The following is a 277,749-nucleotide window of genomic DNA, read 5'->3' as shown; positions in this document are numbered from 1 at the left end:
GACAACTGATCCAAGCTTGTGGAAGAATTCCTGGTTTATAAAGCAACCTTGGATACGGACATTGTCACGTGCTTGACGTCTCCAAGCACCGGATGTGAAGCAGTTTAACACAATGGTTCAGAGCATGAGGGCCTGGGGGCCCTGAGAGGAGCCTCACCCTGGGGGGGACTTGGGCTCAGCAGCCCTGGGGGCCCCCCTCTGACGAAGGTCACTATGTCGCAGGTCACTGGGCCAGCCAGGGTGACCCTTTGGTCAGGAGGAGCAGAATCTGCACCCCCCCCCCCAGCCCCACTGTGCTAGCACAGCCGGGGTCCAACCAGGGACCTGAAAGGGGGCACTCCAGGCCCCGGAGCCAGGCGTGGCTGGCAGGGGCATCTCAAAAGCCACAAGAGCACTGAGGGGCGTGGAGAGGGGCCAGGGGCCAGGCCCTGTGCCCAAGGCCTCCTGGCCCCAAGCACAGCCTCATCCCCGTGCAGTCCCAAGCTCAGCAGCCCGCTGGGGCCCCACCCTTGGGCACAGGACCCCTGAGTCGCAGATCACTGGGGGCGGGGCAGACTGGGCCGAGCTCTGCCACCTGATGACCCAGTCTGGAAAGCCCGCCCTCCTCCCCTGCTGCCTGCCCTGCTCCGCCTCAGGTCGCTGCAAAGCTGAAGATGCTGAGCCCAGGGGTGGGCGGCCGTGGGGGGCAGCAGGAGGCCGCAGACTTTCTCACTGAGGCCAGGGGTTCACCTGCCCCTCCTCTTTGTGTTTTTTTTTTTTTCATTCTTTCCTTTTTTCACATTGTCATGATGTGTGTGTGTGACTGTCCTGCAGAGGGCACGTGGGCCCCACCCTCCCGGGCATCACCATCCACTCTCCAGGCGGATTCAACCTTCAGCCTCCCCTACCCCAACCTGCAGCAGGTTCCCCCGACCTTGGCCGGGGCTGGTCCCATACAAAGTGACCACATGGAGCATATGAAAATGTCAAAACACAAAGATCACCTTTAGCGTGAAAATGACTGGTGGTGACAGCAGCCTCTGTAGCCATACTCCAGGAAACAGTGTCCCCAAAGGTCAATGCAGGGGCGGCTGCTGCTGAGGTGCTGTCCTGGGCAGCCTCGAGTTTGCAGAGCTGCTCACAGCTTGCAAGGCGCAGTCACTTCCGATGCGTACAGAAGCACCCGCTCACGGCCGTGCCCATTGCACAGACAGAAACTGAGGCTCGGGGGTGAGCAGCCAGCACACGCTCTGCAGCTGCTGACTGGTGGAAGCCGGACTTGAACCCAGGCCCCTCGTGCTTTGTAGTTCTCACACTTCACCCTGCCGCCCGAGGCAGCCCCTGCTCCACGGCCCTTGGATGCCACCTGCCCTTTGCCTGCAGTGTCTTTTCCAATTCTCTCTTTACAGTCAGTTGCTACCTCCCCTGAGAAGCCCTCCCTGTCATCACCCAGCAGAGCCACGCCCTCTGGCTGTGCCCCCCCCTCTCTGCCCTGGACCTCTGTGGACCATGGCATGGACCTGCTGGCTAGGCATCGTGTGCCTAGCCCTTTTCTCTCCAATGGCTGTTTGTTGAATGAATGGATGAAGTCCAGAGTCTGGTCTTGGGTCATTGAGGAGGCGCTGGCTCTGCCATCTTGAGACACTGGAGGCACTCGGTCCAGGAGAGTGACTTCACTGGCCTCCCAGCCACCGAGGGTCACACATCCTCCTCCTTTCTGGCCATCCCCCGTGAGACCATTACTCAACTGGCCCACAGCTCCACCCACTCCTTGTTGCTTTACTCAGAGACAGCCCAAGGAGTCGTCATTCTTGCCTGCCCATGTCCTTTTTTCCACTGTCCATGGACTCTCCTGGGAGGCACCTGCCCCCTCACCCCCGTCCCTGTGCTCCCGCCCCCAGAGAGGCTGCCCTGGGTCCCCTCCCCTACTGCCCCAACCCCACCCTGACTCCCCTACCGCCTCCAGATAGAGCCCAGGGAGCAGCCAAGCCTGAACCAGTGACTCACACTCTGACCTCTGGGGCCCCGAGTTTGGTGAGGACAATGGCGCCAGCCGTCCTCCTGCCCTCCCTGTCTCAGGCCAAGGGCCAACACCCCCAGCTCTCCCTCTGTAGAGCCAATCTGCATCCACAGGGCCCTCGGAGTCGGGCTCCAGGAACTCCAGGCAAAGTTGCCCCCAGCATGTCATCTGGCCCTGCAGGTGCGGAGCTGTGCTCCGGGACACCACAGACAACCAGGCCTGTCCAGCCATGGCCGTCCATGCCGTAGGGGTGCTGGATGTCCTACTGTCCTCCACACCTCTGGAGAAGCCCAGGGCTCCAGGGGAGGGCCAGCTGACCTTGGCTGGCATTTACTGTTCTCTGGGGGGCTGTGGGCAGAGACAGAGTCCACCGAGGGAAGCAGCTCATGGGCAAGTCCTTCGGACGAGAGAGCTTGGGCATCCTCAGGCTGGGACAGCTGCCAGCTACCAGAGGGAAGAAGTGCAAGCCCGTTTGCCTCCCAGCCCTGCTCTGGATCACCCCTGGGTGCTCAGGCCTGCAGGACAAGAACTGGGCAGAGGGCAAGGCTGGATAGCGTTAGCACCGCATGGGGTTGCCCAGCCTCAGTGCAGAGAAGAGGTTCCCAAACCCATGTCTCCTGGGTGCAAGGAGAGGCAGGGCAGCAGGCAGCCTCCCTGGGGGCACCCCCCACCTCCTCCCTCACACAGCCCCTGTTCCAATCCCAGGAAGTCGCAAGGCATGGGCAACTGACTCACCAGCACGAAGGGAGGCCCAGCAGCCTCCTCAACCGCAGTCACACCAGCCACATGTCTCTCTTCGCGCCTGCTCCATTTTGCAGCCAAATGGGCCCTCCTCCAGCCAAGCGGGGGATGAGTGGCCTGGCCCAGGCCACGGCTCTTGCACCACAGGTACCAGCTGCTCTGAGTGCTCATCACAGACTTCCGGCACCAAGCATGCGGATGCTGGGCTCCCACTGGCACCTCCTATTGCCCCTGCAGCCAGGCTTGGCTTTTGCAAAAAGCAGTGCAGCTGTGTCGCTCTCTTGCTCAAAGCTCTTCGGTGGCTCCCCATTGCCTTGGCCTAAGACAGGCTGGGCGCCGAGCACAGGGTTTAGCAATCAGCAATTTTCTGCATGAGACTGGACTCCCCCATGTATAGCTGGGTGACACCTGGGTGCCCCTCCAGGACAGGTGCAGCTGTGCATTGCCAATGGGAAGCATCCCTGTCCCCAGCTGGGTGGCTGATGGCAAACCCGAGTCCCTGTGCTCAGACCCAGCTGCAGCTGAGCTGTGGAGCCCACTGCAAAGGACAGAACAGAGCCAGGCAGCAGGGCACGGCACCTAGGCAGAGTCACAGGCAGGGACAACACGGTGAGCCCTTGTGTTGAAAGGTAAACCCATGAAGACACAATCCTTTCATTACACGGTCAGGTTCCTGGGCGCTGTCACCTGCACGGGCCCCACAGGGACACTGCTGCCCCCTGCTCTGATCCCCTTTGAGGAAAGAAGGGTCCAGGATCTCAGAACAGAAGAGCAGAGGCAGCAGACCCAGTTGGCGCTGAACTTGAAGCTCTGGTCTCCGGGGGAGGAGGTGGGGAATGAGGGGCAAGCAATGAGACCCAGACCTTGGCAGAAGCTCCTACCCTCTACAGCACAGCCACCCAGGCTCTTCCTGGAGCCAAGGGGTATTAGCAGTGTCAGTCCTGCCCCATGGGGACACCCAAGCCCCGCAGTGCAGGCTCTCTGAAGGCAGAACTCAGCTCATATGCCTGGCAGGAGACACAGGCAAGAGGTGGGCTCGGGGTGGAGAGAGGGTGGAGCTTGTACTCTCCCACCCAAGACCCTCCGAGCTTTATTATTATTTTTTAAATATCGATTTATTTATTTTGTAAGGCAGAGTTACAGAGAGAGAGAGAGAGAGAGAAATCTTCTATCCACTGGTTCATTCCCTAGATGACCACAACAGCCAGGGCTGGGCCAGGACAAAGCCAGGAGTTTGGAACTCCACCAGGGTTTCCCACGCAGGTGCAAGGGCCCAAGGACTTGGGGCATCCTCCACTGTAGACAGTTGTCCCTCTGTATCAGCAGGTTCCACTGCACTCCAGGCTGTGGGTGGAGTCTGAGGACACCGAGCCCATGGATACGGAGGCCACTGTGGAACTGTAGCTGTTGGCCAGCCATGCCCCAGTGCCTTCACACGTGCCAGTTCCTCTGCTGGGAGGCCCCTCCTGCTTCTCCCAGTGAGTGAAGTGTGCCCCATATTCCAGGCCCTCCCCGCAGGATCACCTCCTTGGTCAAGACCCCCGTGGCCCTCAGGGAGCAGCAGCGCCGGCTGTGTTCTCGGGCCTTCCAGCCCCGGGCAGCTGCTGTGTATCAGCTCAGCTGGAAACGTGAGCCCGGTGGGGCCAGGTCTGCGCAAGCTCAGGCCTGAGGCACTCCCATCCGAGGGCCACGTGCTTGAGCTGAAGGGTCGGACCGCTGCCCAGCTCACGCTCGCAGTCTGCAGAGTGCCTGGCAGGAATCAATGAGGGAGGCCGCTAGGGTGGCACCTGTGCTGCTGGCAGACCTGCCCAGGCCACCAGAGCCCTGTCCTCAGGAGAGCTGGGGGACCGCCCAGCCTGGGAAACGGTCGAAGTGCTGGGGCAATGCAGCCAGCTTGTCACTGTTGCTGCTGTCACCCTGGGGAGGGGTGGCGTAGGAGGACAAGCGGAGCCTGCTGTCCCAGGGCCCGTCACTGCCACCGTTCGTGGGCAGATGGCTCACCGAGGGGTTACATCAGGCGAGTTGCCATGAATAGCAGTTCCCTCTTGTGCCAGTCACAACCTAACAGAGCATGTGGGAGCGAGAAATTTTACTATTGTGGGAGTGAGAAGTGATACTACTGGCCAGGATTCCATTTTTAGAACCCCAGGAAAGTTGTTTTGAGCCAGGCTTGGTGTTGTTCTATTAATTTTTTAATAGCTTCTGAGCTCTAACAATAGAAGCGTGGGCTACCTCTGAGAGCAAAATCAGGACACAGCGGGGAGCCTGATCAGGCCTCTTGGTTGCTAGGCAACCCCACCCCCCCAGCAGGGCTGAGGCAGAGCCCGGGGCAGGCTCCCCCCCATTAGCTAGCTCAGCACCCCCACCCCGGCAGGTGTCTAGGGAAAGCAACCTCATGGGTTTCTTGCAGCCTGCACAGTACCTCACCAGGAAGGCAAATCAACACTGGAGAGCATTCGCGAGCCCCGCTTTCTCGGGCTGTCTTAGCTCCCTGTGGCTATTGTGCTGCAACGGCGTGATTCTGGTAGCTGACTGAAAACTGCACAGGTTTCTTCTCCCATGATTCTGGAGGGCGGACGTCCGAGGTCAGTGTCGCCAGGTGGAAATCAAGGCAGCAGGTGGGCCGTGCTCCCCTGGGGAGAACCTGCCCCATGTACAGCCAGCTTCTGCTGTCGGCTGGCATTCCTTGGCTTGTGGCTCCATCCCTCCAGCCTCTGCCTCTATAATCGCATGGCCTTTCCTCCAGCTGTGCCACCTCCTCCTCGGCCTTTCATAGGTGAGCACAGTTGCTATCTACCAGAGTAATGCAAAGGTATCTACCCATCCCAGGATCCTTAATCACATCTGCTATTACCCGTTTTCCATGGAACACACCATTTACAGGTGTCAGGGGATTAGGGTTTGATATCTTTGGATCATTGAGCCTATGCCTCCAGCTGGTGTCTTCCTCTAATCAAGCTGAGCAGCAGGTCCCCGCTGGGCACAGTATGCTCTGTCACCAGGACCACACCCCAGGCTCAGGACAGCTGAACGCACAGCCCTGCCCTGAGCCCCACCCGCCCTCGAGCAGTGCTGCCTGGAGCTTTGTGGAGCAGCGGGCGTTGGATGCACACCCACACAATGACAGCTCCTGTGAGCCGTCCAGTCATGACCACAAAAGGAACTGGGGCGCTATGGACCAGAGACCGAGACAGTAAGAACGTTTACTATTACACTAGAAAAGTCACTAAGGAAAAGGAAAAATAGCGGACGTAAATCCTTGAGAATTCTAGTCTCCAGAGATTTTTTTAAATTGCTGTAAAACGAAACCTTCCTACAGACCTGTAGTTTTTATTTTTATTTATTTATTTATTTATTTATTTATTGACAGGCAGAGTGGATAGTGAGAGAGAGAGAGACAGAGAGAGAGAGAGAAAGGTCTTCCTTTTTGCCGTTGGTTCACCCTCCAATGGCCGCTGCGGCCGGCACATCGCGCTGATCCGAAGCCAGGAGCCAGGTGCTTCTCCCGGTCTCCCATGCGGGTGCTTGGCCCAAGCACTTGGGCCATCCTCCACTGCCTTCCTGGGCCACAGCAGAGAGCTGGCCTGGAAGAGGGGCAACCGGGACAGAATCCGGCACCCCAACCGGGACTAGAACCCGGTGTGCCGGTGCCGCAAGGCGGAGGATTAGCCTGTTAAGCCACGGCGCCGGCCCAGACCTGTAGCTTTTAAAACACAAAAGGGAAGGGACATCAATGTGGCTCAGTGGGTTAAGCCACAGCCTACAGTACCATCATCCCATATGGGCGCCAGTTCGGGTCCTGGCCGTTGCAGTCCAGCTCCTTGACAAAGTGCCTCAGAAAGCAGCAGAAGATGGCCCAAGTGCTTGGGCTCCTGCTTCATCCATGGGAGACTTGGAGCAGCTGGGACTTGAATTAGCATCTTTATGGGATGCCAATGTTGCAGGTGCCAGCTTAACCCACAATCTGATTTTTGGCTTGTTTGTTTGTTATTCAGTCAGCGGTTTCCTGGGGAACCTCCCATAGCAGATCTAGAACACTTCTTCCGTCACGTTTAGGCCTGCAGAGGCTGCCCCGGTGCAGCTGGAGTGCCAGCAGCCCCGCCCTTGGAGGACACTTGGGCATTTGTCGTTTTCTGTCTGAAACACGGCTGGGAGATATTGAGTGAGGTTCTAACACCTGGCTCGCTCACGTGGCTGCAGGAGGCTGACGGGGAGCTGCTCCCCCCAATCCTCTCATCGCTCCAGCCTCACCCCAAACCTTGGGCGGAGGCAGTCAGAGCTTCCCAGCTGTTGAGAAGAATGGACAGGACTCTGTTCTCTGAGGCAAAACCTCACAGAGGCCGGACACCTCCTTGCGTGCAAGGGTGAGGGGCTGTGCCCGCTCAGAGATTTCTGGAAAAGCACGCGGTGATCAAGTATCTCCTCCAAAAGGGGCTGAGGACATGGGAATGGACTCCCCCTTGTATCAGAAGTCCCAGGGGTGAGGGGGATTCAGGCGCGGCCTGATCCAGGGACTCACAACATCATCGGGCTTTAGCTTCAATTTCTGGCGGTTCTGTCTTGTTCGGCCCTCAGTCTTGCTTTGTCCTCACACTCATTTTTGTCCCTGTAGGAAAACCAGCTGGAGTGACTCGGGTCACACCTCTGTAGGCGACAAGGAGAGGGAAGTGTCTGTCCTGGTCTTCCAGAGCAGCTGCTGAAACACATCCTGTGGGACCAGCTTCGGTCGCGGGTCCACAGCCGAGAGGACGCGCCACCCTGAGCGAGCCAGCCGCATCACGGGCTGCCCCCCGGGCTGCGGCGCTGATGGCTTCCCCAAAGCCAGAGGGAATCTCCGACATTAGCAGAGGGACCAGCACTGTGGGGTAGCAGGTAAAGCTGCCACCTGGGACGATATTACCCCACAGGAGCGCCATGTCCTGGCTGCTCCACTGCCAATCCAGCTGGGAAAACAGCGGAAGATGGCCCAAGGTCTTAGGAGACCTAGGTGAAGCTCCTGGCTCCTGGCTTTGATCTGGCCCAGCCCTGCCCATTGCAGCCATTTCAGGAGTGAACCAGAAGTTCTCTCTTTCTCCCTCTAACTCGGACTTTCAGATAAATAAATCTTTTTAAAAAGTGTATGGAAAGTGTATATTATGAGAAAATTGCGAATAGAGTTCAAAATATTTTTGTCTTCCCCAGAACAAACTCAGCCTAGCTTGCTATAACATGTACGAACAGGATCCTGGATGGGGCACTAAGAAGGATACAGTATCAGTTTGAAAAGAACCTCGGAGCTGGGGTTGTGGCACAATGGGTTGAACAGCCATCAGCAATGCTGCCGGCATCCCAGTTCAATCCGGGCGGCTCCACTTCTGATTCAATTCCCTGCAAGTGTGTTTGGTAGAGCAGTGGGAGATGAAGTCACACCTCATTGTAGGGCCCCTGTCACCCATGTGGGAGACTAGAATGGAGTTTCAGGCTCCTGACTGGTCTGATCCAGCCCTGGCCGTTGTGGCCATTTGGGGGCGTGAACTGGTGGATGGAAGACCTCTCTCTTTCTCTCCCTCTCTCTCTCTCTCCTTCATCTCTCTTTCTCTCTGCAACTCTGCCTTTCAAATAAATACATGAATTTCAGAGAAACAAAGAAAGAAAACAACCCTTACAGGAAAAACATGAATTCCCCTAAAATTAAGGCAAGAACAAACATCAAATTTATGGTGAAGCTGGATGGGAGAATGGTGAAATCTGACGCTTTCCAAAAAGGTTTATAGGGACAATGCCCCAAAGTTCGCAATGAGAGGACTTGTTTTGAAAGGATGAGACAATGGTAAAGACAAAGCCTGCGGCAGCAAACCATCCCCATCAATTTGCAAATAAAAAATTAATCTTGCCCATGTCCTAATTGAAGAGGACAAATAATTAACAGCTAAAACAATGGCCAACGCCACAGACATCGCCACTGACTCAGCTTACACAATTCTGACTGAGAATTAAACTTGAGCAAACTTTGTGTCTAACGGGTGCCAAAACAGTTGCACCCAGATCAGCTGTGGATGAGGGTGGAACTTGAAACGGAGCGTTGGAACCAGTAGCATCAAGACCCTGAGGCATTTGGGGCAAGAACTGCAGCGGGAGAGGAAACTCGGCTTTTCCTGTGTTAGCTTGCAGACAAAGCACAACCCCAGCAGGGCCTGCCGATGGCTGGAAGAGCGCGCCGGGGCCAAGGAGGCCCAGCCAAGAGGGAAGGCCGTGGCGGCAGGGTTTGGGGGTGCTCAAGGCATTTTGCTGCTGACTTTCTGAAGATCCTGAGAACGAGAGCATCTGCTTGGAGAAGGTTAGCCAGGGCTTTAGCAGGGGGCCTAGGAAGGTTTTGTCCAAGAGCCTGCACCACCACTAACTCATTCCTCTCACCAGTCTGGGGAGAGTTTTCCTGGAAGATCATTAGGCACCCATTTTACAGTCCTGGTTTGGCTCCTTCTCATTATTTTTGGCTTCTTTTTAAAAAAATTTTTTTAATTTATTTATTTGACAGATAGAGTTACAGAGAAAGAGAGAGAGAGAGAGAGAGAGAGAGAGAGAGAGAGAGGTCTTCCTTCCGTTGGTTCACCCCCAAAATGGCCACCACGGCCAGTACTGTGCCAATCTGAAGCCAGGAGCCAGGCACTTCCTCCCGGTCTCCCATGCGGGTGCAGGACCCAAGCACCTGGGCCATCCTCCACTGCACTCCCGGGCCACAGCAGAGAGCTAGACTAGAAGAGGAGCAACCAGGACTAGCACCGGCACCCATATGGGATGCTGGCCCCGCAGGCGGAGGATTTGGCTTCTTAACCTTACAATAAAATCTTTAAAGGGCACCCACTTTTCTTCTGTCACTAATGTAAAAATGGCTGCTCTGACCCAGTTCAATTCCCAGAACCCTCAGTGTTTCGGGATGGACTAAGTGGCTGGCATCATTGCTTACCAAAGCATCTTGGACCTGATGAAGCTTATGTTGAGAAGTCAAGTTTGCATTTTTTTAAAGACTTTATTATTTATTTGGAAGGTAGAGTTGCTGCAGAGAGAAGAAGAGGCAGAGAGAAAAGTCTTCCTTCCGCTGGTTCATTCCCCAAATGGCCACAATGGCCAGAGCTGAGCTGATTTTAAGCGAGGAGCAAGGAGCTTCCTCAGAGTCTCCCACATGGGTGCAGGAGCCCAAGTACTTGGGCTTCTACTGGTTTCTCAGGCCACAAGCAGGGAGCTGGATCAGAAGAGGAGCAGCCAGGACATGAACTGGCACCCATATGGGATGCCAGCACCATGGGCGGAGGCTTAACCTACTATGCCACAGCGCTAGCCCCTACATTTTTTTGTTATTAATTTTCAATGTCATTTTCCGACATCTATGGGTCCCCTTATAGATGTTGCTGAATTGCCCTCCCAAAAAAGATTTGTACCAGTTCTCCTTCCAAAGTAATAGTCTATGAAAATACTCATTAACCCATATCTTGTCAATTCTACATAGCATTCTTTTTTATTTATAGTTGAAATATAGGGGAGAAAAAATGTGACAAAACAAGTGAGCAAGAGAGCTACATCTTCCACCTGCTGGCTCACTCCTCACATGCCCGCAATGGCCAGGACTAGGGCAGGATAAAACCAGAAGCCTGGACCTCAGTGGTGGTCTCCCACAGGGGTACTACCTGGGCCATCACCTTCCGCCTGCCTGAATGCACATTAGCAAGAAGCTGGACTCTCGGAAGCAGAGCCTGGATTGGAACCAAGGCTCTCCGATGTGAGATATGGGCATCCCAAGTGATGTCTTTTTTTTAAAGATTTATTTATTTATTTGAAAGGCAGAATTACAGAGGGAGTGGGAGAGACAAAGAGAGAGAGAGAGAGAGAGAGAGAGAGAGAGAGAGAGAGAGACATGTTTTCCATCCACTGGTTCACTCCCCAAATGGCTGCAATAGCTGGGGCTGCATGAAGCCAGGAGCCTGGAACTCTATCTGAGCCTCCCATGTGGATGCAGGGGCTCAAGGACGTGGGCCACCTTCTGCTGCTTTCCCGAGCGCATCAGCAGGAAGTTGGATGGAAAGTGGAGCAGCCAGGACTCGAACCGGTGCCCGTACAGGATGCCGGCATTGCAGACGTCTTAACCCACTGTACTACACCATTTGCCCTCCAAGTGGTGTCTTAACGGCTGCACCAAATGCTTGCCCGTCCATCTTTCTAATGGTTACCATGCTGATAGATCTGATGTGATAGTTTAAAACTACAGAGAGGGTGAACATATTTGCACACACTTCCTAGCTTATTATATTTCTTCTTTGGATCACTTGCTCATGACTTTTGTCCATTTTCTGCTGGATTGTTCTGTTCTTTGGGACTTGTAAAACCTCTTGTAGCTTAGGGAGACAATCCCCTTGTTTCATCTGTTGCAAATATTTCCCCTGTCTTGTCCTTTGTGTTTTGACTTTGCAGATAGAGCTTTTGTTGTCCAGAATGTCACACATTTTTTTTTATACATCTCAACACACCAGGCTTCTTTGGGTTTCGGCGTAGAAAGATCTTCCCCATTCCAAAATAAAATACTTCTTCTGCAGCTTCATTTTTTGCTTTAATATTACCTATTGGGAGTTTATTTTATCATATTACAGATCTGAAATGGGGATGGCTTGTGCTTTTAAAAAATAGATCAGCTGCGAGATAAGATGCCAGAACCTCTATAACTTTCCTGTGGCTCTGAACTTTGTTAACATCCTGCATTCCTGGAGTGATCCGAAGGGATAAGAAGGGATACTGGTTCTTGTCTTCAAGACTAGGGACAGCCAGGAACAGGGACCCATCAGCAATGGGACACACTCCTCGGCAAGGCGAGGAGGAGGGATGGGGTGCCCGGAGGAGGGGAGGCAGGCTGAGCCCCTGCAGCTGGGAAGAAGGGAGCATGAAAGCTGGCCCTCCTCTTGGGAGGAGTCCAAGGGGCAGAAGGGAAAGACCCCGGGGGCAGAGGCTGTGGTGCAGTGGGTAGAGCTGCTGGCTGCAGCGGCATCCCATATGAGTGCCAGTTTAAATCCCGGCTGCTCCACTTCTGATCCAGCTCCCTGCTAATGCACCTGGGAAAGCAGCAGAAGATGGCCCCAGTACTTGGGCTCCTGTACCCACTTGGGAAATCCAGAAGAAGATCCTGGCTCCTGGCTTAGGATCAGCCCAGCTCTAGCTATTTCAGCCATTCAGGGAGTGGCCCAGAGGGTAGAAGTTTCTCTCTCTCTCTCTCTCTCTCTCTCTCTCTCTGTGTGTGTGTGTGTGTATCTCTGCAACTCTGACTTTCAAAAATAAATAAATCTTTAAAAGGGAGAGATAGAGAAAGAGACGCCCGTGTCGACCACCACCCTCTGTCTTTATTTTCACCTCCGCTTTCTAACGTGGCAGCCTAGCAGGCTCCTGCATGTGTGGTCTTTCCACGACCACACTGGACTCTGGACTCTGAGCCCAAGAAGGGGTCGCTGTAGCCTGGTCCAGAGAGCAGCTGTTGGTGACAAGGACCCTGAGAACGACGCTGGGGGGAGTCCGTTGTCCTGCTGCAGGCAGGAAGTCACTGTTGTAGAAAAGTTCCTGCGGACTTGACATTCAAAATCTTGCTCTTCGGACGTGAAGCAGTGACTCCCTGAGTGTCACATGGCTGAATATGGCGCCATTGTCTGCAGGTGGCACCCTCTGCTGCCTCCTCTGGGAGGGGCCCGGCCCTCCTAGCTGGGCTGCCTGGATCCTCAGGAGAAAGCAGGGGCGTCCTCCGGGAAGGCCCCAGGGGCTGGAGGGAGAGGGCTCACGAAGTGTTTGCGCATCTCCATCTCTCCACATCCACCAGGCTCTCGAATCACCTTGCAGGTGCCCTTCCCCACTCGCAGGTGCAGTCCTGCCTCCTGGTGCGGCGGCATCAGTGGCGGGGTTGGGGGGAGGCGTGGGGGCCATGCTGGACAGGCCTAGCTGGTGACCACATGGAGGCAGAGGCCCAGGACAGGTGAGAGAGGCCGCAGAAGCTAGGCCCTGGCTCAGCTAGGGGAGGAACACGGCCCTTGACATCTGCTTCCTGGGAGCAGAGGCCTTGCTCTGCAGTAGGCACACCCTAGTCCCCGGCCAGTGCCACAGCCCCCAGCCCCTCTCGTGCAGAGCAGCCCCTCCGCCCTTGGGGGCTCCAGCAACCACAGGCTCCCTAGTCACCGCCTGCCTGGCATTCCCTGAGCCGCTTCTTGCTGACTCACTGCTGTCCCCATCCTGGCTGTTCCAAGCTTCCTGCCAGCAGCCCAGCCGGGGCCAAAGGGGAGGGAGGTTGGAGGTGGTGGAGGCTGCATCAGGACCCAGGAATGCTCGGCTGGGCGGCCGAGGGGGCGGGGGTGGGGGAGGGGAGGCTTGCTCATTTCTGCTGCTTTGAAGGGATGACCAGGAAGTGGACTGTCCGATGGCCAGAGCGACTCCTTCGTCCCTCCCAGCCCCTCCTCTGTGCTGTGCTGCAGCGCCTCTCAGGGTCTGCGCTGTGACTGCCGCCCCCTGCCCCCCAATGACGGTGCTGCCGTGTGCCAAGCATCGGCAGGGTGCGGCCGTGGCTGTGTGGAGTGGTTTGAGTCTGAGTGTGACCATGTGTGACCTGTGCCCGGCTGTGTGCGCTTCTGTGCTGATGAGTGTGAGGGCCCCGGGTTCTGTCCCAGCAGGTGCCATGTCATTTTTCTGTGTGACTGGGTTGTCACGGCCTGCGAACACGTGATTGCGCCTGTGCATGTGACGTAGAGCACGGTCGTGGGTGGGTGTGTTAGTGGGTGGCGCTTTGTCCTGTGCCCAGGACCCCAGGGGTCAGTGCCCACAGCTCGCACTTGGTGGCCGGGGAGGCACAGGGGTGTGAGTGCCCGCTGTGTGCCGTCTCCTTTTCTGGGCCTTACCCCCAAGAGTGCGGAATGGCTTGGACTTATGCAAGGGGGTGGAGCCAGGCTGCGGGATGCTCTTCCCCTGGGTCCCTGCCCGTTTCTAGAGTGTTTTCTTGGAAGTCCCACTGGGCTTCGGGGTAATGCCAGTCCACGGAAGGCCTCCCAGCAGCCGCCTCCCAGGCTCAGTCTCAGCACAGCCCTGGCTCAGGCCCAGGCGACCTCCCACCCAGGGACACGGCCGCTTCTCGGAGCCCTGGCCACCAGCCCCCACCCTCTCTGTACCACATCTGGGTGCAAAGGGAACACGAACGCAGGCTTCCCTGCTCTCCCAACCCTTAGGACAAGATGGGCTCTGGGGAACTCCTTCCGGAAAAGCAGGTGGGGCAAGAAAAGCGTCCCCTGGGAGGGGTTTACCAAAGCTTCAGATGCTCATAAGCCCTTACCGCCCTGGCCCTGGGCTACCGACTCTGCACTCCGTCGTCCCCTCTACACAACACATCTACCAACAGTACAGAAGCGCACACAGCTGGGCACACTGAGTGCAGTCCCAGGGCGGCAATCCCACCCAGGCAGGACTCCAGCTCTGCCCCCACCCCCACCTCAGCTAAGGCAAGGCCCCTTGCCTCTCGGAGGTGACCCCAGCTCTCCAGGGCCACGACTATGCACAGAAATGACAGAAAGGGTCCCTCAGCTTTGCTCTCTGCACATCAAGGTTGAGCAACAGCTGCCCAGAGGTGTGAGCCTCACGCCACTACAGTCCCTGCCAGGAAAGGCTCCCCATGCCCAGGGTCTGGACTGAGCACCCCGGCAGGCGCTGGGCCAGGGCCAGGGAGAGCAGGAGGCTGCAGCACCTGGGGCTGAGAAAGTGCCGGAAGTAAGGGTGCAGGGATGGAAGTAAGGGTGCAGGGGGCGGGAGGTAGTGAGAGCGTCTTGGGTGAGGGAGAGCCAGGGCAGGTGTGGCCTGCAGACGTGGGTGTGAGGGTGGCCGTGGAGAGGACGGCCTGGTCCAGCTGCTCAGAACAGCCAGCAGCTGTGTGCCCAGGAGAAGTCACTCTCCCTCTCTGGGCCTCAGTTTATGCACCTTCACGGAACAAACAGAGCAAGTCAACCATGGAAAGTAGTGAGGATGGGAGGAGAATTGAACAGCGAGCATGGAAGACAGCCTGGGGCGGAGGCAGGCAGACAAACATGGCAACAGGGGCCACGGGGCTTCCCAGGGTGGGGCCCACGAGCTGGTCCCTGCCAATGCTCTTCCCGCCCCTCCCACTCTGTCACCAAACTTGTGCACCCAGCCCATGCTTGCTCCCACCCACTCCACCCCAGCCACCACGTGTCTCCCAGGCTGCAGCTCTGGACTGAATTAAATCATTCTAGATGGTGCTGTGGCTCAACACGCGTGCAGCAGCCAAGCTAAACCCAGAGCTAAGCGTCAGAGACAAGAAAAACCAGTAAGATCCAAGCCTCATCTTCCAAGATAAAAAGACCTGCTGATCCTATGGGTTACCAGCACATGGCAAATCACACTGTCTTCAAGATCCAGACAGGTGGCCAACATGGCGGAAGCAGCTGGGCGCAAGGCAGTAGGGCTTAGTTGCTTTTGGTTGCCTCTTATGACGTTTCCCAAGTCAGTGTCTGTGACTTCTCTCACTCAAGACCTCGGCAGCACGGTGGGAGAGACATTGCACCCCACGGCCAGCCCGTCTGCCATTCCCCACTCCGAGTGCAGGCTGCACCTGTGACTTGTTCATGGCCGACAGACCACGGCAGAGCTGGCGGACGCCGTGGATGCCAGGGCTGCCGCTGTGCTGTGTTAGCGAGGAGCTGGTCTTGCGGGCAGACTGCTGCCGGGCACTCTCTCCCTCGCTGATGCTGACGACTTAAGTGGCCGTGATCTGACCGGGCACTGGGAGAGGGCCTCCTGGCAGGAACCCGAGAGCAGCCCCGGCAGCACCAGCAAGTAGATGACAGCCCTACACCCCAGGGAGACAAACTCTGCCAACAAGCTGCCTCAGCCTGGAAGCCGCTCCAACCCCCACTGAGCCTTCGGAGGAGAACCCTGCCCTGGCTGGCATCTGGGCTGCAGCCTAGCTGAGCCGCGCCTGCACCCCTGACCCACAGAACCTGGGGGACAGCGGACGCTGTGTCTTGTTCCAGGCTCCTCATGTGTGTTAATGGGTTATGAAGCACAAGAAAGCGAAGGGATGCATTCGCCCTGTCTTTCCGAGGAGGAACCTGAAGGGCAGGGACTTCTGTCACGGTCACAGACTTAGTACCAGGCAGAGCAGGGACGAGAGCCGGGTCTCCAGACCCCGCAGGTGCACAGGAATTCACCTGTCTGGCCCATCGCTGTTCTCTCCGAGGCCACCTGGGTACAAGAGCAGTGAGCACGTCCCCATTGCTACTCGACAAGTGTTTGTGGAGCCCCTTTGGTGTGCTCAGCTCTGCCAGCTGTGGGGTCTGTGGTGGGAAGTGGCTCAGACACAGACCTGCAGAGGGCACAGTGCAAGTTGGGGAGCATGGGCCATGGGCAAGGGCTACCAGCGTGACACAGGCTACAAGACAGGGAGCAGTGCAGAGAGCTGGTGCTGGGGCAGCCAGCCTCTGCCAGGGCCAGGGCCAGGGCCAGGGCCAGCCTCCCTGAGGAATGGCACCCCGGACCCTCAGGGGTGGTCCTGGTGTGGAGCCAGACCCTGTGCATTGGGAGTGAGCGCATGGATAAGTGAGTGAGCTCCACCGGCCAGGGGTCCCAGCAAGGTGAAGTCACCCTGCACAGCCTTCCAAGACACCTTGTCCCAGGGCCCTGGGTGCCTAGTGACACCACTGGTGACACCTGGTGCGTCCTGGGGCTGGCGTCAGGGAGGGCTGCTTCCTGTGCCCTCATCCTCTAAACATCGCCAGACTTCTGGAGGTAGAGAAGCAGGGGGCGGGGCGGGGCGGGGTGAGGGGTCCCGGTGTGAGCAGAGCCCGAGGACAGGGCAGGAGTCAGGAGCCAGGGGCCCACTGTGGGCTCTCATAGCTCAGCACCCAAGAGCCCTCGGCCCTGGCAGCAGAGCTGGTTGGATGGTGTGCATCAGGCCAGGGCCCAGCAGGAAGCGCACAGCCCATGGGGATCTTGTGATGGGAGGAGCAGTCAATACAGGGGCCATAGTCGAGGTCTGGACAGTGTGGAGGAGGGCACTGAGGCACCTGGACCTGTGGAGCTGCCCATTCCACAGCTGGGCCTGGCAGAACTCACGAGCCGAGTGGAGAGGGCTGTGTGGCCAGATGCTGGCCTCATGAGGAACACAGCCAGGCTGTGCAACCTGCAGAGGGGGTCGGTGCCCTGCCCTCCCTCTCCTCTCTGTCCACGCAGAAGGCTGGGACCCCAAACACTGCTGTTCCCACAGGGCAGCCTCCCATGGAGCCTGGCAGGGTGGAGAAGGTCGGGGGCGGGAGGCCATGGCAGGAAGGAGAGACCAAGCCCGACACCACCCCTCCCTTCTGGGGACTCTGGATGAGCCCTGCAGCCTGCCTGGGGCTCAGTTTCCTTCTCTGAAAAAGAGGGGCGCTCAGCATGCTGGGTGATTTGCTTGCTCAGAATTTGAAAGGCGAGCATGCCCTGAAGGGTGCCAGCCTGGAGCCAGGAGGGCCTAGGCTGCTTGCCAGCCTGTGGTCTTCAAGAATCAGCATGGAGGGTATAAAATCGGGGCCTCTGAGAAAGTGGATGCCAGCCCAGAAACCCTGGACGTGGGCACGATGCATGCACGAGAGGCAGGCTCAGCGGCCCGCAGGGTCCTTCCCAGGTAGGGACAACAGACCCTGCTCCCCCCTCAGGCCTATCCAGAACCCTGAGCCTGCTCTCCAGGAACATGTGCTGTGGATGGGTGGATGGAGGGCGGGCCAGTGTGAAGGACCCCTGGCAGCACCTGCTCCCTCCCCTTGGGTGCGGGTCCTCCCCTGTACCCCAGACACAGGCGTTGAGCAGAGAGGGCGCTCACAGCCTCCCGGGGCACCTGGGGCCAGCTGAGCTGGCTGATTGTTAGAAAGCAGGGGCCCTGTCCTGGCCCTGGACACCCCCAGCCCAGGCCAGCCTCCTCCAGTGCCCATAACAAAGGCCCCTGGTGACAGCCACAGCCCTCTGCCAGTTATTTCTTATCACCCACATCACAAGTTCACAGGAAGAAGGTTTTCAAAGCCTCAGAGTCAAGACTGTGCTGTGGTCAATGTTTTTCAAAAGAGAGGAAACCAAAATGGATCAAAGAACTGCAGGTGCAGCAGATTAAGCAGGGAGTGTGTGTGTGTGTGTGTGCCCGGCGTGCGCGTTCCTGGAGCGGGGAACACCCTTCCAACGCCTGCAGCTCCACCAGCTCTCCTCTCCCACCAAGGGCTGAAAGAAGTCAAAGAGCGGCCAGGAGACCGGTTCTCCATCCCCACGGTGCTGCTGCGAGTGAAGGAAGGGGCAGCCAGCCTGGGGGAGCAGCTTGGCCCGGTGGGGGCCTCCAGAGCTCTGTCACAGCGCCCAGCCTCATCCCCCACCCCGCCGCCAGAGCTGCTGTGTGCTGGGGCCCCGCCAGCTCCCGCCTGCGCCCTGGTGACGATCTCCTAGCTGTTGGCCCATCTCGGGTTGGGCAGGGTGGCCTCTCCAAGCAACGGTCTCTCTGTTGTCTCCACATCTGAGGTGCATCCATGGAGACTTCCGTTTCTGCATCTCTTAGGAAACTATGGTTAAACTCAGCCACCACGCGCCGCATGATGGGTACAAAGTTAATTTTACTGCCCTCATAGTCCTGGTGCCTTTTTTTTTTTTTTAAATTTGTATTGCGTTATTTTCAAAGGCAAATGCTTACCATGGCCAAGGCTGGCTGAAGGCAGGAGCCAGAAACTCCATCCGGGTCTCCCACGTGAGTGGCAGGGACCCAAGGACTTGAGCCAGCAGGAAGCTGGAAGCAGGGGGCCGAGCTGACCTTTGGACCAGGTACGCGATGTAGGACACAAGCACCCTACACGGGAACTGAACCACTAGGCCAAATGCCCGCCCCGCTCTGGTTTCTTAACTTATTTCGTTATGTTGAAAAATTCTTTTTGAGAAAGCTTGTCGTGAAGTTGTAAAAATATTTCAAATATTCAGGAAAACATAGGGAATTATATAAAGGGTCTTGAAAAAGCTCATGGAAAATGGAATTTGGAAGATAACTTTGGGATAAAAACGTTTGAAATCCCGCAGTTTTCCCCAATCTGCATTCTCTGCGAGCTCTTGGGAGACTCCGCTCACAACATCTTTGTGCCCACTAACAAGCCTTTGGCTTCAATTCCTTCTTTTGCTTTTTCAAAAAATGTGACAAAATAAGCTAGCATAAAATGTACCGTTTTCACCATCTCGGTTTCTTTGTGAAGCATTGCAGCGTAAATACAGGTAAAGGAACCACTCTTCTGAGTCCCATCCTCCTCCCCAATGGTTCCTCTCGCTTTGTAAGGCAACCTGCATGGTGAGGAAGGACAAAGTAAAACTCTCTCTGCTTCTCCCAGCCTCAAACTCCCTCTCCCACACATCGCCGCTGCCCAAACTCTACAGAAATCTCTCCATGTATCTATGTGTCTATCATCTATCCATCTGTTGTAGGCAGGCATACAGGATGAAACTGATTAGGTTTGTGAGCTGGGAGACCACGCCTTCACCACGCCCCTGTGTGACCTCACGCCCCTACCTGGCCACACCTGTGTGCCCACTGGCCAATCGGGTTAATTAACCACTCCCCTTTGGAAGTGGATTAAAAACCTGGGACACGGTGGGCTTGCTTGCTTCTTTTGGCTTTGTGGCCTTTTGCCAGTGTGGGTCCTTGCAGGCCTGTGCCTCCAGGGCTCGTGGCCTTCAGGCTTCCTAGCCTAGATGCTCCTCCACGTGGCTGGCTCCTGGTGCTCGGTATGAATCCAGATTTACCTCTTTTAGACAGGGTCCTCACTCTCCTATGCATCTTTCTCACTGAATAAAAGCTTAAAATGTATAATGCTGCCTTACTCATTTATGCCGGTATTCAGAATTCTCTAAATATTAGGCAAGAACCCGCATGGGCTTATTAATATTGGGAATTTATTAATAAGCACATGGTGACATCGTATGGCACTCCAAATTCTGATATCACATCTATCATCTGTCTTTATCTAAATTAGAACAGCTTCTGTTTTGTTTTAAGCAGTATTTATTTATTTGAGAGGCAGAGTTACAGAGAGAGGGAGAGACAGAGAGAGGAGGTCTTCCATCTGCTGGTTCATTTCCCAAATGACCACAATAGCCAGAACTGGGCCCATCTGGGGCTGAGAGCCAGGAGCTTCTTCCAGGTCTCCCACGTGGGTGCAGGGGCTCTAGTACTTGGGCCATCTTCTGCTGCTTTCCCAGGCCATAGCAGGGTGCTGGATCAGAAGTGGAGCAACTGGGACTTGAACTGGCGCCCACCAGCATCACAGACAGTGGGTTAACCTACTACACCACAGCACCAGCCCCGTTTTTCTTTCTTAACACCTGTGAAAGTCCACTTTCTATGCCATTCTCCCACTCGCCTCTTGTTTCTGGTTGCCAGCGCTCCTTGGATGTTTTCCCACTGTGAATGCCAATGTATTTACTGCGTTCTTAACAGCTGCGTGGGGTTCTATTTATTTGATGTTTTTCCCGTGGATGGGCATTTAGGTGATTTCCAGTCACTCTGCTGTTCTAAACAAGCCTGCATTGAAATTCTTGCCATGGAGTTCTGCTCCCTCGTGGGAAGACTTTACATCTGGGGAGTAAATGCCTAGAAGTGAGTTTCTGGACAGAGGTTCTGAACATTTGACGTCTTGAAAGAAGGCCAAACCCTGCCTCTAAGAACAGTCAGCTTAAACACCTACCGAGAACGCCTGGCAGCGTGGAATTTACAAGGCTGGTTTCCGTCTCCCACATCCTGCAGGACACATCTTTCCATTCCCCTAGGCACTCGTGTTTATCTTCCGAGAACCGTCTCCTTCTAAACTCTGCCCCTAGCATTCTGTTTTGAATCTTCAGTCCACCTGGATCTGATTTGGGGTGCAGCGTGAGCATTTATTGATGTTATATACTCTGCAAATATGGTGAATTAAGAATCAAGACAAGGAGAAAAAGATTTCTTTGCACTCCTAACGGGCCACGAGTTGTCTGCTACTGCCACAGGCTCTGACCCAGGCCGGGTGGTGGAGTCCAGGGACTCTAATCCCAAAATACGGCGCCCTGGTAGGCTGATGATTTTATTATCAGTATTTTAAACAGAGAGAGGGAGAAAGCGTTCCCACCCGTTAGTTCACCCCCACCCCCAAATTTGACCCACAAAGGCCCGGGTTCCAAGCCAGGAGCCAGAAACTCAGCGCAGGTCCCCCATGGGGCTGGCGGGGCCATGACCACTGCCTCCCAGAGTGCACGTCAGCAGGTAGCAGAGCCAGGAGCCAGAACCAAGGATCGAACCCTAGCTCTCTAACATGGTACATGGGCGTCTTAGCTGCTAGGCCAAACACCCGGCCCTGATGCTTCTAAGCGAAAGGGTTGTTGAGAGCAGCAGATGCTGGAAGAGTTCTCCGGCGTCTCCGCGTCTGCTCTAGGTGGGGACTCGCAGGGGAGAAAGCCAAGGCCTCCGGCTCCTTCCCGAAGGGAAGACTGCAGTCTGCCAGCACGCCTGGACCGCCTCGCCACAGTCATCGTCCTCCGTCAGTCCCAGAGGGAACCACAGCCAAGCCATGTCCCCTCTGACGGCCAAGCAGGCTGTGTCCCCGGCCATCATACATTCTCCGAACCTGTTGACGTCCCCTAAAACTCATTTGCTGTCCTGCTGTCCCCTAAACAGTGTGCACTCACCCACTCCTCCCTCCCCTACGGGCAAGGATTCAAACATTAGCTTCTGAATAGCTTGGGGTGGGGGGAAGTAATCACTCCCCAGGCAGCAAAGCCTCCCTTTGGCTCACTGGCAAGTTAATAAGCTCCCATGCCCTCTGTGAGTGTGATCTTGGTGGTCACCCCAGCAAACCTTCAGAAGATGAGGGGAACTCTCCCTTTGGCCCTGCAGAAGCAATGGTGCCTGTTTTGAGACAAGAAGTGAGGGTAAAACTGAGGTCGGATGAGAGGGAGGGCAGAAGGAAGAATGTTCTGGGGCCGGCGCTGTGGTGTAGTGGGTAAAGCTGCCACCTGCAGTGCCAGAATCCCATATGGGCGCCGGTTCGAGTCCCAGCTGCTCCACTTCTGATCCAGCTCTCTGCTATGGCCTGGGAAAGCAGTAAAAGAAGGGAGAATGTTCTGGCACCAGAAAGGGGGGCTGCAAAGGCCCTGGGGCAGGAAGGGGACAGTGAGTGTGAAAAGCTGGGGCCTGGACGCATAAGTCAGTGCAGCCTTGTGGAGGGCTGAACACTTCAGCTATGGGCTGTAAGCAGTGGGGATCCGTGGGCTGACACCAGCTGCAAGCTCTGATCAGGCTAGCCTGGGGAAGCCAGGTGGGCAACAGACTGGAGGCAGAGAGTCATGGTGGGAGGGGGCTGAGAGAGACTGCATGGGATGGGCTGGGGAGAGGGAAGGGATTAAGTCTGAGAGACACTTGGGAGGTGACTGAGAGCTTGAGGGAGAGGAGTGAAGGACGAAGCATCAGTGAGACACGACTGGACCCACGAGTCAACCACGACGTCACGGCCAGAGGAAACTCGGGCACGGCCAAGCTTAGAGACAGCTCGGAGTGTGGGCAGGGGATCGGATTCGCTGGCAGGTGTCACCCTACGTGGCTTTATGAAGCAGGAAATCATCCCGGCTCCATCGACTGCGCAGGATTCTTTTAGGTAGGAGGACAATGGCTGCATTCACTTGGTGATCGGTGCCTACAGCGCACCACAGATGAGCTCAAGGCATGCACTATGTGGCACGGGGCAAGCGAGACAAGAGGAGGGTCTTCTCACAGCTGGGATGTTCAGGGCACACACTCAGGAGCAGCATGCATTGGAGCTCTGTAGAGCAGGAGTGAGGCGTGCCTTTAGGAAAAGAGCATAGATATATCTTATTTTTCAAATCTTACAGATATGTGAAAAGCCATCGAGGGTCATGGATGGGGCAGTGCGGAGGAGGGGCCAGCGTGAGTTTCTTAGATCTACCACTGCTCTTAAGTAAGAGCTGTGGGAGGGGCAGGGCCAGCGCTGCAGGTGCCATGATAGCAATCTGTTCTCCATGACTGCAGGCGAGACACCCACTCACTCCGACGCTCCAAGGTCCTAAGGAATATCTAAGGGCATAGAAGCCAAGAGCCCCAGCTGATAGTCATAAGGGACACCTATTTTTAAATTTCTATTCCTACCCTGCCCAGATGGACAAGCATGGTCTCAGCCTCTGGGAGGGCCCACAAAGGAGCTGGAATAAAAAGGGAGTTGCGAACCCTGATGGCAGGCAGGCCCCGCACTGCCTGTCATGGCCGAGCTGAGTGGCGCCGAATGTATATACTATTTGTGTGGCTTTTGACCCATGGAACCAATCTACGGCAATGACCCTCATGTGCTCCACTCTGGGGCAGAGCCTTATGGAGACCAAACATCCTGGGAAGACCCAGCTGCTGTCACAGGCGTGGGTGTTTGAACGGAAGGAGCAGAAAGAGCTGAGGCTGTGGGCTTGGGCAGGCCTGCAGTGGAGTCTGCTCCGCCTCGGCCATCACCAGTCTGGGATGGCTCAGCAGGACGGGCCTGACATGGCCGCACGCAGCGGGCAGGAGGACACAACAGGGCACCTGCAGAGTGGGAAGTAAAATCCCTCTCTTCCCGCCTCTGCCCAGCAGATGCACACGCTGGGCTCCCAGCAAGGAGCTGACGACAAGGTTACGACAGCCTGGGGTACTTGGTGACTCCCCAAACCCTCCCTGGCCCGGGTGTGTGGCTGTCATAGTGAGAGCTCACATGCATATCACAAAGTGAGCCTGAGCCGCAGTGGGTGCCCGTGACGTGCGATGACCTAAAACAACGAAACCCATAATCAGAGGGCGCGCTCCCTTGGCTGCTGCGGGTTGCTCTGCCCACAAGTCTCAGCCATTCTGCTGGGAGCCTACATAGCCGTTACCCCTCAAAGTCCTGTTGCTAAGAGATTACGAGCCAAGTGAGGTTTCCAAAAAATAACCGCTACAGGAAGTTCTAGAATAGAGCTGCAATAACAGCCCAAACAGGATGGGCTTGCTGTTATTGATAAATTTTTATAAAGAGTGAGGGAGGTGGGCTGGCCATATGCATCCTTTATAAATTATTGGTTTGCTAAGGGTATTTTAAAAATTTATTTGTTGGAAAGGCAGAGAGAGAGAGAGAGAGAGAGAGAGAAAGAAAGGATATCTTTGTTCTGCAGTTTCACTCCCCCAAAGGCTTCCAACAGCCAAGACCGGGTCAGAGTGAAGCCAGGAGCTGGGTACTCAATCCGGGTCTCCCATACGGTCCCATGTACTGGAGCCATCACCTGCTGCCCCCCAGAGCGTGCATTTACAGGAAGCTGGAATCAGAGCAGAGCCAGGACCCTGATGTCCTGAGCAGCATCTGAACCATGGCACCACACACCTGTCCCAGTGTTCAGAATGCAATAACAGAGACTCCACGGTGAAACTGTAATGGGCACACTATTATTTCTTCGTAATTCCAAAGGTACCACATTCAACCCAGATGTGCTGGTTTTGTTGGGGTCCATGATCTCGTGCGGATTCACCGCCACCTCAGCCGCATTGAGCTGCAGGCAGTGACTCAGCCTCACAGGGCTACAACCACCCTCCCTCTGCACAGGGCTGGTTGTGATAATTAAGTGGCCATTTGCAGCCACCTGCATTATTGCTCCGTTGCTGGGACGACAGGAACCAAATAACAGAGGCCCTATTGGAACGGGACAGAAGGGAGGCAGCTCATAGACACTTGCAGGAAACTAGCTGTTATCTGGCACTGAGAACAGTCGCCCACCTGTGAGACTTCCCTGGGAAGATGCAGCCCTTTGTGTCCTCACCAAAGGCTCCTTGGTGGCCCCCAGGTGATCCCTGTCAGGCAAGTGGATAAATGCAAAGTAGCCGGGAGCCTGGTTAAGATGATGCCAGCCCCAGACACTCCCTTCCTGCCCTTCCCCAGCCCCTCCCCTCCCACCCCCCACTCCCCTCTGGCTGGCCTCTGGCTGCAGTGGCCCTCAGGGTCCACGTTTCTTCTCCGCTCCCCTTTTACAGGTGAAGGGTCCAAGAACCGGGGAGCCACCGAGGAGCGTCAGGGTCACGCTGCTACTAAGTCAGGAGACTGGCTCGTGTTTTCTGGCCCCACATCTCAGGATCTGCACCGCTTCCCGGACCCAAAGACCCTGTGATACATTGCACAGGAAACCGCCAGATGTTGCAATGCTTCCTAGAAAGGGGTCAGAGTTTCCATGGACCAGTCCCGGTGACCCCCAATCACCGTACGGCACAGACCCGGGAGCTCTGCCCTTCCTCCATCCTCCAAGCAGTGGAAGAGGGCCCTGTGTCGAGCAGAGCATTCAAGACCCCAGATCTAGAAGCTTCCTCTGCCACTCACTACCTGGGTGACTGACGCTGGGTGAGCTGCTCCGTCTGCAAGTCGGTTCCTGTCTGGAGGTGAAGGCGGTACAGGGCTGTAAGGACAAATGCCCGCGACTCGGCAACCAGCGGTGGTTAGGAGGGTGTGTGAGAAACGCTTGGCGATTGCCAGCAGCAGCCACGACAACCAGAACAAGGTCATCATTTTCACACCACCATCGCCATCTGTGCCTGCTCAGACCTGGGGGCCCGAGCGCAGGGGGCTGGTGCCCACTGGGGGGCCAGGGGGGCCACTGTCGTCCGCAGGGTGTCACGAGGGCCCTCTGGCGACAGCCATGTTTCCCGGAACCCAGACATGCTTCACTTTTTGGAAGCTGGGCGGGAAGATCAGAGAGGCAGCCTGTGGGGTTCCTGCCTGTCAGAGCCCATGTGCTTCCAATTGGCTCTCTTGGGCTGGAATTCCCCTGTGCACAGCCCAGGCCAGCCCCCCACCCCCACGGAGCCAGCACACAGCCCAGGCCAGCCCCCCACCCCTGTGGAGCCAGCGCCTGCCCCTACCAGCCTGGGGGGCTGTTTGCTTCCCCCTCATCCAGCCCCCTTCCAATATGTCTGCAACTTGGTGGAGGAACCCATGTCTTGCAGCTCTGAGCCTGGTGAACACCTCTGAAACAGGGCAGGGACAAGGCGGAGGGATGGAGGGCCGAGGGCCGAGAGGAAGGCTGAGGCCCAGGGTCCGCATTCACCAGCCCCCAGCACCGTGGCTCCCGCTATCCCAGGGACCAGGGCTATTTCTGCTGAGTCATCCTTTCTTGCCCACAGGGATCTTGGCACAAGGCCACATTCCTGGTGGGGTCTGAGTGCCACAGAGCACAGCCACTTCCTTTCTCACCAGCCCCCCAGCGCTGCAGCCCGCGCGGGCAGCCCGGTCTCTGAGCAGCCTCTGCCGGCAGCAGCCGCTCGCCACAGGTTTCTCTGCACTCCCCCAGCCCCCAGCCCCCTTCCCCAACACCACCCCGATGTGGACCTGAGCTGGGGGGGGGGGGGGGCTGAAACACTCCTGGGGAGGAAAGGGGCTGCTTTCCAGGGCTGGAGGGGAGGCAGGGGGCTGGGCTGAAGGGGAGGGGGCAGAGAGAGGGACATTAAGGAACTGTTTAAAATTCCTGTCTGCCCACAGTGAGGGTGGGGGCCGCCCAGCAGCCCCACCAGGAAGGAGCCTGCTGCCCTTGGACAAGCCTGCCAGGGGCCAATCTCAGCCCAGAGGCTTCCCCGCTGGACCCCGCCCTGCAATCCCAGCCTCCCTCTATTGTGGGAAGTCACAGTGTCCCCAGCCACCGACCTGCTGCAGCGCCCAGGCTTCAGGACCATGTTTTGAGTACCTACTATGCACCAGGCACTGCACTAGGCTCTGGTCCTGCAGCAGGGGACAGAGCAAACGTGGCCCAGTCCCTGGCGTCGCTCCCATCGTGTGCAGTCCCAGCACCCCTGCCCCCACTCATTTTGTCATCCTGGCTCCCCAGTCGCCTCTGGCTGTGTGATCTCTGGGCCTTCGATGCATCGTTTATCAAACAGGCAGGCCCCGATCTAGTGCATGGGAACAGAAAAAGAAGTAAATGAATTAATACATGCAGACATTTTAGAGCTCCTGGCACAAAGGGCTCCATACATGTGTGCACCATGCGTGCACTTGTGTGTGTTGCATGTGCATGTATGCACACATGTGTGCACTTGTGTACGTGTGCATTGCAATTGTGTGTACGTGTGTTCATGTGTGTACATGTGTGTGCACGTGTGTGCATGCATGTGTATCTGTACTGTGTGCACTTGTGTATATGTGCACGTGTATCACGATTACATGCATGCTGCAACCATGCGTACATGTGTGTACATGAATGTGTGTGCATGCGTGTATGAATGTGTGTGTGTGTGTGCAACCTGATGCTGCCTTGGCTCAGGCCCTCCTCCACCTGGAGGGAATGGCTTTGCCCTCTTCTGTAGGAACCTGCAAGTTCTGCCTCTCAGCAGGGCAGTTTCCAGAGGGGACAGGCCCACGGTCAGGCCGCAGCCCTGCCGGGCCACCACCCTGGCAGAGCGCTTCCCCTTTGCCAAGGGTTCTGCAACAGCCCTGTGTAGTGCACGAGGACAGGGGCTCAGGGAGGTAAGATACCCGCTCCAGGTCGCAGCACCAGTCAGTGTTGGGTCAGAGTGGAAAGCAGGGCTCTGTCCCTGCCCCACCAGCAGTGCTGACCCCAGAAACCACCAGACCCCCTGAGGCCATCACCAGAGCCTCAAAAACTCCCCCAAACCTCGGCACCCAGAGGACGGGTTCTCCCCAGACCTTCAGAGCCCCTGGGGTCAGTTGGGCTTATCTCTCAGAGCCGGATGGGACCCACAAGGGCCCAGGACAGGGGGTGCTGGCCTGGCAGAGCCCTGAGGAGGGCCCTGTGGGAAGAGCTCAGCCCAGGAAACTCTGAGCCACACCGGCCGACCACAGGCCCCAGGCTTCCTGCGCTCTCCGCGTGGCTGCCCTGTCCACGTCACTGGGTTTGTGAAACCCTACCAGGCGGGCAGTGGGAACTCGAGGGGCCCCCGGCCTCGCTGGCTGTGGTTGCCCTGTTCCTTCACAGCCCGCATGAGGGAGGCTTTCTACAGACTGCTGTCCACATCGTAATGGGATCCAGCTGCTGCAGGAGCCTCCTTGGGCCTGCAACCTCCAGGCCTCTGTCTCCTGGGGTCCCTGTGCTTGCGGGGAGACCCCAGACACAGCACGAGGATGGGATCTGCGGCTGAAGTGCTCTGGAGCCAGAGATGTGTGGGTGACAAACCCAGGCCACAGCGTTGCTAGCTGGGTGCCCTTGGGAAAGTTAAGCTCTCTGCCTCAGTTTCCTCCTCTGTAAAACTGGGGCCAGGCCGGCGCCGCGGCTCACTAGGCTAACCCTCCGCCTGAGGCGCTGGCACACCGGGTTCTAGTCCCGGTCGGGATGCCCGATTCTGTCCTGGTTGCCTCTCTTCCAGGCCAGCTCTCTGCTGTGGCCAGGGAGTGCAGTGGAGGATGGCCCAAGTGCTTGGGCCCTGCACCCCATGGGAGACCAGGAGAAGCACCTGGCTCCTGGCTTCGGATCAGCGCGGTGTGCTGGCCACAGTGCGCCAGCCGCGGCGGCCATTGGAGGGTGAACCAACCGCAAAAAGGAAGACCTTTCTCTCTGTCTCTCTTTCTCACTGTCCACTCTGCCTGTAAAAAAAAAAAAAAAAAAAAAAAAAAAAAACAAACAAACAAAAAAAACTGGGGCCAAACAAAGCACCTGGTTCACAGTAGAGACGAAACCCAGTACCGTGTCCGAGAAGCGAGGTGCAGTTCCGGGCACGCGGTCAGCTCGTGCCCACTATGAGCAGCAGTGGCAGCGGCAGCCTGATGTGCAGATACCATTGCATTTGTTTGATTTGGTGACTTTAATGAAAACCATCCACAGGGCTAGTGCTGTGGTGCAGTGGGTTAAGCCACTACGTGCACATGCGACTCCAGCATCCCACAGAAGAGCACCAGTCTAAGCCCTGCTAATGCACCTGGGAAAGCAGCAGAAGTCGGCCCGAGTCCTTGGGACCCTGCCAATGCTTCAGCCACTGTGGCCATTTGGGGAGTGAACCAGTGGGTGGAAGATTCTCTCTCTCTCTCTCTCTCTCTCTCTCTCTCTCTCTCTCTCTTTCTCTCTCTCTTCTCTTCCTCCTCCACCTCCTCCTCTCCCACTCTGTCACTCTGCCTTTCAAATAAAATAAATCTTTAAGCAAATAATGTTAAAACCATCTGGACCCCCAGACGGCCCCTGACCATCAGCTGGTGGATCTCAAGCTCATGGTGGTGAGAGAGCGGTATGCAGGCACCAGAGGTCAGGCTTCCTACTTGGAGATGCCATCTTTTCCCGGGCTAGGGAAATGCACGATGATGCTCTGCCCTGACGCTGGGTAGGAGCTGCTGGTCAGCCCCACCGGCACAAGGGCCAGCCACTGCCACTTGATGTCAGCAGGTCAGGTGTGTTGAGTGCACGTCCACTCAGGCTACTCAACTCGCCATGGGCTTCTCGGGCTCTCTGCCCATCGTCTACAGGGCAGTGTCTCTGTGCTCGAACGACTGTACCTTCCTCTCGAAGCTTCCTTTCCCTTGGAATTGCCCAAGAACCCTCAGGTCCTGTGTGTCAGAAAGAGGGAGGCGGAGGGCCCAACTTCTGCACCTCGGCCAGGAGAACTGGAAGGCTGATCCGTCCCCACTGCGGGCATCCGTCCCCACTGAGGAGGAAGCTGGCCCCATGCCAGCCAGAGCACAGGGCAGGCCACAGTTCTCTTGGGGGGGCTGATCCAATGGTGACCAGGGGCAACTGGCGGTGACCACCTGCTCAGCTCTGCTCCCGAGGCGACGGCCCACAGCCCCGGGGCTTGTGTGTGCCGTATGCGGCCATTCTCCCAGGGCTGGGCAGCTGGGGCTCCTGGGTCCACCCCTCCCAGACAGGTCCAGAGCTTGAGTCCCTTTTGCTTGCCCAGGATCCACACTGGGGTTGAGGGTACTTCTCCTTTCCAGATCTGAAAACGTAAGCAGCCTATCATTCCTGTGCATCTGAAAGTTTCCAGGAAGCCACAGGCCTCTGCCACCCCCCGATGGCCCCTGCAGAGCCCCTTCCCCTACCCCGGAACAGGAACCATCGAGGCAGCTCTCGCAGAACCGAGGGAAAATGAGAGGCAGTGTGGTCTCAGGGGCGCCCCCTGCCATCCTTTCTTCTCAGCGCTCAGACAGCAGGGAGGAGGCAAAGCCGAGGCCAGGATCGGGAAGTGGAGCCTTTGCTTTTTCTCATCCAGGCCCAAGGCCACCAGATGGGAGCTCCCAGAAACAGACGGCCGAGTGGGCTGTGTGTCTGTGTCCCCAGGCATCTGGCTCCAGAGCCCGAGCTGTCAGCCAGCCCGCGTCTGGACGCAGGGAACGCTTGTTGAGTGGCTGACAAATGAACGAAGAGCTCTCTGAAGGGGTGAGGGTCAGCCAGAGGTGCTGCTGGGGTGGGCAGAAGAGGGAGAAACTGGCCAAGAAACCAGGCCAGGGGAGAGGCCGTTCTTCCAGGCACAGAGAATGAGACGCATCAGGAGAGGGGCACCAGGGTGGCGGAAGACACAGCAGCTGTCTCTGGGAGGCCCCTGTTGACTGCTGGATGCCTCCAGGTGCTCAGTGGGGGTTGGGGAGTGTGAATGCAAGGTCTAGTGGGAGCAGCAACCCCAAAAGGGGACAGTGTGAGGGAACCAGTTCCTGGAGACAGCACGCGACAGCCATTGAAACTGTAACTCCCCACGGTCCAAGCCAGGTGGACAGCAAGCGTGCTGTCTTCGCCAGGGTCCAGGGCTCAGGCTCCCATTGCCCCAGCGCCCTGTGGGCCCGTCCTGGTGCCCTGGGCCCAGCCACTGGCCTCGAGGAGGGCCTTTGGGACTCAGGCAGCCTGGAGCAGGCGTGGGATCCCTGAGGAGCAGCAGGCACGGGAAGCGCGTGCCAGGGGCAGGAGCAGCAGCCCCCCTGCTGCAGCGGAGCCCAAGAATCCGGGTCCAGACGTCAGTTCTGCACCTCCCAGCCTCAGTCACGCGTGCCGTGCAGGTGGACCTCACAGTGCTGTCAGTGAGGATTAAGTGGATTAGAAGGAAGCAAGGCACGGAGCGCAGAGCCCAGCATGTGGCCAGCAGGATGATGGCGGCCTCCCTGGGTCCAGGGCTGGCACAGGTGTGCCAAGGAACCAGGGACAAGTGACCGAGTCGCTCCCAGCCCGGGACCTTTCCAAGAACCTAGCTGGCATCCGTCCCTCCCCCAGCCGGGGCTCCGGGCCTGGGACTACAGGAGGTTTCTCACCGTGGCAGGCAGATTGCTGGCTGGGGGTGTGGGCAGCCACAGTGACCGACCCTCGGCAGGACGGATGCGGCTTTGCTGACAGAGAGTCTGCGGCCAGGACATGCCAGCGGTGCAGCTCTGAGGTCGGCACTGGGGAGCCAGGCCTACCACGGCCTCGCCACCCCGGCCAGGGCCCCACCAGGGGCAGGCATCTGCTTTCAATCAGCTGCCCTGGCCCCGGGCACCAGAGGGGCTGGGCCCGCCCTGCAGGGCCCCGTCTGGCCTTGGAGAGTGGTCAGAGGACAAAGGGGACAAAGAAAAGCTGTAGGGACCCAGGCCGAGGCACGAAGTCCCCAAGTGGCTCACACCAAACTCTGCGAGGCTCCCTTCGGCAAGGCTGCTGCCCTTCCCAGCCCATCTGCTCCCCACCCTCTGCTACCGCCTCCCCAGGAGAGTTTTGGGCTGGGCCCCCTGCCCAGGGCTTGGTTCACACGGGGTCCCCTTGCCTGCTCTGTGTAGGCCTAGCTTCGTCCTTAAGCCTAAGTCCTATTTCTGCAGGCCAGCTCCTGACCCCACGCCCATTCCCCAGGAACAGCCTGACCAACATGACGCCCTTGGCGCTCGGTGTCCCTCTAGCTACATGGGGCCAGCCTCGTCCCTCTAGACTGTGGGTTTGTCTTCCTCAGGACTGCACCCCTAAAAGCCAGCCCAGGGCCTGCCACAGAGCACAGGCTCCACAAACACTGGTGGACTGAACGAGCCATTCACGCCACACGCTTTTTCCAGCACTTTCCTTCTGTGATCTTCAACTGTTTCATCTCCACTAGATCCCTAAGGGGTAGTCAGCACTTAGGCCCGTTATACAAGCCCAGAGTCAAGGTCACAGGCCAGTTAACAGAGCCCACTCCTAATCCCTACTTGTTCAAAACAGTAAAAAGAGAGGGAGTGAGAAGGAGAGGGACGGAGGAGTGGGAGGGGGAGTGGGAGGGGAAGGCGGAGGCGAATGGGAGGGGAAGGCGGAGGGGCAGGGAGAGAGCATCAGAGACCAGGAGAGGCTTGGGTGCCGGCCCCGCCCCGGCAGCTACATTCTGTCTGGACACAGAATGATCAGCACGCCTTATGCTAGAGAGAGTCCAGGCAGGTACCCAGCAGCACCCCCATTCTCACGCCCTGCCCTTGAAATGGTCATACATCCAAAAAGAGGGAAAAAAGTAAGAAAAGAGCAGGAGGAAGGGACTGGGATCTTCACCACCACCACCATTTCAGGCTGGGGCCCCCAAACCCAAGGGAGCTCCCCTCCTCCACAAAGAAAGTAGGCTTTGCAAGTCAGCCGCCCTGGGGTCAAACCAACGTGGAAAGGGACAGCGGTGACATCTCTGAGCCCCGATATTCTCCTCTGTAAACCGCAACAGCAGCAGGGCTGCGCCCCACAGGCTTCCGTGAGGCTTCCGTGAGACCAAGAGGCTAAGAGTCTAGCGGAGGGAACTGGGAGCCCACGGCCCCTTGGCCCTCCCTGGCTCCTGAGGACCGTCCTTTGGGCCTTGAGTGGTTTTGCTGTCGGTGGCACACGGGGCTTGCTCCTTCTCCTGGGAGCACCTTGAGGCTGGGGCTCCTGGGCTGGCACAGGAGCTGGGTGCTCAGCCAGCTGTGTGAACACCCGAGCGTTGGCTCGGGGCCACAGCCAGGAGAGCTGAGGAGACAGCAGCTCAGCTCCTGCCTGCACGCAGGCGCTAGGGAGGAACCGGCAGGGGCAGGGCTGAGCGGAGGGGTGTGAACTCCGGAGGAGGAGAGGAGAGGATGAGGCTGCGCTGGGCAGCAGGAGGCTGGCCTGGGAGAGGGGACAGGATGCCTGGGGGGAAGGGCAGGGCTAGCCCGGCCCTTGGCCTGGGGTTGGAAACAGTGCGGCGGAGCTTGTCTCAACAGCACCTGCCTAGAATAGTACCTGACTCGCAGCTCGTACTCAGTAAATACTTACTAGGTGAACACACAGGAATGAGGTGTTTCTGCTAGCTGCTTGCCTGGGATCTCTCTGCCTCTCTCGACCCTGGCCCCCCTCACAGCCATCTGCTAATGCTGCCACGGGGAGCAAACTCCGACGCAGGCACCTCCACCAGGAGCCGGCTGGTGCCTCCCCAGAGGTCACACACCAGCAGCCTGTGCCCAGGTCACAGGCCTTCTCTCTTTGGCCTGGGCTGTTTTGTTGTGTTCCATGTTCAACTTGAATTAACTGCTAATGCTTAAAAATACAAGTGCCCACCTAAGATGCCAGGTGCCCAGGTTCTCTGAAGACTCACGCGGGTCTGCCCTGCCGCCTGCCTCCCAGGGCTTCATCTTCCCGCACCAGCGTCTTCACTCCCTCGCCTCCCACCCTGTCCCTGCGGACACTTGGGCTTGGGACCCCCGCCACAGACTACAGCCCAAACTCCTCAGCCAGCCCCGAGAACTCGGCGACATGACCCACAGGGTGAACATCTCCACCTGGTTTGTCCCCAGTTAGTACAATGGTGCCATCTGTGCCCAGGCGCCATCTTAGGCTCTGGCCCCCATCACCATCTTGCACAGTAAGCTTCCGTCCTAAGCCCATCTTGGCTTGCTAGAAGTCAGCTCCACCCCTACCTACCCTAACAGGATTCATCGCTCTCACTTCCCTACCCCTGCAAAGCTATAATGGGACCTGCTTCCCACACGTGTGCTCGCTCGCTCTCTCCCTCTGGCCTGTCGGTTTCCCCCACCCAATCATAAACTTTCCTCTAACTCTGGCGTCTGGTGTGTTTTGTGGTGGCCTTGCACCCACTGTCCTTGTCCTCAAGGACTGGCCACACCACACCGCACCATGCTCTCCAGGCGCCTCTGCCCTGCCACCCCTTGCACAGGCTGGACCTCAGCGCCTGGTACCTGTCCCCAACGTGTGGCCCACACTGATGCTCACGTGGGCTTCTGCAAAGGCTCCAGGCTCCTTTGGCGTGGAGTTTCAGCTCTGCTGCCGTGGCCAGCGGCCTCGCGGGACTTCCACAACAGGCAAGCGTGGGCTCCTGCATCTGCCCTGCCCCACGGGGCTCTGGGGCGCAAGGGGCCTGTTTTCCTTTTAACTCTGGTACTGTTTCTCTGGGCAACCTGGCTTTCCCCGACTGGATTTACGCCCAGTTTCTGGCTCGGTGTGACATAAGACATAGAGAAGGTGCGAGAATGAGAGCAGGGTTTATTTAAAGGGATTAAGGCGGTATTCCACACCCCCAAGCGACTGTGGGCAGCCTTCCTCCCAGCGGCCGCACCGGGTAACTTCTGACTGTCTCTCTATGGGGTGGCCCCATAAAGCGGGTGGAGTCTGTACCAGGCTTCAGTGCATGCGGAGATCTCTGGGAAGGTTTCACGGAGTCTTCATATTATGCAAGGTGGAGGAGGGAGGCTCAAGTGCATCATGGGAAATGGACGAGCCTAGGCTGCCGCCATGTTGGAATGACCTGGAAGCACTGGGATTTTAGGGGGAGGGACTTGTGCGGAAGGGAATGGTAGCAGTCTCTCAACTCCCTGCCTAGCCCATATCAGTGCCTGCACAGAGTCTTCTAGGCCCACTCAACATTTTCCTTGAAGGAATAACTAAGTAGAAGCCCTTGATATCATGAATGGCCAGGGCATTAAAAAAAAAATCCCCTAACAGGCCCAGAAACTTGTAGGAGTCTTGGTTTTAGGTTTTATGACCCTATTAAGGGCTGTATTTCTTCACATCTATGTCAACATGCATACACACATACACACACATGCGCAGTGTGTGCCCACACACACACACACAGGGCAGATGCTGTTCCAATTAGGCCCCTCTAGAAAAATGAGCAAATGGGACAAGTGTGGTAGTGGGACTCCATCTCACTACCACACACACACACACACACACACACACACACACAGGATTAATGTCACCCTGCACACGTGTCCTCAGGGACTACCTCCAAGTACCTCCTTCACCCACCCAGCCAGACACCTCCTTCTCATTCTAGACCTTTCCAGATCCTTCTCCCACCAAAACAACTGTGTCCTCCGTTCCTGGCCTAAGCTTACTCCTTGGACCCAGGCCACTAAATCCGTTATGGAGCCAGAGAGCCCCAGGCAGAGCAAGTGGCAGAGACTGGCTGTGAACCGTCACAGATGAGAACCAATCAGCCTCAACGCAGGTGGGCGGAGGGGCAGGAGTGGGAGCAGAGGGTCTGAGCCATTGGACTCCACACCTGCCAGGCCTCGGGCCTCGCAGCAGCCGCTGGGCTGGGTGTGGCCAGGCCCCCACTCACAGATGCGGCAGCAGCCCGCAGCTCAGCAGCCACGAGCCTGCACTCCAAAGCCACAGTCTTCCGTGCCATGACCCAGATGTCAGGACAGAGGTCCCCTGAATCTGGCTGATGGGGACCAGGATGGAGGAAATGGGAGCTTGTTGCCATGGAGTCACACCGTGCACGGCCACATCACTCAAATTCATTGTCCAAATACAGTTGGCTGTAAAGCCAGACTGTCCTCCTGCAGACCAAAGTCAACGCTTGGAAGAAGGGCCAGTTCTTACTCCCTCCCTCCTCAGAGGCTGCATCCGGGCCCCAGGCCAGGCTAACGTCAGTGAGATAACACGGGGCTGTGAAAGCAAGAGTCGGGTAGTGTCTTTATGTCTGCAGCTTCCTGGCCCTGTTTTAGAGAAATAGCTCAGGCACAGCAGGGTAAGTCACTTGCCACCCAGACACACGTTCAGGGGACAGGCCCTGGTCTGCCTGCCTTGGGGCCTTGCACTGGCTTTGTCACCTCTCAGCCTCGGTGCCATGCAACTGGGCAGAAGATCCGTTTCCCTTAGAACAAGAATGCATGAACAAGATTAAGCCCTTAGGCCCGCGAAGCCAGCCCAAGAGGCTGGAGGGCACTGATGGGAAGAGGTTAGGGCATTTTTCTCCCCGCTAGAGCCCCAGGCCAGGGAGGGGCATCCTGGGGTCAGCAGAGGTCCCAGCCCTCTGTCTCCTGCTGCCAAGGCCATTAATCATCTTCCCTGCCAGCCCTCCAGGAATGTGGCAGCCGCTTCAAAGTCAGCCTTGGGTTTAAAAAACAAACCAACCTGGAAACTTCTCGGTCAGCCGCGATGGCGCAGGCGGGTTAGGAGTCAGGGGCCAGCTCCTGGCCTCGCTGCCTCTGCCCGCGCCCCCCCCCCCCCCGGCATCCCTCCCCCAGCATAGGAGGGGACAGTGTCATGCCAGTGAATACACCCTTAGATTGGAGGGTGGGTGCCCAGAAGCCTGAAAACCTCCCCCTCCCCGCCCAAAGCAGCCCCACCTCAGCCACCCTGCTCATGCCCCACCTGCTCCTTGGCACACGCAGGCTGGGGTTCATCATCCAGAACCCACTCCCCAGTTGGGAGCCCTGCAAGCCAACTCACAACCTGCCTGGGACCTACACCCGTGCTCAGGGAGCATTTCCCCAAGGATGCAGGCAGCTGGAAGGAGGAGCAAGAGAGGCCGGGGCCAGCAGGGAGCCTCTCCCTGTCCCCCATCGGCTGCCGTCCTCAGCACCAATGGTGTCTCACTGTGCCTGGCCTGGGGACCTTCTGCTAAAGGGACGAGGGCCCCACGCCCTAAGTGCCTATAAACAAAGGGAAAATATGCAAACACTCAGCCCACTCAGCAGCACGGGGCATCTGCAGCTGCACAGAGGGGTGCGCAGGTGCAGACCACACTGCTGGCTCCAGGGGCAGGGCTGGCGGGGTAGGTCTAGGGCTGGGCCTCCCCTCGAGGGCCCATCGCCCATGAAGGCATCTCAGAGAGCCAGTGGGTGTACTATGTTTAGCCATGGTGAGGTTTCTGGGATTAGCAAGACTTCGAAGGCTTTGGTGTTGGCTGGAATTTCATCAACTTAGTGCAGAAACACTGGCTATCTTGTGCGGATAAACATTTTGCGGGTTAAGTACACATGGATCAGACGAGAAAACAGAGACAGAAGCTGCAACTCCACAACTTCTGTTGCACAAAATCTTCCCAAACATGGAATTTGTGGTGAGGGCAATGATAAAACAAACCTTAGCATCTTATCTCCTTAATATCTAAAGCCTACAAATTAAAGAGAAAAATATTAGTCATGCCTCACTCATCCATAAAAAATAATAAAAAAAAAAAACTTGAAGGCTGACAACATGGGGTTAACAAAAAGAGGAGAAAAAGAAGTTGACATAGCCAATGGATCCAGTAGTCCCTCCTTATCTGTGGTTTCGCTTTCCATAGTTTCAGTTGCCAGCGGTCAACCACAGTCCAAAAATATTAAATGGAAAATTCCAGAAATAAACAATCCATCAGGTTTGAGTTGTATGGCGTGTTGAACAGTGTGATGAAACCCCACAGTGCTCACTGTGTCCCATGTGGGTCCAGCGGGTCCACGCTGTATGTGCTACCCCACAGGCAATAACGCAACAGCTGGCTTAGTTGCCAGGTTGACGGGCAGGCACCACAGCGCTTGTGTTCAAGGAACCCTTATCTCACTTAATAATGGACCTGGAGCACAGGGGTAGTGATGCTGCCAATTGGGAAATGCAAATCATAAAATCCTTCATTTTAAGTGAAAAGTGGAAGTTCTTGACTTCAGGAAAGAAACTGGCATCCCCTGGGGGTCTTGGACTGCATCCCCTGAGGACAGGGGGCACTGCTGTGTGGTACTCATCCTCCTTTTTAAAGGTATCTAAAATGTTTAATGAGATTCAATTTTGTACTTATTAGATTAGCGGGAGGCCTCTGCCATGGCTCACTAGGTTAATCCTCCGCCTGTGGAGCCAGCATCCCATATAGGCACCGGTTCTAGTCCCGGTTGCTCCTCTTCCAGTCCAGCTCTCTGCTGTGGCCCAGGAGGGCAGTGTAGGATGGCCCAGGTGCTTGGGCCCCTGCACCCGCATGGGAGACCAGGAGGAAGCACCTGGCTCCTGGCTTCAGATCGGAGCAGCGCCGGCCGTAGCGGCCATTTGGGGCGCAAACCAACGGAAGGAAGACCTTTCTCTCTGTCTCTGTCTCTCTCACTGTCTATGACTCTACCTGTCAAATTAAAAAAAAAAAAAAAACTAAAAAAGGAAAAGATTAGCGAAGATTTAGAAGGTTGGTGATACCCATGTTGGTAAAAGTAAGAGGAGACAGGGATTATCATACACTATTTTTTTTAAAAAAGATTTATTTTATTTATTTGAAAGAGTTACAGAGAGAGGTAGAGCTAGAGAGAGAGAGAGAGAGATCTTCCATTCCATTGGTTCATTCCCCAAATGACCACAACGGCCAGAGCTGAGCTGATCTGAAGCCAGGAGCCAGGAGCTTCTTCTGGGTCTCCCATGCGGGTACAGGGGCCCAAGGACTTGGGCCATCCTCTACTGCTATCCCAGGCCACAGCAGAGAGCTGGATTGGAAGAGGAGCAGCCGGGACTCAAACTGGTGCCCATATGGGATGCCGGCGCTGCAGGCCAGGGCTTTAACCCACAGTGCCACAGTGCCGACCTCTATCATACACTATTGATGCAACTAGATTGCTAGCGTTTTTGGAAGCTAACGTAGGAAAATAAATTCAGATTTTAAGCAGAGATATTAATCAGCTACAGACACGGCTGTTGATTTCAGCACTGTCTGCCTGGGCACGCGCTGTCGGGAGGGGCCGCGGTTGTGGCGCAACACAGCACTTGGAGCCACCGTCCGCAACACCCCGGCATACCTTATGCAGTGCTCATTCGAGTCCCGGCGGTCCACTTCCCATCCAGCTCCCTGCCAACGTGCCTGGGAAAGCAGTGGAAGATAGCCCAAGTGCTTGGGCCCCTGCACCCACTTAGGAGACCTGGATGAAGCTCCTGGCTCCTGGCTTGAACTGGCTCAGCCTTGGCCTTTGCCACCATTTGGGGAGTGACCCAGTTGATGGAATCAATCTCTCTCTCTCTCCCTCCCTGCCTCCCCCCCTTCTTCCCTGCTTTCCTCTCTCTGTCACTCTGCCTTTCAAATAAATAAATCATTAGGGGAAAAATGCCTAAAGAACCTAAATGTCCATGAGCAAAGAAGCTGGTCCCGCACACACGCCAATATTGCCGCAGTCGTCACCAAGAATGGGCACACCTAGAGAAAGCACATGAGGGAGATGCCCAAGGTCTGCCACCGAGTGAAACAAAGCAAGCTGCAAAAGCAAATGGCTGGGACCGGCGCTGTGGCGCAGCAGGTTAAAGCCGTGGCCTGCAGCGCCAGCATCCCATATGGACACTGGTTCGTGCCCCGGCTGCTCCTCTTCTGATCCAGCTCTCTGCCGTGGCCTCGGAAAGCAGTATAAGATGGCCCAAGTCCTTGGGCACCTGCACCCACGTGGAAGACCCAGAGGAAGCTCCTGGCTCCTGGCTTTGAATCAGCCCAGCTTTGGCCATTGTGGCCTTTTGGGGAGTGAACCAGCAGATGGAAGATCTCTCTCTGCCTCTGCCTCTCTGTACCTCTGCCTTTCCAATAAATAACTAAGAAATATTTTTTTAGAAACTAAAATAAATAACAATTTAAAAAATATTCCTTACAGCCAATGTTTTCCATGTAACAAATGGTCACTAACTGCATGGACAGCTGTCTTTGGTATGGGCCGGCAGAAGGGGAGGGGATTGGTTCAGGCCCCCTGTGGATACCGGAATCTGTGGATGCTTAAGTTTTTTTTTACAGAAAGGCACAGTATTCGCATGGAACCCATGCATGCCCTCCCCCATGCTTGAATCACCTCTAGATTACTTGAAAGACCAATGTTGTAGCGTAGAGGGTAAAGCAGCCAGTCGCAGCGCCGGCATCCCATATGGGTGCCAGTTCAAGTCCCGGCTGCTCCATTTCTGATCCAGCTCCCTGCTAGTGCACCTGGGAAAGTAGCAGAAGCTGGCCCAAGTCCTTGGGTCCCTGCACCTATGTGAGAGACCCAGAGGAAGCTTCTGGCTCCTGTCTTGGGACTGGTGCAGCCCCAGCCATTGCAGCCATCTGAACCAGCAGATGAAAGATTTCTCTGTGTGTGTGTGTGTGTGTGTGTCCTTCTCTCCGTAACTCTTTCAAGTAAATAAATCTTAAAAAAAAAAAAAAAAAAAAAAAAAAAGACCCGACACTCCTGTGAGTGACTGCTAGGCAAACAGCGGTTACACGGAGTTGTTTAGGGAATGATGGTGAGAGAAGGCCTCACTGCCCTACTTGAGTCGGGACACACGGAGCCTGTGGATATGGAGGAACTGTAGCTGTTGGCCAGCTGTGCCTCAGTGCCTTTGCACATGCCAGTTCCTCTGCTGAGGAGACCCCTCCTGCTCCTCCTGGTAAAGTACACCCTGCGTTCCAGGCCCTCCCCCCAGGACCACCTCCTTGGTCAAGACCCCCAAGGCCCCCAGGGAGCAGCAGCGCTCACCCATTCCGGGCGCTGCCATGACACCAAGTTCTCAGCCCCTTCCAGTCCTGGCAGCTTTGTCAGGTGCTGGGGAAACCCTACAGCAGGACCCAGCCTCGTGTCCGGCCCCCTTAGCCCCAGGTGCCCTTGCCTGTCCTTATCAAAAGGAACTCAGTGACTCGCGGTGGTGATGCAGCTGGCCTGCACACTTCTAACCCCCAGAAGTCACCTGCTCCTCCAACAGATAAGAACCTTGATGGCCGGCGCTGTCCCGGTGTGCTTTGTGTAGGGGGACTCCAGGGCTGGGCAGAGGGCGGCTGCCACCTGCACGCAACCCCCAGACCAGCTGGAGCCCACCTGGCCCCATAACTTCCCTAAGGAGCGCAGCATCGCTGGCCAACCAAAGGAGGGTCACGAGCACCACTGACCAACCAGGAACCTGGTCAGAGCGGATCACGCACCTCTCAATGTCCATCTCTGAGAACCTAACCCCCTAACTCCTCAGAGAACCCGGAAATTAAGCAATGGCTGTCCGGCCCCTTGCCCTGAATAAACACCCGCTTTCTTCCCCCACCCGACGTCAGTGATCAGCTTTCTGGGCATGGGGCAAGTGGACCCACTTTGGGGGTTCCACAGCGACGACTCCATCCAGTTTGGGATGTTGTTCAGCAGCAGTTGGCTCTGTGGACTGGTGGCCCCCACAGCTGCCCTGACACCCCTCCCCACTCCCAGAAGGGCCACCCCACACCCCCAGGCCTCTTCCCAGGACTCTGACCAGGGAGCAGGATGGTCGTGGGCTGTGATTTAGTCCTGCCCCCTGCTGGTCACTGTGAAGAACGGCCCCTTAACAGGTGGCACACAAGCAGAGGCGGCCAGGGGCAGTGGGGTGGCTCTGGGAGACAGCCCCACCCCAGAACTGTGTCCCGTGGGTCTCATCAATCCATGGTACCAGTTCAAGTCCAAGTCCCTTGCCCTGGCAAAGTCCTCCAGAACCCAATTCCAATGGTTCTTTTCAAACAAATTTCCTATTGCTTCCTGGCAAAACCCCAGTCCCAGGTGGGACAGCTGCTCTTTGCCCTGGGATCACCCTCGCCTGTGTGGCCTGACCTCCGGCCCCTACACCTGCGATCCCTCCCTCCAGCAGGCCCTTGCCTCTCCCCTCTCTTTTAGCCCCAGTCCTAGAGTCGGCCCAGCCCTGGGCGTCCTCCCCCTGCCGGATTTGTTCCCCAGCACCCGTTGGCCAGAGCTCAGTCATGGCATGGCTCATGCCCACCCCAGCCTCATCTGCAACCTGAAAAAATCCAAACTCAGGGTTTCTGCAGAGGGCACTGTATACAGTCGGTGCATGATCAGTGCTGGGCGGCAATGATTTCCACTCCTCCCACCAGTCTTGGGGTAGCCCCGTTGGGGAGGTTGTTGGGGTTCCTTGAGGAAGGAGGTGGATGGTCTCGGGAGGTCTCTGGACATGCAGCCAGGTGTAGGAGACATTTGTGCTTAGGAGGCACCACCCCCTTGGAGCAGGTTTCCAAGTCACTCTTTCCTCTCCCAGCCACTTCTGCTCTCTGCAGCTTCCGGGTCATTTCTTCATTCATGCATACACTCTGTGATCACTTACCATCCAGGGGAAGAGAAATGTGAGACGCTCGCCATTATCTTAACACTGAGCTGTTGGACAGAGATGCAGAAGAGGCGTGCTCTTGGAGCACTGTGTCTGAACCAGGCAAGGGGTGAAGGGAACCCAGAAGGCCAACCTGGAGGAGGGGACGTTTGAATAAAGATGCAAAGGAGAGATAGGTGTTGGCCAGGCAAAGACAGGCAGGGAGGCAGAGGAGCCTCCGGGTGCCCAGAGGGGAGGCAGCCTCACACACCTGCTTCTGGTCGGCTCACAGGCCAGGTTTGGGGTGGGAAAGTTGTGAACTGGCAAGGGGGCAGAGGCAGGTCTCATGGGCCATGCACCAAGCAAAGGTGTTTGGTTACTTCTTGGTTTTTAAAAAATGTGTTTGAAAGTCAGAGAGACAGAGAGCTCCCAACAGCCAGGACTAGATCAGCCTGAAGCCAGGATTCCCGAACTCAGTTCAGTCTCCCACATAGGAGGCAGGGACCCAAGTACTGAGCCGCCACCAACTGCCTCCCCGGGTGTGCGTTAGCAGTTGCATGGAATCAGGAGTGGAGCTGGGACTCCAGTGCAGGTGCTCCTGTGTGGGATGTGGGGGTCCCAGGCAGCGGCTTAATGCTGCACCCAACGCCCAGCCCCTCCCTGACAATGGAGGGTTTGCACACAGGGGAGAGGCAAGCATAGGTCTGAGTTTTAGGAAGTTCCATTGGGCAGAGGAGGGGAAAGACGAGAAGGGAGAACCTCCTGAGGGGAGGGTGGGGTGGGGTGGGAGCCGGAGGTAGGGCAGAGGCGCCTGCACCCAGGCACTGACACCTGGGGAGGAACACCAGAGCAGATCCTGGAGACAGAAGGCAAGACAGGAGCCAGAGCTATGGCACAGTGGCTAAAGCCGCGCCTGCAATGCTGGCGTCTCGTAGAGCAACAGTTCCAGTCCCGGCCGCTCCACTTCCGATCCAGCTCCCTGCTGATGCGCTGGGAAAGCAGCGGAAGATGGCCCAAGTCCTTGGGCCCCTGCACTCACGTGGGAGACCCACGGATGGAGCTCTTGGCTCCATCTCCTGTCGTGACCATTTTGGGGAGTGAACCAACGGATGGAAGATCTCTGTCTGTATCTCCCTCTCTCTCTCTAACTCTGCCTTTCAAATAAATACATACATTCTTTTTTTGTAAAAAGAGAAAAACATAGGACTTGGTGCTTGCCTCTGGGGGTCAGCAGTGAACCCCAAAGAGGGAACAGGAGCCGGCGCAGGGTGGGGGTGGCTGTGGCTGTGGCAGTAGTGAAAGCAGCTTCATGGGAACACGTGAGCTTGAATTCTTGGCGCGACCTTGGTCAGAGGCGACCTAGAGGTGACCGCGCGCAACGCCGGGTGCTGGGAGGAGCCAGCTGCAGCAGAACGTCGGGCTAGGCGCGGGGGAAGGCTCCGGCTTCCAGGGGCCGTGGCCTCGGATGCGGGCTCCCCTAGACGGGAGGTCATTTCCTCCCAGCTCCTGCCCTCGGATGTCCCGGCCTCATTCAGAGGAACAGCGCTAATACCCGTCAACCACACCCTGGCGGGCAGCAGGTGATGGCTGGCACAGAAGCTCCGGGAAGCGAGAGCCGCAACCATGAGCGGGCAAACACTTTGAAGCCGCAAAGCTTCCGGAGCTTCCCGCGTCTGCCCGTGCTCCTCACGGGAAGCCCCTTTGGGGCTCTCTGCACACCGATGCTGTACCAGCCGGCTGAGCAAAGCCACAAGAGCGGCGGTGTCCCTGCAGCTTCCCTGAGTGGCACAGGCCGGGAGAGCCCAGGACTCTGCGCCTCTCTCGTTCCCGGCCACAGCCCCACGGAGCCCCCGGCCTCACTCTCAGGACCGGCCCTGGAACCGCACCTGATGAGAGGGGGAGGGAGGCACCGCAGCGGCCTTAGCCTCTGTCCTGAGCCCGTGGCTTGGCAGGCCCAAAGGAGCGAGCTGGGAGGGACCAAAGGAGGCTTGGCAGCTATTAGAAATGAACTATGCAGCTTCCTCTCCGCGGGGGCTCACCGGCCCAGAGGCCACCCAGGAAGACGTCAAGGAGGACACCAAGGAGGACATGCCTCATCTGTAGAGCACCAGCCTGGGCCGGGTCACTTCTGTGGTCCTCCCTGCCCATTCTTGCAATTCCACGTCTCTGGGCTGCTATTCACCAGATGTCCACCAGAGGGAGCGCGCACCTCTTCGCAGACGGTCTAGGGGCCGTGCTCCTGGAGGGCTGGCCAAGGTCACAGGGACTCTTGCCCCGCGGAGGGCATGTGGCTTGCTGAGTGCACTGCGCAGCCGGGGCACGCATTCAGCCGTGGCTGGCACCACGTCACGGAGGAGGAAGCCGACGTTCTGAGAGTTTAATTCAAGCCTGGAGGTTCTGGCTCAGCAGGTGTTCTGGGCGCCACTGGAGAGCTCTATGGAAATGGCTGAAGGCCTTGGCTTCGAAGAGAGCAAGTGGGTAGACGTTTCAGGGGTACAGGCCTGAGCCTGGCGGAGGCAAGAACGTCCTAGAGGTCAGAGCTATCCGGGTAGGTTGGGCACTGCCCAGGATGGCTGCGAGCAGCACCCTGGGAGTCAGGAAACACAGGGTAGGGGGTCTCCCTGGAGCCCCTCCAGCACAGGGCACACATGCAGAGAGGGGAGAAGCTCTAGGCTCAATCATGGGGCTTCCCTCTGTCAGGGACTCACAGCCGCCAGCCGGAGAGTGGCAGGGGCCTGCTACCTCCTCTACCGGTTCCAAACGCAGGCCAGGGACCGCCCCATCCCTGGTCCACAGCTGCCCACCCCCACTGAGGGCTTGTTCTGGAGTCCTAGGCTGATCTCTCAGAGTGGGCTTTGTGGTGGCCTGGGCTCTGTGCCTTGTTCACAAAGCTGGGTCGTCCCCAGTGTCATGGGGAGGGCAGCTGAACCACACTGGCCAGCGTCATTCTGGGAGCCCCCCAAGGCTGGCTGCCTTTGCCTCTAGATGGGTGACTATTTTGCACCCAGAAACCACTGAGGTCAGAGTTAGGGAGGCCAGGGCTCCCGACCCCAGGCACTGTCCAGCTGCAAACAGAGCATGGCAGAAAAAGCTCCTGGCCAGGAGCCAGGAGCTTCTTCTGAGTCTCCCATGCAGGTGCAGGACTTGGGCCATCTTACATTGCTTTCCCAGGCCATAGCAGAGAGCTGGATTGGAAGTGGAGCAACCAGGACTCGAACCTGTACCCATAAAGGATGATGGCTCTGCGGGCGCCGGCTTTACCCACTACACCATGGCACTGGCCCCCGAACTTAGCTTTCAATTCCATTTTCCATGAACCTTTGGCAGTGCCCTCATAGGCAGTGCGCTCCTCCCCTGCTCCAGACGTGGGGCCTGGGTCGTCCCCTGTGAACCTTGCACAGTGGCGGCCCTTTGACAAGGCTGAAGCTCAGGGGTCTGAGGTCCCAAGGCCACATGGCAAAGATCTAAAGCTGAGGTCCCCCTGAGGGTTCCCACCTGAGCCCCTTCCTCTGCACTGTGTGTAGCGGCCCCTGGTGGCCTGGTGAGGTAGTGAGCTCCTGGTCACTAAGGTTCCAACAGCAGGGGGCGCTGCAGAGGAGGAATCATGCTTTGTGTAGAGATGGGCATATAAGTGGGGCGAGACCAAGCAGCCAGGAGAGGCTCCTTGACCGCTTCGTGTTGGCATGCATGTGCTTGTGTGTGCACACACACACAGGTGCACCCCGGCAGGCACGCACACATGTGCAGGTACCCACACATGCAGGCAAACAGACTTGTGCGTGCACACACACACACACACGCGTGCAGGCAGGCACCCAGGCAGACATGCGCACGATGTGCAGACACAGACACACACACCTCCCTGAAGCTGGGGAAGCCTGCTTCTCGCAAGGCCACCCAGGGCGAGGGCTGGCCCAGGCCCAAGGCCCAGGTGGCTTCAGCGGGGAGTTCTGATCTCAGACACTAATCTCACCCTTTGATCACCAGCGCTGGGCAGGCCGGATTCCCAGGGCTGCAGGAGGAGTCACTTCCTGGAAGGCTTTAGCCTGGCTTTGTTGCTTTCAAGACTACCATTTCTCTTGTGTGGGGTGGGGGTGGAGGCGCATTAACAACAAACGTAAGCGGTTCTGTGCAGAACAGCTGAAAAACACAAAAAGACAGAGAGGGGAAAGCCACAGAGGAGCCCGGCTCTCCCTGCTCCCGCACCTGCAGATACGTGGTCCCTGCCAGTGCTTCTTCCTCCAGCCAGGCTGCTTAGGTTCAACCGCCTCCCTGCCTTTCTGAGCTGTGGGCCCTCAGACAAGTTGCTGAACCTCTCTGTGCTACTCTGGGGCTCAGTGCCTTGTGATGATTTCTGCCTGGGTTTTCCTGATTACAACTTCCCGATAGAACTGAGCGTTCCCTCTCTGTGGCCACCCCCGGTGTTTAGATTCACGCACGGTCAGGTTTTCTGTGTGGACTCACACCCTTGCAGGTTTGCTGGTGTTTTCCGTGTGTGTGATGTCACTTTCCATGTTGGTTTGACTGCGTATTTTACCAGAGCAGCACCTGCCATTTTGTGCCCTGCCTTTTCCATTGAAGGGGTGAACTTTCCCCGACTTTGCGACTTTGCCGGCTGTTCTTCTGTCCGTGGATTTGAATGGCTGCATTGTGTGGCCGCTAGAACAGTGGGGGGCGGGGGGAGTGCATGGCGGGGGGCTGAGCTGGTCGAGGCCCCTCCCTCCAGACCCACAGTGGTCAGCCAGGCCAGGCCCAGGGCAAAGCTGCCAGCCGGCTGCCTCAGCGCCACCAGCTCCCAGGCGGGCAGCCGGGCACTGTCTGGCTGGGGATGGCACCCCTGCTCCCTCTCTCTCCCCACCTGCCCCACACACCCACGCTGGGCCAGCCCCCTCCTGAGGTCATGGAGGCCACTCCTCTGCGAGATGGCCTGGTTCGCTCCCAGCCTGGTTTTCCCAAGAAGCTTGCTCCGAATCACGGCCAAGGTCAGGGTTCTCTCTGGTGAGGGCTTCCCTCCAGGGCGGGCCGGGCAGGGGCTGGGGGCATCCAGGTGGCACGCACGGCTGTGAGAGGAAGGAGGGAGGCCTCTGAGGACTCACTCAGGGGCTCCGAGGCTGTAGAGGTGCGGAAGCTCTTGTGCAGAACCGGGGCCCCAGGAACCTCGGGTTGATTACTGGGGTCATCGGGCAAACAGGGAAGAACCAGATCTGCGAGCGGAGCCCAGTGGCTCTGGGGCGCTCGTCTTCCCACAACAGAGAATCCAGGCAGGGCCAGTGTTGTGGCGTAGGCAGGGCTGGTATCCCATATGGACGCTGGTTCTAGTCCCGGTGCTCCACTTCCAGTCCAGCTCTCTGCTCTGGCTTGGGAAAGCAGTGAAAGGTGGCCAAGTCCTTGGGCCCCTGCACCCAAGTGGGAGACCCGAAAGAGGCTCCTGGCACCTGGCTTCAGGTTGGTGCAGCTCCGGCTGTGTGGCCATCTGGGGAGTGAACCAGAGGATGGAAGACCTCTCTCTCTCTCTCTCTCTCTCTCTCTCTCTCTCTCTCTCTCTGCCTCAGGGAACGGCTGAGCGCGCCATCTGCTCTCAGACTGGAGTTTTCACATACATGAGTGTGGGCCCCCCCCATGTCTCCTCCCCTCCTCCCTCTTCTGGGAAATTGCGGGTAGGGGATTTCTGGATGCAGAGTTCCCGAAAATCCTTCCGGGATCTTATCAGCACAGTGTTATTGGACTGGACCTAATGGGCTCCTCGGTGTGGGGGAGGGGATTCCCCTGGGCTGCCCCCCCGGGGGGGCTGAAACCCATCCAGCACAGTCAGAGGACAGGAGCCAATACTGCAGGTGCCATTGCTCTCACAGCTTGTTTCCTCATTCCATTGCACAAAAACTCCTTTTCTCTAAAACTTCTCATTTTCCTCCGCCCCCTTACACACATTGGCTAGCATCTACCTAACTGCCTTAACAGCTCAGTGCTGGCTTTGGGTTGGGGCTCTGGCTTGGGTTAGGAGACCGAAGGGTGAGGGTGAGCCAGGAAACTGAGGTGGGGTGGTTCTGAGCGCCCCGCCCAACCTCCCAGTCCTCCACAGTGTAGCGGGGGATGTGGGTTCAGGTGAGCGGGTGGCATGGGCATGCAGGCCACTGGCGAGAATCGGAACCTGTTTACTGCTTGAGCTTGCTTTCTTCAGGGGGTGTTCCAGAAAAATGGAACTTGCAGCACTGCACTCAGAGGGGGCCCAGCCCCTGGGACAGGCCATGCAGGGAGCCGGGCTGAGCCCCTGAGTGTCTGGAGCTGTGTGGGGCTGGAGCAGGAAGCAGGGATCTGGGAGGGCCCTTCCCTCCCCCACTCTCCCTCTCTCCCCATGCCCCCCACCCAGCCCCACATCCTGGACACATCCCCAAGCCTGGCTGTAGCTGACCTGCAGGGACCCGGCTTCTGTAGGGGCCTCTTCTTCCCACAGCCCCTGTGCCTGTCACAAGTACCTAAGGTTTCCCCCAGGCACTTCCGCTTGAGGCTGGTTATCTGGAACCGGGCTCAGCCTCCTGGCTGGAAACCCAAGCCTGAGACACCTGTGACACTGTCTGCCCCACAGCGCCCTCTCGGCCTGATGGGGAGGGAGAGGGGAGAGGAGGTGGGAGCAGCACGTCAGCGGCACACCCAGGGACCCCACCCCACCACAGCCTGCCTCCCCCTGCCCTCCGGAGGGGCCAGCCCCCTCTCCAGCCTGGCTGTCACGTCTCCAGCGCTAAACACATCTGCACAGAGTCCCCGCACCTTGCCCCCAGGCCTACCTCCCGTTCCCAGTTCCCAGCAAAGCCCCTGCCGCCATGACCCACCATGGTCTACACCTCCTCATGCCCCTTGCTGTGTCCGGTTGGGGGCAGCCCCAGTGCTCCTGGGGCACTTCCTTAATGCTGCCCGCGCCCTCTGTGTCAACATACACAGATGCTGTCCTCTTGGTGGCGGCGGCAGGCACAGGTGTCTCCCGCCACACACACGCCTCCTTCCGGGGTCTCGGAGCTCACTGCAGCCTCCCCCCCACCCCCACCCAGCCCTGGGCTCAGGCCTGAGGTCACTCTGTCTGCCGTTCTCCAGGTGGTCTCATCCAGCCCCAGGCCTCTGAATGCTGTTTACGTTTGTTCACTCGTGCACCTGCCAGGGAGCTACCATTCCCCCCCCCCAAAGGTGAAGGTCCCCAGGGCGCACTCCTGTACCTCGGGGTTCCGAAGGCTGCCGGTGGTCGCCCACTCCGTGGAGCTCCCGTTCTAGCCAGCTGCTGCCTTCCTCAGGCTGTCACTCAGAGGCCCAACGAACCTCTCAGACCCAAGCCCTCCAGAGTATTCCTCCCCATTGTCCAGAGCTTTCCCTCTCCCAGCCTTCCCCATCTCACAGGGGTCACCAAAACCCACCAGCTATCCAAGCTACATCCCTGAGCCCTCCTGAAGACTTCCTGCCCCTCCTGCCACCCCCATCCTACTCCACGGTGTGTTCCCTCCCTGCCACCTGCACCATAAGTCTCCTCCCACACTGCCCTCTGGTGTCCGGCCGCTGTGGTCCCCTCTGGTCGCCACCATGGCTGCTCACTGGTCTGCCTGGGTCCATCCCGAGTCCCCTACGGCCCATTCTCCCCAGGGAGCTGTGTCTGAGTGAGCCATGCCTCTGAGCAAAACCCTCAGTGCCTTCCAGCCGCCCATGGAACACAAGCCAGCGCCCTAGCCATGGTCTGCAGGGCCCTCCCCTCCCCCACTCACTGCAGCCCAGCCACCTGGCTCCCTTCCTGGCTGCAAGACCCTTGCCTGTCCCCTCTCCTGGGCCCCCTCCCAGCCCTCTGCCCCAGCCCCAAGCTCACTCCGCTCATGCAGCCCAGGCACTCTCCCATCCGCACCACCCTCTCTGTCACCCATCAGGCTTCTCCATCTCACCTGTCGTGTTTGCTCCCTTCCTTGCTGTAGAAGCCACCTGTCCCTGAGCTGGCACTGGGGTGGCCGTGGACAGGAGGCTGCAGCCCCAGGCCACGGCCACCGTGACTCCACGTCAGACGGAGGTTGTGCCTCATCCGTGCAGTCCGGCAGCCAAGAGGCACTGACTGGGTCCAGTTCCGTGACCCGAGATAGCATCGACTCCCTGGGGGCCCGCCAGCCCCAACAAGCAGGCCCCTCTTCCTGGCCCCTGGAGCCCGCTATCTCCAGAGCCCACCATCGTTTCCTGACTCTCACCAGGGCCCGTCCTGGAGCTTCAAGAAACCCAGCCCTGCTTCCCGGGCCAGACCCCTCAGCCCCAAACCTGCACCCCAGCTTCTGTCCCTATACTCCCCACCCCCAGAGCCCCAACTTCTTACTGGGAGAACCAGTCAGCGGCCCGGCCCTCCAGGGAGGGAGCAACCTCCTTGTCACAACCAAGCCGTGACTCTACTCATGGGCAGCTGTCAGGACACACATATCCTCTGTCACCTGCTCCCTCGGCACCCCAACCCCCACCACGCATGCGCGGACACAGAGGTCCCGCTCTAGCCACACCCACCTGCTCATCTTGCTCTTTTCCCCTCCATCCAGGACTGCCGCTCCCCACTGCCCGGCGGCATCCCCTCCCCTGCCCCTTGATCTCTTGGCTGGACCTTACCTGCCTTTCAAGGCCTGGCCCAGCATTCCCTCCTCTGGGAAGTCCTCCCGGATGCCTCCACGCAGAAAACGGTTGTTAGCGCCTGGAATGCTGCCGTGCGTTCATTTGTGAACAAGACCTTCTCCCTCCTAGACCCACAAACCCACGTGGCACCTCAGGGACCCCACGAGGATGGGGACATACCCCTCAGTGTGACACACGCGGTAATGCAGGGGCGTATGTGCCAGGTGTCCAGGAGCCGAGGGCCAGGCCCACCAGCCCCGGGCAGGACAAGGCTTTCGGAGGAGGCAGGGTTTCCGCGGGTCCAGTGGGCACTGCAGGAAGGGAAAGGAGCCACGAGCCAGGGACCTGGGAATTTTGAGTCATTCTCCAGGCTGAGTGTAAAGTACAGCGCCAGGGAGTGGGCAGATAAGAGATCAGGAGGCAGCCGCCGGAGCTCAGGGAGGGCCTCAGCAGTCACCGAAAGAGCAGCAGGCGGTGGCGATGGCTTTGGGGCAGAGGAGAGGATCAAACGCCCATCGGGAGGAAGTTTGGCAGAGGTTAAGATACTATTTAGGGGCCGGCGCCGCGGCTCAATAGGCTAATCCTCCGCCTTGCGGCGCTGGCACACCAGGTTCTAATCCCGGTCAGGGCACCCGATTCTGTCCCGGTTGCCCCTCTTCCAGGCCAGCTCTCTGCTATGGCCCGGGAGTGCAGTGGAGGATGGCCCAAGTGCTTGGGCCCTGTACCCCATGGGAGACCAGGAGAAGCACCTGGCTCCTGCCATCAGATCAGCGTGGTGCACCGGCCGCAGCGCGCCGGCCGCGGCGGCCATTGGAGGGTGAACCAACAGCAAAGGAAGACCTTTCTCTCTGTCTCTCTCACTGTCCACTCTGCCTGTCAAAAAAATAAAAAAGATACTATTTAGGGGGGGGGCGGCACTGTGGCGTAGCAGGTAAAAACCACCGCCTGCAGTGCCAGCATCCCATACGGGCGCTGGTTCGTGTCCTGGCTGCTCCACTTGAGATCCAGCTCTCTGCTGTGGCCTGGGAAGGCAGTAGAAGATGGTCCAAGTGCTTGGGCCCTGCACCAATGTGGGAGACCTTGAAGAAGTTCCTGGCTGCTGGCTTCGGATCAGCCCAGCCCTGGCTGTTGTGGCCATCTGGGGAGTGAACCAGCACATGGAAGACTTCTCTCTCTTGCTCGCTCTCTCTCTCTCTCTCTGCCTCTCTGTAACTCTGCCTTTCAAAATCTTTAAAAACAAATAAAATAAAAAAGAGGCTGGGGCGCATGCTGGACCCACCCTTGCTCTCCTGCGCCTCTCTGGCGCCCAGCCTTAAAAAAAAATGCTACTTAGGACACCTGCATCCCGTGTAAGTCCCGCTTCCGGTCCCCAGCTCCACTCCTCATTCCTGCTCCCTGCTACTGCACACCCTGGGAGGCAGCGCTGAGCTGAGGCCCCGTGGCCCCAGGCCTGCTGAGTTCCCTGTCAAAACCTCTTCCCTGTTGCCGCTCCACTCCACCAGATACTGTTGTGTTCCGGATTGCCCAGACAGAACCAGTGAGACTCACCGTAATGCAAAGAACAAAGGGACTTTATTTGTAGGTCCAGCATGCTGGGGCCCCAGCCTCCCGTGCAACGCAGTGCTGGGAGACCAAGACCCCCTTCTCTTTGTTTGTTTGTTTGTTTTTTGACAGGCAGAGTGGACAGTGAGAGAGAGAGACAGAGAGAAAGGTCTTCCTTTGCCATTGGTTCACCCTCTAATGGCCACCGCGACCAGCGCGCTGCGGCCAGCACATCGCACTGATCCAAAGCCAGGAGCCAGGTGCACTCCCTGGCCACAGCAGAGAGCTGGCCTGGAAGAGGGGCAACCGGGACAGAATCCAGCGCCCCAACCAGGACTAGAACCCGGTGTGCCGGCGCCGCAAGGCGGAGGATTAGCCTGTTAAGCTACGGCGCCGGCCACCCTTCTCTTTGTTCTCAGGGGTTTTTATAGTTCACGGGCAAACAAGCATTACCTCCACATTCCTTCTTTCCCCTGGCCCTGCAGGACCAAGGACGGTCCCCCTTATTGGTTGCCTCCACCTGACCCTGTGGACAGGACCAAGAACAGCCCAGTGTCAGGTTTCCTCTTCTCATACCAGGCGCATCCTGGGCCTAGCCAGTTTTTTTGTCTTGTGAGAAGCCTGTCATGGCGTGGCTCTGGCCTCTCACATTCCCCCCTCTGACAGGTAACTTAAACAGAGGAACCCTCCTCTAGCTTGGGCGATAGGGATTGATACTGTTGCTTTAAAACCATGAGGTGGATAGTGTTTACCTTTTTTTTTTTTTTTAACGAAGTTTACAAGCTTATTAAGAATACATGGGCCTATGGTCAAAGCTAACAAAAGGCTCCCAATGGGCCCAAGAAGGGTGGATATAAGGGTGATCAGCCAAGGTGATTGATTAAACCAGGCCTCAAACCGTTCCTCCGGTGACATCTGCTCCCTTTCTCGTCTGGCTAAACCCTCCCGCACGTTGCCATGGTTTTGGACTACCCCCGTATAATCAGCACAAAAGCAACATTTCTCCCCCAGTGCTGTGCAAACCCCCTTGTGGCAGGAAGACTAAGTCTAATCCCCTTCTGTTTTGTTTTGGGTTTTTTTAGTACTACTTTTTTTTTTTTAATTTTTATTTATTTATTTTTTTGACAGGCAGAGTGGACAGTGAGAGAGAGAGAGAGACAGAGAGAAAGGTCTTCCTTTGCCGTTGGTTCACCCTCTAATGGCCGCCGCGGTAGCGCGCTGCGGCCGGCGCACCGCGCTGTTCCGATGGCAGGAGCCAGGTGCTTATCCTGGTCTCCCATGGGGTGCAGGGCCCAAGCACTTGGACCATCCTCCACTGCACTCCCTGGCCACAGCAGAGAGCTGGCCTGGAAGAGGGGCAACCGGGACAGGATCGGTGCCCCGACCAGGACTAGAACCCGGTGTGCCAGAGCCGCAAGGCGGAGGATTAGCCTGTTGAGCCACGGCGCCGGCCTTTAGTACTACTTTTGACAAGGAGGTTAAGGATTTTTCTCAATGGGTGATGGAGTCTTCTATTTTCTTTATGTCTGAGTCAACAGCCGCCCTCAGAGCCGTCAGTCCCTGGCCTTGGGTAGACAGAGCAGCAATTCCTGTCCCAGCCCCCGTTAACCCCAGTCTTAATAGTGTTGCCAGTGTTTCTGCAGTTACTGGCTCGCAACGGATTCTGTACCTTGAATTCCCTTTCCAGTGGGCATACATTTCTTCTTTTGTGTGATATAACATCCTTGGCAAAATAACTATCATTACACACACAACTCCTTGGAGGCACTGAAAACCCTACTGTGAATATACGAGTGAGTCCTGTTTTTGAGCATGAGCTCCTGGTGGCAGGGGAGGAGGGGCAGGAAGAGATTGGCTCTCTCTGTCTGGGACAGAAGGTGGGACCGAGCTGGGAAGAGAGTGGGAGAGCAAGAATGCCCACAAGAGGGTTCCCAGCAGGTGGCAGGGGCAGAAGGAACAGAACCAAACAATCTGCGCTGGAAAGAAGCCCCCGGTCACATGTAGTGCCCACGGTAGTCTCGTGCCCCCAACTTCCCAAAAAGGCCCCTGACACACGCGCCAGCCTGTAGCCTCCTCCCAGCCCAGGTTCTGCCATCGGCCCACCTGCACCCCACCCACAGAGCCCAGACTTGCCAGCCCCACAGCTGTCCTCTTCTGCTCCCAGCCCCAGCACCCAGCATTGACCCCAGGCCTCGGGGGGGGGGGGGGCGCACCCAAGATCAGAGGCCAGCAGAATAGAAAAGTGAGACGAGCAGCCTACAGCTGAGCCCAGGGCGCCCATCCCCACAGGCGCTGCCATGGGCTGGTTCGGTGCTGGGTGGGTGGTGGCCTGGGAGGCCTTCCTGCCCAGCAGGGTCCAAAGAGCAGAGGTGTGGCCACCTCCACAGCCTCTTCACCGCCCGGCCTGCCTGCTCACCCAGGGCCACAGGCAGAGAAGCCACTGCCGGCCTACCAGCAGCAGCTTGACACCGGCCCCTCTCGGGGACCAGCCCCCAACCACATTGGCAACCAGGTGAGTACCTGGCCCCCAGGGGAAGACAGGGGGCCGTTCTGCTGTGGGGGAGCCCATGGGGGGGGGGTGGTGGCGCAGTGGATTTCCAGGTCAGAGTCTCTGGGCCGTGCCAGATTTAGCCCCAGGGATCAACCCAAGGAAGACTCGGCACTGGCTGTGGGCTGAGAGCAGAGCGAGGGGGCCAGAAAGCTCTCTGGGGTGCTCCCACCAGTGTCTGGGGTGGAGATGCCCACCCCTGCTCCAGGCCCCCACATTCGGGGAACGTACTGGAGGGATAGGGGGGCTGTCACCGTTTCCATGCTCCGTCCGAGCAGCAAGGCGGGCTATGGCCAGCCCCCTCCTTCTCCCTCTCCCACTCCTTCGGTCAGGATCTTCAGCAACAGTGGCTTCCCAACCTCTGCCTGTCCACAGCCCCCTGGTGTGGGGCGTGGGGCATGGGGAGAGGGGAGCAGGGAGCCGGGCTGAGCAGCCCAGAGTGGACTTTCCCTTACACCTGGAGAAGTGAGAAGTGTCACAGCCGGGGGGTGGGGGTGGGGTGGGGGGTCGGGGGGTGGTGGTGGCAGTCTCCGTGCAGGCCTTCCCCTTGGAGAGGAAGGGATTGTCCCCAACAAGCAGGACAGGCCCTGCCGCCTCCTCCATCCCCGAGGCTGGTTCCTGGTGATTCATGTTCCCGGCACTGTGTCCTCTTATCGGGGCCTCAGCTATTTTCATAACAGTCCTCAGGGCAAGGTGTGGGCCTCTCACTGACACTTTGCCCAGGGTATTCCAGAGTGGCCGCAGACACCACAAACCCCAGGGCACAGAGGTACCCTTGACCGCCATGCGGAATGAACTCACCCCAGCCTCCGCTCAGGAGCACTGAATGTGATTCTGTTCCATTTTGACCGTCTGTGTTTCTTCTGCGGGCGCTGGCCTACAGCCCCGTGGCGCTGGCACAGTCACCAATGGTGGGAGCGGGGGCTGCTGCCAGGTGGCCTGGCTTGTTCTCTGTCGTGAGTCCAGGCCTCATCGGGCCCCCCCAGGCCTCATCGGGAAGCTGGGTGTCTCACAGCGCCCGCGTCCTGGGGGCTGTTTCCAGGCCTGCTTGGGGGGGGGGGTTGTCAAGCTCTTAAGCAGCGCTTGGTGCCGGCTGAGTGGAGTGGGGGACAGTGTGATGTAGACTGGGGCGTGGCGCCAGCCATGGTGGCCACTGTGACTGCTGCTGTTAGGAGTCAACCAGTCTGCGTGGCCTTAGGAGGGCTTCACCGGGGAGGTGGTCCGTGAGCTGGAATTGAAGGGGCAGAGGCGGCCAGGGGCCCTGGGCGGAGGAGGCAGAGCACGGAAAGACAGGGTTGGCGCTGACCAGGACAGGCATTCAGAGGAGCAATGGTCGCTGATTGACAGATCTTACAGTCACTCTCACATGCACACGTGCGCACACGCGCGCACACACACACACTGAGGGGGTTCCCAGCTCACAGACATCATCATCTTCCTCTCAGTTTGTAGCACTGAGTGGGCTGCACACGAGGGCTCGCCGTGGCAGGGAAGACAGCCCAGCCCGTGGCCCTCCCCCACGAGGCTGGGTGCAGCCACCAAGCGGGCACCTTTCATGCCCACGCCCAGGCGAGGATCTGGTCTCAGACCCACATAACGAGAGGCCTGGAGCTGCCCCGACCCTCCTGTCCCCTCAGACCAAGGTGGAAGGGCGGACACTGGCTGGCTGCAGGCGGCTTGGGAAAGACCTCCGGACTCAGGGGCGTGGGGCGGCTGCGGAGGCCCCGCGCATGCGCCGTGTGGCACGCCTACCCCATCTCTGACGACTTTATCTCTGGCTACGTTTAGGCCGAGGGCGCTGTCCGCAGCAGAATCAACATGTCCCGGCCCAGCAGCAAAGCCATCTACTGTAAGCTCCCTACCCCCATGCCCTTCCGCCCCTCCGCTCAGCTGCCCACTGAGCCCGCCAAGCGCCCTGCCCTGGTCCCTGCCTCGTGACACCCACCACCCCCTGCCTTGCACCCTGCAGTGCACCGGAAGGAGTACTCCCAGAGCCTGAGCTTGGAGCCCACCCTGCTGCAGCACAGGGTGGAGGTGAGTGTCTCGGTTCCCTGTAGCCCCCTCCCCTGCCGCTGCCAAAGCACAGCCAGCTCACCCAGGTCCCTGCCAGCCAGACCCCCGCCCCCCACAACAAGCCTGCCTGAGCCGTGGCTGAGCATTAGGGAGCAGGAGCCTGGGGTTGGCGGAGCAGGCCTGGCTGGAGGCAGAGGGGGTGGGTGCCTGTCTCCAGAAAGGAAGAAGTAGCAGGGATGGCCCAGGAAGTGCCTGCACCCCCCACCCATCCCTGCCTACCTCCTGCCCCACCCCTGCACAAAAGCCCCAGGGAGCCGCTGTCTGCCCAGGACCAGCATGGCCAGAGAGGGGCAGGCGTGAGAGGTGCAGCCAGTCAGGGGTTGAGAGGGCCGTGGTGAGGGAGGGCAGTTTCTGGGCCAGAGCTTCCGGAGCGGCTGGGGTGGAAAGAGCCCCTGGGCAGCCTCAGAGGGAAGGGCTCCGCTGGAGAACCGAGAAGGCTCCGTGGGGTGAGGGTCCGGAGACCCACAGTCTGGGGGACGCAGTGCTGGGCTGCAACGTGCAGTGGGGGCTGGGAAGCAGCTGTGCTTAGGCTGAGCAGGTGAGAGTGAGAGGAGACAGAGTCAGGGTGTCTGGGTTCCCTGAGGATGCTGGCAGTGTGACACAGGAGGAGAGGCAGGGCCTAGGCAGTTGGGAAGGACGGAAGGACAAGAGGCAGTACTGGGCCTCCTGCCTCGGAAACCCTGGCTGGCGGAGGGCCATGGTGAAGGCTGGGAGAAGGGGTGGATGAGGAAAGCCCGCCCGGGGATGGCCCAGCAGCAGCCGGGGCACGCGTGCAGACAGTGCTCGTTGGCACCTGCCAGGCTGAGAATCAGGGGAGGGAGGCGCTGGGCTTTCTGCTCCAGGGACCAGGAGGTGACCGACAGGCAGGCGTGGGGATAGAAGCTGGGTGTGGGGAACAGCACGAGCGAAGGCGCGGAGACAAGAACATCGGGTCAGTGAGGAGGGGGCCAGGCTGGGGCGGGGAGGTCTCCCCTGGACCATGAGAAGCCAAGGGCAGTCGGAAGGTCCTCACGGCACGCACAGGGGTCAGACGGTATTGGTGGGCTGGCCAGGGCCCACATCCACCACCACCCAGCCTCTCACCCGGCCTGCACTGTCACAGCCGCAAGTCCCCTTCTCCCAGAGTCCACAAGCCCTGCACGTAGCCCCTCGCACCCGGGCCCACGGGCCCCTCTCCAGCCTGACCACTTCCACACTGGCGCTCAGATGGGCCTTCGGCGACTGCTTTATGGGGAGTCAGGGGCCAGGGATCTGTCTTCCTCCTCCGCTGCCTCTCTCCCGCCCACCACCATCAGTGACCCCCAGCCCCACCTCGAGCCTCTCTGGCCTCCTCCTCCTCCCCTCCCCTCAGCACCTGATGACGTGTAAGCTGGGCACGCAGAGAATCCGGGAGCCCAAGGATGCCTTGCAGAAGCTGCAGGAGATGGACGCGCAGGGCCGGGTGTGGAGCCAAGACTTGATCCTGCAAGTCAAAGACGGCTGGCTCCAGCTGCTGGACATTGAGACCAAGGTCAGCCCCCATCCCCAAACAGCAGTGGGACCCTGCTGTGGGAAGGCAGGTCTCAGCCCTCCATGCCCCAAAGAGCAGCGCTGTTTCCCGATACAATCTGCAGTGCTCACTCAGGCCTCAGAAGAGGTACAGGATGGGGGCTAGAGACAGAGGCAGGGCCACAGTAGAGGACACCCTAGCCCCAGGCCACCAGAGGGCTCGCATCAGGAACTCCCAGGAGCCAAGCCTGGCTCCCAGTGTCCTCACAGCTGGCCTCTGTACCTGGATCAGGAGGAGCTGGACTCCTACCGCCTGGACAGCATCAAGGCCATGGATGTGGCACTCAACACCTGCTCCTACAACTCCATCCTGTCCATCACTGTGCAGGAGTCAGGCCTGCCAGGCACCTGCACTCTGCTCTTCCAGTGCCAGGAAGTGGGGGTGAGTGGCCTGGGGTAGGGTCCAGTGATGTCACACGGGCACGTGTGTGAGTGCATGAGCACGCCCACACACACGGCCTGACTACTGCTTCCTCCAGGCCGAGCGGCTGAGGCTCAGCGTGCAGAATGCCCTGGACAAGGAGCTGGAGCAAAGGTAGGCAGCCTGTGCTCAGCCCACCTGTGGGGCTGCCCAGCTCGGGCCTTGGCGGGGGGAGGGTCATGGCCGGGGGCAAACACCGGTCCTATAGCTGAGGAAGGGCCAAGGCAGAAATGGGCAAGGGGACGAGGCAGGGTGCAGAGGGTACTAGAGACTCTCCCCAGAGATTCACAGGGATGCGCAAGCTCCCAGGGGTGGGCACACAAGGCAGGGGGGTCAGGGAAGGTCAGGATGGAGACCAGACAGCTCCTGGAGAGAGAGGCTGTGGGGCCCTGGGCCTTGGGGCAGAAGTGTGGGCAAGGCCTAAGACATGTCTCCAAACCACGCCCTCAGCAGACCCCGATTCGAAAGCCTCCTCCAAGGCCAGGACAGATGGAGGGGCTTCTCTCTGCAAAGGCCGCTCCCTAAGCCCCAGGCACCCCCTCTGGAGCGGGGGCCGCTTCCAGAACAGCCCCGCCAGCTGACCCCAGAGAACAGTAAGTCTGGGGTGGGGGGTGGAGGGTGGGGGTGGGGAAGAAGGTTTCAATCAAACATCAGAGATGCTGCAGGTGCACGGTTTCCTCACATTGCAGGCAGGCCACCGTCCCCGGGGCCCCTACTTCGCCACTCCTCTGCCTTCGCTCTGCCTCCTCCAAGGCACTCCCCCTCCCCCGAGGACCCAGAGAGGGATGAGGTAACCGCACGCAGCATTTTGGGGCTTGCAGAGGCTCTCAGGGCCTGGGGGCAGCCAGGGCACCAACCCTGCCTCCTCTTCCTGTGGATGGCCAGGGCAGGCTCTGGGCTGAGGGACAGAAGGTTTGGTTGGGGCTTGTGTTGAGGGGAGGCAGTTCCAGGATGGGCCATTAGGTGGCGCACTCAAGGCCATGGGTTGTTGGGGGCCCAGGAGGTGCTGAACCACGTCTTCAAGGACATAGAGCTGTTTGTGAGAAAGCTAAAGGAGGCCCAAACAAGGAGCAGTCAGAAGAAGAAAAGATTTGGGAAGAAAAAGAGCAAGGATCAGGAGGGTGAGTGCCGAGGGCTGCGGGCAGCCGTGGGGGGTGCCATGGGGTGACCTGTGACCCACCACCTCCACCCTGTCTCCCGCAGAGCTGAAAGAGGTGCAGTACATTGACTGCTTCCAGAAGATCAAGTTCAGCCTCAACCTGCTGGTACGTGGCTCCCTGAGAGGCCCCTAGCCCTCCTGCCAGGGCAGCCCTCAGGCCAACTCCAGCCTTTTCCTTCTCCAGCTTCTCCCTCTCTTGGCACTTCAGGGGAATACCAGGCTCCCCAGCAGGGTGCTGGGGTTCTGGGGACAGTGGGGTAGGGTACAGGTGGGGAACAGACGATGCCCTGTGTCCCCAGGGGAAGCTGGCCACGGAGCTGCAGGAGACCAGTGCCCCCGAGTTCGTGCACATCCTCTTCCAGACCCTGGAATTTGTGAGCCGGGGTAGACCAGCGTGGTGGAGAGGGCCAGGGAGCAGGAGGAGGGCAGCGGGCTGGTGGAGGGGAGGCGGGAGCAGAGGCAGGGGGGCTGCGGGCCTGTCCCACGCACCCTCCTTCTCCTTGACCCCAGACACCGCCCTTAGCATGCACAGTGCCCCCTGCCCTCCCCCCAGACTCCATAGGCCAGGGGCAGCCCCAAGGACACCAGGGGAAGGAGCCACAGGCCTGAGGCCAATGGGCAGACGTTCCCTTGTGAGCGTGGGAGGCCAGGGACTCTGGGCCCTTTCCCACTGCCTGTAGGCCGGTGGGATCCTCGGCTCCCTAACACTGTCCCTCCCTCCCCCAGATCCTGGCCCAGTGCCCCGAGGCCGGCCTAGCAGCACAAGTGATCTCACCACTCCTCACCTCCAAAGCCATCCGCCTGCTGCAGTCCTGTCTAAGCCCCACAGAGAGTAACCTCTGGGAGGGGCTGGGCCCAGCCTGGACCACCAGCCGGTGAGTGAAGACCAGGCCTGACCTGAATTGGGGGTGAGGGCCCCAGGGGCATTGGGCGGGTCATACAAGGAAGCCAGGCTATGTACCACCAAAAACCAGGAAGATGTCAAAGCAACGTGGGGGACTCCACAACCATGCATGGCCAACTGTTAGGTGCTGTGTGAACCCTGAAACACCAGCGCCACCCACTTACCATCACCCACTCCTCAGGACAAGCGTGCCTCAGGCAAAGGGGCACTTCTTCCCAAGAAAGGAGAGCTGGTGACCTGCCACTCAAACCTCTTCTCCTTTCTGTCAAGGGCAAAAGGAAAACTTGGTCGCAGTCCAGAGTTTTAGAATCACTGACGTAGGAGACACTGCAAGTGTAACGTCCCTAAGACGTGGCGCCCGATTGGCAGGGAGCAGAGAGGGAGAGCGGGCTCTGGGACAGCGGCGGGATGGGCAGTCGTGCGTGGAGGCCATGTCGAGCCATGTCGAGGGCACGGGGCTGGCTGCACACCCCATGCTGAGCTGGCAGCGCCACATTCCTCCAGGGCGGGGTGGCCGGGTCCTGGGCTGAGAGCTCTGCCCGGCTGTGTGGCAGAGCTGGGGGGGGGGGGGCAGCTGGAGCCACAGCTGGAGGTGAGCACCCCTGTGGGAGCCCTGGGAGGCTCCAACAAGCCCCATCTGCAGCATTCCCTGAGAGAAGAGAGCAGGGCTTGGGAAGCAGACACGTGGGGGCAGTGAGAGGAAAAAGAGTTAAGAAGGCAGAGAGAGAGAGAGAATCTTCCATCCACTGGGTCACTCTCCAGATGGCCACAATGGCCAGGGCTGGGCCAGGCCGAAGCCAGGAGCCAGTTGCTTCTTCCGGGTCTCCCACATGGATGGCAGGGGCCCAGCCACTTGGCCATCTTTCGCTACTTTTCCCAGGCCATGAGCAGGGAGCTGGATCAGAAGTGGATTAGCCAGGACTCCAAGCGGCATCCTTACGGGCAGCTTTACCCACTATGCCACCACACAGGCATAAAAACGTAAAAGTAAAAGAACGTACTTTTATGTGCTCTCTCAGACTACTAACCAAAATGGAACCACGTGTGGGTTCTGGGCCTCCCACTTCGTAGTGGCGCTCAGGGCCCAGAACCCTGGGAACTCCCGGAGCCGTGTAAGGCAGCCTCAGAGTTCACGGGCGCTCTCGGCTGTGCCGGGCTCGCACTGCCTATAGGAGTGTCTGCCTGCCTGCTCTCGCACCTGCCTTGCATTAGCAAGCAAGGAAAACGGGGGTTGGGAAATGGACTCAAATGAAAGGGCTTTCTCTAAGTCGTTTGCTTCAGCCACTTTAATATCAAATAACTAAGCTGGACAGATCATTCTGTGTTTCAAAACCCAGCCTTATTTCAAGAATTTGAAAAACAGATCAGCAGATAGAATGTTTCCAAAATACACACAAAGATGCAAGACAACTGTAGCATTCATAGAATGTGGACATTTGATACTTATTTAAAATATAACATCAGATGCACCCATAGATGTTTCTAATTTCTTGAAATAATCAGAACTGAATGAAGAAATAAAATTTTTTAAAAAACTAGACTAAAGATATGTAAAAACCCTCCGAAGAGATGGATTTCAGGCAATTATAGTTAGGTGGCTTGATTCTAGGCACACTGACCCAAAGCTATACATAATACCAAATTCTGGGCTCATCCCGAAGGGTGGCGACCATCCAAAGCCACTGGATTGGCAGTCAGGATTCCAATGAAGGAACCGCAGTGGCGGCAGGGGTCGCGAAAAGGACGGGAGGCGAGGGAACGCTGGCAGGAGACAGAAGCACACTTGAGAAACCTGGACGGGAGAAGGTAACAGGAGGAGGCTCAGAAGGAAGTGTAACCATGGCCCGGGTCCTCCCAGAGCAAGGGAAGGAACGTGTTAAGATTCAGAAGAGAAAACAGTTATTGGAGTGGATTAGCCACTGCTCCGTGTCCCAGCCACTGCCCTCAGAGGCCGCCCTCAGGGGTCCTCTTCTGCAGGGAGGAACGCAGGCTTGTGCGGACCACGTGCAGAAGACGGCCAACCCTCCATGGGTGTCCCAAGCTCAGCCGACATCCTCGCCTCCGCCCCCCTGAGGCGGGAAGCCGCACTTCCTCAAGCCCGAGTGAGCACTGCCCAAGGCAGCAGATCGAGGCTATCTAAGCCTCCAGCAGCGCTGCACCTCCCGGGCCCTGTGTGACAGCAGGAGGCTGAAGGGCAAGACCAGCCCCGCCCAGATCAACCAGAGCAGCTCTGCCCTCCGTGTAGTTAGAAATGAGCTCTAGGGCTGGGAGGGCAAACCCAGGCTAGACAGACACTGCACAAGATCCCAAGGGCCGGTGCAGCCCTGCGGCTCTGTGCTCCTGCCACTTTAATTCAGACCCCAATCAGGGCACTAAAATGTCCACCGGGTTCTGGCGGACTCAAATCTGCACTTCGTGGGCCCGGGAGAGGCTGGTCCAGGACACTAGCACGGAGGAATCTGTTCATGTGTAACCGCTGGCTGCCTTGTGGGTGTCCCGGGCCTTTCACCTGCATACTTGGGCTGTGTCCCTGTTAGCTGGCACATCCCTGAGGCTAGACTCGCCGTGCTACACACCAGACACCCACCCGGCTCTATTCCCTCCCCAGGGCCGACTGGACAGGCAAGGAGCCCGAGCCCTACCAACCCACGTTCTCCGACAGTTGGCAGCTTCCAGAACCCTCCTTCCAGGTGAGGGGAGCTCAGCACAGAGCCCAGTGCAAAGCCCTGGTCTCTGGCCTGGTTTCTGCCCTCCCAGACCAAACGTGGCCACGGGGGGTGGGTTCAAGTGGGTGCCTCCATCTGTTGGTGGGTGAGGCGGGAGGCTGCTGTGAGTGAGTGGGCTGTGGGCTGATATCCCGGCTCCCTGTCACTGTACGGGCTGCCTTCTGCTCTTGCTCACTCTCTGTTCTCTTACAGACACACTTAGGATACCAGGACTCTGTCCTCCATCGGTATGCTCTGGGCTGAGTCATGGGGGGTGGGGCAGGGCTAAGATCTGGTTGTCCGCCCTTAGAGACCCTCGGGGCTCTCCCTTAGCCAGCCCTGACATGCACAGACACACCCCTCCCTTCCCTCATGTGCAAAAGCAGCTTTGGCCCTCCCAGGCTCCAGCCCCTTCTCCTTGAGAGTGGCTGCACCTGCTTCTGATTTCCCAGAGCTCGGGAATAAAGTGCTCAGGGCAGAGCTCGGCTGTAGAAAACTCCACAGCGGGAAATACCTCCAGAAATCAACAACCAGGAAAGAAAGACACAAAGATCAGTGCTATTTCAGACCCCTCCTGTCTGCAGAAGCCCCCACCCCAAGCTGCTGGGAACCCCCAAGTCACCACCAGAGTGCGGGCAGCAGAGACCCGGGGCTCTTGGGGCTGGCACAGGGGAGTCGGTATCCACAGCCATCCTGACTGTGTCCCTTGTGGCAAAAGTCCTAGGTTAGAGAGCCCCTCGAACTCGGATCAAGAGGAGACACACAACCTCCAGCCCCCCAGCCTCCAACCTGCCAAGCCCACCCTGAAAATGCAAGTCCTGTATGAGTTTGAAGCAAGGAACACACAGGAGCTGACTGTGGTCCAGGGAGAGGAGCTGGAGGTGAGGCCTGGGCTTGAGGCTAGAGAACAGGGTGGAGGTGGGTGGGGAGTTGTGGGCAGCCTAGCGCAGGGGTCCCAGCCCCAGGCTGTCAGGGGGGTGGCCTACAGAAGACGGGCAGGGGCAAAGTGGGGAGAGGGGAGGCCGGACAGTGGCTCAGGGTGACCGGCATTGTGCCTCTTGGCAGGTTCTGGACTACAGCAAGCGGTGGTGGCTGGTGAAGAACCAGGAGGGAAAGAAAGGCTACGTCCCCAGCAACATCCTGGAGCCCCTGCAGGCGGGGGGTTCTGGGGGCCAGGGCCAGCCATCCTCTCGGGTACAGCCCACCCTAGACCATCCAGCCCTGAGAGGGAGGCGGGGGTGGGGAGCAATTGCTGACCCATGGAGGAGAGAAGTGCTGGGCGGATCTGATCCTTATCACTGATGGCTTCCTTGTGCCAAGCTAATCAGAGGGTGGATGGAGATACAAGCCAGGGTCCCCATTGGACCACAGAGCCCATGGGAGTGAGACACATGATTTGGTGGGAGCCCAGACAAAGGACCCAGATGTCAGGAACTCTGAGTGGCTGTGAGATGGGATGGCCTCTGACCCCAGGTTTCCCCCTGATTCTAGGCTACGATGCTTCGGCTCAGCTCAAAGCCTGAGGAGGTCACAGCCTGGCTGCAGGCAGAGAACTTCTCCACCATGTGAGTGCTGGCCCCGGCGGGTGTGGCAGGGGTCACCTCTATGAGGGACCAAGGCGGCCAGGAAGTCCAGCCTACCCGGTACCCGGTGGTACATGACAAACCCGTCCTGCACACCACTGCAGAGAAGAGGATGCGGAGGGGTGGGGAGCTTAGGAAGCCGCAGTTAGAGCATCAGACGTGGAGCCCCTGACCTGGGGAGGGCATTTGGGATCAGGGCCGTGACCCCAGGAAGACCCTGCACTGGCTGTTCAGCCACCCCTCCCCATCAGAAATCTCTCCCTTCCAGCCTGGGAGTGCTGACCCTGGGTTAAGCCAAAGTGCATACATCCCACCTTCACTTCCAAATACCCTGCTCCGTGACCGCTCCCAGTCCCCAAGCCCAAGCAGTCCTCTCTGCACCCACATCCTCCCACCGCACCATTGAGGGCTTCTGTGGGTTCTGTTCGCAGCACGGTGCGGAGCCTGGGCTTCCTGACCGGGAGCCAGCTGCTTCGCCTGCGGCCTGGGGAGCTCCAGCTGCTGTGTCCGCAGGATGCCCCCCGGGTCCTGGCAAGGCTGGAGGCTGTCAGAAGGATGCTGGGGGTGAGGACACCCTGGGGCCCTGACTGCCCACGGGAGGGTCTGGTCCTGCCTGGGGAGCCAGGATGCAGGGGCCGGGCCGGCAGTGGGCGGCAGGCAGTGGGCACAGCGTAATCCTTCACGCTCTCGGGCATGCCCTCGCCCAGCTTCAGCCTCCGCTGAATCCTCTTTGTTCCCCAGCTGAACCCTTAGGGGCCAGCTCACGGGCCTCCAAGATCAAGGACCTTTCGCATGCCAGAGGATTCTAAGCTTTCACAGCCCCAATAATCCCTCTTCCGGATCCCTGGATTGCAGCAAACTGCACGCCCGGTTCATGGAGCAAAGAGGAGCAGCCCCTGAGGTTGACACAAGTGCTGCCCCTCCTCGCTGTGCTGGGAGCCCTTCCTGGCTTCCCATCTATTTATTTTCCCTCTTCCCTCAGCCTGGAGTCTATCAGGACTCTCCTTCCCAATAAAAGCAACTTCAAGCCTGCCATGGCCTCCTTTGCGGCTTCTTCTGGGCCTGGTGGGAGCCAAAGGCAGGGAGGCAAGAAGGGCAGGGGCTGGGGGCCTGAGACAGCAGAATGCCCCATCCCTCAGGAAGCCAGGAAGTTCCATGTGAGTGGGCATTTACAGTGCCACCTGCCAATGGGAACCAGATTCTAGAATTAGACTCCAGAGCCTCCTTATTCTCTTTCTAAAGAGCCTCCAAAAGCAGGCGTCCCTGTCTCCACCATAGCTGTGCTGTGTAGCTCTCTCCCAGGAAGTCCCCAGGCACCCAGCGTGGCTGGGACACGGCATTTCACAGAGGCCGAGTGCTGCAGGTTTGCGTTGGTTGCACGGGCTGGGGACCGGGTGGAGCACTAGCCAGCGAGCCAGGTGCACCAGGCTCCACTTGGGAACATCCACCTTTGACGCAGCTTCCGGCCTCCTCTGTTGGGTGAGCCAACCCTGGGTTCCCTCCCCAGCTGCTGTTTCTGCCTCTTTGGTGGCGGATCCTAAGGAACACTGGACTGGAAGTCCAAAGGCACCGACCAGCCGAGCGGACTCCAGCAACTCCACTCCCTGGGCTCCCTTTTGCGCAAACTCTTAAGAGTTTGGATGCTCCGTGGTTTCTTTTCTTTTTTTTTAAATAATAAATAAATAAATAAATAAGTGGCCTTGAACTCAAAACTGCCATGGACTCTCCTCTCTACATAACAGCAGCTATGCTGTTATTGATTTAATCCACAAAGAAGGGGTGGTGTACTTTTGGACTCAAGGGCCTATTAAGGGTTCTTAAGATGTTCCCTTAATGGCCATCAAAGAAAAAGGTACCTTTCACTGAAGGGAGGACTTCCACATTGATTATGGCCTTGTCTAAATAAGGTTGGAGTTTGTGAACTCAAGAGGCTTCCATGGCCTTGGCAGCTCATGACAAGAGCCTCGGGTGATTACTGACGTCATAAATAAGAGTGTCAATTGTTGGATCAACAACGGGAGTTGCTGTGTGCTTGCTCCCCATGTAGGATCTCTGTCCTTAATGTGTTATACTATGAGAATTAACGGTAAAACTAGTCTTCAAACAATACTTTATACTCTGTGTGTCTGTGTGGGTGCAAAGTGTTGAATTCTTTACTTAATATAGAGTGGATCTTCTGTATATAAAGATAATTAAAACTGAATCTTAATGAAGAATGGGATGGGAGAGGGAGTAGGAGGTGGGATGGTTTGTGAGTGGGAGGTGGTTATTGGGGGAAGAACCTCTCTAATCCAAAAGCCGTACTTTTGAAATGTATATTTATTAAATAAAAGTTTTCTATTAAAAAAAAGATGTTCCCATAAGTCTTTCCTTTGTTGAATTTGCTCACAGCCCTAACATCATCTAGGGCCCAGCTTTCTCTGTTTGTTTGTTTGTTTGTTTGTTTTCCAACTGCCTATGCCATTCCTTCAAATCCCTGGCCTTGGAAAATCATCTGGTTACCCAGAATAGGGAAGCAAAAACTTGCCCTTGCGAAAAAGAGAAAAAGCGAGACCCTTGCAGGGCAAATCTGACCAGAAGAGTTAATTTCTTGGAGTGGGGAAAAAGAGATGTTAACCCATTGCCCTGGCTTCTTAGAGCTGCAGGAGTCCTAGAAGCAGGGACCCCTGCGCTCCCCACCCCCCCACCACCAGAAAAACAAAGTGCTTCTGCCCAGTGCTCCCCAGATTCCTCAGAGGAGACTGGGGCGGGGTGAGGGGCTGTCTGTGTAGCCGCTTACAGTGGACCCAGCACCTGCCAGACCGTCACACAGACCTAGCTGTAATCCCGGGCCACCCGCGGGGACTCGAGCAGCTCACCCAGCCTCCTCAGGACTCAGTTTCTCCCTGGATAAAACGGGCACAATGCCACTTCACAAGGTTGTTTTGGGACGCTTACCTCTGAATGAATCGGCTGACGCAGATGGCAGGCTGAGTCCACTGCCTGGCTAGTCACTGGGGCTCGGGAAATGCCAGCCACGCACCCCAGGTTAGGTCGCCGCTGACCCGGGCTGCATACATTCATCTGTCCCCATGCGATCTGCACTTTTTCCTTTTTTTTTTTTTTTTAATTAACTGAAACGTCCATTTAAAAAGTCCCAACTTTGCTCCAGATGAACTAATGAGCAAATGTGATTCCCCACACCCAGGCTAGGGGAGTGGAAATTCAGAGCAGAGCGTGCTATGGAGGCCCAGTAGGGAGGCCGGGTAGGAAGTCTGCTCTCCCCACCCCCATCCCCTCCCCCAGCCAACTGACAAGTCCTAGCTCTCTGGACTGGTTGCAACTCTGTGCTGCTTTCCCAGGCAGACACTCAGAAGCTTGGTTCCTCCCGGGGCTGCAGGGTCGGCCGCAGCCTCCTGCTCGGTCAAGGCCACCCATGCTGCTAAATTCCGCTGTTAATTTTCAGTCTCCACGTTATCTGACCTCTCTGCCATTCGGACGTGGTCGCTCACGCCCTGCTCCAAACACCTGCATGTGGTTTCCCTGGAAACCAGTTCTCCCACTTGCCAGTTCTTGCTGGTTCTCTTGGCCACCCCAGCCCCGCAGCCCTGCCTCTTCTCGGCCACTCGCTCCCATGGTGCTCTTGTCTGTGCAGTGCTGACTCCCCTCTGCCTGGAGCTTCCCTGGTCTCCTGCGGCCACGGTGGCCCCCACGACAGAGTGGCTGGATGTTTCATCTCCTTCACATCTTTGCTTGAAGGTCAAAATCCCAGGGACGCCTTCCATGAACACACTTTTTAGAACACAAATCCCCTTCCTGCTGGGGCTCCACCAACTCCCACCCCGACACCCCTCCTCTCTCATCTCTGCCTTATTTCTCTCTCCACGGGATGTGGGCCACTTGCTGACTGACAACATATTCATTTATTTCTGCCTCTTTCCATTAGAATGTCAGCTTCCTGAGGGCAGGGATTTGGGGCCGCTGATTTCAGCTTTGTAATCAGTGCCTGCCCTAACAGGCATGTTCATACACATTGTTGGGGGGCTGCTTGCAGGGGCAAATGAAACATGACAGCCTCGTCCCTCCTCCAATCCACCATGCACAAAGAAGCTAGATTAATTTCCCAGATGCAGAGTCTGACAGTATCACTCACTTCAGCAGCATATCCAAACCTGTGCTGTCCAATAGAGCAGCCACAAGCCACATGTGGCCACTGAGCAAGTGAAATGTGGCTAGAATGACTCAAGATGTGTTTTAGAAAAGCAATGGAAGGGGGCTGGTGCTGCGCCGTAGTGGGTAAAGCCGTCGCCTGCAGTGCCAGCATCCCATATGGGCACCGGTTCGAGTCCTGGCTGCTCCACTTCCAATCCAGCTCTCTGCTATGGCGCTCTCTCTCTCTCTGCCTCTCCTTCTCTCTGTGTAACTCTTTCAAGTAAATAAATAAATCTTAAAAAAAAAAAAGCAGCGGAAGAATATCTCAGTCCTATTTATATTAGTGACAGGCTGAGATTATCCTATTTGGGGAATATACTGACTTAAAAGAAAATCTGCTATTCAAATCGATTCACCTGTTTCTTTTTACTAGAAGCAGAATTTAAGTCCTATGTGTGGCCTGCACTCTATTTCTGTCATCAGGGGAAGATCCTGAAACTCCCTGTAGAGCAGAGGAAAAACATCCGAACCCCACCCCCTCCCCCACAGTCTGAGCCCTGGGCCACCCGGCCCCAGCAGGCTTTTTCAGCTGTGTGGCCCCAGCAGGCTTTTTCAGCTGTGTCTCTCGCTGTGCCCCATCGCAGCCTCGTGCATCCGCAGGGCTTGCTGTCCCCCCTCCCCCCAGTGTTCCTTCTGCCTGCCTCCTGCCTGGAACTGCACTCCCAGTGTCCAGAGCTTATCCCTTCCCGGTGGCCTTGCTCCGACGCCCACCTCCTCCTGTGGCCCTCTCAGAACCACCTGTGCTGCCCACAAGAGCTCTCTCGCTCCGCAGTGCTTGAGGTCGACGCCCGCTGCCTCGAATGCTTCCTGTCATTGACGGGTTTCTGGTCCTCATCCTCTTCTTCCCCCGCCCCCTTCGCCCCAAAGACTGGCCGGCAGTCCGACTCTGGGAGACTGCCCCCAGCCCTCCCATCCCACTCCATTCTCCTGCCTGGTAAATACGGTAAGTATGGTATGGATTTCACCTTCCATGGTCATGTCCCTAGGGTCCCTACTGCCTAGGTGTTGGTGCACTTCCCGCCCTGACCGGCGCTTTTAATGGATTAAGCGTGGAGCCTCAACGCCGCGCCCACCCGCACTCCCACGGGGTCCTCGGGGTCGCCCGGCCCCGAACTCCCGGACCCACAGAAGTCGCGCATGCGCGTGGCCCCGCGGGCGCGCGGAGAGGGCGCTCGAGGGTGGAGGGGCGAGCACAGGGAGCTCACGTTGACCCCACCCACTTACGTCGACTATAAACCCCCTCCGCCTGCCGGCCGCCGGTGGTCGAAGATTCGCTGGAGTCGAAGCGGCGGGCTCGCCATGTCTTCCAAGTCGTCAATGCTTCTCGGCTACTGGGATATCCGGGGGGTGAGTGCCGTGTCGGCGGCCGGCCGAGCGTCTCTGCGGCTCCGCGGCCTCCGCCAGAAGCCGCCCTCCGGAGCCCGTCAGCGCGGGGCGGCGCCAGGAGCCGCGGCCGAGCCGCCGGGCCCCCGGCCCGCCCCTGCCCTTGCCCCGCGGGGAGCTGCGGGCCGCCGGGGCCGCGCTCGGGGACCGCTTAACGACCGCCCGGGCGGCGTGCAGGGGCCCCGCAGCCCGGGGCCGGGGGACGTTGGCGGGCGGGGGTTGGGAGCCGGTGGCGGCCGCGCAGGCGCCGACTCCGGGCCGTCTTCCCCCAGCTGGCGCACGCCATCCGCCTGCTGCTGGAGTTCACGGATACTTGCTACGAGGAGAAACGGTACACGTGCGGGGAAGGTAATGCCTCCCGGAGCTGGCCCTCCACCTGCCCGCTGTGCCCAGAGAGTGGCATCCCGCCGAGGTCCCACGGGACGTCCCCCCACCCCCGAAACCCGGGGAGCCCTGCTGTGCCCTGTGGGAGGAGAGCTGCATCCTCTGCCATAGCCCGAACCCCGCCTTAATGCTTAACCAGATGGGCCCCAGAAACGAAATGGTTAAGCCTTGGGACTTTGAGGTAAAGAAACTAAGCCAATTCTTTGGCTCTTTCCACTCGTTAGGCAGGGTATTAAGGAGGTTGGGCCCCTAACTTCTCTCTCTAACAGCTCCTGACTATGATCGAAGCCAATGGCTGGATGTGAAATTCAAGCTCGATCTGGACTTTCCCAATGTAGGTGGCTTTAGGGGGACGGAGCAGAGGGAAGGCCTGGACAGGTGTCCATCCCCGCGGGTTCTTCCCTGCTCCGAGGGGCAGGGTCACAGGGGCACTTAACCTGGACAGGATGGATAAGACTCAAGGGTCCTTGAACTGCATAGAGAAAATAAAATGACGTTTTCCTTTCCACTAACGAGTTAGCATCTCCTGTGGTGAAGTGATGTCAGTTATTAACCATGACTGTGTTTGCCACTGGTAGGGATCAAGTCTCCATATTCCATTAAATGTGCTGTGGGCATCTTTACTGTTATTTATATTCACGACTTTGAAAGTGTGGTCGCTCTTACTTCTGCTGGGCAGCACATATTCACGTTTTACTGTGAGGATATACCAAAAAGTCCATGCAAGCAAATTAAAAGATAGGTTTGTTTTGGTGCAAAAATGTTGAAATCCATGCAAAAATTGATGGAAAATATGAAAAAGTATGCATGAATTTCAAAATTTTTTTGCACTGAAATAAACTTTTCTTGTGTTTCCATTAATCCAGAAACTTTTTGAAGTACCCTCCTATCATAATTTTGCTTTAAAATGTCTTATACCTGTGTAAATACATGAATTGGTTTTATGGTTTTGGAAAGCTTATTCTGAGAAAGGTGCTGTGGCCTGCACACACACGAACCTAAGGATCCTTGCTAGACTCCGCTCAGCACCCAGCTGCCACCGGATTTTCTTCTTTCTCGCACCATGGCACCTTTTCTCTCCCTTTCACGGCCTTGCAAGCTCCCTCTCCCCCAGGAGAGAGGTGGGGAGGCACAAGAGATGTAGGTTGCTCACTTGGCCTGTCCTTGCCCTTCCAGCTGCCCTACCTCATGGATGGGAATAACAAGATCACCCAGAGCAATGCCATCCTGCGTTACATCGCTCGCAAGCACAACATGTGTGAGTGCGGTAGGCCTGGTAAGGGAGAGCAGGCGATTTGCTCACCTGCGGGTGTCTGATCCCAAGGGTGCATTGTTGTCATTTGGCCTGCAGGTGGTGATACTGAAGAAGAAAAGATTCGAGTGGACATCATGGAGAACCAAATAATGGATTTCCGTATGCAGCTGGTGCGACTCTGCTACAACTCTGATCACGTGAGTTTCCTGAGCGGCGCTGGCTGACTGTGGAGCATCAGGAAGAGGAGTATTTAGGAACCCAAGAGTTACTTCTACTCCATTCTGCTACTGCTGCCTTCCCACCAGCCCCTGCAAGAATAAGAAGCAGATCTCCTTATTTTTTGGTTTTGCCCTATAATTCTGCTGTTAGCCCCCTCCTTGCTTTCCTAACCCCTTCTTTCTCTACCACCACCCCTAAGTAAAGGCAGTGAGAGGGGGCTCCCAGGGGTCTACCCACGGCCTGTGCCGTGCTCAGCTGTGACGCTAACAGCTGTCCTGTTTGTGAAGGGGGTAACAGCTCTCCTTGCATCTCTCTTTTCCCAGGAAAAAATGAAGCCTCAGTACTTGGAACAGCTACCTGGGCAGCTGAAACAATTCTCCCTGTTCCTGGGGAAATACTCGTGGTTTGCAGGAGAAAAGGTGCGGAGAAGGGAAAGAAGAGGGAACCTCACTGTGTCTGCAGTGTCGATGAACTCCCCAGATCTGACCGTCTTACTGCCTCCTTCTAGCTCACCTTCGTGGATTTTCTCACCTATGACGTCTTAGATCAGAACCGGATGTTTGAGCCCAAGTGCCTGGATGAGTTTCCGAACCTGAAGGCCTTTATGTGCCGTTTTGAGGTGATGCTCTCTGATAACCCCATTCTTACAAAACACGTGCCCACCCTCGGGTCCCAACGGACCCCACATGAGAGATCCTGCCCATCTCCAGCTTTTACCTGCAGGGATCAGCAGTTGGACACCTGTGGACCTTTGAGTCTTGGGAAGGTCCTGATATTGCACCCCAGAGGCATTGGCTGCAAGACACGGGAGGGTGGAGACAGGCCGCCTGTGGACGTGGCGGGCTGTTTGGCTGGGCGGGGTTCTTGACCAGGTTCATGTGCTTTCCCATCAGGCTTTGGAGAAGATTGCGGCCTACATGCAGTCTGACCGCTTCTTCAAGATGCCCATCAATAACAAGATGGCCAAGTGGGGCAACCGAAGTCTGTGCTGAGCAGGGCGCACCAGTTGCTGTGTGCTCTCTCCCACTCCCGTCCCCAGGGGGCCTGCAGTCCATTTTCTCTGCTCTTTTCAATAAATTGTGCTTAAACTGGTGTCCAGCTGGCTTTCTCTTGGGCCAAAAGAGAATAAGGAGACATGGAGAAGGATCAGCGTCGGGATGGGAACTCGGCAACACTGAGGTCCTCTTCCTTGCTAGTTTAGTGTCAGGGCCAGCAGGTTCTGCCCCAACCTTGAGAGTGGGTGCTGGAAATAAAGGTCACACGCCCAAAGATCAGAGCTTCTAAAGGGACTGGAGCCCTGTGAGGACCTGGTGGTAAGTGAAACTGCAGTACTATGGATCCATCAGAACTGAAGTTCAGAAGCCTGCATGCATGGGAATTCAGTGTGATAAAAGTGGTGTTTTTAAAGTATTTATTTATTTGAAAGGCAGAGATACAGAGAGAGGAGAGACACAGAGAGAGATCTTCTACCTGCTGGTTCACTCTCCAAATGGCCTCAAAAGCCAGGACTGGGCCAGACAGAAGCCAGGAGCTTCATTCAGGTCTCCTGCATAGGTACAAGAGCCCACATAGTTGGGCCATCCTTCACTGTTTTCCCAGGCCATTAGCAGGGAGCTGGATCGAAGATACCGACATGGCAGGAGGCAGCTTAGCCTACTACATCACAATGCCAGCCCTTAAAGGTGGTATTTCAAACTGGCAGGCTAGGAACAGTTGCTTACCAATTTAAAAATAAAACACTAGCACACTATTCTCTAAAAATAATTTATGTGTGATTTATCTGATATTTAAGGCCCAACATTAAACACAAAGCTGTTGAAGTTTTCACAGAACTTGGAGATGTTTATCATTGACTAGGAAAAATTTCTCTTATTAAGGCATAAAAAGTGAAAACCATGAAAGGGAAGGTTTACCAATTGAACAGCATCAAGTTCTAAAAATAAGCAAACTTAAATGACAAATTCAGACAAAAGTATAAAGATTAAAGACCTGTCATGGCAGTTTTTAAAAATGGACAAAATATGCATAAGCAATTTAAATATAGAAATATTGGTGGCCCCAAAAATGTTTAAAAGATATTACCCACGGAGCTGTGAATTAGAACAGCAAGTGACCGTTCTTCCATCAGGTGACCAAAGGTGTTGCTCTCTAAAGTACTGGCGAGACCTAGTACAGGGGTAGCAATTCTAGGCTAGTGGGTTTGTAAAGGGACATGTATGTCAGGATCTTGAAATTCAAATCATACTCTACAATGCATACACAAAGATGTTGGCTATGGCCTTGTCGGCAGTAAGTAAACAGCTGTCAGCGATGGAGTACCGCATGGCAGTTAACAGAATGAGACTGATTTGTATAGACCTGGGGAAATCCCCAAGATACATCATTGAATTTTTTTTTTTAAAGTAGCATTTTTTCAGATTTATTTACTGGGGCCGGCGCTATGGTGTAGTGGGTAAAGCCACCACCTGCAGTGCCAACATCCCATATGGTCACCAGTTCGAGTACTGGCTGCTCCACTTCCAACACAGTTCTCTGCTATGGCCTGGGAAAGTAGATGATGACCTAAGTCCCTGGGCCCCTGCACCCACGTGGGAGACCTGGAAGAAGCTCCTGGCTCCTGGCTTCGGATCAGCTCAGCTCCGGCTGTTGTGGCCATCTGGGGAGTGAACCAGCAGATGGAAGACTTCTCTCTCTCCACCTCTGTCTGTAACTCTTTCAAATAAATAAATAAATCTTTTTTTAAAAAAAGATTCAGAGGTAGAGTTACAGACAGAGAGACAGAAAGATCTTCATCTGGAAGAGGTGGAAAGCTGACGAGTTTCTCTGCTGACAGCTACTGCTGTGGGTCTCCACGAGGCAAAGGGGTGGAATACTGGAAGGGCAGATCTCTTGGATTTAAGGGCTGTCCGAGAAGCCGAGGATGCCTCTGAGAGCAGACAGCATGACCAGGAATCTAAAAGGGAATGTTAACTTCTTTATAAACAAATACTGGAAAGGTAGTCTCTTCTGAAAGGTGATTTATTTGAAGGGCAGAGTTGGAGAGGTCTTCCATCTGCTGGTTCACTCCCCAAATGGCCACAACAGCAGGCTGAGCTAGACCTAGAACTCCATGCAGGTCTCCCATGTGGGTGCAGGGGCTCACACACTTGGGTCATCTTCAGCTGCTTTCCCAGGCCATAGCAGAGAGCTGGATTGGAAGTGGAGCAGCCGGGACTAGAACTGACACCCAAATGGGTTGCTGGCGTGGCAGGCAGCAGCTTAACTGGCTAAGCCACAACCCCAGTGCCAGGAATATGCTGTTTATTCCTGTGTAACAGTATTGGCACAAATCGGACAACATTTATGTGGGTGAGGAGTCCAGGGCCTAGTCCTCTGCTCAGGTGCCTCTCCAAGCTGTACTCCTGTCAGCCAGGGCTACAGTCTGAGCTCGTGGCTCACCTGGAGAAGGATCTGCATCCAGGGCCACACGACTGTAGCCTGACTTCAGTCCCTCGTGCCCTGCTGGACAGAAGGGCCTGTGTTTCTTCCTGGCTGGCAGCTGGAGGCCACCCCAAAGGGGACCTGCTCAGTATGGCGAGTAGAGATGTGTCCTGTGTGAGGTGTTCAGTGACGTCCTGACACCTGTTCCTGTTCTACTGCAAGTCTCACTCAGAGGGAGGGCATTTCACAGGGAGTGAGTACCAAGAGTGGCATCACCACAGCCAGCTTCAAATCTGCTCATCACGGGGCAGAAGGCAAGGAAACAGGAAGTTGACCATGTAGTCCTCGGAGCAGAGGATCCTGGGAAAGAAGATGGCTGGTGAGAACAGCCTGGTAGGGGGTGAGCCACGGGCAGAAGTGTGTATAACACAGGGTGTGGATGAAGCGGATTTCACATGAATTCCAGATAGACCCCAGGCAAACCACGTGTTCCGCTTGTTCTAGGTACTATGTGTGTTGGTGAAAATCCACCTGGTAGTTCTCCGGAACCAGGAACCTCACTGGCCCGGAAAGCACGGAAGGCCACCGAGGGGACCGGATCCCTCCCATAGGAAAGGCGTGTTTTCAGTCCCAGGGCTTCTAACTCTCATTCTGACATAGCCCAGACGAGCCCGGGCACGGGGAGACACTGTGTCATCCCGTGGGCAGAGATACATGAATATTAAGAAATTAATATGCCAGTGATGAGTTCATGCAAGTAGCCTCAGGGAGAACTACTTAAAAAAAACACCTTGTAACAGTTGCATGAAGTTTGGGGTGCGGATCAACCCCTGAAGGTATTAAGAACTCATTTGTGTTCATGGTTGGCGGGTGAGCAGCTCCGAAGGAAAGCGTTTCCGTGAGTCAGGGACAGGTCGCTGCGGAGTTGCTTCGCTGATACCATGGCGGAGCAGGTGTCAGTGAGGACGCGGCGCCGGTCTGGCGGGCTTCCTTATCTTCCAGCTGCGGCACAGGGGGCGCAAACGAGCTGCGCTGTGCCGATATCGAGGGACTTGGGAGTTCAGCGGGGTACCGGGGGAGAGAGGCGGAGTTGGGGTCCACCAGTGGGAATTTGCTCGCGTCGTCCCCCTGCCTTAAATATTTGTAATTCTGTGGCCTCGGCGAAACTAAACAGACTCTCCCCACGATGGGCCCGCCGCTGGCTTTCCACCGCGACTGTGGCAGGCGCCCCCCCCCTCCCCCGCCGCCGCAGCCCTAGTGTGCCTCTGGGAATCCCCGGGGAGCAGGACTCAGTGTTCGCTCTGTGTACCGTCCCCTGTGAGGTTGTTAGGAGCACCCGCTCGATACTTCTAGAACACTTGGAACAGACCAACGTTACATAATTGTGTCCTTATCAATTAGCCAAAAGCACCGTGTTCCCTTTTATATTGTCACGCTCTGCTCCGGTAATTGCTGTTCCTGCAGCCCCAGCCCCCGGCCCCTTTGGTTTGCCTAGTGCCAAGCTTGGAGGTCACATCAGATAGCCCTGGCAGACCGTTGATGAGGGCCACAAGACTTTCCCATTGTTTTCCCTTTGGGCAAGTTTCACGACTCTGCTGAAATTCAGCTTAGCCCCAGAACTTGCTTTGGCCAAACACAGGTAGAAATCACACGTGCTTTCTAATAAGTCCCCAAATCCGCTTCCCACCATGGTTGTGAGTAGGAACCTTGCCGGGTTCAAGCCTTCATCAGTCTGGGCTTCTGACCACAAAGAGCAGGGCCCTCAGTGGCCCACACTGCTATGGAGCACAAGTGGGAAATAAGCCCCTGAAATTTGCTTTACCCTGGCCAATATTCCTCCTCCTCTCCCAGGAGAATTTAAATGAACTAAAAATTTTAGATCTCAGTTCCCATTGGATTCAGTGTTTTTGTTGTTGTTGTTTTGTGGGCACTTAGCACGCTAATCTCTAATTGCTTATTTTTTTTTCCTGCCACTAAACTATAAGTCACCTGGGAGTGGGGACTATGTCTTATGCAGATTCCTTTTAAAATTTTATTTATTTCTTTGAAAGGCAGAGTCACAGAGGCAGAGGTAGAGGCAGAGAGACGGAGAGGTCTTCCAGTCGCTGGTTCAACCCCCAAATGGCTGCAACCACCAGAGCTGTGCCGATCCGAAGCCAGGTGCCAAGAGCTTCTTCCAGGTCTCCCATGCAGGTGCAGGGGCCCGAGGACTTCTATTGCTTTCCCAGGCCATAGCAGAGAGCTGGATGGGAAGTGGAGCAGCCAAGACTCGAACCGGTGCCCATATGGGATGCCGGCACGGCAGACAGTGGCTTTACGTGCTACGCCACAGCGCCAGCCCCAGGCAGATTCTCAGTGTTCACCTAAAGCCTGATCCCCAGTAGGCACTCACAATCCTGCACTGTTTCCCCGGGTTCTAATGAGAATTGGAGGAGAAGAGAAGAGCTTGTTTCACTTAGTGTCTAATGCCCTCGAGGAACTGTTAAAAATTCCTCTGTGTTCCAGTTGGGAGATAAAACACAGAAAAATGGAATGCCCTGTTCTTACAACAGAGAGTTCAGGTACAAGTGTTTGAAGTTGGGGCAGAAGTCCAGGTTCTGGGAAGTCCTAGGGGGCCAGCCAAGAACTCTGAGGCTGCCCAGGGGCATAGGATGTGTCTGTGTTTGAAATAAACAAGTGTTGCCTTGTTACCAGGGGGAAAAGGAATAGGACCAACAGGGTAGCACTGCTGTTGGAAGACTGAAGGACAATTAGAGTTATTATCAGATCGATATTTCATCAACTCTGGTGCAGCATTAAATACACGTATTCTTTTCGAACTGTGAGCCCTACTGTGTCCTTTCCAAAACAGATGCTTCGGGGCTGGTGCTATGGTGTAGCAGGTAAAGCCACCGCCGCCTGCGGTGCTGGCATCCCATCTGGGCGCCGGCTGCTCCTCTTCCGATCCAGCTCTCTGCTGTGGCCTGGGAAAGCAGTAGAAGGTGGCTCAAATCCCTAGGCCCCTGCACCTGCGTGGGAGACCTGGAAGACCCTTTCAAATAAGTAAATAAATAAATCATTTTTTAAAAAGTAGATGCTTCAAGTAGGAAGAGAGCTGAAGGAACGTGGGAAATGCAAGGGGACTGCAGGGCCTTTTGGGTAGGACTGTACCTTGGTGAGGGGATTGTTGGGGCTTCCCCCTGAGGTGAAGGCAGTTGAGCAAAGCCAGAACCGGCATCTATAGGAAGCATGGTTCCAGGCTCCATCAGGGTTGGCCCGTCTCATGTGCTGCTTCCAAGTCTCTGGTTACCGTGGGGTGGCAGCAGGTGTGTGTGTTATCAGTAAAGGTTTCCCTTCCCCTGCCACACATGCCACACAAGGTAGGAAAGTGTAGGCCAACGGAGGGGATGACAGCGAACCTGAGAGAGAGGTCACCGGCGGTGGAGACAAGAACCAGCGCAGGGAGTGACTTTACGTCGCTCTTCTGAATGTTGAGTATAAAAGGCTCATAACGCAACTTTGGAACTTCTCACCACAGCAGGGCATCCTATCAACACAGCAACGAATGCCAAACAGCGGAGCTGCAAATCAGAATGCAGATCCCTAATTCCCCCTTTTCCCCACCTCCCATTCCCTTACTGTGTTTTATAAGGTGAACTGGGAGTCACGGACATTTAGCTTGTCACTTGCAAAATCTCAATCTCGCATGACCCGCAATCTCCAAAACTCGGAACTGGATGCAGTGGTTGATGGCCCTGTGAGCCGTTCCTGCTCTGGGGAGAAGAGAGCACGTGTGTTTTGTTTGCACAGGGAAGCGTGCGTTGTGTTAGGCGGCAGCATTTTATGGTGGCAGCTGGTATGCTGTGTTAGACATCCGACCTCTGCACCCTTCCTCAAGTGTTGTGTTTGTTTTCCATTTTATTTAAGAGAGAGAGAGAAAATGAATCTGCCATCTACTGGTTCACTCCCCAAATGCCTGCAAGGCAGGAGCCTAGAAACTCAATCCAGGTCTCCCACATGGGTGGCAGGGACCCAAGCACTTGAGCTGTCACCCACTGCCTCCTAGGGTGCACATTAGCAGGAAGCTGCACTGGAAACAGAGGGGCCGAGACTGGAACTAGGCACTCCAGCATGGTAAGAGTGCATCCCAGGCAGCGTTTTAATTAAGTCAGTTGCCCACCCCACCTCCCGCCCATCTTGAACAACGTTCTTTTAGGTGGGGAAACCTGATGCTGGGAGTTCCACCTCCCCGAGGTAGAAGACTGCTGGGTAACTCCCAACATCATTCTCCTCATCTCCTTTGGCCACAGGATCCCCATTTCTGCTGGGCACATCACCTCTCAGGCAAGAGATTCATTTTCATTATGATTAAGTTCTAGCTAATGGGGCCGGTGCTGTGGCGTAGGGGGTTAAGCCTCTGCCTAGGGCACCTGCATCCCATACGGGCGCTGGTTTGTGTCCCAGCTGCTTCTCTTCCAATCCAGCTCCCTGCTAATGCACCTGGGAAAGCAGAAGGTGACCCAAGCCCTTGGGCCCCTGCACCCACATAGGAGACCTGGAAGAAGCTCCTGGCTTTGGATCAGCCCTGCTCTGGCCGTTGGGGCCATTTGGAGTGAACCAGCAAATGGAAGAGCTTTCTCTCTGACTCTCCCTCTGTCTATAACTCTACCTCTCAAATAAATAAATAAATAAATAAAATCTTTTTTTAAAAAAAAATGTTCTAGCCAAGACAGTAAACAAAAGTGCTTTATGTTACCTCCAGGAAGTTTCCTTCAAAGAGAGGGAAAAGTCCTCATGCCCCTCTCTCCCCTCTGCTGTTTGGAATGCAGGTGTGATCGTTGAGGCTCTTGCAGCCATTTCGGACAGTGAGGTGACAGAAAATGGAAGCCGTGTTGAAGATGGCAGAGCATTGTTAGGGAGCTGAGCCACCAGGTGCACTGTGGATCCAGCGTTCCCCTCATAGGGAGCTGAGCCACCACCAGGTGCACTGTGGAGCCAGCGTTCCCCTCACTGAACTCTAACCTGAGAAATGAGCTTCCGTCCTGTTTCAGCCTCTACTAGGTTTTGGTGACTTGCAGCTGCACTTCGTCCTAACTAATTCCCTCTTCTTCCAGCCTTGCTGGTGGCGGAGACGTAGCTGTGCTCCGGGTTCTGCTCCTTACACACAGGGGTGCAGGGCCTCGGTTCTAAAGAAGCAGATGCTGCTTCGTCGGCTTATGACGGGGTGGTGCTGGGGATCAGGATTTGGGAGGCAGCCATGGTGAGAGTCAACACTCAGCCCGCGTCGTGAGCAGGGGCTGCAGTGTCTGCGCCTGGCAATGGCCGTGGATCTTTCCCCAGGACAGGCCCACGTGCACTGAGGTCAGCTTCCAAGGGCTTCTCCGTGGACCTCCCGGAGATACCATGAGATACTTGATCTTCCTAGTAAGTTCTTCCCCTGTTCTAGCCACGAGGGATCCTGAATGATATTCCATTCCCTTTATGTCTGGCTGAAGATAAAGAGCTTGGATTTAATACCTTAGGTTCTACCCTATCTGCTTTAAAGTACTCACTCAAACCCGAGATCTCTCCTGAATTGGATCTAAGTAAGCTTTATCCCCACTTTTAGTGGTATGGGAGAGACTGCCCTTGGCCACCAAAATGCCACACAGCCGCATCTCAGCTGACAGGTGCCCTGGGTGCCTGGCCTGCCTCCTGGCCTGGGGCTTCTTCTCTCTTTTCCTCCCACACTCAGCAAACAGCTTCAGCTGAGGCGATGGGGAAGCAGCTGGAGGATGCGGAGCCGCAGGCAGAAGGATCCCCAGCGCCGGGGTGACGCCGTGGCGCCGCGGGAGTCCAGCTGCCCGGGCTCCTCCTCAGGGCACTGGGACACAAGGAGGAACCCGCCGCCGTGTCCTACACGCTGTGGGCCTGGGGTCTCCGGCTGAGCAACCCTCCCTTCGTACAACGCCGAGGGGCCATGTTAGGCACGGTGCAGTTAAGAGCAGGCGACTGCGAGCCAACAAGGCAGCCACCTTCCCAGGGCGAGTCTGGGTTTCTAGGTTCAGAGGGGAAGAGGCCAAATGACCCCGGGCTGGGTCCCCGGCTGCGTCCCCTGCTGGGCCCAAGCCTCATCAGGCCTCCTTTTTTGATTGCCTGCATTCATTTTGCTTCTACCCGAGACTTGGAAAGTGTACGTTTTCGCCTTGTCTGATTTGGACCACACGGCTCAGAACGAGTGTTTTCATTCGCAGTTATTGTTGTTTATCACGGCTTCCCTCCTTTTAAACGTGGGTTATTTGATATGTGAGCTTCCTTGATAATCACCTTTTAAATTTCAAATATAATATTTGAGCTTTAATATAGCTGTGCCCATTTAGTTTCAATTGCTAGACCAGGAATCAGGAAACCACATTCATCTGTTGTGTGTGTTTTGTCTTTTTTTTTTAAACGATTAGACTGCATTTAATTTTTTTTTATTTATTTGAGTCAGAGAGAGAAAGATGGACAGTCAGAGCTCTTCCCTTCACTTGTCCACTCCCCAAATGCCGGCACAACCAAGGCTGGGCCAGGATGAAGCCAGTAGCCAGGAATTCAATCCAGGTCTCCCATGCGGGTGCAGGGACCCAGCGATGGAACTGTCACCTGCCACCTCCCGGGAGCACGGTACCAGGAAGCTGGAACGGGGAGCGGAGCTGCACATCTGACCCACGCACTCCCTTACGGGCTACAGGTGTCTTAGTGAGCATCTCCACAGCTAGTCCGAGAGCCCATCCCTGTTTTAGTCTTTATTGTTTTATTTTATTACAGTAAAATGACATAAACTTCACCCCCTTAACAAGTTTAACACCACAGTGGTAGTAAATACGTTTATAATGTTGAGTAAGCAGCGTCGCCATCCATCTCTCTAACTCTTCTTCTCCCATAAAACCGAAAGTTACACCCATCAAGCAATTACACTCCTCTCCCCTGCTCCCAGCAAGCTGCCCTTCTTCGTTTCCGCTCTGTGACTTTTGACCTGGTTACGTCCTGCAGGTGGAATCCTGTAGCTTTCTTTCTGCAGCTGACTTAATTGCACTTGGCACAGGCCCTCGCAGTTGCTCCGCGTCGTACCATGTGTGGGAATTTCCTTCCTTAAGGCTGCATGATAGGCTTTTGTCTGTGTGCACCACAATTTATTTATCCACTCATCTGTTGGTCGACATTTCGATGGCTTTCACATTTTAGCTGTTGTAAATAATGCTGCTATGGAGCCGGTGCTGTAGCACAGTGGGTAAAGCTGCCACCTGCAGTGCTGACATCCCATACGGACACTGGTTTGAGTCCTGGCTGCTCCACTTCCAATACAGTTCTCTGCTAGGGCCTGGGAAAGCAGTAGAAGATGGCCCAAGTCCTTGGGCTCCTGCACCTGTGTGGGAGACCCAGAAGAAGGACATGCGCAGTAGGAGAGCCAATCAGAGACAGGGTCACACAGGCGTGGGTGGAGCACGCACAGGGGCACCTTAAGCAAAGTATAGGGATCACGCACTGTCCACGTGTCCAGAACTAAAATGGACCTATCCCTGCCAGTGGTCTGATCTTACGTAGCTTAACCACAGCAGCCGCAGACACGCCCCTCGAACATCCGCCAGGCGCCATATTGTAGGCAATGCCCAACACCACCCTACTGATTTGCAGGATGGCAGTATCTTTTGACACTCACCCACAGAGCCAAAGTTTCTCCACATCCTCATCAACACTCGTTTCGCTCTGCTTTTTGGTTTTGGCCGTTATAAGAAGTGTGAGGTGGTGTCTCATTGTAGTTTTCATCTGTGCTTCTATAATGGTTAGTGATGTTGAGTGATTTTTTTCCATGTACTCATTGGCCAATTGTGTATCTTCTCAAAGAAATGTCTGTTCAAGTCCCTCACCCATCTAACCGTAGAGTTGTTTGCTTTTTTCCTGTCGCGCTCACCTGTTTCTGTAAATTAAGTTCTGTTGGAACACAGCCCACCCATTCATTCATGGGTTGTCTGCAGCTGATACTTTACAACAACGATGGAGTAGAGGACTTGGGACAGACATCAAACCAGGAACTTCCAGAAGCTGCCTGAGGACCGGGCGTTGTGGCAGAGCAGGTTACGCCACCACACGGACACCTGCGTCCCTTATTGGAGTGCTGGGATCAAACCCTGCTTCCTCTTCTGGTCCAGCTTCCTCCCAGTGCACACTCTGGGAGACAGCAGGACCCGCCACCCATCTGGGAGACCCAGACAGAGATCTGAGCTCCTGGCTCCTGGCCCAGCCCTAGCTGTTATGCACATTTGGGGAGTGGACCGGCAGATGAAAAAATCTCTCTCTTTCTTTTTCTCTGTTGCTGTGCCTTTCAAATAAAAATGTTAGTGAATATAGCACTAAAACATAAAAAACCTAAGCTTTATTTCTCAGCCGATGCTTCATCGAGTTCCAGATCCTGGTAAGTGGTGCTACCAGCCATTTCTTCCATCCCTAAAGAACCGAGGGCCCTGGTTTAACCATGTCAATGCAGGGGTTTTTACATTATTAACTGAAGAAAATCGCTGCTCTTTAAAAATTTATCTTAATAACAGGAAGCAAAAATAAGTCAGAAAGAGCCAAATCAGGCGGATGCCCGATGACTTCTCATACAAATCTTCACAAAACTGCTTGTTTGGTGAGAGAACTCAGCAGGAGCGTTGTCCCGGTGAAGAAGAAATCTCTGGGGAAGCTTTTCCTGCTGTTTTTCTGCTAAAAACCTAAAGCTTTGGCTAATTTTCTCAAAACACTCATATTAGGCAGATGTTATCACCTTTGGCCCTGCAAAAAGGCAACAGCAAAATGCCTTGAGCATCCTAAAACACTGTGGCCATGAACTTGGCTCCAGGCTGGTCTGCTTTTGCTTTGACTGGACCACTTCCAGGTAGCGTGGCTCGTGCTTTCTCTGGGGTCACACTGCTAAAGCCATTTTCATCTCTAGTACGACACGTGGAAGAAATGCTCCAGGATCTTGTTCCCACAAGTGGAAAGTTTCCTTTGAGAGTTCTGCTCTTATCTGCAGCCGATCTGGACACGCCGCGTTTGGTGCCCACTGAGCCGCAAGCTTGCTCGGCTCTGATTGCGTGAGCTGAGCCAGCTGAGCTGCCTCTGGTGCGGTCATTGTTTCTGCTGTTGGTCGTCAGTCCTTTGCAGTTAGGACACAAACAGGATGAAGCTTTTTCCCTTTGCAAATTGGTGCGGTCTGCCATAGCAGGCTTCATCTTCAGTGTTGTTCCTGCCCTTCTTAAATGAGTTTGCCGTTTGTAAACAGATTTCCTGAGGGCGTTGTACACACACACTTCTTTGTGAAGAATCCATGGTGTCACCATTCTTCCACTCAAGTTTCACTACGTTTGATGTCTGTTCTTAACTTCAATTTTAGCGAATTCACGTTCCTCTAAAATGGAATCTTTTTTTTTTTTTAAGATTTATTCATTTATTTAAAAGGCTGAGTTACAGAGAAGGGGGAGGCAGAGGTAGAGAGAATTTCAGCTTCTGGTTCACTCCGCAAGTGATAGCAATGGCCAGGGCTGGGCCAGACCAAACTTAGAAACCAGGAGCTTCATTTGGGGCTCCCACATGAATGCAGGGGCCAAGCACTTGAGCCATCTTCCACTGCTTTCCTAGGTCATTAGCAGGGAGCTGGATGGGAAGTGGAGCAGCCTGGACTCAAACCGGTGCCCACACGGGATGCCAGTGCTGCAGGCAATAGGTTAACCTGCTATACCACAATATGCAGGCCCCTAGGGGTTCTTTTTAAAGATTTCTGTGTGTATGTGTGTAGGTATGTGTGTATGTGTGTATGTATATATTTGAAAGGCAGAGCAATAGAGAAACAGATCTTCCATTTGCTGGTTCATTCTGCAAATGGCCTCTACAGCCAGATCTGGGCCAGGCTGAAGCCAGGAGCCTAGAACTCCATTCCTGTTTGCCACATGGAGACAAGGGACCCAAGCCCTGGGTCCACCTTCTTCTGCCTTCCCAGATGCATTAGTAGGAAACTGGGCCTGAAGCAAAACAGACAGGAGGACTCTGGTACGGAGTGCCCGGGGCGCCAGTGGAGGCTCAGCCTACTATGCCACCCAGCAGCTAGAATAGGGGAGTCTGCTCAACTCATGGTCACCCCTTGAGTCCTCCTGCTTTGCAGGGACCTCGTGTGCAACACCCACAACACCTCTGACCACATGGTCTGAGACACTGTAGCCCAGAAGACCAGGCCAGCCCTTCTCAGACAAATTGTTCCAAGGGCAGCCAGAGCCTCTTAAATGCTTAGGTTAGGGGCTGGCGCTGTAGCATAGTGGGTAAAACTGCCGACTGCAGTGCCAGCATCCCATATGGGCACCAGTTCGAGTCCTGGCTGTTCTACTTCCGATTGAACTCTCTGCTATGGCCTGGGAAAGATGTAGAAAATGGCCCAGGTCCTTGGGCCCCTGCACCCACGTGGGAGACCCAGAGGAAGTACCTGGCTCCTGGCTTCAAATCAGCAATCATAATACAGTGGGATCCTGTTGAAAATGCTGCCTGTGCCAGCCCCCTGAGGAGGGGACTCACGAGTCGGGACTGTAGCTGACCACGGCGAATTGCATGCGGTCATCAGTAACCCGGATCTCCAGAATGTCCAAGATGAGGTCGGACAGCTCCTGGCACCCCCACCTTACCACATGGGCCAGTGATTGGCAGCTGCAGTGGTGCTGAGGTCTGGCGGCTCCAGCTGAACCCTGCGAAGGTGTGTGTCCACAACTGCCAACCCCAGCCAAACCACGTCCACCACCCCTCGCTGACCAGGGAGGTCTCAATCGCCAGCTCTAGGTGGTGCAGGTTCTCAGAGGCCACAGCTGATCCGCCAGGGGACAGCTGCAGCCAACGCCCATGACTCAACCCCACCCAAATCCTCTCCTCTTCCGTCTCCCCACCTGCAGCCCACACCACAGAGACCTAAGCAGCCCGGCCCAGCCATGCCCAGGGGACGCCCCCCGCCCCCACCCTGCAGCCAGCTCTACTCACACAGGCCGTGCTTGCGGGCCAGGTAGCGCAGGATGGCGTTGCTCTGCGTGAGCTTGTGAGTCCCATCAATTAGGTAGGGCAGCTGCGTGGTGACCAGGGCACTCAGCTGGGCTCCCGGGCTCCCAGCATCCCCTTCCCCAAGCAGGGGCAGACGGGAGACCCGGCACCCTCTGCGCCCGGCCCATGGCAGGCTCTAAGCACACACTCTGTACAGTGAGTGAGTGAGCTACGACACAGAACATCACGGAAAAGTACTGCAGAGAACCAGGGAGGACAGTGGTGAGCACAAGGCCCTGACCTCAGACCTCCAAGCTGGGGAAGGAGACAGAGGCACAGACACCTTGCTCCTCGCCCCACCCCCACCCCCACCCCCCAGCCCAGTCCCCTGCACCTACATTGGGAAAGTCCAGGCCCAGCGTGAATTTCTCACTCAGCCACTGGCTTCTGTCATAGTCGGGAGCTGTGGAGTAGATGAGGTGAGAACAAACCTCCCCAGTGTGCAGCCCTCTCCCCCAGGACCCTCCCAAGGAGTCTAGGGCAAGACCCCCTCCCCTGAGACAGGGAATCTGGGATCTGAACCACTCAGTCTCACATGACAAGATCCGAGGGGAAAGAATGATTATAGGGGCTCTGGACTCTACATGCCACAGGCTTACAAAAATGGTAGAGAAACTCTAAGGAAGAAGCCATAGTGCCCAGCGCCCTGCCTTGAGAGGTTACACTGCACCCTCCAGGGGACCCAGGAGGGGCAGGCTCAGCTCCAGCTGGTGGGGGCTGCACAGGTGAGCAGTAGGCAGCCACACAGGGGCTGCTCTGTGTCAGTTGGCAGGGGCTGGGCAGAGGTCAGAGCAGGCAGGTGCATTACTGTCCCCCACTGAGTTCCTCTTCCTCATAGCTGGTGTCCGTGTATTCCAGGAGCAGGCGGTGGGGGAGATGGCCTGGGGGAGGCATCAGAGTTGGAGGGACCCCTATTAGTGTGACCTTGGATCCTTCAAATGTGCCCGCACTGGACCCTAAACATGTACACACACACACGCACACACACACAGCTCCTGAGAGCAGCAGGCAAGTGTTTGCACAGAGTGTGAAGAGGAATCCTCCCCAAGTGCTCCAGCTGCTCAGCACTTCCAGCCCCAGGAAGAGCCCTTCTCTCACCCCAGAGGTGTCAGCACTGACTCTGGACTCAGAACACAGGCATCAGCAGAATGGATTCTGCGAGAGTGCCCAGAGCGCAGCGAGGCAGGCCTGGTCGCAGCCTTCCACTTGGCTAGTCCTGCTCTACCACACCCCCAGGATCCACCAATCAGGGAGGCCTGGAAAATTTACTTCTGGCCTAACAGGCTGTTTGGGAATAAGAGCCAATTCAGGTCACATACACTGTGCTGCTCCAGCCCTAGCCAACGACTCCCCTCCCCCACCCAGCATCTTCTGAGTTCACAGAGACTTGGCAGTGCACAGGACCCACAAGCCAGACTGTGAAAGAGCTCTGCTCTCCTCTTCCCTCCCTCCTCTCCTGACGTCGCTGTTTTCCCTTCCCAGCTTCTGAGTCTTCAGCAGCTCTGAGAGGCTCGGGCTGCTAGAGCCAGGCCAAAACGATGAGCCCCCACCCCGAGAGTTTACTCCAGCGCCCGTGTCTGGAGGAGCAGTGCACCGCCCATCAAAAGCTCCTCCAGGCCTCGCGTGCCAAGGCAGCCAGGAGTCTCCAGGAAGAGGACCGTTCACCCGGCCAGAGGGCAGAGAGACTGCGAGGTGGTTTCCATGGTGTCCTCTGAGACTCGGGGTGATGGAGCCTTTGGGTCTTCCACCTAAGGGTCATGTGCACTGGCCAAATGCACAGTGATGCATTGATTTTTGTAAAGACAGAGAGAGAAATCTTCTGATTCACTCCAAAGCCAGGAGCTAGGAGCTCCTAGGTGCAGGGACCCAGCACTTGGGTCATCTTCCACTGCTTTCCCAGGTCATTGGCAGGGAGCTGGATGGGAAGTGGAGCAGCCAGGACTCAAACAGGCTCTCATACGGGATGCCAGCACTGCAGGGGCTTCTTCCTCTGCTGCACCACACCACCAACCCCACAATGAGGAATTTAAATCCAGAAACCAGACCAATCCCAGCAATGGGCCATTGAGGAGGTGCTCAGAAATGTCCTGCAAGTCAGCTAGGAGACTCTCACCTTGACCTTGGCAGTGACCTAGAGAGCAGAGGCCACAGAGGGACTGGGAACAGCCTGTAGAACCTGATTTAGGAGTGCCCAGAGCCCTGTCCTGCTATTGACCGAGGATACAGCTAGTGTCCAGGGGAGAGCCTGGAGGACTCCCCACAGTGCAGGGTGGCTTGGCCAGGACAGAGCCTCAGCTGTCCTGGTCCATGGATTCTAGCACTGGCTTTAGTTGCTGATGGAAGTGCTCTTGGGCAGGAGAGGGTGGCTCCACTGGCCTTTGAAGTCACTGTCACCTGTGACCTGCGCTACAACCTGCCCAAAAAAGATGTCCTGGGGCCAGCACCGTGGAGCACTAGGTTAATCCTCCGCCTGCAGCTCTGGCATCCCATATGGGCCGGATTCTGTCCTGGTTGCTCCTCTTCCAGTCCAGCTCTCTGCTGTGGCCCGGAAGGGCAGTGGAGGATGGACCAGGTCCTTGGGCCCTGCACCTGCATGGGAGACCGGGAGGAGGCACCTGGCTCCTGGCTTCGGATCGGTGTAGCTCCGGCCGTAGTGGCCATTTGGAGAGTGAACCAACGGAAGGAAGACCTTTCTCTCTGTCTCTCTCATGGTCTATAACTCTACCTGTCAAATAAATAAATAAAAATCTAAAAAAAAGAAAGAAAGACGTCCTACCTGCCAACTTTCATGGTGGACGACAGAAGCCTACTTCAAAACCAAGAGACAGCCAATGAATGGGCCTGTGGGTGACTTTGCTGTTTGAACTTCCTACGAGATACTGGATATATGAAGAGATGAGCAGCACCTTCACAAAGAAATGGGTGTATAAGTGAAAGGACAATGCGGAAACACAGGTGTGGAAATCAGCCAGCACTTCCTAGGACGGCAGGGTGGGAACCCCAGACGTCAACCCCGCTGGATGAGGTGTGAAGTAGGGAGCACGGGGAGACTCCGTGTCATCTGTAATACGTCCTGGAAGTCAGGATCTGCATGGCACAAGGCAGAGACAATACCAGTGGATCTGGCCGAGTGCATTTCCTGTTGCAAATGTTCCCCACCTATTTGGACTGGCCCACGCCTCTGGCCTAGGCACCCCCCCTCGTGTGGGTCCAGTCTCAGGTAACCATCTCCTGATCCATTCTCCTGTGCAGGGCTGCAGGCATGGAGCTGGGGGTGCTGCTAGACATCCTGGCACACACAGCACAGCCATGCAACAACAATAATGAGATCCACAGGTCAGCAGTACCAGTCCTGCATGGCCGAAAATCTGCCACTGGAAAACCATTGCCTTCAGAATTCTGGCCCGCAAAGAGGAGACCAAAAGGACCACACCCCTGGAAACCAGCCAGCCAAAGGGGTCGTTGCAGGAAGGACACAAAGAATCCAGCTGTGGGGCACTCCCTGCAGGCTTTGGGCTGCAGGTCAGGAAAGAGAGGAGAGTGGCGCAGAGACGGAAGTCGGCCCCAGGGCAAGGCTGGGCAGCCTGGTCGTGCAGGGCTAGGAGCAGGGAGTGGTGGACTCTGAGGCAGCAGCCGCCAGCACGTGGCTACAGGGCGGGGCAGCCTGGGTACAGGGCCAGCGCAGTCATTCTTCAAGAACTGCTGGGACAGGGCTGGGCAGGATGAACTGAATTCATTCTGATGTTAGGCTTCTCTTTATTTTTATTATTAGTTGAGAGACAGAAAAGCTCCCATCCACTGGTTCACTCCCAAAATGCCCACAACAGGAAGGGCTTGGGGCTGGATCAAGCTGAAGCCAGGAGCCATAAACTCAATCCAGGTGTCCCACCTTGTTGGCAGGGTCCAAATAGTTGAGCCATCACTGTTGCCTCCCAAGGTGCACACCAGCAGGAGGCTAGATCTGATGTGGAACCAGAAAATGAACCTGAGGGCTCCAGTGTGGGGAACAGAGGAGTCCCAAGTGGCATCTTTTTTTTCTTTTTTTTATTTCTTAAAGGTCTTCCTTCCTTTGGTTCACCCCCAAAATGGCCACTACGGCCGGTGTGCTGTGCCAATCCAAAGCCAGGAGCCAGGTGCCTCCTCCTGGTCTCCCATGTGGGTGCAGGGTCCAAGCACTTGGGTCATCCTTCACCGCCTTCCTGGGCCAAAGCAGAGAGCTGGACTGGAAGAGGAGCAACTGGGACAGAATCCAGCGCCCCAACTGGGACTGGAACCTGGGGTGCCAGTGCCGCAGGTGGAGGATTAGCCAAGTGAGCCACGGCGCCGGCCCCCAAGTGGCATCTTAACCACGGCCAAACGCTCACCGCTCCTGACGTTATTCTTAGTAGGGGTTCAGCATGACTCAGAAGGGTGTGTGCAGACCTGCGGAGACCCTGCAGGTCTCTGCCGAATTATCACGGCCTTAAGGGTACCCTCCCTGCATCTCCCACCCTCTCACAGGGGACCAAAAGCGCAATGCATGAGCACCTCCTGAGCACCCCAGACATGGACAGTGTGATGGGGACCACCAAAACCCCAGCCCCTTCCTCACTGTTCACCCACCGTCCACGCCTCCCTGAGGTCCTGGCCGAAGTGCAGGCAGGCAGGGGATTCCCTCTTTGGATGCCCTTAAAACAGCGACAAGGAACAGGGAGATTTAGGAGGACATCCATCCTAAGGTATGTCCGCCAATCCACTCCAAAGAGACAAGGTCCCAAGTTAGGAGACGGGCTCCAGCATCCTGTGTTCTCCTTGCCTTTACCAGCTTAGTCACTGATTACTGGGCTCGGCTTGTGTATTTGGTCTCTAGGTGCACTGGTCGTGGTATGACATGAAGAAGAACTAATGGTAGGTGCGGACACACTCCACTATACATACGTATGCAAGCATGCATGTGGCGTCCTGGGCCTTGGCTGCCATGATTGTGCAAGTGGAGAAGGTGTATGAACTGCCGTCTGCAAGCCTGAGAACCAGGAACAGAGATGGCCCAGGGCGGGAGACGGTGGATGGCGCATCAGACAGTGAGTTCTCCCTGCTTCTGTTTTATGTTCCAGGACGCCAGGTGGATTGGATGGTGCCACTCCCATCAGTGAGGGTGAGGTCTTTCACTCCATTCCTGCTGTAAATTCTGATTCCTTCTGGAAACACCCTCACAAACCCACCCAGAAAGAAGGGTGTAGCAGCTGTGTGGTGTCTCTTACCCAGTGAGATGACATATTCAAGGACGCTCACGTGGTCTCCAGGAAACCCAGCACACAGCGGCCACTAATACCATGGTACCTGCAGGGAAGGAGGACGTTGAGCCCTACGCAGCTTCTGACCTCTCTCTAGGAATTCACTCAGCCTTGGGCACACAATGAACAAGCAGAGAGTTCTAAACTGAAGGATTGACAGGCCAGGAGACCATAGAGAGAGGGTGGAAACATGACCTGGAAACGTGCAAGGCTGATAGCAATTAACACAGGGAAAGTAGAACGTCCCAGAGTGTTTGTTATAAACCTACCCAAGTGCCATTGGGTGAAATTGTGGGCCTGCAGGTGCACCCTCCACTGCAGATTGAATTCTCATGGAGAGCACTGAGACAGTTGCTGTAACAGCACACAGCTGTTCTGAGCCTTGTATCACAGGGCCTGCCTGGGGGGGTCCCCCAAGAAAGTAATTAAACTGGGGAAGAAAACAAAGTCAATTGTGATGACTTAAAACCTACCTCCATTATGTCTCATATATTATTTATGCATTTGGGTTTACTGTCTGCTTCCCCCTCAGATGTCAATGGCAAGAGGGCATGTATTATTTTATAGGAGGAAGATATACACAATTTTTGAAGACAAAACACGAGAGAGAGAGAGAGAGAGAGAGAGAGAGAGAGAGAGAGAGAATCTTCCACCCATTGATTCAATCCTCAATGCTTGCAATATCCAGGATTGGGGCAGGCCAAAGTCAGGAGCCAAGAACTCCATCCAGGGCTCTCACCTGAGCGGCAGGGAGCCAAGCACTTGAGCCATCACCTGTTGCCTCCCAAGATACACATTAGGAGGAAGTTGCATCAAAAGTGAACCTGGCCGCTCATCCAGTATCTCCTATTAAGTTAAAACAAATCAAGGGCCACCACTGTGGCATAGTGGGTAAAACTGCCACCTGCAGTGCTGGCTTTCCACATGGGCACCAGTTTGAATCCCGGCCGCTCCTCTTCCGATCCAGCTCTCTGCTATGGCCTGGAAAAGCAGTGAAGATGGCCCAAATCCTTGAGCCCTTGTACCCACGTGGGAGACCCTGAAGAAGCTCCTGGCTCCTGGCTTCGGATTGGCACAGCTCCAGCTGTTGCAGCCAGTTGGAGAGTAAACCAGCAGATGGAAGACCTCTCTCTCTCTCTCTCTCTCTGAGTCTCCTTCTCTCTGTAACTCTGATTTACAAATAAATAAATAAATCATAAAAAAGGGGACTGCAGTCAAAAGGGCATCGATCTGCTCAGACATGTGCAACCTCAGACGGCAGTGGGTGGGTGAACCCATCGGAGGGCTGAAGATCTCAGTTCTACAGTGCTGCACGCAGAGTATTCATGCAGTGGACACTGGGTTAAAGACTTCATCCACAAGGCAGCAACTTGAGAAATGCATCTCCCAGGTGCCCAGGGACGCGAGGAGGGAACCCAGGAACGAGTGTCCCGGTGACAGCTGTGCAGCCGGCCTGGGGAGGCCTCCAAGGCCGCGGAGAAAATGAGCAGACAGGGCCCTGGACACCTAGCAGGGGGGACAGAGCCAAGCAGTCCGGAGGCCAAAGGCTCCCGGCTCCCTCTGCTGGGGACCCCACCCCGCTGGTCCCGCTTGCTGAGCTGCATGGCTCTGCACAGCCACGGGGAGCACACCACGGTGCGGGGGGTGGGGGACATGAATGAGAGAGGCCCAGGCCCAGAAAGGGCCACCTCTGTCCTCTAGAGAGCCTCAGGGGGCTGCCTGCCCTCAGGGGGTCACACACGGGAGCAAGATGGCTCCCCAGACCCTACTCATTCCTATGAATCCGGACTGCCAAAGTCACTGGTCAGTCCGTCCCCTGGAGGATTGGGGGAGCAGGGCCTGTACCCCAGGCAATATAGGATCTTCAGACAAGTGCCTGGGACTAAGCACCCCAAGCCAGAGGATCAGCTGGGCTCCTTGGAAGAGACGCAGCCACTGACAGGCAGGATGGTGGTCTTGGTATTATTGGTATAAGACACAGCAATGGTGGGAACAGGAATTTACTGACATGAACACAAGGTGAGACTTTTAAGGGTATTTATGTGACAAGGATCTGGGGACAACAAAGAGGGCCACTGAGGCCTTGGGGCTGAGAAGGATAAAGGAAAAAGAAGGCTGTGCCTGGGGTGCAGGGATTCGGGTTGTACCCCAAGGCCCTGGGCAGCAGGCTGAGTGCGGGCTACTCATTTGCATCTCCTGGCCTCTCTGGGCCCTACTTGTTGTCCCACAATGGCCACCTAGGTGAACCCCGGTCTCAGCAGGAAGCGGCTGGACTTCATGTGGGCAGAGATCTCCTCCAGGCCCTGAGAGTGGGGACAGGGACAGAGTTCAGGGTCTGCGGCCCCTCCAGGCTTCAAGCAGCCCCAGTGCAGGCCCAGCACGGCAGGACCCTGGCAGCTGCCTGCCCGCGGGCTCCATGCCTGGAGAACCACACGGTCTCCTTAGGGTCCACGGCCCTGGTGAGTTCACTCTTCAGGGACCTTCGGCTGAGGTCATTCCTGAATAGGACCCAGCAGTCAGGGAGACTCTGCACTGAGCAAGGTGTCTGCCCCACTGGAGACGGCGTGGAGGCCCAGAAAGTCCGCTCCACCGCCCTGCGAGGTCAGGTCTATATTTACCCGGAGGGAACCTGAGCTGCACGGAGGAGAGCTGCCTCCCCATGCTCACATTTCTTGTCCATGGGACAGGGCTGGGCACGGCCTGGCTGAGCCTCTGGGATCCTGTGCTCTGTGTGCACGCCCCTCCTCCCCTGCTACAGGAAGCCCTGTCCCTCCCAGTCTGCTCAAGAGATCGCCTTTCCCTGGGAAAGTTCCTGGTCTGCCTGGGTTTGCTCACAAAGGAGGGACCTGTAACACAAGGAGCTGAGAGCGTGCCCGTGCCTCTCGGAGGCCAGCCCTGATGTCACCCACTGACACAGCAAATCCCCAGTGAAAGTGGATACTGGGAGTGAACCAGAAAAGGACATGCAGGCCGGGCCCTAATCACTCCCCTGAAAGCAGGAAGTCCAAGCTTCTCCCCCTGGTGCCCGACAGCCTCACCATGCCCCAACCTCTCTGCCCCCAGCCCGGCCCCAGGTACCAGGCAGAAGGACACGCAGCTGTGTGCTCTCCGCCTTCTTACCAGGACTGCGAGCACCCAGAGAACCGCTGAAGGAGCCAGAGAGATCGAGGGCTGCTTGTTCCCAACATCCCAACACGGACAGGCCGCAGCTCCCTCCCACCGTCGGGCCAGCTCCTCCTGAGTCCCCAGGGCACTCAGCCTGGCCCTGAGCTGGCGCTGCAGAGAAGCTGGCTGGGGAGCGGGACAGCAAACACAGTCCGGGGTGGACCAGTGGCTCACATGGCCAAGTCTGGGGTGAAGGAGGCTCCCAAAGAAGCGGAGTCTGGCTGATGGGTGGGGAGCCGGGAGCTGAGGTCAGCCTGTGCTCCCCGGCACCCAGGAGTGCCATGCACCCCACCCAGTCTGCCGGGCCTGCAGCTCCCTAGCTACACTCGGATCACTGTGCCTCACACAGAGGGTCAGGGCCCAGGAGTGAGAATAAGGACCTGCCCGTGTCACAGGCAGAGCACGTGGGACCCTGGAGTAGAGAGAGGGAAATGGGGAGGGGTGAGACATGCCTGCCATCAGATACTTGAAGCAAACTCTGCCAACACAAGGACCCACATGAACACTCAAATCCAGCACCAGCCACAGCCCCGGGACCTCAGTGCTCCCCAGATGTGAACTGTCTTCGAGCAAGGCACACCCCAAAAATCACACAAAAGGACTGTGTGTGTCTCTGACCCTGATCCTCCAGCCTGCCTCATCTCAGCCCTCCTGATGCCAGCTGCAATCACCCTGGTGGCAATCCTGACTCTCCCACAGGGTCCTGAACTAGAAATTTGGGCCGGACAAGGGCCTGAGGTTTTTGCTTCCGGCACAAAATTGGAAGAACCACTGAGTGCTGCACACAGATGCCAGATGCCCACAGGGAGCCCAGCACAGCCTCGACCAGCTCTGGACTCAAGAGCAAATGACTCACTCTCTGCGGCCTCACTTTCCTGACCTGTCCGATGACAGTGGTCACTGTGTCACCTGTGTAACGAACGTTATGAGGCCTGACACTGTTCAGGCCAGCGTTGGGGCCCAGCGGGGTAAGCTGCCACTTGCAGAGCCAGCGTCCCACATCAGCGTAGCAACTTGAGGCCCCGCTGTTCCACTTGCAGTTGCACTCTCTGTTGGTGGGCCTGTGCAGCCAGATGATGGCCCAAATGCTTGGGTTCCTGCCGCCTATGTGGGAGACCCAGATGGAGGTCCTGGCTCCTGGTTTCAGCCTGGCTCAGTTCTGGCTATTGTAGCCCTTTGAGGGTATGAACCAGAGGGTGGAAGATCTCTGTGTCTCTCCCTCTCTCTGTCATTCTGATTTTAAAATAAATAAATCTTAAAAGAAAAAAAAAGATTAACATCGATGGAGTGGGCATTTGCCCAGGGGTTAAGATGTCAGTTGGAGGCTGGTGTTGTGGTGTAGTGGGTTAAGCTGCAGCCTACGGTGCGAGCATCCCATTTAATGGGCACCAGTTCCAGTCCCGACTGCTCTACTTCTGATCTATCTCCCTGCTAATACGCCTGGGAAGGCATCAGAGGATAGTGCAGGCCCTTGGGCCTCTGCACCCATGTGCGAGACCTAGAGGTGGCTCCTGGATCCTAGCCTCAGCCTGGCACAGCCCCGTTGAGGCCATTTAGGGAGTGACCCAGCAGAAGGAAGATCTCTCTCTTCTCTCTCTCTCTGTAACTCTACCTTTCAAATAAATGAATAAATCCTTTTATTTTTATTTATTTATTTATTTATTTTTTACAGGCAGAGTGGATAGTGAGAGAGAGAGACAGAGAGAAAGGTCTTCCTTTTTGCCGTTGGTTCACCCTCCAATGGCCGCTGCGGCCAGATGAATAAATCCTTTTAAAAATGCCAATTGGGACACTGACATCACATATCAGAGAGCCTGGGTTCCACATCTGGCTCCACTTGCAATCCTAGCTTTGTGCTAATGTGCGCCGTGGGAGGTAATACGTGTTGGTTCAAGTGCTTGGGTCCCTGCCACGCACACAGGAAACCTGGATTGAATTCCCAGCTGCCGGGTTTAGCCTGGTTCCGACCTGGCTGTTGTGGGCCTTTGGAGAGTGAAGCATGGATGAGTGATCTCCTCTCTCTCTCTCTCTCCCTCTCTCTCACACACAAGTAAACATTTTAAATTTAATAATGTCACAATAGATTTGAGATTCCGAGAACAAGTTCTACGATAAACTCAGTCCTCAAGATATGCTAATTATCATTTTAGTTACACGACTAGGAAAGCATCAGGGCAATGTGAGAGACAAAACTTATCCAAGAGAAAAGAGAACCAGAAGCGACACCTCAGGGGGAGACACAACGCCCCTCAGATTTGAGAATGTGCCCAGATACCTGGGGCCAGGTGTACGGCGCTCGCCAAGGCTCTCCCAGCGAGGAAATCCACAAAGGCGACCTGCAGAAGGCCAAGGTTGGGTGGGCACGGATCTCCACGCATTGAGAAGAATGACAGCACCCACTTCCTTCCGTTGCACCTGGTCCCCTGCAAGCCATGGCTGCTTCCACAGACACTGTCAGAAGAGCTGCTTCTTCTCGGGGAGTCCCTCTGAGTATTGGGCCTTCAGCTTCTCTTGTGGGAGAAAACAGCCGTCGCCACCCTCAGACACAGAGCGACAGCCCCTGCAGTACTGTGCATGGCCCAGCCGGCCCCAGCTGAGCAGCCAGGAGCCAGGTGCTTCTCCCGGTCTCCCATGCTGGTGCAGGGCCCAAGCACTAGGGCCATCCTCCACTGCACTCCCGGGCCACAGCAGAGAGCTGGACTGGAAGAGGAGCACCAGGACAGAATCCGGCGCCCCAACCAGGACTACAGCCCTGGGTGCCAGCGCCGCAGGCTCAAGATTACCAAGTGAGCCGCAGCACCAGTGAAAAGACAAGTTTATATTGGTTTGAATCAAAAGGATTTAGAAACCCACGCATATGAGGGACAAAAATGCATATTATGAAAATGCTACAGGTAGAATTCAAACCTTCTTTTGCCACAGAGTAAACAGATTACTTCATTTCCAAGAACAATGTGAAGAACTCTAACACAGCAACCTGCTGGTTGTGTTGCATCTTAAAGGTATTATTTGTTATGCTGCTGATTACACGTACGATGTGCCACCCCGCCCATTTTCACAGCTCAGATACCAGGAACATCCATCATGTGTTGCAGCCATGAGGACCACCCACCTCCTTAACTGCTCTCCTCCTGCAAACCCCAGATGGGAACATGAAACCAATCCTCCCACCCCAGCCCTGACCCCTGCAACCACCTTTCATTTTCTGTCTCTGTGACTTTGGCCCCTACACTACGCCCTGGCGCTGGAATCAGAAAGCTGTTGTCTTGCCTGACTGGCGGGTGTCACTCAGCCTCATGCCCACAAGGGTCACCCATGTTGCCTCGTGTTCAGAATTCCCTTTGGTTTGGGCTCAGTAATAGAGGCTACAGGTGGGCACATCCTGTCCTCATCCACTCCTCTGCTGGGGGACACGGAGGTGGGTCCATCCCTGTCGTGTGTGGAGCTGTCGTGGTCCTGGGTGGACAAACAGACCTTCAAGAACTTGCTCTATTTCCTTTACTTACCAAGAAATGGAATTGTTTCATAATATGTAATTCTGGTTTTTTTGTGTGTGTGAGGAACCACAATGCAGATTTGCACAATGGCTGGGCGACTTTACATTCACACCACAGAGCATAAGAGTTCCAATTTCCCCAAGCCCAGCACTTGCTTTGTCCTGCTTTTGGCCATCATAATGCGTGTCAGGGGCGACCCAGGGCGGCGGTGACTGCCCCTCTCTGCTCAGTGCTGTGGGGCAACATCCAGGTCCCTCCTGCACATCTCCTCTGGGACATGGTGGCTCAGGTCCCTCACCCATTGAGAACTGAGCTGCTTGGTTTCATTGTTTCTGCATCACGTGCTGTGTAATCTAGTCTTGCTGGACCACAGCCCTGGCTCATTCCTGCAGGTATTATCCTCGGTTGATTCTCACAAACGTAAGGCTAAGGAACTGCGGTACAGACTGTACACCCTGCAAAGCCTGAATACCGGCCGCTTAGGGAAAATGCTCGCTGACTCCTGTTCCAGATGTACGGCTACCACCTGATTCTACAACAATGTCACCTGAAACTTCCAGACTTTTCTCTCTTCTGACTTACAGTGTAATAATTTTGGCTTAACTACTTTTGCACTATATGTTTCAGAAGCATTTGGTTTGTCTCAACTCTGACCTTACAAACTGTACCTTTTTTACCTTTTTTTTTTTTTTTTTTTTGGACAGGCAGAGTGGATAGTGAGAGAGAGAGACATAGAGAGAAAGGTCTTCATTTTTGCAGTTGGTTCACCCTCCAATGGCCGCTGCAGCTGGCGCATCTTGCTGATCTGAAGCAAGGAGCCAGGTGCTTCTCCTGGTCTCCCATGGGTTCAGGGCCCAAGGACTTGGGCCATCCTCCACTGCACTCCCGGGCCACAGCAGAGAGCTGGCCTGGGAGAGGGACAGCCGGGACAGAACCGGCGCCCCGACTGGGACTAGAACCCGGTGTGCCGGCGCCGCAAGGCGGAGGATTAGTCTGTTAAACCACGACGCCGGCCCAAAATGTACCTTTTTAAATGAATCACTTGTTTCCCACTGACGTTACCAACAGATCTACTGTGGATTTTTATTTGACTTGGAGTACAGCTTCAGGCAGTGATTGTACTGACAGATTCCAACAGGACAACCTTGTGGGTGCTACTCTACACCTCCTCTGGCTTGGAAAACTCCTCCCAGAGCGCCAGGCCCCAAGGAAGAGTGGCAGGCTGGCATAGCTGGCACAGGCTCCTGAGAGGGAATTTGTCCACATTTCCAAACTTGGGGAACACCTCCTCTATGCTGGGCCCCAGGACACAGGACTCAGGTAAGACACAGAGGGATGCTTCCTCCATGGGTTTGTAACTCAGCTGGGGTTGAATATACATACGGGCAACAACGATCATACAGTGGGATGTTTTATTGAGAAACATTGAAACTGTAGACGAGAGCATCTATATCAGGGAAAGCTTCCGGGAGGAGGTGACAGAGGGGTCTGCCCAAGCCTGCTCAGCCACGTCCCCATCAGCCCAGCGGCTCTCAGAACCCCGGCATGGCTGCACGTGGCCCTCGGCGCCCTCCCTCCAGGGTGAAGCAAGGAGGAACCCGGGCAGAGGAGAAACCCAGGGCCAGGAGCACAGCGACATGGATAGGGCCCGGAAATGAACAAGATCCCTCATAGCCCTGCCTGGGCACGCACTGGCCCCACACTCATCCTGCCCACCCAGCCCCTACTGTGGGCAGCAGAACAAAGAAAATCCAACAAGGTCTGCACAGTCAGCGCCCAGTCAGGGCATCACAGGGGTGAGAAGGGCCCGGCTGAGGTCAGGCCCTCCTGGGGACCAGACAGCACTGGGGAGACCCCGCTGGGGAGCAGGGCCGCAGCCCAGGCACAGCCATGTTTCTGGCAGTCTGGGAGCTCAGACAGGGCCCACGGAGAGAGACGAGGACCGTGGGGTCGGCTTAGTGCGGGAAGAGCAGCCTTAGAGGGGCCGTGGCTGAGAAGGGTGGGGGCTGAGCCTGGAGAGCCTGCGTGGGAGGGGCTGGCTCAGGACACAGGCAGCCAGCAGGCTTTGTGGGGGAGGGGGTGGAAAAAGAAAGGGGTGAAAAGCCTGAAGCTGGGCCAGGGAGACCTGAACTCCAGCGCCAAGCCCACCTCCTTCCAGGGACCTATATTCCCGTCCACGTGGCTGTCTTTAAAAACAGGGGCACTCTGATGAAGCGGCTGGATTTCATGTAGGCAGAGATCTTCGGCAGGGCCTGGAGTTGGAAACAGAAAGCACAAGGAGTCAGGGTCTGCGGAACCCCTGGGCTTCAGGCAGCCCCAGCGCATCACGGCAGGACCCCGACAGCGGCCTCTCCCCAGGGCCTCACTGGCTGCAGGGAGTCTCATAGGCCCACAGCCCTGCTGGGTCCACGCTGCCTTACTTACGACTCAGGTCCCGCCTTCATGAGAACTGTGGGTAGGGAGACGCTGACAGCGCGGTGCAGACTCAGAGCCCACCCCACTCCCCGCAGGAACCGTTCCTGGCCACCTTCCATCCGAAGGGAACCCTAGCGTCACAGCGGGTCGGCAGTGTCCTCGGGTTAAGGGACTGGGCAGGAGATGGGCAGGATGCGTCCTGGCTCTGTCCCTCTCCCACTCTGCCCTCCACCTCCCCACCCCACAGAGACCCTGTCACCCCCGTCTGCACAAACATTCTCCTTTTCACAACGAGGCTGCCGGCTTCCCTGGGATTGCACACACAGGAGGGACGGCCAACGGGACAAAGGGGCTGAGCCCACGCCAGGCCACCTTGCAAAGCAGCCTGGCTCTCACCCAGGGACTCTGCAAGCCCTGAACTTAGGGAACAGGAGGAGCTGAAGCAGCAGAGCAAGGCCAGGCCGGGCTCCACCCACTCCCCGGACGGACACAGGAAGTCCTACCTCCTGCACTCGGGGTCTGTGCCTGGTCTCACTGTCTCAGCCCCTCGTCCTGAGCCCTGCTCCACACACAAGGCCAGGACACGCATGTGCCAAGTCCTCTACACCAGGAAACTAGTGCCCAAGGACTTCCTAAAGAACTCAGGGGGATGCACAGTGTTCTGGACCTAACGGGCCTGGCCTGTTTGGGCAGCAGGGTCGCACACAGATCTAATCTCTGCCTCTCCTCCCAGGAACTCAGCGTTGAGCCGACGGTTGCAGAATCGCCAAGGCCACAGGCTTGGACCTGATCCAGAGCTGATGGAGCTGAAAACAACATCTTTTGTTGGGAGTGGAACAGAAGAAAGATTGGAGACTGGACAAACCTGTTTAAAAAATACCTCCAATTCCCAAATCTGTGATACAGTAGGATTGTTGGGAGCAAACATGCTGTCCCTGGGAGATGGACGTGCCCGTGTGTGAGGTCAGGGCTGTGCTCCTCAGCACCACCATCCACCTCCCAGCTCTGCGGAGCCTGCAGTTCTATGCTCAGCTCCAGCATGGAGTCACCATGCACGTGCATCCGTGTAAAAACAGGCCCTGCGCTAAGTCACAGGCAGAACAGTGGGCGCTGGAGTCAGAGCAAGAGAGAGGGAGGGAGTGAGAGGAAGTCTGCATCGTCCCACAATCAAGACAGGATCCTGCACCAGGGGCACCTGCATTACAATCCATCCGGGCACCAGAATAGCCTGGGACCTCAATGCTTCCCCACAGGGACCTGATTGGTGCGAGCACGCTGTCCATCAAGTATGATCGCTGTCAGTGTCTCTGACGCTAACCCTCCATCCTCCCAGGTCTCAGCCCTCCTGAGGCCAGCTGACCACACACGGCTGAATGTCCTGCCTCTCTGGTGAGTCCTGGGATGGGAGACACAGGCTGCACAAGGCCCTGAGGCTGCGCCTCTTAGCACAAAATTGGAGAATCATGATTGATGCCTACAGCCTCCAGTGCTCACAGCGCACCCAGCACAGCTGAGCCTGGTTCCGGGACCCCGAGTAACAGGCTCACAATCTACACTCTAAGTTTCTTTATGTCACATGGAGTAGGACCTTGTGCAAATACACCTGACACAACCGACATAAGACGCCAAGCCTGGGTCCTAAGTCTCCAGCTGGGCTGCAGTTTAGCTCCAGGACGCTGAGCATGGAGGGACGGGGACAGGGAAAGACAGCACAGAGTGAGGAGGTCAGGGGGTCACCTCGAAGCGGGACATGAAATCCTTCAGGTTTGGGAACGTGTCCAGGCACGCGGGCTCAAATATCCGGTTCTGGTCAAGGATGTCGTAGACCAGGAAATCGGCGAAGGTGATCTGCAGGAGCCAGGACGACAGGGCTCAGTCCCGGAGGAAGACCGACCCCTCCGTCCGCCCCACCCGCACCCCCCCCCCTTTACCTTGTCCCCTGCGAACCAGGGCCGCTTCCCCAGGAACTGCGAGTACAGCTGCAGCTTCTCAGGGAGCCCCTTCAGGTACTCGGGCTTCAGCTTCTCCTGAGGCACAATCAGCTGTCACCACCCTCAGACACAGAGCCCTGCAGACAGGCACCGCCCAGTGCTGCCCGGGCCCCGCTGGCCAGGGCTGAGCAGCACAGTGGCCCTGGGCGGTGCCCACCCTTCCCCTTCGTTCATCAGCACTGAATAGACACCTCCTGGGTGCCTACCCTATCTTCACAGGCACTGGGCAGTCACAGGGGAACCCAGCACTGTCCTGAACCTGTCACCACCGGTGTCCACAGAACCTCTAAGGGTCAGAGCCAGGAGAGCCATGAGCACCTGGCTTCCCCTGGACTCAGACGTGGGGTGAAAGCAGAGACAAAGAACTGAGAGATCTCAGGAGAGAAGCCGAACCCTACCCGGGGGGCAGGGGAGCAGAACAGGTATCTGCAGATACAGAAGCTGAGACTTCGACACTGAGGATGGAGGGAGAGGAACAAAGGTCCTTGGCTGACCTGGGCTGTCCATGGGGAATATGCTTATCCCTGTGGGGGCACGGAGACAGCCCTGGGATAGGGCACCCATCTGATGATGCTCCATCTTGGACTACTGTAACTCATGTACTGGACTCTGTTCCCAGGCGCTGGCACATGGTGGGAACAGCTGGGAAAGACGGCCCATGGCCAGGGTCAATGGTTAGATATGAACTAGATTCTGTGGCCAATTTCGTATTTAGAAACTGAAGTTTCCCTCCAGGGCATCTTGATGTGTGATAAGATTTGGGAAACTGATTCAAAGGTATTATTACACCACATTTACAAGGTATGGAATCAACAAATATGACAGACAGATAATTTCTGAAGGAGCAGGGAGTTCATTGGAAAACAGGACCAGTGCCGATGTGAACACAAGAGTACAATTCCTCACTGAACCCCGCCACATCCAACCCAGCGGGCACTCACAAAGTCAGGACTGTAGGTCACTTTGGCGAATTGGAAGCGGGTGTCCATAACCTGGTTCTCCAGAATGTCCACGCGAATCCTCTCCTCTTCCGTCTCCCCACCTGCAGCCCACACCACAGAGACCTATGTGTCCTGGCCCAGCCTTGCCCAGGGGATGCTCCCCGCCCCTGCCCTGCAGCCAGCCCCACTCACACAGGCCGTGCTTGCGGGCCAGGTAGCGCAGAATGGCATTGCTCTGCGTGAGCTTGTGAGTCCCATCAATTAGGTAGGGCAGCTGCGTGGTGACCAGGGCACTCAGCTGGGCTCTCAGGCTCCCAGTATCCCCTTCCCCGAGCAGGGGCAGACAGGAAACCCGGCACCCTCTGTGCCCGGCCCATGGCAGGCTCTAAGCACACACTCCGTACAGTGAGTGAGTGAGCTACGACACAGAACATCACGGGAAGGCAGCACAGACAAACAGCATTGATGGGGAGCTGAGCAGAGGGCTCTGCTCCTTAAACCTTCAAAGTGGGGATCAGCGATGGAGACACAGACACCTTGCACACACACTCACACCAGGTCCCGTGGACCTACATTGGGAAAGTCCAGGCCCAGCGTGAATTTCTCACTCAGCCACTGGCTTCTGTCATAGTCGGGAGCTGTGGAGTAGATGAGGTGAGAACAAACCTCCCCAGTGTGCAGCCCTCTCCCCCAGGACCCTCCCCCAAGACAGGCATCTGGGATCTGAACCTCTGGGTGCCATATCCAGGTCTGGGGGAAAGAGTGAAGGTAAGAGGTCTGGACCTGCATGCAACAGGCTTCCAAAAGGTGTGGGGACAATTTGGGAGACCCCAACCCACTCACAGCCCAGCCCCTGCCTTGGGATGCCACACCTGCACCCTCCAGGGGACCCAGGAAGGGGCAGGCTCAGCTCCAGCTGGTAGAGGCTGCACAGGAGTGCAATGAGTGGTCGCGGGGGGTTGCTACGTGTCTGTAGTCAGGGGCTGGGCAGAAGTCAGAGCAGGCAGGTGCATTACCGTCCCCCATCCTGTATCTCTTTTCCTCATAGCTGGTGTCCGTGTATTCTAGGAGCAATCGGATTGGCAGAACTGGCTGGAGGAGATGACCGGGGGCAGAGGACAGAGTTGTGGGCACTCTGCCTCCAGACCCCGATTCCTCCAGGTGAGCCCCCACCCTAGGCCTGATACCACTCCCTCCTCCCTCCCTTCCCCCCCACACACTAGGGGTGAGCATGAAGAGCTCCAGATGGTCTCAGAGGTGTCCACAAGTTCCTCCAGGAACCAGGGCCTAAAGCCTCCCCATCTGCCCAGGGCCCCGTCTCCACCCCACCAGCCGAGCAGACCCCTCGCTCACCCCACGGACATCCCAGTAACCCAGCGTCACAGGCATGGTTCAAGCCAGTGGTATAGGCGCAATGGCCTAAGCAGGAAGGACCTGGGGCTTTTGAGAGAAGGTGTAGGGCAGGAGGGGCGGGGCTTGCTGCGAAGGCGCCCCTCCCAGCCCCTCCCCTCCGTGTTTGCCCTGAGGCCCAGAGAGCAGCTCAGGCCCCACCCGCAGGAAGGAGCATGACCTAAGGCTGTCCCCAGGGTTCCCTGGAGGGCTGCAGCTGGCCCGTCCCCAGATGACTTCAGTAGATCCCAGGGGTTGGCAGTGCCCTGGCAGATGAGCCAGAGCTTAACACAGCCTCACAGTCCCCCCTCCTTCCTCTGCTGGCATCACTCCACCTTCGTCCCCGCCCTCAGGGGTTCTAGGAAGTTTGCTGCAGGCTCAGGCCAAGAAGGTGGGGGTGGGTGGGAAACCATGGTTTAATTCAGCACCTATCTCTGCAAGACCAGTAGTGCTAGAAGCTCCTCACTGCAGGGTAACTCACGTGCAGCCAAGTGCAGACTGTATGTATACATACCATGGGCACGCACAATTGTGTGCTGTAAGTAATCACCACCCAGCTGGGGACAGAGGACATTTCCCGCACTCCACAGGCCCTCAATGAATCACCTCCCACCCGTCCAAGGTCATCATTCATCTGATTCATCACCACAGAGTCAATTTTCTTGTGAATTGATTTTCAGATAGACAGAATAATACAGTAGCTTCTTACTTTATTGTAGCCAGATCCTTTACTCAATATTATGTTCTTAATGGTAACCTTATGTTGTGTGTATAACATTAGCACATTTATTTTTGTAGAAATATAATATTTCATTATGCTAATAATGGAATTAGATTAATAAGCCACAGCGTAGTTCTTTCTCTTTCTTCTATTGATGATTAGAATTGTTACCAGTGTTGACAGTAAAAGTGGCTGTTTAAAATAAAGATGCTTTCAACATTATTGTATATAACTTGTGGCGACATATGCAATCCTTGCTGGGTGCTGGGATTCCTGGGTTACAGGTAGAGTAGGTTTAGCTCTAGTTGCTGTATCAGGAGTCTAAAGTGGTCATCTCAAAGCAGTGTATCAGCTTCAGTTACTCGATGAATTTTTTAAAATTCGGAGCTTTGAATAGAAACCATTCTAGTGGGGAAATTCTAGGATCCAGCGATGTTTGTAACTTCTCTGCAGCCTGATCAGGTTGAGCATGTTTCCATACCCTATTGGCCTTCTGGACAGTCACTTGTCAGGAATGCCTACTTGGGGCAGGCACTGTAGCACGGTCAGTTGAGCCCTCTGTGACGCCAGCATCCCATATCAGAGTGCCAGCTCCAGTCTCGGCTGCTCTGTTTCCTACCCAATTCCCCGCAGTGGTGCCTGGGAAAGCAGTGGAAGATGGCCCAAGTGTTTGGGCCCCTGCCACCCATGTGGAAGACTTGAATGGAGTTCTGGCTCCTGGCTTCAGCCTGGCCCAGCCCCAGCCATTGTGACTATTTGGGAAGTGAACCAGCAGACAGAAGATCTCTCTCTCTCTCTCTCTCTCTCTCTCTCTCTCTCTCTCCATGTCTCTTGAATAAATAGATAAATATTTTTTAAATGCCTATTCAAGTCTTGACCATTATGGACTTTTACTTTGGTTGTGTATTTTGGATAAGAGACCAGCTAGGGTTTGTATGGTAGAAGGTTCCATTAGAATCTTGATCCCCAGTGGGGAGATGTTCCAGGAGGCAGAGCCTTGACCAGCTGAGGCAGAGTGGAAGGAGGGCAGGTCAGGGGCTATCACTGTCATGGAGTTTAATAGTGGGCTTGCAGTGCTCATTTCTGCAAGATCAAAGTAATATGAAAAGACAAGCTTAGCCAGCCCCTGAATCTCTGGTTTCCTAATCACAGATGTTCCATCACCGTGCAAAACTCTGAGCTAAATAAACCTCATTGCTTTACAACTACCCAGGCTCATAGAAGATGCTGACACAAGACTTGCTGGTTTGCGATAATCTCTCCCACCGGAGCTTTGCCTGAATCGTGACCCACAACACAACTGTTGTGGAGACACTTTGGGCATCGCCGAGCTATTGCAAACACCTCTTTGCAGCTCCTTCCCCTGTGAGTCAGCGTGTCTCCAAGAGGATGCGATGCTGAGGCCCTGGTGACTGATGTGTGAGGTGCAGGGAGCCTGTGCTCAGGGTGCTCCCGCAGCAAGAAAAGCCTAGGATTCCAAGAGGCCTTCGGCTTGCAGCCTCAGGATGAGAGCCCAAACCCCTTTCTTTAGTGAAGAGCAGGCCATCCACACAGGGATTCAGGGCACAGCAGCGTCAGTCTTCTCATCAGAAACGCTGATGCCAGAAACTAGTGGGGAATCCACCCGAGGTCAGAGGTCTCCACTCTGATCCATACCCAGCCAGACAACTAATGGAGGGAATGCTGGGATAAAGACAGCATCAGTAGGGCCGGGGCTGGGGTGCAGCGGGTACAGCCACCACCTACGATGCCAGCTCCCGTATTAGCACCAGTTCAAGTCCCCACAGTTCCTCTTCCAATGCAGCTCCCTGCTGATTCACCTGTGAAAGCAGGAGAAAATGGCTCAAGCACTTGGGCTCCTGCATCTGCTTAAGGAGACCTAGAAGAAGCTCCTGTCTCCTGGCTTTGGACCTGCCGGCTCAGCTCCAGCTGTTGCTGCCGTTTAGGGAGTGAACCAGAGAATGGAAGACCTCTCTCCCTCCGTCTTTGCCTCTGTCTTTGTGCCTTTCTAATAAATAAATAAATCTTAAAAAAAAAAAAAAGACCTAGCACAATGACTAGCCCTTTTAAAAAAAGAAGACAACATTGATCAGTAAAGACAAGACTCAAAAAATTTTCTATTTTTCCCATGACAGCTGTGCAGCAGGCCTGGGAGGCCTCCAAGGCCGCTGAGAAAATGAGCAGACAGGGCCCTGGACACCTAGCAGAGGGGACAGAGCCACACAGTGCGGGCACCAAAGGCTCCCGGCTCCCTTTGCTGGGGACCCCACCCCGCTGGTCCTCAAGGAACTTAAGGAAAATGGAATTAAAAGGCAAGAATATTTTGTTTTAGATCAAAAAGAAACCCATCATTTGAGGGATCCTTGTTAAAATTCATGACAAAAATTCATATTATAAAAGCTACACATAGAATTCAAAATTTTTGCCCCAAAGTAAACAGATTTCCTCATTTCAAGAACATTGTGAAGAACTCTAACACAGCAACCTGCTGTTTGTGTTGTGTTTGTTATGCTGCTGATTACACGTACGATGTGCCACCCCGCCCATTTTCACAGCTCAGATACCAGGAACATCCATCATGTGTTGCAGCCATGAGGACCACCCACCTCCTTAACTGCTCTCCTCCTGCAAACCCCAGATGGGAACATGAAACCAGTCCTCCCACCCCAGCCCTGACCCCTGCAACTGCCTTCCATTTTCTGTCTCTGTGACTTTGGCCCCTACACTACACCCTGGCGCTGGAATCAGAAAGCTGTTGTCTTGCCTGACTGGCGGGTGTCACTCAGCCTCATGCCCTCAAGGGTCACCCATGTTGCCTCGTGCTCAGAATTCCCTTTGGTTTGGGCTCAGTAATAGAGGCTGCAGGTGGGCACATCCTGTCCTCATCCACTCCTCTGCTGGGGGACACTGAGGTGGGTCCATCCCTGTCGTGTGTGGAGCTGTCGTGGTCCTGGGTGGACAAACAGACCTTCAAGAACTTGCAATTTTTTTCCTACTTACCCAGAAGTGGAATTGCTGCATAATATTGTAATTTGATTTATTTTCATTTTTCTGAGGAACCACAATGCAGATTTGCGCGATGGCTGGGCGACTTTACATTCACATCACAGAGAAAAAGGGTTCTGATTTCCCCAAGCCCAGCACTTGGTTTGTGTGGCTTTTTGCCACAGCCATCATAATGCGTGTTTGGTGGCAACCCAGTGCAGCTGACTTTCCATTCTCGTGCTATTTGGCAACATTCGGGTGCCTATTGGCCGTTTGTGGAAACGTCTGTTCAAATCCTTCATCCATTGAGTTGTGAGGGCTGGAGTAGTGGTGTGGTAGTTTAAACTACTGCTTGCAGCACTGGCATCCCCTGCGGGCACCAGTTCAAGTCCCAGCTGCTCTGCTTCTAATCCAGCTCCCTGCTAATGAGCCTGGGAAAGCAGCAGAAGATGGCCCAACTCGAGCCACTGCACCCACATGAGATACCTGGAAGAAACTCCTAGCTTCAGCCTGGCCCAGCCCCAGCCGCTGTGGCCATTGGGGGAGTGAACCAGAAGAAGGAAGACCTCTCTTTCTCTCTCTCCCTCCTCTCTCTGTAACTCTACCTTTCAAATAAATAAAATGCATCTTAAAAAGAAAAATTGAGCTGTTTGGTTTTATGCTTTGCGCTCATCTGTTTCTGTAAATATAATATTAATGGAACACAGTCCATTCATTCATTCATGTATGTTGTACGGCTGACTTTTCAAAATATTAAGGTTGGGGGACCGGCGCCGTGGCTCACTAGGTTAATCCTCCGCCTGCAGCACCGGCATCCCATACGGGCGCCAGGTTCTAGTCCCAGTTGCTCCTCTTCCAGTCCAGCTCTCTGCTGTGACCCGGGAAGGGCAGTGGAGGATGGCCCAAGTGCTTGGGTCCCTGCACCCTCATGGAGAACCAGGAGGAAGCACATGGCTCCTGGTTTCAGATTGGCGCGGAGCCGGCTGTAGCGGCCATCTGGGGGATGAACCAACGGAAGGAAGACCTTTCTCTCTGTCTCTCTCTCTCACTGTCTAACTCTGTCAAATAAATTAAAAAATGATAATTAATAATAATAATAAGGTTGAATAATTTTGACAAATTATGGCCTGCAAAGCCTAAAATCTTGACCACTAGAGAAAATGTTTGCTGACTGTGATCTAGATATGCATCTACTTTCCACTTAGCTCATTCTTAACTTCCATTACATTTTAACTTCTGTCTTAAAGTTTAATAAACTTTTGACTTAACCAATTTTTATCTGGTAGGTTTCATAAGCATTTATCTTGGCTTGACTTTGATCCTGTGAACTGTATCTTTAAATTAATCATTTATTTCTCAATGACATTACCATTACACCTATTGGGCCATTTTTATTTGACTTCAGGAGTGCACCCACAGGCAGTGACCATTTGGACAGATGCCCAACAGGACTCTCCTCCACCTCTGTTCCCTATCCTGCAGGAAGCTACCGAGGCCAAGTCCATTGTCCGCCCAGTTCCAGGAGCCTGCTCTGCTCGGTGGTCACACATGAGTTCGCCTCCTTTGCAGATGGCCTCCTATGAAACGCCCACATCCTCTGACCACATGGACTGCCACACTGTGGCCCAGCACACCAGGCCAGCCCTTCTTAGGCAAGTTATTCCAAGGGCAGCCAGAGACTCTGAAATGCTTGGGTTCAAGACAGCTGCTGGCTCAGGCTCCAGTACCTGCACATTTACAAACTCTGCACGCTACTCTCCACCTCCTCTGGCTCAGATACTTCTTCCTTCTCAGAGCACCAAGCCCCCAACATGAGTGACAGCTGGCAGAGCTGGCACAGCCTCCCGAGAGGGAATTCGTCCACATTTCCAAACTTGGGGAACACCTCCTCTATGCCAGGCCCCAGGACACAGGACTCAGGGAGGACACAGAGGGAGGCCTCCTCCATGAGTTTGTGACTCAGCTGGGGTAAAAAAACAAGTACAACAACAATGATAATACAGTGGGAGATGATTTATTGAGAAATATCCTGAAAATCGAGATGAGAGAAAGCTTCCAGGATGGGGTGACAGAGGGGGGTCTGCCCGAAGCTTGCTCAGCCCCGTCCCCATCAGCCCAGCAGCTCTAGGAACCAAGGCACAACTGCACGTAGCCCTCAAGCTCTTCCACAAGGCTGAATGAACGAGAAACCCAGGCAGGAGCAACCCAAGGTGAAGAAAATAGAGAAACAGTAGACATACAGAAAAGGACAGAAATGATCAAGATTCCTCATGACCCTGCCTGACCATGCCGCACCCACCCCAAAATCCTGCTCCACCCAGCCCCTGCTATGGGCAACAGAACAAAAGAAAATTCCCAAAACTCCAAGACGGTGCTGAGTCCAGGGCATCACAGGAAGTCGACAGACCGAGGCCTGAGGTCAGGCCCTGTGGGGACCAGACAACACTGGGAAGACCCCACTGGGGAGCAGGGCCGGCAGCCCAGGCACAGCCATCTTTCTGGCAGTCTGGAGAGCACAGAAATTCAGGTCCCTTGAAGCAGGGACAAAGACTGTGCAGTAAGAGCAGCCTTAGAGGGGTCATGGCTAAGAAGGGTGGGGGTTGAGCCTGGCCAGAGCCTGCATGGGAGGGGCTGGCTCAGGACACAAGCAGTCAGCAGATTGGCGGGGGGGTGGGGAGGTGGGGGGGATGGAGAGAGGGAGAGAAAGGGGTGAGAAGCCCAAGGCATGGCCAGGGAGACCTGAGCTCCCAGCGCCAAGCCCACCTCCTTCCAGGGACCTATAATCACCTCCACATGGCTGTCTTCAAATACGCAGGCCTTCTGATGAAGCGGCTGGACTTCATGTAGGCAGAGATCTTCGGCAGGCCCTGGAGTTGGAAACAGAAAGCACAAGGAGTCAGGGTCTGCGGCCCCACTGGGCTTCAGGCAGCCCCAGCGTGTCACGGCAGGACCCCGACAGCGGCCTCTCCCCAGGGCCTCGCTGGCTGCAGGGAGTCTCATAGGACCGCAGCCCTGCTGGGTCCACGCTGCCTTACTTACGACTCAGGTCCCAGCTTCATAGAACTGTGGGTAGGAGACGCTAACAGCCCGGGGCAGACTCAGAGCCCACCCCACTCCCCGCAGGGTCCATTCCTGGCCCAACTGCCATCCAAAGGGAACCCAAATGTCACAGCGGGTCAGCAGTGTCCTCGGGGTTAAGGGACCGGGCAGGTAGACGGGCAGGATGCGGCCTGGCTCTGTCCCTCTCCCACTCTGCCCTCCACCTCCCCACCCCACAGACACCCTGTCACCCCCGTCTGCACAAACATTCTCCTTTTCACAACGAGGCTGCCGGCTTCCCTGGGATTGCACACACAGGAGGGATGGCCAACGGGACAAAGGGGCTGAGCCCCCGCCAGGGCACCTTGCAAAGCAGCCCGGCTCTCACCCAGGGACTCTGCAAGCCCTGAACTTAGGGAACAGGAGGAGCTGAAGCAGCAGAGCAAGGCCAGGCCAGGCTCCACCCACTCCCCAGACGGACGCAGGAAGTCCTACCTCCTGCACTCGGGGTCTGCGCCCGATCTCACTGTCTCAGCCCCTCGTCCTGAGCCCTGCTCCACACACAAGGCCAGGACACGCATGAGCCAAGTCCTCTACACCAGGACACTAGTGCCCAGGGACTTCCTAAAGAACTCAGGGGGATGCACAGTGTTCTGGACCTAACGGGCCTGGCCTGTTTGGGCCGCAGGGTCGCACACAGATCTAATCTCTGCCTCTCCTCCTGGGAACACAGCGTTGAGCCGACTGTTGTAGAATCGCCAAGGCCACAGGCCTGGCCCTGATCCAGAGCTGATGAGAAGGTGCTGAGAAGGCAAACTCTGGATGGGAGTGGACCAGGAAAAAGATTGTAGACTGAAAAACCTGTTCGACAAATCCCTCATATTTGCAAATCTGTGATAAAGTAGAATTTGTTGGGGGAAAACAAGCTGTCCCTGGGTTATGGACGTGCCCGTATATGTGCGGTCCACACATTGCTCCTCAAAAGCCATATGGTGGAAACAATCAGCCACCCCTCGCATCTGGGGCACCTGCAGTTCTCTAACTTGCTTAGTTCATGCACCGAGTCACCTTTGTGCATCCCATGGTGTCTACAACATGCCTCCCACAACAGGAAGTTCAGTGCACAAACATGAAAACAAAGGGTGTGCCTCATGTCACAGGGCTTGTAGGACACTGGAGTCAAGGAAGAGACAAAAAGAGGGAGGGAAAGAAAGTCTTCAGCAGCAAGACAGGAATCTCCACCAGGCCCCAACACAGCCCTGGGACCTCAGTGCTTCCGCACAGGGACCTGATTGGTGCGAGCACACTGTCCATCAAGTATGATCGCTGTCAGTGTCTCTGGCGCTAACCCTCCATCCTCCCTGGTCTCAGCCCTCCTGAGGCCAGCTGACCACACACGGCTGAATGTCCTGCCTCTCCCGTAGAGTCCTGGGACAGGAGACACAGGCTGCACAAGGGCCTGAGGCTGCACCTCTTAAAACAAAATTGAGAGAATCCCTCACTGCTGCCCACAGCCATGAGAGGCTCACAGGGAGACCAGTATAGCTCAGACTGGCTCCAGGACCCTGAGCAACTGGCTCACCCTTACAAACTCAGTTTCTTTATGTCACATGGGAGGAGAACCTCATGCAAATACACCTGACACAACCGACATAAGACACGAAGTCTGGGCCCTAAGTTCCCAGCTGGGCTGCAGTTTAGCTCCAGGACGCTGAGCATGGAGGGACGGGGACAGGGAAAAGACAGCACAGAGTGAGGAGGCTCAGGGAGTCACCTCGAAGCGGGACATGAAATCCTTCAGGTTTGGGAATGCGTCCAGGCACGCGGGCTCAAATATCCGGTTCTGGTCAAGGATGTCATAGACAAGGAAATCGGCGAAGGTGATCTGCAGGAGCCAGGACGACAGAGCTCAGTCCCGCAGGAAGACCGACCCCTCCTCCTCCCCACCCGCACCCCCCCCCCCCTTTACCTTGTCCCCTGCGAACCAGGGCCGCTTCCCCAGGAACTGCGAGTACAGCTGCAGCTTCTCAGGGAGCCCCTTCAGGTACTCGGGCTTCAGCTTCTCCTGAGGCACAATCAGCTGTCACCACCCTCAGACACAGAGCCCTGCAGACAGGCACCGCCCAGTGCTGCCCGGGCCCCGCTGGCCAGGGCTGAGCAGCACAGTGGCCCTGGGCGGTGCCCACCCTTCCCCTTCGTTCATCAGCACTGAATAGACACCTCCTGGGTACCTACCCTATCTTCACAGGCACTGGGCAGTCACAGGGGAACCCAGCACTGTCCTGAACCTGTCACCACCGGTGTCCACAGAACCTCTAAGGGTCAGAGCCAGGAGAGCCATGAGCACCTGGCTTCCCCTGGACTCAGACGTGGGGTGAAAGCCAAGAGACAAAGAACTGAGAGATCTCAGGAGAGAAGCCGAACCCTACCCGGGGGGCAGGGGAGCAGAACAGGTATCTGCAGATACAGAAGCTGAGACTTCGACACTGAGGATGGAGGGAGAGGAACAAAGGTCCTTGGCTGACCTGGGCTGCTCCTGGGAAATACACTTATTCCTGTGGGGGCACAGAGACAGCCCTGGGATAGGGCACCCATCTGATGATGCCCCCTCTTGGACTACTGTAACTCATGTACTAGACTCTGTACCCAGGTGCTGGAACATGGTGGGAACAGCTGGGAAAGACAGCCCATGGCCAGGGTCAAATGTTAGACACAAAAGGGATTCTGAAGCAAACATCATGTGTAAGAACTGAATTTTGACCCCGAAGTATCACGATTGTATCTTGAGATAGTGGACATTGATTCAAATATTTTATTTCACCACATTTGGGGTAACAAACCAATGTGATGGTTGAATAAGACATTTCTTGGAGAAGCAGGTCCCCAGGGAGTTTAGTAGCATACAGGAGCAGTGCAGATGTGAACACAAGAGTACAATTCCTCACTGAACCCCGCCAAGTCCAACCCTGCGGGCACTCACTAAGTTGAGACTGTAGCACATCATGCCGATTTGTATGTGATTGTCCATAACCTGGTTCTCCAAAAGCCCACCCGAATCCTCTCCTCTACCGATTAAGTGCACAACAGAGAGACCTAAGTGTCCCGGCCCAGCCATGCTCAGGGGACGCCCCCGCCCCCGCCCTGCAGCCAGCTCCACTCACACAGGCCGTGCTTGCGGGCCAGGTAGCGCAGGATGGCGTTGCTCTGCGTGAGCTTGTGAGTCCCATCAATTAGGTAGGGCAGCTGCGTGGTGACCAGGGCACTCAGCTGGGCTCCCGGGCTCCCAGCATCCCCTTCCCGGAGCAGGGCCAGACGGGAGACCCGGCACCCTCTGTGCCCGGCCCATGGCAGGCTCTAAGCACACACTCTGTACAGTGAGTGAGTGAGCTATGACACAGAACATCACGGAAAAGTACTGCAGAGAACCAGGGAGGACAGTGGTGAGCACAAGGCCCTGACCTCAGACCTCCAAGCTGGGGAAGGAAACAGAGGCACAGATACCCTGCACCTCCCCACCCCACCCCCAACTCCATCCCCTGCACCTACACTGGCAAAGTCCAGGCCCAGCGTGAATTTCTCACTCAGCCACTGACTTTGGTCATAGTAGGGAGCTGTGGAGTAGATGAGGTGAGAACAAACCTCCCCAGTGGCAACCCTCTCCCCCAGGACCCTCCCAAGGGGTCAGGGGTGAGACCCCTGCTTCCCCTGACACACACATCTGAGTTGGGAATGCGGCACACACTTAAGGTCTGGGGATGGTGAGCTGGGGAAATAATGATTACAAGCAGTTTGGACTCCACATGCCACAGGCTTACAAAAGGTGTGGGGCAGTCTCTTGAAGAACCCAAATCAATCAGATACAGGGGAGCCCAGCACCCTGCCTCGTGAGACCAAACTCTATCTTCTATGGACACAGAACAGACAGGGGCACGTGGGCAGTCATCCCTCTGGTCGTCCCTTTACTGAGAACTCAGTTGTTGGGATCCCGCCACTCCCTGGCCCTATGCACAGAAGATCCTTCAAGGGGTCTGTGGCTTGGCCATCAAGACTCGCATCAGCGGGAACCCCAGGGAGGGACTGTGACCGTGCGGCTCATCGCTGTGCTTCTGTGCACTGAGATGGCACTGAGGCTGGGGCGGGAGACGGAGGCCATGCTGCCCAGGGCCAGGACTCCAAGGAGCTGGAAGCCCGGCCCTGAGCACAGCTGGCCCTGCGGGAGGAGCAGGTGCTGCAGGAGGAGGCGTCTGGACTTGTAGGCCTCAGAATACCCACGGGGCTGGGAGGTCACGGCAGTGGGTGAAGTGGGTCTGAGAGAGGCGGCAGGGAGCAGTGGGGATTAGGGACGCTGGGAAGTGGTCTGAGAAGGGGTTGTGTCCTGTTGTTACCCCACAGAAACGCATGCCAGTGCTGTGGGATCCTCTGAAGTTCATGTGCTCCCCGCTGACTGCAACATGTGGACCAGCTCTGCCTTTTTAAATGGCTGCTGTGCTGGGCACAGAGACTGGGTGCAAATGGGCTGAAGTCTGACGGAGCATCTCTGACCTGGATCCCAAACTCCTTCCAGCTCCGCTGCTGACCGCCAACACTCTCAAGGCAAATACAAAGCAATTCAACATCAGATGGCCTCAGAAGTTTAGAAATAAAATATCAGATACAATTACAACAAATTAAAATGTGCCCTTCCTCATTGGAATTTTTAAATTTTCTTTTCTTTTCTTTTTTTATCTCTTTTATTTTGTCCTAAATGCTTTGCTTTGATCCAGAGAGGGGATTTTTTTTTTTTTTTTTTTTTTACTGTTTTGTTTTTCTTAATCATTCAGGGGCAGAGATTGCCATGTCTGCACTTGGATGGGGACAATCTTCATTATAGTTTTAATTTCTTTCTACAGTGCTTTTTCTTTGTGGGCTGTTGGAATTGTAATTTTTGATTGCCTTCTAAAAAATGAAGATTTAACTTAATATCTAGTCTCAACCAAACAAGTTAGGGCTCTCGATTGCTCTTGGGTCAGCTGGCTTACACACGCATACACACATGTACATTTCTTACTATATTTTCAACTTCTTAACTTGATACAGCAGATTATGCTTCACACCCAAGATTGATACTACTGTACTACAGATGAGTTTGCACAGCAACAAATGTTAAGTTCTTTATGATTCCACCTATTGGTGCTTGTTTCTTTGATTGTCCAAGGCTCTTCACTGCAGGCAGCACTATTTCTCGTGTCTGAGGATGGCTCTGAAAGTCACATGACCATTGATATCCGCCGGGCTGAGAGTGCGCACACTGCTCAGACCCTGTTCCAGGTAGTCAGCATCAAGCACTTGTGGATGCTTCAGGGTGAAGCTCCAGGACAGCATGGGTGAACTGTGTCCCTAGGAACTCTGACACGGAGTGGGTGGGTGCAGGGTGCAATTCCTTCCTGTTCAATGAGCTGTGCGTTCATTCCATCTCCAGTAGGCCTAGTGCCTGAATAAATCAGATGTCTGATCAATGAATCATCTTCATGCTCAAACTGCAGGTTTTTGTGCTCCAGCATCGTTTGGTCTCACTGCTGACTGTAAGGAGGCTCAGCAGCGATGTGGTTTAAGGGTTTGTTTTGTCTTTTCAGTGGCGAATGTGAGTGACTTAATTCATGGGTACTTTTAGAACCTAACAGATAACCCCATTGCCTTTATTCTTCTAATGAAAGCATTCCTAAATACCTTGAAAATATAAAATATTCCTAAACAAAAAAGTAGAAAAGAATATGGTGCTGTGATAAAAGGTTTTGTGCTCACACACAGGATGCAGGAGCAGAGCCCCCCGGAGAGGCAGGCAGGCCGGGTGAGAGAGAAAGGGAGGAGACGCCAGAGAGGAAAGGGTTGACGTCTGGGGTGCACAGGGATTCTTGGGAAGTAGTCTCAAAGTTTGCTATTATATAAAAATTAAAAAATATATAGACTCTCAGCATGTGATCCAGGACATACCTCCTGATTAACTGAAATAAAAGTTTCATGAAATATATTCATCTCCTCTGTAAGAGTTGCATTTTGAATTTTATTCTTTCTTTTATTTTTTCTCTAACTGGGAGTCTCTGTCCACCACACCAGTGGTCTTCAACAGAAGGCTCTGCCCCAGGGGACATTGGGCGGTGTCCAGAGGCTTTGGGAAGTGCTCCTGGCACCAGGTGGGCAGGGCTTGGGTGTGCTGGCAGCGCCTGCAATGCCCAGCACAGCCCAGAACAGAGCCTACTCCAGACGCCCCCGTGGGTGAAAAGTTGCAACTAGGATGCAGGCATGGTGGCCCAGTGGGGTAAGCTATTGCCGGCAGTGCTGGCATCACATCTCAGAGGACCTGTTTGAGTCCTGACTGCTCTGCTTCTGATCCAGCTCCCTGCTAATGCCCCTAGGAAAGCAGCAGAAGACCGCCCGAGTACTTGGTTCCCTGTATCCATGTGGGGAACCAGGATGGAGTTCCTGGCTCCTGGCTTCATCCTGGCCCAGTCCTGACCATTGTGGCTATTTGGGAAGTGAACCAGCAGGTGCAAGATCTCTGTCTGCCTCTCCATCTCTCTGTGTCACTCTGCCTTTCAAAACATAAGTGCTTCACCTGGAAAACCACTGCCCTCCAGATTCAGGCCAGCAGGAAGGAGCCCAGAGAGCCTGCCCTGCTGTGGCAGAGGGTGGGGCTTGCAAGGAGCGTCTAGAGAGAACCTTGCGCTGGCAGCAATCCTGCAGGCATCAAGGTGCACATCAGGAAAGAGGGGAGGAGACTGAGGCAAAGCCTACTGGGGGGAAGGCTGGGCAGCCGGGTCACCCAGAGCTCAGGCTGGGGAGCACTGTGACTCTGAGGCACAGCTTCCAGCACGGCTCTCAGGCTCTCAGCACGTCTCCACAGGCCCGGGCAGTGCCGGTGTGCTCCTTCCCTGGGAGCTTAGGCAGGGGGAACTGAACTTGCTTCTAAAGCTACCCACCATGACTGACAAGGGTGTGCAGAACACTCCCACAAGTCACCGCCACGCTCAGCTGGACCCTCCCTGCATTTAACATCTCTGAAAGTTGGAACTTGAACTGATGGTGCCTGGGGTGCACAGCAGTGATGGGGTCACCAGAGCAGCAGCTCTTCCCGCTGTTCCTGCAGCTGTAACGCCTCCCGGGGCCGCACAGTGAATCAGAGAAGCTGCAGGCCGGCGGCTGATTTGCCCTGTGCGAGTCCCTAGGCACTGGCGATGAACAGGGAGGCTCAGGTCTCCTCCGTGCAAACCTCACGGTGTTGTCTATAAGGCAGCTCAGCAGTGCGTTCCAAAGAGAACCCCCCCCCCCATAAACGGATATGGTCTGGTCTTTTTTGTTACATTTGGTTTTACCTGCTGCTGCATTGATTCTTGTGTATTTGTCCATTATGTGTGCCAGTCAGAGTTCTCCACGGCGAGATTCAATAGAAGCAGCATGTACACAGCTTATGACTATGCACACACTAATTATAAACACGGACATGTGTGTGCGAGGGAAACTCAGGATTATGGGGGTGAAGTGCCATCTGCAAGCAGATGTGGTTAAGATCACGTGAGAGGCCTGAGAAGGATTTGGGGGATGATGGCCTAAGTCTCAGCTCAAGATTAAAGGTCAGGGACTGGCGCTGTGAGGTAGCGGGTAAAGCCGCCGCCTGTAGTGCTGGCATCCCATGTGGGTGCCGGTTTGAGTCCCGACTGCTCCACTTCCAATCCAGCTATCTGTTATGGCCTGGGAAAGCAATGGAAAATGGCCCAAGTCCTTGGACCCCTGCACCCACGTGGGAGACCCGGAGTAAGCTCCTGGCTCCTGGCTTCGGATCAGCCCCAACTCCAGCTATTGTTGCCATCCGGGGATTCCAGATGTGAACCAGCAGATGGAAGACTTCTCTCTGTCTCTCTCCCTCTCTCTCTCTGCCTCTGCCTCTCTGTAACTCTGCCTTTCTAGAAAAAAAAAAAAAAGAAGAAGAAAAAAAAAGACTAAATGTCGGAGAACCCAGAAACAAGACTTTATCAACTATCCCGACATCTCTCAGCCCAGCCAAGTTAGCTGATAAAATTAATCACCATGGATTGGCGCTGTGGCACAGTGGTTTATGCCTCCACCTGCAGTGCCAGCTTCCCATACGGGCACCGGTTCAGGTCCCAGCTGTTACACTTTTGATCCAGCTCCCTGCTAATGCACCTGGAAAAGCGGTGGAAGATGGCCCAAGTGCTTGGGACCTTGCACACGCAAGGGAGACCTAGAAGAAGCTCTTGGCTCCTGGCTTCAGCCTGGCCCAGCCCTGGCCATTGTGGTCATTTGGGGAGTGGACCAGCGAATGGAAGATCTCTCTCTCTCTCTCTCTCTCCCTCTCTCTCTCTCTATCCCTATCTCTCTCCCTCTCCCTCTCTCTCTGTATTTCTGCCTTTCAACTAAATAAACCTGGGGGAAAACAATAGGCAGCACATTGTAAACCTAAAACAGAATCACCACTGATTACATTGTCCCTATAAGAGATAAAGCTTTTGACTGCGCAGCTCCATTTCAACACTTCTACAGGAAGTGACTAACCCACGAGGAGATAATGGAGAAGCAGAGTTTTACACAGGTGATCCATGGGCAAGAAGATTCACAGAGAACAATTCATGAGCTGGAAGCAAGCCCCACCGGAAACAATTAAAAAGACACAGGTGGAAACTTGTCCCAGAGCTACCCAGGGCAGTGGGAGATGAACCAGGAAAGGCGTTCCCAGGGGCAGCCAGGCAGCCTGCTGGGAGGGGCACCTGGAAGGCGTCTGAGAAAACAGCGGAAGGAGGGGCGATGAACGGGGGCTTCGTGGGGCCGGCGCTGTGGCCTAGCAGGTAAAGCTGCCGCCTGCAGTGCCAGCATCCCATGTGGGCACCTGTTTGAGTCCCGGCTGCTCCTCTTCCAATCCAGCTCTCTGCTGTGGTCTGGGAAAGCAGTAGATGATGGTCCAAGTGCTTGGGCCCCTGCACCTGTGTGGGAGACCAGGAAGAAGCTCCTGGCTCCTGGCTTCGGATTGGCACAGCTCTAGTCATTGCAGCCCTCTGAGGAATGAACAAGCAGATGGAAGACCTCTCTCTGTTTCTCTACCTCTCTCTTTAACTCTGTCTTTCAAATAAATAAAATAAAATCTTTAAAAAAAAACAACTAAGAAATAGGCACTCAATGGACTGGTCTTGTAGTATAATGGCTAAAGCTGCCATTGCAATGCAGGCATCCCATGTGGGTTCTGGTTCAAGTCCCAGCTGCCCCACTTCTGATACAGTTCCCTGCTAATGCTCTTGAGAAAGCAGCAGAAGATGGTCAAACTGCCTGGGCCTCTGTATCCATATGGGAGACTTGGAAGAAGCACCTGGCTCCTTGGGTTCGACCTGACCCAGCTCCAGCCATTGTGGTCATTTGGGGAGTGAACCTGCAGATGGAAGATCTCTTTGTATCTCTCCCTCTCTTTCTCTCTCTAACTCTGCCTTTAAAATAACTAAAATAAATCTTAAAAGAAAGAAAGAAAGAGGCCCCCTGGCTATAACAGTCTCTGCATCATCAAACCCCCACTTCCAAGGAGTTGAAATTTGGTTTTTAAATTTGTTTTCCTAGATGCTCCTTAAATCAGGTCAATTTTCAAAGAAATTTTCAAGTTAAGGTTAACACTCCTGGCAACAAAATCGGGATTTTACTTAGGGTTTAAAATGGTTATGTTTTGTATACAAAACCTTTGTAAACAGACATCTAAACTAACGAGTAAGCAAATCCATTTGACCTCCTCTCCTTAAAGGGGAGAACTGAAAAAATATGTATTTTGTCACACCAAAGGCTTCTATTTCTTTTTTTTTTTAAGATTTATTTATTTATTTGAAGGGAAGAGTTTTTAGAGGGGAGAAAGGGAGAGAGAGGAAAGAGAGACAGAGACAGAGAGAGAGAGGTCTTCCATTTGCTGGTTCACTCCCCAAGTAGCCGCAACAGCTGGACTACAGCGATATGAAGCCAGGAGCCAGGAGCTTCTTCCAGGTCTCCCACATGGATGCAGGGGCCCAAGGACTTGGGCCAACTTCTGCTTTCCCAGGCCACAGCAGAGAGCTGGATTGGAAGAGGAGCAGCCAGGACACGAACCGGCATCCTTATGGGAGACTGGCATTGCAGTCGGTGGCTTTACCCAGTATGCCACAGAGCTGGCCCTCAATGGATTCCATTTCTAAACCTCTCTCCTCACCTCCCCAAAAGGAAGAGTGTGGCAGAGTATAACTCAGGGAAGGGGAAGGGTCTCTTCCTTCAAATCCTGGGCTGGGAACCCATTTCTGCTGGGGGCACCAGTAGCTGAGGCAGGCCAATTCCCTTACAGCAATATCCCATACAAGGCTTAAATGCAGACGCGCACACGGCAGGATACTGCCGGGCCTGCAGTCTTTCTCCAACCGCTGATTTGTTAGATTGGACACGTTCAAGCCCAACACACAGAGCAGAGCCTCAGAGAATGACTGGGTTCTTACTACTAGCCTTGCAAGTCATCACCCCACTTGGCAAATATTCTGCTTACTTCTGGTAAGCTAGGGATAGTTATGGACAAAGCAAAAGAAGCAGCACAGGCCCCCATGAAGGGAACCCTAATCAGACTCTCGGTCCTGTAACTGTCATCCCAGCCTCAGAGCTTGATGGGCCCTAAGGCAGAGGGAGACAATGTAAGAAAGAAACATGGGAGGTGTGCTCGGGCCAGGCCTGGGGCAACGGCAGGACGACAAGTACATCATCAGGCCAGCCTCCTAAACCCTGCCACTCTGCCGCCTATCCAGGAAAATGAGCTCCTTCACCGTGGTTGCTAGGAAACCTCAGGGACTATTTACTCCAGCAAAATGGACCTGTTGGGGCAGCCCCTGCCAGAGCCGGACTGGGAGCGCCTCCCTGATGGGAGCAGTTCTGCAGAGAGTGGACCACAAAGGGCCAGGTGTGCGGTGGGCACAGCACGGCAGGCGCTGGAAGCAATGACACTGCCGCCCAGGATTTCAGCCCAGAAAGCTCAGTCGACCTCTGTGACGGGAGCTCTCCAGCTATCAACAGGACAGAAGGTGAACATGTACACAGACCCAGCTACGTCTTCATGACTGTGCATGCTCACTGTGCTGTTCGGGAGGCCAGGGCGTTCCTGACAACAGCAAATATGTACATTAAACACGAGCTGAGAACCTGACTCTATGCAGGCAGAGCCAGGGTGAGAACAGGCAACCGCAATGCACTGCCCTAGTCGCCATAAGGTGACACATAGCACCTGGCTATGTGTGTCCACACAGCACACATAGCATCTGGCTGCCAAAGCAGCAGCTAAAGGAAAGAGCTTTCTCGGGGCCTTGACACTCCAGGTTGGTTTAGTCCAATATAAAAAACCCAGCACACTGAGAAAGGTGAGACAAGCAAACACTTGGGCTAACACCATCAGGTGGAAACAGAGCTCCCGTGGACTCATCCTGACACCCACGGCCCTGGTCCAACCCATCACAAAGCACATGCGTGGGAGCACACATTTGGGGTGATGCCCGGATGAACTTTGTGGAGCGTTCACGTAGACCTTATCTTCAACAGGTAGTGCAGGCACTAACTCAGGGTTGCCTGTATGTATTCAGAACAACCCAAGAGCAAAACACCCTGCCAACCGAATGGGGCACACAACATGTGGGCGCTCACCCCCTGGATGACTGACAGATAGACGTCGCTCAGATGCCTAGGACGACTGGGAGCTTCAGATACTTCCTGTGTTAGTAGCCCCTCCTTCTATCAGGCACGGTGATGATGGCCTGTTTCCATACAGCCCCTCATTAAACATGCATTGCATACGTCCTGAAGATTTCAGTCTGAGGAAAAGCCAACAAGATGAACTACACCTTGAAAAGACAATCGCCAAATGATCCCGGGACACTAGCCTAAGTTATAAGGTATTGCCACCTGCCCTCCTCCGGATAAGGATAGCCCTGAATTAGTATGTAGGAGACCCTTCCTGATGGCTCACAGTAAGGAGATAAATATTACTTTAAAAATAGAATGAGACGGTATCTTGAAGCGCTAGATCAGATACCAACAACCGTATATCAGTTTGCCTCCCGCAGGTCCTCTCTACATCTCGTCATCCTTTGAAGCCAGGGGTTGGGTTTCGAAGCTCATTTCCCCCACTGAAAAGTACTCTGGTGAGCCGTGCCTGCCCCTTCCCCTCTCCCAAGGTGATGTGTCTCAGATAACTCTCAAGGCTAAGCCAACGGGAACGTTTGCACTGCTTTCTATGCCCCGTGCTCACCACTTGACAGATACATTGCCAGTGCACATCCAAAAGGCCCCAGTCTATTCTCTCAGCAGAAGCGCTGGTCCGTGAGGCGGGGCTGGAAACCATGCCTGGATGAGCTAGCTCAGTTGGGTACTTCTGGCCTTGCTGGAGTCCAGACCTCTCCAGAGCTCTGTCTCTTCGGGGTCGTCATCCACCTTTACTAGATGATACCTGCGCAGGACTAACAGTTGTTTCTCAGGTCTTTCCTCTCTGATTCCTAGTGAAACGAGGGCCTCTCCAGGCATTCTCCATCCTGGCCTTGCAGTCTCTTGGGGGTACTGAGCCTCGCCCAGTCCTGATTAGTGATCAGTTGACTGATCAGTCATCCCCGTGCAGCTGCTGCTAAAGCATTACAACTCCACACGAGTCCTGACAACGCAGCTTCAGACCCAGACTCCTAAGTGGGCTGGAGGCGTCAGAATGGAGTCAGAGCCCTGTTCCACAGATGGGGAGTGAGGGAGTGGTGGTGGGGAGTTTGTAACCAAACTCCTTTTTGTTTCTTTTCACATTCTGATGAAAAGCCAACTACTGAGCCTGGGACTCCCTCAAGTATCTGGTCAAAGGGATAGAGATGCTGCTAGGGAACTCCAGAACCTGGCCTTGAGGAAGCTGGTTGAAGTTGCAAGCATCAGCCCTCCCAGGCCAAAAGACCGGAGGTTTGAATTCCTTGCAGCAGACTGTGGGGGGAGAAATAACCAAGGGCGCAGGCTGAGGGCTTCATCCTCGGATGGAACTCTGGAATCTGGAACACATACGTGCCCTCTTTAGATTCCGGCCAGAGAACGCTCTGTGTGGCTGCTTAGATTGGCGGAACATTCTGCCAGTCCCTGCTCATGATGAAGTCCAGGCACTGAGCCGGTTTCCAGGGAACTGTGCTGAGGCCGAGATGTCTGTTATCAGACCGGCACCGGCTTCAGCACCTGAAGAAGTGCCAGGCCGGCCCCTGCGGGATAGTAGTTCTATGGTTCTTGAGATTGGTTATCTGTTGTTGTCCTCAGATGTTGACACATCAGTTTCTGTTCCCTTTACTCTCAAACACTGTCCTCATCATTTTGATTTGTCACCAAGGACAGGAACTAAGCTTATGATACAGGAAGATCGGCTGCACCCCAGGGCCCTAGGCAGTGGGCAGAGCGCAGGCTCTCACTCCTATCTCCTGGCCTCTCTGGGCCCTACTTGTTGTCCCACAATGGCCACCTAGGTGAACCCCGGTCTCAACAGGAAGCGGCTGGACTTCATGTGGGCAGAGATCTCCCCCAGACCCTGAGAGTGGGGACAGGGACAGAGCTTAGGGTCTGCGGCCCCTCCGGGCTTCCAGCAGCCCCAGTGCAGGCCCAGCATGGCAGGACCCTGGCAGCTGCCTGCCCGCAGGCTCCATGCCTGGAGAACTACACGGTCTCCTTAGGGTCCACGACCCTGGTGAGTTCACTCTTCAGGGACCTTCGGCTGAGGTCATTCCTGAATAGGACCCAGCAGTCAGGGAGACTCTGCACTGAGCAAGGTGTCTACCCCACTGGAGATGGCGTGGAGGCCCAGAAAGTCCGCTCCACCGCCCTGCGAGGTCAGGTCTATATTTACCCGGAGGGAACCTGAGCTGCACGGAGGAGAGCCGCCTCCCCACGGTGCACAGCTGTGCCTGAGCCCCAGCTGCACTCTGTCCCGTGTGCTCTCTGCTCCCTCCACAGCATGACCGTCAGTCCCTGTCCACACAGATTTCTCTTTTCTCCGGAGGCTCCGGTATTGCCAGGGTTCGCACACGGAGCGGGGACTCTGACAGAGCAAGGACGCTTAGAACACGAATGTGTGCCTGGCAGAGAGCCCAGATCTTACCCAGTGACTCAGCAAATCCTGAATGAAAATCGATAGAGGGAGGTAAACCCGCAGAAAACAGCCAGGCGGAGCCCTGATCACTGCCCTGGAAGCAGGAAGTCCTAACCTCTCCAGCCGGCACGGAGTCCAGTCTCCCGGTACCCAACCCACCTCACCTGCAGCCCAGCCCAGGCACCAGGACGAAAGACACCCAGCCAAGCCTCGTGCACCTTCTTACTAGGAGAGAAAGGGCCCAGGGAGTAGACAAAGGCTTTGCAGAGATCCAGGGCCGTCTGACCCCCAAGCTCAAGCTGCAACCCACAGCTCCCTTCCTTCATGCAGATGGACCGGCTGTTATTAAATCCCCAGGGCTACAAGGTCTTCCTTCCGTTTGTTCACTCCACAAATGGCTGCCACGGCTGGAGCTGCACTGATCCGAAGCCAGAAGCCAGCTGCTTCCTCCTGGTCTCCCATGCGGGTGCTGGGGCCCAAGCACTTGGGCCATCCTCCACTGCCTTCCCAGGCCACTGCAGAGACCTGGACTGGAAGAGGAGTAGCCGGGACTAGAACTGGTGTCCACGTGGGATGCCGGCACCGCATGCAAGGATGTACCAAATGAGCCATGGCGCCAGCCCCGGGGAAGTCCACGTCTTAAGAAAGTAGAAGTAGGTCAAGAACCAAAGCTCAGGCTGAGACCGAGACTTCAGGCCCCAAAGATACCCAGGGCTGTGAGTTTATATGGGTTGCTCTTGGGGAGGGGCCTTAGCGGGTTTGAAGTCATCTGCTGTGTAGCCTGCTGGCCACCATCCTGTCTCCACACAGCTGCCGAGTGAGTTTCTCAAACTTGCAAGCTCTTGCTCTGAGCTTCCCAATAAGCCCTTCATCGTCTCCTGCCTCAAGGCAGAGAGAGAGAGAAACACACTACAAAAGAGTGTGGAATTTGTCTTTCTCAGCTTCTCCAGTAACCACTCCCTCCCACAGCCAGCTCTTCATCATTTCCAAGGCTGCAACTCTGGTCCTGAGCCAGAGCTGATGAGAAGGAGCTGGGAAGGCGCAGCTCTGGGTGGGAGGGTGGACAGGAAACAGATTCTAGGCTGAAAGGAGGTGGGAGGGCAGCCTCAATGCCCGAGTCTGTGATAAACCAGGCTGTGCTGCCATCAAACGCGTTGCCCTGGAGACATGATCAGCAGAGAGGTGGGGCTCCTGGTACGCAGGTGCTGCCAAACGGCCTGCCAGGCTGCTGTGCGTGCAGGTCCCCAGCACGGCGTCACCTAGCCGGTCCCACTATGACTGGTGCCCTGCCTCACACAGAGCAGAGGGTCAGTGCAGAGGAGTGCAAATAAGGGACCTGCCATGCCACAGAGGACACATGGGCCACTAAAAGAAAAAAGAGAGGAACGGAAGGAATGTGCCCACTGTTAACAACTTCGGGACAATGTTGTTTAACAGGGGCCACGTGCGCCCTCAAACCCAGCATGAGCGGCCATCCTGGGACCTCAGCGCTTCCCCACATGGGCACCCACGCAGTGCAAAGAGCTCTGGAGGTCACACATGACAGTTGTGTGTGACTCTGACACTGAACCTCAATCCTACCTCGTCTCAGACTGCAGAGGCCAGCTCCGTACACGCTGCTGAACGCCCTGCCTCTCCCACGGTGTCCTGGGCTGGAGACACAGCCTGGACCAGGGCCTGGGGCTTTCCCTGTCAGCACGGAGCAGAGCCCCTGCTGAACTCCGCAGAGCAGAGCTGCCAGCACCCTCCGCTCTTCCCCAGGGAACTGTGACAGCAAAGAATAGATGATGTGTTACAGCTGCTGTCTTGGCATCCCTTGGAGGTTGGTCTCTTCCTACGGATTCCACAGTGGGGATATTAGGCATAGACATTGTAGTGGGCAGCAAAAGATTACAAACAGAGGCAGGAGACACAATGCAGGCAGCCATTCCTTCAGAGCAAAATCACCCAGGAGACACCAATCCACCCCCAGCTGGGTCCTAGTCCCATCAGCTCAACTTTACACCTGATTTTAGCCAAAACACTGAGACGCGATATCAGATCAACTTTTGCGCTTGCCTAATCTGAAGTGCCCAGTAGGACTACTTCTGTCCAAGGATTTGAAGTGCATGTCTTCATCTTTTATAAGAGCGTCTAAACTCCCTGCACAATAGTGTAGCCCCGAGATACCCTGGAATTGGAGATTTGAGACCAAGGAGAACTAGAAGGGACTTCAAAAAGTCCATGGAAAATACAACCAAAAGATAAGTTTATTTTGGTTTAAAAGGATCATGAAACCTGTGCCTTGGCCTTCTCTGCTCAGTGCTGTGGGGCAACGTCCAGGTCCCTCCTGCACATCTCCTCTGGGAAATGGTGGCTCAGGTCCCTCACCCATTGAGAACTGAGCTGCTTGGTTTCATTGTTTCTGCATCACGTGCTGTGTAATCTAGTCTTGCTGGACCACAGCCCTGGCTCATTCCTGCACGTGTTATCCCCGGTTGATTCTTCACAAACGTAGGGCTGAGGAATCACCACACCACTGTACGCCCTGCAAAGCCTGAGTACCGGCCGCTTAGGGAAAATGCTCGCTGACTCCTGTTCCAGATGTACGGCTACCACCTGATTCTACAACAATGTCACCTGAAACTTCAGGACTTTTCTCTTCTGACTTAAAGTGTAATAAATTTTGGCTTAACTAGTTTTTACACTGTAGGTTTCATAAGCATTTACTTTGGCTGAACTTGACCTTACAAACTGTATCTTCTTTAAATGAATCACTTGTTTCCCACTGACGTTACCAACAGATCTACTGTGGATTTTTATTTGACTTGGAAGTGCAGCTTCAAGCAGTGATTGTACTGACAGATTCCAACAGGACAACCTTGTGGGTGCTACTCTACACCTCCTCTGGCTCAGAAAACTCCTCCAAGAGCGCCAGGCCCCAAGGAAGAGTGGCAGGCTGGCATGGCTGGCACAGGCTCCTGAGAGGGAATTTGTCCACATTTCCAAACTTGGGGGACACCTCCTCTATACCAGGCCCCAGGACACCGGACTCAGGTAAGACACAGAGGGATGCCTCCTCCATGGGTTCTGACTCAGCTGGGGTTTAATATACACACGGACAACAATGATTATACAGAAGGATGTTTTACTGAAAACATCCTGAAACTGTGAGGTGAGAATCACCTATCAGGGAAAGCTTCTGGGAGGAGGTGACAGAGGGGTCTGCCCAAGCCTGCTCAGCCCCGTCCCCATCAGCCCAGCGGCTCTCAGAACCCCGCACGGCTGCACGTGGCCATCGTCGCCCTCCCTCCAGGGTGAAGCAAGGAGGAACCCGGGCAGAGGAGAAACCCAGGGCCAGGAGCACAGCGACATGGATAGGGCCCGGAAATTAACAAGATCCCTCATAGCCCTGCCTGGGCACGCACTGGCCCCACACAAATCCTGCCCTACCCAGCCCCTGCTGTGGGCAGCAGACAAAGAAAATCCAACAAGGTCTGCACAGTCAGCGCCCAGTCAGGGCATCACAGGGGTGAGAAGGGCCCGGCTGAGGTCAGGCCCTCCTGGGGACCAGACAGCACTGGGGAGACCCCGCTGGGGAGCAGGGCCGCAGCCCAGGCACAGCCATGTTTCTGGCAGTCTGGGAGCTCAGACAGGGCCCACGGAGAGAGACGAGGACCGTGGGGTCGGCTTAGTGCGGGAAGAGCAGCCTTAGAGGGGACGTGGCTGAGAAGGGTGGGGGCTGAGCCTGGCCAAGCCTGCGTGGGAGGGGCTGGCTCAGGACACAGGCAGCCAGCAGGTTGGCAGGAGGTGGGGGGTGGTGGGGGGTGGGGGGTGGGGAGAAGCCCAAGGCCAGGCCAGGGAGACCTGAGCTCCCAGCGCCATGCCCACCTCCTTCCAGGGACCTATAATCCCCTCCATGTGGCTGTCTTCAAATACACAGGTCTTCTGATGAAGCGGCTGGACTTCATGTAGGCAGAGATCTTCGGCAGGGCCTGGAGTTGGAAACAGAAAGCACAAGGAGTCAGGCTCTGCGGCCCCCCTGGGCTTCAGGCAGCCCCAGCGCATCACGGCAGGACCCCGACAGCGGCCTCTCCCCAGGGCCTCACTGGCTGCAGGGAGTCTCATAGGACCGCAGCCCTGCTGAGTCCACGCTGCCTTACTTACGACTCAGGTCCTGCCTTCATGAGAACTGTGGGTAGGGAGACACTAACAGTGCGGTGCAGACTCAGAGCCCACCCCACTACCCGCAGGGTCCATTCCTGGCCCACCTTCCACCTGAAGGGAACCTGAGTGTCACAGGGGGTCAGCAGCGTCCTCGGGGTTAAGGGACTGGGCAGGAGATGGGCAGGACGCGGCCTAGCTCTGTCCCTCTCACACTCTGCCCTCCACCTCCCCACCCCATAGAGACCCTGTCACCTCCGTCTGCACAAACATTCTCCTTTTCACAACGAGGCTGCCGGCTTCCCTGGGATTGCACACACAGGAGGGACAGCCAACGGGACAAAGGGGCTGAGCCCACGCCAGGGCACCTTGCAAAGCAGCCCGGCTCTCACCCAGGGACTCTGCAAGCCCTGAACTTAGGGAACAGGAGGAGCTGAAGCAGCAGAGCAAGGCCAGGCCAGGCTCCACCCACTCCCCCGGACGGACACAGGAAGTCCTACCTCCTGCACTCGGGGTCTGCGCCCGATCTCACTGTCTCAGCCCCTCGTCCTGAGCCCTGCTCCACACACGAGGCCAGGACACGCATGTGCCAAGTCCTCTACACCAGGACACTAGTGCCCAGGGACTTCCTAAAGAACTCAGGGGAAGCACAGTGTTCTGGACCTAACGGGCCTGGCCTGTTTGGACCGCAGGGTCGCACACAGATCTAATCTCTGCCTCTCCTCCTGGGAACACAGTGTTGAGCCGACTGTTGCAGAATTGCCAAGGCCACAGGCCTGGCCCTGATCCCGAGCTGATGAGAAGTCGCTGAGAAGGTGAACTCTGGATGGGAGTGGACCAGGAAAAAGATTGGAGACTGAAAAACCTGTTCTACAAATCCCTTATATTTGCAAATCTGTGATACAGTAGGATTTGTTAGTATAAACAAGCTGTCCCTGGGAGATGGACGTGCCCGTGTGTGAGGTCAGGGCTGTGCTCCTTAGCACCACTATCCACCTCCCAGCTCTGCAGAGCCTGCAGTTCTATGCTCAGCTCCAGCATGGAGTCACCATGCACGTGCATCCATGTAAAAACAGGCCCGGCGCTATGTCACAGGCAGAACAGTGGGCGCTGGAGTCAGAGCAAGAGGGAGGGAGGGAGTGAGAAGAAGTCTGCATCGTCCCACAATCAAGACAGGATCCTGCACCAGGGGCGCCTGCATTACAATCCATCCGGGCACCTGCACAGCCCTGGGACCTCAGTGCTTCCCCACAGGGACCTGATTGGTGCGAGCACGCTGTCCATCAAGTATGATTGCTGTCAGCGTCTCTGATGCTAATCCTCCATCCTCCCAGGTCTCAGCCCTCCTGAGGCCAGCTAACCACACACGGCTGAATGTCCTGCCTCTCCGGTAAGTCCTGGGATGGGAGACACAGGCTGCACAAGGGCCTGAGGCTGCGTCTCTTAGCACAAAATTGGGAGAATCAACCGACTGCAGCTAAAGTCGTAAGAGGCTCACAGGGAGACCAGTATAGCTCAGACTGGCTCCAGTACCCTGAGCAACTGGTTCACCCCTACAAAATCAGTTTCTTTATGTCACATGGGAGTAACAATTCAATCCACCTATGAGGACCTTGTGAAAAGACACCTGACACGATCGATGTAAGACGCGAAGCCTGGGCCCTAAGTTCCCAGCTGGGCTGCAGTTTAGCTCCAGGACGCTGAGCATGGAGGGACGGGGACAGGGAAAAACAACACAGAGTGAGGAGGTCAGGGAGTCACCTCGAAGCGGGACATGAAATCCTTCAGGTTTGGGAACGCGTCCAGGCACGCGGGCTCAAATATCCGGTTCTGGTCAAGGACGTCGTAGACAAGGAAATCGGCGAAGGTGATCTGCAGGAGCCAGGACGACAGAGCTCAGTCCCGCAGGAAGACCGACCCCTCCTCCTCCCCACCCGCACCCCCCCTTTACCTTGTCCCCTGCGAACCAGGGCCGCTTCCCCAGGAACTGCGAGTACAGCTGCAGCTTCTCAGGGAGCCCCTTCAGGTACTCGGGCTTCAGCTTCTCCTGAGGCACAATCAGCTGTCACCACCCTCAGACACAGAGCCCTGCAGACAGGCACCGCCCAGTGCTGCCCGGGCCCCGCTGGCCAGGGCTGAGCAGCACAGTGGCCCTGGGCGGTGCCCACCCTTCCCCTTCGTTCATCAGCACTGAATAGACACCTCCTGGGTACCTACCCTATCTTCACAGGCACTGGGCAGTCACAGGGGAACCCAGCACTGTCCTGAACCTGTCACCACCGGTGTCCACAGAACCTCTAAGGGTCAGAGCCAGGAGAGCCATGAGCACCTGGCTTCCCCTGGACTCAGACGTGGGGTGAAAGCCAAGAGACAAAGAACTGAGAGATCTCAGGAGAGAAGCCGAACCCTACCCGGGGGGCAGGGGAGCGGAACAGGTATCTGCAGATACAGAAGCTGAGACTTCGACACTGAGGATGGAGGGAGAGGAACAAAGGTCCTTGGCTGACCTGGGCTGCCCATGGGGACTACGCTTATCCCTGTGGGGGCACGGAGACAGCCCTGGGATAGGGCACCCATCTGAAGACGCCCCCTCTTGGACTACTGTAACTCATGTACTGGACTCTGTACCCAGGCACTGGCACATGGTGGGAACAGCTGGGAAAGACGGCCCATGGCCAGGGTCAGTGGTTAGATATGAACTATATTCTGTGGCCAATTTCGTATTTAGAAACTGAAGTTTCCCTCTAGGGCGTCTTGATGTATCGAAAGTTTTGAGTAACTGATTCAAAGGTATTCTTACACCACATTTACAAGGTATGGAATCAACAAATATGACAGACAGATAATTTCTGAAGGAGCAGGGAGATCATTGGAAAACAAGACAGGTTCAGATATGAACACAAGAGTACAATTCCTCACTGAACCCCGCCACATCCAACCCAGCGGGCACTCACAAAGTCAGGACTGTAGCACATCATGCCTAGTTGGAAGCGGGTGTCCATAACCTGGTTCTCCAGAATGTCCACGCGAATCCTCTCCTCTTCTGTCTCCCCACCTGCAGCCCACACCACAGAGACCTAAGCAGCCCGGCCCAGCCACGCCCAGGGGACGCCCCCCGCCCTCGCCCTGCAGCCAGCCCCACTCACACAGGCCGTGCTTGCGGGCCAGGTAGCGCAGGATGGCGTTGCTCTGCGTGAGCTTGTGAGTCCCATCAATTAGGTAGGGCAGCTGCGTGGTGACCAGGGCACTCAGCTGGGCCTCCGGCTCCCAGCATCCCCTTCCCCAAGCAGGAGCAGACGGGAGACCCGGCACCCTCTGTGCCCGGCCCATGGCAGGCTCTAAGCACACACTCTGTACAGTGAGTGAGTGAGCTACGACACAGAACATCACGGGAAGGGAGCACAGACAAACAGCAAGGAAGAGGGCTCTGCTCCTTACACCTTCAAAGTGGGGATCAGTGGTGGAGACACAGACACCTTGCACACACACTCACACCAGGTCCCGTGGACCTACATTGGGAAAGTCCAGGCCCAGCGTGAATTTCTCACTCAGCCACTGGCTTCTGTCATAGTCGGGAGCTGTGGAGTAGATGAGGTGAGAACAAACCTCCCCAGTGTGCAGCCTTCTCCCCCAGGACCCTCCCGAGGAGTCAGGTCAAGACCCCTCCCCCAAAACAGGCATCTGGGATCTGAACTACTGGGTGCCATATCCAGGTCTGGGGGAAAAGAGTGAGGGTACGGGCCCTGGACCCTGCATGCAACAGGCTTCCAAAAGTGTGGGGACGTCTATGGGAGACCCCAACCCACTCACAGCCCAGCGCCCTGCCTTGGGTCCCGGGAAGGGGCAGGCTCAGCTCCAGCTGGTGGGGGCTGCACAGGAGGGCAATGGGTGGCCGCGAGGGGTTGCTACGTGTCCGTAGCCAAGGGCTGGGCAGAAGTCAGAGCAGGCAGGTGCATTACCGTCCCCCATGGTGTATCTCTTTTCCTCATAGCTGGTGTCCGTGTATTCCAGGAGCAGGCGGATGGCGTGGGCCAACTGGCAGAGATGGCCGGGGGTAGAGGACAGAGTTGGGGGTATTCTGCCTGCAGACCCCGTCTCCTCCAGGTGGGCCCCCACCCTAGGCCTCATACCACTCCCTCTTTCCTTCCCTCCCCCCCTACCCCACTAGGAGCCAGCTTGGTGAGCTCTGGTTGGCCTCAGAGGCGTCCACAAGTTCCTCCAGGAACCATGGCCTAAAGCCTCCCCAGCTGCCCAGGGTCCTGCCTTCGCCCCACCAGGACCCCTCGCTCACCCCGCGGATATCCCAGTAACCCAGCGTCACAGGCATGGTGCAGCTCCTGTGGTCTCAGAGGAATGGCCTCTGCTGGAGGGACCTGGGGCTTTAAGGAAAGCTTTGGCAGCGAGGAGGGGCGGAGCTTACTGCGAAAGTGCCGGCTCCGCCCCTAATTCTGTGCTTTCCCTGAAGCCTGGAGCAGGGCGCTCGGCCCCACCCACAGGAAGGAGCAAGACCCAAGGCCGCCCCCAGGGTTCCTGGACCTATAGGCTTCAGAGGGACAGAGGCACTGTGCAGGGCCAGAGCTAGCGGCGTCCACAGGCCACTGTGCTGTATCCCAGGTGTGAGCAGTGCCATTGGCAGAAGAGCCAGGGCTTAACACAGCGTCACAGTTCCCCCCTCCTTGCTCTGCTGTCTGGCTCTGCCTTCGTCCTGGGATTGCCCAGCTACCCCACCACCACCACCACCACCACACACACTGGGAGTTCTGGGAAGTTAGCCGCTGGCTCAGGACAAAAAGGGGCTGGGTGGCCCGAAACCATGGTTTCATTCAGCATCTACCATTGCAAGGTATGAGTCTCTCAGTAAAGAGTGAATATTCTGGCCCAGCAGGTGCACCAGGTGCCTCCCCCCAGAAACCTCCTGCCAGGCAGCTGGGTTTGGCTGTGTCTGGTTTGGGGTCGGGTTTGAGTGACAAGTTCATCCCAATGCAGTAGCACTGAGAGGCAGGATCTTTGAGGGGGGATAAGGTCCTAGGGCTCCACACTCATTAAAAGATGAACTAGTTAGTAGCAAAAAAATCTGATTAAAATGGTGAAAAGGCATGACTAGACATTTCTCAAGAAAAGACATGCACATTGCCAACAACTGTATGAAAAATTCTTTTTTAAAAAAGGTTTTATTTATTTATTGACTGGCAGAGTGAGAGACAGTGAGAGGAACAGACAGAAAGAAAGGTCTTCCATCTGCTGGTTCACTCTCCAGTGTCTACAACGGCCGGAGCTGGGCCTATCTTAGCCAGGAGCAAGGAGCTTCCTCCAGGCCTCTCACGTGGGCAAAGGGGCCCTGAGAAGACACCTGCACAACCAGCTTTTACTATGCCCTTATTATCCATTATAATAGTGCTAGAAAATATTATCATTATTTTAATGTAACCTAAAGTGTAACCACATTAGCTTATTAGGCAACTAGTAGTAATAATAAGCAATACTACGTGTCTTTGATTTTATATATGTATTATGTTAGATGTTGAGCTAAGTAATCCAGTAACTACATTAAGTTGATTATTGTACGACCCGCACCACTGCCCATTCTTGGCACTCGCTATCGTACACTCCCCCTTCCCTCCAGCTGGCCAGATGTGACCCTACCCTGACCCAAGTCCACGAATGTAAAAGGGAGGTTTAAAGCTTGAGATAACCAACCCTTACCCTGGAGTCGGCAGCGATGTTGGGACTTATCAGAAGGTCAACTTGATCTATAGCATTCCCTTAAAGCCTGCTTGTACATGATAATAAAAGCTCTGTAAGAATTGGGCTCAGGGCTTCTCGGGGGCTTCCTCTCCTGGAGGCACTCAGAGGCCCGGGTTCGAACTCGTAATAAAAATGACCCTGCTATTTGGCTTCAACTTTGGTCTCTGGTGGTGTGATTTTTGGGGGACCACGGACTGCGGGCATAACAGCCCAAACACTAAGACCATCTGCTGGTTTCCCAGACCATTAGCAGGGAGCTGGATCAGAAGTAGAGCAGCCGGGACTCAAACCCATCCACTCAGCTCACGCCCCTGTCTGTGTGCAGGCTCAGGAAACAGGCCGCAGCGTGGATTCCTTGGTAGGTTTCCCACAGCAGGGCAATAGCACCATGTGCACACCCCTGGGCCTCACCCTCTCAACTGGTCCAGTTCTCACCATCCATCTAGACTTTGTCATTCTGAACTGTGTGCCTCTGAAGCCTAGAAAGATGGAAATTCTACATTCAGCTGAGAAAAGACTCTTTAAATAGGCCCGCAGTGATTGGAGTAAGAATTCTGAAAGACACAGAACAGACAGGGGCACGTGGGCAGTCATCCATTTACTGAGAACTCAGTTGTTGAGAGCCCACTCTGCACCAGCCCTAGGACCAGAAACCCTTCAAGGGGAATTCCAGGAATTCCATCGGAGTCTCCCAAGTCCTTGAGCCATCACCTGCTGCTGCCTGGGCATGTGAGCATGGAGCTGGATTGCAAGTAGAGTGCCAAGGACTCCAATATGGGATGAGGACAGCCAGTCCGGAGGCCTGAGAGCTAGGTGGGTGGTTGAGAGCTGTAAGGCCGCCACAAAGCACAGCAAACACAGAGGAAGGGAAAGGGTTTATTGGTGGGGAAACCTGAGAGACCGGAGGGAAGCGCTGGAGAAGGAAAAAGTGAGAGAGGAGAACGAGAGCGAGTGAGAGAGTGAGAGAGCGAGAGAGTCAGAGAGTGAGAGAGAGGGAGGGCGTGCTGTTCAGAAACAGGTTCTCTTAAAACTTAGCTGGGGGGTGGGCAGGGAAGTAGGAGAGAGAATCTCATGAGCGTGGGGGTGGAGCTGACACCTGTGATGGGGCCATATGGTCACCTGGCTTCCAGCAATGGTGGCAGGGGCTAGAGCCTAAGCTGGTGTCCGGAGCACAGAGCGCACTACAGTAAGACTGTGCCATTTTACTAACGAGTCGTGGTCCAAGTCTCAGATCAGTTCTGGGGACCACAGAACGAGGAGGGCCACTGTCCCCAGGCAAGAGAAGATGGGTGTGCAGGCTAACAGAGAGGATCTCACTCCTCTCCACCTCTGTCTTTCTAGTTAGCAGACTGGACGATGGCCAGCACTGTCGGTGAGGGTGGATCTTCTGCACTTGCTCTGTTGACTCTCATGCTGATCTCTCCATATTCTCACAGTCACACACAGAAAAATGGATGCCTTAGCCATGTCAAGGTTGACACTTAAAATCATGGTCACATAATGGGACAGGAAACCATGAATTACCTTATCCCTGTAGGAAAGGAAGGGTTTGACTGCCACAAGTTCAACCTTTTTCAATTGTTACTTATTTTCATTCGTGTTTGAAAGACAGACAGGCACAGAGGCAGACAGAGAGCTTCCATCTGCTGGTTCACTCCCTGAATGTTCACCACAGCCAGGGCTGGGCCAGCAAGAGTCTGCCGTGCGCACCAGATGTCCTGCATGGACGGCAGGGGCCACAGTACTGAGCCATCCATCACCTGCTGCCTCCCAGCACGGGCATTAGCAGAGCAGCCGGCAGTCAGTGCAGGTGCCCCGACAGGGGTGCGGGCATTCCCAGCAGTGACTTAACCACTGTGCCAAACGCAGGCATATAAGCTCATCTCTCAGTGGTTCTCTGAGAATTACTACGGCCACAGGGAGATAATGGATAAGCAGAGATTTACACAGGGAAATTCGCGAAACAGAGATTGATACAATCTGGTGGAAACATGTACAACCAATAGGCAGTTAACAGAGGGGAAGGTGTTACTGGAGAAGCAAAGGGTCCTTGTCTGCGGGCAAGCAAGAATGCAGGCGTGAGACAGAGAGCAGGGGAAAGCAACGTAGCAAGGTTTATTAGGGTAGGGATCCGCAAGAACGGATGGGCACCTCTCCAGACAGGACCGAGAGCGAGTGTGTAGTGCACATTGAGGCTGGGGTTTTTAAGGGGATAGGTCTTGCCTTCCCGCCTTTTCCCTCCCCCTCTCCTTCTTCTCCTCCTGAAGGAAGGATTTGTTGGATGTAAATACGAAAAATTCCTTTCTAAGTTTGAAGTTATCAGACAGGGGAAGCCTGGCTGGCATCACCCCACCTTAGAGGAAGGATGTCTATCAGGCCAGGTAGAAGGGGCAGGACCCCCTGGAAGGTCATCAGGATCCAGGCAGGACTTTTGAAATGCAGATACTGGGCTGCACCTGGAAGGTTATTGGGATGACTTTGAGATGCAGATGCTGGACCTCTGTAGATGTCAATTCCTTAGGCTTTTGTCACACACATAAGCTCATTTCTGACTTCCTACCTAACAAAGGTGGAACATCAGGTATTGTTGCCTAAGAGGAAATAGTGGACCCCAATGCCTGCCATTGTTAGGAGGTGGTTCTGTTATGCCCACAGTCCGAGGTCCCCCAAAAATCACACCACCAGAGACCGAAGTTGAAGCCAAATAGCAGGGTCATTTTTATTACGAGTTCGAACCCAGGCCTCTCAGTGCCTCCAGGAGAGGATGCACCAGAGAAGCCCCAAGCTTAATTCTTACACAGCTGTTATTATCATATACAAGCAGCTTTAAGGGAATGCTATCGATCAAGTTGACACTTCTGATAAGTCCTGACATCACCGCGGACTCCGGGGTAGTGGCTGGTTGTTATCTAAAGCTTTGAACCTTATAGGCATAGGTAATTACTTTACATTCCTGGGTCAGGGTAGGGTCACATCTGGCCAGGTGGAGGGAAGGGGGAGTGTACGATAGCTAGTGCCAGGAACGGGCAGTGGTTCAGGTCGTACAATAATCAACTTAATATAGTTACTGGATTACTTAGATCAACATCTAACATAATAAATATTATCAAGTCAAAGACATCTAGCATTGCTTATTATTACTACTAGTTGCCTAACAGGCTAATGTAGTTACACTTTAGGTTACATTAAAATAATGATAATATTTTCTAGCACTATTATAAAGGATAATAAGGGCATAGTAAAAGCTGGTTGTGCAGGTGTCTTCTCAGTCCTGGTGCCCTGCGGCAGCACCATAAATGTCTCCTCCATGGAGAGTGAGCAAATCATCTACTCGATTTGCCAACAATCTTTCTAAAGATTTATCTATTCATTTGAAAGGCAGAGTTAGGAAGATAGGTGGAAACATGGAGAGATAGAGAAAGAGATATAGTGAAAGAAGAAGATATAGAGAAAGAGAGAGAGAGAGAGAGAATCTTTCTAATGCTTGTTCAATCCCTAAATGGCCGCAACAGTCAGGGTTGGCCAAGCCAAAGCCAGGAGCCAAGAGCTTCATCTGGGTCTCCCTTATGGGGGTAGGGACCCAAAAACTTGGGTCATCTTCCACTGCTTTCCCAGGCACATTAACAGTGAGCTGGATTGGAAGTGGAGCAGCTGGGACTCAAACTAGTGCTCATATGGGATGCCAGCATGGCAGGTGGTGGCTTTACCCACTAAGCCACAGCACTGGCCCTGCAAACAATCTTAACATTTTGCCTTGCAGTGTCTGCTTTGGGGATTTACCATATAAAGGAACCAAAAATAGGGCAACTGTTATTTTAAAGACAATCGCACTGTTGTAAGAAATGTTTAAAACAAAATCCACATGCCCAATTGCATGAGAATGATTAGACACACTCTACTAGGTGTTTGTATCATCTGGCTCATCTTCCCGAAGAAACAGACCTCAATAAAGACCAAAAGAGGACTTGAACTGTCACCCCTAAAGTTAGACTATAATTGGCATAGTAACCATTCACTGAGCTCCTACTAGCTTCAGGGGCTAAGTGTTATACACACATCTATAACACCAATAAAGAGACAATGAAGAGACAAAAAGAGATAATGAAGGGACAAAATCCCATGCCCTGCCATTGACATCCTAAGGGAGAAGCAGACAATAAAGACACACACAGAGACACCACATGGTGTATGAAATACACACACTCTCACTGCAGGGTAACTCCCGTGCAGCAAAGTGCAGACTGTAAGTGTACATACCATGGGCATGCACAATTGTGTGCAGTAAGTAATCACCACCCAGCAGGAGACAGAGGACATTTCCTGCACTCCACAGGCCCTCAATGAATGACCTCCCACCCCTCCAAGGTCACCATTCATCTGATTCATCACCACAGAGCCATTTTTCTTGTGAACTGATTTTCAGATCGATGGAATAATACAGTAGGTTCTTACTTTATTGGATCCAGGTCCTTTTACTCAATATTATGTTCTTAATGCTCACCTTACATTGTGTGTATAACATTGGCATATTTATTTTGTAGAAATATAATATTTTGGGCCGATTCTGTGCATAGTGGGTTAAAGACCTGGCCTAAAGCGCAGGCATCCCCTATGGGCGCCAGGAATCCCAGCTGCTCTTCTTCCAATCCAGCTCTCTGCTATGGCCTGGGAAAGCAGTAGAAGATGGTCCAGGACCATGGCCTTTGCACCCACCTGGGAGACCCGGAAGAAGCTCCTGGCTCCTGGCTTCAGATTGGCGCAGCTCCAGCTGTTGCGGCCATCTGGCGAGTGAACCGGCAGATGGAAGACCTCTCTCTCTCTGTCTCTATCTCTCTCTATAACTCTGTTTTTTTTTTTTTTTAAGATCTTTTATTTGTTTATTTGAGATTAGAGTTACAAACAGTGAGAGAGGGAGAGACAGAGAGAAAGGTCATCCTTCCGTTGTTTCACTCCACACAGGCCGCAAATGGCCGGATCTGCGCCAATACAAAGCCAGGAGCCAGGAGCTCCTTCTGGGTCTCCCACGTGGGTGCAGGGGCCCAAAGACTTGGGCCATCCTCCACCACTATCCCAGACAATAGCAGAGAGCTGGATTGGAACAGGAGCAGCCCAGAATAGAACCGACACCCACATGGGATGCCGGCACTGCAGGTGGAAGATCAACCTGCTGTGCCATGGTGCCAGCCCCTGTAAGTCTGTCATTAAATTAAAAAAAAAATCTTTAAAAAAATAAATATATATCATTATGTAAATAATGGAAATCGATTAATAAACCACAGTGTAGTTTTTTCCCGTTCTTCTATTGATGATTGGAATTGTCATCACTTATGACAGTAAAAGCAGCTGTTTAAAATAAAGATGCTTTCAACATGATTGTACATAACGCTTGGAGACACATGCACTCCTTCTTGCTGGGTGCTGGGATTCCTGAGTTACAGATTGATGTATGTTTAGCTCTAGTTGCTGTATCAGGAGTCTAAAGTGGTCATCCCACTAGCAGTGTATCAGTTTCAGTTACTCCATGAATTCTCCAAAATTCGGTGCTATGAATGGAAACCATTCTAGTGGGAAATACTAGGATCCAGCGATGCTTGTAACTTCTCTGCAGCCTGATGAGGTTGAGCATGTTTCCATACCCTATTGGCCTTCTGGACAGTCACTTGTCAGGAATGCCTACTTGGGGCAGGCACTGTAGCACGGTCAGTTGAGCCCTCTGTGATGCCAGCATCCCGTATCAGAGTGCCAGCTCCAGTCTCGGCTGCTCTGCCTCCTACCCAATTCCCCGCTGAGGTGCCTGGGAAAGCAGTGGAAGATGGCCCAAGTGTTTGGGCCCCTGCCACCCATGTGGAAGACTTGAATGGAGTTCTGGCTCCTGGCTTCAGCCTGGCCCAGCCCCAGCCATTGTGACTTTTGGGAAATGAACCAGCAGATGGAAGATCTCTCTCTCTCTCTCACTCTCATTGTCTCTCAAATAGATAAATATTTTTAAAATGCCTACTCAAGTCTTGACCCATTTTTAATGGGCTTTTACTTTGGTTGTGTATTTTGGATGACAGACCAGCTAGAGTTTGCATATGCTGGGAAAGTTCCATTAGAATCTTGGTCCCCAGTGGGGAGATGTTCCAGGAGGCAGAGCCTTGACCAGCTGAGGCAGAGTGGAAGGAGGGCAGGTCAGGGGCTATCACTGTCATGGAGTTTAATAGTGGGCTTGCAGTGCTCATTTCTGCAAGATCAAAGTAATATGAAAAGACAAGCTTAGCCAGCCCCTGAATCTCTGGTTTCCTAATCACAGATGTTCCATCACCGTGCAAAACTCTGAGCTAAATAAGCCTCATTGCTTTACAACTACCCAGGCTCATAGAAGATGCTGACACAAGACTTGCTGGTTTGCGATAATCTCACCCACCAGAGCTATGCCTGAATCCTGACCCACAACACAACTGTTGTGGAGACACTTTGGGCATCTCTGAGCTATTACAAACACCTCTTGGCAGCTCCTTCCCCTGTGAGTCAGCGTGTCTCCAAGAGGATGCAATGCTGAGGCCCTGGTGACTGATGAGTGAGGTGCAGGGAGCCTGCGCTCAGGGTGCTCCCGCAGCAAGAAAGCCTAGGATTCCCAAGAGGCCTTTGGCTTGCAGCCTCAGGATGAGAGCCCAAACCCCTTTCTTTAGTGAAGAGCAGGCCATCCACACAGGGATTCAGGGCACAGCAGCGTCAGTCTTCTCATCAGAAACGCTGATGCCAGAAACCAGTGGGGAAATCCATCTGAGGTCAGAAGGTCTCCACTCTGATCCATACCCAGCCAGACAACTAATGGAGGGAACGCTGGGATCAAGACAGTATCAGACTGGATGTCCACATGTCGAAGTATGAAGCAAGACCCCTACCTTACACCTTATACAAAAATCCACTCAATATGGATCAAAGAACTAGAGATGCGAAATGACACCATGAAGCTAATTGAGAGCATAGGGGAAACCCTTCAAAATATTGGAACAGGCGAAGAATTCCTGGAGAAGACCCCAGAGGCACGGGTAATCAGAGATAAAATAAACAAATGGATTACCTCAAATTGAAGAGTTTCTTTACAGCAAAGGAAACAGTCAGGAAAGTGAAGAGGCAACCAACAGAATGGGAGACGTTATTTGCAAACTACACAACAGATAAATGATTAAGAACTAGAATCTATAAAATGATCAAAAAACACCACAAAATCAAAACAAACAACCCAATAAAAAAGTGGGCCAAGGACCTTAACAGACACTTTTCAAAAGAGGAAATCCAAATGGCCAACAGACACATGAGAAAATGCTCAGGATCCCTAGCCATCATGGAAATGCAGATCAAAATCACAATGAGGTTTCACCTCACTCCAGTTAGATTGGCTTACATACAGAAATCAACCAACAACAGATACTGGTGAGGATGTGGGGAAAAGGGACACTAACCCACTGTTGGTGGGAATGCAAACTGGTAAAGCCACTATGGAAGACAGTCTGGAGATTCCTCAGAAACCTGAATATAGCACTACCACAGGACCCAGCCATCCCACTCCTTGGAATTTACCCAAATGTAATTAAAGGGGAGAAAAAAAGAGCCACTTGCACCTCAATATTTGTTGCAGCTCAATTCACAATAGCTAAGACATGGAATCAACCTAAATGTCCATCAACGGATGACTGGATAAAGAAACTATGGGATATGTACTCTATGGAACACTATACAGCAGTAAAAAAAAAAAAAAAAAAAAAACAATGAAATCCAGGCATTTACAACAAAATGGAGGAAGCTGGAAAACATCATGCTGAGTGAAATAAGCCAGTCCAGAAGGGACAAATATCATACATTATGCCTGAACGATGGCAACTAAACGAGCATCTAAAATGATACCCATTGAAGTGAAATGGACACTATGAGAGACAATGACAGGATCAGCCCTTATCTAGACTGTTGAGGAATAACTTACTACTTTATTCCTTTTAGTATTTTTGTTGTTGTTGTTGTTGTTGCTCTGTTTGTTCTACATTAAGACCACTGGTTGAACTCTGTAATCAATGCACAATCATTCTTAGGTGTTTAAAATTAACAGAAAAGTGATCTCTGTTAAACATAGGAGTGGGAATAAGAGAGGGAGGAGATATGTAGGTTGGCACATGCTCACTCGGACTTACCTACAATGGTGGAACTAGAAATGTGCCAGGGGATTTCAACTCAATCTTACCAAGGAGGCAGGTACCAATGCCAGCGCACTTGGTAAAGTGATAAGTACACAAGCAATCAAAAAGATAGGGTATGTGTCGAAGAGATTTCACAAATAAGACCAGTGTAAGCAAAAAATGAAGGATAGAATTAAAAGGGAGAGAATGATCCTGCGGGGGAAGCAGGACACACAGCAGACTCATAGAATGGTAAACGCCCAGAACAGCACTCCTGCCTCAGAATCAACCCTTGGGACATTCGGATCTGGCTAAAAGGTCCATGAGAGTCTCACAGGCATGGAAAGCCATGACACGGTGGCAAAAAACAATCTAAATGAAAGATCCTGGTGAATAAGACCCCAGCAGAAGGAACAGGCCATCAAGGAGAGAGGCGCCTTTCTCTGAAAGGAGGAAGGAACCTCCACTGTGATACAGCCTTGACTAAACAAGTTCAGAGTCGGTGAACTCAAGGGGCTTCCATAGCCCAGACAGCTCATAGCAAGAGTCTCGGGTGATTGCTGACGTCATAAATAAGAGTGCCAATTGTTAAATCAACAACGGGAGTCACTGGGTATATGCTCCCCACGTAGGATCTCTGTCCTTAATGTGTTTTACTATGAAACTTAAAAACACTACTAGATGAACAATACCCTACACCTTGTGCGGTTGTGTGAGTGCAGCCTGTTGAAATCCTTGCTTAGTATATACTAAGTTGATTTCAGTATATGAAGGTAATTGAAATGAAACTCGATGAAGGGTGGGATGGGAGAGGGAGTGGGAGAGGGGAGGGCCACGGGAGGGAGGGAGGGTGGGGGGGAAGCCACAACAACACAAAAGTTGCACTTTGTAAATTCACATTTATTAAATAAAAAAAAAACTATATAACAAACAAAAAAGAAAATAAAGAACTTAATACTTTACCCTTTTAGTATTTTTTATGTTCTACTTGAAACTATTGGTTGAACTCTGTGATTAATACACAATTATTCTAAGGTGTTTAATTAATGCTATAACTAGTACTCAAATAGTATTTTACACTTTGTGTTTCTGTGTGGGTGCAGAGTGTTGAAATCTTTACTTAATATATGCTAAATTGATCTTCTGTATATAAATATAATTGAAAATTTAAAAAACAAAAAGACAGTATCAGTAGGGCCCGGGGCTGGGTGCAGCGGGTATAGCTGCCACCTGTGATGCCAGCTCCCTTTTCAGGCACCAGTTCGAGTCCCCACAGTTCCTCTTCCAACACAGCTCCCTGCTAATGCAACTGGGAAAGCAGCAGAAAATGTCCCAAGCACTTGGGCTCCTGCATCCACTTGGGAAACCCTGAAGAAGCTCCTGGCCCAGCTGCAACTGTTGCTGCCATTTGGAGGGTGAACCAGAGGATGGAAGTCCTCTCTCTCTTTCTCTCTGTAACTTTGCCTTTCAAGTAGATAAATAAATCTTTAAAAGAAAATAAAAGCCTAGATCAATGACCAGACCTTAAAAAAAAAAAAAAAAAAAGACAACCACAACGACTTTATCAGAAAAGCCAAGAATCAAAAATATATCTCACTGTTCCTATGACAGCTGTGCAGCAGGTCTGGGGAGGCCCTCAAAAGCACCTGAGAAAATGAGCAGAGACAGGGCCCTGGACACCTAGCGGAGGGGACAGAGTCACACAGTGTGGAGGCCACAGGCTCCGAGCTCCCTGTACTGGGGCCCCCACCCCACTGGTCGCACTTGTAGAGCTGCACGGCTCTGCACAGCCATGGGGAATGCGCCACGGCACATGGGCAGCAATGAAAGAGGCCCAGGCCCAGAAAGGGGCCACCTCTGTCGTCTACAGAGCCTCACTGGGCTGCCTGCTCTAAGAGGGGTCGCTCACAGAAGCACGAAGACTTGAGACCCCCCCAGGACCCCACTCATTCCCTATGAGTCCAGCCACAGCCAGGGTCAGGGGTCAGCCAGCACCTAGGAAGCAGCGGTGAGAGCTGGCGAGTGCGGGGAGCCAGAGGCAAGAAGACGAGACACAGAGGAAACATGTGCCAGGCTTTACTGGGGGTTGACAGGACTAAAGCAGCCACCACCTGGGGGAGGGGCCTGCACTGTAGGCAATGCTGGTCCTTCAGGGCAGGGCTCCAGGAGCTCAGGACTAAGGCTCCCAGGCCCGGGATCCAGTCTGGGTCCTCTGGGCAGACACAGCCACTGGTGGGCAGGACACAGGGCCTGCAAGAGGGGGAATGCACTGGCATGAATGAGAGGGGAGGTGCTTAAGGGAATTTTTGGAACAGCAGTGGGGTGGGAGGAAGGAGGATCAATATGGCCTTGGGATGACAAGGGATTGGAAGGGAGGAGAAGGTGGTGGCAGGGGGCGGGGCAGCGGGCTGAGCACAGACTCCACACTTGCTTCTCCTGGCCTCTCTGGGCCCTACTTGTTGCCCCACGTGGCGTTCTTCATGAACACAGGTCTCGGCAGGAAGCGGCTGGACTTCATGTAGGCAGAGATCTTCTCCAGGCCCTGAGAGTGGGGACAGGGACAGAGCTCAGGGTCTGTGACATTCCGGGCTTCAGGCAGCCCCAGTGCAGGCCCAGCATGGCAGGACCCTGACAGCTGGCTGCCCGCGGGCTCCATGCCTGGAGAACCACACGGTCTCCTTAGGGTCCACGGCCCTGGTGAGCTCACTCTTCAGGGACCTTCGGCTGAGGTCATTCCTGAATAGGACCCAGCAGTCAGGGAGACTCTGCACTGAGCAAGGTGTATGCTCCACTGCAGATGGCGTGGAGGCCCAGAAAGTCCGCTCCACCACTCTGCATGTTCAGGTCCATGGTCACCACGTATCAGAAGGGAACTTGAGGAGCGGGCAATTGGCACAGTGTTAAGCCACCACTTGGGACATCGCCACCCCATACCAGAGAGCCTGGGCTTGAGTGTCAGCTCTACTCTCCAATGCAGCCCCTTGCTACTGCACATCCTGGGAGGCAACAGTGACAACTCAAGTGCCTGGGTCCCTGCAACTCACGGGGAGACCTGATTGAGCTCCTGGCCCCCGGCTCCAGTCTGGCCAAGTGGCTGCTGAGAGGGCTTGTGGAGGGGAACAGAGGCACGGAGATCTCTGCCTGTCTCTGCTTCTCAAATAAATGTAAAAGGAAAATCCGGGGACCTGAGCCAGAGAAGTCAAGCACCCTCCTCGTGCTCACATGACTCTAATGCCGCAGGGCTGGAAGCTCCTGGCCCTGTCTCCTCAGATTCTGGACCCCTGCTGCCCTGCCCCTCCCTCCCTCTGGAAGCCTGGTCACTCCTGGTCTGCTCACACTTTCTCCCTTCCCCAGGAGGCTCTTGGCTTGGCTGGGTTTGCACATGGAGTGGGGGATTGCTAGCATGCAAATGAGCTCAGACCATGCCTGTGAGGCTGGGAAGACAGCCCAGAGCTCACTCGGTGACACTGCTAAGCCTGTGCTGAAGTGGCTACAGGGAAGTCAACTGGAAAGAAAAGTCAGGGCTCTAATCATTCCCGTGAAAAGAGGAAGCCCAGACTTCTTCCCCTGGTACCAGAGCCCAGTCTCTGCCCCAGCCTACCTCACTCCAGCCCTGGCACAGGGCACAAGGCCATACGGCAGCAGAAACACTGTGAACCGCGTTGCCAGGATTCAGACTGCCCAGATAACAACGTTTTTTCCCCTAAGGTTTATATTTTGAAAGGCAGAGTGCCAGAGAGGAGGAGGAGGAGCAGAAGGGGGAGGAGGAGGAGGAGGAGGAGGAGGAGGAGAGACACCTCCCATCTGCTGTTTCCTTCTCCAATTGGCCACAACGGCCTGGGTTGTGCCAAGCCAAAGCCAGAACCTGGAACTCCACCCAGGATTCCCACATGGGTGGCAGGCATTCAGGTGACTGAGTACCATGTGCTGCTTCCCAGGCACATTAGTAGGGAGCTGGCCAGCGAGCAGAGTGCCGGCACTTGAACCGGCAACTCTGATAGGAAAGGTGGGCACCCCAAGTGGTGGCTTAACCTGCCATACGACACTGCCATCCCATGCTCAGATAATTTCTAAAGGAGTCAAAGAGATCCAGGACCAGCTGTACCCTCCAAGGCAAGGCACCCACCGACCACAGGCTGCAGCCCGCCGCTCTCTGCACCACCCTCCCTCCTGCAGTCATGCCAGCTCTTCTGAAATCTCCAAGGCCATGGAGCCTGGCCCTGAGCCAGAGCTGATGAGAAGTCGCTGAGCAGGTACAGCTCCTACAGGGATGGACTCTAGGCTGAAAAGACCTCTTGGCTAATGCCTCAAATTCCCAACTCTGGGGCAGGCATTAGGCACAGCAGTGAAGACTCCCATTGGGATGCCCGCATCCTGCATCAGACTGCAAGGGTCTGAGTCTCTGATCCATTTTGACTTTAGCTTCCTGCTAATGTGCTCTTTGGGAGGCAGCAGCTGATGGCACCAGCACTTGAGTCCCTGTCACCCGCATGGGAGACCTGGGTTGAGTTCCAGGCTCCTGGCTTTGGTCTGGCCCAGCCCTTCCTCTTGCAGGTACTTTGGGAGTGAATAAGTGGATGGAAGATCACTCAGTCTGCCTCTGCCTCTGTCTCTATCTCCCTCTCTTCACCTCTCTGCCTTTTAAATAAAATGAAAATCAATGAATTTTTAAAAATCAAAAAAATTTCCCCAAACCGTGATGAAGCAGACTTTGCTGCTATCAAACACATTGACCCTGGGCGAGAGATGAGCAGCAGTGAGCGGAGGTCGGACTGTGCTCCCCGACACCCAGAACGCGATGCCCACTCTCCCTCTTCACCTGCTGGGCCTGCAATCTCTAACCATGCTCAGTTCTGTGATGAGCCCCTCTGTGCACGTCCCCCTGTGCCTGGCGCTGGCATGGAGGCGGTCAGTGCAAGGAGAGACCTGCCCCACATCAGCAACAGAACACGTGAACACTGGAGGGAGAAATGATGGTGTGAAACAGGAGAGGGTGAAGGTACGTCAGACTCCTCCAGCCGAACTCCCCCGACAGGGGCCGCCTGTGTGCACTGATCCAGCATGGGCTGGGACCTCAGCGCTTTCACACAGAGATCTGATCGGTACAAAGCTCCCTGGAGAGCAAGTACCAGCACTGTCTGTGCCTCTGAGCCTGAGCCTCCATCCTACCTCGTCTCCGCCCTCCTGATGCCAGCCACGTACACACTGCATACACACTGCTGATGTCCTGGCCCTCCCATGGGGCCCCGGGCTGGGAAACCCAGGCTGGACAAGGGCCTGAGGCTAGACCTTTTTTTTTTTTTTTCCAGCTTTTTGTGATGTTTTTATTGGGGAGAGGACACAAGGCAGGAAAGGGTACCCCTCACAAGTGCAGAGAATGTCCACCTCTTCCACATCATTCGCTATTTCCTCCTGGGCTGAGGGTTTCTTCCTCTTGGGAGGGCTTACGTCGCCCCCGGTCCCCTCTGAGGCTATACCTCTTAGCACATAATTGGAGAATCCCTGACTGCTGCCCACAGCCATCAGTGGCTCACAGGGAGCCCCACACAGCCGACATGGGCTCCATCTACCAGACTTGCTCTCCACTGTCTCGGTTCCCTCATCTGTCAAAGAAGAGTGATTCATCCGTGTTCATTTCAGAAACCTGGTACAGATAAGGTTCTCACAGCAGCCTCAACAGAAACACTGTGACAGCTCCTGGAGTAAAGCCTGTGCTGAATAAACGCTACCTTTCTGTATTTTAGCTCCAAGACTAGGAAAGCCTCGCAGGAAGGGACAAAGGAGAAAGCACAGTGCAGAGGAATGAGGACTCGGCGTCACCTCGAAGCGGGCGATGAAGTCCTTCAGGTTGGGGAATGCGTCCAGACACCGGGGGTCGAATGCTCGGTTCCTCTCAATGGCATCATAAGCGATGAAATCCACAAAGGTGATCTGCAGAAGGTCAAGGACGAGTAGTCAGGGGCTCCGGAACTTAGGGGAATCAGAGCCCTCTTCCACCTCCACCTCCCCTTTACCTTGTCCCCTGCAAACCAGGGCCGCTTCCCCAGGAACTGCGAAAGCAGCCGCAACTTCTCAGGCAGTTCCTGCAGATACCCAGGCTTCAGCTTCTCCTGAGGCAGAAAATGGCTGTTACCCACCCAGGTGTCCGCGTTCGGCAGCAGGCAGCCTGCTCAGGGCTGTGCGCGGCCCCGCTGGCCATGGGGCGCAGCCCCTTTCCCTGAGACTGGCACCGGCTTTGAGAGAATGCCACAGGGTCTCAGACCCACAGGAATGGATGTCCATGCCTGGATTTGTCACCTTTGGTATCCAAACAAACCGTGTGTGAAGGTCCGACTCAGGGACGCCCTGAGCACCTGGCCGACCCCGGACTCAACAGAAGCGAAGAAGCACAGAATTAAAAGTGCTGGGGCAGAGCAGTCAGGGGTGGGCTGGCAGAAGAAGGAAGCAGGCTTTGGAGAGTGTCAACACAGATGAAGCAAATTCGAGAGGTTAAGAAGAAGCCAGGAGAGGGACCAAGGCTTTTGGTGACCGTGAGCGGCACGCTCGGAAAATCTGCTTGTCCCTGCGGGGCTCTAAGAGACAACACTGAGCAAACACTGGGCCGATGTCCAAGGTGAGGGGGCCTCTGCAGAGTTCCAGCCTACACTTCAGCTGCTCACTGACCAACTCTGCCTATTCCAGAAGCAGGTGATGCCATGAACCGCCTGGGAGAGCCGCCCGGGCAGAGCAACAGAGCGCTCTGAACACAACCTCCACTGACCAGTACTCAAACCCCACCATGGGGAGTCTACGTTATAGTCAGATTCCCAGCTTTTATTTGGTACAGTCCTGAGGCTTACGGGTCAAGGTTGGCAGTTTAGGAAACCATTCGTAGGATCAGTGCTGAAAGAAGAAACTAGCAAGTAGGATGAGTGCCGATGGGAATGCGAGAGGCTGGGCACCTGACCCACCCCTGCCTGGCCCAGCACAGGGAGGGCACTCACAAAGTCGGGACTGTAGCACAGTGTGGCCAGCAGCATGCGGGTGTCCATCAGCTGGTTCTCCAGAATGTCCACGCGAATCCTCTCCTCTTCTGTCTCCCCACCTGCAGCCCACACCACAGACCCAAGTGTCCTGGCCCAGCCACACCTAGGGGACGCCCCTCGCCCCTACCCTGCAGCCAGCCCCACTCACACAGGCCGTGCTTGCGGGCCAGGTAGCGAAGGATGGCGTTGCTCTGCGTGAGCTTGTGAGTCCCATCAATTAGGTAGGGCAGCTGCGTGGTGACCAGGGCACTCAGCTGGGCTCCCGGGCTCCCAGCATCCCCTTCACCAAGCAGGGGCAGACGGGAGACCCGGCACCCTCTGTGCCCAGCACATGGCAGGCTCTAAGCACACACTCTGTACAGTGAGTGAGTGAGCTATGACACAGAACATCACGGAAAAGTACTGCAGAGAACCAGGGAGGACAGTGGTGAGCACAAAGCCCTGACCTCACACCTCCAAGCTGGAGAAGGAGACAGTGGCACAGACACCCTGCACCTCCCCCACCCCACCCCCAACTCCGTCCCCTGCACCTACATTGGGAAAGTCCAGGCCCAGCTTGAATTTCTCACTCAGCCACTGGCTTTGGTCATAGTCGGGAGCTGTGGAGTAGATGAGGTGAGAACAAACCTCCCCAGTGTGCAGCCCTCCCCCCAGGATCCTCCCGAGGGGTCAGGGGTGACACCCTCCTCCCCATACAGGCATCTGGGCTCTGAACCTCTCAGTCTCCCACTGCAAGATCTGAGGGGCAAGAGCCTTGTAAGGGCTCTGGCCCCTGCAAGCCAAAGGCTCACCAAAGACTTAGACAAGTCCTAACGAAGAACCTCATCACTAACATGGGCAACCCCAGTACCCCCTTCCAGTGCCCTGCCTTGGGAGGTCAAAGTGCACCCTCCAGGGGACCAGGCAAAGGCAGGCTCAGCTCCAGCTGTTGCAGGCTGCAGAGGTGAGTAACAGATGGCCGCACAGGGGTTGCCAGGGGTCAGCAGGGGCTGGGTGGAGGTCAGAGCAGGCGGGAGCATTACCGTCCCCCATGGTGTATCTCTTTTCCTCATAGCTGGTGTCCGTGTATTCCAGGAGCAACCGGATGCCGTGGGCCAGCTGGAGGGGATGACAGGGGCAGAGGTCAGAAACGGAGCTACCCTGTGGCCCTGAGGCCATCCTTATCTGCTCCAGGTGAGCCCCAACCCTACCCTTTATACTTCCCAGCCCCACAACACAGGGGCGCATGCGCAGTGAGCTCCTGAGAGCCTCAGAGCGAGGTTCCACAGGTCCTACGGGAACCACCGCCAAAAACCGCCCCAGCTGCTCAGCGCCTCTCCCCGGCCCGTGCCCCACTGGGCGGACCCTTGGCTCACCCCGCGGATGTCCCAGTAACCCAGCGTCATGGGCATGGTGCTGCTGGTGCTGAGGCTCAGAGGTCAGGCCTCAGGGGGATGGGCTGGGGCTTTAGGAGTGTAGGGGCCGGGAGGGGCGGGGCCTGGCTGCAGGCCGCTTTTCCTCCCGCCCCGCCCCCAAGCCCCACCAACCCGGGACGCCCAGCGCTGAGGTCCAGCCCCACGGGGAGGAGGAGGCCTGAGCCGTGGCGGCCCGCAGCTCCCAGGTTTGGTGTGGAAGGGTCTGCGCGCCAGGTCGCTGAAAGCAGGACCCAGGATCGCTGCGTCCCCAGCGCGGTCCAGAGGCTGGGGCTCGCGGTTGTTGGCAGTGCCCTTGACAGATGAGCCAGACCTTATGAGAGCACCGCAGCTGGCATCGCTCAGCCCTAGCACTCCCCGTTTTCTGCCGCCCGGGTCAGGCCAGGGGCCCAGAGGGACAGCATCAGAAGAACGACCCCTAGGACAAAAGACAGAGAAAATGAGAGGTGGGAATTCAGATGCCTGAAATCCTTGGGCATTGGGCTAAAGATGAAGTGATTGGCCAGTTTTTCCTTTGGCCCAATGGTGAACCAAAATCTGAACATGGCCTAGGGGGCAGGCTCTCACTTTGACCTTGACAGTGACCTTGAGTGCAGTGGCCACAGAGGGAACATGAGCACAGGTGGGGAGGATGTGACAAGAGCCCTGCCCTGCTGCAGAGAGCAGACAGAGGAGGGGGTGCAGGGAAGGGCTGAGAGGACTCCCCACAGGACCAGGGAGCCAGGCCAGGTCAGACCCTCAGCTCTGCTGCTCCAGGGATTGTAGCCTGGCCCTGGCTCCTGGCTGGGGTGTGGTCTTTACAACAGGAGGGAGGCTCCAATGCCTTGGAAGCCACTTTGACCTGTGTCCAACCTCACAGGAAGGATGTCCCACCTGTTGCCTTTGTTCTTCAAGCCAGAGCCTATTTGAACACTAGGAAATGAATGCAGTAATTTGACCTGATAATCATCTGGTTTTGCTTAGAGGACATTAGAAGAGATGATGGAGGCATGAGACCAGATGCAGGCAACACTGAAAATCAAACAAAGCTACAAGTTAAAGGGGAAGGCAATCGCACTACAGAAAAATTAAATGTTGGGATTTAGCTAACACATTAGTAAGACCATAGACCCAGAATGTCAGCAAAGTTTCGGCTTACCTGAAAACATAGACTTCAACTCACCTGGGATGGGGTTTTCTGGACAGAAAGACTGCACCCCACCTGTGTTAAGACAGAGGCTATCTATGGAGCTGGCAGCCGGGAGACGTTGTCACTGGGGCTGGCAGAGTGTGGTCCCTGTGGCAGGTGCTCCCCACCCACCCATCCAGGCAGGCCAGTCCTCCCAGCTCAGGCCCCTGTCTGTGTGCAGGCTTAGGAAACAGGCCGCAGCGTGGATTCCTTGGTAGGTTTCCCACAGCAGGACAATAGCACCATGTGCACACCCCTGGGCCTCACCCTCTCAAGTGGGCCATTTCTCACCATCCATCAAGATTTGTCATTCTGAACTGTGTGCCTCTGAAGCCTAGAAAGATGGAAATTCTACATTCAGCTGAGAAAAGACTCTTTAAATAGGCCCGCAGTGATTGGAGTAAGAATTCTGAAAGACAGAACAGACAGGGGCACGTGGGCGGTCATCCCTCTGGTCATCCCTTTACTGAGAACTCAGTTGTTGGGATCCCGCCACTCCCTAGGCCCTATGCACAGAAGATCCTTCAAGGGGTCTGTGGCTTGGCCATCAAGACTCGCATCAGCGGGAACCGCAGGAAGGGACTGTGACCATCTTGCTCATCGCTGTGCTTCTGTGCACCGAGATGGCACTGAGGCTGGGGCGGGAGACGGAGGCCGTGCTGCCCAGGGCCAGGACTCTGAGGAGCTGGAAGCCAGGCCCCGAGCACAGCTGGCCCTGCAGGAGGAGCAGGTGCTGCAGGAGGAGGCGTCTGGACTTGCAGGCCTCAGAACACCCACGGGGCTGGGAGGTCATGGCAGTGGGTGAAGTGGGTCTGAGAGAGGCGGCAGGGAGCAGTGGGGATTAGGGACGCTGGGAAGTGGTCTGAGAAGGGGTTGTGTCCTGTTGTTACCCCACAGAAACGCATGCCAGTGCTGTGGGATCCTCTGAAGTTCATGTGCTCCCCGCTGACTGCAACATGTGGACCAGCTCTGCCTTTTTAAATGGCTGCTGTGCAGGGCAATCTAAAGATACTGGTTGCAATGGGCTAGTGGCCTAAAGCATGATTTCTGAATGGGATTCCGTGATTGCTTGCACATCTATCGCTAACACTCTAACTCTCAAGGCAAATACACAGAAATTTTGCAAAACTGCCCTCAGCAAAATATATGTATATATATATATATATATATATACATGAAGTAAATACTCTAGTAGGCATTTGGTGCTTCAGTTAAGTTGCTAGTTGGGACCCCCACACCTTGTACTGGAGTGCCTGATTCAAGGCTCAGCTCCTTTCTCCATTCCAGCTTTCTGCCAATGTCACCCAGGGAGGCAGCAGGTGATGCGTGAAGTACTTGGGTCCTTGCCACCCAATGGCAGACCTGGGTTGAGTTCCCAGCTCCTGGGTTCAGCCTGGCCCAGTCCTGGCTGCTGCAGGTTTGGGGGAGTGAACCACAGGATGAGAGATCTCTCTATCTGGCTCCCTTGTCAAAGAAAAACTAAATAAATATCAGCAAATTAAAATATGTCCTACCTCGTGGAAGTTTCTAAAACTTTCTTAAACATTATGTGAGTAAACAGGGAATCCAGAAAATAACGAATTTTTTTTAAAATATAAAACATAAAAACAGATACTGTCACATTGGAACTAAGGGAAAAAGTCTGCCTGCATGTCTAAAATACTAAAGATAAGGCAAAACAAACTAGGGCATCAAGAAAGAAAGTAGAATAGAAACAAAGTTGAAAGTAACATTATAGAAACCAAAACTAATACTGAAAATAAAAATACTGAAACATTTACTAACCAATAGTTGTTACTCTAAAAACATTAACTAAATTAACAGATCATCAGTCCAATAAAAGAAATTATGAGTTCATTTTTAAAAAGTGATCAATAAAAAACTTAAACATTAGTATAAGTGATTCCTAAAATTGGGAGAACCTTTTTTTTCTCAGATCCATGTTATATTACATCAAACAAAATAGCACCAAATTTGTAAAAGAAATTTTCAATGAAGATTTATTTGTTTTTCATTTTATTCGTAAGGAAGTCAGAAATCGTCCACCTGTGAGTTCATTCCCCAAATGCCTCCTTCCCAGCCATTAACTATTAAACCCAAACACTTTTATTTAGAGTTCTACTCACCTGATTTCACATATTCATTATGTCTTATAAAATAAAAACAAAACAGTCAACCACAGGTCAATTATTTGAATTCCTCTTATTTTGAAATAGTCTCCTGCTACAAAGATTCGAGCTGGCAAGGAGGCCGTAGTTCTCAATATCACTCATCACCATGCCTTAGAGGTCATTTGAGGGGCAGCGTTTAAGACCCCGCATCCCATATCAGAGGGTCTGAGTTGGAATCCTGGCTCCTCTTCAGCTTGCAGCTTCCTGCTAATGTGCACCCCGGGAGACAGCAGATGGTAGCTCTTGTACGTGGTTCCCTGCCACCCACGTGGGAGACTGGGTTTGAATTCCTGCCTCCAGGCCGTGCCCTGGCCCAGCCTAGGCTGTTTTGGGGACTTGGGGAGTGAACTCACTGATGGTACATCTCTCATTGTCTCCCTGCCTTTCAGATAAAAAAAAAAAAAAGAAACTTCTTTTTTGATTAAAAACATAGCTATCATCTGTGGGCCTGGACAGCTGAGGGTCTGACCTGGCCCATGCAGCAGCCCCGCGGGGAGTCTCCCAGCTCGTCTCTGGACACCAGCCTGGGCTCCCCTGCTTCAGCACAGGGCTCTGGTTCTTTCCCAGGTACGCTCTCCCTCTTTCCTTCAGATTTGCTCCTAGGACACTGCCCACGAGGTCACCAGGCTGGTCAAGGAGGCCAGCTGTCTGACAACAAGACATTTCCGAGGGGGAGCCTCCGACCTGCCCGTCCTGGCTGGGACCGCCTCCTGGATTCAGATTCCAGGACTGGGTCAAAGCACTGACTGGTGAGTGAAGGTTAACTCTTCATTGGGTGACCTTAGAACTGGATTCCCCAAATTCCACAAGGGACAACGGGAATGAGTGTTTTCCTCCTCCCTCTGCCCCAAGTCCCATTCTACCACTCCTGCCCTGGGCCACAGCCTGAGGGCACCGACGTACACGCCCACACGCCCGGTTGGGGCACCCCTTATTAGCCTGATCCCAGCAGCTCGACTTCCCAGAACCCAGGGGTGAGGACGAGCAATGCCAGCAGAGGCGGGAAAGGGGCACTGCGAGAGCCTGGCTCTCACTGCCAACTCCCTGGGACCCAAGGAGAGGGAGCCGGGGAGGGAGCCTCTGGGCTGGGCTGGGGAAGCCGCAAGCCCGAGCTCTCCCTTCGGAACCTAGACCTTGCTTGGGGATCCCTGGGGGCTGGTAGCTGACTTGGAACTTTCTGCTCCCTGCGGGTGGGGCCCAGCGCCGCCCTCCAGAGCCAGGGCCTGAGGATCTGAGGAGCTGCAGAGTGGAAGAGGTCACGGGGGGGGGGGGGGGGGGGGGGGTGTCGCCAGCCCCGCCCCCTGCCCGCGCTGAGTATCCAGATAAAACCCAGGGCAGTCCAGCTGAGATCCATCCACTGATCTTCAGCACCAGCAGCACCATGCCCATGATCCTGGGTTACTGGGACATCCGCGGTGTGAGCGAGGGGTCTGTCCGGCGGTGGGGTGGGGGCACGGGCAGGGGAGAGGCGCTGAGCAGCTGGGGTGGTTCCAGGCCATGGTTCCTGTAGGACCTGTGGAAGCCTCTGTCCGAAGTCCTCAGGAGCTCCCAGGGGGAGCGGGGAGGTATTAAGCGTAGGGTGGAGGTGCACCTGGAGCAGGTAAGGACAGCCTTGGTAGCTCCCTCTCTGACCTCTGCCCCTGCCATCCTCTACAGCTGGTTCTTGCCATCCGCATGCTCCTGGAATACACGGATCCAGCTACAAGGAAAAGAGATACTCGATGGGGGACGGTAATGCACCTGTCTGTTTTGACCTCTGCCCAGCCCCTGCTGACACCTAGCAACCGCTGGAGGCCACCTGTTGCGAACCTGTGCAGCCTGCACCCACTGGAGCTGAGCCTTCCCCTTCCCGGGTCCTCTGGACTGTGCACTTTGCCCTCCCACAGCAGGGTGCTGGGAGGCAGTGCTGGGCTTGGCCATGTTAGTGATCAGGACTGGTCTTTGGTGAGCCTTTGCATGTAGGGTCCAGGGTCCTTACAGACATCTTTGCCCCCAAATCTGGATTGTGAAACGGAGTAGTTCAGATCCGGGATGCCTGTGTCCAGAGAAGGGAGGATCTTGCCCCTGAACCTCGGGAGGGTCCTGGGGGGGAGGGCTGCACATGGGGGAGGTTTGTTCTCACCTCATCTACTCCACAGCTCCCGACTATGACAGAAGCCAGTGGCTGAGTGAGAAATTCACGCTGGGCCTGGACTTTCCCAATGTAGGTGCAGGGACAGGGTGTGGGTGTGTGCAAGGTGTCTGTGTCTCCATCCCCGATCCCCTCTTTGAAGGTTTAAGGAGCAGAGCCCTCTGCTCAGCTCCTCGTCCTTGCTGTTTGTCTGTGCTGCCTTCCCGTGATGTTCTGTGTCATAGCTCACTCACTCACTGTACAGAGTGTGTGCTTAGAGCCTGCCATGGGCCGGGCGCAGAGGGTGCCGGGTCTCCCGTCTGCCCCTGCTCGGGGAAGGGGATGCTGGGAGCCCGGGAGCCCAGCTGAGTGCCCTGGTCACCACGCAGCTGCCCTACCTAATTGATGGGACTCACAAGCTCACGCAGAGCAACGCCATCCTGCGCTACCTGGCCCGCAAGCACGGCCTGTGTGAGTGGGGCTGGCTGCAGGGCAGGGGCGGGAGGCATCCCCTGGGCATGGCTGGGCCAGGACACTTAGGTCTCTGTGGTGTGGGCTGCAGGTGGGGAGACAGAAGAGGAGAGGATTCGCGTGGACATTCTGGAGAACCAGGTTATGGACAATCGCATGCAACTCATCATGGTGACCTACAGTCCCGACTTAGTGAGTGCTCCCTGGGTTGGATGTGGCGGGGTTCAGTGAGGAATTGTACTCTTGTGTTCACATCTGCACTGCTCCTGTTTGCCACTGAACTCCCTAAGGTACTGCTTCTCCACTTCTCCACATTTGTTACCCCAAATGTGGTAAAAGAAAAACTTTGAATCAATGTCCACAATCTCAGGATACAATCATGAACCCTGGGTCAAAATTCAGTTCTTACACATGATGTTTGCTTCGGAATCCCTTTTGTGCCTAACATTTGACCCCGGCCATGGGCCGTCTTTCCCAGCAGTTCCCACCATGTGCCAGCGCCTGGGAACAGAGTCCAGTACATGAGTTACAGTAGTCCAAGAGGGGGCGTCTTCAGATGGGTGCCCTATCCCAGGGCTGTCTCCGTGCCCCCACAGGGATAAGCGTATTCCCCTATGGGCAGCCCAGGTCAGCCAAGGACCTTTGTTCCTCTCCCTCCATCCTCAGTGTCGAAGTCTCAGCTTCTGTATCTGCAGATACCTGTTCTGCTCCCCTGCCCCCCGGGTAGGGTTCGGCTTCTCTCCTGAGATCTCTCAGTTCTTTGTCTCTGCTTTCACCCCACGTCTGAGTCCAGGGGAAGCCAGGTGCACATGGCTCTCCTGGCTCTGACCCTTAGAGGTTCTGTGGACACCGGTGGTGACAGGTTCAGGACAGTGCTGGGTTCCCCTGTGACTGCCCAGTGCCTGTGAAGATAGGGTAGGTACCCAGGAGGTGTCTATTCAGTGCTGATGAACGAAGGGGAAGGGTGGGCACCGCCCAGGGCCACTGTGCTGCTCAGCCCTGGCCAGCGGGGCCCGGGCAGCACTGGGCGGTGCCTGTCTGCAGGGCTCTGTGTCTGAGGGTGGTGACAGCTGATTGTGCCTCAGGAGAAGCTGAAGCCCGAGTACCTGAAGGGGCTCCCTGAGAAGCTGCAGCTGTACTCGCAGTTCCTGGGGAAGCGGCCCTGGTTCGCAGGGGACGAGGTAAAGGGGGGGGGTGCGGGTGGGGAGGAGGAGGGGTCGGTCTTCCTGCGGGACTGAGCTCTGTCGTCCTGGCTCCTGCAGATCACCTTCGCCGATTTCCTTGTCTACGACGTCCTTGACCAGAACCGGATATTTGAGCCCACGTGCCTGGATGCGTTCCCAAACCTGAAGGATTTCATGTCCCGCTTCGAGGTGACTCCCTGACCTCCTCACTCTGTGTTGTCTTTTCCCTGTCCCCGTCCCTCCATGCTCAGCGTCCTGGAGCTAAACTGCAGCCCAGCTGGGAACTTAGGACCCAGGCTTCGCGTCTTACATCGGTGGTGTCAGGTGGATCGAATTGTCCCTCCCATGTGATACCGAATCTGTGACTTTAGAGGGTGGCTGAATTGGTCACTAGCCCAGGGCCAGCCCAGGCAGTGCTGGGCTCCCTGTGATCCCTTGGCTTCTATGACAGCAGTCATTGGTTCTCCCAATTTTGCAGCAAAGGATAAAGCTCCAGGCCCTTGTGCAGTCTTCTCTCTCATCCCTGGACTCAGTGTAAGAGGCAGGACATTCAGTAGTGTGTGTGTGTGTGTGTGTGTGTAGGTGGCACCAGGAGGGCTGTGACAAGGTAGGGTTAATGTTCAGTAATTGAGACACGGACAGTCCTGCTGATCTCCAAGGAGCTCTGTGCCTCTCAGATCCTGGTGTGGAAGCACTGAGGTCCCGAGCGGCTGTTGGTGCTGGACTTGCCTGAGCACGTGGATGTCCCTGGTGGAGGACCTTGTGTGGAAGTTCTGGTTTGGGCACTTTCTTTCCCTCCCACTCTCCCTGGGGTTATTGATCCTTGTCCCACCTGTGCTGGCCGTGACCTGGGGCAGGTCCTTTGTTTGCACTCCTGTGCAGCCCTCATTGTTGGTGTGAAGCACAGTGTCAGGCCCCAGGGAACCTGCAAAGGCCACAGTTCTGCAACTGAGGGCAGTTAGAGAGTAGTGGGCACCCAGATACGAGGGAGGGGTGACACCATGCTGGTGCTGGGAGCTGTCTGGACCTCATACACAGGGTCACACTCATCACCCATAGTTATCTTGTTTGCTCCAGCAAATCCTACTTTATCACAGATTTCAGAATTTGAGGCGTTAGTTAAACAGGTTTTTTAATACACAGTCATTTTCCTGGTCCACTCCCATCCAGAGTTCGCCTTCTCAGCGCCTCCTCATCAGCTCTGGATCAGGTCCAGGCCTGTGGCCTTGGCGATTCTGCAACAGTCGGCTCAACGCTGTGTTCCCAGGTGGAGAGGCAGAGATTAGATCTGTGTGCGACCCTGCGGCCCAAACAGGCCAGGCCCATTAGGTCCAGAACACGGTGCATCCCCCTGAGTTCTTTAGGAAGTCCCTGGGCACTAGTGTCCTGCTGTAGAGGACTTGGCACATGCGTGTCCTGGCCTTGTGTGTGGAGCAGGGCTCAGGACGAGGGGCTGAGACAGTGAGATCGGGCGCAGACACTGAGTGCAAAACTAGTTAACCCTAAATTTTATTACACTTTAAGTCAGAAGGGAGAAAAGTCCTGGAAGTTTCAGGTGACGTTGTTGTAGAATCAGGTGGTAGCCGTACATCTGGAACAGGAGTCAGCGAGCATTTTCCCTAAGCGGCCGGTACTCAGGCTTTGCAGGGCGTACAGTGGTGTGGGGATTCCTCAGCTCTACGTTTGTGAGAATCAACCGAGGATAACACGTGCAGGAATGAGCCAGGGCTGTGGTCCAGCAAGACTAGATTACACCAGCACGTGGTGCAGAAACAATGAAACCAAGCAGCTCAGTTCTCAATGGGTGAGGGACCTGAGCGCCATTTCCCAGAGGAGATGTGCAGGAGGGACCTGGACGTTGCCCCACAGCACTGAGCAGAGAGGGGCAAGGCACAGGTTTCATGATCCTTTTAAACCAAAATAAACTTATCTTTTGGTTGTATTTTCCATGGACTTTTTGAAGTCCCTTCTAGTTCTCCTTGGTCTCAAATCTCCAATTCCAGGGTATCTCGGGGCTACACTATTGTGCAGGGAGTTTAGACGCTCTTATAAAAGATGAAGACATGCACTTCAAATCCTTGGACAGAAGTAGTCCTACTGTGCACTTCAGATTAGGCAAGCGCAAAAGTTGATCTGATATCGCGTCTCAGTCTTTTGGCTAAAATCAGGTGTAAAGTTGAGCTGATGGGACTAGGACCCAGCTGGGGGTGGATTGGTGTCTCCTGGGTGATTTTGCTCTGAAGGAATGGCTGCCTGCATTGTGTCTCCTGCCTCTGTTTGTAATCTTCTGCTGCCCACTACACTGTCTATGCCTAATATCCCCACTGTGGAATCCGTAGGAAGAGACCAACCTCCAAGGGATGCCAAGACAGCAGCTGTAACACATCATCTATTCTTTGCTGTCACAGTTCCCTGGGGAAGAGCGGAGGGTGCTGGCAGCTTGCTCCTCGGTGTTCAGCAGGGGCTCTGCTCCGCGCTGACAGGGAAAGCCCCAGGCCCTGGTCCAGGCTGTGTCTCCAGCCCAGGACACCGTGGGAGAGGCAGAGCGTTCAGCAGTGTGTACGGAGCTGGCCTCTGGAGGGCTGAGACAAGGTAGGATTGAGGTTCAGTGTCAGAGTCACAGACGACATTCGTGTGTGATCTCCAGAGCTCTTTGCACCGTGTGGGTGCCCGTGTGGGGATCGCTGAGGTAGGTCCAACGGCGGCTGCTCATGCTGGGTTTGAGGGTGAACAGGGGGCCCTGTTAAAAGGCATTGGTCCTGAGGTGTTTAACAGTGGGCACATTCCTTCCCTTCCTCGCTTTTTTCCTTAGTGGCCCAAGTGTCCTGTGTGACATGGGCAGGTCCCTTATTTTCACTCCTCTGCACCGACCCTCTGCTCTGTGGGAGGCACGGCACCAGGGTGACCCCAGGCTGGGGACCTGCAGGCGCAGCAGCTGGGCAGCCCGTGTGGCAGCACCTGCGTGCCAGGAGCACCGCCTGGCCCCACCTCTCTGCTGATCATGTCTCCAGGGCAACGCGTTTGATGGCAGCACAGCCTGGTTTATCATTACTCAGGCATTCGAGGCTGCCCTACCTCCTCCTTTCAGCCTAGAATCTGTTTCCTGTCCACCCTCCCACCCAGAGCTGCGCCTTCCCAGCTCCTTCTCATCAGCTCTGGCTCAGGACCAGAGTTGCAGCCTTGGAAATGATGAAGAGCTGGCTGTGGGAGGGAGTGGTTACTGGAGAAGCTGAGAAAGACAAATTCCACACTCTTTTGTAGTGTGTTTCTCTCTCTCTCTGCCGTGAGGCAGGAGACGATGAAGGGCTTATTGGGAAGCTCAGAGCAAGAGCTTGCAAGTTTGAGAAACTCACTCGGCAGCTGTGTGGAGACAGGATGGTGGCCAGCAGGCTACACAGCAGATGACTTCAAACCCCGCAAGGCCCCTCCCCAAGAGCAACCCACATAAACTCACAGCCCTGGTTATCTTTGGGGCCTGAAGTCTCAGCCTCCGTCTGAGCTTTGGTTCTTGACCTACTTCTACTTTCTTAAGACGTGGACTTCCCCGGGGCTGGCGCCATGGCTCACTTGGTTAATTCTCTGCCAGCAGCACAGGCACCCCATGTGAGCACAAGTTCTAGTCCCGGTTGCTCCTCTTCCAGTCCAGGTCTCTGCTGAGGCCTGGGAGGGCAGTGGAGGATGGCCCAAGTGCTTGGGCCCTGTACTCACATGGGAAACCAGGAAGAAGCATCTGGATCCTGGCTTTGGATCAGTGCAGCTCTGGCCATGGCAGCCATTTAGGGAGTGTACCAAGCCCTGGGGATTTAATAATAGCCAGTCCATCTGCATGAGGGAAGGGAGCTGTGGGTTTCAGCTTGAGCTTTGGGGGTACAGACGGCCCTGGATCTCTGCAAAGCCTTTGTCCACTCCCTGGGCCCTCTCTCTCCTAGTAAGAAGGTGCACGAGGCTTGGCTGGGCTCCTTCGGCCTGGTGCCTGGGCTGGGCTGCAGGTGAGGTGGGTTGGGTACCGGGAGACTGGGCTCTGTGCCGGCTGGAGAGGTGAGGACTTCCTGCTTTCAGGGCAGTGATCAGGGCTCCCCTGGCTGTTTTCTGCGGGTTTACCTCCCTCTATCGATTTTCATTCAGGATTTGCTGAGTCACTGGGTTAGATCTGGGCTCTCTGCCAGGCACACGTGCGTGCTCTAAGCGTCCTTGCTCTGTCAGAGTCCCCGCTCCGTGTGCAAACCCTGGCTATCCCGGAGCCTCCGGGGAAAAGAGAAATCTGTGTGGACAGGGATGACGGTCTTGCTGTGGAGGGAGCAGAGAGCACACGGGACAGAGTGCAGCTGGGGCTCAGGCACAGCTGTGCACCGTGGGGAGGCGGCTCTCCTCCGTGCAGCTCAGGTTCCCTCCGGGTAAATATAGACCTGACCTCGCAGGCGGTGGAGCGGACTTTCTGGGCCTCCACGCCGTCTCCAGTGGGGCAGACACCTTGCTCAGTGCAGAGTCTCCATGACTGCCGGTCCTATTCAGGAATGACCTCAGCCGAAGGTCCCTGAAGAGTGAGTTCACCAGGGCCATGGACCCTAAGGAGACCATGTGGTTCTCCAGGCATGGAGCCCGCGGGCAGGCAGCTGTCATGGTCCTGCCATGCTGGGCCTGCACTGGGGCTGCTTAAAACCTGGAGTGGGGCCGGCGCCGTGGCTTAACAGGCTAATCCTCCGCTTTGCAACGCCGGCACACAGGGTTCTAGTCCCGGTTGGGGCGCCGGATTCTGTCCCGGTTGCCCCTCTTCCAGGCCAGCTCTCTGCTATGGCCCGGGAAGGCAGTGGAGGATGGCCCAAGTGCATGGGCCCTGCACCCGCATGGGAGACCAGGAGAAGCACCTGGCTCCTGGCTTCGGATCAGCGAGATGCGCTGGCCACAGCGGCCATTGGATAGTGAACCAACGGCAAAAAGGAAGACCTTTCTCTCTGTCTCCCTCTCTCACTAGCCACTCTGCCTGTCAAAAAAAAAAAAAAAAAAAAAAAAAAAAAAAACCTGGAGGGGGCCGGCGCCGTGGCTCAACAGGCTAATCCTCCAACTTGTGCGCTGGCACATCGGGTTCTAGTCCTGGTCAGGGCACCAGATTCTGTCCCAGTTGCCCCTCTTCCAGGACAGCTCTCTGCTGTGGCCAGGAAGTGCAGTGGAGAATGGCCCAAGTGCTTGGGCCCTGGACCCCATGGGAGACCAGGATAGGCACCTGGCTCCTGCCATCGGATCGGCGCAGTGCGCCGGCCGCAGCGCACCAGCCGTGGCGGCCATTGGAGGGTGAACCAACAGCAAAGGAAGACCTTTCTCTCTGTCTCTCTCTCTCACTGTCCACTCTGCCTGTCAAAAATAAAATAAATAAATAAATTTAAAAAAAAAAGAAAACCTGGAGGGGCCCCAGACCCTGAGCTCTGTCCCTGTCCCCACTCTCAGGGCCTGGAGGAGATCTCTGCCCACATGAAATCCAGCCACTTCCTGCGAGTCCTATGTTCACGAAGATGGCCATGTGGGATGACAGGTAGGGCCCAGAGAGGCCAGGAGATGGGATTGAGGAGCCCACACTCAGCCGGCTGCCTAGGGCCCTGGGGTGCAGCCGATCTTCCTGTTATCATAGCTTGGTTCCTGTCCTTGGTGACAAATCAAAATAATGAGAACAAGGTTTGAGAGTAAAGGGAACAGAAACTGATGTGTCAACATCTGAGGACAACAACAGATAACCAATCTCAAGAACCATAGAACTACTATCCCGCAGGGGCCGGCCTGGCACTTCTTCAGGTGCTGAAGCCGGTGCGGGTCTGATAACAGACATCTCGGCCTCAGCACAGTTCCCTGGAAACCGGCTCAGTGCCTGGACTTCATCAAGAGCAGGGACCGGCAGAATGTTCCGCCAATCTAAGCAGCCACACAGAGCGTTCTCTGGCCGGAATCTAAAGAGGGCACGTATGTGTTCCAGATTCCAGAGTTTTATCCGAGGATGAAGCCCCCAGCCTGCGCCCTTGGTTATTTCTCCCCCCACAGTCTGCTGCAAGGAATTCAAACCTCCGGTCTTTTGGCCTGGGAGGGCTGATGCTTGCAACTTCAACCAGCTTCCTCAAGGCCAGGTTCTGGAGTTCCCTAGCAGCATCTCTATCCCTTTGACCAGATACTTGAGGGAGTCCCAGGCTCAGTAGTTGGCTTTTCATCAGAATGTGAAAAGAAACAAAAAGGAGTTTGGTTACAAACTCCCCACCACCACTCCCTCACTCCCCATCTGTGGAACAGGGCTCTGACTCCATTCTGACGCCTCCAGCCCACTTAGGAGTCTGGGTCTGAAGCTGCGTTGTCAGGACTCGTGTGGAGTTGTAATGCTTTAGCAGCAGCTGCACGGGGATGACTGATCAGTCAACTGATCACTAATCAGGACTGGGCGAGGCTCAGTACCCCCAAGAGACTGGAAGGCCAGGATGGAGAATGCCTGGAGAGGCCCTCGTTTTAGTAGGATTCCAATAGGAAAGACCTGAGAAACAACTGTTAGTCCTGCGCAGGTATCATCTAGTAAAGGTGGTTGACCACCCCGAAGAGACACAAGCTCTGGAGAGGTCTGGACTCCAGCAAGGCCAGAAATACCCAACTGAGCTCATCCAGGCATGGTTTCCAGCCCCGCCTCACGGACCAGCGCTTCTGCTGAGAGAATAGACTGGGGCCTTTTGGATGTGCACTGGCAATGTATCTGTCAAGTGGTGAGCACGGGGCATAGAAAGCAGTGCAAACGTTCCCGTTGGCTTAGCCTTGAGAGTTATCTGAGACACATCACCTTGGGAGAGGGGAAGGGGCAGGCACGGCTCACCAGAGTACTTTTCAGTGGGGGAAATGAGCTTCGAAACCCAACCCCTGGCTTCAAAGGATGACGAGATGTAGAGAGGACCTGCGGGAGGCAAACTGATATACGGTTGTTGGTATCTGATCTAGCGCTTCAAGATACCGTCTCATTCTATTTTTAAAGTAATATTTATCTCCTTACTGGGAGGCATCAGGAAGGGTCTCCTACATACTAATTCAGGGGCTAGCCTTATCCGGAGGAGGGCAGGTGGCAATACCTTATAACTTAGGCTAGTGTCCCGGGATCATTTGGCGATTGTCTTTTCAAGGTGTAGTTCATCTTGTTGGCTTTTCCTCAGACTGAAATCTTCAGGACGTATGCAATGCATGTTTAATGAGGGGCTGTATGGAAACAGGCCATCATCACCGTGCCTGATAGAAGGAGGGGCTACTAACACAGGAAGTATCTGAAGCTCCCAGTCGTCCTAGGCATCTGAGCGACGTCTATCTGTCAGTCATCCAGGGGGAGAGTGCCCACATGTTGTGTGCCCCATTCGGTTGGCAGGGTGTTTTGCTCTTGGGTTGTTCTGAACACATACAGGCAACCCTGAGTTAGTGCCTGCACTACCTGTTGAAGATAAGGTCTATGTGAACGCTCCACAAAGTTCATCCGGGCATCACCCCAAATGTGTGCTCCCACGCATGTGCTTTGTGATGGGTTGGACCAGGGCCGTGGGTGTCAGGATGAGTCCACGGGAGCTCTGTTTCCACCTGATGGTGTTAGCCCAAGTGTTTGCTTGTCTCACCTTTCTCAGTGTGCTGGGTTTTTTATATTGGACTAAACCAACCTGGAGTGTCAAGGCCCCGAGAAAGCTCTTTCCTTTAGCTGCTGCTTTGGCAGCCAGATGCTATGTGTGCTGTGTGGACACACATAGCCAGGTGCTATGTGTCACCTTATGGCGACTAGGGCAGTGCATTGCGGTTGCCTGTTCTCACCCTGGCTCTGCCTGCAACAGAGTCAGGTTCTCAGCTCGTGTTTAATGTACATATTTGCTGTTGTCAGGAACGCCCTGGCCTCCCGAACAGCACAGTGAGCATGCACAGTCATGAAGACGTAGCTGGGTCTGTGTACATGTTCACCTTCTTTCCTGTTGATAGCTGGAGAGCTCCTGTCACAGAGGTCGACTGAGCTTTCTGGGCTGAAATCCTGGGCGGCAGTGTCATTGCTTCCAGCGCCTGCCGTGCTGTGCCCACCGCACACCTGGCCCTTTGTGGTCCACTCTCTGCAGAACTGCTCCCACCAGGGAGGCGTTCCCAGTCCGGCTCTGGCAGGGGCTGCCCCAACAGGTCCATTTTGCTGGAGTAAATAGTCCCTGAGGTTTCCTAGCAACCACGGTGAAGGAGCTCATTTTCCTGGATAGGCGGCAGAGTGGCAGGGTTTAGGAGGCTGGCCTGATGATGTACTTGTCGTCCTGCCGTTGCCCCAGGCCTGGCCCGAGCACACCTCCCATGTTTCTTTCTTACGTTGTCTCCCTCTGCCTTAGGGCCCATCAAGCTCTGAGGCTGGGATGACAGTTGCAGGACCGAGAGTCTGATTAGGGTTCCCTTCATGGGGGCCTGTGCTGCTTCTTTTGCTTCGTCCATAAGTATCCCTAGCTTACCAGAAGTAAGCAGAATATTTGCCAAGTGGGGTGATGACTTGCAAGGCTAGTAGTAAGAACCCAGTCATTCTCTGAGGCTCTGCTCTGTGTGTTGGGCTTGAACGTGTCCAATCTAACAAATCAGCGGTTGGAGAAAGACTGCAGGCCCAGCAGTATCCTGCCGTGTGCGCGTCTGCATTTAAGCCTTGTATGGGATATTGCTGTAAGGGAATTGGCCTGCCTCAGCTACTGGTGCCCCCAGCAGAAATGGGTTCCCAGCCCAGGATTTGAAGGAAGAGACCCTTCCCCTTCCCTGAGTTATACTCTGCCACACTCTTCCTTTTGGGGAGGTGAGGAGGAGGTTTTTTTGTTTTTTTTGTTTTTTTTTTTTTTTTTTAAGATTTATCTATTTATTTGAAAGTCAGAGTTACACAGTTAGAGTTACAAGTCTGCTGACGTTACCCCACCCCTGCCAGCCTGCCCGACACAGGCTGTGTCCTTCCCGGGAGCTCTGCCCAGCCCCCCCAGCACCTCTCTGAAGGACCTGGCTTCCTGGGGTGCAGGCACTGCTGCCCCAACACGTCTCAATGGGTGGGGCCCAGGCATCCGCCACAGAGAAGGCGCTTTTCCTCACTGCGAAGCCCCCTTTCTTTTTCTTTTTCTTTCTTTTTTAAGATTTATTTATTTATCTGAAAGTTAGAGTTACACACAGAAGGAAAGGCAGAGAGAGAGAGAGAGGTCTTCCATCCGCTGGTTCACTCCTTAAGTGGCTGCAATGGCTGGAGCTGCGCCGATCCAAAGCCAGGAGCCAGGAGCTTCTTCCGGGTCTCCCACATGGGTGCAGGCCCAAGCACTTGATTCTACTGCTTTCCCAGGCCACAGCAGAGAGCTGGATTGGAAGAGGAGCAGCCGGGACTCAAACAGGTACCCACATGGGATGCCAGCACTGCAGGCAGCACTTTACCTGCTAGGCCACAGCGCCGGCCCCACGAAGCCCCCGTTCATCGCCCCTCCTTCCGCTGTTTTCTCAGACGCCTTCCAGGTGCCCCTCCCAGCAGGCTGTCTGGCTGCCCCTGGGAACGCCTTTCCTGGTTCATCTCCCACTGCCCTGGGTAGCTCTGGGACAAGTTTCCACCTGTGTCTTTTTAATTGTTTCCGGTGGGGCTTTTTTCCAGCTCATGAATTGCTCTCTGTGAATCTTCTTGCCCATGGATCACCTGTGTAAAACTCTGCTTCTCCATTATCTCCTCGTGGGTTAGTCACTTCCTGTAGAAGTGTTGAAATGGAGCTGTGCAGTCAAAAGCTTTATCTCTTATAGGGACAATGTAATCAGTGGTGATTCTGTTTTAGGTTTACAATGTGCTGCCTATTGTTTTCCCCCAGGTTTATTTAATTGAAAGGCAGAAATACAGAGAGAGAGGGAGAGAGAGACAGAGACAGAGAGAGAGAGAGAGAGATATCTTCCATCTGCTGGTCCACTCCCCAAATGACCACAATGGCCAGGCTGGGCCAGGCTGAAGCCAGGAACCGGGAGCTTCTTCCAGGTCTCCCATGCGTGTGCAAGGGCCCAAGCACTTGGGCCATCTTCCATTGCTTTTCCAGGTGCATTAGCAGGGAGCTGGATCAGAAGTGTAACAGCTGGGACCTGAACTGGTGTCCGTTTGGGATGCTGGCACTGCAGGTGGAGGCATAAACCACTGCACCAATCCATGGTGATCAATTTTATCAGTTAACTTGACTGGGCTGAGAGATGTCAGGATAGTTGATAAAGTCTTGCTTCTGGGTGTCAGCACGGTTCTCTGACCGTTAGTCTTTTTTTTTTGAAAGGCAGAGTTACAGAGAGGCAGAGGCAGAGAGAGAAGGAGAGAGACAGAGAGAAGTCTTCCATCTGCTGGTTCACAGCTGGAATTCCCAGCTAGAGCTGGGCTGATCCGAAGCCAGGAGCCAGGAGCTTCTTCCAGGTCTCCCACGTGGGTGCAGGGGCCCAAGGACTTGGGCCATTTTCCATTGCTTTCCCACGCCATAGCAGATAGCTGGATTGGAAGTGGAGCAGCCGGGACTCGAACCGGCACCCACATGGGATGCCAGCACTACAGGCGGCAGCTTACCCAATCCCCCACAGCACCAGTCTCTGACCTTTAATCTTGAGCTGAGACTTAGGCCATCATCCCCCAAATCCTTCTCAGGCCTCACACATGATCTTAACCACACCTGCTTGCAGATGGCACTTCACCCCTATAATCCTGAGTTTCCATCGCACACACTTGTACATGTTTATAATTAGTGTATGCATATTCGCCATGCCCCTGTATGACCTCACACCCTGCCTGATACCCCCACCACGCCCCCATGTGACATCAGGCTCTACCTGACCATACCTGAGTGCCCACCTGCCAACGAGACACTCCTCTGTGGAAAATCTATAAAAAGACAGGGAGGGTCCCAAAAGGCTCTCGGCCTCTGCATTGCTGCCGGAGATAAGCAGTAGATGGAAGCTCAAGGCGCTTGCGGCACGTGGCTTTTGGCCTGCTCTCTGGTATGGACGCTGTTATTTTTATTGATAATCTGCCCCGTGCCTCCTGGAAACGTGTAGGCGTAGCTTTCTGAAACACATGTCCAACATGTGAGCACGTAGCAATTCCAAAGTTCCTCCACACTGCCAAAACCTCAAGGAAATTCCTAGGTTTTCCATCCCCAATATCCATTCCAGCATCCTATGTTCCAATTTCCTGACAGTAAACTCTGTCTACTGAACAAGGCCTCCTGCCGTCCTAGGTGTTCACACGGGAGGAGTTCGATCACCTTTCCTTCTCTCCATCTCTCTTTGGGGACTAGGCTACCAGCAAAAATTGAGCTTCCAGTTGAACCCACCTTTGGTCATATCAGAGCCTGCCATGTATTCAAAAGGATCATCGCTGACCACCTCACTGGTAGGGCAGACCACTGTTCTGTCCTGTTTGATCCTGGCTATGGGAGGCTCCAGCCCCCACACTGTGCACTCACAATGAGCATCCAAAAAGGTGATCACTTGGCCTTTTGACAGGGCAGCTCCTTTTAGCCTAGCTCTGATCAGTCCAGAATGTTGTTCCATTCAAATTACATGAACCAGCACTTTTAATTTTTTTCACATAACTCTCTAGGGGTCTTTTCAAAAAGTCTCTTTCCCTGGCATCGTCCACTAGAACAATTTCTTCTATCACGTGTCTTGGTGAGCGATTGATGACACTGTGAACAGCTCACAGAGGTGTGCTCCAAGCCTCATTGTGGAAAGCAATCACACACCTGTTGTAGGAAGATTATCTGGAGACACCTTTGTGTTACGCCCTTCTAGCCTAACATCTGGTAAAGATCTGTTGAGTGCAGTCAGCTCGCTCGCCATTAGATTGACCTGATGGATTTTAAACGTCTCTTTCCTCTTTTCTTGATGCTCTTTAGGAATAACTACTGGTTTCCCCATTTCTCCAGGATTTCATGAGGCCTTTGTACCGGCTCTGGAACATCCCCGGCAGGAAGTCCTCTCTCTTTGTTCTCATCACATTTGTTGCATTCACTGAGTAAAGCAGCAGGAACATATCCAAGAGGACCCAAATCAAGAGGTGGCAAGGACCACCTTGCAGTATGCAAATTTTCTCGTGGCACTTTAAGTCAAAGGCAAAGTTTTAAAATATATATATAAGTATACAAAGATCATCCAAGTTATGCCAATCCAGTTTCATCAGAAATCACATTCATACCCCCATAGTGGTTTTTCAAATGAATTCATATCCCAAATCCATATGTCCCACATATGGTAATGCCAGGTGCTCCTCAGGGCCGGCCGGGGCAGTGGCTGCGCGGTCCCACGGGTTGCAGGGCGGGTGCTCTTCTCGGGCCGTCATCTGTCGCACTGCGCCCTGTCCTGCCTCCGTGCCAGGCCTCAGGGGCTTGGCATGCCACCGCCCTGCCTCTAGCTCTGGGCTACCTTGGAGCGGCGCACCGGGGCCACTGGACCACCCACAGGCCGCCCAGACCCAGTCCACACAGCGCCCATATTCTTTTCCCTAATGTAACTTTCCTGATGTTTGGATTTAGGCTCATTGAGTGACATCCTCACTCGCGTGTCCATGTAATACCTTTGTTTTTGCCGAGTTATGAAAACTTATCCCTGTAGTTTCCTTTCTATAAAGGTTTTTTTTTTAAAAAAAGATTTATTTATTTGTTTGAAAGGCAGAGAGAGAGAGAGACAGAAGAGAGAGAGGTTTTCCATCCACTGGTTTGCTCCCCAGGTACTGTAACAGCCGGACCTGCACGGATCCAAGGCCAGGAGCCAGGACTTTCCTCCAAGTCTCCCATGCTGGTGCAGGGGCCCTAGGACTTGGGCCATTCTCCACAGCTTTCGCAGGCCATTAACAGAGAGCTGGATGGGAAGTGGAGCAGCCAGGACCGGAACCAGCGCCCATATGCGATGCCAGCACCACAGGCAGCAGCTTTACCCTCTATACCACAGCGCTGGCCCCAAAATCATTTGTACAATTTTTTTTTAAAAAAGGATTTATTTATTTGAAAAGCAAAGTTACAGAGAGGCCGAGGCAGAGAGAGAAAGAGAAAGAGAAAGAGGGACAGAGAGAGGTCTTCCATCCGCTGGTTCACTCCCCAGATGGCCTCAATGGCCGAGCTATGCAGATCCAAAGCCAGAAGCCAGGAGTTTCTTCTGGGTGTCCCACACAGGGGCAGGGTCCCAAGGACCTGAACAAGCGCCCATAAGGGATGCCAGCACTGCAGGTCGATGGCTTCTCCGAGAAGCCACAGTGCCAGCCCCTGTACAGATTTTTAAATCTCTTTTTTTAAGTCTAATTTCTATTAATTTGCACTTTCCTGTTTTGGTTTTGTTATTGTACTAATACTGTATGAATTTAGGAAATATTTCCTTGGCTATTGCTTTAACAAGGATATTGACGGAAGGTTCATTTTTTTCGTAATATTATTGTTTTCCATCTTTTTTTACATTGAGTTGTGTTATTCTACTACAATCTTGAAACTTTGTTTATTAAACTTTATTTTTTAAAAAAAAGGTTTATTTAATTAGTTTGAAAGGCAGAGTAACAGAGGAGAGAGAGAGAGAGATAGAGAGAGAGAAGGAGAGAGATAGTCCATCCGCTGGTTCACTCCCAAACAGCCGAGGCCGGGCCTGGCTGATACTAGGAAGTAGAACTCCATCCACGTCCCCCATGGGGTAGCAGGGCCCAGGTACTGGGTCGTCTTCTGCTGCCAGTAGGCACATGAGCAGGGAGCTGGATTGGAAGCGGCTTAACCCTCTGCAGCTTAATCTGCTGTGCCACAACGTGGGCCCTTCAATCTTATTCTTAACGTGGCTGTAATGTAGAAAAGTTATTCTTAATTCCAGTTTGGCAATATCTGGTAAGTAGTGATTTCTATTTTATTTTATGTTATATCCAGATTTAAGAAAAGTACATACTTCCTGGATTTCCTGTTTGTCCCCAGGTGATTTTTAAGAGACTTTAAAATAATTTCAGTGGTCTTGGCATTTGGGGTCAGGCCCAAGAATTAGAACTGTAATGGCAGTACATACAATGAGGAGGGACTTTCCTGGAGGCGACAAGGACTGACAATTCCGTGAGAGCCAGCAATGGTCAAGGGAATGCAATGCTTGTGTAATTTATGCTTTGAGTCCCCAACATGAAGATTGTCCCCATCCAAGTGCAGACATGGCAATCTCTCTGCCCCTGGATGATTAAGAAAAACAAAACAGTAAAAAAAAAAAAAAAAAAAAAAATCCCCCTCTGGATCATAGCAAAGCATTTAGGACGAAATAAAAGAGATAAAAAGAGAATATTAAATTAAATTTAAAAATTCCAAAGAAGAGGGGCACATTTTAATTTGTTGTAATTGTATCTGATATTTTATTTCTAAACTTCTGAGGCCATCTGATGTTGAATTGCTTTGTATTTGCCTTGAGAGTGTTGGTGGTCAGCAGCGGAGCTGGAAGGAGTTTGGGATCCAGGCCAGAGATGCTCCATCAGACTTCAGCCCATTGCACGCAGTCTCTGTGCCCAGCACAGCAGCCATTTAAAAAGGCAGAGCTGGCCCACATGTTGCAGTCAGCGGGGAGCACATGAACTTCAGAGGATCCCACAGCACTGGCATGCGTTTCTGTGGGGTAACAACAGGACACAACCCCTTCTCAGACCACTTCCCAGCGACCCTAATCCCCACCGCCCCCTGCCGCCTCTCTCAGACCCACTTCACCCACTGCCGTGACCTCCCAGCCCCGTGGGTGTTCTGAGGCCTACAAGTCCAGACGCCTCCTCCTGCAGCACCTGCTCCTCCTGCAGGGCCAGCTGTGCTCGGGGCCTGGCTTCCAGCTCCTCGGAGTCCTGGCCCTGGGCAGCACGGCCTCCGTCTCCCGCCCCAGCCTCAGTGCCATCTCGGTACACAGAAGCACAGCAATGAGCCGCACGGTCACAGTCCCTCCCTGCGGTTCCCGCGGATGCGAGTCTTGATGGCCAAGCCACAGACCCCTTGAAGGATCTTCTGTGCATAGGGCCTAGGGAGTGGCGGGATCCCAACAACTGAGTTCTCAGTAAAGGGATGACCAGAGGGATGACTGCCCACGTGCCCCTGTCTGTTCTGTCTTTCAGAATTCTTATTCCAATCACTGCTGGCTTCTTTAAAGAGTCTTTTCTCAGCTGAATGTGGAAATTCCATCTTTCTAGGCTTCAGAGGCACACAGTTCAGAATGACAAAGTCTAGATGGATGGTGAGAACTGGCCCAGTTGAGAGGGTGAGGCCCAGGGGTGTGCACATGGTGCTATTGCCCTGCTGTGGGAAACCTACCAAGGAATCCACGCTGCGGCCTGTTTCCTGAGCCTGCACACAGACAGGGGCCTGAGCTGGGAGGACCGGCCCGCCTAGATGGGTGGGTGGGTAGCACCTGCCACAGTGACACCGTCTCCCGGCTGCCAGCTCCACAGATAGCCGAGCTCTCTGCCTTAACACAGGTGGGGTGCAGTCTTTCTATCCAGAAAACCCCATCCCAGGTGAGTTGAAGTCTATGTTTTCAGGTAAGCCGAAACTTTGCTGACATTCTGGGTCTATGGTCTTACTAATGTGTTAGCTAAATCCCAACATTTAATTTTTCTGTAGTGCGATTGCCTTCCCCTTTAACTTGTAGCTTTGTTTGATTTTCAGTGTTGCCTGCATCTGGTCTCATGCCTCCATCATCTCTTCTAATGTCCTCTAAGCAAAACCAGATGATTATCAGGTCAAATTACTGCATTCATTTCCTAGTGTTCAAATAGGCTCTGGCTTGAAGAACAAAGCCAGCAAGTGGAACATCCTTCCTGTGAGGTTGAACACAGGTCAAAGTGGCTTCCAAGGCATTGGAGCCACCTTCCTGTTGGAAAGACCCCACCCCAGCCAGGAGCCAGGGCCAGGCTACAATCCCTGGAGCAGCAGAGCTGAGGGTCTGACCTGGCCTGGCTCCCTGGTCCTGTGGGGAGTCCTCTCAGCTCCTCCCTGCACCCCCTCCTCTGTCTGCTCTCTGCAGCAGGGCAGGGCTCCTGTCACAATCCTCCCCACCTGTGCTCAGGTTCCCTCTGTGGCCACTGCACTCAAGGTCACTGTCAAGGTCAAAGTGAGAGCCTGCTGGCTGACCAACAGGATCTGCATCTGCCAGCTAGGCAAGGTTCTAATTAAGGTTCACCGTTGGGCTAAAGCACCAACTGGCCAATCACTTCATCTTTAGCCCAATGTCCAAGGATTTCAGGCATCTGAATTCCCACCTCTCATTTTCTCTGCCTTTTGTCCTAGGGGTCGTTCTCCTTCTACTGATGCTGTCCCTCTGGGCCCCTGGCCTGACCCGAGCTGCAGAATCCGGGGAACCCCAGTGCTAGGGCTGAGCGATGCCAGCTGCGGTGCTCTCATAAGGTCTGGCTCATCTGTCAAGGGCACTGCCAAATCCCAGGGCCCCGAGCCTCTGGGCCACACTGGGGACGCGGCGATCCTGGGTCCTGCTTTCAGCGACCTGGCGCGCGGACCCTTCCACACCAAACCTGGGAGCTGCGGGCCGACATGGCTCAGGCCTCCTCCTCCCCGTGGGGCTGGACCTCAGCGCTGGGCGTCCCGGGTTGGTGGGGCTTGGGGGCGGGGCGGGAGGAAAAGCGGCCTGCAGCCAGGCCCCGCCCCTCCCTGTCCCCGACTCTCATAAAGCCCCAGCCCATCCCCCTGAGGCCTGACCACGGAGACTCTGCACCAGCAGCGCCATGCCCATGACGCTGGGTTACTGGGACATCCGCGGGGTGAGCCAGGGGTCCGCCCAGTGGGGCACGGGCCGGGGAGAGGCGCTGAGCAGCTGGGGCGGTTTTTGGCAGTGGTTCCTGCAGGACATAGGACCTGTGGAGGCCTCTGCCTGAGGCTCTCAGGAGCTCACTGCGCATGCGCCCCTGTGTTGGGGCAGGGAGGTATAAAGGGTAGGGTTGGGGCTCACCTGGAGCAGATAAGGATGGCCTCAGGGCCACAGGGTAGCTCCGTTTCTGACCTCTGCCCCTGCCATCCCCTCCAGCTGGCCCACGGCATCCGCCTGCTCCTGGAATACACGGACACCAGCTATGAGGAAAAGAGATACACCATGGGGGACGGTAATGCTCCCGCCTGCTCTGACCTCCACCCAGCCCCTGCTGACCCCTGGCAACCCCTGCGCGGCCATCTGTTACTCACCTCTGCAGCCTGCAACAGCTGGAGCTGAGCCTGCCTTTGCCTGGTCCCCTGGAGGGTGCACTTTGACCTCCCAAGGCAGGGCACTGGAAGGGGGTGCTGGGGTTGCCCATGTTAGTGATAAGGTTCTTCCTTAGGACTTGTCTAAGTCTTTGGTGAGCCTTTGGCTTGCAGGGGCCAGAGCCCTTACAAGGCTCTTGCCCCTCGGATCCTGCAGTGGGAGACTGAGAGGTTCAGAGCCCAGGTGCCTGTATGGGGAGGAGGGTGTCACCCCTGACCCCTCGGGAGGGTCCTGGGGGGAAGGGCTGCACACTGGGGAGGTTTGTTCTCACCTCATCTACTCCACAGCTCCCGACTATGACCAAAGCCAGTGGCTGAGTGAGAAATTCAAGCTGGGCCTGGACTTTCCCAATGTAGGTGCAGGGGAGGGGGCAGGGGTGCGATGGGGTGGGGGAGGTGCAGGGTGTCTGTCCCTCTGTCTCCTTCCCCAGCTTGGAGGTGTGAGGTCAGGGGCTTGAGCCCACCCAGTACTTTTCCGTGATGTTCTGTGTCGTAGCTCACTCACTCACTGTACAGAATGTGTGCTTAGAGCCTGCCATGGGCCGGGCGCAGAGGGTGCCGGGTCTCCTGTCTGCCCCTGCTCAGGGAAGGGGATGCTGGGAGCCCGGAGGCCCAGCTGACTGCCCTGGTCACCACGCAGCTGCCCTACCTAATTGATGGAACTCACAAGCTCACACAGAGCAACGCCATCCTTCGCTACCTGGCCCGCAAGCACGGCCTGTGTGAGTGGGGCTGGCTGAAAGGCGGGGGCAGGAGGGCATCCCCTGGGCATGGCTGGGCCAGGACACTTGGGTCTGTGGTGTGGGCTGCAGGTGGGGAGACAGAAGAGGAGAGGATTCGTGTGGACATTCTGGAGAACCAGCTGATGGACACCCGCATGCTGCTGGCCACACTGTGCTACAGTCCCGACTTTGTGAGTGCCCTCCCTGTGCTGGGCCAGGCAGGGTCTGGGTCAGGTGCCCAGGCTCTCGCATTCCCATCGGCACTCATCCTACTTGCTAGTTTTTTCTTTCAGCACTGATCCTACGAATGGTTTCCTAAACTGCCAACCTTGACCCGTAAGCCTCAGGACTGTACCAAATAAAAGCTGGGAATCTGACTAGAACGTAGACTCCCCATGTGGAGTTTGAGTACTGGTCAGTGGAGGTTGTGTTCAGAACGCTCTGTCGCTCTGCCCGGGCGGCTCTCCCAGGCGGTTCATGGCATCACCTGCTTCTGGAATAGGCAGAGTTGGTCAGTGAGCAGCTGAAGTGTAGGCTGGAACTCTGCAGAGGCCCCCTCACCTTGGACATCGGCCCAGTGTTTGCTCAGTGTCATCTCTTAGAGCCCCGCAGGGACAAGCAGATTTCCCGAGTGTGCAGCTCACGGTCACCAAAAGCCTTTGTCCCTCTCCTGGCTTCTTCTTAACCTCTCGAATTTGCTTCATCTGTGTTGAAACTCTCCAAAGCCTGCTTCCTTCTTCTGCCAGCCCACCCCTGACTGCTCTGCCCCAGCACTTTTAATTCTGTGCTTCTTCGCTTCTGTTGAGTCCGGGGTCGGCCAGGTGCTCAGGGCGTCCCTGAGTCGGACCTTCACACACGGTTTGTTTGGATACCAAAGGTGACAAATCCAGGCATGGACATCCATTCCTGTGGGTCTGAGACCCTGTGGCATTCTCTCAAAGCCGGTGCCAGTCTCAGGGAAAGGGGCTGCGCCGCATGGCCAGCGGGGCCGCGCACAGCCCTGAGCAGGCTGCCTGCAGCCGAACGCGGACACCTGGGTGGGTAACAGCCATTTTCTGCCTCAGGAGAAGCTGAAGCCTGGGTATCTGCAGGAACTGCCTGAGAAGTTGCGGCTGCTTTCGCAGTTCCTGGGGAAGCGGCCCTGGTTTGCAGGGGACAAGGTAAAGGGGAGGTGGAGGTGGAAGAGGGCTCTGATTCCCCTAAGTTCCGGAGCCCCTGACTACTCGTCCTTGACCTTCTGCAGATCACCTTTGTGGATTTCATCGCTTATGATGTCATTGAGAGGAACCGAGTATTCGACCCCCGGTGTCTGGACGCCTTCCCCAACCTGAAGGACTTCATCGCCCGCTTCGAGGTGACGCCCGGTCCTCCTTCCTCCGCACTGTGCTTTTTCTTTTGTCCCTTCGCGCGAGGCTTTCCTAGTCTTGGAGCTAAAATACAGAAAGGTAGCGTTTATTCAGCACTGACTTTACTCCAGGAGCTGTCACAGTGTTTCTGTTGAGGCTGCTGTGAGAACCTTATCTGTACCAGGTTTCTGAAATGAACACGGATGAATCACTCTTCTTTGACAGATGAGGGAACCGAGACAGTGGAGAGCAAGTCTGGTAGATGGAGCCCATGTCGGCTGTGTGGGGCTCCCTGTGAGCCACTGATGGCTGTGGGCAGCAGTCAGGGATTCTCCAATTATGTGCTAAAAGGTCTAGCCTCAGGCCCTTGTCCAGCCTGGGTTTCCCAGCCCGGGGCCCCATGGGAGGGCCAGGACATCAGCAGTGTGTATGCAGTGTGTACGTGGCTGGCATCAGGAGGGCGGAGACGAGGTAGGATGGAGGCTCAGGGTCAGACACAGACAGTGCTGGTACTTGCTCTCCAGGGAGCTTTGTACTAATCAGATCTCTGTGTGGAAGCGCTGAGGTCCCAGCCCATGCTGGATCAGTGCACACAGGCGGCCCCTGTCCGGGGAGTTTGGCTGGAGGAGTCTGACGTACCTTCACCCTCTCCTGTTTCTCCCTCCAGTGTCACGTGTTCTGTTGCTGACTTGGGGCAGGTCTCTCCTTGCACTGACCGCCTCAAGTGCCGGTGCCATCAGCTGCTGCCTCCCAAAGAGCACATTAGCAGGAAGCTAAAGTCAAAATGGATCAGAGACTCAGACCCTTGCACTCTGATGCGGGATGCGGGCATCCCAATGGGAGTCTTGACTGCTGTGCCTAATGCCTGCCCCAGAGTTGGGAATTTGAGGCATTAGCCAAGAGGTCTTTTCAGCCTAGAGTCCATCCCTGTAGGAGCTGTACCTGCTCAGCGACTTCTCATCAGCTCTGGCTCAGGGCCAGGCTCCATGGCCTTGGAGATTACAGAAGAGCTGGCATGACTGCAGGAGGGAGGGTGGTGCAGAGAGCGGCGGGCTGCAGCCTGTGGTCGGTGGGTGCCTTGCCTTGGAGGGTACAGCTGGTCCTGGATCTCTTTGACTCCTTTAGAAATTATCTGAGCCTGGGTTGGCAGTGTCGTATGGCAGGTTAAGCCACCACTTGGGGTACCCACCTTTCCTATCAGAGTTGCCGGTTCAAGTGCCGGCTACTCTGCTCGCTGGCCAGCTCCCTACTAATGTGCCTGGGAAGCAGCACATGGTACTCAGTCACCTGAATGCCTGCCACCCATGTGGGAATCCTGGGTAGAGTTCCAGGTTCTGGCTTTGTCTTGGCACAACCCAGGCTGTTGTGGCCAATTGGAGAAGGAAACAGCAGATGGGAGGTGTCTCTCCTCCTCCTCCTCCTCCTCCTCCTCCTCCTCCTCCTCCTCCCCCTTCTGCTCCTCCTCCTCCTCTCTGGCACTCTGCCTTTCAAAATATAAACCTTAGGGGAAAAAATGTTGTTATCTGGGCACTCTGAATCCTGGCAACACGGTTCACAGTGTTTCTGCTGCCGTATGGCCTTGTGCCCGGTGCCAGGGCTGGAGTGAGGTAGGCTGGGGCAGAGACCGGGCTCTGGTACCAGGGGAAGAAGTCTGGGCTTCCTCTTTTCATGGGAATGATTAGAGCCCTGACTTTTCTTTCCAGTTGACTTCCCTGTAGCCACTTCAGCACAGGCTTAGCAGTGTCACCGAGTGAGCTCTGGGCTGTCTTCCCAGCCGCACAGGCGTGGTCTGAGCTCATTTGCATGCTAGCAATCCCCCACTCCATGTGCAAACCCAGCCAAGCCAAGAGCCTCCTGGGGAAGGGAGAAAGTGTGAGCAGACCAGGAGTGACCAGGCTTCCAGAGGGAGGGAGGGGCAGGGCAGCAGGGGTCCAGAATCTGAGAGAGACAGGGCCAGGAGCTTCCAGCCCTGCGGCATTAGAGTCATGTGAGCACAAGGAGGGTGCTTGACTTCTCTGTGGCTCAGGTCCCTGGATTTTCCTTTTACATTTATTTGAGAAGCAGAGACAGGCAGAGATCTCCGTGCCTCTGTTCCCCTCCACAAACCCTCTCAGCAGCCACTTGGCCAGACTGGAGCCGGGGGCCAGGAGCTCAATCTGGTCTCCCCGTGAGTTGCAGGGACCCAGGCACTTGAGCTGTCACTGTTGCCTCCCAGGATGTGCAGTAGCAAGGGGCTGCATTGGAGAGTAGAGCTGACACTCAAGCCCAGGCTCTCTGGTATGGGGTGGCGATGTCCCAAGTGGTAGCTTAACACTGTGCCAATTGCCCGCTCCTCAAGTTCCCTTCTGATACGTGGTGACCATGGACCTGAACATGCAGAGTGGTTGAGCGGACTTTCTGGGCCTCCACGCCGTCTTCAGTGGGGCAGACACCTTGCTCAGTGCAGAGTCTCCCTGACTGCTGGGTCCTATTCAGGAATGACCTCAGTCAAAGGTCCCTGAAGAGTGAGCTCACCAGGGCCGTGGACCCTAGGGAGACCGTGTGGTTCTCCAGGCATGGAGCCCGCGGGCAGCTGTCAGGGTCCTGCCGTGCTGGGCCTGCACTGGGGCTGCCTGAAGCCCGGAGGGGCCGCAGACCCTAATCTCTGTCCTTGTCCCCACTCTCAGGGCCTGGAGAAGATCTCTGCCTACATGAAGTCCAGCCGCTTCCTGCCGAGACCTGTGTTCATGAAGAACGCCACGTGGGGCAACAAGTAGGGCCCAGAGATGCCAGGAGATTCAAGCAAGGAGCCCGTGCTCAGCCCGCTGCCCCGCCCCCTGCCACCACCTTCTTCCTTCCAATCCCTTCTCATCCCAAGGCCGTATGGATCCTCCTTCCTCCCACCCCACTGCTGTTCCAAAAATTCCCTTAAGCACCTCCCCTCTCATTCATGCCAGTGCATTCCCCCTCTTGCAGGCCCTGTGTCCTGCCCACCAGTGGCTGTGTCTGCCCAGAGGACCCAGACTGGATCCCGGGCCTGGGAGCCTTAGCCCTGAGCTCCTGGAGCCCTGCCCTGAAGGACCAGCATTACCTACAGTGCAGGCCCCTCCCCCAGGTGCTGGCTGCCCCCCCTGTCCACCCCCAGTAAAGCCTGGCGCACGTTTCCTCTGTGTCTCGTCTTCTTGCCTCTGGCTCCCCGCACTCGCCCGCTCTCACCGCTGCTTCCTAGGTGCTGGCTGACCCCTGACCCTGGCTGTGGCTGTGCTCATAGGGAATGAGTGGGGTCCTGGGGGGGTCTCAAGTCTTCGTGCTTCTGTGAGCGACCCCTCTTAGAGCAGGCAGCCCAGTGAGGCTCTGTAGACGACAGAGGTGGCCCCTTTCTGGGCCTGGGCCTCTTTCATTGCTGCCCATGTGCCGTGGCGCATTCCCCATGGCTGTGCAGAGCCGTGCAGCTCTACAAGTGCGACCAGTGGGGTGGGGGCCCCAGTACAGGGAGCTCGGAGCCTGTGGCCTCCACACTGTGTGACTCTGTCCCCTCCGCTAGGTGTCCAGGGCCCTGTCTCTGCTCATTTTCTCAGGTGCTTTTGAGGGCCTCCCCAGACCTGCTGCACAGCCGTCATAGGAACAGTGAGATATATTTTTGATTCTTGGCTTTTCTGATAAAGTCGTTGTGGTTGTCTTTTTTTTTTTTTTTTTTAAGGTCTGGTCATTGATCTAGGCTTTTATTTTCTTTTAAAGATTTATTTATCTACTTGAAAGGCAAAGTTACAGAGAGAGAGAGAGGACTTCCATCCTCTGGTTCACCCTCCAAATGGCAGCAACAGTTGCAGCTGGGCCAGGAGCTTCTTCAGGGTTTCCCAAGTGGATGCAGGAGCCCAAGTGCTTGGGACATTTCCTGCTGCTTTCCCAGGTGCATTAGCAGGGAGCTGTGTTTTAAGAGAAACTGTGGGGACTCGAACCGGTGCCCGAAAAGGGAGCTGGCAACACAGGTGGCAGCTATACCCGCTGCACCCAGCCCCGGGCCCTACTGATACTGTCTTTTTGTTTTTTTTAATTTTCAATTATCTTTATATACAGAAGATCAATTTAGCATATATTAAGTAAAGATTTCAACACTCTGCACCCACACAGAAACACAAAGTGTAAAATACTATTTGAGCACTAGTTATAGCATTAATTAAACACCTAAGAATAATTGTGTATTAATTACAGAGTTCAACCAATAGTTTCAAGTAGAACATAATAAATACTAAAAGGGTAAAGTATTAAGTTCTTTATTTTCTTTTTTTTTGTTTGTTATATAGTTATTATTTTTTTATTTAATAAATGTGAATTTACAAAGTGCAACTTTTGTATTGTGGCTTCCCCCCCACCCTCCCTCCCTCCCGTGGCCCTCCCCTCTCCCACTCCCTCTCCCATCCCACCCTTCATCGAGTTTCATTTCAATTACCTTCATATACTGAAATCAACTTAGTATATACTAAGCAAGGATTTCAACAGGCTGCACTCACACAACCGCACAAGGTATAGGGTATTGTTTGACTAGTAGTGTTTTTAAGTTTCATAGTAAAACACATTAAGGACAGAGATCCTACGTGGGGAGCATGTACCCAGTGACTCCCGTTGTTGATTTAACAATTGGCACTCTTATTTATGACGTCAGCAATCACCCGAGACTCTTGCTATGAGCTGTCTGGGCTATGGAAGCCCCTTGAGTTCACCGACTCTGAACTTGTTTAGTCGAGGCTGTATCACAGTGGAGGTTCCTTCCTCCCTTCAGAGAAAGGCGCCTCCCTCCTTGATGGCCTGTTCCTTCTGCTGGGGTCTTGTTCACCAGGGTCTTTCATTTAGATTGTTTTTTGCCACCGTGTCATGGCTTTCCATGCCTGTGAGACTCTCATGGACCTTTTAGCCAGATCCGAATGTCCCAAGGGTTGATTCTGAGGCAGGAGTGCTGTTTGGGGCGTTTACCATTCTATGAGTCTGCTGTGTGTCCTGCTTCCCCCGCAGGATCATTCTCTCCCTTTTAATTCTATCCTTCATTTTTTGCTTACACTGGTCTTATTTGTGAAATCTCTTCGACACATACCCTATCTTTTTGATCGGTTGTGTATTTATACTTATCACTTTACCAAGTGCGCTGGCATTGGTACCTGCCTCCTTGGTAAGATTGAGTTGAAATCCCCTGGCACATTTCTAGTTCCACCATTGGAGGTAAGTCCGAGTGAGCATGTGCCAACCTATATATCTCCTCCCTCTCTTATTCCCACTCCTGTGTTTAACATAGATCACTTTTCTGTTAATTTTAAACGCCTAAGAATGATTGTGCATTGATTACAGAGTTCAACCAGTGGTCTTAATGTAGAACAAACAGAGCAACCACAACAACAACCACAACAACAAAAATACTAAAAGGAATAAAATAGTAAGTTATTCCTCAACAGTCTAGACAAGGGCTGATCCTGTCATTGTCTCTCATAGTGTCCATTTCACTTCAATGGTATCATTTTAGATGCTCGTTTAGTTGCCATTGATCAGGGAGAACATATGATATTTGTCCCTTTTGGACTGGCTTATTTCACTCAGCATGATGTTTTCCAGCTTCCTCCATTTTGTTGTAAATGCCCGGATTTCATTGTTTTTTTACTGCTGTATTGTGTTCCATAGAGTACATATCCCATAGTTTCTTTATCCAGTCATCCGTTGATGGACATTTAGGTTGGTATCTTAGCTATTGTGAATTGAGCTGCAACAAATATTGAGGTGCAAGTGGCTCTTTTTTTCTCCCCTTTAATTCCATTTGGGTAAATTCCAAGGAGTGGGATGGCTGGGTCCTGTGGTAGTGCTATATTCAGGTTTCTGAGGACTCTCCAAACTTTCTTCTATAGTGGCTTTACCAGTTTGCATTCCCACCAACAGTGGATTAGTGTCCCTTTTCCCCAAATCCTCACCAGTATCTGTTGTTGGTTGATTTCTGTATGTAAGCCAATCTAACTGGAGTGAGGTGAAACCTCATTGTAGTTTTGATCTCTATTTCCCTGATGGCTAGGGATCCTGAGCATTTTCTCATGTGTCTGTTGGCCATTTGGATTTCCTCTTTTGAAAAGTGTCTGTTAAGGTCCTTGGCCCACTTTTTTATTGGGTTGTTTTGATTTTGTGGTGTTTTTTGATCATTTTATAGATTCTAGTTGTTAATCCTTTATCTGTTGTGTAGTTTGCAAATAACGTCTCCCATTCTGTTGGTTGCCTCTTCACTTTCCTGACTGTTTCCTTTGCTGTAAAGAAACTCTTCAATCTGAGGTAATCCCATTTGTTTATTTTATCTCTGATTACCCGTGCCTCTGGGGTCTTCTCCAGGAATTTTTCGTCTGTTCCAATATTTTGAAGGGTTTCCCCTGTGCTGTCAATTAGTTTCATGGTGTCATGGCACATCTCTAGTTCTTTGATCCATATTGAATGGATTTTTGTATAAGGTGTAAGATAGGGGTCTTGCTTCATACTTCGACATGTGGACATCCAGTCTGATGCTGTCTTTATCCCAGTGTTCCCTCCGTTAGTTGTCTGGCTGGGTATGGATCAGAGTGGAGACCTCTGACCTCGGGTGGTTTCCTCACTGGTTTCTGGCATCAGCGTTTCTGATGAGAAGACTGACGCTGCTGTGCCCTGAATCCCTGTGTGGATGGCCTGCTCTTCACTAAAGAAAGGGGTTTGGGCTCTCATCCTGAGGCTGCAAGCCGAAGGCCTCTTGGAATCCTAGGCTTTTCTTGCTGCGGGAGCACCCTGAGCGCAGGCTCCCTGCACCTCACTCATCAGTCACCAGGGCCTCAGCATGGCATCCTCTTGGAGACACGCTGACTCACAGGGGAAGGAGCTGCAAAGAGGTGTTTGTAATAGCTCGGCGATGCCCAAAGTGTCACCAGCAACAGTTGTGTTGTGGGTCACGATTAAGGCAAAGCTCCGGTGGGAGAGATTATCGGAAACCAGCAAGTCTTGTTTCAGTATCTTCTATGAGCCTGGGTAGTTGTAAAGCAATGAGGTTTATTTAGCTCAGAGTTTTGCACGGTGATGGAACATCTGTGATTAGGAAACCAGAGATTCAGGGGCTGGCTAAGCTTGTCTTTTCATATTACTTTGATCTTGCAGAAATGAGCACTGCAAGCCCACTATTAAACTCCATGACAGTGATAGCCCCTGACCTGCCCTCCTTCCACTCTGCCTCAGCTGGTCAAGGCTCTGCCTCCTGGAACATCTCCCCACTGGGGACCAAGATTCTAATGGAACCTGTGCGAGATACTTTCCCAGCATATGCAAACCCTAGCTGGTCTCTTATCCAAAATACATAACCAAAGATACAGCACATTAAAAATGGATCAAGACTTGAGTAGGCATTTTAAAAATATTTATCTATTTGAGAGACAATGAGAGTGAGAGAGAGAGAGAGATCTTCCATCTGCTGGTTCATTTCCCAAAAGTCACAATGGCTGGGGCTGGGCCAGGCTGAAGCCAGGAGCCAGAAGTCCATTCAAGTCTTCCACATGGGTGGCAGGGGCCCAAACACTTGGGCCATCTTCCACTGCTTTCCCAGGCACCTCAGCGGGGAATTGGGTAGGAAACAGAGCAGCCGAGACTGGAGCTGGCACTCTGATATGGGGTGCTGGCGTCACAGAGGGCTTAACTGACCGTGCTACAGTGCCTGCCCCAAGTAGGCATTCCTGACAAGTGACTGTCCAGAAGGCCAGTCTGGTATGGAAACATGCTCAACCTCATCAGGCTGCAGAGAAATTACAAGCATCGCTGGATCCTAGTATTTCCCACTAGAATGGTTTCCATTCATAGCACCGAATTTTGGAGAATTCATGGAGTAACTGAAACTGATACACTGCTAGTGGGATGACCACTTTAGACTCCTGATACAGCAACTAGAGCTAAACATACATCAATCTGTAACTCAGGAATCCCAGCACCCAGCAAGAAGGAGTGCATGTGTCTCCAAGCGTTATGTACAATCATGTTGAAAGCATCTTTATTTTAAACAGCTGCTTTTACTGTCATAAGTGATGACAATTCCAATCATCAATAGAAGAACGGGAAAAAACTACACTGTGGTTTATTAATCGAGTTCCATTATTTACATAATGATATATATTTATTTTTTTAAAGATTTTTTTTTTTAATTTAATGACAGACTTACAGGGGCTGGCACCATGGCGCAGTAGGTTGATCCTCCACCTGCAGTGCCGGCATCCCAGTGGGCGTCGGTTCTATTCTGGGCTGCTCCTGTTCCAATCCAGCTCTCTGCTATGGCCTGGGATAGTGGTGGAGGATGGCCTAAGTCTTTGGGCCCCTGCACCCACGTGGGAGACCCAGAAGGAGCTCCTGGCTCCTGGCTTTGTATCGGCGCAGATCCGGCCATTTGCGGCCTGTGTGGAGTGAAACAACGGAAGGATGACCTTTCTCTCTGTCTCTCCCTCTCTCACTGTTTGTAACTCTAATCTCAAATAAACAAATAAAAGATCTTAAAAAAAAAAAAAACAGAGTTATAGAGAGAGATAGAGACAGAGAGAGAGAGGTCTTCCATCTGCTGGTTCACTCCACAGATGGCCGCAACAGCTGGAGCTGCGCCAATCTGAAGCCAGGAGCCAGGCGCTTCTTCCGGGTCTCCCAGGTGGGTGCAAAGGCCATGGTCTTGGACCATCTTCTACTGCTTTCCCAGGCCATAGCAGAGAGCTGGATTGGAAGAAGGGCAGCTGGGATTCCTGGCACCCATAGGGGATGCCGGCGCTGTAGGCCAGGTCTTTAACCCACTGTGCCACAGAATTGGCCCAAAATATTATATTTTCACAAAAATTAATATGCCAATGTTATACACACAACGTAAGGTGAGCATTAAGAACATAATATTGAGTAAAAGGACCTGGATCCAATAAAGTAAGAACCTACTGTATTATTCTGTCGATCTGAAAATCAGTTCACAAGAAAAATGGCTCTGTGGTGATGAATCAGATGAATGGTGACCTTGGAGGGGTGGGAGGTCATTCATTGAGGGCCTGTGGAGTGCGGGAAATGTCCTCTGTCTCCAGCTGGGTGGTGATTACTTACCGCACACAATAGTGCACGCCCATGGTATGTACACTTACAGTCTGCACTTTGCTGCACGGGAGTTACCCTGCAGTGAGAGTGTGCATATTTCATACACCATGTGGTGTCTCTGTGTGTGTCTTTATTGTCTGCTTCTCCCTTAGGATGTCAATGGCAGGACATGGGATTTTGTCCCTTCATTGTCTCTTTTTGTCTCTTCATTGTCTCTTTATTGGTGTTATAGATGTGTGTATAACACTTAGCCCCTGAAGCTAGTAGGAGCTCAGTGAATGGTTACTATGACATTTATAGTCTAACTTTAGTGGTGACACTTCAAATCCTCTTTTGGTCTTTATTGAGGTCTGTTTCTTCGGGAAGATGAGCCAGATGATACAAACACCTAGTAGAGTGTGTCTAATCATTCTCATGCTATTGGGCTTGTGGATTTTGTTTTAAACATTTCTTACAACAGTGCGATTGTCTTTAAAATAACAGTTGCCCTATTTTTGGTTCCTTTATATGATAAATCCCCAAAGCAGACACTGCAAGGCAAAGTGTTAAGAAAGATTGTTTGCAGGGCCAGTGCTGTGGCCTAGTGGGTAAAGCCACCACCTGCCATGCTGGCATCCCATATGAGCACTAGTTTGAGTCCCAGCTGCTCCACTTCCAATCCAGCTAGCTGTTAATGTGCCTGGGAAAGCAGTGGAAGATGACCCAAGTTTTTGGGTGCCTACCCCATATTGTCCTGCTGTGGGAAACCTACCAAGGAATCCACGCTGAGGCCTGTTTCCTGAGCCTGCACACAGACAGGGGCCTGAGCTGGGTGGATAGATTTGAGCCCCACTGCTCCACTTCTGATTCAGCTCCCTGCTAATGGTCTGGGAAACCAGCAGATGGTCTAAGTGTTTGGGCCCCTTTGCCCACGTGGGAGGCCTGGAGGAAGCTCCTTGCTCCTGGCTACAGATAGGCCCAGCTCCGGCTGGCCGTTGTGGACACTGGAGAGTGAACCAGCAGATGGAGGACCTTTCTTTCTGTCTCTTCCTCTCACTGTCTCTCACTCTGCCAGTCAATAAATAAATAAAAGCTTTTTTTAAAAAGAATTTTTCATACAGTTTTTGGCAATGTGACTATTTTTTCTTGAGAAATGTCTAGTCATGTCTTTTCCCCATTTTTAATGAGATTTTTTTTTGCTACTAACTAGTTCATCTTTTAATGAGTGTGGAGCCCTAGGACCTTATCCCCCCTCAAAGATCCTGCCTCTCAGTGCTACTGCATTGGGATGAACTTGTCACTCAAACCCGACCCCAAACCAGACACAGCCAAACCCAGCTGCCTGGCAGGAGGTTTCTGGGGGAGGCACCTGGTGCACCTGCTGGGCCAGAATATTCACTCTTTACTGAGAGACTCATACCTTGCTATGGTAGATGCTGAATGAAACCATGGTTTCGGGCCACCCAGCCCCTTTTTGTCCTGAGCCAGCAGCTAACTTCCCAGAACTCCCAGTGTGTGTGTGGGGGGGGGGGGGGGGGTTGTGGGGGGGGGCAGGGGTGAGGTGGTAGCTGGGCAATCTCAGGACGAAGGCGGAGCCAGACAGCAGAGCAAGGAGGGGGGAACCGTGACGCTGTGTTAAGCCCTGGCTCTTCTGCCAATGGCACTGCCCACTCCTGGGATACAGCACAGTGGTCTGGGTACAGGCCCTGCTTTGGGCTTTGGTCCGTCCTGAAGCCTATTGGTTCAGCGAACCCTGGGGGCGGCCCTGGGTCTTGTTCCGTCCTGTGGGCGGGGCCGAGCACCCTGCTGCAGGCCTCCCGGAATGCACGGAATTAGGGGCGGGGCGGGGCGTGTTCGCAGCAAACTCCGCCCCTCCTCCCAGCCAAGGATCTCGGAAAAGCCCCAGGCCCGTCCAGCAGAGGCCATTCCTCTGAGACCACAGGAGCTGCACCATGCCCATGACGCTGGGTTACTGGGATATCCGCGGGGTGAGCGAGGGGTCCGCTCGGCCGGTGGGGCGGGGCGGGGCCCTGGGCAGCTGGGGAGGCTTAGGCCTTGTTTCCTGGAAGAACTTGTGGACGCCTCTGAGGCCATCCGGAGCCCCGGGAGCTGGCTCTTAGTCCGAGGGACGGGGGCAGGGAAGGGAAGAGGGAGCGGTATCAGGCCTAGAATGGGGGCTCCCCTGGAGGATACGGGGCCGCAGGCAGAGTCCCCTCAACTCTGTCTCTTGCCCCGGGTCATCTCCTCCAGCTGGCTCTGCCCATCCGCCTGCTCCTGGAATACACAGACACCAGCTACGAGGAAAAGAGATACACCATGGGGGACGGTAATGCACCCTCCTGCTCTGACTTCTGCCCAGCCCATGGCTACGGACACGTAGCAACCCCTCGCGGCCACCCTTTGCACTCCTGTGCAGCCCCCACCAGTTGGGAATGAGCCTGCCCCTTCCCTGGTCCCCTGGAGGGTGCAGTTGTGACTTCCCAAGGCAAGGCGCTGGGCTGTGATTGGGTTGGGGTCTCCCACAGACATCCCCACACTTTTGGAAGCCTGTTGCATGCAGAGTCCAGGGCCCGTACCCTCACTCTTTTCCCCAGGCCTGGACTATGACTCTGAGTGGCTCAGATCTCAGATGCCTGTTTGGGGGTGGAGGTCTCACCCCCGATTCCTGGGGTCTCATCTACTCCACAGCTCCCGACTATGACAGAAGCCAGTGGCTGAGTGAGAAATTCAGACTGGGCCTGGACTTTCCCAATGTAGGTGCAGGGGACGGAGTTGGGGGGTGGGGGGCGGTGGCCTGCAAGGTGTCTGTACCTCTGTCTCCTTCCCCAGCTTGGAGGTCTGAGGTCAGGGCCTCGTGCTCACCGCTGTCCTTCCTGGTTCTCTGCAGTACTTTTCCGTGATGTTCTGTGTCGTAGCTCACTCACTCACTGTACAGAGTGTGTGCTTAGAGCCTGCCATGGGCCGGGTGCAGAGAGTGCCGGGTCTCCCGTCTGCCCCTGCTCGGGGAAGGGGATGCTGGGAGCCTGGGAGCCCAGCTGAGTGCCCTGGTCACCACGCAGCTGCCCTACCTAATTGATGGGACTCACAAGCTCACGCAGAGCAACGCCATCCTGCGCTACGTGGCCCGCAAGCACGGCCTGTGTGAGTGGGGCTGGCTGCAGGGCGAGGGCGGGGGCGTCCCTAGGCGTGGTTGCATAAGACACTTAGTTTTCGTATTGTGGGCTGCAGATGGGGAAACGGAAGAGGAGAGGATTCGCGTGGACATTCTGGAGAACCAGGTTATGGACAACCGCATGCAATTCGCCATGATGTGCTACAGTCCGGACTTTGTGAGTGCCCGCTGGGTTGGATGTGGCGGGGGTCAGTGAGTTGCACTCTTGTGTTCACACCTGCACTGGTCCTGTTTGTCATTAAACTCCCTGGGGACCTGCTTCTCCAGGAAATTTCCTATCAGTCCAACATGTTGATTCCATACGAGGGGAACTTCAGTTTCTAAATACGTAATTGCCCCAGAATCCAGTTCATGCCTAACCTTTACCCTCATCAAGGGACGTCTTTCCCAGCTGTTCCCACCATGTACAGCGCATGGGAACAGAGTCCAGTACATGAGTTACAGTAGTCCAAGAGGGGGGCGTCTTCAGATGGGTGCCCTATCCCAAGGCTGACTCTGTGCCACCCACTGGGGTAAGTGTATTTCCCCTATGGGCAGCCCTCGTCAGCCAAGGACCTTTGTCCTCCCTCCATTCTCAGAGTTGAAGTCTCATCTTCTGTATCTGCAGATACCCGTTCCGCTCCCCTGCCCCCCGGGTAGGGTTCGGCTTCTCTCCTGAGATCTCTCAGTTCTTTGTCTCTGCTTTCACCCCACGTCTGAGTCCAGGGGAAGCCAGGTGCTCATGGCTCTCCTGGCTCTGACCCTTAGAGGTTCTGTGGACACCAGTGGTGACAGGTTCAGGACAGTGCTGGGTTCCCCTGTGACTGCCCAGTGCCTGTGAAGATAGGGTAGGTACCCAGGAGGTGTCTATTCAGTGCTGATGAACGAAGGGGAAGGGTGGGCACCGCCCAGGGCCACTGTGCTGCTCAGCCCTGGCCAGCGGGGCCCGGGCAGCACTGGGCGGTGCCTGTCTGCAGGGCTCTGTGTCTGAGGGTGGTGACAGCTGATTGTGCCTCAGGAGAAGCTGAAGCCCGAGTACCTGAAGGGGCTCCCTGAGAAGCTGCAGCTGTACTCGCAGTTCCTGGGGAAGCGGCCCTGGTTCGCAGGGGACAAGGTAAAAGGGGGGGGGGGGTGCGGGTGGGGAGGAGGAGGGGTCGGTCTTCCTCCGGGTCTGAGCTCTGTCGTCCTGGCTCCTGCAGATCACCTTCGCCGATTTCCTTGTCTACGACATCCTTGACCAGAACCGGATATTTGAGCCTGGGTGCCTGGACGCGTTCCCAAACCTGAAGGATTTCATGTCCCGCTTCGAGGTGACTCCCTGAGCCTCCTCACTCTGCGCTGTCTTTCCCTGTCCCCGTCCCTCCATGCTCAGCGTCCTGGAGCTAAACTGCAGCCCAGCTGGGAACTTAGGACCCAGGCTTCGCATCTTACATCGGTGGTGTCAAGTGTATTTGCACGAGGTCCTCCTCCCATGTGACATAAAGAAACTGAGTTTGTAAGGGTGAGCCAAATGCTCAGGATCCTGGAGCAAGTCTGAGCTATACTGGTCTCCCTGTGATCCTCTTACGGCTGTGGGCAGCAGTCAGGGTTTATCCCAATTTTGTGCTAAGAGGCGCAGCCTCAGGGCCTTGTGCAGCCTGTGTCTCCCATCCTAGGACTTACCAGAGAGGCAGGACATTCAGCCATGTGTGGTCAGCTGGCCTCAGGAGGGCTGAGAGCAGGGAGGATGGAGGGTTAGTGTCAGAGACACTGGCAGCGATCATACTTGATGGACAGCGTGCTCGCACCAATCAGGTCCCTGTGGGGAAGCACTGAGGTCCCAGGCTATTCTGGTGCCCAGATGGATTGTAATGCAGGCGCCCCTGGTGGAGGATCCTGTCTTGATTGTGGGACAATAGACTTCCTCTCACTCCCACCCTCCCTCTTGTTCTGACTCCAGTGCCCCATTGTTCTGACTGAGGTAGCACAGGGCCTGTTTTTATGTGGATGCTCCTGCATGGTGACTCCATGCTGGAACTGAGCATAGAACTGCAGGCTCCGCAGAGCTGGGAGGTGGATGGTGGTGCTGAGGTGCAGAGCCCTGACGTCACCCACGGTCACATCCATCTCCCAGGGACAGCTTGTTTATACCAACAAATCCTACTTTATCACAGATTTCAAAATTTGAGGTATTTATTAAACTTGTTTTTCAGTCTACTTTCATTTTCCTGGTCCAATCCCATCCAGAGTTCACCTTCTCAGCGCCTCCTCATCAGCTCTGGATCAGGGCCAGGCCTGTGGCCTTGGCGATTCTGCTAGAGTCGGCTCAACGCTGTGTTCCCAGGAGAAGAGGCAGAGATTAGATCTGTGTGGGGGCTCTGGGGCCCAAACAGGCCAGGCCCGTTAGGTCCAGAACACGGTGCATTCCCATGAGTTCCTTAGGAAGTCCCTGGGCACTAGTGTCCTGGTGTAGAGGACTTGGCACATGCGTGTCCTGGCCTTGTGTGTGGAGCAGACTTCCTTTCCCTCCCACCCTCCCTCTTGCTCTGACTCCAGCGCCCCACTGTTCTGCCTGTGACATGGCGCAGGGCCTGTTTTTGCACGGATGCACGTGCATGGAGACTCTATCCTGCAAGTGAGCATAGAGAACTGCAGGCTCCACACAGCCCTGACCTCACACACGGTCACGCCCATCTCCCAGGGACAGCTTGTTTGCTCCAAACAAACCTATTGTATCACAGATTTGGGAATGGGAGGTATTTTTTAAACAGGTTTTTCCAGTCCACAATCTTTCTTCCATTCCACTCCCATCAAAAGATGTTGTTTTCAGCTCCATCAGCTCTGGATCAGGTCCAGGCCTGTGGCCTTGGCAATTCTGCAACAGTCGGCTCAACGCTGAGTTCCCAGGAGGAGAGGCAGAGATTAGATCTGTGTGCGACCCTGAGGCCTAAACAGGCCAGGCCCGTTTAGTCCAGAACACTGTGCATCCCCCTGAGTTCTTTAGGAAGTCCCTGGCACTAGTGTCCTGGTGTAGAGGACTTGGCTCATGCGTGTCCTGGCCTTGTGTGTGGAGCAGGGCTCAGGACGAGGGGCTGAGACAGTGAGATCGGGCGCAGACCCCGAGTGCAGGAGGTAGGACTTCCTGCGTCCGTCCAGGAGTGGGTGGAGCCTGGCCTGGCCTTGCTCTGCTGCTTCAGCTCCTCCTGTTCCCTAAGTTCAGGGCTTGCAGAGTCCCTGGGTGAGAGCCGGGCTGCTTTGCAAGGTGCCCTGGCGTGGGCTCAGCCCCTTTGTCCCGTTGGCTGTCCCTCCTGTGTGTGCAATCCCAGGGAAGCCGGCAGCCTCGTTGTGAAAAGGAGAATGTTTGTGCAGACGGGGATGACAGGGTCTCTGTGGGGTGTGGAGGTGGAGGGCCGAGTGGGAGAGGGACAGAGCCAGGCCGCGTCCTGCCTGTATACCTGCCCATCCCTTAACGCCGTGGTCACTGCTGACCCGCTGTGACACTCAGGTTCCCTTCAGTGTAAGGTGGCCAGGAATGGATCCTTCGGGGAGTGGGGTGGGCTCTGAGTCTGCACCGGGCTGTTTGTAACTCCCTACCCGTTGTTCTCATGAAGGCGGGACCTGAGTCGTAAGTAAGGCAGCGAGGACCCAGCAGGGCTGCGGTCCTATGAGACTCCCTGCAGCCAGTGAGGCCCTGGGGAGAGGCCGCTGTCGGGGTTCTGCCGTGACGCGCTGGGGCTGCCTGAAGCCCAGTGGGGCCGCAGACCCTGACTCCTTGTGCTTTCTGTTTCCAACTCCAGGCCCTGCCGAAGATCTCTGCCTACATGAAGTCCAGCCGCTTCATCAGAGTGCCTGTGTGTGCGAAGATCGCCACATGGACAGGAGTATAGGGCCCTGGAAGGAGGTGGGCGTGGCGCTGGGAGCTCAGGTCTCCCTGGTCCAGCTTCAGGCTTCTCACCCCTTTCTCCTCCATCTCCCTACCTCCCCCTCCCCCATCAACCTGCTGGCTGCCTGTGTCCTGAGCCAGCCCCTCCCACGCAGGCTTGGCCAGGCTCAGCCCCCACCCTTCCCCACGTCCCCTCTAAGGCTGCTCTTCCCGCACTAAGCCGACCCCACGGTCCTCGTCTCTCTCCGTGGGCCCGGTCTGAGCTCCCAGACTGCCAGAAACATGGCTGTGCCTGGGCTGCGGCCCTGCTCCCCAGCGGGGTCTCCCCAGTGCTGTCTGGTCCCCAGGAGGGCCTGACCTCAGCCGGGCCCTTCTCACCCCTGTGATGCCCTGACTGGGCGCTGACTGTGCAGACCTTGTTGGATTTTCTTTGTTCTGCTGCCCACAGCAGGGGCTGGGTGGGCAGGATGAGTGTGGGGGTAGTGCGTGCTCAGGCAGGGCTATGAGGGATCTTGTTCATTTCCGGGCCCTATCCATGTCGCTCTGCTCCTGGCCCTGGGTTTCTCCTCTGCCCGGGTTCCTCCTTGCTTCACCCTGGAGGGAGGGCGCCGAGGGCCACGTGCAGCCGTGCGGGGTTCTGAGAGCCGCTGGGCTGATGGGGACGGGGCTGAGCAGGCTTGGGCAGACCCCTCTGTCACCTCCTCCCAGAAGCTTTCCCTGATACAGATGTTCTCATCTACAGTTTCAGGATGTTTCTCAATAAAAGATCCCACTGCATAATCATTGTTGTCTGTGTGTATATTAAACCCCAGCTGAGTCAGAACCCATGGAGGAGGCATCCCTCTGTGTCTTACCTGAGTCCTGTGTCCTGGGGCCTGGCATACAGCAGGTGTTCCCCAAGTTTGGAAATGTGGACGATTTCCCTCTCAAAGGCCTGTGCCAGCTATGCCATCTGTCACTCATGGTTGGGCTTGGGGCTCTGGGAGGAGTTTTCCGAGCCAGGGGAGGTGTAGAGTAGCACCCACAAGGTTGTCCTGTTGGAATCTGTCAGTACAATCACTGCCTGAAGCTGCACTTCCAAGTCAAATAAAAATCCACAGTAGATCTGTTGGAAATGCCAGTGGGAAACAAATGGTTAATTTAAAATAAATATGGTTTGTAAGGTCAGAATTTAGTCAAACTAAGTGCTTATGAAACTGATAGTGCAAAAGTAGTTAAGCCAACATTTTATTACACTCTAAGTCAGAAGAGAGAAAAGTCCTGAAGTTTCAGGTGACATTGTTGTACAATCACGTGGTAGCCATACATCTAGAACAGGAGTCAGCGAGCATTTTCCCTAAGCGGCCGGTACTCAGGCTTTGCAGGGCGTACAGTGGTGTGGTGATTCCTCAGCCCTACGTCTGTGAAGAATCAACCGGGGATAACACGTGCAGGAATGAGGCAGGGCTGTGGTCCAGCAAGACTAGATTACACAGCACGTGATGCAGAAACAATGAAACCAAGCAGCTCAGTTCTCAATGGGTGAGGGACCTGAGCCGCCATTTCCCAGAGGAGATGTGCAGGAGGGACCTGGACGTTGCCCCACAGCACTGAGCAGAGAGGGGCCAATCACCGCCGCACTGGGTCGCCCCTCACACGCATTATGATGGCTGTGACCACAAGCTGGACAAAGGAAGTGCTGGGCTTGGGGAAATCGAAACCCTTTGCTCTGTGGTGTGAATGTAAAATGGCCCAGCCATTGTGCAAATCTGCGTTGTGGTTCCTCAGAAAAATGATAATAAATAGAATTACCATATTATGCAGCAATATCACTTCTGTATAAGTAGAAAAAAATAGCAAATTCTTGAAGATCTGTTTGTCCACCCAGGACCATGACAGCCCCACACACGACAGGGATGGACCCACCTCAGTGTCCCCCAGCAGAGGAGTGGATGAGGACAGGATGTGCCCACCTGCAGGCTCAATTTTTGTGCCGATCCAAAGACAGGAGCCAAGAGTCTATTCCGGGTCTCCCATGTTTGTGCAGGGGCCCAAGGGCTTGGGTCATCTTCCATTGCCTTCCCAGGCCATAGCAGGGAGCTGGACTGGAAGTAGAGCATCTGGGACTCAAACCTGTGCCCATATGGGATGTCAGTGCTGCAGGCGGAGGCTTAACCTACTACACCACAGCACAGGCCCCCAAATGATACATTTAAAACACAACAGAAGGCCGGTGCCATGGCTCACTAGGCTAATCCTCCGCCTGCGGCGCAGGCACATTGTGTTCTATTTCCTGTTGTGGCGCAGAATTCTGTCCCGGTTGCTCCTCTGCCAGTCCAGTTCTCTGCTGTGGCACGGGAAGGCAATGCAGGATGGCCCGGGTCCTTGGGCCCTGCACCCTCATTGAAGATCAGGAGGAAGCACCTGGCTCATGGCTTCTGATTGGTGCAGCACCCCCGCCGCAACACATGGGCCGTAGCAGCCACTTGGGGGGTGAACCAACGGAAAAAGGAAGACCTTTCTCTCTGTCTCTCACTGTCTCTCTCACTGTCTAACTCTGCCTGTCAAAATTTAAAAAAAAAAAAAAAAAGGAAAGCAACAGGTTGCTCTATGAGGGTACTTAAAAATATGAAATTGGAAAATATGTTTATTTTGGTTCAAAAGTGTCGGAAGGGACTGGCGCTGTGGCATAGCTGGTGGAGCTGCTGCTGCAGTGCCGGCATCCCATGTGGGCACCAGTTTGATTCCTGGCTGCTCCACTTCCAATCCAGCTCTCTGCTATGACCTGGGAGGAGAGTAGAAGATGGTCCAAATCCTTGGGCTGCAGATGGGGAGACAGAAGAGGAGAGGATTCGCGTGGACATTCTGGAGAACCAGGTTATGGACAACCGTATGCAATTCGGCATGATGTGCTACAGTCCGGACTTTGTGAGTGCCCGCTGGGTTGGATGTGGCGGGTGTCAGTGAGTTGCACTCTTGTGTTCACACCTGCACTGCTCCTGTTTGCCACTGAACTCCCTGGGGACCTGCTTCTCCAGGAAATTTCCTATCAGTCCAACATGTTGATTCCATACGAGGAAAGCTTCAGTTTCTAAATACGTAACTGACCCAGTATCCAGTTCATATCTGGATTTACCCTCATCAAGGGACGTCTTTCCCAGCTGTTCCCACCATGTGCCAGCGCCTGGGTTCAGAGTCCAGTACATGAGTTACAGTAGTCCAAGAGGGGGCATCATCAGATGGGTGCCCTATCCCAGGGCTGTCTCCGTGCCCCCACAGGGATGAGCGTAGTCCCCATGGGCAGCCCAGGTCAGCCAAGGACCTTTGTTCCTCTCCCTCCATCCTCAGTGTCGAAGTCTCAGCTTCTGTATCTGCAGATACCTGTTCTGCTCCCCTGCCCCCCGGGTAGGGTTCGGCTTCTCTCCTGAGATCTCTCAGTTCTTTGTCTCTTGGCTTTCACCCCACGTCTGAGTCCAGGGGAAGCCAGGTGCTCATGGCTCTCCTGGCTCTGACCCTTAGAGGTTCTGTGGACACCGGTGGTGACAGGTTCAGGACAGTGCTGGGTTCCCCTGTGACTGCCCAGTGCCTGTGAAGATAGGGTAGGTACCCAGGAGGTGTCTATTCAGTGCTGATGAACGAAGGGGAAGGGTGGGCACCGCCCAGGGCCACTGTGCTGCTCAGCCCTGGCCAGCGGGGCCCGGGCAGCACTGGGCGGTGCCTGTCTGCAGGGCTCTGTGTCTGAGGGTGGTGACAGCTGATTGTGCCTCAGGAGAAGCTGAAGCCCGAGTACCTGAAGGGGCTCCCTGAGAAGCTGCAGCTGTACTCGCAGTTCCTGGGGAAGCGGCCCTGGTTCGCAGGGGACAAGGTAAAGGGGGGGGGGGCGGGGGGGGGGGCGGGTGTGGCGGACGGAGGGGTCGGTCTTCCTGCGGGACTGAGCCCTGTCGTCCTGGCTCCTGCAGATCACCTTCGCCGATTTCCTTGTCTACGACGTCCTTGACCAGAACCGGATATTTGAGCCTGGGTGCCTGGATGCGTTCCCAAACCTGAAGGATTTCATGTCCCGCTTCGAGGTGACTCCCTGACCTCCTCACTCTGCGCTGTCTTTCCCTTAGGACCCAGGCTTGGCGTCTTCTGTCGGTTCTGTTGGTTTATCCACAAGGTGTCCCTTCAAGGTGGATAAAATTGTGTTCTCATGTGAACCTAAGAAACTGAGAGTGCAGGGGGTGAGCCAGTTGCTCGGGGTCCCGGAGCCAGTCTCCACTGTGCTGGGCGCCCTGTAGGCACTGCTGGCTGTGGGCAGCAGTCAGGGATTCTCCAATTTTGTGCTAAGAGGCGCAGCCTCACGCCCTTGTCTCCCATCCCAGGACTCTACAGGAGAGGCAGGACATTCAGCTGAGACCTGGGAGGATGGAGGGTTAGCGTCAGAGACACTGGCAGCGATCATACTTGATGGACAGCGTGCTCGCACCAATCAGGTCCCTGTGGGGAAGCACTGAGGTCCCAGGGCTGTGCAGGTGCCCGGATGGATTGTAATGCAGGCGCCCCTGGTGGAGGATCCTGTCTTGATTGTGGGACGATGCAGACTTCCTCTCACTCCCTCCCTCTCTCTTGCTCTGACTCCAGCGCCCACTGTTCTGCCTGACATAGCGCAGGGCCTGTTTTTACACGGATGCACGTGCATGGTGACTCCATGCTGGAACTGAGCATAGAACTGTGGGCTCCGCAGAGCTGGGAGGTGGATGGTGGTGCTGAGGTGCAGAGCCCTGACGTCACCCACGGTCACATCCATCTCCCAAGGACAGCTTGTTTATACCAACAAATCCTACTTTATCACAGATTTCAAAATTTGAGGTATTTATTAAATTTGTTTTTCAGTCTACTTTCATTTTCCTGGTCCAATCCCATCCAGAGTTCACCTTCTCAGCGCCTCCTCATCAGCACTGGATCAGGGCCAGGCCTGTGGCCTTGGCGATTCTGCAACAGTCAGCTCAACGCTGTGTTCCCAGGAGAAGAGGCAGAGATTAGATCTGTGTGGGGGCTCTGGGGCCCAAACAGGGCAGGTCCGTTAGGTCCAGAACACGGTGCATTCCCATGAGTTCCTTAGGAAGTCCCTGGGCACTAGTGTCCTGGTGTAGAGGACTTGGCACATGCGTGTCCTGGCCTTGTGTGTGGAGCAGGGCTCAGGACGAGGGGCTGAGACAGTGAGATCGGGCGCAGACCCCGAGTGCAGGAGGTAGGACTTCCTGCGTCCGTCCAGGAGTGGGTGGAGCCTGGCCTGGCCTTGCTCTGCTGCTTCAGCTCCTCCTGTTCCCTAAGTTCAGGGCTTGCAGAGTCCCTGGGTGAGAGCCGGGCTGCTTTGCAAGCTGCCCTGGCGTGGGCTCAGCCCCTTTGTCCCGTTGGCTGTCCCTCCTGTGTGTGCAATCCCAGGGAAGCCGGCAGCCTCGTTGTGAAAAGGAGAATGTTTGTGCAGACGGAGGTGACAGGGTCTCTATGGGGTGGGGAAGTGGAGGGCAGAGTGGGAGAGGGACAGAGCCAGGCCGCATCCTGCCCGTCTCCCTGCCCAGTCCCTTAACCCGAGGAAGCTGCCGACCTGCTGTGACGCTCGGGTTCCCTTCGGATGGAAGGTGGCCAGGAACGGTTCCTGTAGGAAGTGGGGTGGGCACTGAGTCTGCCCCGGGCTGTTAGCGTCTCCTACCCACAGTTCTCATGAAGGCAGGACCTGAGTCGTAAGTAAGGCAGCGTGGACTCAGCAGGGCTGTGGGCCTATGAGACTCCCTGCAGCCAGTGAGGCCCTGGGGAGAGGCCGCTGTCGGGGTCCTGCCGTGATGCGCTGGGGCTGCCTGAAGCCCAGGGGGGCCGCAGAACCTGACTCCTTGTGCTTTCTGTTTCCAACTCCAGGGCCTGCCGAAGATCTCTGCCTACATGAAGTCCAGCCGCTACCTGAGAGTGCCTGTGTGTGCGAAGATCGCCACGTGGACAGGAGTATAGGGCCCTGGAAGGAGGTGGTTTGGTTCTGGGAGCTCAGGTCTCCCTGGTCCAGCTTCAGGCTTCTCACCCCTTTCTCCTCCATCTCCCTACCTCCCCCTCCCCCATCAACCTGCTGGCTGCCTGTGTCCTGAGCCAGCCCCTCCCACGCAGGCTTGGCCAGGCTCAGCCCCCACCCTTCCCCACGTCCCCTCTAAGGCTGCTCTTCCCACACTAAGCCGACCCCACGGTCCTCGTCTCTCTCCGTGGGCCCTGTCTGAGCCCCCAGACTGCCAGAAACATGGCTGTGCCTGGGCTGCGGCCCTGCTCCCCAGCGGGGTCTCCCCAGTGCTGTCTGGTCCCCAGGAGGGCCTGACCTCAGCCGGGCCCTTCTCACCCCTGTGATGCCCTGACTGGGCGCTGACTGTGCAGACCTTGTTGGATTTTCTTTGTCTGCTGCCCACAGCAGGGGCTGGGTGGGCAGGATGAGTGTGGGGCCAGTGCGTGCCCAGGCAGGGCTATGAGGGATCTTGTTCATTTCCGGGCCCTATCCATGTCGCTCTGCTCCTGGCCCTGGGTTTCTCCTCTGCCCGGGTTCCTCCTTGCTTCACCCTGGAGGGAGGGCGCCGAGGGCCACGTGCAGCCGTGCGGGGTTCTGAGAGCCGCTGTGCTGATGGGGACGTGGCTGAGCAGGCTTGGGCAGACCCCTCTGTCACCTCCTCCCAGAAGCTTTCCCTGATACAGATGTTCTCATCTACAGTTTCAGGATGTTTCTCAATAAAACATCCCACTGCATAATCATTGTTGTCTGTGTGTATATTAAACCCCAGCTGAGTCAGAACCCATGGAGGAGGCATCCCTCTGTGTCTTACCTGAGTCCGGTGTCCTGGGGCCCGGCATAGAGGAGGTGTTCCCCAAGTTTGGAAATGTGGACAAATTCCCTCTCAGGAGCCTGTGCCAGCTATGCCATCTGTCACTCTTCCTTGGGGCCTGGCGTTATGGGAGCAGTTTTCCGAGCCAGGGGAGGTGTAGAGTAGCACCCACAAGGTTGTCCTGTTGGAATCTGTCAGTACAATCACTGCCTGAAGCTGCACTTCCAAGTCAAATAAAAATCCACAGTAGATCTGTTGGAAATGCCAGTGGGAAACAAATGGTTAATTTAAAATAAATATGGTTTGTAAGGTCAGAATTTAGTCAAACTAAGTGCTTATGAAACTGATAGTGCAAAAGTAGTTAAGCCAACATTTTATTACTGCAAGTTTCAGGTGACGTTGTTGTAGAATCAGGTGGTAGCCATACATCTGGAACAGGAGTCAGCGAGCATTTTCCCTAAGCGGCCGGTACTCAGGCTTTGCAGGGCGTACAGTGGTGTGGTGATTCCTCAGCCCTACGTCTGTGAAGAATCAACCGGGGATAACACGTGCAGGAATGAGGCAGGGCTGTGGTCCAGCAAGACTAGATTACACAGCATGTGATGCAGAAACAATGAAACCAAGCAGCTCAGTTCTCAATGGGTGAGGGACCTGAGCCGCCATTTCCCAGAGGAGATGTGCAGGAGGGACCTGGATGTTGCCTCACAGCACTGAGCAGAGAGGGGCAGTCACTGCCGCACTGGGTCGCCCCTCACACACATTATGATGGCAAAAAGCAGGACAAAGCAAGTGCTGTGGGCTGGGAGAAATCAGAACCCTTTGCTCTGTGGTGTGAATGTAAAATGGCCCAGCCATTGTGCAAATCTGCGTTGTGGTTCCTCAGAAAAATGATAATAAATAGAATTACCATATTATGCAGCAATTCCTCTTCTGGTTAAGTAGAAAAAAAAAAACAGCAAGTTCTTGAAGGTCTGTTTGTCCACCCAGGACCATGACAGCTCCACACACGACAGGGATGGACCCACCTCAGTGTCCCCCAGCAGAGGAGTGGATGAGGACAGGTTGTGCCCACCTGCAGGCTCAATTTTTGTGCCGATCCAAAGACAGGAGCCAAGAGTCTATTCCGGGTCTCCCATGTTTGTGCAGGGGCCAGAGGGCTTGGGTCATCTTCCATTGCCTTCCCAGGCCATAGCAGGGAGCTGGACTGGAAGTAGAGCATCTGGGACTCAAACCTGTGCCCATATGGGATGTCAGTGCTGCAGGCGGAGGCTTAACCTACTACACCACAGCACAGGCCCCCAAATGATACATTTAAAACACAACAGAAGGCCGGTGCCATGGCTCACTAGGCTAATCCTCCGCCTGCGGCGCAGGCACATTGCATTCTAGTTCCTGTTGGGGCGCCAAATTCTGTCCCGGTTGCTCCTCTTCCAGCCCAGCTCTCTGCTGTGGCCTGGGAGCGCAGTGGAGGATGGCCCGGGTCCTTGGGCCCTGCACCCGCATGGGAGACCAGGAGGAAGCACCTGGCTCCTGGATTCGGATCGGCACAGCATGCCCGCTGCAACACACGGGGCCGTAGCAGCCACTTGGGGGGTCTAATTCTGCCTGTCAAAATTTTAAAAAAAAGAAAAAAAAAGAAAAAAGAAAGCACAGGTTGCTCTATCAGGGTACTTAAAAATATGAAATTGGAAAGTATGTTTATTTTGGTTGAAAAGTGTCTGAAAGGACCGGCGCTTTGGCATAGCTGGTGGTGCTGCTGCTGTGCCGGCATCCCATGTGGGCACCAGTTTGATTCCCGGCTGCTCCACTTCCAATCCAGCTCTCTGCTATGACCTGGGAGGAGAGTGGAAGATGGTCCAAATGCTTGGGCCCCTCACCCATCGTGGGTGACTTGGAGGAAGCTCCTGTCTCCCGGCTTGGGATTGGCACACCTTCAGCAGTTGCAGCTCTCTGGGGAATGACCAGCAGATGGAAGACCTCTCTCTCCCCCACTCTTGTTCTGCCTCTCTATAACCCTGCCTTTCAAATAAATAAATCTAAAAAAAAGTCTGAAATCCATATGTAATTTTGTATAATATGCATTTTTATAAACTTTCTGATATCCCTAGTATGCACAGCTTTCACCATCCTTTTGAACCAAAATAACATGTTTTGGACGTATTTTCCATGGACTTTTTGAAGTCCCTTCTAGTTCTCCTTGGTCTCAAATCTCTAATTCCAGGGTATCTCAGGGCTGCACTATTGTGCAGGGAGTTTAGACGCCCTTATAAAAGATGAAGACATGCACTTCAAATCCTTGGACAGAAGTAGTCATGCTGTGCACTGCAGATCTGATATCGCGTCTCAGTCTTTTGGGTAAAATCAGGTGTAAAGTTGAGCTGATGGGACTAGGACCTCGCTGGGGATGGATTGGTGTCTCCTGGGTGATTTTGCTCTGAAGGAATGGCTGCCCGCATTGTGTCTCCTGCCTCTGTTTGTAATCTTCTGCTGCCCACTACAATGTCTATGCCTAATATCCCCACTGTGGAATCCGTAGGAAGAGACCAACCTCCAAGGGATGCCAAGACAGCAGCTGTAACACATCATCTATTCTTCGCTGTCACAGTTCCCTGGGGAAGAGCGGAGGGTGCTGGCATCTCTGTTCCACGGTGTTCAGCAGGAGCTCTGCTCCGCACTGACAGGGAAAGGCCCAGGCCCTGGTCCAGGCTGTGTCTCCAGCCCAGGACACCGTGGGAGAGGCAGGGCGTTCAGCAGCGTGTACAGAGCTGGCCTCTGCAGGGCTGAGACGAGGTAGGATTGAGGTTCACTGTCAGAGTCACAGACGACGCTTGTGTGTGATCTCCAGAGCTCTTTGCACCACGTGGGGAAGCACTGAGGTCCCAGGGCGGCCACTGGTGCTGGGTTTGAGGGCGCACAGGGGGCCCTGTTAGGGGCATTGTCCTGAGGTGGTTAACGGTGGGCACGTTCCTGCGCTTCCTCGCTTTGTTCCTTTAGTGGCCCACGTGTCCTGTGTGACATGGGCAGGTCCCTTATTTTCACTCCTCTGCACTGACCCTCTGCTCTGTGGGAGGCACGGCAACAGGCATGGTGGGACGGACCAAGGTGACCCCAGGCTGGGGAACTTCAGGCACAGCAGCTGGGTAGGCCATGTGGCAGCACCTGCATGTCAGGAGCACTGGCTGACCCCACCTCTCTGCTGATCATGTCTCCAGGGCAACGCGTTTGATGCAGCACAGCTTTGTTTATCACTACTCAGGTATTGAGGCTGCCCTCCCACCTCCTTTCAGCCTAGAATCTGTTTCCCATCCCACCCTCCCACCCAGAGCTGCGCCCTCTCAGCTCCTTCTATCGGATCTGGCTCAGGGCCAGACTTGCAGCCCTGGGGATTTAAGAACAGCCGCTGCACCTGCACAAGGGATGGGAGCTGTGGGTTGCAGCTTGAGCTTGGGGGTCAGGCGGCCCTGGATCTCTGCAAAGCCTTTGTCTACTCCCTGGGCCCTCTCTCTCCTAGTAAGAAGGTGCACGAGGCTTGGCTGGGCTCCTTCAACCTGGTGCCTGGGCTGGGCTGCAGGTGAGGTGGGTTGGGTACCGGGAGACTGGACTCCGTGCCGGCTGGAGAGGTTAGGACCTCCTGCTTCCAGGGCAGTGATCAGGGCTCCGCCTGGCTGTTTTCTGCAGTTTTACCTCCCTCTATCGATTTTCATCCAGGATTTGCTGAGTCGCTGGGTAAGATCTGGGCTCTATGCCAGGCACACGTGCGTGCTCTAAGGTCCTTGCTCTGTCAGAGTCCCCGCTCCGTGTGCGAACCCTGGCAATTCCGGAGCCTCCGGAGAAAAGAGAAATCTGTGTGGACAGGGATGACGGTCTTGCTGTGGAGGGAGCAGAGAGCACACGGGACAGAGTGCAGCTGGGGCTCAGGCACAGCTGTGCACCGTGGGGAGGCGGCTCTCCTCCGTGCAGCTCAGGTTCCCTCCGGGTAAATATAGACCTGACCTCGCAGGGCGGTGGAGCTGACTTTCTGGGCCTCCACGCCGTCTCCAGTGGGGCAGACACCTTGCTCAGTGCAGAGTCTCCATGACTGCCGGTCCTATTCAGGAATGACCTCAGTCGAAGGTCCCTGAAGAGTGAACTCACCAGAGCCGTGGACCCTAAGGAGACCGTGTGGCTCTCCAGGCATGGAGCCCGCGGGCAGGCAGCTGTTAGGGTCCTGCCATGCTGGGCCTGCCTGAAGCCCGGAGGGGCCCCAGACCCTGAGCTCTGTCCCTGTCCCCACTCTCAGGGCCTGGAGGAGATCTCTGCCCACATGAAGTCCAGCAGCTTCTTGTCGAGACCTGTGTTCACCTAGGTGGCCATTGTGGGAGAATAAGTAGGTCCAAAGAGGCCAGGAGATGGGAGTGAGAGCCTGCGCTCTGCCCACTGCCTAGGGCCCTGAGGTGCAGCCGATCTTACTATATCATAAGCTTAGTTCCTGTCCTTGGTGACAAATCAAAATAATGAGAACAAGGTTTGAGAGTAAAGGGAACAGAAACTGATGTGTCAACATCTGAGGACAACAACAGATAACCAATCTCAAGAACCATAGAACTACTATCCCGTAGGGGCCGGCCTGGCACTTCTTCAGGTGCTGAAGCCGGTGCCGGTCTGATAACAGACATCTCGGCCTCAGCACAGTTCCCTGGAAACCGGCTCAGTGCCTGGACTTCATCAAGAGCAGGGACCGGCAGAATGTTCCGCCAATCTAAGCAGCCACACAGAGCGTTCTCTGGCCGGAATCTAAAGAGGGCACGTATGTGTTCCAGATTCCAGAGTTCCATCCGAGGATGAAGCCCCCAGCCTGCGCCCTTGGTTATTTCTCCCCCCACAGTCTGCTGCAAGGAATTCAAACCTCCGGTCTTTTGGCCTGGGAGGGCCTGATGTTTGCAACTTCAACCAGCGTCCTCAAGGCCAGGTTCTGGAGTTCCCTAGCAGCATCTCTATCCCTTTGACCAGATACTTGAGGGAGTCCCAGGCTCAGCAGTTGGCTTTTCATCAGAATGTGAAAAGAAACAAAAAGGAGTTTAGTTACAAACTCCCCACCACCACTCCCTCACTCCCCATCTGTGGAACAGGGCTCTGACTCCATTCTGACGCCTCCAGCCCACTTAGGAGTCTGGGTCTGAAGCTGCGTTGTCAGGACTCGTGTGGAGTTGTAATGCTTTAGCAGCAGCTGCACGGGGATGACTGATCAGTCAACTGATCACTAATCAGGACTGGCGGCCACTTGGGGAGTGAACCAGCCGATGGAAGACCTCTCTCTCTCTCTCTCTCTTTCTCACCTCTCTCTCTCTCTCTCCCCTCTGTGTAACTCTGACTTTCAGATAAATAAATATATCTTTTTTAAAAAGAAAAAGAAAGAGAAGCCTTTGGCTTGGCAAAATAGATATTTTCTCAGTTCTCCCCTTTAAGGAGAGGAGGTCAAAGGGATTTGCTTACTCCTTAGTTTAGATGTCTGTTTACGAAGGTTTTGAATACAAAACATAACCATTTTAAGCCCTAAGTAAAATCCCAAATTTGTTACCAGGAATGTTAACCTTAACTTGACAATTTCTTTGAAAACTGACCTGATTTATCTGGCTGAATAGCTCATGAGAGTATTTTAGGCATGGAAAGCCAAGACACTCTGGTAAAAAAAAAAAAAAAAAAAAAAAAAAAAACCTAAATGAAAGATCTCTGTGAGTGAGAATCCAGTGGAAAGAACAGGCCATCAAAGAAGGAGGTACCTTTCTCTGAAGGGAGGAGAGAACGTCCACTTTGACTATGACCTTGTCTAAGTAAGGTCAGAGTTGGCCAACTCAAAAGGCTTCCATAGCCTTGGCAACTCATGACAAGAGCCTAGGGTGATAACGGATGCCATAAACAAGACTGTCATGGTTAAATCAACAACAGGAGTCACTGTGCACTTACTCCCCGTGTAGGATCTCTGTCCTTAATGTGTTGTACAATGGGAATTAACGGTATAACTAGTACTCAAACAGTACTTTACACTTTGTGTTTCTGTGTGGGTCAAACTGTTGAAATCCTTACTTAATATATACTAAATTGATCTCCTGTATACAAAGATAATTGAAAATGAATTTTGATGTGAATGGAATGGGAGAGGGAGCAAGAGATGGAAGGGTTATGGGAGGGAGGGAAGTTATGGGGTGGGGGAAGCCACTGTAATCCAAAAGCTCTACTTTGGAAATTTATATTTATTAAATAAAAGTTTAAAAAAAGAAAGAAAATTGAACTGATTTACGATCCATCTAGGAGAACAAATTTAAAAACCAATTTTCAACTCCTTGGAAATGGGGGTTTGATAATGCAGAGACTGTTGGAGCCAGGGGGCTTCCTTCCTTCCTTCCTTCCTTCCTTCCTTCCTTCCTTCCTTCCTTCCTTCCTTCCTTCCTTCTTTCCTTCCTTTGTTTCTTTCTTTCAAAGAATTATTTTATTTATTTAAAAGGCAAAGTTAAGGCCGGCGCCACTAGGCTAATCCTCCACCTGCGGCGCCGGCACATCGGGTTCTAGACCCTGTCAGGGTGACAGATTCTGTCCAGTTTGCTCCTCTTCCAGTCCAGCTCTCTGCTGTGGCCCGGGAAGGCAGTGGAGGATGGCCCAAGTGCTTGGGCCCTGCACCCGCATGGGAGACCAGGAGAAGCACCTGGCTCCTGGCTTGGGATCGGCACAGCGTGCCCACCAAGCGCGCCGGCCGTTGCAGAATTTGGAGGGTGAACTAACAGAAAAGGAAGACCTTTCTCTCTGTCTCTCTCTCTCACTGTCTAACTCTGCCTGTCAAAAAAATAAATAAAATAAAAGGCAGAGTTAGAGAGAGAGAGAGAGGGAGAGATACAAAGACATCTTCCATCTAAAGGTTCACTCTCCAAATGACCACAATGGCTAGAGCTGGGTCTGGTCGAACCCAAGGGGCCAGATGCTTCTTCCAGGTCTCCCATACAGGCACAGGGGCCCAAACAGTTGGACCATCTTCAGCTGCTTTCCCAAGAGCATTAGCAGGGAGCTGTATCAGAAGTGGGGCAGCTGGGACTTGAACCAGGACCCACATGGGATGTCTGCATTGCAATGGCAGCTTAAGCCATTACACAACAATGCCGGTCCATTGAGTGCCTATTTCTTAATTTTTTTTAAGATTTTATTTTATTTATTGGAAAGACAGAGTTACAGAGGTAGAGACAGAGAGAGAGGTCTTCCAACCGCTGGTTCACTCCCTAGATGCCTGCAATGGCTAGAGCTGTGCCAATCCGAAGCCAGGAGCCAGGAGCTTCTTTCTGGTCTCCCACATGGGTGCAGGGGCCCAAGCACTTGGGCCATCTTCTACTGCTTTCCCAAGCAGCAGAGAGCTGGATTGGAAGAGGAGCAGCCAGGACTCGAACCAGCGCCCATATAGGAAGCCGGTGCTTCAGGCCAGAACTTTACCCCACTGCGCCAGCGCCAGCCCCCTATTTCTTAGTTTTATCAGTTCTTATTTTTATCTGGGATAAACATTAACATAAGCACAGCAGGAAGAATAGGCCACCATCTAGACATCCTGTTCTGTTGGAGCACAAGCAGCGTATCTGGTTAGTATCCCTTTAATAAAAAAAAAGACATTTATTTATTTGAAAGTCAGAGGTACACACAGAGAGAAGGAGTGGAGGAGGGAGAGAGGGAGGTCTTCCCTTCACTGACTGGTTCACTATCCCAGTGGCCACAAGAGCCAGAGCTGCTCCGACCCGAAGCCAGGAGCCAAGAGCTTTTTCCAGGTCTCCCACATGGGTGCAGGGGCCCAAGGAATGTGGCCACCTTTCACAGCCTTGCCAGGCCATAGCAGAGAGCTCGATAGGAAGAGAAGCAGCCGGGACAAGAACTGGCGCCCATATGGGATGCTGGCACCGTAGACGGAGACCCAGCCCACTATGCCACAGCACCAGCCCCTGAGAGCTACATTTCTTGACCATTTCCAGGGGCCCAGCGGCAAGTCTCAAGGTCAAAGGTTAAGTTGAAACTTGGCTTCTGGGAAAGCCTGGCAGAGGGCTCCAAAGCTGGCACTGCCCCTCTGTCCTTCCTCCTCCTCCTCCTCTCCTCATCCTCAAGCCTTTTCTGCCTCTTTCCTTCTCTGCCCATAAACGTCTTAGCTCCCACCTACGACAGCAACGGCCCTCTGCTGACGTGACCCCACCCCGGCCAGCCTGCCCGACACAGGCTGTGTCCTTCCCGGGAGCTCAGCCCAGCCCCCCTAGCACCTCTCTGAAGGACCTGGCTTCCTGGGGTGCAGGCACTGCTCCCCCAACATTATCAATGGGTGGGGCCCAGGCACCTGCCACAGAAAGGCGCTTTTCCTCACTGGGAAGCCCCTTATTTTTCTTTTTCTTTCTTTTTTAAGATTTATTTATTTATCTGAAAGTCAGAGTTACACACAGGAGAGGCAGAGAGAGACACAGAGACAGAGAGACAGAGAGAGGGAGGTCTTCCATCTGCTGGTTCACTCCCCAATTGGCTGCAATGGCTGGAGCTGCGCCGATACGAAGCCAGGAGCTTCTTCTGGGTCTCCCACATGGGTGCAGGGGCCCAAGCACTAGGTTCTACTGCTTTCCCAGGCCACAGCAAAGAGCTAGATTGGAAATGGAGCAGCCGGGACTCGAACTGGCACCCATATGGAATGCCAGCACTGCAGCCAGTGGCTTTACCTGCTACACCACAGCACCAGTTCTGACCTTTAATCTTGAGCTGAGACGTAGGCCATCATCCCACAACCCCTTCTCAGCCTCACACATGATCTTAACCACACCTGCGTGCTGATGGCACTTCTCCCCCATAATCCTGAGTTTCCCTCGCACACACATGTCCGTGTTTATAACTAGTGTGTGCATAGTCATAAGCTGTGTACACGCTGCTTCTATTGAATCTCGCCGTGGAGAACTCTGACTGGCACACATAATGGACAAATACACAAGAATCAATGCAGCAGCAGGTAAAACCAAATGTAACAAAAAAGACCAGACCATATCCGTTTATCGGGGTTTTCTCTTTGGAACGCACTGCTGAGCTGCCTTATAGACAACACCGTGTGGTTTGCACGGAGGAGACCTGAGCCTCCCTGTTCATCGCCAGTGCCTTAGGGGCTCGCACTGGGCAAATCAGCCGCCGGCCTGCAGCTTCTCTGATTCACTGTGCGGCCCCGGGAGGCGTTACAGCTGCAGGAACAGCGGGAAGAGCTGCTGCTCTGGTGACCCCATCACTGCTGTGCACCCCAGGCACCATCAGTTCACACATCCAACTTTCAGAGATGTTAAATGCAGGGAGGGTCCAGCTGAGCATGGCGGTGACTTGTGGGAGTGTTCTGCACACCCTTCTCAGTCCCCACTCTCAGGGCCTGGAGGAGATCTCTGCCTGCATGAAGTCCAGCCGCTTCCTGCCGAGACCGGTGTTCATGAAGAACGCCACGTGGGGCAACAAGTAGGGCCCAGAGAGGCCAGGAGATTCGAGCAAGGAGCCCCTGCATAGCCCGCTGCCCCGCCCCCTGCCACCACCTTCTTCCTTCCAATCCCTTCTCATCCCAAGGCCGTATGGATCCTCCTTCCTCCCACCCCACTCCTGTTCCAAAAATTCCCTTAAGCACCTCCCCTCTCATTCATGCCATTCCCCTCTCATTCATCTTGCACATCCTGTGTCTTGCCCACCAGTGGCTGTGTCTGCCCAGAGGACCCAGACTGGATCCCGGGCCTGGGAGCCTTAGTCCTGAGTTCCTGGAGCCCTGCCCTGAAGGACCAGCATTGCCTACAGTGCAGGACCCTCCCCCAGGTGATGGCTGCCCCCCCGGTCGACCTCCAGTAAAGCCTGGCACACGTTTCCTCTGTGTCTCGTCTTCTTGCCTCTGGCTCCCCGCACTCGCCCGCTCTCACCGCTGCTTCCTAGGTGCTGGCTGACCCCTGACCCTGGCTGTGGCTGGGCTCATAGGGAATGAGTGGGGTCCTGGGGGTCTCAGACTTTGTGTTCCCATCAGTGACCCCTCTTAAAGCTGGCAGCCCCCTGAGGCTCCGTAGAGGTCAGAGGTGACCCCTTTCTGGGCTTGGGCCTCTCATTCAGGCCCCCTGCACCATGGCGCACTCCCCATGGCTGTGCAGAGCCATGAGGCTCCAGGAGTGGGAGCAGTGGGGTGGAGTCCACTGCACAAGGAGCCTAGAGCCTTTGGCCTCCTCACTATGTGGCACTGTCCCCTCTGCTAGGTGTCCAGGGCCCTGTCTGCCTATTTTCTCAGCTGCCTTGGAGGCCTCCCAGGCCTGCTGCACAGCCGTCATAGGAACAGTGAGATATATTTTTTGAGTCTTGGCTTTTCTGATAAAGTCATCGTCGTCTTTGTTTTTTGGTTTTTTTTTTTTTTAAGGGCTAGTCATTGATCTAAGTTTTTAGTTTTAGTTTTTTTTTTTTATTTACTTTAAAGATTTATTTATTTACTTGAAAAGTAAAGTCACAGAGAGGCAGAGAGAAAGAGAGAGAGAGGTCTTCCACCCTCTGGTTCACTCCCCAGATGGCAGCAACAGCTGGAGCTGGGCCAGGAGCTTCTTCAGGGTTTCCCAGGTGGATGCAGGAGCCCAAGTACTTAGGCCATCTTCTACTGCTTTCGCAGGTGCATTAGTAGGGAGCTGTGTTAGAAGCGGAACCGTGGGGACTCGAACCGGTTTCAATATGGGAGCTGGCATCGCAGGTGGTGGCTGTACCCACTGCACCCCAGCCCCGGCCCTACTGATACTGTCTTTATCCCAGTGTTCACTCCATTAGTTGTCTGGCTCGGTATGGATCAGAGTGGAGACCTTCTGACCTCGGATGGATTTCCCCACTAGTTTCTGGCAAATTTTCTTGAAGTCAACATGATAACCAAAGAAAAAGGTTTTGTTTGTTTGCTATATTTTTAAAAGACAAGCTGGAGAAGCAGAGCACTGATGGCAGGGCTGACAGAAGCCGGTTTCTGACACGACAGCTGCTTGCCCAATGCCCTCGCTCCTCATATTGGAAACAGGTGCCGTTTGGGGTGCACTGGCCTTGCTGGGTCTCCTTGATGGCAGATCACTGTGCCTAGCAGCCATTGATTGGCCTGTTGCCTACCCTTCCATTGCTCCTGCTGCGAGCTTGCCCCTTGTTCTCCTGGTCTCTAATAAAGTAGTCCATGGAGGCAGCCTCTGTGATGTCAGCCAAGGGGGTGCTCAACCCAACCCTGATTTTTGAAGATATCTTTAATATCATCAGGGTGATATAGAAAACTATGGTCATGGGCAAATTTTGACACTTAGTAAAAGTTAAAAAAACGTGATAAGACCGTGCCCATGAGGAGAACCTTTTAGGTAAATTCAACTGTGGTGACCTGTTTGTTTTGAGGTCATCAGTACAACTTCCTATCTTTCCTCAACTTGGTTTAAAAGGGGAGTTCTGCCCATTTACCATGTACACCGAACAATCAATCTAGCTGTCACATTATTTCATAGTTTAACCTCTCTTTTTCTGGCTATGCTGGTTGGTCCTCTATACTGTGGCCAGGCATTATTCCAGAAAAGGTCAGTCATCCCTTACATGAGGTCTGGGGATCAAACCGTACATCCCAACGGAGAGTCCTGCAGAACAGTAGTAACTTCCCTTCTGGAAGAGAAAAGAGGAGAAGTGAGGCAGCGAGTCGGGTCTCTAGCCTGACTTCCTGGGCTTTCAGAGTTAACTGGCGTTTAACCAGTGTTCCTGCGTAGCCTGACTCAGGGGAGAAGTTGTGGCAGAGGTCTCTGCCGTCGTTTGGCTTCCGGATATTTTACCGTGTAGCCAGTGGGTTATGGGCCTGTGTTTCCGGGTTTAACTAGTCTTGCCGTGTAACCCATAAGTTTAAGTGTTGGGGCTTCTGGGTTTTCACCATGTAGCCTGTGGACACTAGAGCTTTCTGGGCTCCTGGAACCCAGTTCTCTAGTTTCTGCTGCGTAAGCATCTCCCATCGTCTCTAAGTCTCTTTTGGAACCCTTTCTCCCTTTGGCTACACCTGCATTTGATCCACATTTGAACTAGCAATGCCTGGTTATTCAGCATTAGCTGAATGGATACTTTGTCAGTCCCTCTTTAAAGAATCTGGCTTCTGAGCCAGAGACTGAAGAGGCTAGAAAAAAACATGTTTATACCTGAAATTTAGCATCATTTCACATTTTGGCAACACTTTTAATCTAAACAGCCCGATTGGTTCTATCTCTGCACAATGAAAGATATATCTTTTCACATCTCCAGGGGCCCTCTGAAAATATCAAAAGTCCAGAGAATTTAGAACTTTGATTTTCAGAAAGTTCGTTAAAGGTGCCAACAGAACTTAGAGTATCTGGTCAAAATAGAATTCCTTAACATCCAGAAATGACCATTATTTTAAGTGTCAACCTGGACATGGCATCCATGTTTTTGTGTGTGACTGTCAGAATATTTATGGAGAGATCAGCATGAGAGTCAACAGAGCAAGTGGAGAAGATCCACCCTCACCGACGGTGCTGGCCATCGTCCAGTCTGCCAAAGCTTAACTAGAAAGGCTGAGGTGGAGAGGAGTGAGATCCTCTGTTAGCCTGCACACCCATCTTCTCTTGCCTGGGGACAGTGGCCCTCCTCGTTCTGTGGTCCCCAGAACTGATCTAAGACTTGGACCACGGCTCTTGTTAGTAAAATGGCACAGTCTTACTGTGGTGCGCTCTGTGCCCCGGACACCAGCTTAGGCTCTAGCCCCTGCCACCATTGCTGGAAGCCAAGTGACCACATGGCCCAATCACAGCTGTCAGCTCCACCGACACCCTCATGGGATTCGCTGCTCCTACTTCCAACCAGCAAAGTATTAAGAGAACCTGTTCCTGAACAGCGCTCTTGCTCCCTCACTCTCCCTCTCTCTCTCTCTCACTCTTGCTCTCTGCCTCTCCTCTCTCACTTTTTCCTTCTCCAACGCTTCCCTCCGGTCTCTCAGGTTTCCCCACCAATAAACGCTTCCCCTACCTCCGTCTTTGCTGTGCTTTGTGGTGGCCTTACAGCTCTCAGCCACCCACCTAGCTCTCAGGCCTCCGGACTGGTGCTGGATTCCATCAGCGCTCTGCTTCTCCAGCTTGTCTTTTAAAAATACAACAAACAAAACCTTTTTATTTGGTTATCAAGTTGACTTCAAGAAAATTTGCGAGAGTTAAAGAATTCTGTAATACCCCAGGTGTTAACTTTTGTCACATTATTCCTTGATGGCCACACTTTTTGCCTTGACTTTTGTTGCTAATCTACTTCCTTAGAAAGCTAGTTTGTTTTCTCTTTTTCTTAATACTTCTACATAGTAATTTTTTTTTCTCAATTGCTATTTGGTTCTATCTGTAAATGGTGAAGTACATTTTCTCATTTTCAGATGTAAATAAGCATCCTAGGTTTTCTAAATTCACCCCACAAATAATCAAAGGCTTTACAAAACACACACACACACACACGCTCCAAGTGCATTCTTCTTTTAATTCTGGGATCATTTGAGGCAAGATGTTAAAACTCGGCCTGCAGGGTGTTAGCATGTAAGGAGAAGATAGGGTGAGAGTTGCGGTGCAGTGGGTTGAGCTGTGCCTGGCTGTCCCCATCCCATATTGGAGTCCTTGGCACTCTACTTCCAATCCAGCTCCATGCTCACATGCCCAGGCAGCAGCAGGTGATGGCTCAAGGACTTGGGAGACTCCGATGGAATTCCTGGAACTCCCCTTGAAGGGTTTCTGGTCCTAGGGCTGGTGCAGGGTGGGCCCTCAACAACTGAGTTCTCAGTAAAGGGACGACCAGAGGGATGACCACCCACGTGCCCCTGTCTGTCCTGTGACTTTCAGAATTCTTACTCCAATCACTGCAGGCCTATTTAAAGAGTCTTTTCTCAGCTGAATGTGGAAATTCCATCTTTCTAGGCTTCAGAGGCACACAGATCAGAATGGCAAAGTCTTGATGGATGGTGAGAATTGGCCCAGTTGAGAGGGTGAGGCCCGGGGTGTGCACATGGTGCTATTGCCCTGCTGTGGGAAACCTACCAAGGAATCCACACTGAGGCCTGTTTCCTGAGCCTGCACACAGACAGGGGCCTGAGCTGGGTGGATGGGTTTGAGTCCCGGCTGCTCCACTTCTGATCTAGCTCACTGCTAATGGTCTGGGAAACCAGCAGATGGTCTAAGTGTTTGGGCCCCTTTGCCCACGTGGGAGGCCTGGAGGAAGCTCCTTGCTCCTGGCTACAGGTAGGCCCAGCTCCTGCTGGCCGTTGTGGACACTGGAGAGTGAACCAGCAGATGGAAGACCTTTCTTTCTGTCTCTTCCTCTCACTGTCTCTAACTCTGCCAGTCAATAAATAAATAAAACCTTTTTTTTTTTTTTTTGACATGCAGAGTGGACAGTGAGAGAGAGACAGAGAGAAAGGTCTTCCTTTTGCCGTTGGTTCACCCTCCAATGGCCGCCGCGGTTGGCGCGCTGCGGCCGGCGCACCGCGCTGATCCGATGGCAGGAGCCAGGTGCTTCTCCTGGTCTCCCATGGGGTGCAGGACCCAACCACTTCGGCCATCCTCCACTGCACTCCCTGGCCACAGCAGAGAGTTGGCCTGGAAGAGGGGCATCCGGGACAGGACCAGTGCCCCGACCGGGACTAGAACCCGGTGTGCCGGCACCGCAAGGCGGAGGATTAGCCTAGTGAGCCGCGGTGCCGGCCAAAACCTTTTTTAAAAAAGAATTTTTCATACAGTTCTTGGCAATGTGCCTATCTTTTTTTTTTTTTTTTTTTTTTTTAGAAATGTCTAGACATGCCTTTTCCCCATTTTTAATCAGATTTTTTTGCTACTAACTAGTTCATCTTTTGATGAGTGTGGAGCCCTAGCACCTTATCCCCCCTCAGAGATCCTGCCTCTCAATGCTGCTGCATTGGGATGAACTTGTCACTCAAACCGGACCCCAAACCAGACACAGCCAAACCCAGCTGCCTGGCAGGAGGTTTCTGGGGGAGGCACCTGGTGCACCTGCTGGGCCAGAATATTCACTCTTTACTGAGAGACTCATACCTTGCAATGGTAGATGCTGAATGAAACCATGGTTTCGGGCCACCCAGCCCCTTTTTGTCCTGAGCCAGCGGCTAACTTCCCAGAACTCCCAGTGTGTGTGTGTGTGTTTGCGGGATAGGGGGGGAGTGAGGGGGTGAGGTGGTAGCTGGGCATTCCCAGGACAAAGGCAGAGCCAGACAACAGAGCAAGGAGGGGGGAACTGTGACGCTGTGTTAAGCCCTGGCTCTTCTGCCTGTGGTACTGCCCACTCCTGGGACCCAGCACAGTGGTCTGAGGACGCGGCCAGCTCCAGTCCTGCGCTGGGCCTGTCCTTCCAGATGCCTATCCATCCAGTGAACCCTAGGGGCGGCCTTGCTCCTGCTCCTTCCTGTGGGTGGGGCCGAGCTCTGCTTTCCGGATCTCTGGTAACACACGGAATTAGGGGCGGGGCGGGGCGCTTTCACAGCAAGCTCCGCCCCTCCTTGCCGCCAAAGTTCTTCTAAAAGCCCCAAGCCCATCCCACGGAAGCCATTCCTCTGAGACCACAGGACCTGCACGATGCCTGTGACGCTGGGTTACTGGGACATCCGCGGGGTGAGTGAGGGATCTACTCGGCAGTGGGGCGGGGGCGGGGCCCTGGGAAGCTGGGAGGTTTTAGGCCATGGTTCCTGGAGGAACTTGTGGACGCCTCTGAGACCATCTGGCACTCACTGATAGGTGCATAGTGGGGGGGCGGGGGGGGGGAGAGGGAGTGGTATCAGGCCTAGGGTGGGGGCTCACCTGGAGGAGACGGGGCCGCAAACAGAGTCCCCCCAACTCTGTCCCTTGTCCCGGGTCATGTCCTCCAGCTGGCCCACGCCATCCGCTTGCTCCTGGAATACACAGACACCAGCTATGAGGAAAAGAGATACACCATAGGGGACGGTAATGCACCTGCCTGCTCTGACTTCTGCCCAGCCCATGGCTATGGACACGTAGCGACCCCTCGCGGCCACCCATTGCACATTTGTGCAGCCCCCACCAGCTGGAGCTGAGCCTGCCCCTTCCCTGGTCCCCTGGAGGGTGCAGGTGTGGCATCCCAAGGCAGGGGCTGGGCTGTGAGTGGGTTGGGGTCTGCCATAGACGTCCCCACACCTTTTGGAAGCCTGTTGCATGCAGGGTCCAGACCCTTTACCTTCACTCTTTCCCCCAGACTATGACACCCACTGGTTCCCATCCCAGATGGCTGTTTGGGGGAGGGAGGGTTGCCACCTGACTCCTCGGGAGGGTCCTGGGGGAGAGGGCTGCACACTGGGGAGGTTTGTTCTCACCTCATCTACTCCACAGCTCCCGACTATGACAGAAGCCAGTGGCTGAGTGAGAAATTCACGCTGGGCCTGGACTTTCCCAATGTAGGTGCAGGGGACGGAGTTGGGGGTAGGGTGGGGGAGGTGCAGGGTGTATGTGCCTCCATCTCCTTCCCCAGCTTTGAGAAGTGAGGTCAGGGCCTTGTGCTCACCACTGCCCTCTCTGGTTCTCTACAGTACTTTTCCGTGATGTTCTGTGTCATAGCTCACTCACTCACTGTACAGAGAGTGTGCTTAGAGCTTGCTATGGGCCGGGCGCAGAGGGTGCCGGGTCTCCCGTCTGCCCCTGTTCGGGGAAGGGGATGCTAGGAGCCCGGAGGCCCAGCTGAGTGCCCTGGTCACCACGCAGCTGCCCTACCTAATTGATGGGACTCACAAGCTCACGCAGAGCAACGCCATCCTGCGCTACCTGGCCCGCAAGCACGGCCTGTGTGAGTGGGGCTGGCTGCAGGGCGGGGGCAGGGGGCGTCCCCTGTCATGGCTGGGCCGGGCCGCTTAGGTCTCTGTGGTGTGGACTATAGATGGGGAGACGGAAGAGGAGAGGATTCGCGTGGACATTCTGGAGAACCAGGTTATGGACAACCGCATGCAATTCACCAGGATGTGCTACAGTCCGGACTTTGTGAGTGCCCGCTGGGTTGGACGTCGCGGGGGTCAGTGAGAGGCACTCTTGTGTTCACATCTGCACTGGTCCTGTTTGCCATTAAACTCCCTGGGGAGCTGCTTCTCCAGGAAATTTCCTATCAGTCCAACATGTTGATTCCATATGAGGGGAACTTCAGTTTCTAAATACGTAATTAACTGAGATCCAGTTCATATCTAACCTTTGACCCTGGCCATAGGCCGTCTTTCCCAGTTGTTCCCACCATGTGCCAGCGCCTGGCTACAGAGTCTAGTACATGAGTTACAGTAGTCCAAGAGGGGGGCGTCTTCAGATGGGTGCCCTATCCCAAGGCTGACTCTGTGCCACCACTGGGGTAAGTGTATTTCCCCTATGGGCAGCCCAGGTCAGCCAAGGACCTTTGTTCCTCTCCCTCCATCCTCAGTGTCGAAGTCTCAGCTTCTGTATCTGCAGATACCTGTTCCGCACCCCTGCCGCCCCCAGCTGGGGTTCGGCTTCTCTCCTGAGATCTCTCAGTTCTTTGTCTCTGCTTTCACCCCACGTCTGAGTCCAGGGGAAGCCAGGTGCTCATGGCTCTCCTGGCTCTGACCCTTAGAGGTTCTGTGGACACCGGTGGTGACAGGTTCAGGACAGTGCTGGGTTCCCCTGTGACTGCCCAGTGCCTGTGAAGATAGGGTAGGTACCCAGGAGGTGTCTATTCAGTGCTGATGAACGAAGGGGAAGGGTGGGCACCGCCCAGGGCCACTGTGCTGCTCAGCCCTGGCCAGCGGGGCCCGGGCAGCACTGGGCGGTGCCTGTCTGCAGGGCTCTGTGTCTGAGGGTGGTGACAGCTGATTGTGCCTCAGGAGAAGCTGAAGCCCGAGTACCTGAAGGGGCTCCCTGAGAAGCTGCAGCTGTACTCGCAGTTCCTGGGGAAGCGGCCCTGGTTCGCAGGGGACAAGGTAAAGGGGGGGTGCGGGTGGGGCGGACGGAGGGGTCGGTCTTCCTCCGGGACTGAGCCCTGTCATCCTGGCTCCTGCAGATCACCTTCGCCGATTTCCTTGTCTACGACATCCTTGACCAGAACCGGATATTTGAGCCTGGGTGCCTGGATGCGTTCCCAAACCTGAAGGATTTCATGTCCCGCTTCGAGGTGACTCCCTGACCTCCTCACTCTGCGCTGTCTTTCCCTTAGGATCCAGGCTCGGCGTCTTATGTCGGTTCTGTTGGTTTATCCACAAGGTGTCCCTTCAAGGTGGATAAAATTGTGTTCTCATGTGAACCTAAGAAACTGAGAGTGCAGGGGGTGAGCCAGTTGCTCGGGGTCCCGGAGCCAGTCTCCACTGTGCTGGGCGCCCTGTAGGCACTGCTGGCTGTGGGCAGCAGTCAGGGATTGTCCCAATTTTGTGCTAAGAGGCGCAGCCTCACGCCCTTGTGCAGCCTGTGTCTCCCATCCCAGGACTCTACAGGAGAGGCAGGACATTCAGCTGAGACCTGGGAGGATGGAGGGTTAGCGTCAGAGACACTGACAGCGATCATACTTGATGGACAGCGTGCTCGCACCAATCAGGTCCCTGTGGGGAAGCACTGAGGTCCCAGGCTATTCTGGTGCCCAGATGGATTGTAATGCAGGTTCCCCTGGTGCAGGATCCTGTCTTGATTGTGGGACGATGCAGACTTCCTCTCACTCCCTCCCTCCCTCTTGTTCTGACTCCAGCGCCCACTGTTCTGCCTGACATAGCGCAGGGCCTGTTTTTACATGGATGCATGTGCATGGTGACTCCATGCTGGAACTGAGCATAGAACTGTGGGCTCCGCAGAGCTGGGAGGTGGATGGTGGTGCTGAGGTGCAGAGCCCTGACGTCACCCACGGTCACATCCATCTCCCAGGGACAGCTTGTTTATACCAACAAATCCTACTTTATCACAGATTTCAAAATTTGAGGTATTTATTAAACTTGTTTTTCAGTCTACTTTCATTTTCCTGGTCCAATCCCATCCAGAGTTCACCTTCTCAGCGCCTCCTCATCAGCTCTGGATCAGGGCCAGGCCTGTGGCCTTGGCGATTCTGCAACAGTCAGCTCAAGGCTGTGTTCCCAGGAGGAGAGGCAGAGATTAGATCTGTGTGCGACCCTGCGGCCCAAACAGGGCAGGTCCGTTAGGTCCAGACACCGTGCATCCCACTGAGTTCTTTAGGAAGTCCCTGGGCACTAGTGTCCTGGTGTAGAGGGCTTGGCACATGCGTGTCCTGGCTTTGTGTGTGGAGCAGACTTCCTCTCACTCCCTCCCTCCCTCTTGCTCTGACTCCAGCGCCCACTGTTCTGCCTGTGACATAGCGCAGGGCCTGTTTTTGTACGGATGCACGTTCATGGTGACTCCATGCTGGAGCTGAGCATAGAACTGCAGGCTCCGCAGAGCTGGGAGGTGGATGGTGGGGCTGAGGAGCACAGCCCTGACCTCACACACGGGCACGTCCATCTCCCAGGGACAGCTTGTTTATACTAACAAATCCTACTGTATCACAGATTTGGGAATGGGAGGTATTTTTTAAACAGGTTTGTCCAGTCTCCAATCTTTCTTCTGTTCCACTCCCAACAAAAGATGTTGTTTTCAGCTCCATCAGCTCGGGATCAGGGCCAGGCCTGTGGCCTTGGCGATTCTGCAACAGTCGGCTCACGCTGTGTTCCCAGGAGGAGAGGCAGAGATTAGATCTGTGTGCGACCCTGCGGCCCAAACAGGCCAGGCCCGTTAGGTCCAGAACACTGTGCATCCGCCTGAGTTCTTTAGGAAGTCCCTGGGCACTAGTGTCCTGGTGTAGAGGACTTGGCTCATGCGTGTCCTGGCCTTGTGTGTGGAGCAGGGCTCAGGACGAGGGGCTGAGACAGTGAGATCGGGCACAGACACCGAGTGCAGGAGGTAGGACTTCCTGCGTCCGTCCGGGGAGTGGGTGGAGCCTGGCCTGGCCTTACTCTGCTGCTTCAGTTCCTCCTGTTCCCTAAGTTCAGGGCTTGCAGAGTCACTGGGTGAGAGATGGGCAGCCTTGCAAGGTGCCCTGGCGTGGGCTCAGCCCCTTTGTCCCGTTGGCCGTCCCTCCTGTGTGTGCAACCCCAGGGAAGCCGGCAGCCTCGTTGTGAAAAGGAGAATGTTTGTGCAGACGGGGGTGACAGGGTCTCTGTGGTGTGTGGAGGTGGAGGGCAGAGTGGGAGAGGGACAGAGCCAGGCCGCGTCCTGCCCATCTCCCTGCCCAGTCCCTTAACCCCGAGGACACCCCTGACCCGCTGTGATGCTAGGGTTCCCTTCGGGTGGAAGGTGGACCAGGTACAGATACTGCGGGGAGTGGGGTGGGCTCTGAGTCTGCACCGCACTGTTAGCGTCTCCTACCCACAGTTCTCATGAAGGCGGGACCTGAGTCGTAAGTAAGGCAGCGTGGACCCAGCAGGGCTGTGGTCCTATGAGACTCCCTGCAGCCAGTGAGGCCCTGGGGAGAGGCCGCTGTCGGGGTCCTGCCGTGATGCGCTGGGGCTGCCTGAAGCCCAGGGGGGCCGCAGAGCCTGACTCCTTGTGCTTTCTGTTTCCAACTCCAGGGCCTGCCGAAGATCTCTGCCTACATGAAGTCCAGCCGCTACCTGAGAGTGCCTGTGTGTGCGAAGATCGCCACGTGGACAGGAGTATAGGGCCCTGGAAGGAGGTGGGCGTGGCGCTGGGAGCTCAGGTCTCCCTGGTCCAGCTTCAGGCTTCTCACCCCTTTCTCCTTCCATCTCCCTACCTCCCCCTCCCCCATCAACCTGCTGGCTGCCTGTGTCCTGAGCCAGCCCCTCCCACGCAGGCTTGGCCAGGCTCAGCCCCCACCCTTCTCAGCCACGTCCCCTCTAAGGCTGCTCTTCCCGCACTAAGCCGACCCCACGGTCCTCGTCTCTCTCCGTGGGCCCTGTCTGAGCCCCCAGACTGCCAGAATGATGGCTGTGCCTGGGCTGCGGCCCTGCTCCCCAGCGGGGTCTCCCCAGTGCTGTCTGGTCCCCAGGAGGGCCTGACCTCAGCCGGGCCCTTCTCACCCCTGTGATGCCCTGACTGGGCGCTGACTGTGCAGACCTTGTTGGATTTTCTTTGTTCTGCTGCCCACAGCAGGGGCTGGGTGGGCAGGATGAGTGTAGGGGGAGTGCGTGCCCAGGCAGGGCTATGAGGGATCTTGTTCATTTCCGGGCCCTATCCATGTCGCTCTGCTCCTGCCCTGGGTTTCTCCTCTGCCCGGGTTCCTCGTTCCTTCACCCTGGAGGGAGGGCGCCGAGGGCCACGTGCAGCCTTGCCAGGGTTCTGAGAGCCGCTGTGCTGATAGGGACAGGGCTGAGCAGGCTTGTGCAGACCCCTCTGTCACCTCCTCCTGGAAGCTTTCCCTGATACAGAAGCTCTCAACTACAGTTTCAGGATGTTTCTCAATAAAACATCCCACTGCATAATCATTGTTGTCCGTGTGTATATAAAACCCCAGCTGAGTCAGAACCCTTGGAGGAGGCGTCCCTCTGTGTCTTACCTGAGTCCGGTGTCCTGGGGCCCGGCATAGAGGAGGTGTTCCCCAAGTTTGGAAATTTGGACAAATTCCCTCTCAGGAGCCTGTGCCAGCTTTGCCAGCCTGCCACTCTTCCTTGGGGTCTGGCGCTCTGGGAGGAGTTTTGCGAGCCAGAGGAGGTGTAGAGTAGCACCCACAAGGTTGTCCTGTTGGAATCTGTCAGTACAATCACTGCCTGAAGCTGCACTTCCAAGTCAAATAAAAATCCACAGTAGATCTGTTGGTAACGTCAGTGGGAAACAAATGGTTAATTCAAAATAAATACAGTTTGTAAGGTCAGAATTTAGTCAAACTAAGTGCTTATGAAACTGATAGTGCAAAAGTAGTTAAGCCAACATTTTATTACACTCTAAGTCAGAAGAGAGAAAAGTCCTGAAGTTTCAGGTGACATTGTTGTAGAATCAGGTGGTAGCCATACATCTGGAACAGGAGTCAGCGATCATTTTCCCTAAGCGGCCGGTACTCAGGCTTTGCAGGGCGTACAGTGGTGTGGTGATTCCTCAGCCCTACGTTTGTGAGAATCAACGGAGGATAACACGTGCAGGAATGAGGCAGGGCTGTGGTCCAGCAAGACTAGATTACACAGCACGTGATGCAGAAACAATGAAACCAAGCAGCTCAGTTCTCAATGGGTGAGGGACCTGAGCCGCCATTTCCCAGAGATGTGCAGGAGGGACCTGGACGTTGCCCCACAGCACTGAGCAGAGAAGGGCAAGGCACAGGTTTCATGATCCTTTTAAACCAAAATAAACTTATCTTTTGGTTGTATTTTCCATGGACTTTTTGAAGTCCCTTCTAGTTCTCCTTGGTCTCAAATCTCAAATTCCAGGGTATCTCGGGGCTACACTATTGTGCAGGGAGTTTAGACGCTCTTATAAAAGATGAAGACATGCACTTCAAATCCTTGGACAGAAGTAGTCCTACTGTGCACTTCAGATTAGGCAAGCGCAAAAGTTGATCTGATATCGCGTCTCAGTCTTTTGGCTAAAATCAGGTGTAAAGTTGAGCTGATGGGACTAGGACCCAGCTGGGGGTGGATTGGTGTCTCCTGGGTGATTTTGCTCTGAAGGAATGGCTGCCTGCATTGTGTCTCCTGCCTCTGTTTGTAATCTTCTGCTGCCCACTACAACGTCTATGCCTAATATCCCCACTGTGGAATCCGTAGGAAGAGACCAACCTCCAAGGGATGCCAAGACAGCAGCTGTAACACATCATCTATTCTTCGCTGTCACAGTTCCCTGGGGAAGAGCGGAGGGTGCTGGCAGCTCTGCTCCTCAGTGTTCAGCAGGGGCTCTGCTCCGCGCTGACAGGGAAAGCCCCAGGCCCTGGTCCAGGCTGTGTCTCCAGCCCAGGACACCGTGGGAGAGGCAGGGTGTTCAGCAGCGTGTACGGAGCTGGCCTCTGCAGTCTGAGACGAGGTAGGATTGAGGTTCAGTGTCAGAGTCACAGACGACGCTCGTGTGTGATCTCCAGAGCGTGGGTCCCCGCATAGGGAAGCGCTGAGGTCCCAGGGCGGCCGCTGGTGCTGCGTTTGAGGGCGCACATGGGAGCCCTGTTAGCGGCATTGTCCCGAAGTGATTAACGGTGGGCACATTCCTTCCCTTCCTCTCTTTGTTCCTTTAGTGGCCCATGTGTCCTGTGTGACATGGGCAGGTCCCTTATTTTCACTCCTCTGCACTGACCCTCTGCTCTAGGGGAGGCACAGCACCAGGCATGGAGGGACGTGCCAGGGTGACCCCAGGCGGGGAACTGCAGGCACAGCAGCTGGGCAGGCCGTGTGGCAGCACTTGTGTGCCAGGAGCACCACCTAGACCCCACCTCTCTGCTGATCATGTCTGCAGGGCAACGCGTTTGATGGCAGCACAGCTTTGTTTATCACTACTCAGGTATTGAGGCCACTGTCTTACCTCCTTTCAGCCTAGAATCTGTTTCCCATCCCACCCTCCCACCCAGAGCTGCGCCCTCGCAGCTCCTTCTCATCGGATCTGGCTCAGGGCCAGACTTGCAGCCCTGGGGATTTAAGAACAGCCGCTGCACCTGCACAAGGGATGGGAGCTGTGGGTTGCAGCTTGAGCTTGGGGGTCAGGCGGCCCTGGATCTCTGCAAAGCCTTTGTCTACTCCCTGGGCCCTCTCTCTCCTAGTAAGAAGGTGCACGAGGCTTGGCTGGGCTCCTTCAGCCTGGTGCCTGGGCTGGGCTGCAGGTGAGGTGGGTTGGGTACCGGGAGACTGGACTCCGTGCCGGCTGGAGAGGTCAGGATCTCCTGCTTCCAGGGCAGTGATCAGGGCTCCGCCTGGCTGTTTTCTGCGGGTTGACCTCCCTCTATCGATTTTCATTCAGGATTTGCTGAGTCGCTGGGTTAGATCTGGGCTCTCTGCCAGGCACACGTGCGTGCTCTAAGGTCCTTGCTCTGTCAGAGTCCCCGCTCCGTGTGCGAACCCTGGCAATCCCGGAGCCTCCGGAGAAAAGAGAAATCTGTGTGGACAGGGACTGACGGTCTTGAGAAGAGAGCACACGGAACAGAGTGCAGCTGGGGCTCAGGCACAGCTGTGCACCGTGGGGAGGTGGCTGTCCTCCATGCAGCTCAGGTTCCCTTCGGGGAAATATAGACCTGAACTCGCAGGGCGGTGGAGCTGACTTTCTGGGCCTCCACGCCGTCTCCAGTGGAGCAGACACCTTGCTCAGTGCAGAGTCTCCCTGACTGCTGGGTCCTATTCAGGAATGACCTCTGCTGAAGGTCCCTGAAGAGTGAGCTCACCAGAGCCATGGACCCTAAGGAGACCGTGTGGTTCTCCAGGCATGGAGCCCGCGGGCAGGCAGCTGCCAGGGTCCTGCCATGCTGGGCCTGCACTGGGGCTGCCTGAAGCCCGGAGTGTCGCAGACCCTGAGCTCTGTCCCTGTCCCCACTCTCAGGGCCTGGAGGAGATCTCTGCCCACATGAAGTCCAGCCGGTTCCTGCTGAGACCGGGGTCACCTAGGTGGCCATTGTGGGACAACAAGTAGGGCCCAGAGAGGCCAGGAGATGGGAGTGAGGAGCCCACACTCAGCCGGCTGCCTAGGGCCCTGGGGTGCAGCCAATCTTCCTGTTATCATAGCTTAGTTCCTGTCCTTGGTGACAAATCAAAATGATGAGAACAAGGTTTGAGAGTAAAGGGAACAGAAACTGATGTGTCAACATATGAGGACAACAACAGATAACCAATCTCAAGAACCATAGAACTACTATCCCGTAGGGGCCGGCCTGGCACTTCTTCAGGTGCTGAAGCCGGTGCGGGTCTGATAACAGACATCTCGGCCTCAGCACAGTTCCCTGGAAACCGGCTCAGTGCCTGGACTTCATCATGAGCAGGGACCGGCAGAATGTTCCGCCAATCTAAGCAGCCACACAGAGCGTTCTCTGGCCAGAATCTAAAGAGGGCACGTATGTGTTCCAGATTCCAGAGTTTTATCCGAGGATGAAGCCCCCAGCCTGCGCCCTTGGTTATTTCTCCCCCCACAGTCTGCTGCAAGGAATTCAAACCTCCGGTCTTTTGGCCTGGGAGGGCCTGATGTTTGCAACTTCAACCAGCTTCCTCAAGGCCAGGTTCTGGAGTTCCCTAGCAGCATCTCTATCCCTTTGACCAGATACTTGAGGGAGTCCCAGGCTCAGTAGTTGGCTTTTCATCAGAATGTGAAAAGAAACAAAAAGGAGTTTGGTTACAAACTCCCCACCACCACTCCCTCACTCCCCATCTGTGGAACAGGGCTCTGACTCCATTCTGACGCCTCCAGCCCACTTAGGAGTCTGGGTCTGAAGCTGCGTTGTCAGGACTCGTGTGGAGTTGTAATGCTTTAGCAGCAGCTGCACGGGGATGACTGATCAGTCAACTGATCACTAATCAGGACTGGCGGCCACTTGGGGAGTGAACCAGCCGATGGAAGACCTCTCTCTCTCTCTCTCTCTCTTTCTCATCTCTCTCTCTCTCTCTCCCCTCTGTGTAACTCTTTCAGATAAATAAATATATTTTTTTTTTTAAAAAAAGAAAGAGAAGCCTTTGGCTTGGCAAAATACATATTTTCTCAGTTCTCCCCTTTAAGGAGAGGAGGTCAAAGGGATTTGCTTACTCCTTAGTTTAGATGTCTGTTTACGAAGGTTTTGAATACAAAACATAACCATTTTAAGCCCTAAGTAAAATCCCAAATTTGTTACCAGGAATGTTAACCTTAACTTGACAATTTCTTTGAAAACTGACCTGATTTATCTGGCTGAATAGCTCATGAGAGTATTTTAGGCATGGAAAGCCAAGACACTCTGGTAAAAAAAAAAAAAAAAAAAAAACCTAAATGAAAGATCTCTGTGAGTGAGAATCCAGTGGAAAGAACAGGCCATCAAAGAAGGAGGTACCTTTCTCTGAAGGGAGGAGAGAACGTCCACTTTGACTATGACCTTGTCTAAGTAAGGTCAGAGTTGGCCAACTCAAAAGGCTTCCATAGCCTTGGCAACTCATGACAAGAGCCTAGGGTGATAACGGATGCCATAAACAAGACTGTCATGGTTAAATCAACAACAGGAGTCACTGTGCACTTACTCCCCGTGTAGGATCTCTGTCCTTAATGTGTTGTACAATGGGAATTAACGGTATAACTAGTACTCAAACAGTACTTTACACTTTGTGTTTCTGTGTGGGTCAAACTGTTGAAATCCTTACTTAATATATACTAAATTGATCTTCTGTATACAAAGATAATTGAAAATGAATTTTGATGTGAATGGAATGGGAGAGGGAGCAGGAGAAGGAAGGGTTATGGGAGGGAGGGAAGTTATGGGGTGGGGGAAGCCACTGTAATCCAAAAGCTCTACTTTGGAAATTTATATTTATTAAATAAAAGTTTAAAAAAAGAAAGAAAATTGAACTGATTTACGATCCATCTAGGAGAACAAATTTAAAAACCAATTTTCAACTCCTTGGAAATGGGGGTTTGATAATGCAGAGACTGTTGGAGCCAGGGGGCTTCCTTCCTTCCTTCCTTCCTTCCTTCCTTCCTTCCTTCCTTCCTTCCTTCCTTCCTTCCTTCCTTTGTTTCTTTCTTTCAAAGAATTATTTTATTTATTTAAAAGGCAGAGTTAAGGCCGGCACCACGGCTCACTAGACTAATCCTCCACCTGCGGCGCTGGCACATCGGGTTCTAGACCCTGTCAGGGTGCCAGATTCTGTCCTGTTTGCTCCTCTTCCAGTCCAGCTCTCTGCTGTGGCCCGGGAAGGCAGTGGAGGATGGCCCAAGTGCTTGGGCCCTGCACCCGCATGGGAGACCAGGAGAAGCACCTGGCTCCTGGCTTGGGATCGGCACAGCGTGCCCACCAAGCGCGCCGGCCGTTGCAGCCATTTGGAGGGTGAACTAACAGAAAAGGAAGACCTTTCTCTCTGTCTCTCTCTCTCACTGTCTAACTCTGCCTGTCAAAAAAATAAATAAAATAAAAGGCAGAGTTAGAGGGGGGGGGGGGGGAGAGATACAAAGACATCTTCCATCTAAAGGTTCACTCTCCAAATGACCACAATGGCTGGAGCTGGGTCTGGTTGAACCCAAGGGGCCAGGTGCTTCTTCCAGGTCTCCCATACAGGCACAGGGTCCCAAGCAGTTGGACCATCTTCAGCTGCTTTCCCAAGAGCATTAGCAGGGAGCTGTATCAGAAGTGGGGCAGCTGGGACTTGAACCAGGACCCACATGGGATGTCTGCATTGCAATGGCAGCTTAAGCCATTACACAACAATGCCGGTCCATTGAGTGCCTATTTCTTAATTTTTTTTTAAGATTTTATTTTATTTATTGGAAAGACAGAGTTACAGAGAGAGGTAGAGACAGAGAGAGAGGTCTTCCAACCACTAGTTCACTCCCTAGATGCCTGCAATGGCTAGAGCTGTGCCAATCCGAAGCCAGGAGCCAGGAGCTTCTTTCTGGTCTCCCACATGGGTGCAGGGGCCCAAGCACTTGGGCCATCTTCTACTGCTTTCCCAAGCAGCAGAGAGCTGGATTGGAAGAGGAGCAGCCAGGACTCGAACCAGCGCCCATATAGGATGCCGGTGCTTCAGGCCAGGACTTTACCCCACTGCGCCAGCGCCAGCCCCCTATTTCTTAGTTTTATCAGTTCTTATTTTTATCTGGGATAAACATTAACATAAGCACAGCAGGAAGAATAGGCCACCATCTAGACATCCCGTTCTGTTGGAGCACAAGCAGCATATCTGGTTAGTATCCTTTTTAAAAAAAAAAAAAAGACATTTATTTATTTGAAAGTCAGAGTTACACACAGAGAGAAGGAGAGGAGGAGGGAGAGAGGGAGGTCTTCCCTTCACTGACTGGTTCACTATCCCAGTGGCCACAAGAGCCAGAGCTGCTCTGACCCGAAGCCAGGAGCCAGGAGCTTTTTCCGGGTCTCCCACGTGGGAGGACTTGGGCCATCTTTCACAGCCTTGCCAGGCCATAGCAGAGAGCTGGATAGGAAGAGAAGCAGCCAGGACAAGAACTGGCGCCCATATGGGATGCTGGCACCGTAGACGGAGACCCAGCCCACTACGCCACAGCACCAGCCCCTGAGAGCTACATTTCTTGACCATTTCCAGGGGCCCAGCGGCAAGTCTCAAGGTCAAAGGTTAAGTTGAAACTTGGCTTCTGGGAAAGCCTGGCAGAGGGCTCCAAAGCTGGCACTGCCCCTCTGTCCTTCCTCCTCCTCCTCCTCCTCTCCTCATCCTCAAGCCTTTTCTGCCTCTTTCCTTCTCTGCCCATAAACGTCTTAGCTCCCACCTACGACAGCAACGTCCCTCTGCTGACGTGACCCCACCCCGCCAGCGTGCCCGACACAGGCTGTGTCCTTCCCGGGAGCTCAGCCCAGCCCCCCCCCAGCGCCTCTCTGAAGGACCTGGCTTCCTGGGGTGCAGGCACTGCTGCCCCAACACGTCTCAATGGGTGGGGCCCAGGCACCTGCCACAGAGAGGACGCTTTTCCTCACTGGGAAGCCCCTTATTTTTCTTTTTCTTTCTTTTTTAAGATTTATTTATTTATCTGAAAGTCAGAGTTACACACAGGAGAGGCAGAGAGAGACACAGAGACAGAGAGACAGAGAGAGGGAGGTCTTCCATCTGCTGGTTCACTCCCCAATTGGCTGCAATGGCTGGAGCTGTGCCGATACGAAGCCAGGAGCTTCTTCTGGGTCTCCCACATGGGTGCAGGGGCCCAAGGACTTGGTTCTACTGCTTTCCCAGGCCACAGCAAAGAGCTAGATTGGAAAAGGAGCAGCCGGGACTCGAACTGGCACCCATATGGAATGCCAGCACTGCAGCCAGTGGCTTTACCTGCTACACCACAGCGCCAGTTCTGACCTTTAATCTTGAGCTGAGACGTAGGCCATCATCCCACAACCCCTTCTCAGCCTCACACATGATCTTAACCACACCTGCGTGCTGATGGCACTTCACCCCCATAATCCTGAGTTTCCCTCGCACACACATGTCCGTGTTTATAACTAGTGTGTGCATAGTCATAAGCTGTGTACACGCTGCTTCTATTGAATCTCGCCGTGGAGAACTCTGACTGGCACACATAATGGACAAATACACAAGAATCAATGCAGCAGCAGGTAAAACCAAATGTAACAAAAAAGACCAGACCATATCCGTTTATCGGGGTTTTCTCTTTGGAACGCACTGCTGAGCTGCCTTATAGACAACACCGTGAGGTTTGCACGGAGGAGACCTGAGCCTCCCTGTTCATCGCCAGTGCCTTAGGGGCTCGCACAGGGCAAATCAGCCGCCGGCCTGCAGCTTCTCTGATTCACTGTGCGGCCCCGGGAGGCGTTACAGCTGCAGGAACAGCAGGAAGAACTGCTGCTCTGGTGACCCCATCACTGCTGTGCACCCCAGGCACCATCAGTTCACGTTCCAACTTTCAGAGATGTTAAATGCAGGGAGGGTCCAGCTGAGCGTGGCGGTGACTTGTGGGAGTGTTCTGCACACCCTTCTCAGTCATGGTGGATAGTTTTAGAAGCAAGTTCAGTTCCCCCTGCCTAAGCTCCCAGGGAAGGAGCACACTGGCACTGCCCGGGCCTGTGGAGACGTGCTGAGAGCCTGAGAGCCGTGCTGGAAGCTGTGCCTCAGAGTCACAGTGCTCCCCAGCCTGAGCTCTGGGCCACCCGGCTGCCCAGCCTTTCCCCCAGTAGGCTTTGCCTCAGTCTCCTCCCCTCTTTCCTGATGTGCACCTTGATGCCTGCAGGATTGCTGCCAGCGCAAGGTTCTCTCTAGATGCTCCTTGCTAGCCCCACCCTCTGCCACAGCAGGGGAGGCTCTCTGGGCTCCTTCCTGCTGGCCTGAATCTGGAGGGCAGTGGTTTTCCAGGTGAAGCACTTATGTTTTGAAAGGCAGAGTGACACAGAGAGAGATGGAGAGGCAGACAGAGATCTTGCACCTGCTGGTTCACTCCCCAAAGGATCGCAATGGTCAGGGCTTGGGCCCGGATGAAGCCAGGAGCCAGGAACTCCATCCTGGTTCCCCACATGGGTACAGGGAACCAAGTACTCGGGCGGTCTTCTGCTGCTTTCCTAGGGGCATTAGCAGGGAGCTGGATCAGAAGCAGAGCAGTCAGGACTCAAACAGGTCCTCTGAGATGTGATGCCAGCACTGCCGGCAATAGCTTACCCCACTGGGCCACCATGCCTGCATCCTAGTTGCAACTTTTCACCCACGGGGGCGTCTGGAGTAGGCTCTGTTCTGGGCTGTGCTGGGCATTGCAGGCGCTGCCAGCACACCCAAGCCCTGCCCACCTGGTGCCAGGAGCACTTCCCAAAGCCTCTGGACACCGCCCAATGTCCCCTGGGGCAGAGCCTTCTGTTGAAGACCACTGGTGTGGTGGACAGAGACTCCCAGTTAGAGAAAAAATAAAAGAAAGAATAAAATTCAAAATGCAACTCTTACAGAGGAGATGAATATATTTGATGAAACTTTTATTTGTTAATCAGGATGTATGTCCTAGATCACGTGGTGAAAAAATATATATATATATATAAAATTTTTATATAATAGCAAACTTTGAGACTACTTCCCAAGAATCCCTGTGCACCCCAGACGTCAACCCTTTCCTCTCTGGCGTCTCCTCCCTTTCTCTCTCACCCGGCCTGCCTGCCTCTCCGGGGGGCTCTGCTCCTGCATCCTGTGTGTGAGCACAAAACCTTTTATCACAGCACCATATTCTTTTCTACTTTTTTGTTTAGGAATATTTTATATTTTCAAGGTATTTAGGAATGCTTTCATTAGAAGAATAAAGGCAATGGGGTTATCTGTTAGGTTCTAAAAGTACCCATGAATTAAGTCACTCACATTCGCCACTGAAAAGACAAAACAAACCCTTAAACCACATTGCTGCTGAGCCTCCTTACAGTCAGCAGTGAGACCAAACGATGCTGGAGCACAAAAACCTGCAGTTTGAGCATGAAGATGATTCATTGATCAGACATCTGATTTATTCAGGCACCAGGCCTACTGGAGATGGAATGAACGCACAGCTCATGGAACAGGAAGGAATTGCACCCTGCACCCACCCACTCCGTGTCAGAGTTCCTAGGGACACAGTTCACCCATGCTGTCCTGGAGCTTCACCCTGAAGCATCCACAAGTGCTTGATGCTGACTACCTGGAACAGGATCTGAGCAGTCTGTGCACCCTCAGCCCGGCGGATATCACTGGTCATGTGACTTTCAGAGCCATCCTCAGACACGAGAAATAGTGCTGCCTGCAGTGAAGAGCCTTGGACAATCAAAGAAACAAGCACCATTAGGTGGAATCATAAAGAACTTAACATTTGTTGCTGTGCAAACTCATCTGTAGTACAGTAGTATCAATCTTGGGTGTGAAGCATAATCTGCTGTATCAAGTTCAGAAGTTGAAAATATAGTAAGAAATGTACATGTGTGTATGCGTGTGTAAGCCAGCTGACCCAAGAGCAACCGAGAGCCCTAACTTGTTTGGTTGAGACTAGATATTATGTTAAATCTTCATTTTTTAGAAGGCAATCAAAAATTACAATCCCAACAGCCCACAAAGAAAAAACACTGTAGAAAGAAATTAAAACTATATTCAAAGAGCTGCTTTTTAAGCACAATTTCAGCACCCAACTAAAATAAAAGCATCCATGACTATCACAGATGAAAACAAAATGCACATCATTATAATCAGTTATTTTTCCCCACTGAGGAATAAAATCTATATAGAAATTTGATACTACACTATAACAAATTGTACTTCTCCATGTTTTGTTTTAATTCCCTTTAAACCCTGTTTAATACAGGTTTTATTGTTGTAAAAATGTTTTCATGATTCTGCATCCGATTCCAGTTCATTTTCATTATTTTTATATCAATATTTAATACACTGGCGACCAGTTCAGAAAAACATTCTTGGAAATCTCTTCACCATGACAGCACGTTCAGTAGCACTTACTGTTGTGCAAGCAAACCATAAAAGGTGTAGCCTCCGGAAAGCGTCTTGTTGCCTGTTTCACTGTCTGCATGTTCTTTCCCATGGCTCTGGAGGAAAGATCCTCTCGCCCTTGTCAAGGTCAGTGCGCAGTCTCACTGCTCTGCAGCCTCCCGCCCTTGGACAGGAAGGCTGGTTCACAGCTAGTGCAGAGCTGGCAGAGTCCACGTCTCCATGGCTGGGAGACCGTACATCCTGCAGAGGAGGAAAGCACTTCTCCTTTTTGTATTTTTGCTACTTGAAGAGAGTGGCAGGAATGTATGCTGAGGTAGCCCAGTCAATCATTATTTTTTCTTTTTTTGTAAATTTGGTCTCAGACTATTTCTGGAAGTGTGATGTCTCGAAGAAGCCACTGCAGTGACCGGCTTCCACGGCAGTCTCTAATGCTGGTACCCGGCTATCCTCTTCGCTGGCTTTGTCCAGCCACTGCTCACTGTTCACATGCCGTAAGGTTAACTTCACTGGGTCATACTCCCAGCGCTGGTTGCCTTTTAGGTGGTGGCATTTGAGCATTGTGAATGGGCCATGAAGTTTGGAAACATCCAGGCAAAGGCCATCTGTTCTAATTTCTTTGTTGGCAATACACAAGAAAACCTGATTACCTCCCATACCGTGACAATTAAAAATTCCAACTTTTTCATTCTCTTTTCTAGCCATGTTATCAAGACACTGATTTGTTTCCACATTTTGAATCTCCCAATAAGAAATAGTGACATGGAATTTGAGAATCAGGATAAATATCCTCTAGGTACCAAGAAAGGTTTGCACTGTAGCTTGTGTCTTAGACCAAGTCTTGATGATATATCTCCATAACCTACCTTTGTAACACCTGAGAGATTATCTAGAAAAAAATCTTGAATTCATCATCCACACTTCTGCAAGTCATCTGTTATTTTTATTGATAATCTGCCCCGTGCCTCCTGGAAACATGTAAGGCGTAGCTTTCTGAAACACATGTCCAACATGTGAGCACATAGCAATTCCAAAGTTCCTCCACACTGCCAGAACCTCAAGGAAATTCTTAGGTTTTCCATCCCCAATATCCATTCCAGCATCCTACGTTCCAATTTCCTGACAGTAAACTCTGTCTACTGAACAAGGCCTCCTGCCGTCCTAGGTGTTCACACGGGAGGAGTTCGATCACCTTTCCTTCTCTCCATCTCTCTCTGGGGAACAGGCTACCAGCAAAAATTGAGCTTCCAGTTGAACCCACCTTAGGTCATATCAGAGCCTGCCATGTATTCAAAAGGATCATCGCTGACCACCTCACTGGTAGGGCAGACCACTGTTCTGTCCTGTTTGATCCTGGCTATGGGAGGCCCCATCCCCCACACTGTACACTCACAATGAGCATCCAAACAGGTGATCACTTGGCCTTTTGACAGGGCAGCTCCTTTTAGCCTAGCTCTGATCAGTCCAGAATGTTGTTCCATTCAAATTACATGAACCGGCACTTTTAATTTTTTTCACATAACTCTCTAGGGGTCTTTTCAAAAAGTCTCTTTCACTGGCATCGCCCACTAGAACAATTTCTTCTATCACGTGTCTTGGTGAGCGATTGATGACACTGTGAACAGCTCACAGAGGTGTGCTCCAAGCCTCATTGTGGAAAACAATCACACACCTGTTGTAGGAAGACTATCTGGAGACACCTTTGTGTTACGCCCCTCTAGCCTAACATCTGGTAAAGATCTGTTGAGTGCAGTCAGCTCGCTCGCCATTAGATTGACCTGATGGATTTTAAACGTCTCTTCCCTCTTTTCTTGATGCTCTTTAGGAATAACTACTGGTTTCCCCATTTCTCCAGGATTTCATGAGGCCTTTGTACCGGCTCTGGAACATCCCCGGCACGAAGTCCTCTCTCTTTGTTCTCATCACATTTGTTGCATTCACTGAGTAAAGCAGCAGGAACATATCCAAGAGGACCCAAATCAAGAGGTGGTGAGGACCACCTTGCAGTATGCAAGGCACTTTAAGTCAAATGCAAAGTTTTAAAATATATATATAAATACACAAAGATAAGCCAAATTATTCCAATCCAGTTTCATCAGAAATCACATTCATAATCCCACAGTGGTTTTTCAAATGAATTCATATCCCAAATGCACATGTCCCACACGTCCTTGCTTCGCGGGCGGCGGTGGCGAGCGCTCCTCGGGGCCGGCCGGGGCGGTGGCGGCGCTGTCCCGCGGGCCGCAGTGCGGGCGGTTCTCTCCGGCTGCTGTCCGCAGCGTCTCGCCGCTCCCGCCTCCGCCCCGGGTCCCGCGGGCTCGGCAAACCGCCGCGGTGCCGCTAGTTCTGGGCCGCCTTGGCGCTGCGCACCGGGGCCACAGGACCACCCGCGGGCCGCCAGGCGCCGTCCACACATTGTACCACCTGCTCGGCGTGGCGGCCCGTGAGGCTGCGCCCATATTCTTTTCCCTAATATAACTTTCCTGATGTTAGGATTTAGGCTCATTGAGTGACATCCTCACTCGCGTGTCCATGCTTGTCTATAGTTTACGACCATTTATGTAATACTTTGTTTTGGCCGAGTTATGAAAACTTATCCTGTAGTTTCCCAGACCCCGTGTCCTGTTGCTATGCCTTCTGTCACCGCTACCTCAGCTCTCTCTCTTTTAGCACATGGTTGTGATACTCATATTGTTGCCCTTGTTGTAACAGTAACATGCTGATAAAGCAGAATGTTCTCCCAGTTTAGAAATCGTTTCTATAGAGGTTTTTTTTAAAAAGATTTATTTAGGCCAGCGCCGTGGCTTAACAGGCTAATCCTCCGCCTTGCGGCGCCGGCACACCGGGTTCTAGTCCTGGTTGGGGCGCTGGATTCTATCCCGGTTGCCCCTCTTCCAGGCCTGCTCTCTGCTATGGCCCGGGGAAGGCAGTGGAGGATGGCCCAAGTGCTTGGGCCCTGCACCCACATGGGAGACCAGGATAAGCACCTGGCTCCTGGCTTTGGATTAGCGTGGTGCACCGGCCGCAGCGGCCATTGGAGGGTGAACCAAAAGGAAGGCAAAAGGAAGACCTTTCTCTCTGTCTCTCTCACTCACTATCCACTCTGCCTGTCAAAAAAAAAAAGTATTTATTTGTTTGAAAGGCAGAGGGAGAGAGAGAGAGAGAGAGAGAGAGAGAGAGAGAGAGGTCTTCCATCCGCTGGTTTGCTCCCCAGATGACTGTAACAGCCAGAGCTGCGCAGAGCCAAAGCCAGGAGCCAGGAGCTTCCTCCAGGTCTCCCATGTGAGCACAGGGGCTCAAGGCCTTGCGCCATCCTCCACTGCCTTCCCGGGCCACAGCAGAGAGCTGACTAGGAAGTGGAGCAGTCGGGACCGGAACCAGCGCCGATATGCAATGCCAGCACCACAGGCAGCAGCTTTACCCTCTACACCACAGCTTCGGCCCCAGAATCGTTTGTACAATTTTTTTTAAAAAAAGGATTCATTCATTTATTTATTTGAAAAGCAAAGTTACAGAGAGGCAGAGAGAGAGAGAAAGAGTCAGAGACAGAGAGAGGTCTTCCATCCACTGATTCATTCCCCAGAGGACCTCAATGGCCGGAGTTATGCAGATCCGAAGCCAGAAGCCAGGAGTTTCTTCTGGGTGTCCCACGCAGGAGCAGGGTCCCAAGGACCCAAACCAGCACCCATAATGGATGCCAGCACTGCAGGTGGTGGCTTTACCCGATAGGCCACAGTGCCAGCCCCTATACAAATTTTTAAATCTCCTTTCTTAAGTCTAATTTTTATTAATTTGCACTTTCCTGTTTTGCTTTTGTTATTGGACTAATACTGTATGAATTTAGAAAATATTTCCTTGACTATTGCTTTAAGAAGAATAGTGGTGGAAGTTTCGGTTTTTTCGTAGTATTATTGTTTTCCATAATTTTTTTTTACATTGAGTTGTGTTATTCTACTACAATCTTGAAACTTTGTTTATTAAACTTTATTTTTTCAAATAAAAAAAAGGTTTATTTAATTAGTTTGAAAAACAGAGTAACAGAGGAGAAAGAGAGAGAGAGAGAGAGAGAGAGAGAGAGAAGGAGAGAGATCGTCCATCCGCTGGTTCACTCCCAAACAGCCAAGGCTGGGCCTGGCTGATACCAGGAAGTAGAACTCCATCCACGTCCCCCATGGGGTGGCAGGGCCCAGGTACTGGGCCGTCTTCTGCTGCCAGTAGGCACATGAGCAGGGAGCTGCTCAACCCTCTGCAGCTTAATCTGCTGTGCCACAACGTGGGCCCTTCAATCTTATTCTTAACGTGGCTGGAATGTAGAAAAATTATTCTTAATTCCAGTTTGGCAATATCTGGTAAGTAGTGATTTTTATTTTATTTTATTTTATATCCAGATTTAAGAAAAGTACGTATTTCCTGGATTTCCTGTTTGTCCCCAGGTGATTTTTAAGAGACTTTAAAATAATTTCAGTGGTCTTGGCATTTGGGGTCAGGCCCAAGAATTAGAACTGTAATGGCAGTACATACAATGAGGAGGGACTTTCCTGGAGGCGACAAGGATTGACAGCTCCATGAGAGCCAGAAAAGGTCAAGGGAATGCGATGCTTGTGTAATTCATGCTTTGAGTCCCCAACATGATGATTGTCCCCATCCAAGTGCAGACATGACAATCTCTGCCCCTGGATGATTAAGGAAAACAAAACAGTAAAAAAGAGCCGGGCGGCGGAAGCGGAGCCGTGCGGCGGGGAGCCAGCCGGGCGGCGGGAGCGGAGCCGTGCGGCGGGGAGCCAGCCGGGCGGCGGGAGCGGAGCCGTGGGGCGGGGAGCCAGCCGTGCGGCGGGAGCCGTGCGGCGGGAGCCGTGCCACAGAATCTCGCCAGCGCGGGAACCAACGGAGGAGGGTAAGACCTCAGAAACCCAAGACATTGAGGGGGGAGGGAAACAGAGGCCTCACCCTTCACTCAACAAGCAAAACAAAGAGCACTGCGATTTTACATATCTAAAGCGCAGCCAAACTCAATAACTTTAGCAAAACTGGAGAACACATTGAGGGCTCAACAAACTCTTGGTGTGGTCCCAGAGGTAGATCAAACGAATACTCACAGAGGCCAGATTTCAACTACCCTCAACTCCACTCCCAACTGAGTCAAAAAAAAAAAAAAACCCATAAATTATCTCCAACATGCCAAACAATAAACATAGAAGCCGAGGTAACAAAAGCAAGGAAGACACTATGACGCCCCCAAATGAGAAAGACACGCCAAAGCAAGATTATGAAGATGAAGAGACAGAGGAAATGCAAGAAGCAGATCTCAAAAAAGCGATAGGAACATTAAGAAATTCTCAAAAACAAATTCTTGAACTACAGAAATCCTTAATGGACAAGATAGAAAATCTCTCCCGTGAAAATGAAATATTAAGGAGAAATCAAAATGAAATGAAAAAACTAGTAGAACATAAAACTGAGATAGTGACAAAAAACCTCAATGAAATGAAGAACTCAATAGATCAAATGGCAAACACACTAGAGAGCCTTAAAAACAGAATGGGTGAAGCAGAAGAGAGAATATCGGAATTAGAAGACAGAGAACAGGAATGGAAACAGTCAAATCAAAGAAAAGAAGAAGAAATCAGAAATCTAAAAAACACTGTCAGGAATCTACAGGATACTATTAAAAAACCCAACATTCGGGTTCTAGGAGTACCTGAAGGCATGGAAAGGGAGAAAGGATTAGAAGGCCTTTTTAGTGAGATACTAGCAGAAAATTTCCCAGGTTTGGAGAAAGACAGAGGCATCCTAGTACAGGAAGCTCATAGAACCCCTAATAAACATGACCAAAAGAGAACCTCACCACGTCACGTCATAATCAAATTCACCACAGTGAAACACAAAGAAAAGATCCTAAAATGTGCAAGAGAGAAACGCCAGATTACTCTCAGAGGATCTCCAATCAGAATACAGCTGACTTCTCATCAGAAACCCTACAAGCCAGGAGAGAATGGCAAGATATAGCCCAGGTACTAAGAGAGAAAAACTGCCAGCCCAGAATATTATATCCTGCAAAGCTCTCATTTGTGAATGAAGGTGAAATAAAGACCTTTCACAGCAAACAGAAACTGAAAGAATTTGTCGCCACTCGTCCAGCCCTGCAAAAGATGCTTAAAGATGTATTACATACAGAAACACAGAAACACGGTAGCCAATATGAAGGAAGATAAAGGAAGGAAACCCCACAACAAAAGAACACAGGAATCTCAAACCAGAAATTAGAAAATATCTTTGGCAAATGGCAGGGCAAAGTTACTCCTTCTCAATAGTCACATTGAATGTTAATGGCTTGAACTGTCCAGTTAAAAGACACCGATTGGCTGATTGGGTTAAGGAACAAAACCCATCTTTTTGCTGCTTACAAGAAACTCATCTTTCCAACAATGATCCATACAGACTGAAAGTGAAAGGCTGGAAAAAGATATACCATGCCAACAGAAATGAAAAAAGAGCAGGCGTAGCCATCTTAATATCGGACAACATAAACTTTACCATAAAATCTGTCAGGAGAGACAAAGAGGGACACTATTTAATGATTAAGGGATCCATTCAACAGGAAGATATAACAATTATCAATGTATATGCACCGAATCACAGGGCACCAGCTTATTTAAAAGACTTGTTAAGGGACTTAAAGGGAGACTTAGACCCCAATACAATAGTACTGGGGGACTTCAATACTCCACTCTCAGAGATAGACAGATCATCAGGACAGAAGATCAACAAGGAGACAGCAGATTTAAATGACACTATAGCTCAAATGGATCTAACAGATATCTACAGAACATTTCATCCTACATCTAAGGACTTTACATTCTTCTCAGCAGTATATGGAACCTTCTCTAGGATTGACCACATACTAGGCCATAAAGCAAGTCTCAGCAAATTCAAAAGAATTAGAATCATACCATGCAGCTTCTCAGACCACAAAGGAATGAAATTGGAAATTAGCAACTCGGGAATCCCCAGAGCACGTGCAAACACATAGAGATTGAACAACATGCTCCTGAATGAACAATGGGTCACAGAAGAAATTAAAAGAGAAATCAAAAATTTTCTGGAAGTAAATGAGGATAACAACACAACATACCAAAACCTATGGGATACAACAAAAGCAGTGTTAAGAGGAAAGTTTATATCAATAGGTGCCTACATCAAGAAATTGGAGAGGCACCAAATAGATGAGCTTTCAAGTCATCTCAAGGATCTAGAAAATCTGCAGCAAACCAAACCCAAACCCAGTAGAAGAAGGGAAATAATTAAAATCAAAGAAGAAATCAACAGGATTGAATCCAAAAAAAATTACAAAAAATCAGCCAAACGAGGAGCTGGTTTTTTGAAAAAATAAACAAAATTGACACCCCATTGGCCCAACTCACTAAAAAAAGAAGAGAAAAGACCCAAATCAATAGGATCAGAGATGAAAAAGGAAACATAACAACAGACACCACAGAAATAAAAAGAATCATCAGAAATTACTACAAGGACTTGTATGCCAGCAAACAGGGAAATCTATCAGAAATGGACAGATTCTTGGACACATACAACCTACCTAAATTGAGCCAGGAAGACATAGGAAACCTAAACAGACCCATAACTGACACAGAAATTGAAACAGTAATAAAGGCCCTCCCAACAAAGAAAAGCCCAGGACCAGATGGATTCACCGCTGAGTTCTACCAGACATTTAGAGAAGAACTAACTCCAATGCTTCTCAAACTATTCAGAGCAATCGAAAAAGAGGGAATCCTCCCAAATTCTTTCTATGAAGCCAGCATCACCTTAATTCCTAAGCCGGAAAAAGACGCAGCATTGAAAGAGAATTACAGACCAATATCCCTGATGAACATAGATGCAAAAATACTTAATAAAATTCTGGCCAATAGAATGCAACAACACATCAGAAAGATCATCCACCCAGACCAAGTGGGATTTATCCCTGGTATGCAAGGATGGTTCAACGTCCACAAAACAATCAACGTAATACACCACATTAACAGGCTGCAGAAGAAAAACCATATGATTCTCTCAATAGACGCAGAGAAAGCATTTGATAAAATACAACACCCTTTCATGATGAAAACTCTAAGCAAACTGGGTATGGAAGGAACATTCCTCAATACAATCAAAGCAATATATGAAAAGCCCACGGCCAACATCATATTGAATGGGGAAAAGTTGGAAGCATTTCCGCTGAGATCTGGTACCAGACAGGGATGCCCACTCTCACCACTGCTATTCAATATAGTTCTGGAAGTTTTAGCTAGAGCTATTAGGCAAGAAAAAGAAATTAAAGGGATACAAATCGGGAAGGAAGAAGTCAAACTATCCCTCTTTGCAGATGATATGATTCTTTATTTAGGGGACCCAAAGAACTCTACTAAGAGACTATTGGAACTCATCGAAGAGTTTGGCAAAGTAGCAGGATATAAAATCAATCCACAAAAATCAACAGCCTTTGTATACACAGGCAATGCCACGGCTGAGGAAGAACTTCTAAAATCAATCCCATTCACAATAGCCACAAAAACAATCAAATACCTTGGAATAAACTTAACCAAGGACGTTAAAGAACTCTATGATGAAAACTACAAAACCTTAAAGAAAGAAATAGAAGAGGATACCAAAAAATGGAGAAATCTTCCATGCTCATGGATTGGAAGAATCAATATCATCAAAATGTCTATTCTCCCAAAAGCAATTTATACATTCAATGCAATACCAATCAAGATACCGAAGACATTCTTCTCAGATCTGGAAAAAATGATACTGAAATTCATATGGAGACACAGAAGACCTCGAATAGCCAAAGCTATCTTGTACAACAAAAACAAAGCCGGAGGCATCACAATACCAGATTTCAGGACATACTACAGGGCAGTTGTTATCAAAACAGCATGGTACTGGTACAGAAACAGATGGATAGACCAATGGAACAGAATAGAAACACCAGAAATCAACCCAAACATCTACAGCCAACTTATATTTGATCAAAGATCCAAAACTAATCCCTGGAATAAGGACAGTCTATTCAATAAATGGTGCTGGGAAAACTGGATTTCCATGTGCAGAAGCTTGAAGCAAGACCCCTACCTTTCACCTTACACAAAAATTCACTCAACGTGGATTAAAGACTTAAATCTACGGCCCGAAACCATCAAATTATTAGAGAGCATTGGAGAAACCCTGCAAGATATAGGTACAGGCAAAGACTTTTTGGAAAAGACCCCAGGAGCACAGGCAGTCAAAACAAAAATTAACATTTGGGATTGCATCAAATTGAGAAGTTTCTGTACTTTGAAAGAAACAGTCAGGAAAGTGAAGAGGCAACCGACAGAATGGGAGAAAATATTTGCAAACTATACTACAGATAAAGGGTTGATAACCAGAATCTACAAAGAAATCAAGAAAATCCGCAACAACAGAAGAAACAACCCACTGAAGAGATGGGCCAAGGACCTCAACAGACACTTTTCAAAAGAAGAAATCCAAATGGCCAACAGACACATGAAAAAATGTTCAAGATCACTAGCAATCAGAGAAATGCAAATCAAAACCACAATGAGGTTTCACCTCACCCCGGTGAGAATGGCTCACATACAGAAATCTACCAACAACAGATGCTGGAGAGGATGTGGGGAAAAAGGGACACTAACCCACTGTTGGTGGGAATGCAAACTGGTTAAGCCATTATGGAAGTCAGTCTGGAGATTCCTCAGAAACCTGAACATAACCCTACCATACAACCCAGCCATCCCACTCCTTGGAATTTACCCAAAGGAAATTAATTTGGCTAATAAAAAAGCCATCTGCACATTAATGTTTATTGCAGCTCAATTCACAATAGCTAAGACCTGGAACCAACCCAAATGCCCATCAACAGTAGACTGGATAAAGAAATTATGGGACATGTACTCTATAGAATACTATACAGCAGTAAGGAACAATGAAACCCAGTCATTTGAAACAAGATGGAGGGATCTGGAAAACATCATGCTGAGTGAATTAAGCCAGTCCCAAAGAGACAAACATCATTTGTTTTCCCTGATCGGCGACAACTAACTGAGCACCAAAGGGGAAACCTGCTGAAATGAAATGGACACTATAAGAAACAATGACCTGATCAGCTTAGGTCCTGACTCTAGATATACAATGTAATACTTTATCCTTATACTTTGCGTTTCTGTGTGGGCACAAAATGATGAGCTCTTTACTAATGATATACTGAAGTGATCTTCTGTATATAAAGAGAATTGGAAATGAAAAAAAAAAATAATAACAACCTGGTGTTGAAGGGGAAAAAAAAAAAAATCCCCCTCTGGATCAAAGCAAAGCATAAAGAGATAAAAAGAGAAGGCCTGCGCCACGGCTCACAATGCTAATCTTCTGCCTGCGGCGCAGGCACACCAGGTTCTAGTCCTGGTTCGGGCGCCCGGGTACTCGTCCCGGTTGCTCCTCTTCCAGTCAAGCTCTCTGGTTTCAGATCAGTGCAGTGCATCGACCATAGCGGCCACTTGGGGAGGGGGGGGGGGTGAACCATTGGAAGGAAGACTTTTCTCTCTGTCTCTCTCTCTCTCTCTCACTGTCTAACTCTGCCTGTACCAAAAAAAAAAAAAAAAAAAAAAGTGAGAGAAAGAAAAAATTAAATTAAATTTAAAAATTCCAAAGAAGAGGGGCACATTTTAATTTGTTGTAATTGTATCTGATATTTTATTTCTAAAGTTCTGAGGCCATCTGATGTTGAATTGCTTTGTATTTGCCTTGAGAGTGTTGGCGGTCAGCAGCGGAGCTGGAAGGAGTTTGGGATCCAGGCCAGAGATGCCCCATCAGACTTCAGCCCATTGCACGCAGTCTCTGTGCCCAGCACAGCAGCCATTTAAAAAGGCAGAGCTGGCCCACATGTTGCAGTCAGCGGGGAGCACATGAACTTCAGAGGATCCCACAGCACTGGCATGCGTTTCTGTGGGGTAACAACAGGACACAACCCCTTCTCAGACCACTTCCCAGCGACCCTAATCCCCACTGCCCCCTGCCGCCTCTCTCAGACCCACTTCACCCACTGCCGTGACCTCCCGGCCCCGTGGGTGTTCTGAGGCCTGCAAGTCCAGACGCCTCCTCCTGCAGCACCTGCTCCTCCTGCAGGGCCAGCTGTGCTCGGGGCCTGGCTTCCAGCTCCTCGGAGTCCTGGCCCTGGGCAGCACGGCCTCCATCTCCCGCCCCAGCCTCAGTGCCATCTCGGTGCACAGAAGCACAGCAATGAGCCGCACGGTCACAGTCCCTCCCTGCGGTTCCCGCTGATGCGAGTCTTGATGGCCAAGCCACAGACCCCTTGAAGGATCTTCTGTGCATAGGGCCAGGGAGTGGCGGGATCCCAACAACTGAGTTCTCAGTAAAGGGATGACCAGAGGGATGACCGCCCACGTGCCCCTGTCTGTCCTGTGTCTTTCAGAATTCTTACTCCAATCACTGCGGGCCTATTTAAAGAGTCTTTTCTCAGCTGAATGTAGAATTTCCATCTTTCTAGGCTTCAGAGGCACACAGTTCAGAATGGCAAAGTCTAGATGGATGGTGAGAACTGGCCCAGTTGAGAGGGTGAGGCCCAGGGGTGTGCACATGGTGCTATTGCCCTGCTGTGGGAAACCTACCAAGGAATCCACGCTGCGGCCTGTTTCCTGAGCCTGCACACAGACAGGGGCCTGAGCTGGGAGGACCGGCCTGCCTGGATGGGTGGGTGGGTAGCACCTGCCACAGTGACACCGTCTCCCAGCTGCTAGCTCCACAGACACCCCGACCTCTCTGAGTTACTAGAGGTGAGGTGCCGTCTTTTTCTCCTGCAAACCCCATCCCAGGTGAGTTGACGTCTTTATGTTTTCAGGTAAGCCGAAACTTTGCTGACATTCTGGGTCTATGGTCTTACTAATGTGTTAGCTAAATCCCAACATTTATTTTTTCTGTAGTGCGATTGCTTTGCCCTTTAACTTGTAGCTTCATTTGATTTTCAGTGTTGCCTGCATCTGGTCTCATGCCTCCGTCATCTCTTCTAATGCCCTCTAAGCAAAACCAGATGATTATCAGGTCAAATTACTGCATTCATTTCCTAGTGTTCAAATAGGCTCTGGCTTGAAGAACAAAGGCAACAGGTGGGACATCCTTCCTGTGGAGTTTGGACAGGTCACAGGTCAAAGTGACTTCCAAGGCATTGGAGCCACCCTCCTGTTGTAAAGACCCCACCCCAGGCCAGCACCTCGGCTCACTAGGCTAATCCTCTGCCTGCGGTGCAGGCACCCCGGGTTCTAGTCCCGGTTGGGGCACCGGATTCTGTCCCAGTTGCTCATCTTCCAGTCCAGCTCTCTGCTGTGGCCGGGGAGGACAGTGGAGGATGGCCCAAGTGCTTGGGCACTCACATGGGAGACTGGGAGGAAGCACCTGCCTCCTGGCTTCTGATCGGTGCAGTGCACCTGCCCTAGCAGCAGCCATTTAGGGGGTGAACTAATGGAAGGAAAACCTTTCTCTCTGTCTAACTCCACCTGTCAAAAAAAAAAAAAAAAAAAAAAAAAGACCCCATCCCAAACCAGCTACAATCATGACCTGGCCTGGCCTGGCTCCCTGGTCCTGTGGGGAGTCCTCTCAGCCCCTCCCTGCACCCCTCCTCTGTCCACTCTTCTGCAGCAGGGCAGGGCTCCTGTCACATTCCTTGCCACCTGTGCTCAGTTCCCTCTGTGGCCACTGCACTCAAGGTCACTGTCAAGGTCAAAGTGAGAGCCTGCTGGCTGACCAACAGGATCTGCATCTGCCAGCTAGGCAAGGTTCTAATTAAGGTTCACCGTTGGGCCGAAGCACCAACTGGCCAATCACTTCATCTTTAGCCCAATGTCCAAGGATTGCAGGCATCTGAATTCCCACCTCTCATTTTCTCTGTCTTTTGTCCTAGGGGTCGTTCTTCTACTGATGCTGTCCCTCTGGGCCCCTGGCCTGACCCGGGCTGCAGAAAACGGGGAGTGCTAGGGCTGAGCGATGCCAGCTGCGGTGCTCTCATAAGGTCTGGCTCATCTGTCAAGGGCACTGCCAACTCCCGGAGCCCGAGCCTCTGGGCCGCGCTGGGGACACGGCGATCCTGGGTCCTGCTTTCAGCGACCTGGCGCGCGGACCCTACCCCACCAACCCTGGGAGCTGCAGGCGCCTCGGCTCTGGGCTCCTCCTCCCCGTGGGGCTGGACCTCAGCGCTGGGCGTCCCGGGTTGGTGGGGCTTGGGGGCGGGGCGGGAGGAAAAGCGGCCTGCAGCCAGGCCCCGCCCCTCCCGGCCCCTACTCTCATAAAGCCCCAGCCCATCCCCCTGAGGCCTGACCACAGAGCCCCAGCACCAGCAGTGCCATGCACATGACGCTGGGTTACTGGGACATCCGCGGGGTGAGCCAGGGGTCCGCACAGTGGGGCACCGGCCGGAGAGAGGCGCTGAGCAGCTGGGGCGGTTTTTGGCCCGGGTCCCATGGGAGGGGCAGGACGTCAGCAATGTGTATGCAGAGAGGGCTGAACTGGAGAGTAGAGCCCAGGCTCTCTGGTATGGGGTGGCGATGTCCCAAGTGGTGGCTTAACACTGTGCCAATTGCCCGCTCCTCAAGTTCCCTTCTGATACGTGGTGACCATGGACCTGAACTTGCAGAGTGGTTGAGCGGACTTTCTGGGCCTCCACGCCATCTCCAGTGGGGCAGACACCTTGCTCAGTGCAGAGTCTCCCTGACTGCTGGGTCCTATTCAGGAATGACCTCAGCCGAAGGTCCCTGAAGAGTGAGCTCACCAGAGCTGTGGACCCTAGGGAGACCGTGTGATTCTCCAGGCATGGAGCCCGCGGGCAGGCAGCTGCCAGGGTCCTGCCATGCTGGGCCTGCCCTGGGGCTGCCTGAAGCCCGGAGTGTCGCAGACCCTGAGCTCTGTCCCTGTCCCCACTCTCAGGGCCTGGAGAAGATCTCTGCCTACATGAAGTCCAGCCGCTTCCTGCCGAGACCTGTGTTCATGAAGAACGCCACGTGGGGCAACAAGTAGGGCCCAGAGAGGCCAGGAGAAGCAAGTGTGGAGTCTGTGCTCAGCCCGCTGCCCCGCCCCCTGCCACCACCTTCTTCCTTCCAATCCCTTCTCATCCCAAGGCCATATTGATCCTCCTTCCTCCCACCCCACTCCTGTTCCAAAAATTCCCTTAAGCACCTCCCCTCTCATTCATGCCAGTGCATTCCCCCTCTTGCAGGCCCTGTGTCCTGCCCACCAGTGGCTGTGTCTGCCCAGAGGACCCAGACTGGATCCCGGGCCTGGGAGCCTTAGTCCTGAGCTCCTGGAGCCCTGCCCTAAGGACCAGCATTGCCTACAGTGCAGGCCCCCTCCCCCAAGTGGTGGCTGCTTTAGTCCTGTCAACCCCCAGTAAAGCCTGGCACACGTTTCCTCTGTGTCTCGTCTTCTTGCCTCTGGCTCCCTGCACTCGTCAGCTCTCACCACTGCTTCCTAGGTGCTGGCTGACTCCTGACCCTGGCAGTGGCTGGGCTCATAGGGAATGAGTGGGGTCCTGGGGGTCTCAGACTTTGTGTTCCCATCAGTGACCCCTCTTAAAGCTGGCAGCCCTCTGAGGCTCCGTAGAGGTCAGAGGTGACCCCTTTCTGGGCTTGGGCCTCTCATTCATGCCCCCTGCACCATGGCGCACTCCCCATGGCTGTGCAGAGCCATGAGGCTGCAGGAGTGGGAGCAGCGGGGTGGGGTCCCCTACACAGGGAGCCTGGAGCCTTTGGCCTCCGCACTGTGTGGCTCTGTCCCCTCTGCTAGGTGTCCAGGGCCCTGTTCTGCTCATTTTCTCAGCGGCCTTGGAGGCTTCCGAGGCCTGCTGCACAGCCGTCATAGGAACCATGAGATATATTTTTTGAGTCTTGGCTTTTCTGATATAGTCATCGTCATCTTTTTTTTTTAAAGGGCTAGTCATTGATCTAAGTTTATAGTTTTAGTTTTTGTTTTTTCTTTAAAGATTTATTTATTTACTTGAAAAGCAAAGTCACAGAGAGACAGAGAGAAAGAGAGAGAGGTCTTCCATCCTCTGGTTCACTCCCCAGATGGCAGCAACAGCTGGAGCTGGGCCAGGAGCTTCTTCAGGGTTTCCCAGGTGGATGCAGGAGCCCAAGTGCTTAGGCCATCTTCTACTGCTTTCGCAGGTGCATTAGTAGGGAGCTGTGTTAGAAGCGGAACTGTGGGGACTCGAACCAGTTTCAATATGGGAGCTGGCATCGCAGGTGGTGGCTATACCCACTGCACCCCAGCCCCGGCCCTACGGATACTGTCTTTATCCCAGCATTCACTCCATTAGTTGTCTGGCTGGGTATGGGATCAGAGTGGAGACCTTCTGACCTCGGATGGATTTCCCCACTAGTTTCTGGCAAATTTTCTTGAAGTCAACATGATCACCAAAGAAAAAGGTTTTGTTTGTTTGCTATATTTTTAAAAGACAAGCTGGAGAAGCAGAGCACTGATGGCAGGGCTGACAGAAGCCGGTGTCTGACACAACAGCTGCTTGCCCAAGGCCCTCGCTCCTCATATTGGAAACAGGTGCCGTTTGGGGTGCACTGGCCTTGCTGGGTCTCCTTGATGGCAGATCACTGTGCCTAGCAGCCATTGATTGGCCTGTTGCCTACCCTTCCATTGCTCCTGCTGCGAGCTTGCTCCTCGTTCTCCTGGTCTCTAATAAAGTAGTCCATGGAGGCAGCCTCTGTGATGTCAGCCAAGGGGGTGCTCAACCCAACCCTGATTTTTGAAGATATCTTTAATATCATCAGGGTGATATAGAAAACTATGGTCATGGGCAAATTTTGACACTTAGTAAAAGTTAAAAAAACGTGATAAGACCGTGCCCATGAGGAGAACCTTTTAGGTAAATTCAACTGTGGTGACCTGTTGTTTTGAGGTCATCAGTACAACTTCCTATCTTTCCTCAACTTGGTTTAAAAGGGGAGTTCTGCCCATTTACCATGTACACCGAACAATCAATCTAGCTGTCACATTATTTCATAGTTTAACCTCTCTTTTTCTGGCTATACTCGTTGGTCCTCTATACTGTGGCCAGGCATTATTCCAGAAAAGGTCAGTCATCCCTTACATGAGGTCTGGGGATCAAACCGTACATCCCAGCGGAGAGTCCTGCAGAACTGTAGTAACTTCCCTTCTGGAAGAGAAAAGAGGAGAAGTGAGGCAGCGAGTCGGGTCTCTAGCCTGACTTCCTGGGCTTTCAGAGTTAACTGGCGTTTAACCAGTGTTCCTGCGTAGCCTGACTCAGGGGAGAAGTTGTGGCAGAGGTCTCTGCCGTCGTTTGGCTTCCGGATATTTTACCGTGTAGCCAGTGGGTTATGGGCCTGTGTTTCCGGGTTTAACTAGTCTTGCCGTGTAACCCATAAGTTTAATTTTTTGGACTTCTGGGTTTTCACCATGTAGCCTGTGGACACTAGAGCTTTCTGGGCTCCTGGAACCCAGGTGTCTAGTATCTGCCGCGTAAGCATCTCCAATCGTCTCTAAGTCTCTTTTGGAACCCTTTCTCCCTTTTGGCTACACCTCCATTTGATCCATATTTGAACTAGCAATGCATTTGAACTAGCAATGCCTGGTTATTCAGCATTAGCTGGATGGATACTTTATCAGTCCCTCTTTAAAGAATCTGGCTTCTGAGCCAGAGAATGAAGAGGCTAGAAAAAAACATGTTTATACCTGAAATTTAGCATCATTTCACTTTTCGCAACACTTTTAATCTAAACAGCCCGATTGGTTCTATCTCTGCAAGATGAGAGACATATCTTTTGACATCTCCAGGGACTCTCTGAAAATATCAAAAGTCCAGAGAATTTAGAACTTTGATTTTCAGAAAGTTCGTTAAAGGTACCAAGAGAACTTAGAGAATCTGGTCAAAATAGAATTCCTTAACATCCAGAAATGACCATTATTTTAAGTGTTAACCTTCACATGGCTAAGGCATCCATTTTTCTGTGTGTGACTGTGAGAATATTTATGGAGAGATCAGCATGAGAGTCAACAGAGCAAGTGGAGAAGATCCACCCTCACCGACGGTGCTGGCCATCGTCCAGTCTGCCAAAGCTTAACTAGAAAGGCTGAGGTGGAGGAGTGAGCTCCCTCTCTGTTAGCCTGCACACCCATCTTCTCTTGCCTGGGGACAGTGGCCCTCCTCGTTCTGTGGTCCTCATGTTACCAGAGATTGGCAGGGCCCTTGTCTTCCCGCCAGAAAGAATTCAGGCGTGAGACAGAGTAAGTGGAAAGCAAATAGCAAGGTTTATTAGGGTTGGGACACCCGTAAGAACGGATGGGCACCTCTCCAGACAGGCCCTGAGAGAGAGTGCCCAGTCGCTCAGACTGGGGGAGAGCGGGGTTACATGCTTGAGTAGAGAGAGTACACCTGGCCAGGCCAGGCGGGCGGCTCAGCAGAGAGGCAGAGGGCTGAACGCATGGTCTGGTGGAGGCCAGGGATTTTTAAGGGAATGGGTCTTGCCTCCCCACCTCTGCTCCTCCTGGAACAAAGGACTTTTTGGATGTAAATACGATAAATTCCTACCTGAGTTTTCCCCCTGAACTTATCAGACAGGAGGAAGCCTGGTTTTTGAGTCCCTGGGATTACAGGAAGGGCAGGCAGGACCCCCTGGAAGATCGGTGGGAGGTTTGAAGTGCAGACACTGGGCTGCACCTGGAAGGATATCAGGACAACTTTGAGATGCATATGCTGGACCTAGATGTCAACTCTTTAGGCCTTTGTCACACACACTTAAGCTCATATCTGACTTCCTACCTTACACTCAGACCTGATCTGAGACTTGGACCTCGGCTCTTGTTAGTAAAATGGCACAGTCTTACTGTGGTGCGCTCTATGCTCCGGACACCAGCTTAGGCTCTAGCCCCTGCCGCCATTGCTGGAAGTCAGGTGACCACATGGCCCAATCACAGGTGTCAGCTCCACCGACACCCTCATGGGATTCGCTGCTCCTACTTCCCTGCCCACCCAACCAGCAAAGTATTAAGAGAACCTGTTCCTGAACAGCACTCTCACTCGCTCGCTCTCTCTCTCTCTGTCTGGCTCTCTCACTCGCTCTGGTTCTCCTCTCTCACTTGTTCCTTCTTCAGACCTTCCCTCCGGTCTCTCGGGTTTCCCCACCAATAAACCCTTCCCCTACCTCCGTCTTTGCTGTGCTTTGTGGCGGCCTTACAACTCTCAGCCACCCACCTAGCTTTCAGGCCTCCAGACTGGTACTGGATTCCATCAGCGCTCTGCTTCTCCAGCTTGTCTTTTAAAAATATAACAAACAAAACCTTTTTATTTGGTTATCAAGTTGACTTCAAGAAAATTTGCGAGAGTTAAAGAATTCTGTAATATCCCAGGTATTAACTTTTGTCACATTATTCCTTGATGGCCACACTTTTTGCCTTGACTTTTGTTGCTAATCTACTTTCTTAGAAGCCTCCTTTATCTTCCTTATTCCTAATCCATCTTAGCTACATAGGAAATTTTTTATCTCAATTGCTATTTGGTTCTATCTGTAAATGGTGAAGTACATTTTCTCATTTTCATATGTAAGTAAGCATCCTAGGTTTTCTAAATTCACCCCACAATAAATCAAAGGCTTTACAAAACACACACACACACACACACGCTCTAAGTGCATTCTTCTTTTAATTCTGGGATCATTTGAGGCAAGATGTTAAAACTCGGCCTGCAGGGTGTTAGAATGCAAGAAGATAGGGTGAGAGTTGCGGTGCAGTGGGTTGAGCTGTGCCTAGCTGTCCCCATCCCATATTGGAGTCCTTGGCACTCTACTTCCAATCCAGCTCCATGCTCACATGCCCAGGCAGCAGCAGGTGATGGCTCAAGGACTTGGGAGACTCCGATGGAATTCCTGGAACTCCCCTTGAAGGGTTTCTGGTCCTAGGGCTGGTGCAGGGTGGGCCCTCAACAACTGAGTTCTCAGTAAAGGGACGACCAGAGGGATGACCGCCCACGTGCCCCTGTCTGTCCTGTGTCTTTCAGAATTCTTACTCCAATCACTGCGGGCCTATTTAAAGAGTCTTTTCTCAGCTGAATGTAGAATTTCCATCTTTCTAGGCTTCAGAGGCACACCGTTCAGAATGGCAAAGTCTAGATGGATGGTGAGAACTGGCCCAGTTGAGAGGGTGAGGCCCAGGGGTGTGCACATGGTGCTATTGCCCTGCTGTGGGAAACCTACCAAGGAATCCATGCCGAGGCCTGTTTCCTGAGCCTGCACACAGACAGGGGCCTGAGCTGGGTGGATAGATTTGAGCCCCGCTGCTCCACTTCTGATCCAGCTCCCTGCTATGGTCTAGGAAACCAGCAGATGGTCTAAGTGTTTGGGCCCCTTTGCCCACATGGAAGGCCTGGAGGAAGCTCCTTGCTCCTGGCTACAGATAGGCCCAGCTCCAGCCGTTGTAGACACTGGAGAGTGAACCAGCAGATGGAAGACCTTTCTTTCTGTCTGTTCCTCTCACTGTCTCTAACTCTGCCAGTCAATAAATAAATAAAACCTTTTTTAAAAAAGAATTTTTCATACAGTTTTTGGCAATGTGCCTATCTTTTCTTGAGAAATGTCTAGTCATGTCTTTTCCCCATTTTTAATCAGATTTTTTTGCTACTAACTAGTTCATCTTTTTTTTTTTTTTTTTTTTTTTTTTTTTTTTGACAGGCAGAGTGGACAGTGAGAGACAGAGAGAAAGTTCTTCCTTTTGACGTTGGTTCACCCTCCAATGGCCGCCGCGGTAGGCGCGCTGCGGCTGGCGCACAGCGCTGATCCGATGGCAGGAGCCAGGTGCTTCTCCTGGTCTCCCATGGGGTGCAGGGCCCAAGGACTTGAGCCATCCTCCACTGCACTCCCTGGCCACAGCAGAGAGCTGGCCTGGAAGAGGGGCAACTGGGACAGGATCGGTGCCCCGACCGGGACTAGAACCCGGTGTGCCGGCGCCCTAAGGTGGAGGATTAGCCTAGTGAGATGCGGCGCCGGCCCTAGTTCATCTTTTTTTTTTTTTTTTTTTTTTTGACAGGCAGAGTGGACAGTGAGAGAGAGAGACAGAGAGAAAGGTCTTCCTTTTGCCGTTGGTTCACCCTCCAATGGCCGCCGCGGTAGGCGCGCTGCGGCCGGCGCACCGCGCTGATCCGATGGCAGGAGCCAGGTGCTTCTCCTGGTCTCCCATGGGGTGCAGGGCCCAAGGACTTGAGCCATCCTCCACTGCACTCCCTGGCCACGGCAGAGAGCTGGCCTGGAAGAGGGGCAACCGGGACAGGATCGGTGCCCCGACCGGGACTAGAACCCGGTGTGCCGGCGCCGCAAGGCGGAGGATTAGCCTAGTTCATCTTTTAATGAGTGTGGAGCCCTAGGACCTTATCCCCCCTCAAAGATCCTGCCTCTCAGTGCTGCTGCATTGGGATGAACTTGTCACTCAAACCGGACCCCAAACCAGACACAGCCAAACCCAGCTGCCTGGCAGGAGGTTTCTGGGGGAGGCACCTTGGTACACCTGCTGGGCCAGAATATTCACTCTTTACTGAGAGACTCATACCTTGCTATGGTAGATGCTGAATGAAACCATGGTTTCAGGCCACCCAGCCCCTTTTTGGCCTCAGCCAGCAGCTAACTTCCCAGAAGTTAGCTTCTGGGAAGGGGGGCCGGTAGCTGGGCAATCCCAGGACGAAGGCAGAGCCAGACAGCAGAGAAAGGAGCGGGGGCACTGTGACGCTGTGTTAAGACCTGGCTCTTCCGCCAATGGCTCTGCCCACTCCTGGGATACAGCACAGTGGCCCGGGGACGCGGCCAGCTCTGGCCCTGCGCTGGGCCTCTGTCCTTTCAACCGCCTATCCATCCAGTGAACCCTGGGGATGGCTTTCTCCGGCTCCTTCCTGTGGGTGGGGCCGAGCTCTGCTTTCCGGACCCGGATCGCGAGGAATTAGGGGCGGGGCGGGGCGGGGCGCTTTCACAGCAAGCTCCGCCCCTCCTTGCCGCCAAAGCTCTTCTAAAAGCCCCAGGCCCGTCCCACGGAGGCCATTCCTCTGAGACCACGGGAGCTGCACCATGCCTGTGACGCTGGGTTACTGGGACATCCGCGGGGTGAGCGAGGGGTCCACAGGGCCAGTGGGGCGGGGGCGGGGCCCTGGGCAGCTGGGGAGGCTTTAGGCCATGGTTCCTGGAGGAACTTGTGGACCCCTCTGAGACCATCCAGAGCTCACTAAGCTGGCATGTAGTCGGGTACGGGAGGAGAGAAGGAAAGAGGGAGTGGTATCAGGCCTAGGGTGGGGGCTCACCTGGAGGAGACGGGGCCACAGGCAGAGTCTCCCCAACTCTGTCCCTTACCCCGGGTCATCTCCTCCAGCTGACCCATGGCATCCGCATGCTCCTGGAATACACAGACACCAGCTATGAGGAAAAGAGATACACCATGGGGGACGGTAATGCACCTGCCTGCTCTGACTTCTGCCCAGCCCTTGGCTACGGACACGTAGCAACCCCTCGCGGCCACCCATTGCACTCCTGTGCAGCCTCTACCAGCTGGAGCTGAGCCTGCCCCTTCCCGGGTCCCCTGGAGGGTGCAGGTGTGGCGTCCCAAGGCAGGGGCTGGGCTGTGAGTGGGTTGGGGTCTGCCATAGACGTCCCCACACCTTTTGGAAGCCTGTTGCATGCAGGGTCCAGACCCTTTACCTTCACTCTTTCTCCCAGACCTGAATATGGCACCCAGAGGTTCAGATCCCAGATGCCTGTCTCAGGGGAGGGGGTCTCGCACCGGACTCCTCGGGAGGGTCCTGGGGGAGAGGGCTGCACACTGGGGAGGTTTGTTCTCACCTCATCTACTCCACAGCTCCCGACTATGACAGAAGCCAGTGGCTGAGTGAGAAATTCACGCTGGGCCTAGACTTTCCCAATGTAGGTGCAGGGGACGGAGTTGGGGGTGGGAGGGGGTGGGGGAGGTGCAGGGTGTCTGTGCCTCTGTCTCCTTCCCCAGCTTGGAGGTCTGAGGTCAGGGCCTTGTGCTCACCACTGTCCTCCCTGGTTCTCTAAAGTACTTTTCCGTGATGTTCTGTGTCGTAGCTCACTCACTCACTGTACAGAGTGTGTGCTTAGAGCCTGCCATGGGCTGGGCACAGAGGGTGCGTGGTCTCCCGTCTGCCCCTGCTCGGGGAAGGGGATGGTGGGAGCCCGGGAGCCCAGCTGAGTGCCCTGGTCACCACGCAGCTGCCCTACCTAATTGATGGGACTCACAAGCTCACGCAGAGCAACGCCATCCTGCGCTACCTGGCCCGCAAGCACGGCCTGTGTGAGTGGGGCTAGTTGCAGGGGGGGGGGGGGGAACGTCCCCTGGGCGTGGCTGGGCCGGGACGCTTAGGTCTCTGTGGTGTGGGCTTCAGATGGGGAGACAGAAGAGGAGAGGATTCGCGTGGACATTCTGGAGAACCAGGTTATGGACAACCGCTTCCAATTCACCATGATGTGCTACAGTCCGGACTTTGTGAGTGCCCGCTGGGTTGGACGTGGCGGGGGTCAGTGAGTTGCACTCTTGTGTTCACATCTGCACTGGTCCTGTTTGCCATTAAACTCCCTGGGGAGCTGCTTCTCCAGGAAATTTCCTATCAGTCCAACATGTTGATTCCATACAAGGAAAGCTTCAGTTTCTAAATACGTAATTGCCCCAGAATCCAGTTCATGCCTAACATTTACCCTCATCAAGGGACCTCTTTCCCAGCTGTTCCCACCATGTGCCAGCGCCTGGGAACAGAGTCCAGTACATGAGTTACAGTAGTCCAAGAGGGAGCATCATCAGATGGGTGCCCTATCCCAGGGCTGTCTCCGTGCCCCCACAGGGATAAGCGTAGTCCCCATGGGCAGCCCAGGTCAGCCAAGGACCTTTGTTCCTCTCCCTCCATCCTCAGTGTCGAAGTCTCAGCTTCTGTATCTGCAGATACCTGTTCTGCTCCCCTGCCCCCCGGGTAGGGTTCGGCTTCTCTCCTGAGATCTCTCAGTTCTTTGTCTCTGCTTTCACCCCACGTCTGAGTCCAGGGGAAGCCAGGTGCTCATGGCTCTCCTGGCTCTGACCCTTAGAGGTTCTGTGGACACCGGTGGTGACAGGTTCAGGACAGTGCTGGGTTCCCCTGTGACTGCCCAGTGCCTGTGAAGATAGGGTAGGTACCCAGGAGGTGTCTATTCAGTGCTGATGAACGAAGGGGAAGGGTGGGCACCGCCCAGGGCCACTGTGCTGCTCAGCCCTGGCCAGCGGGGCCCGGGCAGCACTGGGCGGTGCCTGTCTGCAGGGCTCTGTGTCTGAGGGTGGTGACAGCTGATTGTGCCTCAGGAGAAGCTGAAGCCCGAGTACCTGAAGGGGCTCCCTGAGAAGCTGCAGCTGTACTCGCAGTTCCTGGGGAAGCGGCCCTGGTTCGCAGGGGACAAGGTAAAGGGGGGGGTGCGGGTGGGGAGGAAGGAGGGGTCGGTCTTCCTCCGGGACTGAGCTCTGTCGTCCTGGCTCCTGCAGATCACCTTCGCCGATTTCCTTGTCTACGACATCCTTGACCAGAACCAGATATTTGAGCCTGGGTGCCTGGACGCGTTCCCAAACCTGAAGGATTTCATGTCCCGCTTCGAGGTGACTCCCTGACCTCCTCACTCTACGCTGTGTTTTCCCTGTTCCCGTCCCTCCATGCTCAGCGTCCTGGAGCTAAACTGCAGCCCAGCTGGGAACGTAGGACCCAGGCTCGGCGTCTTATGTCGGTTCTCTTGGTTTATCCACAAGGTGTCCCTTCAAGGTGGATAAAATTGTGTTCTCATGTGAACCTAAGAAACTGAGAGTGCAGGGGGTGAGACAGTTGCTCGGGGTCCCGGAGCCAGTCTCCACTGTGCTGGGCACCCTGTAGGCACTACTGGCTGTGGGCAGCAGTCAGGGATTCTCCAATTTTCTGCTAAGAGGCGCAGCCTCAGGCCCTTGTGCAGCCTGTGTCTCCCATCCAAGGACTCACCAGAGAGGCAGGACATTCAGCCGTGTGTGGTCAGCTGGCCTCAGGAGGGCTGAGACCAGGGAGGATGGAATGTTAGCGTCAGAGACGCTGACAGCGATCATACTTGATGGACAGTGTGCTGGCACCAATCAGGTCCCTGTGCGGAAGCACTGAGGTCCCAGGGCTGTGCAGGTGCCCGGATGGATTGTAATGCAGGTGCCCCTGGTGCAGGATCCAGTCTTGATTGTGGGACAATGCAGACTACTTCCTCTCACTCCCTCCCTCCCTCTTGCTCTGACTCCAGCGCCCACTGTTCTGCCTGTGACTTAGCGCAGGGCCTGTTTTTGCACGGATGCACGTGCATGGTGACTCCATGCTGGAACTGAGCATAGAACTGCAGGCTTAGGCCGGCGCCGCGGCTCACTAGGCTAATCCTCTGCCTGTGGCACCAGCACACCGGTTCTAGTCCTGGTCGGGGCACCGGATTCTGTCCCAGTTGCCCCTCTTCCAGGCCAGCTCTCGGCTGTGGCCGGGAGTGCAGTGGAGGGTGGCCCAAGTGCTTGGCTCCTGCCTTGGGATCGGCGAGGTGTGCCAGCCTAAGTGCGCCGGCTACGGCGCCCATTGGAGGGTGAACCAATGGCAAAGGAAGACCTTTCTCTCTGTCTCTACCTCTCTCACTGTCCACTCTGCCTGTCAAAAAAAAAAAAAAAAAAGAACTGCAGGCTCCGCAGAGCTGGGAGGTGGATGGTGGTGCTGAGGAGCACAGCCCTGACCTCACACACGGGCACGTCCATCTCCCAGGGACAGTGGTTTGCTCACCATGAATCCTACTTTATCACAGATTTGCAAATTTGAGGCATTTGTTGTACAGGTTTTACAGCCTACAATCTGGTCCACTCCCATCCAGAGTTCACCTTCTCAGCGCCTCCTCATCAGCTCTGGATCAGGGCCAGGCCTGTGGCCTTGGCGATTCTGCAACAGTCGGCTCAACTCTGTGTTCCCAGGAGGAGAGGCAGAGATTAGATCTGTGTGCGACCCTGAGGCCTAAACAGGCCAGGCCCGTTTAGTCCAGAACACTGTGCATCCCCCTGAGTTCTTTAGGAAGTCCCTGGCACTAGTGTCCTGCTGTAGAGGACTTGGCTCATGCGTGTCTGGCCTTGTGTGTGGAGCAGGGCTCAGGACGAGGGGCTGAGACAGTGAGATCGGGCGCAGACCCCCAGGAGGTAGGACTTCCTGCGTCCGTCCGGGGAGTGGGTGGAGCCTGGCCTGGCCTTGCTCTGCTGCTTCAGCTCCTCCTGTTCCCTAAGTTCAGGGCTTGCAGAGTCCCTGGGTGAGAGCCGGGCTGCTTTGCAAGCTGCCCTGGCGTGGGCTCAGCCCCTTTGTCCCGTTGGCTGTCCCTCCTGTGTGCAACCACCGGGAAGCCGGCAGCCTCGTTGTGAAAAGGAGAATGTTTGTGCAGACGGGGGTGACAGGGTCTCTGTGTGGTGGGTTAGTTGGAGGGCAGAGTGGGAGAGGGACAGAGCCAGGCCGCGTCCTGTCCGTCTCCCTGCCCAGTCCCTTAACCCCGAGGAAGCTGCTGACCCCCTGTTCCCTTTGGGTGTAAGGTGGCCAGGTACAGATACTGCGGGGAGTGGGGTGGACTCTGAGTCTGCACCTCGCTGTCAGGGTCACCCTACCCACAGTTCTCATGAAGGTAGCATGTGAGTCGTAAGTAAGGCAGCGTGGACCCAGCAGGGCTGTGGTCCTATGAGACTCCTTGCAGCCAGTGAGGCCCTGGGGAGAGGCCGCTGTCGGGGTCCTGCCGTGATGTGCTGGGGCTGCCTGAAGCCCAGGGGGGCCGCAGACCCTGACTCCTTGTGCTTTCTGTTTCCAACTCCAGGGCCTGCCGAAGATCTCTGCCTACATGAAGTCCAGCCGCTACCTGAGAGTGCCTGTGTGTGCGAAGATCGCCAAGTGGAGGGGAATATAGGGCCCTGGAAGGAGGTGGGCATGCTGCTGGGAGCTCAGGTCTCCCAGGCCATGCCTTGGCTTTTCATTCTTTCTCCTTCCACCCCCTCCCCCATCAACCTGCTGGCTGCCTGTGTCCTGAGCCAGCCCCTCCCACGCAGGCTTGGCCAGGCTCAGCCCCCACCCTTCTCACCCACGTCCCCTCTAAGGCTGCTCTTCCCGCACTAAGCCGACCCCACGGTCCTCGTCTCTCTCCGTGGGCCCGGTCTGAGCTCCCAGACTGCCAGAAACATGGCTGTGCCTGGGCTGCGGCCCTGCTCCCCAGCGGGGTCTCCCCAGTGCTGTCTGGTCCCCAGGAGGGCCCGGCCCTTCTCACCCCTGTGATGCCCTGACTGGGCGCTGACTGTGCAGACCTTGTTGGATTTTCTTTGTTCTGCTGCCCACAGCAGGGGCTGGGTGGGGCAGGATGAGTGTGGGGCCAGTGCGTGCCCAGGCAGGGCTATGAGGGATCTTGTTCATTTCCCGGGCCCTATTCATGTCGCTCTGCTCCTGGCCCTGGGTTTCTCCTCTGCCCGGGTTCCTCGTTCCTTCACCCTGGAGGGAGGGTGCTGAGGGCCACGTGCAGCCGTGCCGCGGTTCTGAGAGCCGCTGTGCTGATGGGGACGGGGCTGAGCAGGCTTGGGCAGACCCCTCTGTCACCTCTTCCTGGAAGCTTTCCCTGATACAGAAGCTCTCAACTACAGTTTCAGGATGTTTCTCAATAAAACATCCCACTGCATAATCATTGTTGTCCGTGTGTATTTTAAACCCCAGCTGAGTCAGAACCCATGGAGGACGCATCCCTCTGTGTCGTACCTGAGTCCTGTGTCCTGGGGCCTGGCATACAGCAGGTGTTCCCCAAGTTTGGAAATGTGGACAAATTCCCTCTCAGAATCCTATGCCAGCTGTCACTCATGGTTGGGCCTGGCACTCGGGGAGTTTTCCGAGCCAGAGGAGGTGTAGAGTAGCACCCACAAGGTTGTCCTGTTGGAATCTGTCAGTACAATCACTGCCTGAAGCTGCACTTTGAAGTCAAATAAAAATCCACAGTAGATCTAAATCAAATAAAAATGTAGATTTATTGATAACGTCAGTGAGAAACAAATGATTAATTTTAAAAAGACACAGTTTGTAAGGTCAGAGTTCAGACAAACCAAATGCTTCTGAACCTACAGTGCAAAAGTAGTTAAGCCAACATTTTATTACACTGTAAGTCAGAAGGGAGAAAAGTCCTGAAGTTTCAGGTGACATTGTTGTAGAATCAGGTGGTAGCCGTACATCTGGAACAGGAGTCAGCAAGCATTTTCCCTAAGCGGCCGGTACTCAGGCTTTGCAGGGCGTACAGTGGTGTGGTGATTCCTCAGCCCTACGTTTGTGAAGAATCAACCGGGGATAACACGTGCAGGAATGAGGCAGGGCTGTGGTCCAGCAAGACTAGATTACACAGCACGTGGTGCAGAAACAATGAAACCAAGCAGCTCAGTTCTCAATGGGTGAGGGACCTGAGCCGCCATTTCCCAGAGGAGATGTGCAGGAGGGACCTGGACGTTGCCCCACAGCACTGAGCAGAGAGGGGCCAGTCACCGCCGCACTGGGTCGCCCCTCACACACATTATGATGGCAAAAAGCAGGACAAAGCAAGTGCTGTGGGCTGGGAGAAATCAGAACCATTTGCTCTATGGTGTGAATGTAAAATGGCCCAGCCATTGTGCAAATCTGCATTGTGGTTCCTCAGAAAAATCATAATAAATAGAATTACCATATTAAGCAGCAATCTCACTTCTCTATAAGTAGAAAACAATAGCAAATTCTTGAAGGTCCGTTTGTCCACCCAGGACCAGGACAGCCCCACACACGACAGGGATGGACCCACCTCAGTGTCCCCCAGCAGAGGAGTGGAGGAGGACAGGATGTGCCCACCTGCAGGCTCTAATGCTGTGCCGATCCAGAGCCTGGAGCCAAGAGTCTCTTCCAGGTCTCCCACATGGGTGGGTACAGGAGCCCAAGCACTTGGGCCATCTTCTACTGTTTTTCCAGGCCATAGAGGGAGCTGGACTGGAAGTAGAGCAGCTGGGACTCAAACCTGTGCCCATATGGATGTCAGTGCTGGGGGCGGAGGCTTAACCTACTACACCACAGCACAGGCCCCCGAATGATACATTTAAAACACAACAGGAAGCAACAGGTTGCTGTATGAGGGTATTTAAAAATGTGAAATTGGAAAGTATGTTTATTTTGGTTCAAAGGTATCTGAAGGGACTGGGGCTGTGGCCTAGCTGGTGGAACTCCTGTTGCAGTGTTAGAATCCCATGTGGGTACCAGTTTGAGTCCCAGCTGCTCCACTTCCAATCCAGCTCTCTAATATGGCCTGGGAAGACAATGGAAGATGGTCCAAGTCCTTGGGCGCTTGTGCCCCTCGTGGGAGACCTGGAGGAAGCTTCTGGCTCCTGGCTTGGGATTGACACACCTCCAGCTGTGGCAACCATCTGGGGAGTGAACCAGCAGATGGTCGACCTCCCTCTCTCCCTCTCTCACTGTGCCTCTCTGTAACCTTGCCTTTCAAATAAATAAATCTAAAAAAAAGTCTGAAATCCATATGTAATTTTGTATAATATGCATTTTTATGAACTTTCTGAAGATCCCTAGTATGCACAGGTGTCACCATCCTTTTGAACCAAAATAAACTTACATTTTGGTTGTATTTTCCATGGACTTTTTGAAGTCCCTTCTAGTTCTCCTTGGTCTCAAATCTCAAATTCCAGGGTATCTCGGGGCTACACTATTGTGCAGTGAGTTTAGACACCCTTATAAAAGATGAAAACATGCCTTTCAAATCCTTGGACAGAAGTAGTCCTACTGTGCACTTCAGATTAGGCAAGCGCAAAAGTTGATCTGATATCGCGTCTCAGTCTTTTGGCTAAAATCAGGTGTAAAGTTGAGCTGATGGGACTAGGACCCAGCTGGGGGTGGATTGGTGTCTCCTGGGTGATTTTGCTCTGAAGGAATGGCTGCCTGCATTGTGTCTCCAGCCTCTGTTTGTAATCTTCTGCTGCCCACTACAATGTCTATGCCTAATATCCCCACTGTGGAATCTGTAGGAAGAGACCAACCTCCAAGGGATGCCAAGACAGCAGCTGTAACACATCATCTATTCTTTGCTGTCACAGTTCCCTGGGGAAGAGCTGAGGGTGCTGGCAGCTCTGCTCCGCGGTGTTCAGCAGGGGCTCTGCTCCGCGCTGACAGGGAAAGGCCCAGGCCCTGGTCCAGGCTGTGTCTCCAGCCCAGGACACCGTGGGAGAGGCAGGGCGTTCAGCAGCGTGTACGGAGCTGGCCTCTGCAGTCTGAGACGAGGTAGGATTGAGGTTCAGTGTCAGAGTCACAGACGACGCTTGTGTGTGATCTCCAGAGCGTGGGTCCCCGCGTGGGGAAGCGCTGAGGTCCCAGGGCGGCCTCTGGTGCTGGGTTTGAGGGCGCACATGGGAGCCCTGTTAGGGGCATTGTCCTGAAGTGATTAACGGTGGGCACATTCCTTCCCTTCCTCTCTTTGCTCCTTTAGTGGCCCACATGTCATGTGTGGCATTGGCTGGTCCCTTATTTTCACTCCTCTGCACTGACCCTCTGCTCTGTGGGAGGCAAGGCACCAGGCACGGTGGGACGTGCCAAGGTGACCCCAGGCTGGGGAACTGCAGGCACAACAGCTGGGTAGGCCATGTGGCAGCACCTGCATGTCAGGAGCACTGGCTGACCCCACCTCTCTGCTGATCATGTCTCTAGGGCAATGCGTTTGATGGCAGCACAGCTTTGTTTATCATTACTCAGGTATTGAGGCTGCCCTCCCACCTCCTTTCAGCCTAGAATCTGTTACCCATCCCACCCTCCCACCCAGAGCTGCGCCCTCTCAGCTCCTTCTATCGGGTCTGGCTCAGGGCCAGACTTGCAGCCCTGGGGATTTAAGAACAGCCGCTGCACCTGCACAAGGGATGGGAGCTGTGGGTTGCAGCTTGAGCTTGGGGGTCAGGCGGCCCTGGATCTCTGCAAAGCCTTTGTCCACTCCCTGGGCCCTCTCTCTCCTAGTAAGAAGGTGCACGAGGCTTGGCTGGGCTCCTTCAGCCTGGTGCCTGGGCTGGGCTGCAGGTGAGGTGGGTTGGGTACCGGGAGACTGGACTCCGTGCCGGCTGGAGAGGTCAGGACCTCCTGCTTCCATGGCAGTGGAAAACAGGGCCCCGCTTGGCTGTTTTCTGCAGGTTCTCCTCCCTCTATCGATTTTCATCCAGGATTTGCTGAGTCACTGGGTTAGATCTGGGCTCTCTGCCAGGCACACGTTCGTGTTCTAAGCGTCATTGCTCTATCAGAGTCCCCGTTCCGTGTGCGAACCCTGGCAATCCCGGAGCCTCCGGAGAAAAGAGAAATCTGTGTGGACAGGGACTGACGGTTTTGCTGTGGAGGGAGCAGAGAGCACACGGGACAGAGTGCAGCTGGGGCTCAGGCACAGCTGTGCACCGTGGGGAGGCGGCTCTCCTCCGAGCAGCTCAGGTTCCCTCCGGGGAAATATAGACCTGACCTCGCAGGGCGGTGGAGCTGACTTTCTGGGCCTCCACGCCGTCTCCAGTGGGGCAGACACCTTGCTCAGTGCAGAGTCTCCCTGACTGCCGGTCCTATTCAGGAATGACCTCAGCCGAAGGTCCCTGAAGAGTGAGCTCACCAGGGCCATGGACCCTAAGGAGACTGTGTTGTTCAACAGGCATGGAGCCTGCGGGCAGGCAGCTGCCAGGGTCCTGCCATGCTGGACCTGCACTGGGGCTGCTGGAAGCCTGCAGGGGCCGCAGACCCTGAGCTCTGTCCCTGTGCATGTTCAGTAGTCTATGTGTGTGAGAGAGGCCTGAGGAGAACAAAGCATCTGCAGAACCTCACCTTGGAGGCAGCCCAGGATTTTACACTGCAAGGTCCTGCCCGATCCCAGTGACTTTCAGTGGACAGGCTTCCACCCCCACCCCCAGTGAAACCTCCCCTTCAGAATCCTCTCTCTTCAGCACCAAATGGGTTACCTGGCCTGGTAACACTGAGCCATAAAACCTTTACGTCCTTTCTCCAAGGCAGGAGCCCTAGGGTGGGCTCCCTAGTCTGACAGCACTGGGTCGTGAAACTTGGGAGGAATTTCACCTGATTCACATCCAGCAACTCTTTGTCCTGGGGGAGGAGCGGAAGGAGGAATGGCAGGAAGAACTGGATCCCTTTCCCTTATAAGTGTCAGTCTGAATAGAGACTGAGCGCTCAGCACTCCGCTCTCGGCCGAGCCTCCCGCCTGGCCTGCCAGATGTCCTCTCTCCATTAACCCAACATCCTCGCTTTCCTGAGTCTGTGTGACTGGCACTCTGTCTTGGGTTCTGTCCCATCCGTTCTGATGGATGTCCTGTGCCATTAAACCTTGCTGCCTTGCTTACCGCTGTTCTCTGTCTCGCCTCTGAATCCTTTCTCGCAGGAAGACAAGAACCTATCCCACCCATCTCCGCTAACACCCACTCCTAGGGCCTGCAGAAGATCGCTGCCTACATGGAGTCCAGCCGCAGCCTCCAGAGAGCTGTGTTCACATAGGCGGCCACCTGGGGCAACAGGTAGGACCGTGAGAGGCCAGGAGATGGCAGTAAGGAGCCCATGCTCAGCCTACTACCCTGGCCCCCCGTGGGTAAAGCTGGTCTTCTAGAACCCCTGGCCCTGCCTTCTCCTTCCTTTTTTTCCCTTCTAGTCCCCAAGGTCTCATTGGCCCTCTCTCCTCCCGCCTGACACCTGTCACACCAGGCCCTTTACAGCCTCTACAGTAAACTCCGCACCTCTTGCACTAAGGCCAACCCCACCAGCCTGGCCGTTGTTGGCTAGGGCTTCTTTGGGGAGCCCAGCTGCACCCCTGGCCTGTGGAGCTCTGCGCTGGGCTCCTGCAGCACTGCCCGGAGGACCTGAGTTGCGTGGGTGCAGGCCCCGCTCCCTGGTCTGGTGGCTGCCCCAGCCCTGACTGTCTTCAGTAGAGCTGAAGCAGGTTTCCTCCGTGTCTTGTCTTTCTCCCTCTGGCTCTGTGGATTGGCCAATTGTTAGTGCTGTTCCAAGGGACTGACCCCTGACCCTGGCAGTGGCTGGGCTCCTAGGGGATGGGTGGGGTCCTGGGGGGTCTCAGACTTTGTGTTCCCATCAGTGACCCCTCTTAGAGCAGGCAGCCCCCCCTGAGGCTCTCTAGAGGACAGAGGTGGCCCTTTCTGGGCCTGGGTCTCTCACTTGTGCCCCCCGCACCATTGCTTGCTCCCCATGGCTGTGCAGAGCCGTGCAGCTCCGTGAGTGGGACCGGCGGGGTGGGGTCCCCAGCAGAGGGAGCCGGGAGCTTTTGGCCTCCGCACTGTGTGGCTCTGTCCCCTCTGCTAGGTGTCCAGGGCCCTGTCTGCTCATTTTCTCCGCGGCCTTGGAGGCCTCCCCAGGCCGGCTGCACAGCTGTCACCGGGACACTCGTTCCTGGGTTCCCTCCTCGCATCCCTGGGCACCTAGGAGATGCATTTCTTGAGTTGCTGCCTTGTGGATGAAGTGTCCACTCCACTGATACTCCAGCTGGGAACAGCATTGTGGAATCAAGACCGTCAGCCTTCTGGTGGGTTTCTTCACTCCTTTCTGCTAGTGTCCATTTCTGATCAGAAGGCAGACACTAGACTGACTTGAATCTGTTCATAGATGGCCTGCTTTTTGACTTTTGTTTTGTTTTGTTTTTTTATTCTGTGATCTCTAAGCTGAAATCTGTGTATGGATCAAAGGCTGAACTTTTCCTGCTTCGTGTCCGTCCGTGAACATTCTAAGCACGGCCTTCACACACCTGACTCGTCACTCCCCGTTCCTTCATCTGCCTGGCATCTTGAGAGAATTTTACATCACACTTCAGACCAAGCTGCCTCCCAGGAGGCTGCTAGTCGCTCAGCATTTCCTACACTATTATGCCAGAAAGCGTTGTTGGTTTTGTCAGTCAGGTATTCAGACACTGCTCAGCTAGGAGAAAGCACTGCAGATCCACAAGTTCTCTTACCCAAAAACTTTACATCCAAAAATGTAGTCATTTAAAAGTGAGTGGAGGGGCTGACACTGTGGCACAACGGGTTAACGCCCTGGCCTGAAGCACCAGCATCCCATATGGGTGCCAGTTCGAGACCCGGCTGCTCCATTTCTGATCCAGTTCTCTGCTATGACCTGGGAAAGCAGTGGAAGATGGCCCAAGTTCTTGGGCCGCTGCACCCGCGTGGGAGACCAGAAAGAAGCTCCTGGCTCCTGGCTTTGGATCGGCACAGATACGGCCATTGTGGCCAACTGGGGAGTGAACCATCGAATGGAAGACCTCTCTCTCTCTCTCTCTCTCTCTCTCTCTCTGCCTCTCCTACTCTCTGTGTGTAACTCTGACTTTCAAATAAATAAATAAATCTTAAAAAAAAAAAATGGGTGGACCGCATGGGAGACCAGGAGAAGCACCTGGCTCCTACCTTTGGATCAGTGCAGTGTACCGGCTGCAGCGCGCCAGCCGCAGCGGCCATTGGAGGGTGAACCAATGGCAAAGGAAGACCTTTCTCTCTGTGTCTGTCTCTCTCTCTCTCACTGTCCACTCTGCCTGTCCAAAAAAAAAAAAAAAAAATGGGTGGAGACTTGAATAAGTATTCCCAATAGTGAATATCCAAATGGCCAATAAGCATATTGGCAGAGAAGTTAGAGACACCATCGGTCCTACCACTAGAATGGCAGTCACCCAAAGGACTGAGCCTTGTTGGGGAACTCCTGGAGGAACTGGAACTCTCATATGCTGCTGTGGGACACCCACTTTTGAATCCTGGCAATATCACCTAGAGCTAAGTATACATCTACTTACAACCCAGAAATCTCACCCAACAAAAATGAGTACTTATATCTTTGAAGAGTCACATACAATAATGAGAGAAGCAGCTTTATTTTAAATAGTTGATAACTGATGATACTCCAGACGGACTCATCTGTAGATGAGTGGACAAATACACCGTGGTTGTATACACTCAGGAAGTTGAATGCTACAATCAAAATCAACGTACTGGGGCCAGCACCATGGTGCAGTAAGTTAATTCTACGCCTGCAGCACCGGCATCCCATATGGGTGCTGGGTCACATCCAGGCTGCTCCTCTTCCAATCTAGCTCTCTGCTGAGGCCTGGGAAAGCAGTAGATGGCCCTGCACCTGCCTGGGAGAATGGGAAGAAGCTCCTGGCTCCCAGCTTCAGATTGGCAGCTCCAGCCGTTGCAGTTATCTGGGGAATGAACCAATGGAAAGAAGACCTTTCTCTCTGTCTCTCCCTCTCACTGTCTGTAACACTACCTCTCAAATCAATAAATAAAATCTTTTGAAAAAAAAATCAATGTTCTGATGATACATGGACACAATGTTGAGTAAAAGGATCCAGACATGAAAACCAAGGAGAAGGAAAATGATTGTGTGGTGATAGGGGTGAGTGAATGGTAACCTATGTGGGTGTGGATGGTGTTCATTGAAGGGACCTTGTCCAAGTGCTGGAAATAGTCTCTACCTTGATCTGGGTGGTGAATACAGTAGTTCAGAAATGTCAGCACCCACAGAGGTGGGCACCCAAGATCTGTGCACATTCCTGCATGCAAGTTACACTTATTAAAAATAGCATGCTTTATGTATGATGTATTATTTTGTGTGTGCTGTTATTATCTGCTTCCTTCCATATGGTGTCAATGGCAAGACAGTATGTATGTTTTAAAAAGATTTATTTCACTTTTTTTTTTATTTGAAAGTCAGAATTACACAGAGAGAGGAGAGGCAGAGAGAGAGGTCTTCCCTCTGCTGGTTCACTCCCCAATTGGCTGCAACAGCCGGAGCTGTGCTGATCTGAAGCCAGGAGCCAGAAGCGTGGGTCTACCCACGCAGATTCAGGGGTCAAGGACTTGGACCATCTTCTACTGCTTTCCCAGGCCATAGCAGAGAGCTGGATCGGAAGTGGAGAAGCCAGGATGTGAACTGGTGCCCATATGGGATGCTGGCACTGCTGGAGGCGGCTTTACCCTCTATACCACAGTGCCAGCTCCGTATTTCATTTGTTTTAAAGGTAGAGTGACAGAGAGAGAGAGATCTTCCATCTTTCATGTATGTTCTCTAACTGTCCCTGATATGACAGGGGTCAGGTGGGAGGAGAGAGGAACAATAAAGTGTTGGGGGTGGGAAGGGATGAAAAGCAGGAGACAGGAAGGACAAGGGCCTGCCTGGGGTGCAGGCTAAGCACAGGCTCCTCACTGCCATCTCCTGGCCTCTCTGGGCCCTACCTGTCATCCCACGTGGTCATCTTCATAAGCACAGGAAGCGGCTGGATTTCATGTGGGCAGAGATCTTCTCCAGGCCCTGAGAGTAGGGACAGGGACAGAGCTCAGGGTCTGGGACCCCTCCAGGCTTCCAGCAGCCCCAGTGCAGGCCCAGCATGGCAGGACCCTGGCAGCTGCCTGTCCGCGGGCTCCATGGCTGGTGAGTTAACTCCTCCAATATCCTTTATCTAATGTCTACCCCGAGCTGGGTGCTTGATACCCCTTAGAAACGACACTGTGGGCCGGCACCGTGGCTCACTAGGCTAATCCTCCGCCTTGCGGCGCCGGCACACCGGGTTCTAGTCCCGGTTGGGGCGCCGGATTCTGTCCCGGTTGCCCCTCTTCCAGGCCAGCTCTCTGCTGTGGCCAGGGAGTGCAGTAAAGGATGGCCCAAGTGCTTGGGCCCTGCACCCCATGGGAGACCAGGAGAAGCACCTGGCTCCTGGCTTCGGATCAGCGCGGTGTGCTGGCCGCAGCACGCCAGCCGCGGCGGCCATTGGAGGGTGAACCAACGGCAAAGGAAGACCTTTCTCTCTGTCTCTCTCTCTCACTGTCCACTCTGCCTGTCAAAAAAAAAAAAAAAAAAGAAACGACACTGTGGGGGCCGATGCTGTGTTGCAGCAGGTTAAAGCCCCAGCCTGCAGCACTGACATCCCATATGGGCGCCAGTTCAAGTCCCAGCTTCTCCACTTCCAATCCAGCTCTCTGCTATGTCCTGGGAAAGCAGAGAGGACGGCCCAAAGACCCTGCACCCGTGTGGGTAAACCCAGAGGAAGCTTCAAGCTCCTGGCTTCAGATCAGCTCAGCTCTGGCTGTTGTGGTCATTTGGGGAGCAAGCCAATGGAATGGAAGACCTCTCTCTCGGTCTCTACCTCTTTCTGTAACTCTGTCTTTCGAATAAATAAAATAATTATTTTTAAAAAAAGAAAGGACACTGTGGGTTTGGTACTAGCCTCAGAATCAGCTCTCTGATCCCCAAGTATGAGAAGAGAGACTGAGCTGCACACAGGGTAAGCACCTTCCTCGTGCTCGTGGGACCAGTAAGCAGCTTGGGGCTGGACGCAGCCTGGTTCCCTCCAGCCAACGCTGTGCTCTCTCTGCTGAGTGCCCGCCTCCCCTGCCCCCAGGGAGGCCTGTCACTCTCCTCACTACCACCACCCCAAAGAAAACGCTTATTTAAAAAATTTTTTTAGGGCTGACACCGTGGCTCACTCCCTTGGTTAATCCCCCGCCTGCGGCGCCGGCATCCCAAATGGGCACCGGTTCTAGTCCGGGTTGCTCCTCTTCCAGTCCAGCTCTCTGCTGTGGCCCGGGAAGGCAGTAGAGGATGGCCCAAGTGCTTGGGCCCCTGCACCCTCATGGGAGACCAGGAGGAAGCACCTGGCTCCTGGCTTCGGATGGGTGTAGTTCTGGCCGTAGTGGCCATTTGGGGGGTGAACCAATAGAAGGAAGACCTTTTTCTCTGTCTTTCTCTCTCTCACTAACTCTATCTGTCAAATAAAAAAAAATTTAATTTTTAAAACAAATTTTTTTAACTGTAGTTGAAAGGCAGAGAAACAGAGGGAGAGATTCACACAGAAGAGATCTTCCATCTGCTGGTTCACTCCCCAAATGCCCACAATAGCCCAGGCTGGGCCAGGCCAAAACTAGAAGCCCTGGATTTAACCTGGGTCCCCGAAGTGAGTGCCAGGGACCCAAGCACTTGAGCCATCAACTGCCACCTCCCAGGGTGCACAGTAGCAGGATCAGAAGTAGAAGAGGTATGGGATGCAAGCTTCCCAAGCAGTGTCCACACTGCTGTGCCAAATGCCGAGTGTCCCAAAATAATTAGTTTTCTCAGGGAGACCCCTGGCTTGCCTGGGTTTGCACATGGAGCAGAGACCTCTAACGTGACAAAGGGGCTGAGAATAAGACTGGGCAGCGTGAAATAGAACCCAGAGCTCATCCAGCAACTCGGCAAGCCTGCTGAGTTACATGAAGGCTGAGGACCAACAAAGAAAGGCCAAGATGAACTCCGATATTCCCTGAAAGCAGGGAGTGCCAGTTTCTCCACCTGGAGCCTGAGCCTTATCTCAGCCCTGTTGTAAGACACAAGGACATAGTGCACTGTGGGTGCCCTCTATGGGATGCAGCATGCCCGGATAATTGTTTAAGCATCCAAAGGGATCCAGGAGTGCTTTTATCCAAAGGGCCGACTTTAGGGAGGCCACAGTTTGCAGCCCTGAGCTTTCCTCCATCCTTCCTCCAAAACCGCAGCTCTTCCTTAATCCCAAGATCACAAGCCTGGACCCGAGCCAACACTGATGAGAAACAGCTGAGAAGCCGCAGCTCTCAATGGGGAGTGGGCCGGGAAAAGAGTCTAGTCTGAAAGCCCTGTTGGAATAATGCATCAAACCCCTAAGGCTGTGATAAACCAGGCTCTGCGGCTATCGGACAAGAGGATCCCGGGAGACAGAGGAGCAGTTGGGCGCTGAGGTCAAGGTGGTGCTCCCCAGCACCCAGTGGGTGTCACAAGCCCCGCCCAGTTGTGGTGCCCGCAGTTCTGTAACTTCGATCAGTTTCAGCGTGGAGTCATCTTTGCAGGCTACTGTGCCTCCCACAGAGGTCAGTGAGATAGAGGACCTGCCCCACGTCGCAGATCACGTGGGATCCTGGGTCCAGAAAGAGATGGAGAGGGGGAGGGAAAGGAAGCCTGCATATCCAAGCAAATCAAGGAAGGGTCCTCTACTAGGGCACCTGCATTCACACTGAAATCCAGCACCAGCGCAGCCCTGGGACCTCAGTGCCTCCACACAGGGATCTGACTGTTGCCAAAGCTCTGTAGATCAAGTACAAGGGCTGTCTGGGTCTCTGACACTGAACCTCATTCCTCCCACTTTTCAGTCCTCCTGCTGCCAGCTACATACACACGGCTGAATGTCCTGCCTCTTCCCCAGGGTCCTGGGCTGGAAACCCAGGCTGGACAAGGGCCTGAGCCTTTCCCTTTGCCACTCAATTGGGAGAATGATTGATTGCTGTCCATAGACGCCAGTGGCTCACAGCGAGCCCAGCACAGCTGAGACTGGTTCTGCCAAATGAGCGTTCTTGTTCCTTTGACCTTATAGGATATTGTAGGGAATAAAGTTGTCACAACAGATGTTCGATGTTGGGGCTGGCGTTCTGGCATAGCGGGTAAAACCACCTCCTGCAGTGCTGGAAACCCATATGGGCGCTGGTTCATGTCCCGGCTGCTCCACTTGTGACCCAGCTCTCTGCTATGGCCTGGGAAAGCAGTAGAGGATGGCCCAAGTCCTTGGGCCCTGTACTCATGTGGGAGACCTGAAAGAAGCTCCTGGTTCCTGGTTTCGGATCAGCACAGCTCCGGCCAGTGCACTGGGCAGAGGTCAGAGCAGGCAGGTGCGTCACTGTTCCCATGAAGTATCTCCTTTCCTATTAGTTTGCATCTGTGTGTTCCAGGAGCAAGGGGATGGTGTGGCCCAGCTGGCAGAGGTCGGGGGGGGGGGGGGGGGGGGACCCTGACTGCTGGCCTCAGCTACTCCAGGTGAACCCCAGTCCTACCGCTAACATCCCGCCTGCCCTCTCCCCCGTACACTCCCCACCCGCACCCCCACCCCACCCCCCGGAACTCCACAGGTCCTACAGGAACCATGGCCTGGAACCTTCTCAGCTGCTCAGCGCCCCCACGCCGCCCGCCCCCAACCGGCCCGACGGACCCTCGCTTATCCCACGGAAGCCCCAGGAACCCAATACCCCAGGCGACGTGCTGCTGCTGCGGACTCCGCGGAACCGGCGTAGGACTTTTAGCACAGTGCCCCGCCCCCCGCACTAATTCCTGCAGACCTGCAGCGCGGAGCTCTGCGCCACCCTCAGGGAAGAGGAAGATCCAATCGGCCCCGCCCCCAGGGATCCCTGAGCGAGGGCTGGGTGCCCAGAGGCCGAACGCAGAGCCCGCCCGGGCTCGCCGCTTCCCCAGCCCGGCCCAGAGGCTCCCTCCCCGGCTCCCTCTCCTTGGGTCCCAGGGAGCTGGCAGTGAGAGCCAGGCTCTCGCAGTGCCCCTTTCCCGCCTCTGCTGGCATCGCTCGTCCTGGGAAGCTCGAGCTGCCGGGATCAGGCTTACAAGGGGTGCCCCAACCGGGGCGTGTACGTCCGCGCCCGCCGCGGGCACCGCCAAGGTGCCTCAGGCTGCGCCCGGGGCAGGAGCGGTAGAAGGGAAAGGACAACCGGACACGGGGCAGAGAATTTGGGGCATGCAGTCCTTAGGTCGTGTGGCTGAGGACTTATGTTCGTTCACAATAAATGTTTTGACCCAGTCCATGGATCGGAATCCAGGAAGGATCCAGGAGGAGGCGAGGGTGGGGATGTGTGAGGTTCCTCTGCAGAACCCCCTGGTCAGTCTGATAGGTGTGGCTCATGTTGGCCTGGGCAGTGACCCTGAATGCAGGGGTCACAAAGAGAATTCGAGGACAGGGGACGGCCACTCAGTGGAAGCTGGGGCTGGCTGTCCTAGCGCAAGGCATGGACAAGAGCCTGGCGTCCAGAGAGCAGCCTGCATGACTCCCCACAAGACCACAGGCAGGTGGGCCTGGTGGGACCCTCAGCGGTCCTCTCGGAGGGATTCTGGCCCTGGCCCTGGTCTCTGCCCCATGGACGGTCTTGAGTATGAGAAGGTAGCCTTTGAAGTCGCTTGTCACCTGGGACCCCTGGCGCAAACTCCACAAGAACAGATCTTACTGGCCAGCTTTCTTCTCCGAAGGCAGAAGACCAATTCACAACCAAAGAACGTGCAATAGATTGGCCTGTGGCGGATTTTGCTTTGCTTTTCATTGACAAGAGACAATGCATATCTGAAAAGAGATGAGCAGAACAAGAGAAATGGGTTTCCAAGTCGAAGGGCTGGGGTGCTGCCCTGCAGAGACGGAAGCTTGGGAAATCAACTCACATTGTGCTAGGGCTGTGGGGTGTGAACCCAGATTTCATCTCACCGTGGTTATGTCACAGAAGTCAGGGGTCTGTATGTCTCAGGGAAGCTGGGCAGCTGGGAGACGCGTCGCTGGGGCTGGCAGAGTGAGGTCCCTGTTGCAGATGCCACCCCCATCCAATCAGACTGGGCCAGTCCTCCCAGCACAGACCCCCATCAGTGTCCAGCCTCAAGAAGCAGTATCAGGATCCAAAGAGATCCCTGTACGTGTGCCTACAGTGAGACCATAGGACCATGCTCACACGAAAGTACCTGGCCCTGTGAAGAGTTGTGGTTCTTGGGGCCAGAATTGTGGTGTAGTGGGTAAAGCTGCCACCTGCAATGCCAGTATCCCATGGGAGCATCGATTCGAGTCCTGGCTGCTCCACTTCTGATCCACATCCCTACTGGTGATCTGGGAAGGACGGCAAAGGATGGCTCAAGTACTTGGGTCCCTGCTACCCACATGGGAGACCTGGAAGAAGCTCCTGGCTTCTGGCTTCAGCCTGACCCAGCCCTGGCCATGTGGCCATCTAGGGAGTGAACCAGCAGATGGAAGTCAGTCTCTCTCTCTCTCTCTCTCTCTCTCTCTCTAACTCTGACTTTCAAAAAATAAATAAATAAAAGTTACAGTTCTTATCCACTGAAGGTCTGTCTTTCTGAGGTTTGGTGCTTTGTTTTTTGGATTTTTTTTTTTTTTTTTTTTTGACAGGCAGAGTGGATAGTGAGAGAGAGAGACAGAAAGGTCTTCCTTTTTGCTGTTGGTTCACCCTCCAATGGCTGCTGCAGCCGGCGCATCACGCTGATCCGAAGCCAGGAGCCAGGTGCTTCTCCTGGTCTCCCATGCGGGTGCAGGGCCCAAGCACTTGGGCCATCCTCCACTGCCTTCCCGGGCCATAGCAGAGAGCTGGCCTGGAACAGGGGCAACCGGGACAGAATCCGGTGCCCCAACCGGGACTAGAACCCGGTGTGCCGGCGCCACAAGGCGGAGGATTAGCCTGTTAAGCCACGGCGCCGGCCTGTCTTTTGGATTTTGAAAATTTTTTCTTTATCTACTTAAAAGGCAAAGAGAGAGAGAGAGAGATCCTCCTATCCACTGGTTCACTCCCCGAAAGCCAGGACTGGGCCAGACCAAAGCCAGAAGCCTAAAACTCCATCCTGGTCTCCCATGTGGGTGACAGGGGCCTACCCAAATGAGCCACCACCTACCGCCTCCCAGGGCGTCTTAGCAGGAAGCTGGGTCAGGAAGCAGAGCTGCTGGGACTGGATCCAGGCCTCTGATACGGGTGCAGGCATCACAAGCAGCCCTGTGCACACACTGTGCACACACTGTACCACAATGCCTGATCTTCTTTCTGAGCTTTACACATCTTGAACTTGGAAACCTAACATTTCTAATCCCACTGAGAAAACGATTTTTAAGGCTAACATTAATTAGAATAATAATTTTTGAAAGACTGAGAACAGACACTGCTACATTAGTATTTACACCCTGGGATCCTTCCCTAATGTAACACATACACACAATTGTTGAGATCCTCCCATACACGAGGCACTGTAAAGTCAGCCCTTCAAGGAGACAGTAGTTTGGTTAGAGGCCAGAGTTAGGAAGTACAGAGGACAGGTTTTGAAAATATGGGGCACAGGGGCCAGTGCTGTGGCGCAGTAGGTTAAGCCTCTACCTGTGGCACTGACATCCCATATGGGCACCAGTTCTAGTCCTGGCTGCTCCGCTTCCAATCCAGCTCTCTGCTATGGCCTGGGAAAGCAGTAGAAGATGGCCCAAGTGCATCCAAGGGCCCTTGCACCCACATGGGAAGACCCAGAAGAAGCTGCTCCTGGCTCCTGGCTTCGGACTGGCCCAGCTCTGGCCATTGCAGCTATTTGGGGAGTTGAACCAGCAGATGGAAAACCTCTTTCTCTCTCTCTCTCTCTCTCTCTCTCTCTCTCTCTCTCTCTATCTCTCTCTCTCTCTCCCTCTCAAATAAATAAATAAATCTCTTAAAAAAGAAAGAAAATATGGGACACAACTTAATGTTGTCATACATTTTTAATGGCTACAACTGGGAAATGGTCCCGGCATGTAGTTGGTTGGGTATGCTGCTAAAAAGCCTGCAGTGCACAGCCCAGCCCCCACACACACACACCTCCACACACACACACACACACAAAGAATAACACAGTCCAGAATGTCAGCAGTGCCCGGGTTAAGGAACTCTGGTGCCTGACCCATGAATGAGCCAAGCTGGTGCTGGACAAACACTGTCCTCAGAACGCTGGCCAGTGGGAAGGCAAGCAGAGCAGCCACGCCCCCGGAGACCAGGCAGCAGAAGGTGTAGCTTGCAGGGGGGGCAGTCCGTGCAGGCATCAGGCTGCAGGTCAGGAAAGAGACAAAGTCCGGGCATGGAATGGGCCTTCCAGGGCAATGTGGTCTTCCAGGGCTCAGGGGAGGGAGTGGAGTGACTCGCACACGGCAGCCTCTAGCAGGGCTCACGAGCCCAGTGCCGGAGCTCAGAGCCGGGGTCATTCTGCAGGAGCTGCTGGGCTAGGGCTCAGCAGGACGAGCTGTGCTTTTTTTTTTTTTTTAAGGTATTCACCATGACTGAGAAGGGTGTGCAGAGAGATCCTTCAAGTCATTGCCAACTTAACCACGACTTGACTGCTCTTAACACTGCCCCCTTCAGGGGGCGGCCAAAAGCTGAATGCATCATAAGCAGCCGCTGAGTACCCTGGACGTGGACAGCGGAGGCCACCAGAGCAGCAGCCGCTTTCCTGCTCTCCACGCACCTTTCTGCACCTCCCAGAAACCCTCGGGCCTCCACAAGGCACACAGGTGACCTGCCCTCCGGAGAGCCTGAAAATACTGAGGATGACTGGGCATGATCTCCTCCCTCCAAACACCCTCAGAGCTGTGTTTGGAGGCACCTCAGCTAGCACACCCCAAATGGAAGAAGCGGGCCCCTCCCCCAGTGGAAGTGGGCTCACGGGCTTTTTTGTTATATTTTATTTTGCAAACTATTTCAGTGATTATCGTGATCAGTTTGTGTGAACAGTTTTGAAATCCATGCAGGATCAGCATTGTGGCATGGCGGGTTAAGCCACTGCCTGTGACGCCGGCATCCCATACGAACTCCAGTTCACATCCTGGCTGTTCCACTTCCAATCCAGTTCCCTGCTAGTGGCCTGG

The 277,749-nt window shown here is 54.2% G+C and overlaps 10 protein-coding genes and 3 pseudogenes across 16 annotated transcripts; 7 read left to right on the top strand and 6 right to left on the bottom strand.

Moving 5' to 3' along the window:
- The first annotated feature begins 56,447 nt into the window (after positions 1-56,447).
- EPS8L3 (EPS8 signaling adaptor L3) lies at positions 56,448-65,822 on the top strand. The gene is made up of 18 exons (XM_062193465.1): positions 56,448-56,478; positions 56,599-56,663; positions 58,054-58,212; positions 58,483-58,632; positions 58,730-58,785; positions 59,122-59,264; positions 59,361-59,461; positions 59,672-59,792; positions 59,875-59,936; positions 60,130-60,204; positions 60,557-60,705; positions 63,343-63,424; positions 63,653-63,676; positions 64,198-64,320; positions 64,505-64,633; positions 64,931-65,004; positions 65,454-65,586; positions 65,764-65,822. Exons 1-18 carry the CDS (start codon positions 56,448-56,450, stop codon positions 65,773-65,775), a joined length of 1,689 nt encoding a protein of 562 aa, XP_062049449.1. The 3' UTR covers positions 65,776-65,822.
- Positions 65,823-70,387: 4,565 nt separating this feature from the next.
- On the top strand, positions 70,388-73,546 carry GSTM3 (glutathione S-transferase mu 3). Its single transcript, XM_062191918.1, has 8 exons — positions 70,388-70,560; positions 70,869-70,944; positions 71,250-71,314; positions 72,157-72,238; positions 72,332-72,432; positions 72,778-72,873; positions 72,963-73,073; positions 73,348-73,546. The coding sequence occupies exons 1-8, from the start codon at positions 70,513-70,515 to the stop codon at positions 73,444-73,446; spliced, it is 678 nt and encodes a 225-aa protein (XP_062047902.1). The 5' UTR covers positions 70,388-70,512; the 3' UTR covers positions 73,447-73,546.
- Positions 73,547-100,293: 26,747 nt separating this feature from the next.
- On the bottom strand, positions 100,294-105,633 carry LOC133760035 (glutathione S-transferase Mu 1). Its single transcript, XM_062191924.1, has 8 exons — positions 105,562-105,633; positions 105,225-105,300; positions 104,782-104,846; positions 104,401-104,482; positions 104,209-104,309; positions 103,208-103,303; positions 103,014-103,124; positions 100,294-101,113 (listed from the first exon to the last, which is right to left on the bottom strand). Exons 1-8 carry the CDS (start codon positions 105,595-105,597, stop codon positions 101,024-101,026), a joined length of 657 nt encoding a protein of 218 aa, XP_062047908.1. The 5' UTR covers positions 105,598-105,633; the 3' UTR covers positions 100,294-101,023.
- Positions 105,634-112,086: 6,453 nt separating this feature from the next.
- LOC133759169 (glutathione S-transferase Mu 1-like) lies at positions 112,087-117,703 on the bottom strand. Its single transcript, XM_062190120.1, has 7 exons — positions 117,598-117,703; positions 115,889-115,953; positions 115,500-115,585; positions 115,323-115,407; positions 114,312-114,407; positions 114,117-114,227; positions 112,087-112,170 (listed from the first exon to the last, which is right to left on the bottom strand). The coding sequence occupies exons 1-7, from the start codon at positions 117,701-117,703 to the stop codon at positions 112,087-112,089; spliced, it is 633 nt and encodes a 210-aa protein (XP_062046104.1).
- A 12,573-nt stretch (positions 117,704-130,276) lies between these two features.
- On the bottom strand, positions 130,277-134,984 carry LOC133760032 (glutathione S-transferase Mu 1-like). Its single transcript, XM_062191921.1, has 8 exons — positions 134,899-134,984; positions 134,567-134,642; positions 134,121-134,185; positions 133,754-133,835; positions 133,562-133,662; positions 132,559-132,654; positions 132,369-132,479; positions 130,277-130,438 (listed from the first exon to the last, which is right to left on the bottom strand). The coding sequence occupies exons 1-8, from the start codon at positions 134,932-134,934 to the stop codon at positions 130,349-130,351; spliced, it is 657 nt and encodes a 218-aa protein (XP_062047905.1). The 5' UTR covers positions 134,935-134,984; the 3' UTR covers positions 130,277-130,348.
- A 10,590-nt stretch (positions 134,985-145,574) lies between these two features.
- Positions 145,575-152,988, bottom strand: LOC133760036 (glutathione S-transferase Mu 7-like). 2 transcript variants are annotated; one of them, XR_009865953.1, is made up of 9 exons: positions 152,889-152,988; positions 152,556-152,631; positions 152,068-152,132; positions 151,682-151,763; positions 151,492-151,592; positions 150,523-150,618; positions 150,329-150,439; positions 146,620-147,050; positions 145,575-145,993 (listed from the first exon to the last, which is right to left on the bottom strand). XR_009865953.1 is itself a non-coding variant. In XM_062191925.1 (8 exons), exons 1-8 carry the CDS (start codon positions 152,922-152,924, stop codon positions 146,961-146,963), a joined length of 657 nt encoding a protein of 218 aa, XP_062047909.1. In that variant the 5' UTR covers positions 152,925-152,988; the 3' UTR covers positions 146,569-146,960. The 2 variants fall into 2 exon arrangements, 1 of the variants encoding a protein (XP_062047909.1); XM_062191925.1 differs by lacking the exon at positions 145,575-145,993 and having other exon boundaries at positions 146,569-147,050.
- A 4,677-nt stretch (positions 152,989-157,665) lies between these two features.
- Positions 157,666-165,580, top strand: LOC133760037 (glutathione S-transferase Mu 1-like; annotated as a pseudogene).
- A 5,412-nt stretch (positions 165,581-170,992) lies between these two features.
- On the bottom strand, positions 170,993-172,083 carry LOC133759168 (polypeptide N-acetylgalactosaminyltransferase 1-like; annotated as a pseudogene).
- Positions 172,084-176,685: 4,602 nt separating this feature from the next.
- Positions 176,686-248,671, top strand: LOC133760029 (glutathione S-transferase Mu 1). Of its 6 annotated transcripts, none has more exons than XM_062191914.1 (10): positions 176,686-176,793; positions 177,057-177,132; positions 177,557-177,621; positions 177,909-177,990; positions 178,081-178,181; positions 179,055-179,150; positions 179,234-179,344; positions 182,003-182,088; positions 182,292-182,430; positions 183,054-183,556. In XM_062191914.1, exons 1-10 carry the CDS (start codon positions 176,758-176,760, stop codon positions 183,069-183,071), a joined length of 810 nt encoding a protein of 269 aa, XP_062047898.1. In that variant the 5' UTR covers positions 176,686-176,757; the 3' UTR covers positions 183,072-183,556. The 6 variants fall into 6 exon arrangements, with proteins under 6 accessions (XP_062047898.1, XP_062047896.1, XP_062047897.1 ...); XM_062191912.1 differs by lacking the exon at positions 183,054-183,556 and adding an exon at positions 182,860-182,967; XM_062191913.1 differs by lacking the exon at positions 183,054-183,556 and having other exon boundaries at positions 182,292-182,479.
- On the top strand, positions 190,239-196,169 carry LOC133760031 (glutathione S-transferase Mu 1-like). The gene is made up of 8 exons (XM_062191919.1): positions 190,239-190,372; positions 190,635-190,710; positions 191,073-191,137; positions 191,444-191,525; positions 191,613-191,713; positions 192,554-192,649; positions 192,735-192,845; positions 195,312-196,169. Exons 1-8 carry the CDS (start codon positions 190,337-190,339, stop codon positions 195,399-195,401), a joined length of 657 nt encoding a protein of 218 aa, XP_062047903.1. The 5' UTR covers positions 190,239-190,336; the 3' UTR covers positions 195,402-196,169.
- On the top strand, positions 198,210-211,687 carry LOC133760038 (glutathione S-transferase Mu 1-like). The gene is made up of 4 exons (XM_062191926.1): positions 198,210-198,304; positions 199,146-199,241; positions 199,336-199,446; positions 211,598-211,687. The coding sequence occupies exons 1-4, from the start codon at positions 198,257-198,259 to the stop codon at positions 211,685-211,687; spliced, it is 345 nt and encodes a 114-aa protein (XP_062047910.1). The 5' UTR covers positions 198,210-198,256.
- Positions 234,576-236,191, bottom strand: LOC133760890 (polypeptide N-acetylgalactosaminyltransferase 1-like; annotated as a pseudogene).
- Positions 248,672-255,280: 6,609 nt separating the features above from the next.
- LOC133760033 (glutathione S-transferase Mu 1-like) lies at positions 255,281-260,962 on the top strand. Its single transcript, XM_062191922.1, has 8 exons — positions 255,281-255,387; positions 255,650-255,725; positions 256,133-256,197; positions 256,507-256,588; positions 256,680-256,780; positions 257,621-257,716; positions 257,798-257,908; positions 260,137-260,962. Exons 1-8 carry the CDS (start codon positions 255,352-255,354, stop codon positions 260,224-260,226), a joined length of 657 nt encoding a protein of 218 aa, XP_062047906.1. The 5' UTR covers positions 255,281-255,351; the 3' UTR covers positions 260,227-260,962.
- Positions 260,963-277,749: the final 16,787 nt, after the last annotated feature.

This window comes from Lepus europaeus, chromosome 5 (assembly GCF_033115175.1).
Source record: "Lepus europaeus isolate LE1 chromosome 5, mLepTim1.pri, whole genome shotgun sequence".
NCBI lineage: Eukaryota > Metazoa > Chordata > Mammalia > Lagomorpha > Leporidae > Lepus > Lepus europaeus.
This window is presented reverse-complemented; position numbering and strand designations above follow the sequence as displayed.

What these genes read in the sequence shown, in the direction of transcription:
- EPS8L3 (XM_062193465.1), top strand. Translation starts at nt 56,448, where the DNA reads ATGTCCCGGCCCAGCAGCAAAGCCATCTACT. An exon ending in CCAGCCTGGACCACCAGCCG is followed by an intron (nt 60,706 to 63,342) that starts GTGAGTGAAGAC and finishes TTCCCTCCCCAG; the next exon opens with GGCCGACTGGACAGGCAAGG. An exon ending in TTCCAGAACCCTCCTTCCAG is followed by an intron (nt 63,425 to 63,652) that starts GTGAGGGGAGCT and finishes GTTCTCTTACAG; the next exon opens with ACACACTTAGGATACCAGGA.
- GSTM3 (XM_062191918.1), top strand. Translation starts at nt 70,513, where the DNA reads ATGTCTTCCAAGTCGTCAATGCTTCTCGGCTACTGGGATATCCGGGGG. An exon ending in CGCTCGCAAGCACAACATGT is followed by an intron (nt 72,239 to 72,331) that starts GTGAGTGCGGTA and finishes TTTGGCCTGCAG; the next exon opens with GTGGTGATACTGAAGAAGAA. An exon ending in CGTGGTTTGCAGGAGAAAAG is followed by an intron (nt 72,874 to 72,962) that starts GTGCGGAGAAGG and finishes GCCTCCTTCTAG; the next exon opens with CTCACCTTCGTGGATTTTCT.
- LOC133760035 (XM_062191924.1), bottom strand. Translation starts at nt 105,597, where the DNA reads ATGCCTGTGACGCTGGGTTACTGGGATGTCCGTGGG. An exon ending in GGCCCGCAAGCACGGCCTGT is followed by an intron (nt 104,310 to 104,400) that starts GTGAGTGGGGCT and finishes TGTGGGCTGCAG; the next exon opens with GTGGGGAGACGGAAGAGGAG. An exon ending in ATTTCATGTCCCGCTTCGAG is followed by an intron (nt 101,114 to 103,013) that starts GTGACCCCCTGA and finishes TTCCAACTCCAG; the next exon opens with GCCCTGCCGAAGATCTCTGC.
- LOC133759169 (XM_062190120.1), bottom strand. Translation starts at nt 117,703, where the DNA reads ATGCTGTCCTGGAGCTTCACCCTGAAGCATCCACAAGTGCTTGATGCT. An exon ending in TGGGCCTGGACTTTGCCAGT is followed by an intron (nt 115,586 to 115,888) that starts GTAGGTGCAGGG and finishes GTCACCACGCAG; the next exon opens with CTGCCCTACCTAATTGATGG. An exon ending in CCTGGTTCGCAGGGGACAAG is followed by an intron (nt 114,228 to 114,311) that starts GTAAAGGGGGGG and finishes TGGCTCCTGCAG; the next exon opens with ATCACCTTCGCCGATTTCCT.
- LOC133760032 (XM_062191921.1), bottom strand. Translation starts at nt 134,934, where the DNA reads ATGCCTGTGACGCTGGGTTACTGGGATATCCGCGGG. An exon ending in GTTACTGGGATATCCGCGGG is followed by an intron (nt 134,643 to 134,898) that starts GTGAGCGAGGGG and finishes CATCTCTGCCAG; the next exon opens with TTGGCCCACGCCATCCGCCT. An exon ending in GAGATACACCATGGGGGACG is followed by an intron (nt 134,186 to 134,566) that starts GTAATGCACCTG and finishes TCTACTCCACAG; the next exon opens with CTCCCGACTATGACAGAAGC.
- LOC133760036 (XM_062191925.1), bottom strand. Translation starts at nt 152,924, where the DNA reads ATGCCCATGACGCTGGGTTACTGGGACATCCGCGGG. An exon ending in GGCCCGCAAGCACGGCCTGT is followed by an intron (nt 151,593 to 151,681) that starts GTGAGTGGGGCT and finishes TGTGGGCTGCAG; the next exon opens with GTGGGGAGACAGAAGAGGAG. An exon ending in CCTGGTTTGCAGGGGACAAG is followed by an intron (nt 150,440 to 150,522) that starts GTAAAGGGGAGG and finishes GACCTTCTGCAG; the next exon opens with ATCACCTTTGTGGATTTCAT.
- LOC133760029 (XM_062191912.1), top strand. Translation starts at nt 176,758, where the DNA reads ATGCCCATGACGCTGGGTTACTGGGACATCCGCGGG. An exon ending in GGCCCGCAAGCACGGCCTGT is followed by an intron (nt 177,991 to 178,080) that starts GTGAGTGGGGCT and finishes TGTGGGCTGCAG; the next exon opens with GTGGGGAGACAGAAGAGGAG. An exon ending in CCTGGTTTGCAGGGGACAAG is followed by an intron (nt 179,151 to 179,233) that starts GTAAAGGGGAGG and finishes GACCTTCTGCAG; the next exon opens with ATCACCTTTGTGGATTTCAT.
- LOC133760031 (XM_062191919.1), top strand. Translation starts at nt 190,337, where the DNA reads ATGCCCATGACGCTGGGTTACTGGGATATCCGCGGG. An exon ending in GTTACTGGGATATCCGCGGG is followed by an intron (nt 190,373 to 190,634) that starts GTGAGCGAGGGG and finishes CATCTCCTCCAG; the next exon opens with CTGGCTCTGCCCATCCGCCT. An exon ending in TGTGCTACAGTCCGGACTTT is followed by an intron (nt 191,714 to 192,553) that starts GTGAGTGCCCGC and finishes ATTGTGCCTCAG; the next exon opens with GAGAAGCTGAAGCCCGAGTA.
- LOC133760038 (XM_062191926.1), top strand. Translation starts at nt 198,257, where the DNA reads ATGGACAACCGTATGCAATTCGGCATGATGTGCTACAGTCCGGACTTT. An exon ending in TGTGCTACAGTCCGGACTTT is followed by an intron (nt 198,305 to 199,145) that starts GTGAGTGCCCGC and finishes ATTGTGCCTCAG; the next exon opens with GAGAAGCTGAAGCCCGAGTA. An exon ending in CCTGGTTCGCAGGGGACAAG is followed by an intron (nt 199,242 to 199,335) that starts GTAAAGGGGGGG and finishes TGGCTCCTGCAG; the next exon opens with ATCACCTTCGCCGATTTCCT.
- LOC133760033 (XM_062191922.1), top strand. Translation starts at nt 255,352, where the DNA reads ATGCCTGTGACGCTGGGTTACTGGGACATCCGCGGG. An exon ending in GAGATACACCATGGGGGACG is followed by an intron (nt 255,726 to 256,132) that starts GTAATGCACCTG and finishes TCTACTCCACAG; the next exon opens with CTCCCGACTATGACAGAAGC. An exon ending in TGGGCCTAGACTTTCCCAAT is followed by an intron (nt 256,198 to 256,506) that starts GTAGGTGCAGGG and finishes GTCACCACGCAG; the next exon opens with CTGCCCTACCTAATTGATGG.